Source organism: Lingula anatina, chromosome 3 (genome assembly GCF_051362555.1).
Source record: "Lingula anatina isolate TDL-2025a chromosome 3, LinAna3.0, whole genome shotgun sequence".
Taxonomy (NCBI): Eukaryota; Metazoa; Brachiopoda; class Lingulata; order Lingulida; family Lingulidae; genus Lingula; species Lingula anatina.
In genome coordinates this window covers 24,133,642-24,421,999 of record NC_141769.1, presented here as the reverse complement: position 1 = coordinate 24,421,999, position 288,358 = coordinate 24,133,642, and the positions used below count along the sequence as shown (strand labels likewise).

The 288,358-nt window shown below is 35.2% G+C and overlaps 18 protein-coding genes, 1 long non-coding RNA gene and 1 other non-coding gene across 38 annotated transcripts in view; 9 read left to right on the top strand and 11 right to left on the bottom strand.

Moving 5' to 3' along the window:
* LOC106173472 (uncharacterized) overlaps positions 1-1,220 on the bottom strand; it is a 7,193-nt gene extending 5,973 nt beyond the window's left edge. For both annotated transcript variants that reach the window (XM_087008411.1, XM_087008412.1), the window contains exons 1-2: positions 1,030-1,220; positions 1-84 (exon numbers count right to left, since the gene is read on the bottom strand). The exon at positions 1-84 is cut by the window's left edge and continues 143 nt beyond it. In XM_087008411.1, the coding sequence (XP_086864537.1) occupies positions 1-84; positions 1,030-1,126 (181 nt within the window). In that variant the 5' untranslated portion in view covers positions 1,127-1,220. The remainder of the gene's footprint in view (positions 85-1,029) is intronic.
* A 2,910-nt stretch (positions 1,221-4,130) lies between these two features.
* Positions 4,131-15,855, bottom strand: LOC106173499 (amidophosphoribosyltransferase-like). Its single transcript, XM_013554640.3, has 11 exons — positions 15,626-15,855; positions 14,042-14,178; positions 13,059-13,192; positions 12,603-12,715; positions 8,672-8,817; positions 8,124-8,225; positions 7,417-7,545; positions 6,846-6,973; positions 6,235-6,456; positions 5,791-5,911; positions 4,131-4,283 (listed from the first exon to the last, which is right to left on the bottom strand). Exons 1-11 carry the CDS (start codon positions 15,748-15,750, stop codon positions 4,147-4,149), a joined length of 1,494 nt encoding a protein of 497 aa, XP_013410094.1. The 5' UTR covers positions 15,751-15,855; the 3' UTR covers positions 4,131-4,146.
* A 196-nt stretch (positions 15,856-16,051) lies between these two features.
* LOC106173523 (multifunctional protein ADE2) lies at positions 16,052-23,045 on the top strand. 2 transcript variants are annotated; one of them, XM_013554679.2, is made up of 9 exons: positions 16,487-17,028; positions 17,213-17,364; positions 18,409-18,609; positions 19,176-19,354; positions 19,724-19,928; positions 20,199-20,368; positions 20,756-20,933; positions 21,302-21,460; positions 21,904-23,045. In XM_013554679.2, the coding sequence occupies exons 1-9, from the start codon at positions 16,775-16,777 to the stop codon at positions 22,074-22,076; spliced, it is 1,671 nt and encodes a 556-aa protein (XP_013410133.2). In that variant the 5' UTR covers positions 16,487-16,774; the 3' UTR covers positions 22,077-23,045. The 2 variants fall into 2 exon arrangements, with proteins under 2 accessions (XP_013410134.1, XP_013410133.2); XM_013554680.2 differs by lacking the exons at positions 16,487-17,028; positions 17,213-17,364 and adding an exon at positions 16,052-16,322.
* LOC106177957 (serine/threonine-protein kinase DCLK1) lies at positions 23,039-46,439 on the bottom strand. Of its 3 annotated transcripts, none has more exons than XM_013560915.3 (15): positions 46,177-46,439; positions 44,657-45,464; positions 39,326-39,422; positions 34,751-34,864; positions 34,316-34,392; positions 33,615-33,651; positions 32,770-32,866; positions 32,489-32,546; positions 29,316-29,435; positions 28,567-28,713; positions 28,229-28,362; positions 27,793-27,870; positions 26,935-27,112; positions 26,330-26,446; positions 23,039-25,964 (listed from the first exon to the last, which is right to left on the bottom strand). In XM_013560915.3, exons 2-15 carry the CDS (start codon positions 45,407-45,409, stop codon positions 25,842-25,844), a joined length of 2,130 nt encoding a protein of 709 aa, XP_013416369.2. In that variant the 5' UTR covers positions 45,410-45,464; positions 46,177-46,439; the 3' UTR covers positions 23,039-25,841. The 3 variants fall into 3 exon arrangements, with proteins under 3 accessions (XP_013416369.2, XP_086865973.1, XP_013416370.2); XM_087009847.1 differs by having other exon boundaries at positions 44,657-45,447; XM_013560916.3 differs by lacking the exon at positions 46,177-46,439 and adding an exon at positions 45,882-46,025.
* A 138-nt stretch (positions 46,440-46,577) lies between these two features.
* On the bottom strand, positions 46,578-69,921 carry LOC106177942 (uncharacterized). 4 transcript variants are annotated; one of them, XM_087009846.1, is made up of 18 exons: positions 69,653-69,921; positions 63,672-64,477; positions 63,214-63,298; positions 59,624-63,081; positions 59,086-59,214; positions 58,451-58,863; positions 57,816-57,947; positions 57,364-57,518; positions 56,955-57,119; positions 55,776-56,617; positions 54,885-55,118; positions 52,887-54,545; positions 50,800-52,652; positions 50,213-50,389; positions 49,488-49,558; positions 48,992-49,100; positions 48,434-48,545; positions 46,578-47,807 (listed from the first exon to the last, which is right to left on the bottom strand). In XM_087009846.1, exons 2-18 carry the CDS (start codon positions 64,384-64,386, stop codon positions 47,569-47,571), a joined length of 10,548 nt encoding a protein of 3,515 aa, XP_086865972.1. In that variant the 5' UTR covers positions 64,387-64,477; positions 69,653-69,921; the 3' UTR covers positions 46,578-47,568. The 4 variants fall into 4 exon arrangements, with proteins under 4 accessions (XP_086865972.1, XP_013416346.2, XP_013416344.2 ...); XM_013560892.2 differs by having other exon boundaries at positions 63,214-63,295; XM_013560890.2 differs by having other exon boundaries at positions 59,624-63,084; positions 69,653-69,920.
* Positions 69,922-71,141: 1,220 nt separating this feature from the next.
* LOC106177956 (endonuclease 8-like 3) lies at positions 71,142-78,011 on the bottom strand. Its single transcript, XM_013560914.2, has 9 exons — positions 77,814-78,011; positions 77,511-77,629; positions 76,944-77,087; positions 76,035-76,212; positions 75,360-75,395; positions 74,997-75,071; positions 74,339-74,499; positions 72,963-73,494; positions 71,142-72,569 (listed from the first exon to the last, which is right to left on the bottom strand). Exons 1-9 carry the CDS (start codon positions 77,910-77,912, stop codon positions 72,414-72,416), a joined length of 1,500 nt encoding a protein of 499 aa, XP_013416368.2. The 5' UTR covers positions 77,913-78,011; the 3' UTR covers positions 71,142-72,413.
* Positions 78,012-84,747: 6,736 nt separating this feature from the next.
* LOC147763107 (uncharacterized) lies at positions 84,748-87,505 on the top strand. The gene has a single exon (XM_087009060.1). It carries the CDS (start codon positions 84,890-84,892, stop codon positions 87,005-87,007), a length of 2,118 nt encoding a protein of 705 aa, XP_086865186.1. The 5' UTR covers positions 84,748-84,889; the 3' UTR covers positions 87,008-87,505.
* A 5,540-nt stretch (positions 87,506-93,045) lies between these two features.
* LOC147763106 (uncharacterized) lies at positions 93,046-94,676 on the top strand. Its single transcript, XR_015333500.1, has 2 exons — positions 93,046-93,913; positions 94,409-94,676. It is a non-coding gene; the product is annotated as an uncharacterized LOC147763106 (long non-coding RNA).
* A 929-nt stretch (positions 94,677-95,605) lies between these two features.
* On the bottom strand, positions 95,606-157,374 carry LOC106175697 (rho GTPase-activating protein 26). 11 transcript variants are annotated; one of them, XM_087007548.1, is made up of 30 exons: positions 157,127-157,374; positions 152,256-152,351; positions 148,838-148,899; positions 137,073-137,144; positions 128,195-128,296; positions 127,979-128,089; positions 125,786-125,828; positions 125,227-125,288; positions 124,917-124,991; positions 122,575-122,644; positions 121,627-121,730; positions 121,222-121,319; positions 120,870-120,948; positions 120,696-120,729; positions 120,403-120,465; positions 119,999-120,073; positions 119,750-119,828; positions 119,423-119,481; positions 119,005-119,110; positions 117,898-118,057; positions 117,382-117,499; positions 116,400-116,552; positions 115,457-115,483; positions 113,492-113,671; positions 107,418-107,570; positions 105,459-105,531; positions 103,599-103,676; positions 100,517-100,582; positions 99,901-99,980; positions 95,606-99,455 (listed from the first exon to the last, which is right to left on the bottom strand). In XM_087007548.1, the coding sequence occupies exons 1-30, from the start codon at positions 157,278-157,280 to the stop codon at positions 99,364-99,366; spliced, it is 2,724 nt and encodes a 907-aa protein (XP_086863674.1). In that variant the 5' UTR covers positions 157,281-157,374; the 3' UTR covers positions 95,606-99,363. The 11 variants fall into 11 exon arrangements, with proteins under 11 accessions (XP_086863674.1, XP_086863677.1, XP_086863675.1 ...); XM_087007551.1 differs by lacking the exon at positions 103,599-103,676 and adding an exon at positions 102,014-102,049; XM_087007549.1 differs by having other exon boundaries at positions 124,929-124,991; positions 157,127-157,373.
* A 110-nt stretch (positions 157,375-157,484) lies between these two features.
* Positions 157,485-164,576, top strand: LOC106175698 (zinc finger protein 330 homolog). The gene is made up of 9 exons (XM_013557820.2): positions 157,485-157,758; positions 158,410-158,429; positions 158,677-158,747; positions 159,490-159,569; positions 160,167-160,293; positions 162,345-162,496; positions 162,693-162,810; positions 163,307-163,399; positions 163,730-164,576. Exons 1-9 carry the CDS (start codon positions 157,645-157,647, stop codon positions 163,885-163,887), a joined length of 933 nt encoding a protein of 310 aa, XP_013413274.2. The 5' UTR covers positions 157,485-157,644; the 3' UTR covers positions 163,888-164,576.
* Positions 164,577-164,666: 90 nt separating this feature from the next.
* On the bottom strand, positions 164,667-168,522 carry LOC106175694 (prostamide/prostaglandin F synthase-like). 2 transcript variants are annotated; one of them, XM_013557815.2, is made up of 6 exons: positions 168,327-168,521; positions 167,057-167,261; positions 166,391-166,442; positions 166,055-166,118; positions 165,556-165,631; positions 164,667-165,231 (listed from the first exon to the last, which is right to left on the bottom strand). In XM_013557815.2, exons 4-6 carry the CDS (start codon positions 166,109-166,111, stop codon positions 165,074-165,076), a joined length of 291 nt encoding a protein of 96 aa, XP_013413269.2. In that variant the 5' UTR covers positions 166,112-166,118; positions 166,391-166,442; positions 167,057-167,261; positions 168,327-168,521; the 3' UTR covers positions 164,667-165,073. The 2 variants fall into 2 exon arrangements, with proteins under 2 accessions (XP_013413269.2, XP_086863685.1); XM_087007559.1 differs by lacking the exon at positions 167,057-167,261 and having other exon boundaries at positions 168,327-168,522.
* A 3,307-nt stretch (positions 168,523-171,829) lies between these two features.
* Trnav-uac (transfer RNA valine (anticodon UAC)) lies at positions 171,830-171,902 on the bottom strand. Its single transcript has one exon. It is a non-coding gene; the product is annotated as a tRNA-Val (tRNA).
* Positions 171,903-172,548: 646 nt separating this feature from the next.
* On the bottom strand, positions 172,549-177,034 carry LOC106175702 (xaa-Pro aminopeptidase 3). Its single transcript, XM_013557826.2, has 7 exons — positions 176,863-177,034; positions 175,866-176,614; positions 175,283-175,370; positions 174,746-174,880; positions 174,351-174,538; positions 173,816-173,936; positions 172,549-173,416 (listed from the first exon to the last, which is right to left on the bottom strand). The coding sequence occupies exons 1-7, from the start codon at positions 176,912-176,914 to the stop codon at positions 173,253-173,255; spliced, it is 1,497 nt and encodes a 498-aa protein (XP_013413280.2). The 5' UTR covers positions 176,915-177,034; the 3' UTR covers positions 172,549-173,252.
* Positions 177,035-177,107: 73 nt separating this feature from the next.
* LOC106175704 (hsc70-interacting protein) lies at positions 177,108-191,160 on the top strand. The gene is made up of 12 exons (XM_013557828.3): positions 177,108-177,251; positions 179,150-179,271; positions 179,733-179,787; positions 180,041-180,110; positions 180,925-180,995; positions 181,540-181,691; positions 182,009-182,119; positions 182,805-182,907; positions 188,971-189,087; positions 189,434-189,628; positions 189,889-190,101; positions 190,420-191,160. The coding sequence occupies exons 2-12, from the start codon at positions 179,156-179,158 to the stop codon at positions 190,426-190,428; spliced, it is 1,212 nt and encodes a 403-aa protein (XP_013413282.2). The 5' UTR covers positions 177,108-177,251; positions 179,150-179,155; the 3' UTR covers positions 190,429-191,160.
* On the bottom strand, positions 183,199-188,755 carry LOC106175703 (sarcalumenin). Its single transcript, XM_013557827.2, has 6 exons — positions 188,662-188,755; positions 187,765-187,872; positions 187,175-187,297; positions 186,380-186,496; positions 185,676-185,800; positions 183,199-185,154 (listed from the first exon to the last, which is right to left on the bottom strand). The coding sequence occupies exons 1-6, from the start codon at positions 188,744-188,746 to the stop codon at positions 184,264-184,266; spliced, it is 1,449 nt and encodes a 482-aa protein (XP_013413281.2). The 5' UTR covers positions 188,747-188,755; the 3' UTR covers positions 183,199-184,263.
* Positions 191,161-198,355: 7,195 nt separating the features above from the next.
* Positions 198,356-236,217, top strand: LOC106153298 (uncharacterized). Its single transcript, XM_087008747.1, has 69 exons — positions 198,356-198,370; positions 198,758-198,814; positions 199,207-199,314; positions 199,547-199,630; positions 199,817-199,873; positions 200,241-200,327; positions 200,600-200,776; positions 201,089-201,259; positions 201,579-201,791; positions 202,061-202,276; positions 202,554-202,769; positions 203,035-203,208; positions 203,507-203,875; positions 204,128-204,523; positions 204,802-204,885; positions 205,581-205,664; positions 205,838-205,894; positions 206,331-206,438; positions 206,745-206,921; positions 207,232-207,402; positions 207,668-207,880; positions 208,105-208,320; positions 208,623-208,835; positions 209,156-209,506; positions 209,656-210,051; positions 210,367-210,450; positions 210,802-210,885; positions 211,091-211,147; positions 211,489-211,593; positions 211,825-212,172; positions 212,346-212,552; positions 212,821-213,249; positions 213,468-213,896; positions 214,221-214,382; positions 219,602-219,685; positions 219,910-219,966; positions 220,366-220,473; positions 220,710-220,793; positions 220,975-221,031; positions 221,387-221,473; positions 221,761-221,937; positions 222,250-222,420; positions 222,716-222,928; positions 223,207-223,419; positions 223,686-223,871; positions 224,221-224,589; positions 224,831-225,223; positions 225,485-225,568; positions 226,230-226,313; positions 226,487-226,543; positions 226,928-227,038; positions 227,346-227,522; positions 227,852-228,022; positions 228,255-228,467; positions 228,697-228,912; positions 229,225-229,437; positions 229,715-229,930; positions 230,233-230,586; positions 230,785-231,180; positions 231,452-231,535; positions 231,884-231,967; positions 232,202-232,258; positions 232,586-232,690; positions 232,926-233,303; positions 233,487-233,699; positions 234,007-234,249; positions 234,451-234,879; positions 235,110-235,526; positions 235,861-236,217. The coding sequence occupies exons 1-69, from the start codon at positions 198,356-198,358 to the stop codon at positions 236,215-236,217; spliced, it is 13,173 nt and encodes a 4,390-aa protein (XP_086864873.1).
* Positions 236,218-241,221: 5,004 nt separating this feature from the next.
* LOC147763105 (uncharacterized) lies at positions 241,222-248,013 on the top strand. Its single transcript, XM_087008745.1, has 15 exons — positions 241,222-241,342; positions 241,516-241,559; positions 241,820-241,903; positions 242,138-242,194; positions 242,590-242,697; positions 242,972-243,055; positions 243,235-243,291; positions 243,663-243,749; positions 244,020-244,196; positions 244,510-244,680; positions 244,997-245,212; positions 245,980-246,195; positions 246,465-246,650; positions 246,970-247,338; positions 247,579-248,013. Exons 1-15 carry the CDS (start codon positions 241,276-241,278, stop codon positions 248,011-248,013), a joined length of 2,358 nt encoding a protein of 785 aa, XP_086864871.1. The 5' UTR covers positions 241,222-241,275.
* Positions 248,014-248,945: 932 nt separating this feature from the next.
* LOC147763104 (uncharacterized) lies at positions 248,946-258,822 on the top strand. The gene is made up of 20 exons (XM_087008744.1): positions 248,946-249,102; positions 249,293-249,349; positions 249,746-249,856; positions 250,164-250,340; positions 250,658-250,828; positions 251,055-251,267; positions 251,500-251,715; positions 252,029-252,241; positions 252,518-252,733; positions 253,006-253,362; positions 253,564-253,959; positions 254,252-254,335; positions 254,687-254,770; positions 254,976-255,032; positions 255,374-255,478; positions 255,711-256,058; positions 256,232-256,438; positions 256,698-257,126; positions 257,347-257,763; positions 258,079-258,822. The coding sequence occupies exons 1-20, from the start codon at positions 249,064-249,066 to the stop codon at positions 258,538-258,540; spliced, it is 4,359 nt and encodes a 1,452-aa protein (XP_086864870.1). The 5' UTR covers positions 248,946-249,063; the 3' UTR covers positions 258,541-258,822.
* An 807-nt stretch (positions 258,823-259,629) lies between these two features.
* On the top strand, positions 259,630-263,524 carry LOC106153297 (carbohydrate sulfotransferase 1). The gene is made up of 3 exons (XM_013527172.2): positions 259,630-259,932; positions 261,422-261,653; positions 262,428-263,524. The coding sequence occupies exons 1-3, from the start codon at positions 259,719-259,721 to the stop codon at positions 263,293-263,295; spliced, it is 1,314 nt and encodes a 437-aa protein (XP_013382626.2). The 5' UTR covers positions 259,630-259,718; the 3' UTR covers positions 263,296-263,524.
* A 296-nt stretch (positions 263,525-263,820) lies between these two features.
* On the bottom strand, positions 263,821-268,574 carry LOC106153289 (uncharacterized). The gene is made up of 2 exons (XM_013527162.2): positions 268,432-268,574; positions 263,821-266,531 (listed from the first exon to the last, which is right to left on the bottom strand). Exon 2 carries the CDS (start codon positions 266,449-266,451, stop codon positions 264,580-264,582), a length of 1,872 nt encoding a protein of 623 aa, XP_013382616.2. The 5' UTR covers positions 266,452-266,531; positions 268,432-268,574; the 3' UTR covers positions 263,821-264,579.
* Between the last annotated feature and the right edge of the window lie 19,784 nt (positions 268,575-288,358).

Here is a 288,358-nt window from a genome sequence, read left to right as displayed (position 1 = left end):
TAGCGAGATTTTTATCCAGTCCTCGTTCTACCCGACCCCTCACGGCAGCTTGCGGCAATTCGCGAACTGTTACCAGCTGAAAGTCTGCAAAATAAGCTTTTTAAAAACCCTGCATTTTGGCATGTTATGTAATTAAAGCGTGTTTTAATCAATCTACTGTTTTCATTCATATGTACATATCTAGAAAAAGTGACCAACAATTCTTTGCGCCTAGTGATGTTTTTGGTCTTAAAAACTAAATATTCAATTCTTTTAAGAATTATTAAAATAACTGCTATCTCAGCGGCTGTTTTTGCATATTGGTCTAAAAGCGTCATAAACGTTTGATTCACGACAAATCAGCTTAGCATAAGCACAGAACGCATGCTTTTAGATTATAAGTGAAACGCAACTTAACCATTTAAAATTATTAGAAATCTTTGTTGAAATCCAATTGTTTTTATTTGAGTTCCCTTGTATAAAGAGCCCCGAAGGGAAACACTGGGAAGTGTGTTTTTTACAAAATTTTTACAAGTTTACATTTTTATAAATTTTCAATTTGATCGCTCAAAGAATCTTAGCTGCACTCCCTTCAAATATCACTGCAGTATACGATAACAAAGTGAAGAAAAGGTCAAAATGAATTTAGTACACTTATTCATTACGTGTGGCGATTTCATTGTATCACAATTGTTTTAAGATAAAATACCCATCTTGTTTGTTTTCTTTTTTAACTACATGTTTAAACTAGTACCGTGTTTTTTAAATTCGATTAACCGATCGAGATGACAGCCGTGGAGGCATGGAGGCTCGCAATTCCGGATACCCAGTGACAACGTGATGGTGAGCAGTTGTCATGTCACCTTGGAGCGATCTCTATCGATTTGGAGACCCCGTCTTGTACCCTCCGAAAGATAGAGTAAATAATATAACCTCCCTCATTCCCTATCGTTTTGAACAGATAACTGGTCCACTACATGAGTTGAAAAGAAGAACAAAGCTTTATGGATTCCCTCAAAATTAAGTTTGCTAAAAAAAAAAAAAACGTACCTAAACCTTCATCAGGTGCCCAGTCAATATGAGCCGCGTCGAGGCAGGTGATGCATGATCCCAATAACAAGGTAGGTAGAATTGAACCAAGCTTCATGGCGACCAGAAGAGAACTTCTATTTCACAATTTTACCACTGTAAAATGGCGAGCTGGGGACACAGCCTAACCGTCTCTTGGTGTTGTCTTGAAATATTAAACTGCTTTTGTCGTAAAATGTCCGTTTATTTATCGGAGGTGTGTGTCGTTATCACAGAGTAATGGAATAAAAGTGTTTGGCAAATGGCTGTCCGAAAGTACGATGTATTACATAATGCTACACGCTTGAATTAGTATGCCATGACTGACATGTGACAACAACCTTTATTTCTTTATCTGATCTTAGACTGACTTGTAGACTGCCGTTTCTAACACTGACAAAATGACGCGTCTTGCTCTTTTGGTATAATTTCATACAGGAATACATCTGCCAAAACGGCCATAATTTCTTAGAAGCTAAATGACACTCTAAAAAGTTCCCCACCCCAAAAGATTTATCAAACTTTTGTAAAACTTTTCTGATCTTTCCTAATACTTGAAAAACCAGCGCTGGACTATGAAAATATAACCCTCTTTGTCTGCGACAGATACTATCGAAACTACATTTAACTGATATTTACTAATGTTCTAATACATGTCGCCTCTTCTATTTTTTAAAAAAATATTTGGCTGAAGGCCTTTGTGCCATTTCTATAATTTTACTATTTATATGCATGATTTATCACTGATCTTTGTCTGGTCTATATTACATAATAGTACATGGTCAATGCATCCCATAACTGACGCGTGACAACAACTTTTATTTTTATTATCTGATCCTGTAGTCTTTTCTACAGTCCGCCTCTTCAAACACTGACACTATGACGCGTCTTTTACTTTTGGGATAGTTAGAAACTTGAATGCCAAACGACGATTTTATCTTCGAATCTAGATGATATCAGTGAGATGACATCAGATGTGATGACAAAAATGGGACAATAGAATTATTTTAATAGGACCTCTATTTTATAATTGTACCCATCTCTCTTCCTCACTTCTCGAACTTGACCAATTTTTTTCTAAAACGTTTTAAGATTTTGTCCAATAACTGAAAAACCAGCGCCGACGATAATATAACTTACTTCGTTGGAGAAAGTGCATGTAGTTATCAAAACTACACGAACATGTAAATGCTGTTTACTACGTAACTATTCTTATCAATGCCGTTGTTTCCATTTTAAAACTTATTTGCTTTGAAGCATTTCCTATTTAATATTTGTTGTTTACTTTCTAAAAATTGAGAATGTTGTATTCAAAGTCGCAATTAATGTACTTCAAACACTTGCAAATACGTATTTGGTGTTTTTGATAAAATTGGCAAACCAAATAACTTTTCTTTGATCTTTTGTTTAAACAAAAGTCAACAAGAGTATTGCTTTTTCTTTTTTATTAGCGAATTCCACATGACAAAAATGTGTGTAAATTCATGTGTAAAACAATATAATATTCAGTATGCTGAACAAAAATTTTGCCAGCAAATTCAAGAAATCTTACCAAGAAGTGCACTTTCTATCATAAAAGAAATTGGAAAATGTGTAATATAATTTTCTTCTTGCTGCCATGTTACAAAAAACTGATATAATTTAATAACTATCAAAAATTCTTAAGCTTTGGTTTTCAAGCAAATACAAAAAAATTGTAAAAAAAAAAAAAAAAAAACTAATTACTTGCCCCTACTTATATCAGTCTGCAACCTTAACCGCTGTTTCTACACCCGTGGATGGTAAAATTTTGTTTGAACCAGTGGATTATCAGTATTTTTTTAATCCAGTGGTCCAACATGGCCATCAAATTTTTTTTTTCTATACGTTTTCAAAAGTTTTCAATTTGATTTTATATTTTTGAAATTGTAACTGTTACATGATGATTTTAAATAAAAAGTAAAAAAAAAAATACTTTGACAAAACCAAGGTCTTGTTATTACTAATATGAAATATGCATTTGAAGTCAAATTTTTACCACAAAACCCAACCAAATGCTACCATATAGTTTCAAATAGTATAACTTAATATAATATCAAAGGAAATTGTTTCATATTTCCAGAAAAATGATATTTGACTAACACTTTCTTTCTTTTTTTGCCAAATTTATATATCCCTCGGATATTTTTGGCAACTAATTTGTATACACATGCAATAGCAGGCACAGCTACATCCATACATTGGAATGATGATTAAAAAATGCACACAGTACTGCATTATTTACTAACTAAATGAACGAATAAATAGATTAATTTACAACTAAAAAATTCAAAGCTATTTTAAAGCTATTTTTGGCTGTTTATTTCAGGAAAGTGGTGGTCCAAATGGCTAGTGAGCTGATAAGTTTATGGCTTAATATGCAACTATAATCTGTACTCAAAGCTGTGAACAGATTTAAAGCTTTAATAATAAATATAAAAATAATAGAAATAATAATCCCTATCATTTTTGATAATTGTACCAAAAACAATATGTAGGCATTTGAACATGGACAACACAACTTAAATAATGTAAAATAAAACAAATAATACAATGGCCATTATGATAGAAAATGAAAAGCTAGAGCTACAACATTTAGATAAGGGGCCACATAGTACTTATGTGGTGCAAATATAACAGTGAAAAACAATAAAACAATAACTCTTTGTGATGTGACACTCTTAAAGGAAAATCAATTTTTAGAAACATTCTTGTAAATTTCAAAATTTCAAGTACAGTGTAAAGTATCTTTTAAAACTCTAACACTAAATTTTTTTTCGATGACAGTCTTAATTATTTTTTTGCATTGTAATAAATATCATGTTTAATGGTAATAATGCAATAATGAAAAATATTAAAACCAAAGAATACCTACGGTTGTGAACCTGTATAACAATCCATATTTTCCAAGAACTTTAAATGCAGCTTAATCCAAATCATCTTTTGAGATTCAATATTCATATCTGACTTGAACTGTACCATAAATGCACTTCAAATTCTATATTTTTACCATCTCATCCTGGCATTTCATACTCATCTGCCCCCCCCCCCCCCCCCCCCCCCCCCCCAAATATTAAAATACTACCACTCCAGCTCTACTGGGTAGTTAGCAGTCAGGCAAGCAGTGCAGTGTCCAGTGCCTTTGGTTTTGTTGGGAATTCCTTCCTGAACAGCAGTGACCAAACCATCCACAGAGAGATACCCCACACTGTCTGCTCCTGAAATATAAGGAACACAATTGTGTCACATCTGACCATCTCAACTACCACAATGTCTTCTAATTGTGTGTCACAGTTCACATACTAATTGGCTCAACAAGCACAATGAAGGTGGAACTTCGTACTATCATTTAAATCAATGCAGGTGTGTTTATGGATGGGGTTGGGGGGGGGGGGGGCAAAATGCTTCATTCTGGATTTCTTCAACTGAATTCCCAAAATATGGTATAATCATATTAGATTCAAAGATTACTGAAGATGCACACTATGATGCAAAATGAGAAAGATCAGAAACAATTCTTATTTTAACAAATTTAAACCAATTTAATATTAGACTACTTCCAAGATTCAACTTCAAAAGAAAATCTCAAAAAACAATCAGTGCTGGCCCCTGTTTCACAAAAATACTTAAGTCGGTTTCCCTGACTAAGAGCTTGGTTACCAACGTAATTAAGTCGTTACGTCACTAAGTCCCGTTTCACAAAGAATCTAAAAGGTTGCTTACGTCGTTTTTTCTTAGCTGCTAGTCGACGATGTCTAGCCTCCTCGGGAGGAGACTTAAGTCGGCAAGCTCAACTAAAACTAGGTAAATGAGAGCATAAACAAAAATTTGGAAAGAACATACCTCCTTCAAGATATTGTGTTATAATATCCTTGAATAGCACTCACATTTATGGAATATTGAAATAAAAAATAAAATGCCACTTTACCCAGCCGATCGCGTGTTTGTTTATGTTTTTGACCGCTAGACAACAAGTCAGCAGTGTTCCACGACAAGCTAATGTTTAACTGTTACTTTGAAGTTGTATTGAAGTTAAACTAATCAATAAAGTTCAAAAACAAACTTTGTTTGTGTTTTGGCTGACTTTTATTGTTGATAAACAATCGTTCTCGGCCGAAAGAGGCCATGAAACGTCATGTCTTGTGAAACTTTTGAAATTTTACACCTCCTTTTCTTGAAGAGTTTCTCGTGTGCGTCGACTACGGTAAGCACGCCAAGCTAAGACGTTAGATTCTTTGTGAAACACTCCTAGTCGACTGCAATGTAGTCGACCTAGCTAGGCCACCCAGCCCGAGCTAGTCGACTAGATAAGATTTTTTGTGAAATGGGGGCCAGAACCTTTATATCACTGCAAATATTTAATTTTTGGGTGAATTTTAACATTTTTCACTTATTTACCAACTTGAAAGTATATCATATCCAAAACCATTTGCAGAATTACAATCCATAAATCTGTTGATAAGTTCTGGGCTTCTAGTTATTTGAATCACTCTTAAGAGTGGTGAAAGAGAAAGGTAAAATTTTCTTGCAACTGCAAAAATCAAAAACTTAAATCTCTAAAATGGGTTTTTAGATGGTAATCCTTAGTATTGCTTAGGGTAAGGCATAAATGAAAATTACTGAATTTTCATGAAAAAATTCAATTTTTTGCTCTCTCTATATAGAAGTCTAATACACATGAAATAATATGAAAGCCAAACCAAAGGCACTTTTTTTTAGACTCACCCAAGTAAACTGACAATTTGTCAAGGGATAGCTTGTTGGCTATGAGCTCTTCTTTTGTTGGAATGTTTATCCCCATGTAACATGGATACTTAATTGGTGGAGAGGCCACACGAACATGAACCTGGAAAAAAGAACGCAAAAAAAAAAAAGTTTCCAAATACTTCTACACCTTTACGTAAACCCTCAGCAAAAAAAATCTCAATCTAAATCGCATTAAACTGATAAAGAATGCACATTAGGCCCCATTCAGAAAAGGGGACTAACTAGTCCGAGGGTCAAATATGGCTGACCCACTTGAATACTTCCCCAAAGGATATCTATTCGGTGTCTATTAGCGGATTAGACGGCAAGCTTTGTAGTGGGTCGCCATATTTGACCCTCAGACAAGCTAGTCCCCTATTCTGAATGGGGCCTTACACAGAATTCCAGTCCTTTGTACTTTACCTCTTTGGCTCCTGATTGCTTTAAAAGCCCCACAATGGGTGCCATGGTGTTCCCACGAACTATGGAATCATCTATTAGAACCACACGTTTGCCGCGAAAGTTTTCGGTGAGTGGTCCGAACTTCTTAGCAACTCCAATCTGTCGCAGCCTCAAACTGGGCTGGATAAATGTGCGGCCAACATATCTGTTCTTACATAAGACTTCTACATATGGTATTCCTGCCTGAAAATAAAAATGGAACAAAATTAGAATTAATTAACACATTGCATAGACAATACAAGCAAAACAGGAGTTTAAAAAGCTTGAAAATATCTGTAATCCCATTAAAGTTAAAAAGAATTATCATTTTGGAAAACATTTCAACACCGTCTGAATGATGCACAGTGAAGCAAGTTGCTAAGGCTTGGCACGGTCACGCAATGCACTTTATTTCTTAACCAAAAATTACTGTAAAATGTTTATGTATGTATACTGAATGTTATGGTGTTTGTTTCATTTGAAAAAACTTTCAAAAATTAATGAACCAGCTTAGTAACCACTACATGTGGGGTAATTGATTACAATAAAACTTCTTTAATCATTATCTTGTTGATGGCACTATTTTTCCTCACCTGTTTGGAGAATCCCAGTGCTGCAGGTGTGGCAGACTCTGGTACTGTGCTTACTAAATCAGCCTTCACTGGTAATTCTTTGGCCAACATCTCTCCACAGCGAAATCTGGCATTGTAAACCATTTGACCTGAAATAGATAATTTATGAACAATTAAAAGGAGTGCAAGTTTTAATAATAATAATAATAATCATAACAATAATGATAATAATATTGGTTCCTAATAACCTTGCCTCACACTTGCCTCAGTGACGTGTACAATATAGAAATTCAAATCAAAAATTGGTCTCTTTTTCAGTTATATCTTGGGAGGGATGAAAATTCATTGTTTTATTTCACTAATTATAACTGCCCAATTTACTCATACACATTACTGTTGTACCAACGACAAAGGTGACAATTTTTATTGAGACATCTGGACAGTTTTGAAACTTGACAAGTATATTCATAAAGGCACTGAGAAACAAAGTTCCAAAATTACAGGTAAAAAGCCCAGATACAAAGTCTGTCTCTTAGCCACACAAAAGAGATCCAATGCTAAAACAGTAAATATAAAACACTTCACTACTTACCCTCAAATATACTGTCAGGCCTGGCAAAGTAGACATACTCAAATATACAAAATGCAGCCTTTCTGTCCTCTGCACGGGGCACTACACACACTGACTTAAAGCCGCTGCGGGATATTTCAACAATCTCTCCTAGGTAAAATACACATGGACCATTTATACTTTAAAATTATTGCTTAAAAACCTAATTATTTAAAGCAAAAAAACTTGGATGACCATATCAAGGCTTAAAAACTCATACCTTCTCATTATCCTTAAATAGTGAAAACTTTTAAAAACCTTAACTGCCAAGACAAACATTCAACTCAAAAAGTTTCACTAACAATTCTACACATGAAAACAAGAGTTAGAATATTTTATGTTGTGGCGGAAGAATGGTTTTGATAGGAAATTTGTTTCGAGGAAAGAATGAGCCTGTACTATGAGAATCAGATGAGATTTTGTTTCTATGATCGTCATAATTCAGTGGCGGGTCTATAAACATTTAGACATTTTTACACTTATAAATTGAAACAAATAAAAATGCAACACATTGTCAAAAATATAGCCAACCTATATGTCTTATGCACAAGGAAAGAGAGGTAGCAATTGAACACCACAGGCAGGAACTACAATTATTATAACACTTGTAGCCGATATCCCTGAAGATTAGATAGCCCTTTATTTAAGCAGTTGCTGTGCAGAATGTATTGTAGTGCCACAAAACCAACCTGGTAAAACCTCCCTGTGATAGGCAGCTCCAATACAGGTGAAGACACAAGACTCCGATGATACAACATAACCGTCACATTCTGCATTATCATTTTGGCTATCTGAAAATGAAAAATAACTGTTCATCTTGAAGCAACTCTTTCTTCAATGTTTTGTTTATATCTTACTTGTGGTCCATGCCACAAATAAAACTGATTAACATTAACTCTAAGACGGGGTTCCTTTCCCTAGATCGATTTTACAGTATCGGTCCAACTCCACGAGGTTTCTCGTTAAATTGCTTTCAGTTTAAGTGGCTTAGGTGTCTGGCACGCCTGGTAAAGCTGCTAAACAATAGTGAATTACCCCTTATCTGCTTCAGTAGGGGTGACAAACATCTAAGCTGCTCAAGCTAACTGCAATTAAGCAAGAATCCCCTTAGCTATAGTTTGATCCAAAGTTAGTACGACAGTCTCTGGAAATAGTCTCTAACTTGAAAATTCTGTATTTTCAGATGGGATGAATCTGTTGTCACACCCAGACATGCCATACCCAAACTATATGATACCTGAGATTCTTCCTCCTGGACTTCCCATCAACTTCCCCAGGCAGAGTGGACGGTTCCCATATGGGTCTCTAAATGCGTAAATTTTGTCCCCAAAATACAACAATACACAGTATGAAGTCTGACTCTCACTCATAAACTGGCGAATCCTACAAGAAAAAAAAATTTATTATTTTACAACTACTGGTCTTTTTTCAAAATGCATAACAGAAAACACTACTTGCCAAAACCTTATTCATTACACGGGTATCATGATCTCTATTATATTTTTTGAAAAGATGATAAATATAGCCATCAACAGTTTCTGTAGCATATGAACTATTATTCATTTGACAAACAAAAATATATCAAAAGATATTAAAGAAAAATGCAATATCCAAGCATAATATAACTCTTTCCAATGATTTTGAGCACACCTTGAAGTTTCACTATAAAAAGCTAGAGATTATTCAGCTTGGCTGGTGCTTATTCAATATTTCATTATATTACAATTATCTGTAGGAAAAGAATTTAAGTACAAGGCAGCAAAGCTGTCAAATGTACAGACAAAAAGCAGGAAATAACAAAATAGGCTACTGTCAATTCTGATGCAAAAGTACATTATGTTAAACTGCAAATTCAACATCAAATTTTAATTGTGCTTAACAGGTAAAACCAATGTAAGTAAAATGTGTAACAAGCATAAGGCCCATGGGAGTTCAAGTTCACACTTTGAAAATGTATAACTTCCAGAAAAAGAAGTCAATTAGACTGCTTTTCCAACTCCAGCTGCATTTTAGTCCTGTATTTCTTTTTTGAAAGTTTGGCAATCATAAGTAACATGGTTTTCCCATAATGGTCATCATGGCAGCAGCACCCAAAATTGTGTTTTCTTCTATTCTGATGCAATATTACATAATGGTTAACAGCATAATGACCATCAATTTTTAATAATAAAATATTAGTATCATGGATATTCAGAAAATGTGACTAGAAAAGGTCTTCAGGCCCATGGTACTTCAAAGTCACAACTTGAAAATGCTAAAATGTAAACAAGACAGCACTGTTCTGAAATGTTTTTTCCCCCCATTTTTAACAATTTTTTTTTTTACATAAAACAAAATTAAAAGTTTACTGCCATTTTTATATGATCACCTAAAAAAGCAGGAAATAAAATAGGCTACTGTCAATTCTGATGCAAAAGTACATTATGTTAAACTGCAAATTCAACATCAAATTTTAATTATGCTCAACAGGTAATACCAATGTAAGTAAAATGTGTTACAAACATAAGGCTTCAGGCCCATGGGAGTTCAAGTTCACCCTTTGAAAATGTAAAACTTCCAGAAAAAGAAGACAATTAGACTGCTTTTTCAACTCAGGCTGCATTTTAGTCCTGTGTTTCTGTTTTGAACATTTGGCAATCATAAGAAACATGGTTTTCCCATAATGGTCATCATAGCAGCAGCACCCAAAATTGTGTATTCTTCTATTCTGATGCAATATTACATAATGGTTAACAGCATAATGACCGTCAAATTTTAATAATGAAATATACGTATCATGGATTTTCAGAAAATGTGACTAGCATGGGTCTTCAAGCTGTGGAACTTAAAAGTCACACCTTGAAAATGTAAAAATGTGAAAAAATTAAATTTTCACAAAAAAAAAAAAAAAAAAACTGTTTAACTGGCAGATTGCATTGCCTACTGAAGCTATATTTTAGTCCCATGTTTCTTTCCTGTAAGTTTGAGAACAGTAAGTGACATGGTTTTTCTTAAATGGTCATCATGGGAGCAGTGCCCAAAATAGGTTTTTTCAAATTTTGATGCAATATTACATAATGTTTAACAGCATAATGACCATCAATTTTTAATAATAAAATATTAGTATCATGGATATTCAGAAAATGTGACTAGCAAAGGTCTTCAGGCCCATGGAACTTAAAAGTCACAACTTGAAAATGCCAAAATGTAAACAAGACAGCACTGTTCTGAAACGCTTTTTTTCCATTTTTAACATTTTTAAACATAAAACAAAATTAACAGTTTACTGCTATTTTTATATAATCAACTAAAAAAATTGATGAGATGGGAAAAATATCAATAGAGCAGTGTTAAATGTCCAATTTCTTCCATTCTGAGATTCTGAACATAGTGAATGATTGAATCTGACAAACTGCAATGATATAAGTTTATTTCCATTTTTGAAACTTTATTACACAATACACGATAACAATTTAACCATCATTTTTACAAAATCAACTAACAATGTTGTAAAGATGCAGGGAATGTCAAACAAACACTTTTAATATCTTATTAATTAAACAATGAAACTGTTAACATGCCTAAGAATTGAATCTGAGGAAATGTGAAAAAACAACATAACTTCTAAAATAATGGCCCGATTATGCTGATCTTTTAACTCAACCTGTGTTTTAGCAGGATTGACCACTCCTGTGAGTTTAATGACAATTGGCCTATTGACCACTCCTGTGAGTTTAATGACAATTGGCCTATCTGTTTTTCTTATATTGTGTTTACAGTGTTGCATATATGCTGAAAAGTGAAAAAAAAGCATAACTACTAAAATAGTGGACTGATCATGCCGATTTTCTAACTTGACCTGCGTTTTAGTAAGATAGATTACTCCTGTGAGTTTCATGACAACAGGCCTATGGTTTTCCTTGGAAAGTGTTTACAGTGTTGCATATATGCTGAAAAGTGAAAAATAAAGCATAACTTCTACAATAATGGCCCGATCATGCTGATTTTCAAACTTGACCTGCGTTTTATGAATATTCATCAGCTCTGTAAATATAAAGCCAAAAAGTAAAACTGCCTTCCACTTATCGTGTTTACAATGAAAGTGCACGGCGCCGGCACCGGCGATGACGGGGACGACAGACGCAGGTGATGGCAATATGTACAGACACATCTATATATATTTACTGTACTGTTTGAGAACAGTAAGTGACATGGTTTTTCTTAAATGGTCATCATGGGAGCAGTGCCCAAAATAGTTTTTTTTCAAATTTTGATGCAATATTACATAATGTTTAACATCATAATGACCATCAATTTTTAATAATAAAATATTAGTATCATGGATATTCAGAAAATTTGACTAGCAAAGGTCTTCAGGCCCATGGAACTTCAAAGTCACAACTTGAAAATGCCAAAATGTAAACAAGACAGCACTGTTCTAAAATGTTTTTTTTTTCCATTTTTAACAATTTTTAACATAAAACAAAATTAACAGTTTACTGCCATTTTTATATGATCAACTAAGAAAATTGATGAGATGGGAAAAATATCAATAGAGCAGTGTTAAATGTCCAATTTCTTCCATTCTGAGATTCTGAACATAGTGAATGATTGAATCTGACAAACTGCAATGATATGAGTTTATTTCCATTTTTGAAACTTTATTACACAATACACGATAACAAGTTTACCATCACTTTTACAAAATCAACTAACAATGTTGTAAAGATGCAGGAAATGTCAAACAAAAACTTTTACGTATCTTATTAGTTTAATAATGAGACTGTTAATATGCCTAAGAATTGAATCTGAGGAAATGTGAAAAATATGCTGAAAAGTGAAAAAACAGCATAACTTCTACAATAATGGCCCGATCATGCTGATTTTCGAACTTGACCTGCGTTTTATGAATATTCATCAGCTCTGTAAATATAAAGCCAAAAAGTAAAACTGCCCTCCACTTATCGTGTTTACAAGGAAAGTGCACGGCGCCAGCATCGCCATCGGCATCGTCATCGGCATCGCCATCGGCATCGCCATCGGCGACGACAGACGCAGGTGATGGCAATATGTACAGACACATCTGTGTCTGTACATAAAAAAGAAAATGAAAAGAAAAACTGCTTGTTTGACCTCATTTACCCAACGCATTTCAACACTTGTCAAAGAACATCTAACACAATCTTTACCTTGCAGGCCAATCAGGCCCACTTTCTTCACTCTCTGGAGGTGATAAACAAAGCAACTGTGTCATCAACTCACTGTCAGACTTAGTGGACAGACCAACTCCTCTCTGTAAGACCTGCAAAGAAAAACAATTTGTTTCAGTTTTGCCAGTACTGTGAATGCATTATAATGCAAATTGGTGCTGTCTGCATACATGTAAAAAAATCTGTGAGTTTGTTAATTTACAGGAATGTATAATTTAAGCATTTATACTTGCATCCTGGTTTGGTTGTCACTTTTTTAAGTGGAGAGATAGATTGTTGTCAGCATTTTATTAAAACTGCACTTTGACAGTGTGAAACAAACAAACAAACAAACAGTGTGAATAATGAGTCTTGACAAAACACAAGAAATTATTACTTTTCTAATTTCTTCCACTTTAAAAAATAATCAACTAAAAGAATGAAAGTAATATGTACCTTTTCCCTGAGCATTTTAGCATTGACCAGTTCTCCGTTGTGGGCCACAGCAATCAAACCATGCATTGTGTCCACTACAAATGGCTGACAGTTGACCAGCTGAGAGCCCCCGGCTGTGGAGTAGCGTGTGTGACCTGGAATATAATATTTTTTATTGTTTTACTCACATACTACAAATGTTATGGAGGGCGATATATATTTTCATAACTTATGTTACAAGATGCAAATTGGGAATAAAGGGAGAAATGGATAGATGGACAGGCAGATGGACAGATAGAAGAACTTTGACTTATTCAAAAGCTTCTACAGTGCAGTTAGAAATGAACCTCTTGTCCGAAAAACAAAACAAAACAAAAAACAAAACAAAAGTTCCAATACCAGGTGTTGATGCAACCTTTGGATGACAGAGCTTATGATATTTATGTAACTGGAGGGAAAAATATTTATATCTTTATGTATCTTTTGTAGACTGATCATGCTGAATATGTAAGCTTTTCGTGTACTTTGCCTCATGTACTTTGAACATTGGTTTTAAATAATTATAAAATAGACTAAAACCAGGCATTCATTCATGAGTTTTTTTTTACATACTATTTTCATATAAAAAGTATTTTCTTCAGCTATCACATATTATTTTTGTAGCAAATTCTAAACAAAATTTGCCATGGTGAAGAAGGAAAATCTAGTATAGTTTATTTCATGAACAGCTATTTTAAAATGCAATATTGAATTGATGAAAGCAATTAAGTTATCAGACAAAAGCAAAATCAAACAAACAAACAAAAAAGTACATCAAACTGATATTAAGGCTACTGATCTAAAGTTTGTCCACCAAGGCAGGGTCCAAAAAATTACTGAACTAAAGCAGAAACAAGTTAACACAATATTAATGGCTCTGCTTTTATTTTATTGGTGTTTAGTATGGAGCTTTTGTTGACATAAAAAATGTGATACAGTAACAGAAGACACATGCACCAACGTACCAATGGCCAGATTGCCCTTCAGTCTGGACAGCGCATGGTCATCAAACACTGTGTTGACCAGTCCCATCTCCTTGTGGCAGAAAATTTTGTGGGGGTCATCTCCATAGCTGGTCACAATGCCTGCACTTTCTTGACCACTGTGAAAGAAATTATTTCAGAAATGTTGTAGACAGGATTTCATTTCTCTACTTCTATGATCAGATATATAATTAATACAAATTAGGTAATCTTACCTGGGTAGAAAAAACAAATAAAGTTAATAAGTTTATATAGTGCCTGCTATTTGAAGAAAAAATTTAATGATCAAAACTGAAAAAATATATAGGTGTAAAATACTTAGTCCACCAATGATGTCTGGCAACACAACTGTCATATCTAGTATATCTAAGGCCAGGAAAAAATGTGATTATCCCTGATGCCATTAAAGAAAAAAACTGGACAACATTTCAGGCATTGTTTTGGATTAACATGGGGGCACTGTTAACTCTTCTTCTTTAGATGGACTTTGAAATATAAGTGGAAATCCATCCTTTCAAATGAATGACATAAAGTAATGCTATGAAAACAAGCTAATGTTTTTCTCCTGTAGCAATAAACATCATGTATTGTAGCTAAAATATAGAAGGTCACCACACTTACTGACTAAAAAACAATCACAAATGCAGCTTTGAATATTGCTTACTTTTAGAAGCTTTCTTGGCATTTGAAATGCAATTTTCTTTTTTGTTTTCAATTTTACCAAAAATCTCATGTGATATTTTTTCAATGACAGCTTTTAAAAAATCACAACTATATCAGTTACTGAGTTCAATATTACTTATCATAATAACAAGAATGGCAGATTTTAATGAGCCCAATCACTTCTCCCCAGATCAATAACAGGAAATACTGTGATTTGTACCATATATATATATATATATATATATATATATATATATATATATATATATATATATATATATATATATATATATATATATATATATGAATTAATTGTAAACCCGGATATGATGAGACAGACTTAACAAAGGAGAAGAAATTAGGACTGATATACTATAACAGCAGTGTGGCCATCGCAATTAAAAGGTAATGGTGCCTTACAATGTACTAGTAGGAGAGAAATCACCAAGGTGACCTGACGCACCTGCTGTGTGTTAATTTGTCTTGATATTGGGATTGGGATAGAACAAAATACGAGTCTGGGGGGGGAGGGGGGGTACCTTGCACCGCAGAGGCTTGTTAATTCTTAATTTTATTTATTGTAAAAACTTTAAGGTCACCACTCCTTGTCCCTACACATACACTCCTGACAATTATTATTATCATTTTAATTATTAATATTATTCACTTTCTTATCAACGCGCGCGTGGTAAATAAAATCATAGATTAAAAATTCATAGATTAAGTGAAGCCAACGTCACTTATGATCTATATGGAACTTTAATCAGGCGTTAACGAATAAACTTCCATTTAAACAAATCAAGGGTTTAAAGCAATTAGATCACAGCACTTTCTATAATTTATACAATAAAAATCACACTGGCTGACATCGCCAAATCACTGTAGTCTGTAATGAAAACTCACCGATGTTGAAGACCCACAAGAGCAAACGCCGTCGTGTGAGCCACATCAAGCGTTGTCGGCCATTCACCGCCCGCCACCACGCCAAATACCCCACAAGCCTCTTGCAGACCCTCTGCCTCCGCCATTCAAATATCAGATCGTACAATACAACCAGCGAGAGCTTGTGTTAGCTTTCCTTTTCATTCATCTTGTTTGGAAAGCACATGGACTTTTTCGGAGAAGCATTAGGGGGAAAAGGATTAAATTGATGATGACAAAACCGCAAACAAAACATCCCCATACTGATCTTTTTTACTTTTGTAAACCAAATAAGATAAACTGTTGTATTTTATGGAATCAATAAATTCCAAATATTACTTGTTTGTTTCAAATGGTTTTGTTTACGTCGTAGATTTCAAACCCATCACCCCTTAACTTGGACTAGCCCGACGTTCCCACTGACCTCTTTCAGACGCACGTGGTTGAGACCCACTCCTGTTATTGAGTGCACTTTCGACTACAACGGCGCAAAAATTGCTGATCTGTTGCATCAAAAACGACTTTAGAGCTACGATAAGAAAATACAGATTTTTACATAATCCGGTGGTTTATTTCGAAATCGTGGAAATTTCCAACTCGACCTTTCAAGCGTGTTGCGGCAAATAAACAACAGGATATACAGCCATAATTGAGCCGTCCAAAATGTCTGAAAAAACAGGTAAGGCATGTTTTAATTCTTTTTAAAATTATTGAAAAGTAATTATAATTGGGACACCTTTCACTGTTAATTGACACAAAAAATCGGTTACGTACAAGGGTCAGTATAAGGTCATGATTTCCAGACACCCGACAGGTGGCGCTGAAGTTCATTAATTCTCATGTGTCTGGACGGTCGATTCACAAAAAGGCCACCTCACGTGGAACGTTCTATTTTTAGCGTGCAGTCTTCAGCGTTATGTTTTAAAACATTGACAGCTTAATAGCCCGCCTATTATGTAAGACGATCTCTCAGCTCGTTAACACGGCCAGTACATTTAGGCTTGTACATGCGGGCTCTCGGGGCGGAAACGGTACCTCTTCTTTGTCTAGCAGATTTAGTACTAATAGTGGATCAGAAATTATACGCCTCACCCCTCAGTTTAAAATACGAGCGCATCGTGTATACATACGATGGCGGCGTCAGAAGGAGGATTTTGGTGGAGTCATAATCAAATCAACAGTCTCATCAGTGTTTGGGGCGATGACCCCATACAAGAACAGTTAAAGAGTGACCCAAAGAGGAATATCCATGTGTTTAAGCGGATTTCTGACCGACTACAAACGGAACACGGGGTGCACAAGACCCCAGAGGCATGTCGTGCCAAAATCAAGAAGCTGAAGTTCTTGTACAGGAAAACCAAAGTGCTTGGCAAGAGCAGCCACAGGTAATTAAGTTTCTCTCTCTCTCTCTCTCTCTCTTGTTTGATGTGTGTGATTTAATTGTTACTTATAATGTGCCGACACCCTCACCTTTAGTGTATCCAGAAGTTTAAATGTATATAATACATAGTTGATCTGTTTTCGTAATCCCCCACCCTGAATAATATTGTATATTTTACTATATTTCAGTGTCAGAACACAGGGAAGATTAAGATGTGAGCACTTTGAACAACTGGACAGAATATTGGGCTCACGTCCATATAGTGTTTCACCTATTTGTCTCTTAAAATCAGAGCCAGATGCAGACAAAGGTATTCCGTATAGTCAAAGTGCAATACCTGGTAGGTCCAAAATTTGATTGAAATATTAACACTTTCCTCATTAAGTTTCAACTTCAAGTATGCATGCAGCCTTAAGGTGCAGGGATTAATGTTATTTATGTATTGTACTAGTACTCTCACAGAACTCTAGGAGACTGGAAACTTTTACAGTATCCACCCCCCCCCCCCCCCCCCCCCCCCCCAGACACAGACACACACACACACACACACCAGGCATCACATAGTATTTCTTTTTTAATTATCTGCTTTTCTGCCTATCATAGTGTCTTAAGTAAGGCCATGGTGCACATTCTAGTATGGTGTTATCATGTAATTGACTATGGCTGACTATATCCAGTGAAAGCTCTGAGGGAGACATCAAGTTGTATTTTGCTATCTTTCTTGCTGCAAGACTGCTTTTGGAGAATATGTACATACATGAGTGAATACTATCATGTGCGCTCTCCAGAAGGACAAAATATTCCCATACAGCATCTAACTAATGAGTGCGAACTGTTGATTCCTACTCCTTGCTCATGACATGGATTCAATATGCACGGAGTTAATTTTGTTCACAGATCAAAAATGAAAGTACAGAGAAAAAATTTGTTTTTTGTCCACATCTTTGACCATTTTGTGAACATGCTAATAAAAAAGATTGGAAGCCAAAACAGATATTTGTTTGTCATTTTTTCTTCTGTGTGTACAAAGTTTTTATTTTCATTATTTTAAAAAATTGTTTGTTATAGTCTTTGTTACCCAATTGAATGAAAGGAAAAAACCCTCAAAACAATTTCAAAGACTGAAAAAAAAAAAAAAAAAAAAAATACAACATCAATGTGAAAAGGCCAGAGATCAAAACTATAAGAAGTTTGAGGGTCCATGTAGGTGAATGTTGGAGGTGATATTACACAAGTCCCAATGTTTGGCCATATTTTGCTTTTGATCTATTATTTCAATCCATTAAGCCAAGATTAAAATGTAAATTTTTGTTTCTCACAAAATTCTTACTTATTCATATATTTGGCATTTGTACAGTTTTTCCCAACAATTTTTATTTTGCAGATACAGTTAAGCTTGGCAAACAGCTTAATGAGGGGAAGACCAAGATCGTGTATGAGATTACCTCACAACCAGGCAAAGTGCTACTACAATCAAAGGACAAGATCACGGCAGGAAATGCTGCTAGGCAACATGAGATGAAAGGAAAAGCTATTGTATCCACGGCAACTGCTGCTAAGGTGTTTGAGTTACTGGCTATTGCTGGTAAGGGCAGCATATGATTTTTGTTGTCGAGTGTTTTTGTCAGTTTAAATGATCATTTCTGACTCCCAGTGAAACCTATGAAAGATTTTTTTAAAATTTAACTAACCAAAGTAGAATAAATTGTCTAGATAGTTTGAAGTCTGAGCCACATTGAGATGCCTGAGAAACAAAAAGCATTGATTCAGAAATTATGCATCATGTCACTGTGTTATGGTGACAATAACTGTTCTGGTGATATTTGTTCCGTCTGTTTGTTCCATATTTATTGTTCCCTACAGCCATTTCAACCCAGAGGCTTCATCAGGGGCACAAACAGATCTGTAAAAACATAGCCATGTAATAGCTTGTGCTCCTGATAAGGCCTCCGGTCATAACAGCTGTAGGGCATAAACATAGATTAAACAGACTGATTTAGTTCATTTTTCTCTTTCTCTATAAGCTTCCCAGCTACCATGGGTAGAGCCCTTTTCCATACTGAATTAAACACATATTTTACAATATATATATATATATATATATATTATATTATAATATCTCCCTTATTAAAAGTTAAATGTTTTTTTCAGGTGTTAAGTCCCACTTCATCAAGCAACACAGTGATACAGCTTTTATTGCCGAAGCATGTGACATGATCCCTATAGAGTGGGTCACCAGGAGAGTCGCCACGGGGTCCTTCCTCAAACGTAACCCCGGAGTCACTGAGGGCTATAGGTTCTGTCCTCCTAAACTTGAAATGTTTTATAAAGTATGCATGGTTTTTAAACATTTTTTTAAAATTTTTATTTATTTATTCATTTTTGAAATTAAAAAAAATTAGTTTGGAAACAAACTAAAAAAGCATCTATTTTCAAACATTTACAAAAATACACTGTCCTCGATAAGATATCTCTCACCTCTTTTTCTGAAATATGTATATATACATTATGTAAAATATCCTGGTTTTTAATTTGCTAAAAAATAATAAAAATAGGGCATGCATTTGATATAGTCGTAATTTGAACCATAAAGGTCATTCAGATAATAATTAATATGCTTCTATCTGGAGTTCTACCATATGTTGTTTTACTTAATTATCATAGTTCCCAAAGATTTAAAGGTCGAGCCTATTTTCTAGGACGATGCTGCTGGAGACCCACAGTGGTCAAGGGAACAGATCCTCGAGAGCAAGATGACCCATGGTGGCCTCCTCATAGGTCCAGACGAGGTGGACATGATGTCCAAGGTGACCGTTTGTGTGTTTGAGATCTTGGAGAAAGCCTGGGCAACACTGGATTGCAGCCTGATTGATATGAAGATAGAGTTTGGGGTCAATAACAAGGGTATGAATTCACAGTCATAGCCAGGATAAAATTTTGACCTGTGTAGAAAGCATTGTTGAAATGTATACAAATTTGTTAGGTACCCACACAATATATATTTTGTTGCTTGCATACAGGCTCCTGATATGAAGTCGACTCACTTTTCAGAATAATAAATCATTATGTACTTGTATAATAAACAAGACATTTTTTGAAGAATATTAGCCAAATCATTTTCTTCAAATTAAACTAGCATTTGTCATACACTTTATTTTCAATCCTGTAAATCAGGTGAGATTGTCTTGGCTGACATAATTGACAGCGACTCCTGGCGGCTGTGGCCCTCTGGTGACAAACGCCTGATGAAGGACAAGCAGGTGTACAGAGACATGGCAGAGGTCACAGAGGAGGGACTGGCATTAGTGAAGAGAAACTTTGAGTGGGTGGCAGAAAGATTGGACGTAGGTGGAATTCTTGGGTTAAGTTCAAATTAATCTGTTAATTTGAACTTCTAAAAACAATGTTCATTAACACGATTTGAATTCACCATGATATTAAGCATTTGAGTTCAACTTGATACTTAATAAATTTTATATTGGACAGTCATATTATATCAGTGTCTTTTACAGTGACTTGTTATTTGAAAGAAATTATCTTTCATACAGATACCCAAACAAAATACAGTAGAAATGATTTGATATATAAATTGAACTCATTTCAATAGCATATTTGATTCAGGATTTTTCATAAGGCAGATTGAACAATCATCCCATCCTTTGGAGTATTGTACAGAGATATGTCTTTTTAGTAAAATCACTCAGTTTTGACATTTGCTTTAATATTTTTAGCATTTGACCCCAAAGCCAAACTGCAGAGCAGTGGTCTTTATGGGTTCTCCCTCGGATTTTGCCTTTAGTCAGAAGATAGCTGAAACTTGTCAAAAATATGGTCTCCCATGTGAGATGAGGGTGTCCTCTGCTCACAAAGGGACAGATGAGACCTTGAACATTTTGGCTCAATATGAAGGTAATGTAGTTTGGTTAAATTTAGTTTGGGGTCATTGTGCAAATTTGTTTGACTTAAGTATAGAAATTAGTTGTAATGAAATGTAACAACTTTGTTTCATTTCCTTGATTTGACTTCATCAATTATGCATGTCTAGTTGATTTTTCAAAGTGAAAAATCTTAAAAAATATTTTGGTTTAATGTGTCAGAATATTATAATTTTGATCGTAATTTTTGGTCCTGTGGAAAAAACATTCAATAACCTATTTTAGTACTGCTTATTGTGGAATGAAAGATGAAAATGTCCATACTTAGTCAATTAGGAGTAAATGGGCTACGTCTCTAATTTTAAAGTACATAAATTACACTTCACAAATGTCACATTTCAGGTGAAAATATCCCCACTGTGTTTATAGCAGTGGCTGGCAGAAGCAATGGTCTTGGTCCAGTCTTGTCTGGCAATGCCAGCTGGCCGGTCATCAACTGCCCACCCATTAAGGCAGACTGGGGGAATGAAGATGTTTGGTCATCTTTGAGGCTGCCTTCTGGTAAGTTATACTTTTACAAGGAACATTATTCCCTTAAAGTTGAAATTGACATTAGAGTAATATTTATTTATACTTTATCTGTATTACTTCTATATTTGTGAGCTTTATTTGATTTTCTGATTGATTATATTCTGTATCTATAAAGTTAAATACTTAAGTTTGGGGGGGGGTAGGGGGAATATTTTTCCCTTTAGGGTTTCCTCCTTTTCCTCCTTTTGATGTGTAAAGAAAGTCTAGAGAGATTTTTGCAATTAAGAAATTCTTGTTTTAAATTTTCTGCGATAGGATTTGAAACATATACAGAGAAGCGTCCTTCCTTTACCCCTTGTACTCTGTTCTTAATAGGTCATAGTGCGAAATGTACCATTTATTCATTTTTGGAAAAATGCTTTGCCAAATAATATTTGTGATAGTAACTTTCTTCTTTAAATTTTCCATTTCAGGTCTTGGCTGTTCAACAGTGATATCTCCTGAGGCTGCAGGTTTGATGGCTGCGCAGATTATGTCCCTTCACGACCACTTAATCTGGTCCCGTCTACGCGCTAACAAACTCAACACCTGGTTGGGCCTCAAAAAGGTGGACAAAAAGTGCCGCACCGAGCAGACTGTGGAATAGTCGGTTACTTTGTGTGGGAGTGGAGATGGCTGAAATATGCAGGAGGGGGCAATGAAATTTTTAAAAATATTCATCGAATCTCAAGCTGGAGCATTGCACAACGTTTAAGTGTCTGTAACATTACCAAAGAATGCTATTTGAAGATGGGTGGGGTACAGTTTTAAGTGTGAGAATATGATAATGGGTATATCCTGGCAACAGGTGATGTTTCATATTGGACATGAAGAGTGATGTTATTAGCTGATATTTTCTGTGCACTTTATATTTGTATGGTTTGCACTTGACTCAGTGTTGTAACTTCTAGGGGGTAACTGCATTATTTAGATTTTTTACTGAATATGTTTGCTTTTTACAATTTTGTTATTTTATACTGAGCTTGAAAATAATTTTTCTTTTTTGCTTTTGATAACACTTGCTTTCTGCTAGTGGTGGCTTGTAACTAAATATTAGTTGGTTGGTTTATTTTAGATTTTGTTTCTTTCTGTTTGTAGAAGCAGGGACATTGTAAACTGCTCATTACTTCCAAGACCCAAGTTGTTGGTCTCTGTCAGCTTGGAATAAATGTGCAGCAATATTTGATCAAGGATAGTAGCCATTCCAATTCCAATCAATTTGACTAGATTTAAGAACACTAAATGTGCCATAAGTAGTGCTTTTGGTGACTACAAAAAAGCAAGAAAAGACTTGATGGTGATACTGTATTACAATAGGGTATATCAGTATTTGGCAGTTTTTAAACATTCCATGAACCTCCCATTTACACTCAATGAATTGTCTAGAGTTTTTGGACCAAAGTGTGGCTCGATTTACTTAGATTTAGAAATTCCCTTATACTAACAAATGAGATTAGTTGAGCGCTTGTATAATAGTTGTAATTTGGATTGGAACTAACAAATATATTGTAGAACTTTAAATGCACAAAAAAGTGCTAGTCTGATCACTTGTAGAATAAAATACATACAAACAACACTTATATTTTATTACTTTCAGTCACAGAAGCAAAGTGCAATAACAACACTTGTGCGTGTAATATGTAACTGGCCACAATAAGAGAAGCTACTGGAATTTCTATAATAAATAGCAAACTTCGATTCTAAATTTACAGAATTTTCAGTCTTGCACATGGGAAATAAATTGGTATCCTTGATAAGGCATATCTGAACTCTCATCCTGCCTGCATTATCCTTTCGGTAAATACAAATATACTGGTTCAAACATTTCAGTGCTCCTGTGCAATTTGAACAGATAAAACTGTAATATATCTAATGTATAAATATTTTTCAAAATGTCATGGAACTGAATTTGAGGGTTTTTAAAACAAATACACAATTTCACAGTAAGGCAATAAACCTATTCAAGTTAATACGAGACAAACCTACAAAAACCATAGGCACAATATCAATAAATCCTCGTGAAGAAGTCTAAAATGGTCCAAAGATGCTTAACTTTTACATTACATGCGTAACATATCATATAAAATCAGTAAAAAATAAATCTGATAATAAGTCTAAAACTCACTGACTAAAATCTAGTCACACATTATAAACATAACATTGCTGTAGCTTTACATGTCTGTACAACATGGATCAATGTAAAAAGCTTTGTTTCCAAGTGTATTTTGTCTTCAAAGACTATAATTACCAACACCCCTATAAGGGTGCCCAAATACAAAAGTTGCAGCACTGAGACTATATGGTCCTAAAATAATATTTTACTGTCTTGATGGCAGGCAAACAATGCTGATTATTATACAAACAAAGACACGTAAGACAACAGATCACAGGTCATATATTATATAAAACAACATAAGCAAAATTAAACTGGCAGATAATGAGACAGATATTGAATTTATATATAATTTTTTTCTTGTTTTAACAAGTTAAAACTTGTTAGAGACAGACAATCCATTTCTGAGACTCGATAAAATGCTGAGAAGTTTTCCTTGGTTTCTTGCACAGAGTAGACCTCAAGCAGCATCGTCTTCTATGCTTTACAATTGTAAATCTAAAGACAAAATAACATCCACTTTTACAAATTATACAACAAGGGTATATTACATCCACGGCTGACAAAAGCCTGCTATGTACATATTGCACTTGGGAGTATGCAAGATTCTTAAACTTAGAACTGTCATGTCATTGTTAAATACATCCTGGTGGGTACATTGAGTACTTTGAGGTACATGCACATAAGAGGCACTGCCAAACAATTCTTGGTTGATACGGAAAACAATTCTGAAGATCCTCAAAATTAGATAAATTTTCTTCACTGAGGTAGAACTTTTTGGAAACAGCAGGACATTCTGGTACCTGAAACTTAGGAAGGCTGACTTATTTCTTCATAGTTTAAGTAGTAGGAAGCATCTTCATAAGTCTCACTCTAATGTCTGTGTATAATGTATTTAAAGTTATTGTGATGAAAATACCTTCCCAGAGTGATTTCAAAGATCAAAGTGTAAGTGTTTACTTTGCAGTCATAATAGTTGCAAAAAACATGCAAAGAGCTTTTCAAAGATTAGAAAAAAAGCTCCCCAAAAGGTTGCAATGATGAAGAGTGAGGTACCCTCACTGCCAGAGTGTTCTCTCTTCAGCGGAGGCCCCCAGCTTTCTTTAATCATAGCCTTCATTTAAATGGAGAAAAAGCTTTGATTCTCTTTGAAATCTAGCACACATTGCAAAATGTAAGTTTAGCTGTACTGCTTCTGTCTCAGTTGTGCATCAACTTGTGTCAGTTTGATTTCTACCCTGCAATCCTCTTGGTGAAAATAAAAAGAGATTAGCAAGACTTTAAGCTTTGCCTATACCCCGTAAAGTGCAACAATTTTTTTAATTGCAAAAGCACTTGTCATTGAAAGCTGACACTTATCATGGACACTTAGGTATAAGATTTTCCTAGGCTGCAAATCTGACTCTTGGTCATCCAAATTTTACCCAGAGCATGCCTTGTTAAGACCACTTGAACATATTGCCACAATATATACTACTCTAAGATGTAGCTTTGTGTGTATGGCAGTGCACATCAACTTCTAATTAAATATCATATCCGAAGTGTGTAAATATTTTTACATGTCATTTTACAACATGAGTTAATACTGCTCAACTCCATTCACCGGTTCAGTTTCCTTTTTTTATAAACATACCTAAAACAAGCACTGCCTTCTGCTACATTCTACAAATGATTTTGCTATCATTTTATTCTACACATCATTATTCATCATTTATGCCTGCAAGGCATGCAGCCACGAGCAGTCCCTACAAATTCAACAGAGGACCAACCACATTATAAAACTTTTTACATTTCAAAATTCAGTACCTCATCAGAGTAAAAATATCATATTATAGTACTGAAGTTTGATACAAAACTCTCAGTTCAAAGGCTTTTAATTCAATGAATTTGTTTGTCAACAGGTTTAATAACTTTCACCTTTTCAGTTTACAGAGAGGTTTCTTCCGGCTATATTAGTTACAGTTGGTAAATCAAACAGACATCAAGCCAGATAAAGGTTCAGTCATTCATCAGTCCAAATAGATGTACAAGGGTTGTTTTAATTCCGAAATTTTTCTAAATTAAATTTGACTTTGTGTGACATTATTCATAAAGGTACCAACAATTGGTGCCTTCATCCTTTAAGTCACATTACGTTAGTACATTACATTTGAACTGAGACATTTGTATCTTACAAATAAAGTACCAGTCATTAAATAACTTTTTCCTCATTAAGACATGTTGTAAAATAACTTGACTGCAGTAGTCTTAATAAAAGACTTAAAAGATCTCGTCATCATCGTAGTCGTCATATCCGTTTTGCTTGACCACCGGCTGGAGCTGGCGTACAGGTGAATGACCCCTCCCCTCAAAGAACCGAGAGCCTTTGTCCAAAGCAGTCATCTGAAAAAGATATGAACTGCATGGTACTCTATTTACCACATGGACAAAATAAAAAAATAAACTAAGTATGTAACTGTTAATTACAGAAGTTTAATAAAAAATGTCATAACCTTTAGATACTATTTTGAAACTGAAGCATTAATTTATACTTAATGGCAGAAGCAAACAAAGTTATTAAAAAATAATCATCTGATGATTAAAATGTCCCATTTGTCACATAAATAAAAATATCCTGATAAGCATTTTTCTAAATGTTATTTGTTAAAGGATTCAGTATTGATAAAGAAGCTACTGCATGTTAATAACAGATAGTAAGAAATAAATTGGCCTTCACACAGACAAACTTGCTTGGATTCAGTACTTACAGCGACAAGTTTGACTCCTGGAGAAAGCTCTGGGAATTTTGATTGCCTTTTCTCAAAGTGCATGCTTAGTTTCCTGGCAACCGAGGTGTGCATGTCATTGTCCAGCGCCGTGTCATCCTGCCAAATATGATTTACAATTGTCTATTAGAAGCAAGATCAGAAATAAATGGACACTTCTTTCAGTTAAAAATATGATAAAATTAACCAAATATTTAAAGCAAAAACGGGAAAAATATAACATTTTATATTCTAAGACTTTGACGTCTTTACAAAAATGGCAAGAAGTCCCATGAATTACACAAAACAATATAAGGTTTAAAATTATTTAAAATTAGTAAAAATATGCAATTTCCTGGGATTTTCACCAATTTTCAATTTATCACCAAAGTATGCTCTAATTCAACCAAAACTGTTGAGAATATTAAAATCTAGTAAAATAGGAAACTTAGAACTCAAAACCTAAGCATATAATTCAAATTTTGTCAATGAGTTTTGATATGATTGGGTATACCTTAGTGATAAAAGGAAATGTGTTGAAATTTTCAGAAAAATTTAATATTTGATATTTAAAAGTCTAATGCTCTTTGTGTAATCTTAACACTCACAGCAACCCACGGGTGCTCCAACATCTGTGTTGCAGACATACGTGTCCCTGGGTCGACCTGTAGCAGACCCTCGATCAGGTCCTGAGCAGATTCTGATATGTCATCCCAGTATGGAGACGGAAAGTCAAATGTCCCCTCCATTATCTTGTCAAACAACTCATCCTGGTCATTGGATTGACTGAAGAGAAAATATTTATACAAAATAAATAGTTCATGTTCTTATATAATTATCTATCTATTCATGCATAAAATTTCAGCCAATGGGTTGTATAATAAACTTAAAACTTATCTATACAAAATTACATACTATTGTGTACTAAGATATTTTTTTTAATTACTGAAAACACATTCAGCATTTACGCCTAGCAGTATAAACAAGGCAATGTGGAGTATGTCGCAGATGTCCTTTTTATGGTGACATCCTTTATCATTATTATCATCCCCTCGGCACTATAAAGATACCATTAGGCAGATAGAAAAGGAAGGAACAAAGACAATTAAAACCAGTTGTGCAACATGACATGACACTGAATACTCAAGTGAGGTATAAATGCCAACTAAAGTTCATTAGTCATCAGTTACATGCATCAGCCTAGACAGTTAATTATAATTGGTATAATATGCGATGACATCATTCCAGTGGATAAATTCTGTCTGTGAGTATAGATTATTTTTAGACAGCTGATACAAACAAGAAACATTGTCTTGAACTTCTTTAAATTTAGGAAATCTTATGTACAATTAATACTCAGGCAAATGTAACATGGTTTTAAAGATTATCATAATCATCATTCTTCTTCTTCTTCTTCTTCTTAGTGGAAGGAGGATGAGGAGAAGGAAGAAGAGAGGTATACGTACCTGACAAAAGGTGGGAAACCACACAGCAGAATATAGGTGATAACTCCGGATGACCACATGTCAACCTTCAAGCCATAGCTGTAACGATTATATAACATATGGTAAATGTAAGAATTAAACAGCTTACTCTTTGTGAAATGACACCATTCACTGAAAACTGCAACTGAGTTGCAAAATGCTACCTCCTGAACAATTTCATAAACTGTAACACCTATTCTTGTTTTGTGAAGGAAAAATTAAAATTCATCTCAGACTGATCCACATACTTTTTAAATAAAATATCTTCACCGCAAAAGTAACTGAAGGTTTTGCTTTTAAATTACCTTTTTCTATAAATTTTTTTAATAAACAAATTATACCAAATTCACACCATTAACAGGATCAAATTATGCTTTTAAATCAATTATAAACTTTAAGGTAATATTATATGGCCTACCCAGTCTCTGCCAGTATCTCTGGGGCTACATAAGTGGGGGTTCCGCATACTGTGTACTGCTTTCCCTTCACAAATGTGGCCAGTCCAAAGTCTCCAAGTTTTAGCGATTTACTGCCATCTTCATGCTCAAATACCTGAAAGAGAGAGGGCAGAAATGATAAAATAGAAATGGCATTCAGACTACAAGGCACTGTGAATTTATAACAAGACAAAAAAAAAAAAAGCATTACCCACACTACCTACTACAAGATAGTACCCTAGGTTCCGCTATCAATAATTCTGCAGATAAAAGTAACATCGAGCTGCTGAAATACAGATGTCTGAGAACCTCCACTTACCAGAAGATTTTCCAGCTTAATATCTCTGTGTACCACATTAAGAGAGTGGAGATACTTGAGGGCACTAGCTAGGTTGTACATCATCCCACTGGCATCACGCTCTGTGTACTTTGTGGCTGAGGATATGGCATCAAACAAATCACCACCCTATGTAAACAAAAACAGAATTCTCTAAGTCATATGAATTATATTTCAATTTGTTATTTTTATTGTGCACTGTTACTCTACTTCAAAAATGTCACCTCTCTATAAGTACAATTCTTATTTTAGAAGTATATATATTCAATATATACATGTACATTATTTATCATCAAATGTCTCATTCTATAATTTGGTGTGTAATTTATAATATATGCAGTTCTGTTCAAAACTAATTGAAAGAGCAAAGGTACAGACAAAGTCTCTAAAATCCTCTCAATATTGACAACTATACACTTGCATGCATGTGCATTCATCCACACTCAAGTTCGTGCTTACAAAATTGGAACATCTGCACATGAAATATACACACACACACACACACACACACACACTGTAATATACGGCTACAAATTTAGTCACACCTGCATTAATAGTTCACTCATATGGATAACCCGAGTAAACATAGGCAATCGAACATGCATGCACAAATTCACTCATATGCTCACATACATGTACAAGAACACTCACGCAATCACACGAGCACGAAGACAGGGTCTGACACATAGACAAGCAGGCACAACATGACTAGTTCCTTTATTTGTGCCTACCCTGACTAGTTCCATGACCAGGTAAAGTTCTCTGTCTGTGCTATATTCCTCCAGCAGCTGAATGATGTTTGGGTGCTTCACAATTCTCAGAATGGACACCTCGCTGTCAATCATTTGTTTCTGGAAAACAAAAAACTTTATATGAGCAAAAATGATCAGTAATAGTATTGGTTAACTATAAACAAATCAAAAGCTTGGGGAATAGCAGAATTTTAAATCTTAAATATTCCAATAATTTGTATATATAGTCAGGATTGAAAGCATTATTCATACAGTATTTCTACTAACATAAATCCATGTCAAAAAAATAAATGCCCCAAAAGAATGCCATGATATGATTGGCATCAAACAGTACTTTTCAGAAATAAAATATTTTGGTTCATCTAGACATTCAGAAAATGTATGTGTATATATGTTTGCATCTGCTGCATGCCAAGACAAACTAACACCATCATTGTAACAATTGGTTTGTTTCTGAAAACGATCGGATTAACCATTGTGAGGACAGTAAACATGACAGGCGCTCAGAAGAACTGTGAGACATAACATTAAGTTCATTACAGGCCTCATATTTTTATGTTTGTGCTTTTAAATCATGGCTTGATTTGTTAATTTGGCATTCACTGTCACAAACCCAAGATCACAAATAAGTATTTCATGTATAAGGCCTGATTATAATTGAAGAAGAATGAAAATTTACTCAATGGCCTTAATATTGTATTTATTATGAACATGTATATACTAAGTGGCATCCATGCATCAGTTAAAGATAGCCTGCTGCTACATATGGCAAGATAAAATACCATTATTACAATGCATCAGCACTGATGTTTTTGCCTTTGACATTTAACATTTATATTCAGAATAATTTATTGCAGCTGCGTATTCCCCCTTTCAACCAATTTCTTGATTTCTTTAAAGGCCATGCTCATTAATCTATTGTATAACACAGGGCTATTAATAAAAGAAGACTGATAATTTCCTGCAGTGTTTTAGGACCTCATAAAAACAACTATTACAGGCATGAAGGAAACTAATCAAGTTAGAAGTAAAGACATTTCTCTGTTACTTAATTGCATGATTGTGCCTCTGCCATCAAAGAAGGTTGCTTTCATTGTTATTGGTTTGCCAATTTATTTTTCCTGAGAAGATATCCAAAACACTTCTACACAAATTTGATGACATTTTCAGAGAGAAATGATTTATTCAGGAAAGAAAACAAGTGATAACAGTTTCAAGTGAATCTTGGCCACCTAATATAAAAAAGAAAATATTGTCTTTTTCCTCAATGGAGCTCTGTGCTCTTGGAGCTCACTTTAGAATTCCTACCAAGTAGAAAGCTATGCTAGGGCAGCTATGTTCATCAAATGGATTGTCCCACATTATTCATTTTTATTCCGATCAATACAATGACCTCAGAGGGTGATGAAAAAAATCCTACGGTAATTACTCAATAAATTCCTGCGACATAAATTAATCATTTTTCAAAAATAAAAAAATGTTTTGTAAGTAATACTTAAAAATACCGATTTCAAAGTTTTGTTAAGTTAATATGTGGCCTTTTGTCTGTAAGTTAACTGCTACAAGTGTCTTAAAGTGGCAAGTCTTGAAAAAGTGAAATAGTTAAAAAATATTTGAAAAAAAAAAAGAAAAATTTTAATAACTATCATATTAAACAAGTGAGAATCATGATCAAAGAAAACAGATACTGAGAGACACAACAATTTCCATTGTAAGAAATGAAAGAACTCATTACTTTAAGCCCCTTCCCATAAAGCAATATTACAACCTCATGATGGGGCTAATTAAATGAGATTTCATTACTGAAATGAGAAATCCAATCGTCTTTCTGATATATACACTTTGCTGCTCTGAAAATGTTTTTTTTTTTTTTTTGTTTTTGCAAATCAATCACAAGGAGCTCTGCCAGTAAAGTCGATTTAAGTATGTTTACACAATAAAAAATATTGCATAATGTCATGAATAGACTGATATAAGTTTCAGACAGCATCCTGTATACATCATTTGCCTAACTGATCATATCAGCACATGAAAACCTATTTGAAACCTTGCCATGATAACATAATTATGTTAAATGGACAGGTATGTTAAATGTTACAAAATGCCGAAAAGCTGCTCAGTTACTTTCTTTTCATCTTGTACTAAATTATAATCCCCATGGTCTAAAGAGCATTAAGACAGGAACTGGACAATATCATGGACATTCCCTGGAGAAATTTGCAAGAATTTCACATTAGATTAACCACCAGAGAGTAAATTACACAGATGATGGATATGATAGAGCACTCTAACATTAGCTATTCTATGTAAAATTCCTTTCTACTGCTAAACTCAGAACTATTACCACTCCAGTATTTTAGTGTCTAACATTAAAACACCTTCATCAGATATATTATAGTAGCCTAAAGTGAAGAGAGCAGTGACCCCCCTCCCAAATAATATAATGTTACTAGTCTCCATAAAAACATCAAATTAGTTCCATGATAATATTAATATCCCAAAAATAAAAACCTAGTAAAGAACATTTATGGCTAATTTATAACGCATGCATGCATGGGTGTGTGTGTGTGTGTGTGTGTGTGTGTGTTTTCTAGTATGTGCATTTTTTAAAAAGTACGTAAGACACATCAATTTAAGAGAATGAGCTACTTTTTATACACAGTTATCAATGATGTGGGATATTTGAAACCGCAAGAATTAGGGATTAAGTACTGCAGCAGATATGAAATATTATACCTCAAGGGTAAAATCGACCCAGCTAAATGAATGACTCACATCAGTGACTCCATGAAAAACAGTATTGCGCAAACAAACCAAAAGAGAAAAGACCAATACAATGGCAATGAAATCATCATGTTTAAACTATAATATGAAGTGCTCAGAATACATTGGACAAAATGGAGATTTTGTTCTCATGTTGATCACAATCCTAAAAATTTGAAAAATAAAATACTGAATGTTGATATATACACTTTCGAATCTGTTCTTTGTTTCTATTTTTACCTGCAGGAAATACAGATTTTTCAAATAAATCAGAACATGAAGGACTAGGCTAAAATAGGACCAGGCTAAAACCAGTCAATTATGGGGTTTTTGCCAATCATCCTTCCCAAAAATGAAAAAAAAGTCGTGTCAATATACTTTTGACCTACCTTGGCCTTCACCTTGTTCTTGCTGATGATTTTCAAAGCATATTCCCTCTTGTTGTACCTAAAACAAAGAATAGATGGCTAAAAATGGTGAAAACCTGGAGATCATTAACTTCGTGATATAATTCATATTACTTCACGTGATGAATCATTTTCTATTTTGAATAAAGTGTCCTGAATTGTTAATTAAATAAAAGTGATTTAAGGGCTAAACTAAAATTATCCTTGATATTTTTGCTATAGAAATGAAAATTAGGATCTGTAGCTTTAAAATCTACACTCACTTCTCTGTGCACTCTTTGACAACTGCAAAATTTCCCTCGCCAATAACGTTACCAATTCTGTATTTTTCCAGCAACTCCTCTGGGATGCCATTTTGTCCTGCAGGATAGAGAGCATTTTTACACCAACGCATATTGATTGTCAATAATACTTCATATCTCATGTTCGGCCAGGAGATGCATAACTATTATCCAGTCATTCACTCAGAGTAATCTAGACATATTTTGTACATGTGCAAAAGGTGACTTCATTAAAGACAAGAACTGGACAATTTCATGGTCATTCCCTGGAGATCAAAATTTGCAAGAATTCCACATCAGACTTACAACCAGTGCATAGACTAAATTGATGATGGATTAAGCAAACATCAGCTATCACCCTCTAAAATTTTCATCAGTTTGATGATGATAGAGAAGAGAACCAGATGAGTATCTCTGAAAGTAAGGGTGCCATCACAGTGCAATACATACAAATACCACTGATTTCTGCAGACTTCCCACCTTAAAAATTACCATGCACATTCGGTATATATCAATGTGATAAAAAGTTAAAATATTAGGCACAATTAAAAGAGGACAAACAACAGCAATTTCCAAAGAAAAAAAAACTATAATATATTTCAATTCCCAGCTGAAATGTTCTATGTTCAATAATGTTCCTATTAATTGAGGCTTAACAAAGTCATTTATCATATTTCTGAGACTGAAGAATATACTAGATATGTTGGAATGAATCCAATATCCCATGTTAATCTACAACCAAATTCAATATTTCAAAAAACATTTCCCTGCAGCTGTTGATTCAAATATTGACCATTTCCATTAATATTTCCAGCTGTATAATTTACCTCCATTTATTCCATTTGTCTTCAAGGATGGCTTGGCCTAGAAAGTAAAAATATAAATATTAAACTGAAGATGAATTCAATTCAACTTATCTAAAGAATTAGAATATTTTTTTTCATACTGATTGCCATATGTTTACCCCATATTCTTCTCTATATTTTTATTCAGTTTATACTGTATGACATCACTATTAACTTAAATTTCAAGACTATTGTTTTTTATTGTAATTTTAGTTATGTGTGAAGGCACCAAGAAAGTAAATATGCCAAGCAAGTATATTTGTTTCCTATTTTTTTACCAGCAAAATAAAATAATTATTGTTTTTGTTAAGGCTTATTAAATATTTTTACACTTAAAAAGAAACTTACATTTCATTATCATTTTCCCCATATAAAACTTACAACTAATAAAGCGAGAGATATAAGAGAGGTGGTCAAATGATGTGGACAGTAAATGAAATTTCAAACAACACAATCTCTAAGTCACCCTGAGTTTCAGAGGGCACTGGAAACTCCTCTCTTCTCTCTGCATGCCGCTGCCATCTCCAGTATCAAAATGAGTCCCTGGAAACGGCAGTGACATACTGATAGAGGAGAGGTAAGTTCCTGGTCTTCTTTGAAACTCAGGGTGCTACTTAAATATGTCCTTGTAACTGTGCAAAACGCATTTGCATTGGGCATGACATTTGAAAAAAATTACTCACTGGTACAGGTGGCTTCTGTTTCCGCTGCATGACTGGAGAGCCAGCGGGACTAGAACGGAGGGTGTAACGAAGACCAGCTGAAACATTTAAGAGTACATTACAAATGAGACTGAGGGTAAGAATCAAAGAAAAACAGAAAAGTTCCAATACACCAAAAGTATTCACCACTTTTGTGGTTAACTAAGAGAGAGAGAGAGAGAGAGAGAGAGTCAGTTGAATAATTTAACAAAATGTTTTTAATGTCTTTCAGATGTTATTGTTTTGCATCTTTTTAAAATTCATATTCATTTTAACAGTGGTCAAAAGACTAGTTCAGAATTAATTGCAAGTTGCCTGAAACACAGAACTATTTTCTGTTAAATTAAATCAAAATAAAACTGTGCTATCAGGATTTATCACATTATAATCTTGATTAAACATCTTACTTAAATTTACCTTCATTAACCTTTCCTGATGATGATGACAGTGACCTTCGAGGTGTCCTTGGTGACCTCAAGGTCACACGTTCCTTCTGCCTCACTGACCGATAGGCACTTACAAACTTCACCTCTGTAGAAAAATAAAACTTCAAGATAATCAATGGGGCCATAACTAGTTTTTTTACCTGACTTCTTCATCAAAAAAGATTTGCCTTCAGTCTGCTTTAAGGACCCCCTGTATCTCTTTACAGACAAAATACAAATTAACACATTTCAGGCTATGGGATCATTCATATATTCTTTTTCAGTTTGTTTTCTTGTACATCATTCCAAAGAATAATAATAAAAAATCCCACCAAATTCAGTATCTCATTCTGAATAAACACAAAATAATCAAATGTGATATTTTGTTACAATGGTATATAATCATTTATATCATTACCACATTTACATACCAAACATAATAGACAAAGAATGGTCTTTAAAACTGAGACAAAATCAATATTCATATTTTTTCGTGCACAGAAAAAAAAACTTGTACTAATGAAATATTTATCATTTAATGTAGTGTTAAGACCTAGGCATCCAATTTAATAAAAATCAATGAAAAATCAGTAAAAAACGACTTATATTCTCATTAAGTATTCTGGCAGTCAAGTTGTTTTCTATAGAATGAATCCAACTGCATATCCTATTACAATCAGCGGTAAATAAGTTTCTAGTCTTGTTACATCCAATTATTATATGAATTAACCTTACAAATCATGATGTGACACTGTAGAGAAAATCTCTATGGGTTTGTTCACATGAGGCACAATTCGAACCACTCAAAACCGGTCTTGAGCCCCATATGACCAAATACCAGACTCACCCTTGAATACAATATGTTTATAAACTTTCATGTTAGGCTGCCTACTTAAGACAAAAATATGAAAACAAAAGTATTGGACACTCTTTCCATATATACATGTAGTTTATTTGGTTAAAAGACGTCTTCTTGGTCCAAAAAATATTTTTACCCTGACACTTAATACCTCAAAATTTAGGTATGGCAAATACATTTGTTAGTGGTCAATCATTTCTGGAGCTCTTATATAAATAATATAGTGTAGACTTTGCACAGTCAGCTTTCTGATTTTAGCCCAAAAATTTTAGATTATGAAACAGCACCCCTAGTCTAAAATCAATTTTTAAGAACAGTCACTGCTGCGAACAGTCTTTATTAAGTGGTTAAAGAATCATCAGGGAAATAATTCTCTCAGTTGAGCACAGATGGTAAGCCTAGCTGAGGGTCCAACAAAAGAACAGATGTCAAGTTAGCTGAACATAGTGTGGTGTATTGTGTTGGGAAAGTTAAGCAGCAGGCAATGGGACTAATTTTGTTACTGGTTGATGGGATTAGGGAGTGACAATTGTAATAGAACTGTTTGTTAACATCACAGTAACAATAGGTAAGGTCACACGGAATCAAGTGGGTAAAATGTATGTAAAGGAACAGAATATTTCTATCATTGATTTGTACCACTGCATGTGAACAATTTTCAGCCTTTCTGGTTACTGCACTATTATCAGTTTGTTTTGTTATAATAGTCTCTGTAGGGATTTTTGGTTTAGAGAAAATCAAAGAAAAAAGACACAAACTGTCATCCTTTGTGTATCCAAATTTTCATATTACAACATATGACTTCCATACAAATATATGCATGTAATCTAAAAACTGAACACAAACTAAATTTTGAATTTCAATTATACCAAATTATCCAAAATCAATTTTAAAAACTTTTTTAAGATTAGAAAAAGAAATAACTTTGCCAACATCAAAAAAGCAATATTCCATAAGTATATTTAATGCAACTTGAAGGAACACTCAATCAAACAGTTCTCACATGTTTAAGTCAGTTACCATGACAACTGATATCTTGATGTACTGCAATATGAAACCAAGTACACTTCACTCAATCATTAAATCTTCCACAATCTGCAAAGATCATAGACTACAAGAGTTATACCCAGAAGAAATCCATCCAAATAGTCATTACAAAAAGACCCAACAACTCCAATCACCGACTGTCACATTAAAGAAGGCAATCTATGTAACAGTAATACAGTTAAATGTCACTTTGTCTCTGAATGTTTTTCTTTTTGTTAACATCTATGTCATTATTACATTACAGTACTTTGTTACCGTATATAGAAAGCTGGCATTCTGGCAGTATTATTTACAACTCAATAAACTATTATAATTATTATTTATAATTTAAAATAATTAAAACACCCCTGATACAACAATATTAAGCACCATTAACAATAAATATGTATTCATGTATTCATTCACTATAAATTTAGCCCACAGTCTACATATGAGAAAACTTGCAGAAATAATAGGAGCTGGCATCAGTAATATATATGCTATGATCAAATTGGCTGTCAGTCAACAAAGTTCAGTCCCATTAGATTTGTTATTTTCTATTACCCAATCCAAAAAGCCACTGTTTTATGTCAGCCCAAGAGAGTGTGTTATTCATTTTGTGATGTAGGAGTAAACCTGAATGTCAAAATCACCTGCTACAGAATGAAAAACCATCAGCGTATCTGAAATATTGCCATTTCTTTGATAAAAATTGATTATGGTATTCAAAAATATCACTGAATTCTATGCCAACTGACTAAAACAAATGAAAGGCCTACAGTCAGTTACTCATAAATGATTCAAGTTAACAAAGTTCACATTTAATTCACAATCTTCTATTATCCATTCCGAGATTTATTATTGGAAAATTCTGCCAGAGATTGGCAGACATACATGTCTTGGCAAAACATCATGGTGATATTTGTGCCGACAGCATTATCTGTCGAGTCATTACATTATGGTAAAGAAGCTGCTGCATAATTGGCTGCACAAAACACTTCCCTAGCTAAGTGCAGGACCAATATTGATTTTTTCATTCTCGAATTTATGCTGCTGAGTAATACGCAAAACAGGTTTTGGGAAATATGCGACAGTAAATGCACAATTTTTCATTAAAATTTAAAAAAATGTTGCTTTGACAAAGGCAAAATTTACATGTTGAAATATGAATATCATGTGATTATATGGAGATGTTTAGCTATCAAAAATCAGTTCAGAAACTAATCACTAAGTAAACAATGTTATTTTCATCACCATAGTGTCTTAGCATCACTTTGACGTTATTCAAAAGTAATATATGTGGATTGCAGGAAGAATTGTACTTCACCTACAAGAAATCAACATCTTGATTATATTTTCTGACATTATATCCTGAAAGTAAGAACATAAAAATCTTAAAATCCTTGCACTTTTCTCCATCTCTGATATATACACACCAGATAATTCAAAATGTATGCACACATCAAATTTTCCTTCTTTAAATTATTCATAATCATTGTATTCTCCTTTTTGTTTAATTGTTTGTTCATTTGCTTTTGCCGAAGCAATCACGGATTGCAATAATTTGATGAAAACAGAGAAGCCAGTTCAATGACTAAATGTTGATCCCTGTACGATGATTAATTCACTGAGATGAATTAATTAAGCACTCATCAATCACACACACCATTATTATGAATTTAGTTTCAGTCTATACTGGGCTGTTTTTTCTTTGTAAGCCATTTAATCTTTTCAACAGCTTAGCTGACTGGCAGCTGCTGAAACATTTAGTGATCCATATTCTTCTCTTTTTCAGGTGTGTTAAGTCTGATTTTCAATCCCTAATAATGAACACCTTTTTTTTTTTAAAGTTATATCATCTTAAGTTATTGGCAAAAGCAAGCTTTCTGACAAGAGCCATTTCTTTTGAGAACTTCTGAATCATCAACAATTGACTCTATAAGCTTTATTACACATAATTATTTTTCAGAATAAAGATTAAATTAAAATAAAAGAAACAATGAACATATTGTTGTTGGTATAAAAGCAGCCCATTACCCACACTACATTTTCTATCAATTCATACCAAAAACAACTCCAAAGCTAAATGTGAGATTTAAAAAAAACAAAAACAATGCTCAATTACATTGTTCTGAGAAGCACAGGCTAATTTTCTCCTATCTGAAGTGATATTGTGTCTGGAGACTTCACAGAGCTTGCATGATTCAACCTGTCTGTATTTCAGTCAGTGGCAGAGAAATGGTTATTGATCCATGCTTTGTTAATCACACGCAACTAGGATATCGCACTGTTCTTTAAACAGATCTATTGTATCTTTGTTGGCAGGCTATAAGCAATTCATCTACTTCATTTATTACCTTACTGGGATTAAAAAATTTTTTTCTGTGAATTCTTGTAAATTATAATCCAGCAATTAATATTGAGGTTGATCATGCCCTCTGTAAGTGAGTAGATGCTTTATTGGTGCTTTATTGGTACTACGTATATCAACATATGTAAGAATCTTTTCGCTTTCAAACTGCAGTTAAGTTTGAGAGATTTCTGACAAATTAATACCTTGGCTGTTACTTAAGAAAGAGTCACCAAAACTGTGCCCCTCTCCCTACCCCCAAATCTGAAAAGGGCCTCGGCCTTCATATCTGTCTGTAATCATAAGTTAGATTCTGAAACACGATCACTTACCATTGTCATCCAGGTCAAAGTCATCCATGGAGTATCGCTCTGGTCCATAGGCCAGGAACACACTGTCATCTTTGAATAAGTCAGACAAATTAGTTACCTGAAGGGATAAAAAATAGAACATAAAAACATATTAAGATGCTTCATATTGTGCTTTGAGTAAATTTTTTGAAAGATCTCATATTTGCCAGCTTTATGCATTTGTGACTATTTCATGCATTACTTAGGACAGACTCCCGTTGTTTACAAGAGTTATGTAATTACGTAATTTTATTGTTCATATGATGTTACAAAATAGATCTACCCATATAGATACTACTGTCATGTTGCCAATTACAAGATCTAGACCACAAAAATGTTTTTCTTTTTATGGCTTTCTATCTTCTTCTATTTCACTGACTGAATCAACATTATCATTATCATCACTGAGGGAAATCCCTAGCTATAGGTATAGATTGGTGTTCTGTGGATAAAATCATTATCAGACCACTTGCAGAGAGTACAAGTACTTAGGGCTATCTTTCTCCACCAGAGAAACACTGGTCTTAAAAGTGGCACTAAGTTAGGTCAACCTTTCTCTACTGGAAATAAGCCTTTAGGAGGTACTGAATAAAGTCGACCCATCTGCAATGGTGACAGGCCTTCAGCATAACTTTTTACAAAGAACTTCTTTCATTTAATATTTATGACAATGCTTTAAATGCATGTGAAATATTAATCAAAAAGATTTAACATTGTATCATAATATAAATCAATTTAAAGATCAAAAGGATGCAAAGATAATAATTGCAAAATGAGTCCAAAATCCAGGATAAAGCTTCGATTCCAGATGAGGCACTTGACATGATGTCAATGCAAATTCAAACTGTTATAATTTAGTGATTAATATCATGATAAAAAAAAACTAAGTTAAGAACAAAGACGGCACTCAAGCCTCATCCAAACTCCAAGAGAACAAAGAGTATTGATGTCACCCCAGAACTATACAAACATCTGTGAATCACTGTCTGGTGGATCAACCTGCCGTATTTGATCATCAAATACAGACAGTCATGCCTTGTGATGGAAGTTCAAACACAGACACTGACTTCATTTTATCCCCAATTACTTCCATAACTGTACAACTTCCCATTAATGCTGATTAGTTTTCATTTTAGACAATTCCAGGATCAATATGTTATGCATTTCTTCAAATAAAATACAGGCTTTTAAGGCAAGTTGTTTAAAGCAAGAATATGTAGGTGTATTGATTTAGATTTATCATAACAAAAATCAATGAAATGTTGTCTTTACAGAAATCATATTTCAGCCAAATTTCTGTATCATAAATCACTTTAACCTCAAAATGAGTCAGGATATGATGCTTGGATTTGATTTAAAGTATGGTCTCCAAATCTATAATCAAATTGGTAAAAAGTTTACTAATATTAACGCAATAAAATTAAATCCATCTGCCATTTTATACTATATAAGGTTAAAAAGTAAAATTGCTGCTTATAAATAAAATATACTTAATCAGAGTTTATGTACCAATTAATGATAAACAAGAACTAATAGACTGACTATACAGAAATAAATCCATAGAGGTTTGGATACCTCCATATTCACAAGCTATGAGGGTAAAATTAGTCTGCTCATCTCCATCCTAATGACTGCATCTAATGGTATCTCAATTATTGAAACCTGATTAAGTTTAATATTGAGGGGGTCACCAAATGTTCACAGCTGACTGAATTTCCATTTTCACAGACACGTATACAAGTATACTAGACTAAGTATTCCCGCATAGGAAATTACCTTAGGGATTGATTGCACTGGTACAAATGGAAAGGGGATATTAATACTTTGGTTTTAATTTTAGTTAATCATTTTTTCCCTTTATGTGGGTTTTCTTTTTAATCATGTTCCTAATTGCTCACCATGGAGCAAACAGTGAACAGTGCATTTTTATCATGTTGCTATGAGAAACATAATAATATAATTACCTCTGTCACGGATGTTAGGTTTTCATTTTTGTTGGTTTGTTGATTTGTTACTAAACACCTTATAACTTTAAAAGTCATGGCAGAATTTGATAAAATTTCCAGGATAGGTCAGAAAAAGTCTTACTTAAGTCTCTATAAGATTTTGGAGGAAACCCATTAATCAATTAATCAAACAATTAATATTAATAAGAACTCCCTCCATGCTTTTCTAATATGATTAAATATACAGTAGGCTCGTACTAGTAAAAAATAAACAAGTTCTTATTCAGAGAGACAAAAATGCTCAAGTCTTCACCATTTCAACTAAATGAAACATCTGAAGTGCATGGCACATGCTTTATAATGATATGAATAACTAGGGTGCTTATATAATGGGCCTTTATTACAGGACTTTTATATCAATGCAATTCAGATTTTCACTATTTCAACTTAGTGTACTTGTATGACCATAGCTTAGAAGCTAACAATCATAAACAGATTTAATACCTGCTCTTATAACCTTAGGCTGTGAAATGCGCAAACATATACTATAGACATATAATCTGCTCTCAAACATTGTAAACAAATATAAACATTATTTTCCTTATCAAAATCTACCTACTAAAACCATAAGGGCAATTCAGAAATCCCCCGTTTATCCACTCTTACCCTGCCAGTGACAAGTCATTTATTTCAGTGAAATTGTGCAAATAGTATTGAGTGATGTCAACAATTTCATTGTTGGTATATCTATATGCTACTAACTGGTTAATTAGCTATATGTAAACATGCTACCTGAATTTCAAGTACAACATAGACACATATATAGTTTCCCTTATTATGCGTATAGGTTTGTTTGGTGATTTGTTTCTTATTGAATCTCATGTTTACTTTCAAGTATGCTTAGAGCAGTCTTTCTTGGCATCTCCCTCATTCTTTGCATCAAAATGTAGATTTTACATTATGTAAAGTAATTGATAAACACCCCTGCATATCAGTACATATACAAGAAGAAAAAACCTGGCAAACCAAAAAATTGTATAAATTTCTTCATTTTTGTTATTATAAATTCAAAATCTTGATGCGTCCCTATTTGCCCTTCTACACCCGTCTTAAAGGATAATATTTAAAATGCTTCCTCCATAATATCATCACATCATATCACAATATTTCTCTTCAACTCTTTGCTGGTAAATCCAAACTTAACAACTCTGAACTGCACACAGAGCCCAATTCTTACGTACAATACAATCACATCCCCTTTCACAGTGACACCTAAGTTAGAATAACTTTAAATACCAAGCCTTTTGAAGCTTTGTTTACTTTCTAGTATTGTTGAGATTGGGTTATATTGAAGGAGAAGTATATGCTTAGTGTGTACATAGTTTATTTACAAAGACCACACTTCAGAGGATGTAATATAAAACTAACAATTAGCCCAACCAAGCACTTACTTGTAGCTAAGGAAAGGTGAACTGATACAAAAGTTCACTTTCAATTTTTCTTGTGTGGTACAAATCAACATCTTGTATACTGGCGTATAATTCATTTCCGTATTAACACTAACGAACCGCAAATTATACTTTATCTTTAATTTCCTTTGAGTGTAAAAAGTGATTAATATTGACTACTTAACTGTCAGTAATGCTCAGCTGTTCTACTGCTGCTGAAAGTATTGCACCATTTAAGTCTGATTGTGTAAGGAGCCATTTTCCCCAATTTTTTGCTTGATTTTAACAACATTTTGTTAAGTATATTGGTTGATAACACATCTCACATGGCATCAGCCATTAGGGCCAAGTGCCCTTGATTTTACACTTTTAATTTGATCATTAATTTAATTGCAGATACTGTACCAAGTTGAACATTTTACTTAAAAAAAGCACTTGACCATGCGTTTCAATCATGGTGTATCCTCAATGCCATTACCAAAATTATGCTGGAATTAGGTATGAATTCATTACAAACTGTTTATTGATGACCTAAATAGCTCTGAATTGAGTTTCAGTCAAAATCCAATGTAAACCTTCCATTTTGAGACAATGCCTTAATTCAGAATTTCAGCTATAAAATTTTAGCTGCAGCCAGGCCATTAAGCTTTTCCCAAGCTATCATATGTGCAGATTCTCATATGGAAAAAAAAGGGAAAACAATTTATGGAACATTATGAGTCATACTCCGTATTAGCTATTCTTGGAGCCTTCCAGCAACTATTCACTAGAGAAGTGAGCAAAGTTCTTGCCTCAAAATAAAAATCAATTCTGAGTTTTTTTTTTCAAATGAGATTTTGAGGCTGTACACTACACAAGTTTGCCATGGGCTTTGGGTTTCTGTGTTACTCAAAATGCTCCCACAATTACCTGATAAATATACTTCATCAACATAGTAGTGGGGATTGGGAATATTGGTGAAATGGCTAATTATTTGCAGTACGTGGCAGAGATTAAGATAAATAATTCAGATGAAAAGTGTGCACACAGACACTACATTGTTAATCCTAAATTAGCTCAAATAATGCCTTGTAGGGCTACATACTTGCTAACAAGGGCCTGGATTATATATGTAAGTCATCATTATTAGCCCTTTGGTAGCTGATTGTATGCAAAACATGTAGTATTTAATAGATATAATAATTTCATTCTAAATAATAGTGTGAATCTAATTTCAATTCAATCATCTCAGCCTTGAATAAGGAGCATTTTAAAGACCTTCTTTCAAACATTTTGTGATGATTTTCCTGCACTATCAATTATGTCAGAAGTGAAGTCAATCAAAAAGAAAACAAGTGCTGACAACTGGCATGCTACCCATTGCTATAAATAATGTATATGCTTCAATTATTGAGCTGTGACTGCCACAGCTAGATAGATAAGTTTGTTTGGACAAACTTTAGCTGCAAGGTATCAGTAATTGACCTTTCAAATAGGATAACAATAGTTTTCTCTATAAAAACAGTAGTTCCTTTGGAGGCTGAACAGACTGCGTGATATGTTGGCCAGGCATATATTAACCAGTTACAACAAAAAATACCATTTTTTTTTACTCATAATTTCTTTCTTTTCTTAATGAACATATTAACAGAAGTGCATCCATGGTAAATGCTTCTGATTGTCCATCCTTTTTCTACCATTCACTAATTTAGGTTACAGCCAGCCTATGTACAGCACTGGATTAACAGCCTTAGGATCCATTTTTTTCCCAACAAAGTTAACTTTTTATCTACATATGTGGTCAACTCCAGCATGTATGGGTAACCATATCAAAACTTAGAGGATGGATAAATATCATAAACAGATACAAAAAATCCAAATAATCAAAAGTCAAAAATCAAAGATTTAATTATATCTGCAATGTCTTAAAGTAAACTCACCTGTCTTCCATCCAAAGTGAAAATCTTTCTCACAGCACCAGTGTCCAGTTTGATTGCCTCAGTAACATCATTCAGGACTTGTTCGAAGGAGTGAGCAGTCTTCTTATTTAAAAGAATCCTCACGGCTTTTCTCGGTTTTGTTCCATTGCGTATGATGGTGACCAACTTTGGTCGTATGTAATTCTTGAACTCATCCTGTGTTTCTTGCCTTGGAGGGGCGGGGGTATTGGACGCTGAGGCTCCCTCATGAGCTTGCCCAGTTGCCGGGCTGCGGACATTGGGATTCCAATTGGGCGTCCAGCATTTAGAGTAATCAACTCTTCTAAATGCATCCGTCGATGCACAAACATAATTTTCTCCCTCCTCCAGCTGGTCAAGATGTGTTATCTTCTTGGATCCATCAATGGAAAAAACATGGCGCACACCACTAGGAAGCACATTCTTATCACACAGCGGACTACTCGTCAGCTCAGCCAAAAGAGATTCAAAAGTCCGAAAACGCTCAGGCGACACAGCATATATCATTCCTTTGAAGAAGCGATCACCATTGCGGTAGAATCGCACTTTCTTGGCACGTTTTTCTTCACTGATGCGAATGATGCTGGAGCGTATGAGACTCCCATGGGCACTATGTGTGGGGCTGATACGCCCTCCTGCTCCGGCACTCTGACGGGAACCAACACGCCGACTGAAACGGTCTTCTGAGGGTGGAAAGTGTTCATCCATGGCACTGCTGCTGTAATAATCCACCATATTTTTTCTCTCTTAGGATGGTGGGTGTTTTGGATCCCCTGTAAAATAGATGTTACTGAAAAAGCAAATAAATACAATAAATGTTCAGTTGATTAAATGCCTTATGGTATTGTCCTTATGTGTGATCCCTGAAAGATATTTATTCTTCACTTTATTTACTTTTAAATTGACATAATTATTAGCATCTGTTTCTAAATAAGTAAACATCTTCAAAACCATATGCCACATTGTGTGCTGCACTTGTGATAACAAATATTATAAGAAAGAATCATGATAATAATCTATGTACATATAGTAATTCAAATGCAATAATGTATCACCAACATGTTCTTTCAAAGATTTTACATATATTCTCCCAAATTGAAAGTCATCACTTGCACACCTTGCCTTAGTGTGCCAGTAATCTTAATTATTAGTAGTTTGATCGCAGTGGCAATTAAACCCACTTGCCACGGCGTCTTTGTTTACCTACAATTATCAATTCACAGAGCACGCACGTCTGCGCGTGGGATCTGCTCCGAGTCGTCTACTGGTCTTAAGTGTCTGAGTTGAGCCTAGGAACTACTGGCAAAACCCACACAAAAGAAAAACGCCAGTAGATCGATGTTTAACTGCTCATAGCAAATCGTTAGAAATCAAGTTAACGCACTCTTAACCGAATCAATATTGTACACTAATTCTAAAAATCTATCCTTAACTGCGGTAAAAAATCTTTTCCATAGGTGGCTTTTTTGTGGAGAGAAAAAAATACAAAAAAAAAAGCTCACCGCTCCACGTCCAGTGCAGCTGCCTCTTCCTACCCAGTCGTAAAAAGTGACTCAACTGAATGTACGGCTCCGATGAATAAGCCGCGCACGCTGGCGTCTCCTGGGATGATATTATTCAACTAATGTATTATCCAGCCATACGGCACACTCACTCTTAATAAATTCAGTTCTGTCTGAGAAAAATATCGATCGCCCTACTAGGGATTCCAGCATCAGCACTTCGAGCATGTTGTTAGGCTTAGCAACATGCTAGCCTCGATTTGAATTTCGAGGGAAATTACTAAACATCCGGGTAATTGCAGGAATTCCCTCATATTTCTATTTTTAGAATTATAACTCTACGATCTTCTTTCATTCATAGTGGGAACAACGAAATGGGACCAGGAATAAAAAAAAAAGCATTTTCCCCATTTTTGGCTTTTATTCCATTATGTACATGAAATCTATTTTATCTACATAATATGTTATTTGTTTCAAACCAACGGAGCAAAAAATCGCATTTTGTACCAAAACGATATACACGCCCTTGTCAACAACAATAACCATATAGCACACATGTTCAATTACGACTATATACACCAACATTTCACTTGATTACATGTAAAACATTTAGTTGATTACCAACTTGTTTGGGAAAATGAAAATAACTATATATTAAGTCTCGGCTTTTTGAAAGGTGAGTTACTTACTAAGTAATGTATAAATATACATCATATATTTACCAATGTTTAACTTACAGCTTAATTTCCCAAAACAATAATAAAATGCATTTTGAATGATAAAAAAATTCATCATATTTATTAATTTAAAACTTTATGTCAAAATGCAACTTATTTACCTAGAAATGAACTAAAATATTTAAAATATCACTTTTTCACAAAGCAAAATTCATTTTCAAGAAAACAACCTGCAAAAAAAAAAAAAAAAAAAAAAAAATACTGACAATATTCATAGAAAATAAGATACAGAAAGTTTATCAGTAAAGAAGAATTCTGGTAAATCTGACAACAATTCTTAAATATGTAACAATATAAAATTAATGCATTTCTAATGCTATGCCTGGCATAAAAAAGCCATGTCAAAAAACCTCAATATGCAGGAAAACAAAAAATTGATACTGTGAATATCTCAGGCAATTCATGCATATACAATTTAATTCAATACAAGCAGGTATGCTACAAGAAATTTAAATATAACTCAAAATTGCTACACTACAACCTTCTGAATTAAATATAAGCAAAATTGGTGAACATGGCCAAAAGCATTAAGTGAAAAAAAATAATAAAGAAAATCAAAATATGATAAATTAATCAATAAAGTTATCATTAAGAAATAAAAACACAAATGCAAATAATGTATCTGATTCCCTATTCTGATAAGAAAAAAATATTCTTAGTTTTCTGAGTGAGACACTATTTCAAATTCTGGAGTATCAAAGTCACTCCTTGGCTCCTGTTTAATTATTATAGTCTTTGGAGCCATTTCTGGGTTTTCAGGTCCCACATCTGGTTGTTTTGTATTAGATTCAACCGAGAATCTAGCACCTGTTGGTACTTTTTCCATGATTGCACTTTTATCCTCCACAATAGTGAATCCCTCAGTTATTCCTAATTCTTGGCGTCTCTTCGCATCTAAAATACACAAGTGGATTTGTTTTCTATGAAATCATATCAATGCAAAAATATTCTATTTAACAACCAAACTGCATTTTCTAAAATTTCAACTTGTCTTCGTCACTTGAACATCTTCAAATTAAACAAAATGGAATAAGAGGGAGAAGATGTGAGGGGCAAAAGGAGGTTTGACCCCTCTTTTCCTCATCAGATTTCTTGGGGTACATTTGCATTTGCAAGCACGATTTCTAACCCCTCTTCCAAAGTCTTTTGACCCCTTAGTAAAATCCCAGCCCTGCTTCAGGGGAGAAATGCAGACTGACTTTATCAGTAAACAGTGACATAATGGTTTTTTAACATTAGTAGAGAAACTTAAAACATACAGTCCACTTTGCATAACACTATCTTTTAATACTGACAATTTTCTGTTTCACTCGAGGATTTCCATTCCAAAAGGTGTCCAATTAATGTAAAATCTACTGTGCTTAGATCTGTTCGAGGCATATATGGTTTAATCATGTTCAGTATGTCTCTTACAGTGTGTGCCTGTGTGTGTGTGCATGCATGTGTGTAAAATTAGAGAAAAGACAAGACCCCTTTTCTTCCTGCACTTTTTATTCATAAAAATTAAATAGCTGACTCACCTTTTATTTTGAACAATTTATTTTTCAGAAATTCCTGCTGCTTCGTATGTAGACGTATTTGATTTTGCAGTTCTGCATCTTTTCTCACCAGTTGATCAATTAACTGAATGGCCTAAAATAAATATCATTCATATAAAATAGCTTTTTTTATAAAGTCTGATATCATATGTACACTAGCAAAGTTGTATATTAAGAATTAGGAAAGGTATTAAAAGAGAAAGACAACAACCTGCCATTTTTACCCAACATTTCTCCCAATTTAAACTGAAGTAAAAGACATAACTCCAGGGCTGAGAAGTAATCCTTAGAGAAAGCATGACTTCAGATGTTCATTGATGGTGAGAATATGAAAGAAGATCAATTTATGATGATTTGAAATAAAATCCCCTTTTCCAAATATCTCTCGGGGATGATTGAAAGTGCCCACAGTATAATGTGCTTAAAGATCAACTTAACTTCAAAAAATTTGATATCCAGGAACTGCATCATTGGTGTCTATGTTCAAAATTTTATAAATTTAAAAATAATTTAAAATTAATACAAACAGATTACACATACCCCATTCAATACATTAATTTTTGAGATCTTTTCATCCAATTCATCTGGGTAGACAATCTGTTTTAAATCTTTAAACTTGTACATCAATTCTGTCCTCCTGGCACGCTCTCTGAAGAAGTAGATAATTTTATTCAATTTCACTTTAAAGTAAAGTCTATCAGCACTTTTACCACAGACTCATCTTTTAATTGAGAGCAAATTGAGATATCATAAAGAAATATATTAACTCACTGTAACTCTTGAAAATTTATCAAAGGAGTAAAATTACACGTTGTAAATGATAAAAATTAAAAAATATAAAATGTTTATTACACTTTTCCATAGAAAATGATCAACTTAACCAACCAACTTAACAACCTCCCCCTAAAATACTGATCATTTGAATTTCTGATTTTGCCCTTTCATTCAAATCTTTGAATTGTTCAGAACAGAATTTAGATGCACAGAATTTTGGTCAGCATAGTAAAAATCAAGTTTTCCCTTCAATCTGCCTTACCTAGTCATGTGTATTTTTTTATCCAAGCGGATGTATGACGGTGCCTTTACACCTTCAATCATGACCAGTTCCTGAAAGAAAACAACCATATTAGTTTCACTGGTAAAAGGAGCAAGCAAAACTAAGACCCCATTCCCATAGATTTTAGATAGATCTATCCCTGTGGGGAGTCTCACTAGATTACTGTCAGCTTAGCCGGCTTAAGAATCTGTCCCGCCTATTAAAAGCTGAAAGGGGGAAATTACCTATGGTGCGCACTCAGCTGACTGCAATTTAGCGTGAACCCCCAGGGACTTAGGTCGATCTAAATCTAAATCTCTGGATCGATCTAAATCTCTTGGAATGCACCCTAACACTGGTAGCTAAAATCTGTTTCAAGAATTTGAAAAGTAAGAATTACCATTGGCAAAAAATATCAACATTATAACTGACTCTGGCATTTTAATCATTTTTCATCTTTTTTACATCCTTTTTATTTTACTCTTATTATTATTATTATCATAATTTAATTAGGTCATCCATTTAATTAATTTAACAATTTACTCTCCATTTATTTCCATTCCCATCATCTAATCCACTTCATTATTCCATCCACCCCTTTTGAAATCCAACTTGGTCGATAAATGATTGTTTTTGTTTTTTTCAAATATGTAGCCTTTATTCCCTTAATTCAATTTGGCTGCAGAATTCTTGCTCACTGCCTCAGGCTAAGGCTGTCCTCATACCTCTGTGAACTCCACCTGGTGAGTAAGCTGCTTGGCCTGGATGGGAGACTTTCGTTTATTCCTCTTAACACTCACTGCTGCCCCAGGACCCACCACTGCCTCGTGGTTTACCATCATGCGCAGTCGGGTTGCCTCCGTCTCTTCATAAGTCTCTATGTCTATCTCCTCACTGTCATACTGCAGTTGTATCAAAAATAAAATATAGAAAACCTTAGTGGAAGCTACATTTCGATGACTTACAATCAACATAAAAACAAGTAAAATATTGTCATAACATTAGTTAAGCTTAAATAATCTCAACAAAGTTGATCCTTAATCTCCTCAAGATTGTGCATTTTATAAAGTTTAAAAAATTGACACCACTCATATATGTATTCATATAATTCAATATTTCATAAAGACTACAAAAAATGCACTGTAAAACCCTCTGCAAACTAACCATTATATTCTTTTCATGCAAATACTGCAATCAGTGTACCAAGCAAGAACTTCTACAAACTTTCAAACATCCATTAAATACTACCCAACAATTCCAAATAAAATATATCAAGACATCATTTTATCATGAAAATCATTAGTCTACTGACCTCGCTGTCTGATGACAGACCAGGGGAGCTTGACCGGCTTAGTGCTGGGGATGTAGCAGGCACTGCCGACACCTTCTTGATTTGTGGCAACGGTACAGGAGATTCAACACGAACCTCTTGTTTTGACTTGCGTTTTGATGCCCTGCTTGCAGGCTGTACTACTGCCGGGGAATTAGAAGTTATGGATGCACTGGAAGCAGTAGTGACATTTGGTTCTGGCACAGTAGGTAAATCCTCTTTTTGTCCCTGTGGTTTGTTGGCACCACTAGGACCATGTGCACTTTGTTTATAAACTGGTTTTGACATTAAAACCACACTTTCATCTTCACTGGTCTCACTTTCTTTTAAAATTTCTTTCCTGACATCCCGATTGACACCCTCACCCTTCTTGTCAACTTCTCCAACATCCTTCGTACATGCAGCATCATTAGAATCTACCACAGCATCTTTTTTCACCACTTCTCTATTCTCAGCCTTGCCTGCATCTTCCGATTCATCATCAATCCTCACAGGGGCAACATCTCCAGCTCCGACCTCTCCATCCTCATCACTGCTCTCCTCAGCTTGGGCCTGACGCACTGTTATCACCTCACCTGTGGTATCATCAAAGAACTTGAAGTCTAATATCTCTTCATTGAATTCTGCATTACCCTCTTCTGCCCCAGCCAGTTTGGTTTTTTTACTAGGTGCTTTATCAGCCTCCATTTCTGCATCAGATGCAGATCGTTTCTGATTTTTGTTAGGGAATTGCATCGCGCACTGGTCTACAGGGGTGCTGGTGGTGGTGGTGGTGGTGGTGGTGGTAGTGGTGGAGTCCTTTATGCTATGGGTTGTGGTCTGAGGAAGAGAGGAGGTCTGGTTCATAGGTGCCATGTGGGTTGAGGAGCTGCTACCTGTGACTGTAGTCTTGATGGCAACTTCTGAAGGAAGCTGGTTCCCAATGGTACTGTTGGCACCAACCAAATCTTGACCAAGGGAGGTCAGCGTATGAGGTAGAGAGGTGACCTGGTTCAAAGTTGGCTTGTTTAAGATGCTGCCAATGATGGAAGTGTTGGAATTGCCTGTTGGAGAAATCTTAGAGGCTGTGGTATTCTTGGCATTGGCAGAAACTGGCTCAGTTGAGGCCACAGTCTGAGGTAACGAGGTAACTGGCTGCACAGTTGCCTTGTTTGAGGAGATGCTTTCAGTGGTGGCAGTTTTGGATGCATCTGTTTGAACAGTGGAATTCTTGTTCTGGGCAGAATCTTGCTCAACTGGGATTGTGGCTTTTGAAGATACATGTTCCTTTGGAGTCATGGTAGTCCCGACAGTATTCACTGTGTTTGTGTCAGCCTCTCTACTTGGCTCACCAACAGGGATGTTTACAGTGTGTGCTTTTATCTTTTTGGGATTTCCCCCTTGGGCAATGGAAAGATTACCATCGGATGCTACAGTGGCAGAAAAGATAATATGCTTGTTTCCGACTGCTGCGAAGGGGTTATTAGCTTCAGTTACTGAGGTCATAGTGGTAGTGGTAGTAACACCTAGACTGTGTTCTGGTTTCTTCTGACTCATTGTGCTTGCTTTACTTGCAGTGAGTGTAGTACTTTTAATAGGAGTAGTAGTAGAAACCTTAGGAGTAAGGAGTATCACGGATTGGCCAGAGGCACCTATGGCACCCTGTAACCCTGGTGCCTTATTTATTAGGGGACTCTGACTTGCTGTTGGAAGTAGAAGTGAACTAGATGTTTTTTTATTGCCTGAACTGTAAGTTAATGGTATGGCATACTGCCCATTGGCCAGTCTGATAGCCCCCTGCATGCTCTGGAGGACCTTCAATGGGAGAACTGGTGCTGCTGTCCTCGTTTGTTGTTCTAAAATGACAAAATATAAAATACTGAGCTTTAATACTAATAGGAAATTTTGCAGCCAAATGTTGTTATACTTGTGAACAACATCTTTGTATGCAAAGAATACCCACTTAAAATAGCATGCTTGGCATTTGAGGATTTTGTGAAATTGAAACCATGCACAGATGGGAACATGGATTTTGACTGTACCTCTTGGGTAAAAAACTTTAAAATTTATTTTCAAGTATTACAATATACCTGAGGGTGGCAAAGGCACCAAATGTACAACTTCCTTTCCTGTCTCCTTGGTACTGCTGTCCACCCTCATCATTGGCATCAAATGCTGGGGATTCACAGGAATTAGAAGTGGACTCACTTTGGCAGTCCCACTGACAGGGATAAGAAGCTTTGTTACAGCATTGGAATTCTTGGCCACCTTGGACCTAGATGTCTTCTTTGGAGTGGTCAACCCTTTAGGCTGTGGAATTTTACTTACAATAGATGGCTGTCCACTTGTGTTCATAACTACCAAATGCTGCCCTGTGCAAACTACAGGCTGCTGGGTAATGACTGTAGCAGCCTGTTGACCACTGGTAAGTAATGACTGCTGACCACTGAACATTCCAGATTTGGATGTTGTGGAAGTGGATGTTGCTTGGTTGAGCTTTGCTGTGGCACCAATAGTGGAAGTGGAGGCCCCTACATGCTGCATGGTGTTTCCAGAGATTGCACTTACTGTAGTTGTAATCATGGTATGAGCAGCAGCCCCCACTGAAGTAGAAGCAGCAGCAGAACTGACAGCTGATTCTAAGATCTTCGCAACCAGTGCTCCCATTCCATCCAGATGCTTAGCCATCTCTTGAGGATTCTCTGTTTTACAACTGGTATCATTTGGACTGCTGTTGGTAGACATGGCTTCAGGTTGGGGCTGCTGCATGGGTTTACTGCTGTCACTTGAACCGGCAGATGCACCTTCAGCAGCCTGCTGCCCTGGTGTCACTTGTGGCTTGGTTTGAATTGACACTGGAATAGGCTGAATACTGGAGTCTTCCTCCATGACTGGCAAACCCTGCTGCTTCATGGCTGACATCACTGTTTGTCCAGGGGCAACAGATACCTGGATTTTCACGATTGTTGTCTCTATCCTTGGGGGCTTTCCTGGACCCTGTGGCACTGTAGCTTTAATCAACAATGGAACAGGCACTACTTGTATTCCAGAACCAGAGCTATTACCAGTACCACTGGCACCAGTGACACCAAGGAGACTTGTGCTACTGGCATTACTAGAACTGGTGTTACCAGATTCTTTGCCTACAGTAGAAAGATCTGTCGGCAAAGCTGTTTTACTGCCTGTTAACACTGGTGCCACAGATGTGGTCTGTGGCAACTGCTGAGCTGAAACAAGATGCACTGGTGCTGCCCCCTGCTGTGAAGATACTAGCTGTACTGGTGCAGCCCCCTGCTGACCAGCCATAAGCTGAACTGGTGCTGCCCCCTGGGGGCATACCACATTAAATGGTGCTGTCCCCTGCTGGCTGGACACCAGATGTATTGGTGCTACCCCCTGCTGTGAGGGTACCAGTTGTATTGGTGTTGCCCCCTGTTGGCTAGACACCAGCTGAATTGGTGTTGCCCCCTGTTGGCTAGACACCAGCTGAATTGGTGTAGCCCCCTGTTGGCTAGACACCAGCTGAATTGGTGTAGCCCCTTGTTGGCTAGACACCAATTGAATTGGTGTTGCCCCCTGTTGAGAAGAAACTAGTTGTACTGCTGCTGCACCCTGCTGGCCTGACACCAGCTGAATTGGTGCTGCCGCCTGCTGAGATCTCAGTGCCTCAGAGGACAAGAGCTGGACTGGTACAGGTTCTGGGGCTACTGATGTGCTGACCTCACCATTATTTTGACTCTTGGGAATTTCTGAAATAAACACAAAGACCCTTGTGAATATATGTTTGAAATAGATATGCTCAAAGTGAATAAAAATAAAGCAATGTCATGTTCACAGCAAAATAATTTTATGTATCATGTTTTCAAGTTTCATAAAAGGGTATTAAAAACTCCAAATTTCATTATTTATGTTCTTATTGCCCATACTTACTCATATATGTATAAACTGGTGAAACATTTTCATTTATGCTGAATGTGCTATAACCCGCACATTGTTAAAATTAATATATATATATATTAGTGCTTCTGTATTTAAGTTGACAACACTTCAGGGAAAAGATGACAATGTTCAGAGATATATCTTCATACCTGATATAGATGGGAGCACACCAGGAAGGCCAAAACCTTGAACAACAACAGGAGCTGGTAAAATGGGTTTTTCAGTGGGAGGCTCCTTCACAAGGTTTATATCCCCAGCAGCAGTAGGGCCAGCCCCTATCTGCGCCTTGATCTTGTCCAGAGCAGTGACACCTTGTGGTGGCTTTGACATTTGCATCTTCTTTATACGCAGCAGTTCAGAGGCTGTCATTGGCCTAGGTTTATCTAAAGAAGGGCATCCGTTAAACACAATTGCCTTTCGTTTTTGGATACTGTAACAGTTTGTTGCACATGAACATACGAGATTTGTTAATTACTTTTTTTCCTTTTTTTTTCAAGTTGACGCTACTTCAAATTCAGAAAATATGATCAGAAAATGAACAAAACTGACTGCATCATATAAGCTATGATAGTTTCAGTTGTTACCAGTCATATTTCAATTTTGACTACTCTACACTACAATCTCCTTAAAATAGACTTCTTCAGTATCTTTCCCTGAACTCCTTTTAACACTCTTAGTAAAAGAATAAAAACTGGGGTTTCTTCTGAAGTACTTTAAAAATCTAACTAAAAAAAAACAGATCTGCCAAAAAAATTTGATTCAGGGGGAATTTCCTTTTTGGTAAAGATAAAAAAAACATAAAAAAGCAGCTCAATTACAAATTATTTGCATTTCAATATTGTATTGATAAAATCCTGCAAGATGTCTTCAGGGGGCTACAGACATGTTACATTGTCATATCAACTTTTCAGAGCTTCCTCATTCAATGTAAGTTAATTGTTGGTTTAAGAAACTAACAGCTTAAAATACAGCTGATAAAATACTTTGATATAAAAAATAATAAGTATTTTTTCAAACGTTTTTAAGCCCACATATTATACCTTTCTTTGCCTTCTCATCCGCCATCTCTCTGTCAGTCTTCTCCACCTCTATGTCCTCCTCCTCGCCGCTCTCCTCACCACCTATGGGTCCGATAGACAGCTTGGTGGAGCGCGATGGGGAGATCCCCTTGTTCATCACACCACCCGTGTGAATCCTAAAGTGACTCAGGCCTGATATAGAGGGGGGTGGTGCCACCCTGTTCGTGGGTGGTGGGGTACTTGGGGCATTTGTTCTTGAAACGGAAGTTGCACTTGCTGGTTTAACATTATCCTTGGGTTCCTCTTTCTTTTCTGCCATCTGTTTCAGCATCAAGTTAAACTTAGTTTTTTCCTTTTTCAAAACTTCTTTGTAGTTTGGCAGCAGCTTGCTTATCTTAACTCGTATGGGATACATCTCTTTGCCCAGCTTGCTCTGGAGTCTGTATGGAATAGCAGTAGGTTTTGCTCCTTTTGGTTGTATTTCCACCACATACTCTCCCACTAGCATACTGACAGGGTCTGGGGACACAGTATGACCAGGAGGCACATACTTGGCAATACTGTTCAAAATGTTCTGTCGGTTCATTCCCCACTTACAATTCGACTTAATTTGCAACAAGCGTGACATTTGTTGATCTACTGTGTTATCACCCGCAGTGGCGCCATCTTTTGAGCTGTCACCTACAGAAGTGGTGCTACCTGAAGACTTGTCATCTGAACTGCCTAGAGTAGTGGTGCCATCTTTTGAGCCATCCTCCTTGCTTTGCTTGGGTTCAAGCAGAACCATTTGAGATGAGTAAGTCCCAACTTCAAACATCTTCTGACTCAGGACTTTCTGCATGGATGGAATTTCTGCTGCACTCCTATAAAGGTATCAGATATGCTTTCCTTAATATTTGTTCAATTGTAAATATGTGTTTACAATATTCCCCATTTATTATAAAACACCATATTGATGCAATGCAACATAACCTACAAAGATTTTTTAATACAAACTGTCAAAGTGGAAATGCCATTATGATTGTATAATTTTCTCAAAACCGTAAGAATTTAACTGTTGCCAATGCTCCAAACACCTAGAGCAGTTAAAATGCCTTTATTTAGGGTAAAATAAGGTAAGAAATGACTGATGATACAAGAACAGATTCCAAGCATAAAAAGCACCTGGCTATTGGACACCAAAGCAATTGCTTGACTCACATTTTACTATTTTCTTTATTAGAATCAGTATTAGCACTTGTCTTGTCCTCAACAGTCTTCTTCATATCTTTCTTATGTGATTTCTTCAACTTTTTCCTCTCTTGTTCTTTGGCATTTCCTTCACTCTGTACTTTCTGTATACTCTTTTCAGTTCCAGCAACATGTCTGCAAAACAAAAATCGAGAATAAGAGAGGTATGACCACCTTCTTTTAAATTATCAATGACCACACTGGGATAATACCACAGTTCATAATTAATTTGAACAATACTTACTGGCAACATAACAAGACAAAAGGTTGTGAGCAGTTTTTAATGTCAGATTACTTTTGAAGATTAGCATTTTTAAACACAAGTGAATTTAATCTTAAAGATAAAAATTTACAATAAAAAAACTCAAAATTAAGATACCTTCTACTGACAGGAATATACACAGTGGTTCTGGCGCAAGAATTAAAATCATCTCTCATGACTGCATCACTGTCCTCATTGTCAATATCTATTTCGAAGTCTTCCTCTTCTTCATCCTGTATCATCACCTTGGAGGAAAAGGTGTGGACGACTTGCTGAAAATAATAGTAATAATATCACAATTTTCAATAGATATTAATAGATAACTGTGCATATAAACAAACACAGCATTATCAAAAGTAAGTGAGGGCTACGAAAGTCTTTTAAAGATATATTCAATATTAAAACAAGACAGATATAATGGATTTAACATACTGTAATAGACAAAGTATAAACACAAACAAACAGAATATTAAAGCAATGTCCAAATTTAAAGAATTTAAGACACATTTATCTACCAAATTAAAAAAAAATCTATTATTATTAATACACACAAATGAATATGCACTGACCTGTTTTATGGCTCCACTCTTGGTGTGTAGAAGAAAGGTAGACTGTGCACCAGAAGCTGAGGGATCAGCAAGCAAGGCAGGTGTTGGTTTAGACCCTGGTTTTTGTGCTTTCTGATTAGTTGATGGTGCCTTCTATACAGAAGAGAAACATGGTATTAATATTAGTCCTCTTAAATTTGGCTAATGAGTTGGGGACTTTTGGGGAAACCAGAAGATGCTGTATCTGAAAGATTTGTTAGGTCATTCTGGTATGCAGTATAACTGAAAATTGCATGTTGTGGCCAGCAGTGGGTGGGATAAAGAAAGATTGGATTAATTATTCGCTTTCTGTGATGGGGTAATACCAATTTTTTGGCCTGCACATATTAAAGTAATTCTGTCTCCACTGGGCTTGGGATTTGGAGAGATAAATATAATACCCATATGCAATGCTCAAGCAATGCTAGAGGTCATAAAAGGATACGTGGTTGAATTTGAAATGTAGTTTGTGGAACCACAGGACAACAGGAAAATTAAATTAGTCTTCTGTGGTGAGCTAATAAGAAATGCATAGTCAGCTTAGACTGTCCATACTTAGAATAGCTCTTAGTAATGAACATCAAATGTTGTTTTTACAAAAACTTAATATATAATACCTTCTTAGATTTCTTCTTCTTCTTAAGAAAAGGATGCTGCAGTGACCCAGCTTCATAGAAGATAAGGGAAGAGCGTCTATCCCTATAGACCTCTGGTTGCTTTGGTTTTTGTTGTAGAGTCTTCAACTGGCTTCTGTCACGCAGTTTTGTTTGAGGTGGAGCCCATAGAGGATCATCACTGCTCTCACAATGACACTCAATCTGGCATTCCTCTTTGCCGCAGTTTTTTTTTCCAGAATGGGTCTTGTCACTGCCATGCCTTCCACCTAGGCTTTCGCAAATGCATCCCATGCGACAATACTCCTTTGGACAGGGTGTCTTTCTACTTAACCCCACCTGCTGGGAATCACCATGATCATAGTCAACTGATGTCGATGGCTCGCACAGGTGGCACACACAGCCATACCTACAGCCTAGAATGGGATGAAAACAGGGTCTATTATGCTTCGATGTAAAACAATTTTTTTTTTTTTTAACAAAAAACATTTTTAGGAAATGTTTTTATCTTGTTATCTTCTTCTTAGATGATAAATCCATCTATATGTCAGGTATATTAGAGGCATCTCTATTATAATTATTAGTAATATAATAAACCCATCTTGTTTAGGGTACCTAAAAAATTATAATGGCTGTACCTGGTTTGTTACAGGCCCCTGTGTCACTCACTAATGGATATTTCTCTGGAGAAAGGTGACTGGTATCCAGAGTAGATACTGCATCTAGCACCATCGTCCTGGTCAGAGTGACTAGGCCCATTTTTTTCCCTACAGAGAAATATAGTTCCTACCTATATATTTGTCCATTATTTATCATTATTATAGCATATTATTTTCATTACTTTTCTTTTGTTAAATACTTTTACTCCAAACTAATAGCAAATGAAAATGTTAAATATACTTTTCAAAGAAAATTCAAATGGGTGTTTAAAATTTTTTGTTTATAATAAATCAAAATCAATGTCACCAATCTTTTTTTTTTTTTAACGTCTTCATTCAGTCTAGTGAAGGGAGCAAAGATTTTGTCAACATGTAATGCAACCATTAAAACAATGTACATTTATCTAACAAATTTTTAAAAAATCTATCAATTTTAAAATTTTAAATGTTATTACTTATAGTACTAACTTTATAAATGAAATCTTATTGTCAAAAATCACTTGAAAGATTTGCTTACCTCCAGATGATCCAGGCTTGAATATGCCAGTGCCTTTCTTTGGGTCTTCAGGTTTTTTAAAATCATCACCTTTGGTCTTCCTGTGGGTAAAGTGGATACCACGGTTCCTCTTCCTCTTCAGTGCCAAACCCATCTGCTTGATCTTCTTTGGAGATATTTTCCTGAGGAGCTTTTGTTCCGATTTCCAGTGGAGTTTCCCAGATTTTGTGAGATGCACATTTATCCCTGTGTTCTTTTGAATCACCTCAGGATCTACATTCTTTTTTGGCACATTTTTTATTTTTGAAGAGTCACTGGATTTCTTAGGAGTTTGCCGATTCTTCAACTTCCCATATTCCTGTCTAAGTAACCTTTGGTACCGTTCAAAGTTCTGTCCACCAAACATTTTGGCCTCTTTTGGCAGCAATGTGCTATAGCCTTCCTGTACTTTCATAGCCTTTAAATTTTGTAACATGTTTTGTGTAGAGAGCATGCGTAAAAAATCTCTTTTTTTCTCCAGAGACATCTGGGCCTCCAAACCCTGTTTGGATGAGAATGATGCAAATACAATACCATCCACTGTTGTAAATTCTGGAGTAATCTCCTCAATAATGGCAGCATCCTCGGCCATCTCAGCAACAGTTTTAGCATGAGGAACACCTGCTTCACTTGGGCCATTTTCTTCTATAGCAAAACTACTCCTAATTTCTTTTCCTTCTTGTTCCAAATACTTCTCCAATTCATCACTCACAAATGCAGATGCCTTCTTCTTTGGGTCTACAGGCTTTTCAAACAAGCTGTATGGGTTGCTTTCACTAACCGGTTCTGGTAGGAGCTCTTCATTCACTTTTTGTTCTACCTGTTCACCACCATTTTCACTGGCATCACAATTCTGATCCGTTGTGGACAAATCCTTGCTTCCCAACAGCAGTGAAAGGTCAGCAAATTCACCAACTTCTTCGCAGACATGGTCCACCATCTCATACAGCAGGTCAAGAATTATCAAATCGTCTTCAGTTTCCACCCTGAGGTTTGGGAGCATGCCTGGAACTTCAAATTCCATTATACCTTGGTCATTTCCTTCAGGTTCCTGTGACAATTTGTCTTCCGTGGGTGAAGCTGCTTCTTCTTTGATCGGTATATTCATGCCAGATTTAGGACTACAGGCATGTTCATGTTCAATGACAACATCTTTATTTACATCCACTGGTTCTTCTTTAATAACCACAGGAAAAAGGGCTGGCTTTATGTGAGATATACTCTCATCATCCTCTGAAGAAGATGATGTGGAGCTTTCATCACTGCTTTCTTCACTTCCCTGCTCTTCATCACTGGTCTCACCGGAAGATTTTTCTTCAGCATCTTCTTCTAACTCCTGTACATGGACTTTTTCACTCTCATTTTCATCTTTTTCAACTGTATTACCCATTTCATCATCATCATCTTCTTCATTATTACCCTCAGATGTATGCCTGATCTCTTTCACTCTACTTTGCATTTTGGCGATAAGATCAGAAAGTGGATCATATCTGTGCTGTGCAGCAGTGCCAGGAGTCTCCTCATCCAAAGTCGCTTCTTTGTTACTCTCTTCACTGCTTTGCTTTCTTTTAGATGAACTACCTTCATTATCACGTTCACTAACCCTCACTTTTGGGCTAACAGCTTTGGATACTTTTCCAGTTCTTTCACCCTTTCCATCAAAGTTGAGATTCCTTCTTACTCCATACTTGACAGCATCAGCATCAATTGGTTTCAATGGTATGACAACATTTTTTGTCAATAACGGATGCTTTATAGGACTTGATTTTGGAGAAGCTTTCTGATTTGTATTTGGTAATTGCTTGAGGGGACTGCATCCTGGTGAGGACTTTTGAGCAGAAGTAGGGAGTTGTTTTAATGGGCTTTGTGCATGTGACGGTTTCTGAGCAGAGGTATGGGTTGAACTCAAGTCAGGTGGACATTTTTCCAGTGATACTTGATTTTCTGACGATGAAAGCAGCTGCTGACCTGATGGACCTGAGTTGAAAGTAATGGCACTTTGAATTTCCTGGGGTGAGCTTGAGGGGGTCAACTGTTCTGCAGATGACTGACATCCACTTGCTGTACCAGCATTGTCTATGGGTAGCTTCTGCGTCAAGTCTGCCTGATTTGGTTGCTGTTCTGATTCTTTTGGGGATATTTCATTTGTTGAACTGCCTTTAATATGTTCCACAGGTCCTGGGGAGATGCTCATTCTTAAATCTTTAGAATTCAAGGAATCTGACTGCTTTGAGATAGGTTTTATAGGTGAGTCAAGATTTACTGGTGATGTTTGAGGTTTTAAATCTGGTTGTTTTACAGCTACCCCATCAACTTTGGCAAGTGGTTGATTTTGATGCTTTTTTGGTGAAAGTTTTACTGCTGAATCTATATTCAAAGAGTTTCTATTACTCTCCTGTTCAGCATTTGAAGGTTTTTTGTTAGCCATTTTTGTTGAAACATCTTTCTGGGCAACCTCTACTTCTGCTAGCTTGGCAGGATTTGTTCTTAAAGAAGCCTTTCTTTTTTCAGAATCTTCTCTAGTCATGTTCTCCAGCTGCTTGTATGAAGCAAAAACCTTGCTCACTTTTGCCGAAAAGTCCAATTTAGGATCAGATTTCACCTTTGATCCTTGCTGTGAACCATCTTTGTTCTCAGTTGTAACCTGGGAATTAGGCTTTCTTGTAACTGACTTGGAGGGACTGCCAGTCAAAAGTTTGACATTAAAAAATGTCTCACTTTTTGACAGGTCTGCCACACTGGGCAACTGCACAATGGGTTCCCTTGGTCCTCTCAATATCTTCAAAGCTTCCTTAGGGCTGGAGTAAACCCTTACTTTCGACTGCTGTCTAGGTCTACTAGTGTTGCCTTTGTCTGCAGGAGGTATTTTTTGAGAACTTGAATTAGAGGTCTCTTTTAGTCTTTGAACTATGTCTTCAAAATTGGCTTCTAATTGTTGGGCCTCCTCTTTTGAGATGCTAAAAAGGGCGTCTTCATCAAGAGCCTTTTTGTTTTTTCCCAGGGCCCCTTCTACTTGTTCACCAACTTCTTCTTTGGAGAATGTTTTCTTGTGAATTTGCTTTTGAAGTGGTGCGTCTTTTTCAGCATTGCTCATCCCTGTTTGAACTTTTTTCCCAGATTCTCCACTGTTTTCAACAGATACTTTATCTAGAACATTTTCACGGGACCCTCTTCTAGTCACCCTTGCTTCTATTGTTCTATCTTTGCTGCTGTCAATTTTGTTATGACTTTGAAAACTGGTTTTATGACCTCTAGATCTTGTTTGCCTGGCATCCTGTTGTGTGAAGTCTTCGTTGGGTGTATCGTTTCCTATTCCAGATTTGATCTGCTGGGATCCGCTTGCTATGGCTGCGGTGCTTTTAACTGCTCCTTTGGCATTCCCAGAACTGTTTTTCTCAGAATAACGAGGATTGGTCTCATTCACAGTGGTGCCTGGCATACTGCTAAAAACATATATGACATATTTAATCCATGTAACCTTTGTAGATCTTCTTTTACAGCACATGAAAATAAAATCAAGCTTGGAAAGAAATGAGAGATATTTTAACATATAATACTGAAATAAAACTAACCTTCTGGTCAAATGTTCTGCAGGAGAACCTTCTCCAACTTCTCCATGTCTTGCTGGTTGAGATACAAAAGCTGCTGTGCCTCCTACTTTACAATACATATAAATTGGCTATACAGTTATGGTATAATATACAGTAACACTTGCATTCCTTTGATGAAAAAAATATATAGAACAAAACAGCAAATACATTTCTTAACAATTTGATAAAGACAACTGTCAGATAATAATCAGGTGGAGAATCCTATTAATTCACCCTTTACTAAAAAATGTCATAAAAGCTTTATATTTCACCAGAATGGCTTGAAATTTTTACTGTTGATAGAAAAATGTACTCCAAAATATATTCAAAATTCAACATCTAGTTGTCAAACCACTAGTGCATTTCTGCTCAGAGCCAATTTTGCAATTTTCAAGCTATGTATGCAATACGGTCTCAGAAATTATGAAATATAGTCTTACCTTGATCACTAACACAGGAAATTGGCAAATCCTTCTCTTTTTGCATGATAACATTATCTGTTTGTTTCTGTCTTGTCACCTCTATTTTGGTAGAAAAACCTTTATGTTGCAATGGTTCTTCATTTGTGCAAATGTCTCTTGTGTGTGCTGTATTGTCACTGACAACTGACATAATTTTGGTAGCACTTTGGCCTGCAAGCACTGTGGATGTGTCCGTCTGAGACACACCTTCAGATGCAACCAAAGGTGTCTCCATTGCAGGTGAACTTGTTAAATCAGATCTTCCAGCATCATGGGGATTTAAGAAGCTACTACTACTTTGGCTTACAACTGTTCTATTTTGGACTTGAACTGTGGACAGCTTTGCAGTATGATCCTTTTTAGCAGCAGGGTCTCCACTTGCTGTTGCAAATCTTGTTTTCAGCAAAGCAGCACTTTGCAGGTTATCTGCATGAGCTTTCCTGGGTGACTTCTTAAGGTGTAGCAAACGTTCAGCATTTGTTATGGGTCTATGAACCTTTGTTACTGGTACAGAAACTTTTCCACCATAATGATCCCCAACAATAGGTGATGTTTTGGACTCCTTTTTTGCACTCTGTCTTTCCTCTTGCTCAGCTTTATCCAGATATCTTAACATGATATCCAATGGATCCTGGCTTGTGGAACCAAATGAAACCATTTGTTTTCCATTCCCTGGTTTCTTGCTGCTATCCATGATGAAAAGTTCCAATATCTTAATTGTCAATTGATATAGTACTTCAGCTTTAAAAAATCCCCTGCAATCATTCAGTAGTCCTGTCTATACCCTAATCAAAACAAAATGATTTCTGTTTAGCTTTTGGCCAGTTTTATTAAATTACCATTACTTATTCAGTTTGGCAAAAGTAATAATAATAATAATAATAATAATATAAATAAATAAATAAATTATAATAATAAATTATAATAAATTATAATAATAAAAATAAAATAATAATAATCATAATAATAAGTTATAGTAAAGTAATGTATCCTATTTTATAACATATTTTAAATGTGAGACTCAGAGACCTAAAACTTCCTCCTAGGTATGTACCACCAGCTAGATTAGGCTCATAAAAAGAAAAAAGCTCATGCATATTAGTAGCTCAGAAAATTTACAGTAGAAATAGGGATAGTGTTTGGGTAAACAACATGTTATGTACACCAACAAATCTGGCACTAGAAGCAATAATGCAATCAAAATGACACATTAATTTAAAAATGGACACCATATCCAGTACTGCATTAAACAAGCTGCACAAAATGCAACAAACACGGGGTCATTACACATCAACTCGTAGAGAGATGGTACCCTCCATCAAGAAACATGCTGATTTTAACTAAAAGAAAGACAAATATTGCCGGATATAAGGCCTATTTGACCTTGACATTTTTGAAGGGACTGGCTTGGTTGCTTAGCAGGACTCACTCACACTCTTCTAGCCTTCCTGTGATATTTAACAGTCAAGGAAACAAGAAGGCATCAATTTCACTGCTCCTGTTGGCTGTCCAACTCACCACATTTATAGGAAAAAATTTCTAGTCTAAGGTTTCTGTAACTCTTTATTATCATTCAGATACCAAAAATGAGTTTTTTCCTGCAGGCATCTAATTATTCAATAATGCATCTATCTTTGTGCTGATTTAAATTAACAAAAAGCCCCTTGAAAATATAAAATATTGTTATATTTTTTCATTGCTATATGTAAGCATAGGCTTTAATCATCAATTTAACATCTTTCTATTTTGAGGTGAGATAGCAACCGGTATTGGGTGTAACTTTATCCCTGAACAAGATTTTATCATAAAAATTGGCAGAGTTGACCAGGAGTATATGGGCTTCAATCCCCTGCCATCATTTTGGTTTTAATGTTTTTGTTATGGAGTTATGAGCCCCTAATTACAGATTTTCATTAAACAAAGACATTTATTTGCTTTATCAACAATGAAATCTGAACTAAGACTTTAAAGAAAAATCATTGGCAGGGTTTTGGAGTACTAAATAATTTCATTAAATTGCCGTTGAAACGGTGATTGTGGGTGCTCAGTTAAAATAGAAATTTGAGAAACATATTTTTCAGTTTTTATCCCATAAGTTGAATTATGACATCACGTCTTATGTGACACGTAATATGACACGTGTAAATATAATTTAGTAAATGAAAAGGTTGCATTCCCTATGAGGATGGAGAGTGCGATACAAAAATTTTGTACTAGTGCATCCTAATGGTCAAAAAGTAAGCTGACGGTACAATGTAATAATTAATTTAAATACAGACAATGTATGTTGGACCATAGTTTAAATATAATTCAGTTTGAAGCAAAATGTTCATAATATTATATTTAGTTAGAGATTTTGAAATTCCTGGCAGACATATCTCTGATGATCTTAAAGGGATAATAACTCTTCGTTTTGGCCAAACAATTAATTTTCCTGGAGTCAACAATTTTCCCATACTTACCATTGGTTAATGAATCCATTTCTATATTCAAAGTTAGTCCCCGTTTTTTTTTTTTCTTTTTTTTTTTTTTCTAAAAGTTTTTTTTTTTTTGTTGTTGTTATAATACCTTAAAAGATTATAACAGAGTATAGCCATCAATGGAGGTCACGTGGTCTAAAGACAAGCTCAGATATCAGAATAATAGATATAACTGCCACTTTTGTGGTACAACATAGTATATTATATTTCTAAAAGTTGTTCACAATGTTTTTATTGTGAAATATAGAGCTCATACGAAGAATTATCCCTTTAAAAGGCACATCAACATAGACAAAATTGTTTGTAAGACTCAGCAAAGACTTTTTCCTATGGCGCTTGAGGTCATTCTATGTAAACCAGGCACTGTTGGTAAAATTTTACAGGGTGGTGACTGGGAGTGAATTGACACTCTTCCACCATCTGGTCTGAAAGTTCTACAGTGCAAATAAAGGAATTGCCGCTACATTGTAGTGAACAGTTTGTTTATTCCTATGTCTTCGTTTCAGTCTCTAAAAGCAACTTCAACATGAACCAAAATTGGTTTTTACTTATCATCAACACACATTTTTAATGAGCACATTTGATTGTTTTAAATCAAATTTTATCGACAGATCATATACAGTTTCATTTTATACCCTTAATGTCTAAACATGGCAATAAACTCGAGGACCAGAGAGGTGATACCACTTCTGGGTATTGTACCACCAGCTGGGTTAAGCATTCACATGGAAAACAAAAAACAAGGGACACCACCTCCAATGTTGTGCTTGACAAGCTCTACAAAATGCAGTAAACAAGAGTTCTCAACATTTTTGTTGAAAATTCCAGTTAATAACAAAATCATGGGGAAAAGTTAGAGTTCTGATCCAAATTTGTAAAGTGAGGTTCATGGCAAAAAGTAGGTCAAAGGTCAATTTCAAGGTCAGATTGACCATATACGACTTCCTATTCAAGTTCAATAGTAAGTTTGGGCTTCTCTGCCAGTTTTGGAGTTACAAGGAGCAGAAAAAGTTGCAAAGTTCAGTTCATGGTGAAAAGCAGGTCAAGGGTCAAGTTCAAGGTCACAATTAGACTGTCAACCTATGACTTCCTATTGAAGTTCAGTGGTAACTTTGGGCGTATCTGCCAGTTCTAGAGATATAAGGGACTTAAAAGTTGCAAAGTTCAGTTCATGGTGAAAAGTAGGTTAAATTTCAATTTCAAGGTCACTGTTAGATTCCCCATTTTTATGAGGTCTTATTCAAGTTAAATAGTAATTATGGGCGTATCTCTGCCAGTTTTGGAAATATAAGAGTTGGAAAAGTTGCAAAGTTCAATTCATGGTGAAAAGTAGGTCAAAGGTCAATTTCAAGGTCACAAATTGTTCTGGCCGAAATTCATAGTCCATAAAAAAAGCTCATATACCAGTTGGGACTAAAACCATGCGTAGCACCAGCGCCGCACTGATAGTACAATAAATAAATTATTATTATTATTATTATTGTGTTGCAGTTTTTTAAAATTATTTATACTAAATCTAATAATAGTTGTAATGGGGCTGTCTTAACCAAATGAATGAAGCATTTAGGAAACTTGAATTTAGCTGCTCAACAGAAATACAGAAAGTAGGAAGAGAACAACAAACACTCTCACACTTTCAGTCAAGCAAGAGACAAGTCAAGCAAGAGACAGAGTAACATTGATAGCTAAATCAGGTTACAGTTAAGTATCAAATATGTTTTATAACTCTAACCTTGATTTGGTTACAAACATTTGACAAAAAAATGTGATTATGGATCACAATAAGAAATGAATAATAATGGACAGCAGCAGAGAATATTGGCAGCCTGACAGGCTTTAAATTCTAAGAATTACATAGATATTCATTCTAATGTATTGTCCTTGTGCAAAAAATTGTAAAAAAAACAAACACTTTCCTTATGGTGACAAGGCCTGGTTTAAAGAAGTTTCTTTCTGTATACGTCTTTTTCTTTTCTTTTTTTTTTTTTCTTTCTTATTAATTTTTTTCAGCATTTTGTATTTTGAAGATGAAAATTCAATTAATAATTTTCCTCTAATCATAGAATGATAAAGCATCAAAAGAAAACCTTCTTTTAAGTTATATTTACTAGTAATGCACATAATAATAATAATTGCTAAGATATGTCATGAATAAGTTTATAAATTTCTTTATAATTAATTTTTTCTTTAAGGTCAAGCATAGATAGGTCTTAAAAAAAGGATTAAGTATTTTAGCTTGAGCCTCTAATTCGTGAGCAAAGCTGCCCAAGTTAACAACTCCAGCCATAAATTAAGTATCCCAACATAAAATCAGTTGCCACAACCCCAGTGTTTGATCACACAAGCTATTATCTGTTTATATACAGAATTTTATACATACAGTATGTTCTGTATGAGATGGGGATTGTCAAGAACACGTTGCTGCCATGTTAATATGCAGTATAGTTCATCAAAAGACCCTGTAATAATGTAATACAGCCATAGTGATATGTATAAAGCCATAAACCCAGATGGAAACTAACAATTTTTTTATGGCAATTATTCTAAAATCTGTGCTAGAAAAAAATTTGAATGTTGGAATGGATTTGTCAACCATTGGTTATGGTAAAATTGTCCTTTACCCCAGGAAAATCTGTTAAATGGCACTCTCCCTGTTAAAATAAAGGGTTTTACCCCTTTAATGAAGTCAATCACATCAATAAGATGTCTGTATTAAATGTAAAAGTAGTCACACAAATTGTTCAACAGGAAGCAATCCATGCACTTACAACGCATTTTAAATTCTACTTTGTGTGCTTTCAAACATCATGGAAAGGGTACATAAATTTACAATGTGAGTGAGCAGTGTCTTTGAGTGAGCAGTGTCTGATGTGCTCAAAATACAAGGTCCAAACCAGTTGGGTGACAATATAAGTTTATTTATTTATTTACTTATGATTTTTTTTTTTATACTGTACAAAAGAACAATTTGAGTAAACTCCGGTCTTACTTCTTTTTGATCTCTCTATTTTTTACACTCTGATAAGAATGATTTACATATCAAACAACTGACAAGGCAAAAAGCCTTATAATGACACCTGATTATTTTGAAACGTATTTACCAGCAGTCTCTCCCCAAGCTACAGTCACGTGTCACAACATACAGTCAATATAAATATATTTTCTATTTTGCACTTTTATGGCTGTTACTTAGTACATAAGTGTTAAAAGTCTTACTGAATAGGACCATTGACTTACACGTACCAAGTTGTGACTTAAACATACTCCTAGGTCAACTAGCAAGCCATGCCGCGTACATAGACAAGTGCGGAAACCCATGCAATATTTGGATCGTAGATTTCTGCACAAAATGACAAGGAGTCAATCTAAAACTACTTCTAGTATCTGTCCAGTAACAAACACTTGTCGTCTGTTGGAAATTTGAACTTCCGTCTAACTAATATTTCAAGATTAAGCCCAAAATAATATGTTAACACATACCTACAAACCTCTCCGCCATCTTTAAATGTGTGCGAGCTAACGCATTGTGGGATATTACCGGGCTTTTTGACCACGTGACCTATTCAGTCGCGTGCCCTATGCCGTGCACGTGTAAACATTGTTTAATAAAAACAAGTGGCTTTTATGCTTGAAAAAACTGCCAACCTCGTTTTAGATGACCCCACTTTTGGTTTATATAAGATCAAAACAGACATCCTTATCATGAAAAGAGTTGATAAATGTTAAATTCAACTGAACCATCGTTCACAGCTTTCTCGCAGGTACCCGTATGACATTCCATCAAGACATGACCTTACCGTGGTTAACTAAAAAAAATAATGTGAATTAAATCGTTTGTCAATTTACTTTGTGAGTGGTACATTTTCAAGTGGAGAGGAAACAAGAGATCTCAGCAATCTGCGTCATCATTGAATTTAGACGTGTAAATTAACTAAACAATATGTCGGCGTTCACCTTGTTTACAACCGCACAATCCGCAACACCACACATTAATATAACTGTTCAGTCTGTACAACGCGTTAAATATGGTTCATTTGGGGGTCTTCTAGCACATCTTATATTCATTTTATTGATATACTGTTAGAAGGCGACGGCACACTTATTTTAAGAATAGACTAATTGGGCGTACATCGAGGTCAGGCTAGGGATTTATTGTTTTGATGGCAGCAGCTCAAGTGCGGGAAAACCTAGCCCGTTCTGAGGTCAAGTCAACACAGGTTATCTCCTGACGTTGATATGGTGCTTTTCAGAGTGGGTACTTCGCCTGGTGCAGAGTTGTTTTATGTTAAAAGATTTCTGGTTTTTTTTTTTTTTTTTTTTTTTTTTTTTTTGTATTTTTCTTTTGTTTCATTTTATATTAAAATTGATTTTTGTGGTTATAACAGTCTTTACGTAGGCCCTAGTAGCAATATATATACGTATTTGAATGAAATGTCTGTGAATGGAGATGGGCTAGTGATTTAAACTTATTACAAAAAGAAGTCTATTTTTTAAAGGCAAAACTGATAACATTTAACTTATTAAAAATTTTAAATCATTCTTGAAACATTATGCTAGATGTCTGGAACAATTTTACTACAACAAGTAGAAATATTAATAACTACAGGCATATCAAAAAGTTAGTAATGCTAAAATTTTGCCATTTTTGTTCTTTAATTTTTTTCTTCAAGAAATGTATAACAGATGTCAAAAAACAATCAACAAATATAGTTTACTTTTAAAATTCACATTGTTAAATTTTTCGTTTTTATTTTGAACATATTTATTGATATATCCAGTCATCAATTTTAAACTATTTTTAGTGCACAATATAAAAGCAATGGTTAAGTGAATTAAACAGATGCTGATGCACAAGTACATGTATATAATGATTGAAGACATATTCACAACTGAATTGAGGTAAATAAACACCTACTGAAGGAAGATCAGGGTGGGCAATTATTGAATCACAAATCTTGAACTACTGGTATACTGGTCCCTTCCAAAAATTTATTCATGTCTGCACAATTTAAAAATATAGATATTGTCAAAAAAATTACGCGACATATTTATATTAAATATTATTGGTTGTTTTAAAAACTTAAACTATAACCTCATATAAGAAAATAACGACGCTTATAAATATCCTATCCACATTTTTAAATGCCAAATATGTGAATATGACTTATGGACATTTTAAAATGTATATGGTGTACCTTTAATTTTGTAACCTCTGGCAAAAAGTTACATAAGTTTGGTAAGATTACTAGAGTTATTAATAATTTTCACTGATACACTGGTTATGCATACTATTATCACCTTATAATAAGAATCATTAGAAAGCATCAAGGGATCGTGTCCTTAATTTATTTTAAAGTCTTAAGCTAGACTTAAGAGTCGAAATGAGATACTGGTCTTTACAGTCAACTCTGCAATATTGATCTAAACCTTTCAAGAGAACACAACAAATGTGTGTGGCATTCATATATGGGCAGCTGTCACCATTGCATTGCAAGTGAAAAGCTCTATGAAGATAATCAAAATTTGCTCAAAGATCTTGGGTTAAATGCAGAAAGGAAAGGGAAATGGTCATTAAGAAGACAACTTAGTCGATATGTTCTCCAAGGCCATAAGTTCAGCCAAAAACCGGCTTCTTGAAACCACCCCTCTTGGCTTCACCCATACTATTTAAAATACAATGTAACAAACTTTATCTTTATATCATTCCTCAAATGACATGAGAACATATCACAATCAATGTGTAAGTGTAAAGAAAACTGCCACTGCAGAAGAACTCTTACAATACTTCTGAGGCATTAATCCAAGCTTTACAAAAATTAACTTTGTTATAATTTTCATATCTGTCCAGACTGATACACCAAAATAAGTCTTTGATTAAAAAAAAACAGCAAAACTGGCAAATATACTGACATCAAGCAGGGAAAATGTTGCAAAAGTAAATAAATTTTTAAAAAATGAACTTATTTAAAACATGGATCAGTCATATTGATTTTGAAAGGAAACCTGGATTTTAACACCCCCCCCCCAAAAAAAAAGAAACAAAGAAACAAAGAAAAGAAAGAAACAAAGAAACAAGTATTAAGTAAAACAAAAATATGATACTATAAATGGTTCTTTCTTGAGTACCTGACACAAAGAAAATTAATGCATACAAGTTTTTTTTTTATTATCTTATTATATTATAAAATACTTCTACCATATAAATGCAAATATTATTTTATGAATAGTGTAAATAATATAGTCAATACCCCTCTGCCCACTGAAAGAAACCACACTGTTTATTTTTGGATGCTGTGCAAGCAAAGAACTTTCTGCCATTATTAACTCCTTGTTTGAATACAGTCCTTATAACGCATCTTTTGTTGTGTTCACACAGCGGGAATGCTTCATCTGCCCACTGAAATGACAAATAAATGCAAAGACCAGTTTATTATGAAAACATATTTATATGTAGAACCATGAAGACAAAAATAATATTTTGAAAAAATTATGCATAATATTACAGATACCAATTATGGTCACTACTCTGCTTCCTCTTACAGAGACATTCCTTTTCACTCTTTTTGAAAGAATTAATACAAAAAAAAATTGTAAAACTCTTTTCCAATTCAAAATTAAGTTTTCTAAACTTGACTTATAATAATTAGAAATATCATTTAATTTTCTAATTAGTATTTTACATATATTAAAAACAAAGTTTTTTCTAGCACAAAATATTTTGTTACTTTTATTTACTTCCCCTTTAAATTATTTCTCATATTTTCAAAAAAATAGGAAATCTTCATCTTACCTTAAAAAAATCACACTGTTTTCCTCTAGGCAGAGAACAGGCAAAGAAAACCCTCTTTTGATTTTCACCTTTTTTTCTCACTTCCCTCATGACACATGGCTTGTTATGTTTGGTGCACATGGGAATTGAACTTTTTTGACTTGGTGGCTTTTGTTGTTTTTGTAACAGTTCTTGTTGTGTCCCACTGCTTGGCTGTTGTTCCTGCTCATTAACAGGACTGCCAACAAACAGTTTCCTATCTACTGTTGCAACTTTACTCTTTTTAGATGCTGGCAATTCTAAACTATTATCCTTCCCAGCACAACGCTTTATCCCAAGTTTTGGATTTTCATTACATTTTTCGGGTCTATCACAGGACTCTGTGGTCGACTTTGATGGGTCATTCTGGTGGTCACTTTTCTTATGACCACAAGCAGAGCAGGTCAGTCTATTGTAAGCATTGAGGAGAGTACAGACTGGACACCCCCACTGCTGTTTGTTTGATGCAACACCACTGACCCAACCTAAGAGGCTGTTCTTGGAAGGTAGGTGCCTGAAATGGTGTTTAAATATTCATTTCACCACATGGAACCAAACTGATGTATCAAACCATACATGTACATCTTTTGGCTCTTAAAATTTCATATCTGCAAATAGTTTTTCACTTGAGAGTATGGCAGATTATTTTTATTACTTTCTCAAACCCCATGGACTTCAAACTGACCAAAATAAAAAAATTGTTTTTCATTACCGACTTCTGACTGGTGATGGTATGGTCACATCAGGAAAAAAAATAAACAAAAAATACAAGTTTTACAGTTTTCACAGGTCACATGATTGCCCACAAGTTCAATGCGAAGGTCAATTAGACCTAGACTCCGTTCACATGAAAATCTATTTTCTAAAAATCTATTTTCTATTCGCGGTATCTTGTGATCACTCCGAGCGCAGCCGAGAATTAATTACAGCTTTGGAAGTAACTGGCTCGCGCTGCTAGTAATTACGCCGCGGGGTATTCAGGGCACAGACCATAATCACAAGATACCGCGAACAGAAAATAGATTTTTAGAAAATAGATTTTTCATGTGAACCAAGTCCTAGGCAATTGGTTTATTTTCTCGTACTTCAACCAATCACCCCTTGATATGTTAATCTGTAAGTCAGAGTCAAATGACGACAACATGTAGGACAAAATCATGTAGGCAGCTGAAGCAGCAGTGTATAGGCAATATAAGAGATAAACAAATGATAAAAATTTATTTTAAAAAATTATAAACGGTAATATATTCAAATTAGCATTAAACATTTCAAATGTTACATGTTAATACATTGTAGCTAAAATTATGATAAGTACAATTTGTATTCCTATCTTTGCAAAAGATTATAAACATTTTTACCTTGACTGCTTTTTCTGAAGGTCGTTGACCTGACAACTGTCACAGAAATAGGTCATTCTCTCATTTTCCCCCATCCGTGTGATGGTCACCTTGTTTCCACATTCTGTACATTTATGTCTGTTATATATCTTACAGGGGAGTTTGGTCCCTTTTCTTCTACACTGGAAAATGATCACAAAAACAATTGAACATTATTATTGTGAACGATAAGACTGGTTGAACTGAGGGTAGAGTAACTATTTTTGTGTACAAAAACATAAAAACTACTTGTTCTTTATAATAAACACAAACTTTAAGATAATACTAAGACAAAATCTTCAAATACACTGGCAGAGTCAAGAGATTTAATGCTTGTAAATTAGTAAACTGCCACCATCCCCCTGCCAGTGAAGTGTAGAAATATATCTTCCCAGCATGAAAAAAAGCTAAAAAATCATTTTTTCGGTCTGTGACATCAATACCACCCCCACACCAAAAAGCAGTAAAATAAAAAGTTTGTCCATAAAATCCAGTCAAATTTTTGTAAATCTGTCTAATTCATGACCACTTTATCTGCTTTGAGTCAGTTAATAGTAGATTTTAGCTCCAAGTTAAAGTAAAAGTAGGTGGGAAAAGTTTTAGTACAGACTGTTCATGGACCACATATTTTATCACTCACTTCTAAAAACACCATGGAGTAATCTCTGGTCATTTTTACCAGGAAGGAAACATGAGCCTCTGTAAGTGCAGAGATCTGAAAGGCAGAAAAGATCAGCAATTAATCAGGTGCAAGCTGACACAAGCTACTCAAAATTCAGCCACATATATTATATCTGAGCTAATGTACTTACAAAACCAAATTATAACCCAATCATCATTATTACTTAAAACTGCTCTATACAAACTCCTCAACAATGCTCACAAATATTATAAATTTAACCTAAAATCATTCAATTAACTACAACTAATTTGAACTAATAAATAAATTTGAAATCACAGCTGAAAGAGATAAAATTAACAATAAGTAAATTTATTTTGTTACCTTTGTATCTGGTTTAACTCCACTATCAAAGAGAGCCTGAGAAAAAAGAGCATTAGATAAATGGAATTCTCATTTTAAATAAGAACGAATATATAGATATCTGTAAATCAAAACAATAATATATCATGGACTTCATAAAATTAATGATAATGGTTATTTTATCTCAACATGTTATTTTCATTCCTTATTTATTGATTTATTTATTTATTTTTACTATTTTTTTTTTTAAGAATAAGCTTTCAGCTGTTTTTTTACGGTTTCACTTGTAAATTTTCTTACTTCCAATGAAAGTAGCTTGTGCTGATGTCTATTTTAAATTAGTGAATAAAATCATATAATTAAACTTCAGTACAGAAAAACAATTCCTTAAAAATCTAGTTACAGGGCATTTATGAGCTACAAACTTGAAAGAGTAAAGGTTAAAAAGTAAGGAAAAATTGAATTTCTGCGTATATTATATGTACACTGCCTATACAAATGTTATCTGATACATATATTGAATTTTGCTTAAGTGTATGAATACACAATGTATTAAGTTCAATTTTAATTACTGTCACTTGCAAAAATATATTGCCCCTTGCTTAACCACCAAAATTTATTTTGTCAAGAGCAGATGCCAGATCTATATTTCTTTTTTAAAAAATAACTAAAATCCAATGTCACATATGTCCATACCTCATTTTTGATGATGTTCCCCACACCAGGGAGTATAGTCTGGTCCAGCAAAACGTCACATGCCATTCTGTCCTTCTCTGCGGCCACAGCTGCCGTAGCTTGGGTGTGGTTAAAGGAAGGGGAGCAGATATCTTGGCTCTTTAGCTGCTCATATCGTCCTCTGCACTCTGCTGACAGACTAAGTGTGACAAAGAAAGGAAAATGCACAAACTTTTCAATGGGCAAAAATTATCAAACTTTCAGATACATGATTTCATGATCAGAAAAATTATATTTGGATAAATAGCAATGAAGACGGTAATTTTCAAGTCATAATTTCATGAATTAGAACATAACTATTGAGCATGGATCGAAGCAACAAAATTAAAAATCAGGTTACTCTATAGCTCTGTTCTTTGCAGTTAAAGATCCACAAATGTAGAGATGTTTAATTCTGTTGCTACCACTAAATAATAGTACTGTTCTAATTTTAAGAAATTGTGACTTAAAATACGGAATTTGTAAAATTCACAATTTTTTGTATCAATGAAAAGATAAAACAATTACTGTAAAATTTTACAGATTTTCAAAGCTGAGGTAGGCTAACTTCCATATTTCAAACATCCATACTGTACATGCTCTGTTGTTGTTTCTGAACTTCAGTGACCTGAAGTTAATCATGCCAATCACAAATGTTAGAATTAATTAAAGAAGAAAAGGATGCTAGTCTTGGTAAAACATTTGCTTTTGTTGTTGTTTGATTGTTTATTTTGTATTGTTTTGTAAATTTATTTACTTTATTCTTCTTTCATTTATATTCTTCATGAAAGAAGACCTTGATCAGCTTTAATTCATAACAATCTATGCTAGGAATGACTTAGGATGGTTTGTAAAATAAGCCACACAGCTAATTTATCTAACCCTGCTTACCGTACTTCAACACCAGACTTGTATAAAGTGAGCACATCCTGTGACATCTGTATTTCTAGACTAGCTGTCTCGGCAACCTTGGAGTAGTCATTGTCCAGTTGCTGGCCATTCACACGAAATGACCCTGCCATTAGGAAGTGGATCCTGCCACATATGAAGTTGCATATATATTCATGAGACATTAAGTATTCAGCATTCAATTTCTATTTACCTTTTGTAATTTTTTTCAATATATGGACTGGATTCAATGATTTCATTATTTATTAATATTTACCACTGCTTTATTTTATCAGATTTTCTTTCTATTCATCCCCCCTCACCCCCATTTTAAATTTACTTTTGGTGTCATTAATTTCCATATTAACAGAATTCATTTAATTCAGAAGGGAGGAATTAGACCCTGCCTGCTTTTTACTAGGTTAACGTACATAATCATGATTTTAACAGCAATATTCAAAATCCAAGTTTAAAACTCATTTTCATGTATTAGTGCAAATAATCCTACAGCTTAAAGCAACAAATACAAAGAGATTATAACAAATCCAGGGAATTTTTTCTCGACCTCACCTAAGGCACATTTCACCAAAATACATGAACAGTTCCTTCCCAAGAGTCTGCACATCTTGAAGAGTGAGACCAATAAACTGGTCAAACTGGGAGCCACCATCCGGGAGCTTTTTGGCTTTCTGAAAACAAATATACACTGAGCAAGATATTCATTAGCTTGGTAGTTGGATCATAAACGATAATTTTTTAAACACAATGGGGCAAACGTCCGGAATAAATCAAATGTTTCCACCGACCTTACTAGCTTTGGCGTTTCCTAACTAACAAGTCTGATCGAACGTGTAGTCGAAGTGTTAAAGTTACCATTTTAGTTGCATTGCCCGCTATTCTCTTCACTTTCTGTCCTCTTAACCTAGCTCTGATCTTCTCTCCTTTGATCATGCATCCTGGTCCTTCAACCATATTCTGCAGCACGCGGTTTGACACACCAGGAAATGTGAATTACACAACACTTTTATTTTTCCCGCCACTCTTGTCGATAGGGGGCGCTGAGGTGCATTGTTTCATATCGCTGATTGTATTCGACGTTTGCAGTTGGTTGGCTTGGAGCCTTGTTTTATGGGTCCAAGTTTTCGGTAACTTAAACATTGAACGCTGTTCCTGAATAGAAAATATGCTCTTGAAATTTACGATTGCTAATAAACGTATTCAAGAACAAAACTGATATCAAGAAAATGTAAACAAACTAAATTTATACAAAAAAATTCGAAATTGTTGCCTTTATCGCCGGATAAAGGTCGATAAAATTTGAGCACCAACAAACGTACAAACTCGCCAGCGAGCAGACAAATAGACTTGCGATAATTTTTTTTTTTTATTTATTTATTTATTTTTTTTTTTTTTTGCAAGCAATAATTTGTCAGTGGCTGGTCACAAGAGTAGTCGATATGAACAGCAATCCAGTATATAATGATTTGTAGATTGTGTTAGTTGTGCAAAAAATGTTGAATTGTTCAGTGTCCACGAGAGAGAAATAAAATTAACATAGGCCTACCGTGGTAATGACAACAAGTTGTCAAAAAGACTACAACTCTTCGATTACAATAATTTAGTCGTCGCTTCCTCCCCATACATGTGAATACATAAACAGATACATTTTCAAATAATAATTATAACACCGTAGGCCTACCATCACAATTTCGAAATCATTCTGCTCAGTGTATATGTCACACAACATTTCGGTAAAGAATAATAAAGAAATTGAAAAATTTATTCAGTCATAATATCAAAATATATGTAAATGACTTAACAGCAAAACGTACGTGAACTGACACCATACCTCCTTACACAGAGCCCCTATAGCTATGTGCATGTATTTTGTTGTGACCTACTTTATGACAATTGAAAACGCGACCTGGGTTTTTGTTAATACAAAATCAATACGACGTCGAAACCTTGACCTCCTCAAGTCTGTTGACGCAGAGATTATACAGTATTACACGCTTTATCTTCGTCGTAACATAGGGGAGTCGTCATCACCTGACAAATTCTTTATTATCTTTCGAACCTTGAATTCGAAAATCAAGACGCCAGCAATGGCAGAGAGCAACATGGGCAATATGGAGACTTTAAATGACGAAATAAACAGGGGACTTGATAGGTTTGGTTTATGCCGAGCAGCCCGAGAGCTGAACTACCTGAGAACAGACATATTTGAAATTTTACAATCCGGGTCTTGTATCAAGAAACACTGTGGCAGCAAAGGGGACAGCGTTCCCTATGGTTTGGACGAAGAAGGGCGACGTGTTCCATCTGACTTTGATTTAATGGTGTATGACTATACAGACGTCGTATTCTGCAATGATCCTCAATTCACTTTTCACCCTCCAAAGGATACAAACCCAGCTGATGTGCGTACATATTACTTCGATACATCAGACTCACATGTCGGTTACGGCAAGTTACGCCCAGTAGGCGCAACCGCAGCAATTGAGAAAGAGGAGTTCTTGTCAAGCGAAGAAGTAGCAGCGGAGTTTCACAAGTCAAGGCAGAGTAACAAAGACGCTTCAGAAACTGAGAGACATGGCCCCTCCTCCTACGTTAGTTTTCAACCTGTCCCTAAAAGCGACGGCAGCAGCCCACATTGGACAGCCGATTCAGACACAGTACTGGCTTTCCCTGTGGTAGACGGCTGGCCGGACTGTCTAAAAGGTTGGCTCACCCGAGAGAGGGTGCATGGATGGCCTACGGAAGAAAATATCGCAGCCATTTTGCAAGATGGCTGCCACATTGTTCCGATCGGCCATAAGAACAGTAGTCCCGAGCGTCATAGATACGAGTGGAGGATTTCAACGGTTTTGGCCGAGCGGACCCTCGTGCGGTCATTTACTAATACTCAGCACAGAGCTCATTTTATACTGAAATACATCAAGACTTTGATCGAAAAGAAAACTGGGCGTCAGGGAATCCTCACATCGTATCACATAAAGACACTGATGCTGTGGATGGTTCACGAAACGCCTCGTGACATGTGGCGCAGAGACAATCTTATTCAGTGTGTAGAGAAGTGCCTCGAGAGGTTTCTCAAGTGGTTTGATGATGGCTACCTTCCACTTTATTTCATGCCTGATAATAACCTTATTGACACCCTGACAGTTAAACAACACCAGAGTATTTCCAAAGAGTTGTCATTCATCAGGGGCAATCTTACAGGTCCTCTACAAGTCATCAAAAATTTGCAAGAATTTAATATGCTCAGCGTCACCCCCGTTTTAACCAGTATTTGCTTAGATATGCCTTTCTTACGAAAGGAGAACTTGATCGCTCAGCAAAATATGCAAAGATGTTGTCACAGCGTTTTTGATAAATCTTTAGGGCAACACATGTCACGGATTTTGGAAAGGCTACAGCAGCACATTGAAGGATGCAACAGTCATGTGCGCGCCCTAAAGGGAAATGTAGAAAGCGATTTTGTGAAAACTGAACAAATATTTATTTCTTCTGTTGACCTGGACATGGCAAGTAACAAACTCAAACTAGCGAATTTCTATTACACTTGGGGTAAAACTGCAAAAGCCATCGGCAACGCTGCAGGTGCCACCAAGCATTTTGAAAGCGCCGGAAAGTACATCACACTCGCGCTGGAAGATGGAAACTTGAAATATTACATATTATATCCAAAGGGCCCATGGATATCTAAGCACGACCGCCCATTTTTGGACAAGCAGGGCAGAGAAATAGACGGTATGCTTGAGCAAGAATCAGGTATTAGTAGGGGACGGGATTTAGTTCTCTGGATACTGGAAAAACGCATTTTTTGTTGGCCTGTTTACTATCCACCAGCGTTTCTCTGCACTTTGCCTGAACAAGTGCAATACGTTTTCCACGCTGCCACAGGAAAACATCCAAGAGAACTGCCCTTCATCCACCCACTTGTGTTTGGGAAATTTCTGGCGATTCTCATTGCCAACGACACGTGCCACGAGAGCAGCCGAGAGACTGAAGTCTCTGAGCGCATGCGAGAATTACAGGAGGCATGTGACAAGAGTGTTTATCTGCGTTTCGAGAAAGCGATTGGATACGCTCTTCTGGGACAAATTCACATGATGAACAATAACAAAGCGGGTGCTGTTATCTGTTTCATAACGTCCTACCGTTTGTGGACGACCACTGAAAACTGTGCGATATGGCTGCTTTGCATAATGTGTCTTGCGGAGATATAATTAAGTTTTATTTACAATATATTCATATGGCAAAAACACCAACTGTGGAACTTACCGATTTGAACGAAGTAAAAGATATTGTATTAACTATAGATTGCTAATAATTAGAGGAATCATGGCTGTTTTACGGCAAGTGCATAATATTTTGATATTTGTATATTTGAATGTGAGGTGGTATATTAATGAAAAAATCGAAAGCACGCTAAATTTCCATTTGAAAGGAGCATTCCTTGCCTTCAAGCCGCTAAGTAGGATCCGAATGCAAACAAATATCAATTATTCTCATATAAGCCCCTATATCTAAATTTATTGAGCAGACGTCATCTTAGTAGGAAGTGTCAAAGTCAACGAAGATAGGTGTGTTAAAAGTATGTGAACATCGTTAAGTTGAATGTTGATTGATGGTAACTTGTCTCCAAAATTTGGAATTTTGGCAAAATTGCTTGCAAGGGTATGTAGGATTATATGCTATGTAATGTTATGTTAGTAAGTATAATTTAGATATATGACTACAAATATGATATCTTAATCTATTCCAATAACTATACGTGTAGGTCTTTGGTATTATTATATAACACCAACTTACATGATAATTAGTTTTTACTCTTAAATGCTGTTCACATTCAAGTCAAGTGCAGTAAAGTCTACATGCGTACTGAAATACTGTATGTATGTGTTTGTGTCATAGTTAATATATAAACCCACGTGTACATGAATTATTTGGTTTACAAAAAAAAAAAAAAAAACAGACCGGGACTATCCAAAAGACAAAGCACGTTGTTCATACACAAGGGTTCGCCAATTATTTATGTAAGAACAAAATGATTGTATCAAACTTTGTTTATGGTTTATTGCATCAGATATGCTGAGCACGCACATCTATCACATTCCTTTAATAAAAGGACCCCATTAGCATAAGTGAACAGTCCTAGTTGTCACACCCAGTAGAGTATGGGTCAGTTAGGTGTGTGCTGCAGAGGAGTGCAGAGGTGCAAAAATGCAGTGGCATTATTTGTATTTACCCAGTAGAGGCATAATGGTAAGATTTTATGCCAATTTTGTACATAATGTATAATATCAGTATTTCTCTGTTTATATTATATAATTTTATTAATTAATAACCTGGTTGCTAAATGTATTTTAATTTGTAATTTGTATTATAAACTCAGATGTTATGTGAGAAGTGGTGAAACCAGCTAGACAAATAAGTGACAATTGTATTTTCTTTGTTTTAGTTACGCGGCTGTTTCAACCTGAGAATATTTGAATAAAGCTCAAGTAAAGGAATATGCCCGTTGTCAGTTGCCTCGTTTTTCTGTGACCCCTGCGAGCTACAATTTATTTATTTATTTATTTATTTATTTATAATAGCAGATATTGTCAGTCTAATGTATGTATCATAAACGCCAACCAATCCAAATGCATCAAAGAATAAAATCTAGTCAATGTCATTTGTTAATGTTAGGAACCAATGTTATTTAGATAAATTAATGACACACTGGGGAAGGGTAATAGTGCATCTTTAGAAAATGCCGAGAGTAGACCTTTCATGGCATTTTGAGAGAAGTGCAAGAAGAATTTTTTATAGTTGTTGTGTAGTGATGTATAATTTAGATACAAGAAGCAAAAAATGAGATAATTTGTATTATTTATGTCACGGCGCATCAGCAACAATTGCTTTACTTTCTCTATAATGCTGTTATAAGTGAGGAATAACGACGGTCTGGAACTTTCGAACGTTACTTCACCGACTCTCTTTTAATACAATTTCACAAGTATTTATTCTCTATTTCTGCGTACTGATCATACATTTACATGATTTCTTTCCATTGTCTTTGTCTGCTTACCAAGAATTTTCCAGCCTCATGCTGCAAACCACCATTCAACATTTCCTTATTATGCAATCTCTAAGAGACTTGTTTTCAATTTAAAATATTCAAAATACTATTTGAAATACTCATGCTTGGACCACATTCAACCTTAGTTTGCATGTGTTTTACACGTGTCAGAAACTTGCAAATATATTGAGCAGTTAACCAATCAAATCGAGCTATATGGGACTTTGACATGTTCCATCTTTTCCTACCAAGAAAACAATTTCTACACTCGTTGGCTCTTTAAGAAATTTAACTTACACTAAACAACTCCCAATCCTTTTATTCGTTTGATTCCGTTTTCATGACAACTTCTTGGTCTAATACAAAGCCTGCATGCCACAAGTACACATATACGTGAAGATATAAATTTTGCGATAAACATATATTCCAGATTTAAAACACGCCACAGTTTTTACACTTCATGTAAATGTCATTTTTTCTAAATTGAAATGTTTTTAATGTTAAAGGTAATGTTGTCAACTGGTAACTAATTTATTAAGACCGCCAACCCATCCAAATATCGTTGATTTCGAAAGTACTGTCCGATTGATATAAAAGCTGGACTAGATTTTCAAAGCCCCTAAAGTAATTAAGTCATTGTTCAATGTTAAAAGTTGAAAATAACTAAAAATTGAAAAAAAAACTATATGTACTCAGATATAGCGAATTTGTGCAATGTGCAAGACGATTCTAAATTAAGCGAAAATATTTTGAGAAGCTTTCTTTTTCTCACAGAATGAGATTTGCGTTGCGCATGGTATAAATGATTCCTAATCTATTTCCGAAATATCCCATTAAACGATTCAGACGTTGATGGACTTCTGTGTCGATGCTATATCTTTTTAGTAAATTTTGGCACACCTGTGGAGTACATGGAGACTGAAGACGGGTGATCACGCATAAAAAAAGGTTTTCTCATTATAGAATGTTGTTGAGTATATATGATAAATTATGTTGAAGAGACAAGGACGATGAAAAGACTACATGTATGCAAAAGATAATAAATGCATGCTTTATCACCGAATTAAATATATCGTCCAATTAAAAAATATATCCTTTCGAAATAATTTTGGCAGTCATCAAATCAATAGTGATACCAAATAGTTCCCCCACATGAGCAGCACCCGCTGTATGTCACTGGTGTCAGCTGGTGTCTAGAAGGGGCAGCCGCCCATCCCCTACATTTGTAACCACTCAATTTTTTTTATCGACACATACCGAACGAATTATACCATGTTACCTCCCATGTTTTCTCTCCTCTGCCCCCCCCCCCCCCCCCCCCCCCTTCTCCAGTCCCTCTCTTACTTGACTTGAAAGGTTAGACAGAGCGATTGTCACCGGGCTGTTTACGCATTTTAGGCTAGATTAATGTAAATATTTTAAGCCCCAGGAACATGTTGTTTGCCATCCCACTTCAATATCCTTTCGGATTTTTTATACATTGAAAGCGCCAGATTTTCTTTCCAAATGCATTGATTTCAACAACTCAAAACAAATCGTCGCCGTACCCTTTATTAGTTCCTGAATAAAATTGCTTACATTTTGATGTCAACTTCAAATGGCACTGTACAAAACGTTCGTAATTTACACGATACGCACAAAGGTCTTTGTGCATTTTATTTTTTTTACCTACTTTATAACAAATGAAAATTACTTAGCGACCGGAGTGTTTGACAATAAAAAATCTATACGACTAAGAAACTTCGAATAAACAGATATAATCTTCGGTATTCCATGCTTTATTTTAGTTGTTAACGGGGCAGGTGCAGTCGTTACTACCTGACAAATTATAAATTTGTCCTGAACCAATATTTTAATTCGAACTTTTAAGGCACCAGCTATGGCTGAGAGCGACAAGGGACGTTTGGAGACGTTAAATGAAGAAGTAAATTGCGGTCTTGATAGATATGGCTTATGCAACGAATTTCGAGAGCTTCTCTACGTTAAGACAGGCATTGATGAGAGCACGCCAGATTTCCAACTCGGGACAATGCTCAGGAAAGAGTGTGGTAGTACCGCGGTAAGCTTTTCACATAGTTTGGACGCAAATGGGGACATGCTTCGTTCTGATTCTGATTTAATGCTGTATGACTATACAAACGTCGTGTTCTGCAATCATCCTGACTTCACTTTTCATCCTCCAGAGGGTACAAACCCTCTTGATGTGTGCACATATTACTACGATACATCAGACTCACATGCTGATTATGGCAAGTTGCGCAAAGTAGGTAAAACTCTGACAACTAAAGAAGCGGGATATTTATCACGCAAAGCGGCAACAGAATTATTTCACAAGTATTTCATTGATAAGACGTCCCACTGGTTTTACGGTACTAGGACCATTGAGATACGTGGACCCAGCTTACGCATTAGTTTTCCGTTTGCAGGAGCACGCCAACTCGGCAATCCATCACCTGCGATGGACCAAATAGATATAATACTGGCTTACCCTGTAGTAGACGGCTGGCCAAACTGTATAAGTGAATGGTTTGAGCGAGTGAGAAAATATGGATGGCCTACAGAGGAAAATATCGACATCATTTTACAAGGTGGCTGTCATGTTGTTCCCGTCGGCCATAAGAACAGTAGCCTAGAGCATCAAAGCTACGAGTGGAGGTTGTCAACGGTTTTGGCAGAGCAGACCCTCGTGCGATCATTTAACGAAACTCAGCACAGGGCTCATTTTATACTCATGCACCTTAAGAATTTGATTGAGCATAAAACGGGACGTCAGGACATCCTCAAATCATATCACATAAAGACACTGATGCTGTGGATGGTTCACGAAACGCCTCGTGACATGTGGCGCAGAGACAATCTTATTCAGTGTGTAGAGATGTGCCTCAAGAGGTTACACAAGTGGTTTGATGAACGCAACCTTCCCCATTATTTCATACCTGACAATAACCTTATTGACACCCTGTCAGATGCCCAACGCCACAGCATTTCCAAAGAGGTGTCAATCATCAGGGAAAATCTTTCAGCCCCTCTGCAAGTCTTCAAAAACTTAGAACAACAACAGATGGGTTGGATCACCGTCCTTTTGAAAGTGCCGTTATCCACTATACCTTTCTTTCCATTTACAGAGCAACAGAATCTGCAAATTTTTTGTCATAGCATTTCTGATAAATCCGTAGGACAACATATGTCAGTGATTTGCCATATGCTGCAGCAACATATGAAAGGGTGCTTCAAGCATGTGCGTGCAATAAGTGGAAATAAGGAGAGTAATTTTCAGCATACTGAAGAATTACTTCTTTGTTCAAAAGACCTGGACATGGCAAGCACCAAACTGAAATTAGCAAATTTCTACTACACTTGGGGTAAAACTGCAGACGCCGAAGCTTGCATAGCTCTCGCACTTAAGGATGAAAACTTGAAATACTACGTTTCATACCCATATGCTCAATGGGTTCCATATCTGCCTGAATTCCGAGGGTCACGGTGGTTAGGTATAGAAGCTATGCTAAAACAGGAGTCCGGTAATAAAAGCGGACGGGAGTTGGCCCTCTGGGTACTGGAAAATCGAAAATTTTGCTGGCCTGTTTACTATCAACGTGATTTACTCTGCACGTTGCCTAAACCAGTACAGTACGTATTGTATGGCTTCAGAGAGATTGAGCAACCCTTCATTCACCCTCGTTTGTTTGGAATATTTCTCTCGATTCTCATCGCAAACGACAAGTGTGACGAGAGCAGGCGAATACGTGAAGTCTTGGCGGGCATAATCCAATTATGGATGGCATGCATCAAGTGTGATTATTATTTCGAGGAATCTATTGGATACGCTCTACTGGGACAAAGTTTCATGTTGATCAACGAGCAATCGGCTGCTGTACATTGTTTTATAACGTCATACCGTTTGTGGCCGGCCACTAAACATTGTGCGCTTTGGCTACTTTTCAAAATGTGTTTTGACGAATTTCTACGTACACAATCGGTTAAAAGCGCCGTTTAGAAAAAGACCCCAGCATCCAACATAGATATTTACAATGTATGTCGAATGATAGGAGAGACCACTTGCACATCACTTAACTTATGCCACGTGAATATATGTGCAGTTGACTGATGTGAGACATACCGAGGAATACAATAGACAGTATAATCAAAATGGATATTTTCGACTATTTTCCTTGTCTGAAAAGTAGGAAACTGCTGCAAACAAATTATTTACAAACTCCATCTCAGCAAATAAAAAAGGGACGAACTACATTTAATTAAACACAGATGCCTAGTATACGTGTATTTTGATATTAATTTGTACATGCAGTTGTATGTAAACAATGTTATGAAGATTATCATCAATGTTAATCCATCTGCAAAATCTAATAAGTTGTGTACAGTTCAGGAAAGATGATATAAGATCATGTATTATCGTGCAAGTAGTGATTTGGGTAGTTTTTGCGTAATGAAGTATAATTTAGGTACATGAATAAAATTAATATTTCTCCCATTATATGTTCACTTATACAATTACATTATATTGGCTTCCCAGCTAGGGCTACCGGAGTGATCATTTTCATGTACACCACAGTTAACTTATCAGGGCTTTTCTCAGGATTTGGGGTACAGGCCGGCCAAAATTACCATCTGTAATTTCCTTTAAAAATTCAGGGTGTTGTGATCAAGGGTAGGGGGATTAAAAATTAAATGAAAAAATATATAAAAAATTAATTTACAAGGGGAGTGGGTGCGGGGTTAAAATTCTTGCTCGGATCGGTAACGATCTCCCGCTGACGATCTTCCGCGAACGTCCTTTGCGCACATTGCAGTGAAAACTTTTATACAGCGCATAACGCTATCCAAAATTCCACAGTTCGTGTCAGATTTACGTAAAGTCGTTCAAAGGGAACCCAAGGGTGCATAATGACCAGTTTAGCGGTTTATTTGTTGACGCTAGCCAACTTCATGTTCTAGGTGAAGTCTCCAACTTCTGAATCCTCTTCCATACCTCGGGTTCGTCTTCTCAGCTCTGCCAAGCAGCCTCTCTAAACGTGATCCCCAAGGTATTAATTCTTAAGGCTTATATCCAGAAATGTACCTCATCTTTTACCCTTTCTCGATGGGGACATTAAATATAATTTATAATAACATATATAATGCAATAATTTCATACAGAAACAAAAGACATCCAATTCCATCTCACATAAAGTGTAATTTATTTCATAATTTTTTATACATACACATAACTGAACTATCTGTACATCAATTATATACACGAGGGAAGGTGTCAACTGTGTCTCCCTAAATATATCAACATATCTACTACATGTACCGTACACAGTGTACACAAATAGTATTCAAAATTCATACCACGCTTTAATAATATCAGACACTCGCCTAAATTATAACACAATTGGCCAATGTGTAAGTAAAGATCCGTCATGCACTTTTTCAATTAATACTAATGTAAATATTTTTTTAAATCCCCGGGTACATATTGTTGCTACCCCACTTGGATTTTCTTTTATACAATGAAAACGTGTTTTCTTTCCAAATGCATTGATTTCAACAATTTAAATCAAACCGCTCTCTTGGCCTTTATTTGCTCCTGAATAAAATTGTTTACATTTTGATGTTAACTTCAAATGGCACTGTAAGTCTCATTATATATAGCAAAACGTTCATGATTAACACGATACACACAAAGGCCCTTGTGAATTTTATTTTTGTGGCGTTCTTTACGACAAAGGAAGGTGATTTAGCGACCTGAGTTTTTGACAATACAAAATCGATACGCTGTCAAAACTTCGAAAAAACAGACATAATCATCGGTATTACACTCTATATTTTAGTTGTTAACAGGTGCAGTCGTATTTACTTGACAAATTACAGATTTGACCTGAACCAAGATGCACAATTTTAGCCATTTGAAGGTCAAAAACTTACACGTTTCTTGACGGCGAATTTCGACACAACAGAGTACATCCTGTGAAGTAGATGGAGACTGAGGACTGGAGATCACGCGGAAAAGAGATAAAAAAGGGTTATCACTATGGGATGTTATGGAGTGTAGTATAGAAACATTTCCTTCGGCGAGACAAGGAAAATGAAAAGATTGTACAAAAGATAGAAAATTTTAATTTTGTCACCGAGTTAAAATGTCAGCCAATGTAAAATAATTCCTTTGCATAATATTTATGGCGGTCATTAAGTACTTTTAATCAACATGTTAAATAAACATGTTAAAACAATATTATTAACTCTTTTATGTGGGCAGGGTCCGATGTTTTTAACTAGAAGAATCATCAGCTGGTCAAAAAGGTGCAGCTCACCATTTGTTATCATACGTTGTTTACATCTCGACACATACCGACCCTATTGATAAAACATCTACCCTGTTACCTCCCATGCTTTCTTTCCTCAGGTCTCCCCCAATCCCTCTCTTACTTGACCTGAAAGTTCAGGCACAACGATTGTCACCATGCTGTTTACGCGTAGGCTATACTAATGTAAATATTTTTTCAATCTCCCAGGTACATACCATGTATTGTTGCTATTCCACTTGAATGTTCTTTTTTGATTTTCTTTTATGCATTGAAAACGCCAGGTTTTCGTTTCAAATGCATTGATTTTAACCATTTAAATCAAACTGTCGTTATCGCCCTTAAGACACACCGCAATTTACGACAAATGGAAATTGTTCAGCGATCCGAGTTTTGGGCTATACAAGATCAATGCCACATCGAAACTTCGAATAAGCAAGCACAATCTTCAGTATTTCACGCTTTATTTTAGGTGGTAACAGGGCACAGGCAATCATTTTAAGCAAATCATTCTCGTGACCTTTATTTGCGTATAAATATCCGGTAAAAGTGTAAATAAAGTTTTGGAATAATTACAGAAATCGACTCTCATGCGCTTTGTATATATGTAACATATGTAACAGGTGTATTATTTTAATAAATTACTGAACAAAAAGTTTTTTTTTTCATTGACAGATTCCCTGACTACTAAAAGAAAACATCATACAGTATGTTTTATAAAAAGCTTCATGTAGATGGATCAGAGCCCTTCTAATATTTATTTGACACACATTTGTTATGAGCTCTTATTTGCAAATTTTAGTACACCCTGGAGGGTGGAAGGCTATCTACCCTTGTCTTTCTGACTCTGCAAATTTACTATTGGTATAACAGTAATATTCTCTTGTATGCTTTCTGCCCTGTCACAATGGGGACGTATAAATTAATTTGTTAACAATAATTACAAATGCAATAACTCCATCTCACATAAAGTGTAATTTATTTCATAATTTTTATACATATACATAACTGAACTATCTGTGTATCAATTATATACACGAGGCAAAGGTGTCAACCGTGTCACCCTAAATATATCAACATATCTATTACTTGTACCTTACACAGTGTACACAGAAAGTATTAAAATTAGTACCATGATTTAATGCAAAGCGTATTAGACACTTGTCCAAATTATAACTCAATTATATCTCAACTGGAGATAACGCAGAAAAAAGATCAAAAAAGGGTTATCGCTATGGAATGTTATGGAGTGTAGTATAGAAACATCTCTTTCGGCGAGACCAGGACAATGAGAAGATTGTACAAAATATAGAAAATGTAAATTTTGTCACCGAATTAAAATGTCAGCCAATGTAAAATAGTTCCTAAGTTATAGCGGTCATTAAGTAATTTTAATTAACAGGTTAAATAAACATATTAAAACAATACTATTAACTCTCTCATGTGGGCAGAGCCCGATGTATTCTACTATAAAATCTTCAGCTGGTCAAAAAGGTGCAGCCCACCATTTGTTATCACACGATGTTTACATCTCGACACATACCGACCCTATTGATAAACATTTACCGTTACCTCCCATGCTTTCTTTCCTCAGGTCTCCCCCAATCCCTCTCTTACTTTACCTGAAAGTTCAGGCACAACGATTGTTGCTATTCCACTTGAATATCCTTTTGATTTTCTTTTATGCATTGAAAACGCCAGATTTTTGTTCCAAATGCATTGATTTCAACCATTTAAACCAAACTGTGTTCATCGCCCTTATTTTTTCCTGAATATATATTGTTTAAACATCAAATGGCATTGTACAGCAAAATGTTCGCGATTTAAGACGATACGCACGAAGGTCTTTGTGACCCTAAAATTTACTTCTGGTATAACAGTTATTTTCTCTTGTATGCTCGTTGCTTTCAAGAAAGAAATGTATCTCATATCTTAACATGTCACAATGGGGACATTTAAATTAGTTTATTATCAATAATTACAAATGCAATAACTCCATACACAAAAGACGTACAATTCCATCTCACATAAAGTGTAATTTATTTCAATTTTTTGTACCTACCCATAACTGAACTATCTGTACATCAATTATATACACAAGGGAAGGTGTCAACTGTGTCTCCCTAAATACATCAACATATCTACTACATGTACCGTACACAGTGTACACAAATAGTATTAAAATTCACATCATGATTTAATGCAATGCATATTAGATTCTTGTCTAAATTATAACACAATTCGTCAATTTGTAAGTAATAATCCCTCATGCAATTTTTCAAACTAATTATACAAAGCTAACATAGCTTGTATAAATAATTAATGGGGCATACCCACCAAATAAACGGACAGTATTCAATATGTATGGACACGTCCAGCTTTGTATTAACTAAAAAATTCTGGGACAAAGCACATGGAGAAGACCACTTTACTTTAATCAGATACTATGCTATGGAGCCTATATAAAATAGGATGCCGCCAAGCATTTTGACAGTGCTAGAAATTACATAGCTCTCGCACTAATGGATGAAAACTTAAAACACTACGTTTCATACCCACTTGGTTCATGGGTTTCATATGTGACTGAATTCCTAATTTCATAATTTTTTATACATACACATAATAACTGAACTATCTGTACACCAATTATATACACGGGGGCAAATATAGAAGCGGTGGGCAAATATAGAAGCTATGCTAAAACAGGAGTCCGGTAATAAAAGCGGGCGGGAATTGGCCCTCTGGGTACTGGAAAATCGCAAATTTTGCTGGCCTGTTTACTATCAACGTAATTTACTCTGCACGTTGCCTAGACCACTACAGTACGTATTGTATGGCTTCAGAGATATTGACCAACCCTTCATTCACCCTCTTTTGTTTGGAAAATTTCTCTCGATTCTTATCGCAAACGACGAGAGCAGGCGAGAAAGTGAAGTCCTGGCGCGCATTTCAGAGTTGGAAGAGGCATGCAAACAGTGTGATTATTGTTTCGAGAAATCTATTGGATACGCTCTACTGGGACAAAGTTGCATGATTATGAACGAGCAATCGGCTGCTGCAAAGTTTTTTATAATGTCATACCATTTGTGGCCCATCACTGAACATTGTGCGCTTTGGCTACTTTGCAAAATATATTTTGACGAATTTCTACGTACAGAAACGGTTTAAAAAGCGCCGTTTTAGAAAAAGACCCCAGCATCCAACATAGATATTTACAATGTATGTCGAATGATAGGAGAGACCACCTGCACATCACTTAACTTATGCCGCCTGAATATATACATGTGCAGTTGACTGATGTGAGACATACCGAGGAATACAATAGACAGTATAATCAAAATGGATATTTTCGACTATTTTCCTTGTCTGAAAAGTAGGAAACTGCTGCAAACAAATTATTTACAAACTCCATCTCAGCAAAAAAAAAAAAAAAAAAAAAAAAAAAAAAAAAAAAAAAAAAGGGACGAACTACATTTAATTTAACACAGATGCCTAGTATACGTGTATTTTGATATTAATTTGTACATGCAGTTGTATGTAAACAATGTTATGTAGATTTTCATCAATGTTAATCCATCTGCAAAATCTAATAAGTTGTGTACAGTTCAGGAAAGATGATATAAGATCATGTATTATCGTGCAAGTAGTGATTTTGGTAGTTTTTGCGTAATTAAGCATAATTTACAGATACGTAAATAAAATTAATATTTCTTCCAATTTACGTTTACATATACAGTCATTCTTTGCTAGTGGTGCACTGCGGGGGGACCATAACAAGAATGTTATTTAAATTTAGATAGCCGACCAAATTCTCATGACATCGTTGTGTATGTTTCAATAACAAATCAAAGAAGCTGCATGAGCAAGGAGGATATTGTTATAAAAGCAAAAGAAGAGAAAAAGCAGAAAATATATCGAAATTACCCTCAAAATGGCGTTTTTTTTGTGGAATTTCGACCCTACCTCTATTTAGGAACAGTTTGTTTAGGGTTTGAATGAATTATTGAAGCAGGGAATACACCTACTGCAAGAAGATATAATAAACAGAATGTGCAAATGGTTATTTAAATAAAAATTTATTTGAAGTCACTGAAAAATGATCACAAAATTAGCTTAACTTACGATACATGCGGTGTCCCACCCCGATGAAAATTTCATCTAATCCTATCTTTCCGTATTAAAACTGTTCAATCGTCCAAAGTAGTATTTCGGTTAGTTTGTGTCACGAAATCCATGATAATATCAGTTTTCTTAAGAATTTCACATTTATTGCTCAGCAAGGTCGATATTTCTTCACCGCGTCCCAATATTACGTTCGCAACGCTGAAACTTCAGAGATCGATTCTTATCAGACGACTTTAAAATGCCGCGTGAAAATTATACATCGATAGCGATCTTCTTCCATACTCACTAACTGATGACGTCTTACACACGAATGGCTTCTTTTGCACACTAAAAAAACCAGCTCAAACTGGCGGGTGGCCCATTCTGATAACATGTTACGCAATGACGCTGTCGAGATAGGATGCAGGGCACAGGTGTAATTCCCTCGATTTAACCGTCACAGGATTGTTTATTGGGATCTTCTTTGTATGAAGGTGAGAAATAATGAGTTTCGTTTCATTTTTCTTCAATTGTTTCAACATATTTGTGTACCGATTGATTTTTACCATTCTATAAGTAGGGTGACTTCGTCTGAACTTTCGTTTTGCGTCTGTTTCACATGGGGGACTAAAGGTCATGTTGAACATGGTGACGCGGTGATACCGTATTCATGTTCTCTTGTTCTCGAAAACTCAATCATCGAAATTGAATTACTTTTTTTTAGTTTTGTCTTAAATTAAGCTGCTACACTGTATTCCGTGCGTTTAAAATTTAACCGTCTGTAAAAACAGCAATAATGGATTACTAGCAACACTTACGTTACGCAATGAAGCACCGAAAATGGGTGAAGAAAATGTGTCTCAGTAATGCGTGTTTGCCACTCATAATGCACTGTACTTTGTTTGAATAAGCAATAAACTATTTGTTATCTTAGGTTATCCATTGTTCGTTATCAGAGTTAACAGATTCTTTGTGTGATTTTTTTTCAGAATCCCAAGAGTGGATGCCTTAGTGAGCACAGAACAGATATCACCATTGGTCTACATATGTCAGGAAGAATGTTATAATTATGAACTTTGTGTTACACTGAACTTCATTTTGTTAAATTTTGTATTTAACTGAACTTTATTGTGTTAAAATAATAATAAAAAAATAATAGTTCTGATAAAAAACTACAATCTGGAACATTCTTTAGATCAACTTTGTTCAGTGTGTGTCCCATATGACAGAGTTACAGTAAATAAAATATGTGCATTATTCCTCTGTGTTTGTCAATTCCATTTTAAAAGCATGTGAAAGTGGTGTGCCCCTCATGAATGAAGTGTGTATGGATAATAGCAAAAATATTGTTATTATTTACATGATTATAAAAAGTTTTTGTACCCGCGTCAATAACGTTACCGTGACCCACATATTCACCATTTTTATTAATTATGAAATGTGGATTAAATTCTTCAAACCCAGTTTTGAAGCATTGAGACAACACCCCCTTATGATTTAAACTAAAACTGAAAACATTCCATTAGACTTTCATTAGTTTGTGCAAAATATATTACCCAGGGTAACGCGTCTTGGATTTGGTGGGTATAGCTGTTCAACTCTCCTGTGTGCCCTAAAAAGGGCAGCTGCTGTTTCCCTTTTTATGAAATGATTAACTGTGATGGTGTAGCTATCACATCGCAAAATTACAGCTTCCCAGAGAAAGTTTGAAATTTTCGGTCAAATTCAACATTTTGTAACCACTAGCAAAGAATGACATACAATTAAATTATATTGTTTTTCCAGCTAGGGCTACCGGAGTGATCATTTTGATGTACACCACAGTTAACTTATCAGGGCTTTTCTCAGGATTTGGGGTACAGGCCGGCCAAAATTACCATCTGTAATTTCCTTTAAACAATTCAGGGTATTGTAATGGGGGGGGGGGGGGGGGGGGGATTAAAAATAAAATGAAAAAATATATTCTAGGTTAAGTCTCCGACTTCTGAACCCTCTCCCATACCTCGGGTTCGTTTTCATATAGGTCTGCTAAGCAGTCTCTCTAAAAGTGATCTCGTAGACAATAATTCCTAAGGCTTATATCCCGAAATGTATATCATCTTTTACCCTTTCACGATGGGGACATTAAAAAATCTATAATTACATATATAATGCAATAATTTCATACAAAAACAAAAGACATCTAATTCCATCTCACATAAAGTGTAATTTATTTCATAATTTTTTATACATACACATAATAACTGAACTATCTGTACACCAATTATATACACGGGGGAAGGTGTCAACTGTGTCACCCTAAATATATCAACATATCTACTACATGTACCTTACACAGTGTACACAAATAGTATTAAAAATTCATACCATGATTTAATGCAATGCATATTAGACACTCGTCTAAATTATAACACAACTGGTCAATTTGTAAGTAATAATCTGTCATACAATTTTTCAATCAAACAAATTATACAAAGCTAATGTAGCTTGTTTAAATAATTAATTAGACATACCCACCAAATTTACAGGCAGTATTTAATATATATATATGGACATGTTCAGCTTTGAATTAACATAAAAGTTTTGGGACTAACTACAGGAAGTAAACTTAATTGAAATCAGATAACATGCTATAAAACCTATATAAAGTAGGTATAAATGCATGTAATCTATTAAATGAATAAATAAATTGTCCTAATTTAACCCACCCACCTATTTCTTGTACCAGACAGTAAAACGGTGCACAGTGTGTTTACTTTCTGGAATAAGTCTCAAAACAAATTTTGATAAAACAATTCTGACCACAGCCTAATACAAGCATATGCCAGCAAGAAGCATTTAACTTACTATCTACATCTCGTATGGGGTTCTCTTTAATACAGATACACTATTCCGTATTATGACCCTGCAAAATATATATATATATAGCAAAATCCTTGTAAGCAATTTTCTCGTCTTTTACAGGAAGTGTTAAATATTATAAAGGTTTAAAGCAAAGATTGATTCATACAGTTAAAGATGTCATTTGTAGTTGTTGGTATGATTATAATTGTCACGATTTACTACCATCAGTGCGAATCATACCAATTAATGGAGAGCTCAGAGTCGCTTAATGGAACCACTTTTGAAGTTGTCTACAGTGTTGTAGAAGTTCTATTTTTTTTTCAACGTTCAATGTGTAATGTTATATGTTAAGGAAGATGGATTTCTTATCAACATATGACATAAATTTCAAAATTATCAGAGACCGTTTTCTTGAAAACCACAGTTTATCTTTTGGGTAAAGTTATAGGTATTTTTTACGACCAGAAAATGTCTCTTCTGCTGAAATAATCACTCCAGTGAATATGTTAGGTGTGCAACCAGCATTACAACTGCTTCGCAAAACAATAAACAGGGATGAGACTACTGCCATTTAGTGAAAATATGGTATTGGGGCTAGGGGGCCATCTAGGATGATGAAATTTTTGACTCCCAAAAAGTCAGAAATCCGTCAATAGTTGGAAAAATCTAATCCCTGAATAAACTGTGTTCTAACTGTACTTTTTGCTCTCTAAACACAATTACTTGTGATTATATTATTTATTCCATGATCACTATGTACTACTTGCTGATTGTGTTATGTGTTTAGTATCTACTGCTTCTTGTTCTTTTATCACTTATTGTTTCTTTTTAAATATATGTACTTCTATTGCACTATCAGCCTTCCAAATCCCTCTATCATTTAGTATATACACAGCAAATTATATGTCAAATATTTTTTGTTCTGAACAAATTACCTCTTTGGTAACTTGGTTCAAGGTTTACAATTGATATAGACAGTTATCTACATAACATCCATGTTTCCTTAGCTGGACAATTTTTTTTCCTAAGAAATCTTTCATGAACATATACTTTCAGGATCAGAACATTTTCCACTAGATATCAAATCATGCCAACAACATATTCATTCAGAAAAGATTTCTCTTAAATTTTTTTTCTGATGGTTTCTGAAACAGTTACTGTGCTGCAAGGTATCTCTTATGGATAACATTTAAATGTATTAGAGTAAAATTCCTTAATTCACAAATAACGTACTCTCCTTTCAGGAAATAAGTTTATGAAGATTTTAACTTTAATAAGCATATTAATAAAGTTGTGACAGTAATTTAAAAATGTGTAAAATTATGCCATCAAAAGATAATTCCTATGCATAAATTCCTTGCAAATTGCTGGACACCATGACAAATAATCTATATACAAACAGATTTAATCAAAATTCCACAGGTTCATAATCTTGTATATTTTCTCCCTTCTGTGCAACATAGACGCATTCGTAGAAATGAATTGGTTTAGGCTACTACAGCAACCAGAACTAACATGCACAGCGTATTAGACAGCAACAGTAACATACAGGTCTACCCCAAAAACCACTGTGCTTTATAAACAGAGTGAAAAAAAAAACACAAAGCATAATTACATCTGATCTTTCCAAGAGACAAAGCACTGGCTTATTGTACAAAAAAAGTCAAATGAAACATTAAGATATTCTGTACTACCTAACCCATCACAATTTTAGTAAAAACCCAAACTGCATTAACTCATTCTAATTAGTAATTTTTTTGTTACATTTATAATCTTTCATAAATTTCCTGACATAGAATTTGAAAACAGTATTGAAGTATTCTTTAAATTATCTCTGAATATCAAAATACATGTTCTCAGAAAAATAGAAAATATTCAATTGGGGAAAACTGCATCAGAGTCTACAGGTAAGCATCTATATCCTACCAACAGTTATCTTTACATTTCATTAAAATCCACCTAAAAAAAGGTATCAGCTATATACTGCCAGAACATATAGCATTATCATCACCATAGCTTTTAAATAAGATACAATATATCTATTCTATTTACATTATATAATATAAACATATAACAGACCAATGATTGGCTTTTTATATGGTAAAATATTGACAAAAACGAATCCATGTAATTTTACAATATACACGCCAAAAATTACAGACACCTTGAAAAATTACAGACACCTTGATTCTTTGCAATTTATATATCCTATCTTCCACACATGATCTAGTTATTATACAAATATTTCTATGGCATGGACATTTAACATACAGAATTACAATCACCAATAGGTTATCATCATCATCATCATCTAGTGGGACGGGGTCATCTGAGCAAGATTCTTGACCAGCAGTACTCAGAGAAACACCAACAGATTGGGTTATAATTTTATATTAAGGACCCCAGTGTTGGGTCAAACACAAATCTTGTTGCCATAGCAACATGTATTTCTACGTCTGTAACCATGGATATGACCATTTTGTTACCATGGATATTACTATTTTTTACCATGGATATGACCATTGTCTTACCTAGCCTATTATCATCCTTCTAGTTGCAAAGTTTACAACCTTCCTTGGTCATGAATCTGTGTAGAGAATTTCACATTACATTATCTCTTAATTTAAGCGGTTATACAAGCTACATCTTGAAGAGCACGTCTTGAAAGTTAAATATAAGCCTCCTTTGAAATTATCAGATTATTCAACTCTGACATAATTTTTAAAAAATCCCCACATTCAACATGTAATTTTGCAGTCAATTGTACTTTGAATCACTGTAAGTTTTTAACATGGCATTACACTGACAGGTGAAAATCCTCCACCTAAGATACTTTATGCTGGCTCTTCTGAGTTTGTCTTGACTAGTGTAACCATGGTAACATTCCTCATAAGAAATTATGTCATGGAATCCACCCCTTGTACTTTAAGTATATGTTTTTTACATGACAAAATATATAAATAAGCTTCAAAACATCCTTCAACGTAGAGTAATTTTCAAAAGGAGACAAACTTTTTTCCTTTTTTAAAACCAGTGTTGACTTTTCTGTCCTGAAGGTGATTCATGCATTGACACAGTCTTCCATCACAGCTGCCTTTTGTCAGTTTAAGAATTCTACATAGTTGGATGGGACCAGGCCTGTCTTGCCATTTAGAGTGCCCTCTAGCCACCCTGGCTCTTTTGACTGACGCACTGAATGGAAGAAAAAGTTAAACGCTTATTCATGTTGCCACATCAGATAAAATGATGTATGTGAAGTAAAGTGGCAAAAATTCTACTGACTCAAGTTAGTAAGCACTTTGAACAAAATAAGCTATTACTTTATTAATAACAAGTTATTATTTTTTCACAAAATATAAAAATAGCAGCTCAGATTTATCAGGTGCAACATTTTAACTTGCTGACAATAAGAATCTCGATATTGGCAAAAAACCTTAAAAGGTACATGACAAAAAGAAAACAAGGTGATGGTACTTTTGTCAGGGACTTTGCCAAAAGAATTAAGCACAACTAAATTCTTTCATAGCTTGCATGAAAAGAACTACTTCTGTGTGTTATTTTCTTTGGATCTTGCATAAGGAAACAAATCACAAAAAGACCTTAAACAGACTTTGTGTGAACAGAGCTGCTTACTCACCATTATTTATGATCTGGTTTGGTTCAAAAGATAACTCTGTGTCATTCTCGGCTTCACAGGAATACAGTGTCCTTACCCTTCTGAAACAAGAAAAACATGAAAATGTGAATAAAAAGCAGACCTGTCTGCAAGTGTGTGTGTGCGTGCGTGCGTGCATGTGTGTGTGAAATTAAGGAAGCCACAACATGTTGCCACAATTCTACATTGGCCAAAATGTATTAAGATGAAATATCTAATTTCTCTTTTCTTCTGTATGATGTACTATCATGTTGCAAATGTCAACATAAACATAACTGCTCCTCTCTCTTAATATATGTCTGTACTTGCATTTGTTCTTTACAGGAATCGTGCAAAGAGTTGGGTCTTTGCCTGTGTACATTTTGTGCAATTACTAATAAAGACTATCAATAATCTCTGAGAGGTTTACAACAATCTGGGGTAGCGCTAGCAATTTTTTTTCGCTTAGCCAAATCACCACATTTTTGTAAATTTGTTACCAAAATGGTTATGATTTGGCTAAAACATGTCAAATCAAGCCCTTTTTCTTTAGCCAATTTAAGTCTATTTTAGCATTTGGCTAAATTGACGAGTGTTAGCGCTACCCCAGACAATGTACCTTCTGCTGGGCACTGTGACCGTGGGTGTGGGGGGAGTCGTAGGGATGTTCCCAGTAGAGGAGCTCCTGAAAAATATGAAGTCAGTGAAATGATTAATATTTCAGCAAATAAAAATAAATAAATAAATATTATCAAAAGAACACGAAGAAAGAAATATATACACTTGTGAGAACTTTCCTTTTGATTCTGAAAACTAACTTGATATGCTTTAAAGGATGAATAATTTATATTAATGAATTTGATGTGATTCTTGAAGCTTAAGGTCTAAAGTATATTTAACAAAGTAAAACACTGCAAAAGAGGAACAGTGAAAGCAACAGTGACATAAGGATACACCTATGTTACCAAGGCACTTCTTAACCCTAACCATCTATTTAGCATCAATATTTTTTATCTTTAAACATGGCTTTAGTACATGTACTACATTAATACACCCTTCTTGGACTTAAACAAAAATGTCCAACTATAAGAGTGTATGAGACGTAAACCTTCACCAAAACTGTGTGTGGAAAGATGTGGGCAAAAGCGATTGGTGGAAGTCAGGAAATTTAAAACACACACCGAACAATACTACTCAAAGTGGAGAGTTAGTAACCATGCCACAAGAGGTCCTTTTATCAAGAAAAGCCCTGCAGAGTCCAGGTGGCAGCAGCCAAGATAAGCTTTAAGTGTGCCACAAGAAGAGATGCCCCTCAGTTTTTCCAATGCATCATCTGTTAAGGCCAAATAACTGTACAATGTCATTCACATTATGCATATATTATGTAATACAATCCGTGAGTGAGCTCCCTAAAATTAATTTGTCTACTCACAACAAATTATTTTAAACAAAATAACCTCATTTTTAATTTTTTAAATTTTAATACTTTTTTCAAAGTGATAATATAATCAAAAGACATCTCCAATAAGACCATTCTTTAAGATCAAAACATCATACAAGTCCATAATAGAACTAGACCTAAACAAATTTTTGTCAATTTATCACAAATGGTTTTGTACATGCCATCAGTGTAGAGGCTGTTAAACACTGACCACAATTAAAAAGAATTTTCCATTATGAAAACTAGCTTTATTACTATTTTTACAGCTACAATGAAAATAATTGACCTGTGTTAAATTTCTATTATCACACATAAAGCAAAGTAATTCCTTGGAAACCCAGAAATTAACATTAAGATACCAACAAATTTTGCTACCTAAAACAATTTTACTGTCTTTTCTGCAAAATTATTTTTCACAGTAAAAAGATATGAATTAATATAAGAACAAATGAACACAGTCGAAAAATGAAGTAAAATTTGCAACATTGTAGCAAAACATGTTGGCTGCATACAGCAAGAAAACCAGCAACCTTGCAAGTGCATAACAGATTTGTTATTGAAAACAATTTCATGTGGCTGTTGGGAACGAGTCACACCTCAAAACGACAAGGTGCACATGCCAATCACAGTGAATGCTATGGCACAACGAAAGAAAAGCCCTCTTTGATAACATACCGGCGCCGCTTGAACGAATTACTCCATTTCCTAAAGCTGAATAACAAGGGGGATCTTCAATTATTACTACCAGGCAATTGCCTGAGATTTAGGGATATGGCAGATCACAGAAAATATTGCTGTTACAACCATATAAAAATGACAAAGCATTTGTAAAGCAGTTAAAAGCACACTTCAATGGCCTGTTATTGTGATGATGGATCCAGGGCTCTGTTGGGGAGGGAAGGGTAAAGGCTGGAAAAATATTTCACCTCCCTTCCAACAAACACCCCTAGGACAGCTCCACAAAAGAACTTTAGCTGGAAAATTGGTCTTAAACTTAAGACAGTAAGGTGTATCTAAGTTTGATATAGTTTCATGAAAATAGTCCACCTTTGTCTAAAACGTGAGCAATGTCTTTCGTGTAATAAAAGAATCACAGTAAGTCATTTAATTAGACTACTACTGATATTTCTCAATTCGAAGTAGACTAAAATTTTGGTTTAAAAATTTAAGACCAATTGTTTGGGCTATAGTTCTTTCGTGCAGTAGTACCTATGCCACAGCAATGTACAAACATCTAAGACTGCATTCACATCGAGTTGAGCCATGGATCTACAAAGTCACGAACTAAATATGGTGGATGTACATGAAAGAAAACCGCCTAATCTTTTAAAAGTCTCTCTGCCTCTCACACGCCTCTCCTCGCGTCGTCCCTGCGGAGGTATAGTCATTAAATCTCGGCTCCATTGGGACGACACATGGGGAGGTGTGTGAGAGGCGGGGAGACTATTAGAAGATTAGGCCGTTTTCCTTTCATGTACGTCCACCATATTTAGTTTGTGACTTTGTAGATCCATGGTTCAACGCGATGTGAATGCGGTCTAACTGTCCCCATGCAGATACAGCCACACGTCTACTGCTTCAAATATTGTTTTTATGTGCACTGTTAATCCACATGTGTCAGACATATAACACTTGGCTGTGTAATTAAAACAGCACTACCAAAGGCCAATGTTAGAAAGTAGATCAATTTTTCATTATTGTTATTATCATCTTTTATCTTTTTTTTTTTTTTGGGGGGGGGGGGGGGGCATTTATTTACCACCCAAATGCACTTAATTTCTCCCAGTTTTCATCATTATATATCAAACTCAGGTCAATTCTGATAGTTTTTATCTTTTTCTACAGCTTTGACAAAAAATCTATCTGCTATTATAATCAATCTCATATATACTGACTGTAAGCCATGTATGTGAAATATATCAATTTAGTGCAAAAACTCAATAATAAGCCATTTGGTTATGAATTTGGGTACATTATACTATTGAGCAATAATAACTTTCTCTGGCAGAGGGAAAAACAAGGATTCACGGAGAGATCCTAATCCCTAAGTACCCCTTAGCCAAACCTACGACCAGCGCATACCACAACACCGATGCCAAAGCCTATACATCTACATGCACTACTGCCAATGAACCAGTAATAACCACCTCACAGAAAGCAATCCTATATAACCACAACAAGCTGACGCATATAACGTATATCAATATACAGCCACATTATCAAACAGGTGCTCGGCTACCGCAATAAAGCAGCCTCTTACATGAGCTTAGAGAGTTCTTCCTTAGCAGAACGCTTTAAGATTGCATCAGCAGACTGCCGTTTCTTCAGACCACCACCACTGCAACCAATAAACAACTCAGACGCATGTTACGGCAATCCATTAGCATGTTAAAATCCAATGGTTGAGCATTTTTGTCCTTTATAATTATTTTTCATCAATAGACAAAGCAAAATTTTGAGGAAAAAAGCTGAAAGTTTTAAGCCATCAAAGCACAGTTTTTACTTTTATGTTCTCAAATTTTCTTTGATAATCAAAGTGTAATTTTTGTATGCACAAGGGTAAAGACATTTTTGAACACTGACCATCGGAACAGAACTGTTCTCTCAAAGCCATTGGATAAATAGGTATATATATGAATATGTATATATATATATAGGCAGCAATATTTCTAATTAATCCAACCACAAACTCACCACTGAAAGCGGGTCAGTGTAACATAGGGGGAAACCATTAATAAACCCATGCAAATTCAAAATTCATATAAGTTTTTATAACAGAACACTGTTTTATACTGAAACACCCAGAAAACAACTTGCACTGGAATGACACCAGTTCATGAATTTACTTTTAGATAAACTATTTCTAAGCAACTGTGATATAATCTAGGCAGGATCACTGTGATGTGTTTTTTTTTTTTACTCAGGATCAATGTGATATCTTCTAGGCAATGTCCATGTGATGTTATCTGGGCAGGGTTAGGTTGAGTCAGTTATCCATCTAGGGTCTATCATTTAAATTTAATCTAGTGTTATCTGGGTAGGTGTAACCCAATGTGTTATATGGATAGGTGTAAACCAATGTGTTATTTGGGTGTAGGTGTAAGCAAATGTGTTCCCTGGGTTGGTTTAACCCAACATGTTATCTGGGTAGGTGTAATACAATGTAGTATCGATGTAGGTTTAACCTAATGTGTTATCTGGGTAGGTGTAATACAATGTAGTATCGGGGTAGGTTCAACCAAATGTGTTATCTAGGTAGGTGTAATAGAATGTGGTATCGGGGTAGGTATAACCCAATGTGTTATCTAAGTAGGTGTAATACAATGTAGTATCGGGGAAGGTTTAACCCAATGTGTTATCTAGGTAGGTTTTAATACAATGTAATATTGGGGTAGGTATAACCAAATGTGTTAACTAGGTAGGTGTAATACAATGGAGTATTGGGGTAGGTTTAACCCAATGTGTTATCTAGGTAGGTGTGACCCAATGTGTTATCTAGGTACATCCACAGTAATGTGTTATCTTGATAGGGTCAATTGATCAGGACCAAGATCAGAGACAAGATAAAGTGCTATCTGGGTCTTTTAGCAGAAAAAGAACTCTTCAGGAAGTTTCATCAGCCAGTATCATAATCTGTATATAGTGTTTGGTTTGTGGTTGGAGTAATATTGGAAATAATGACAATATATTTGGTCAGGTTATAGCAGATTATATGTTACAATACACAGCAAACCAGAAAGTTCAGTCAAAGAAAGAATTGTATCCTATATGTGATAAATATGTTAAGTGATATATTTTTGATTAATTCTACTAACTGCATAAAACAAGAAGATACAAGTTATGATCCCCATATTCCCTTTTTTCTAAATATCATAATTCCTCAGCCTAATGATATAGTATAGAATAATTAGTTCAAAAACTAAAGAAAAACTACAATTTCAAATGTTGTACAAATTAACACATAACTATATAAATACTTTATCTGTTATAATGCTCTATTTCTCACCCACATAATATCACAACTTTGCTCTCTCTCTCTCTCTCTCTTGGACCCACTGAAGACAACTTGACACTATGACACTCAAGACAGGCAGCATAGCATTTGATTTCTAGTACTTACATTGGTGGAGGCCTAACAGGTCTGGTGACAACTGGTGACACTGAACTCGGGGTATAACTAGATGCACGGCTGGCTAAAATGAAATGAAGAAACACATTATAACATTATGTAAGAATAATAACGACATTTGGTCCAGTTTGCTATACCACTGTGACAATCTGTAACAAATTGTGCAAGCGATATATTGTAAATTTTGTAACCCAAGTGCAGAGAAAATATTTCCAACTAACCTCAGCTCTGTTTGTCAACAGGCTCTTTTTGGTTTTTATAACTGACAAAGACATACATATTATTACTGGGCTAGAGAAGTACCTGTAACATTTATTGCTAACATTCCAACATACCCATTGAAGACGATTACTGTCACCTTTATCTTTAAGAAATAATAAAAACTTTACTGAAATACAAACATTGAGGGCACTGCTGGTCATATGTTATAGTTTTCATCAGCTTTCTTCTATCAGTTTAAGGTTAAAATACACATTTTGTAGACAAACAAAATTGTTTGCCAGTATATATGGCCCCATAGGCTGTGCTTGTCAATCACTCTCAATAAAGCAGTATTCCAAAAGGCTTTTTTTTCTCTATTTTGTTTAAAGAGTGGCCTCAAACAACAAAACACTTAATGCCGTTATTGACCTTTGTTTGTTTCATATTGGACAAGATATCTGAAATGTTTTTCATGAATTTTAATGTAATTTTCAGGACAGACATTTATGTAGAAGGGAAAGAGGTGCTTACGATTTTCAGCTAAATAGGGAGCTCTTTCAATTTCACTAAAATAATTTTATTAACATTTTCTATGGAAAAGGTCAGTGTTCTCTGATTCAATTTGTATGCAAGAGCCCAGAAAAGAACAAGTTCAAATGATAGAACACAGCCATATGTAACCTGTCCCTTCATATCTGTATACAGAATTATAATTAAAATCATCTAAATCATGTAGGAATTCTTTGATGGGGAAAATGCTGATCCTATATAAGGCAGTTTGAAAGAGAAAAATAGATGAAAAGCTTAGGCGACAATGAAAGCAACGTAAAAGCAAGATCCATCCCTTTTGCTGCCAATGCAAGCATATGTAGTCAGTATAAACAATGGGTAAAGATATATGCTTTACCAGTCTAATGCTAACTTCTTAGATTTATGATGCATTATGTTTCTTTTTGCACTGACTGTCATCTTATTTTAGCATTAACTTGAGAAGCTGCAGATATAGTTCCACACAAGAAATACTTTGCAGTAATTTCGTTCTTAGTAATTATCTGGTATTTTTGCAAATCTGCCAAGTGCATATCAATGTCACTGTCTATGAAGCTTATGATAATATTTTAATCTATACATTTTGCAGAATGTTGTTTCTTTCTCAATCATTCCCTTCAAATAGCATTTTTGTTTTGATGTCTTTAGGGCAGTTAATATTGGCAAATAATGATTAAATAAAAGCCACAGAGTAAACATATGCACTAAAAACAAACAAGAACCAGCCTTTTTTTGTCCGCATGCTGCTTCTACACTAACATTACATACAAATCTAAATTATTGATTTTATCAGCCCAAATGCCCTAGGCTATTGGAATAATTGTTCCTATAAATCATGGCATACGATATATTAAAGAACATCAAGCAGCTACTTTCATAGAAATACATTTCATGCTTTAATAAATTTTTATAATAAGTTAATACTACAATGCTAAAATAACCCCCAGTTCTAACTACTTAACTACTTCAAATACCTGATCCCTACACATCAAATTCTCCAATTTGACTCAAAATAATTATAACCTCATTCAAATATTTCATTGCTAATATCTTATAAGGAAATATATTAGAACACAATTTAAATTACAATAAAATTATCTAGTAGAAACTTGGTAATATGTAAAAATTTTAAAGTAAAAAAAGTTAAAAGATGACTTAAGACTTAAAGCAAAGCAAATCAAAACAAACAATGATACTAACAAAGCAAGGTAGTGTGCGATAGGAAGAGATCAAAAGTGGCACTTTTAGGCCGGGCCTCGTTGTTATGGTAACTGTTGTTATGGTAACCATCTTCCCGCCTCAACTGGGGCGGCTGATCCAGCCTCATTATGTCTTTTGGACTCAGAAGGCCTCCTAGCATGGAAGAAGCATGCAGAAAACACACTAGTTAATATAGGTGTGCCAAAGTAACAATAAATACAACTCAATGATGATGAAAACCGACAATCAAATTAATAAGCAGTGAACTTCTAGGTGTTAAATCATTTAATATGAACTTGTAAATTATGGAGCAGTGCTGCAGGTTACGTTTTGCTTTCACTTTCTTCAAGTGTTCAGTTTTCTTCAAGTAGTGCATGGAAGTTATGTATTTGGAGAAAATGACAGTTAATGCAAAATTTTTTACGAGGCTCATACTTGTCAAATTAATGCAAATACGTAAACACATAACTTATATGAGCTTTTCAAATTCAATTTTAAAATTAACTACCAAAACAGATATAAAGTTGTAGTAGAGCCTATTTTGTAAAATTAGTTTCATAATAATCTTGCTGACAGATGCAGGTCAAAGAAGAAACAGCATGAGACATTCTGGTTTCATGATATTTTTCAACATTATTCAAGAGACATGTTAGTACATTTAGCTTAAATAGAATGTTATAATAAACTACTAACAGAAAACCAGAAGATAAATATATCATATAACAGTAAGCTACTATTTAGGAAATAATTGAATGTTTCTTCAAAATTGTTTACCAAAAGTAAATAAATTATAAACGTAATAGGCAAGTCAATTTAAATTTAAATAAGCAAATAAATGAACAAAATAAACAAACAAATAAATAAATAAACAACTTATAAAATAACAATTTTTTTCTTCGTTTTGATGTGGGACATCATAAATTTGCATAAGACACACTGGTCAGCATGCTACAACTGATCAAACAAGATGGCAGGAAATGAGGAAACTTACTGGACAAAACAGAAGAAGTTCCACACTTAGACAAATAACACTTACAAACTAGAGGATCAGAGAGGCGATACCGCCTCCGAATATTGTACCACCAGCTGGAGCAAGCGCATTCGTATAGACCCCCACATACACAAAATAAGGGACACAGCCACCAGTCTTATGCTTGACAAGCTATAAAAATGCAATCAACAAGAATTTTCAAAATACGCAAAAAAAATATATAACTTAAAATGGTACAATCAAAGTTAAGTTCATCGTAAGGTAGGTCAAAGGTCAATTTCAAGGTCGCAGTAAATTGCCAGTATATGACTTCCTATTCAACTTCAATAGTAACTATGGACCTATCTCTGCCAGGTTTGGAGTTAAAAGAGAAAGAAATTAGCAGAGTTCAGTTCATGATTATAAGTAGGTCAAAGGTCAATTTGAAGGTCACATATAGATTGCCAGTATATGACTTCCTATTCAAGTCCAATAGTAACTACGGACCTATCTCAGCCAGTTTTGGAGATAAAAGGAAACCAAAATTTGCAAAGATCAGTTCATGGTGAAAAGTAGGTCAAAGGTCAATTTCAAGGTCACAGTAAGATTGCCAGTATATGACTTCCTATTCAAGTTCAATAGTAACTATGGACCTATCTCTGCCAGTTTTGGAGACAAAAGGGAAGCAAAATTTGCAAAGTTCAGTTCATGGTGAAAAGTAGGTCAAAGGTCAATTTTAAGGTCACATTTATATTGCCAGTATATGACTTCCTATTCAAGTTCAATAGTAACTATGGACCTATCTCTGCCAGTTTTGGAGATAAAAGGAAAGCAAAATTTGCAAAGTTCAGTTCATGGTGAAAAGTAGGTCAAAGGTCAATTTTAAGGTCACATTTATATTGCCAGTATATGACTTCCTATTCAAGTTCAATAGTAACTATGGACCTATCTCTGCCAGTTTTGGAGATATAAGGGACTAAATGTTATAATTTTGGAGTTACCATAATGTGCCTTAAATTTCGAACAGAAAAAATTAATTAAAATAAAGAAAATGTCATTTTGGTCAAAATTCTTGAAATAGGAGGTGCTCTGAAGTTTCAGAAGTTCAAGTTTGATGAAATAATGTCATTTTTGAACACAAGTTGTCTGCTTTGCCAAGCCTTATGTTTTATTTTTCCAGAGTTCAAAATTTATTATCCATTACCGTACTGCACATTTTGCTTTTACCACCAATATGTACTTTTTGATACAGCGTAACTCGAAAACCGTATGGAATACAAAAAAAAACGAGACCACCTCCAGTATTGGGCTTTACATGCAAAGTTCAGTTCATGGTGAAAAGTAGGTCAAAGGTCAATTTTAAGGTCACATTTATATTGCCAGTATATGACTTCCTATTCAAGTTCAATAGTAACTATGGACCTATCTCTGCCAGTTTTGGAGATAAAAGGGAAGCAAAATTTGCAAAGTTCAGTTCATGGTGAAAAGTAGGTCAAAGGTCAATTTTAAGGTCACATTTAGATTGCCAGTATATGACTTCCTATTCAAGTTCAATAGTAACTGTGGACCTATCTCTGCCAGTTTTGGAGATAAAACGGAAGCAAAATTTGCAAAGTTCTGTTCATGGTGAAAAGTAGGTCAAAGGTCAATTTTAAGGTCACATTTAGATTGCCAGTATATGACTTCCTATTCAAGTTCAATAGTAACTACGGACCTATCTCAGCCAGTTTTGGAGATAAAAGGAAAGCAAAATTTGCAAAGTTCAGTTCATGGTGAAAAGTAGGTCAAAGGTCAATTTTAAGGTCACATTTAGATTGCCAGTATATGACTTCCTATTCAAGTTCAATAGTAACTATGGACCTATCTCTGACAGTTTTGGAGATAAAAGGGAAGAAAAATTTGCAAAGTTCAGTTCATGGTGAAAAGTAGGTCAAAGGTCAATTTTAAGGTCACATATAGATTGCCAGTATATGACTTCCTATTCAAGTTCAATAGTAACTATGGATCTATCTCTGCCAGTTTTGGCGATAAAATGGAAGAAAAATTTGCAAAGTTCAGTTCATGGTGAAAAGTAGGTCAAAGGTCAATTTTAAGGTCACATATAGATTGCCAGTATATGACTTCCTATTCAAGTTCAATAGTAACTATGGACCTATCTCTGCCAGTTTTGGAGATAAAAGGGAAGAAAAATTTGCAAAGTTCAGTTCATGGTGAAAAGTAGGTCAAAGGTCAATTTTAAGGTCACATATAGATTGCCAGTATATGACTTCCTATTCAACTTCAATAGTAACTATAGACCTATCTCTGCCAGTTTTGGAGATATAAGGGACTAAATGTTATAATTTTGGAGTTACCATAATGTGCCTTAAATTTCGTACAGAAAAAATTAATTAAAATAAAGAAAATGTCATTTTGGTCAAAATTCTTGAAATAAGAGGTGCTCTGAAGTTTCAGAAGTTCAAATTTGATGAAATAATGTCATTTTTGAACACAAGTTGTCTGCTTTGCCAAGCCTAATGTTTTATTTTTCCAGAGTTCAAAATTTATTATCCATTACCGTACTGCACATTTTGCTTTTACCACCAATATGTACTTTTTGATACAGCGTAACTCGAAAACCGTATGGAATACAAAAAAACCGAGACCACCTCCAGTGTTGGGCTTTACATGCTCTACAAAATGCAAAAAAGAATGGGTCTCTAGCATTAACGGTTCCCGAATTAGAGACAGTTTTCAGTTTCGGTATCTTATGGCCGCTACTCCCGTGAAAATGCACCGATTGACCCCAAATTCATGGAGATGAAAGATGACCTGAAGGGTAACACTTTCCAATAATATTATTGGTTAAGTCTGTGTGGTGTCTGAATAACAGGGCAAAAAATTTTTTTTTCGTAAAAAATTTCATTTTTTTGAAAATTTTGGCCCATTTGACCTTGAAGTAAAGGTCAAAGGTCAAATCCAAGGGTATATTTGAAATCTACACATATGACTTTTGGATCCGGCTATAGAAATTTTTCCCATAACTCCTTCCGTAGGGTAGATAATTAGCATTTAATTTTGCCATTTTTAGACAAGGGTGCATTGCAATGAGTGCCACACCCAGACCCCAATACCGACAAAGCCCAAATTTTACATGGAACGAGTTGAGATTATAGGTGACCTAAATCCATGAGATGGGTATGGGGGGCCTTACCGTCTAGGAGGAGAAGCGGTAACGGTAGCCGTCCGGCGGAGCCGGCGGAACGATCCGGACGAGACCGAAACCATGTGTACTGCCAGCGCTAACGCTGGTGGTACAATAATTCCAGACAATAAATGCTACCATGAAAAGTATACATGATCAAACAGATAATAATACTATAAATTAACACCATTAGATGAAGAATTTTAATCATATCCTTTTACACCCTTGTTAATAATTCATAACTCCTAACAGAAGGCAGCAGTATCTATTTGTTTAAGTTTCAATGTGGTTCCTGTCTACTAACTATATCTAGACTACTAGAAATGAAGGGTCCGTTATTAAATAGCCACTTCAAGATATGAAACCTCCATTACTACTAGAAGCAGACCTTGAGAGATACTATTCTAGTAAACATTATAATAAAACCAACATCTGAAAACATTGTTCATAACTGACTAATATTGAACAAGTTTTCTTCCTTTGTATACCTTTAAGTTTTTGTAGAATTTATTAGGTTATGATTTAATTTTCAAGCATCCCAATAATTTTTGATACATTAATTTCAAAAGCTACAATGCTTTTTTATACTTAGTAAGGCCCATTTGTCTTTTATTTTATCTTTTTGTAAACCAGAAGGCTCAAGACAATGAATTACAAGTATTTCATCTATTCAATTCACTAAACATCTTTACAAGCATTTTGGTGCAAAAAACATTTCCTCTATTATAAAAAAGATACGCTAAAAACATAATAAAGAAAAAATAAAAAAAAATTTTTTTGAAAAGAGAATAAAAAATTAAAATATGTCCAGATAATTTTGAAAACATCACAATCCACCTGAACAGAAAACACACTCTGTCAATATTGAAATTAGGTTAGAGAAGATTCCATTCCACAGAGACAGAAAATATAATCACACAACACGGAAATCAAAACCAAGGGTTAAAAGACAGGTATCCTTTTAACAAATACTGTGGTTAATAGGAAAAAAATGGGGGAATGCTTTCTCTGATCTCAAGTGGTTTTTGGGAAGAAATATCAACAGACTAGTAGCAACAGCAGATTTTTTTTATGTAATTAATAAATGAACATAAAATAATGTGCCAAGAAAAGCACCTATTGGGACTTCATATCTATTGATTTATACAAAAGCTTTTTAAATAACTTTAAAATCAAAATATAATATCAAAAACATTCACAGAAGATCAAAGAAAATTTAAGTGGACTAGTGAAGGGAATTTTATGTTATTTTTGACAAAAGATGAAAACGTAGAAAAGAACTGAATTGACATTTCTCTGCTTAAATATTACATGCAGAGGATATTTAAGTGCTATTTCATTATTCTCACTATTGGAACATGGTGATGAAACACTCTAGCTTACCTTGTGTCTAAATGTGGACAGAACATTATATATATTTGGCATAACAAAAAACACAACAAATAGAGTATTATTTTATCTTGCTTGCACTTGTACCTGGCACACTTTAGTCGACACACCCAGTACCATCTTACTCACCAATGTAGCTCATTTCTTCTAGGGAAACTGGCATCAATATCACTATCACAGCTAGCACATTCACCAAGGTATCTAACACATTCATCTAGAACTAACACATGTACCAATTTACCACTGTCACATCTAACACATTCTCCAAGGTTTTTAACACATTTATCTAGAACCACTAGCACATTCATCACCATTTCATCTGCCACATTCACCAATGCACCAAACCCATGTTGTATAGCTAATTAAATACGTTCACCACTGTCACCTTACACATTTGTCAATAAACCCAATGGACTCATCATTTCCACTTGCTGTCACAACTAACACATTTCTCATGTCACATCCAACACATTTTCAACATCATACCTAACACACCATCATTGTCACACCTAAAACAATGCCACAAGTTACCTTGGTCTGCCAGAGCAGCAGTGTTAGCATACATGGGAGGCTGGGTGTGGGGGCGGCGACTCACATCCAGCTGGGGAGAAGACTGAGACAGAGCGTTGATGGAAGGACTGGATTGGTTGTTGCTGGACGACTTGGAACTCAGGGATTCTGAACTGCTACTGGTGCTGCTGTACACATCAGCTGTAATAGAAAGATATATAGTGACACAGTAACTAGCAAAATTCATAAGCTGTGTTATGCACTCAAAGTTATATTTGTAATAATCATAGGTTCTTGCAACAACAGCTAAAACTGTGCTCCCAGGTAGGGGCTATTATAACACCTAAAGCCTTGTACCCTGATGAGGTTGTCTTGTGAAAAATGAAAGACTTAAATTGTAGTAACTTTGATTTAAAGCTGCTGCTGTTGTTGTTGGAAGAACCTAAGGTCATAACTCTGAGTCGGTCATTCAATGGCTCCACCAATCAATGCTAAAAATGCTTTTAAAAAACAAAGATTATCGTTTCTTTCATTAACTTTCATTTTAAAAATCATCACTTCATTCTTTCTTTCTTGTGAGACAAAGCTGCTGAATTTATGGCACACGTAGTAAAACAAAAATGAATAAAATATCAACACCAAGGATGAACGGTCAAAATGTGGAAATGGATCGGTTATCAAAACTGCAGAAATTCAATCCAAGTTTCTAAGGGCGTTGCCAAGAGGTCTTTACCTATTACCAGTAAATAGGTTTCATCCACAAATGAACAGCTGGAAACCCAGAAAACCCTTCTCCAAATACTTACTCTGGAACTAGTGTATATTTTGTCAGGTATAATAGCATAAAGATTAAACACGATTAAAGGGTAGAGAAAAGTACACACTTGAAACCACCATTGGCAGGACTAGGAAGTTTCAAAAGAGGTGAAGATAAATATTTTAAAAGTATGTTCATTGGTTTTGAGTTGAAGCAAAACTGAAAAGCACACAAAAGACTCTAAACCAGCATTTCTAGGCTTTTTAAGAAACAATTTGCCCTTAACTATGTAATTTATTTCTTGTTTTCTTTTTTAATGCTGCCAACTTGCTGAAAATACCCTTTACTATTATTTTGCAATAGTGGATGTGGATGCTTCCCTCCCCCTTCTCTCTCTGTTTGTGTGCGCGTGCACGTGTTTAATTATCATCGAAAATTAATAATTTTAGAACAAATACCAAATTTATGTCAATACTTTCAACTGAGGTAACAACCATTGCAGTTATGTATGCTTTAACAAACTGCTGCCTTTTGAAGCACAAGAAATGTAAACATGTCAACACTGACCAACACTGCCATATTAATAACATGTAAAGAAAAGCAACAACCTTCATTAAATCAAGGTTGGTAACAACTTCACAATTAGTACAAGAATTAAGGTCATCAAAGTGCAGAAAAAAAGTCAGTTAATATAGCTGGACATTATAAATCTTGAATTCAATCCTGTCTTGCAACCAATTATCATATAATCTATGAGCTTACCTAAGCAACAATAATATCATTTTTTTCTCAAATATTTACACCTCAACATTATCATATTAATTACTCAATCTTATCCATTTCTTTTGACAAATCCATATCCCTGCACATGTAGTAAGCTGGCCTAGAATTGTTTTTATAAGATATATCTACTACCTGACATGTATACTAGAATCCACAGGGGTGCCCATCATGATATATTCATTTGTCTTCAAGCCAACATCCCAAATAGTATGTAGTCTCAAGTTACTGTATAAAATGGCCAAACTTTTTGTCAGTCCCTCAAAAGTATTGATATTATTCTATTATTTTTTAGTCTAGATATTTTATGAAGTTAACTTGTACTCAAACCCATATCCTGGTCTCCCAAGAACAGAGTATTTCCAAATCAAATACAGTGATCATGAACATGTGGACACCCCTGTCCATGACTCCTGTAGGATTGATGTTCCCATAGCCCTAATACTTACTGCTGCCTGGGCTTTTCCATCTCGCTGCTTTATAATAATAATAAAAGGCTCTACTTAGAACACATCAAAAAATGGTGCAATGTACAAATTTTCTAGGCTCACATGAACATAAGAAAATATCTTCTTAATTTAAAAGACAATTTATGTTGGCTATGGATGATGAAAAACCACATGACATGTAATTTTTTCTTAATTATCACCTATTTGTTGACAATGGGTTGCTTCGCTAAGATTTTATAACCAAATGAATACACTTTTCACTGGGGAAAGAATATTGCAACAGATGCAGTGACAAGTTGATAACCAAATGCTTCAATTTATAGATACAAAAACAATACAACACAATAAATACAACCTCTGAACTGTTTTACCATTCCAATGATTGTGCTATTTGTAAGAACTTAATGCCTTCCATACATAAAGGAAATATCACCCTCAATGCCCAGTTCTATGTAAGAATCTCTACCTGAGGCCCTTTTCACAAAATGTTCACTGTTCTTGGGTAAAGCTTAGACTGCTTAAATAATTATTTATTCAAAATTCGAATTTGCCCTTCTGGTCAATAATATAAGGGTGTAAAAGAGTGATTGAAACATAGGAAAAGTATTTGACATTCCTAAATGAGCTAAAGTCATCACTAAGAGTTAATACCTTTGAAAAGTCAATCAATTTTTACAGACTAAATAACTCACTTAATACGCTGCCTTTAAGATTCTCTGAGAAATGCAACTTAGACAGCTAAGTCTTAGTACTAGTGTATGGTTTTAGACCAAGAAGTGACTTCGGACTTTTGTGTGAAACAGACCCCAGTTTTCATTTTCCCAGAGAGCTACAAAGACCAGTAATGCAGAGGAATGTCACCTTTAATACACTTACAGTATGTTAAGCATATCGAACAATACACGAAAAACAGGCTTGATCTGCTTTACAGAGCGCCACCTACCAGGAGTTCCAGGATTATAAATGGCGACCGGCCGCAGACGACTCCTGTATTGAGCATATGTCTGCCCCGCGTCGAGACCTTTGTAGCCAGAAGAATTGTTGTTCACATTGTTATCCAAGTTTGCGTAGTTTCTCCCTGGAGATGTGGGGCCACCTGGTGGGGAAAGGGGAAAACAAGCTGCAGCTAAACATAAAGCTGGTTAATGGAAGCATTGTGTGTATCATACCCACCTTTAAATGTAACAACTGTACTATGAATGGCTTCACTTAACTTTGCTACATGTTTCAAACTTTCATATGTCACTGGGCAATTTGAGATTTTTTTTCACTCATTTACTTAATATATTCATTATTTTTCTTGGTGAAAATGAGAGAAGGGGAATAGCTCAAAGAGGATTTTCAAACAGCAAAATATTAGCTGAAGTGGGCTTTTTTGAGAAAAGGGGAAACAATTTTGAAATTCTCAAACAGGAAAGAGTGCCAAAATTTTCAACATGCCAAACCAGGTTAACTGTTAGTGAATTGCCTTATAATTAAGCACACAGTCTGTACACATGACACTGTCGTTGTTTAAGCAAAAGCCATGCTGCACTGAAACTGATTGCTGTGATTTGTACTGCAAAACTTCTTAGATAGAGATTCTTTATATTATATTATTATTTCAAAGTAAAACAGCTAAAACTCTTCCTCATGATTCATTAAACAAAATACTTTCTGAAAATGACTACAATGGTACACCTTCATAAAACATCCATTGTTTTGACCATTGGCCAAGTTGGAAAGCTTTCAAACTTGAAAAAAGAAATATAAGGTGCAGCCTGTGTTTCTATGGGCAGGACTTCAAATATCCCCTTCTGGGCCTTGTAACGTAATTTGGTTATCCCACAAGCATTTAGACCCCAAATCATTTAAATTTTAAACCAGCCTAAAGAGGACAGTTTTAAAATACACAAGATAGTATAATAAACCTTGATGTCCCCTACCTGGTGCCAAGCTAGTGGGTGGCTGGACATGCTCAGGCACTGGGAGAGACCTTCTAGGACTCTCTGGGACCTGGCTGGCTGGACCATTCTCTGACTGGTCTGGTGAACCTCCAAATATCTGCAGGGGGATAATACATACATTAATAACAATAAAAGAAAAAGAAGAGGAAGAAGAATAGCCTAAGAACAGTCAGTACATTCACTGTCATTTCTTGCACCTAAGAAAAGTTGGACTGTACAATAAAAAGACTATTGAAATGTAAACCAACTTGATATAATTAATTATAAGTGAGTTAATAAAAGTATAAATAATAAATGTTAAAGATAAGATATTTATAAAAATAAAATCATTCATGTGAAATCTATTAATGTTTTCATTTCAGGATTCAATGGTTGTCTAGCTAGACCACTCTCTGTTCTTTTCCCTCAAAACCATACCAATTTTAATTTTACATAATATCAAAAACCAATACTTCATGTTCTTAGGGTATTAACAATAATTCTATCTCGACTTACCAAGTCATAGTTCTCAATAAGAATTTCTACCACAATGTTACAGAACTTGATATCCATGATAGCTGCCACTGTCTCCTCCTCTGGCCTCATTAGAGTGGGCCCAAAGCACACCCCAACATTGGACACTGTCATCAGGTTCACTGCATGCTTCTGAGACACCCTGTAAGAGAAGTGAGCAGTAGGTTTCTGTGGCTTGAAATGTTATATGTATTCTGAGACACCCTGTAAGAGAAGTGAGCAGTAGGTTTCTGTGGCTTGAAATGTTCTGTATTCTGAGACACCCTGTAAGAGAAGTGAGCAGTAGGTTTCTGTGGCTTGAAATGTTATATGTTTTCTGAGACACCCAGTAAGAGAAGTGAGCAGTAGGTTTCTGTGGCTTGAAATATTATATGTATTCTGAGACACCCTGTAAGAGAAGTGAGCAGTAGGTTTCTGTGGCTTGAAATGTTATATGTATTCTGAGACACCCTGTAAGAGAAGTGAGCAGTAGGTTTCTGTGGCTTGAAATGTTATATGTATTCTGAGACACCCTGTAAGAGAAGTGAGCAGTAGGTTTCTGTGGCTTGAAATGTTATATGTATTCTGAGACACCCTGTAAGAGAAATGAGCAGTAGGTTTCTGTGGCTTGAAATGTTATATATATTCTGAGACACCCTGTAAGAGAAATGAGCAGTAGGTTTCTGTGGCTTGAAATGTTATATGTATTCTGAGACACCCAGTCAGATGCAAAAGGCAGTCGAGAAGTATCTGTGACCTGAATTGTTATACTTATTCTGAGACACCCTGTAACAGATAGAAAATAATAGAGAAGTTTCTGTGACTTAAAAGGGAAAAGTATTATGAGGCAACCTGTTTTTTACATTCAATTCTTTAAAATGTATAACAGAACAACCTATTTTTTCACAAACATTTTACTGTTTAATGTGCAGATGGATATCCAAACATTGTCAAAAGAAAAGAAAACAAAGAGAAAACTATGATCTACAATTATTTTGTTTTTAAGTCCAAATATACACTATAAAATAAATGTCTACAAAAAATGTCTCATGGTAATTTTCATATACAAGACACAAGAATGTCTTCATTACTTATAAATGATTATCTTACATTCTGAGATGCTTGATAAGAACCCGTAAAAACTTGAAATTGGCCTCTGGGAGTTGGTGGACTAGTTTGTGGATTTCTCGCACACGATCCTTTTTCTGCTCCAATTCTAAAAGGTAAAAAATTTCAGCATTAGAAACATTAAGGTTTCAGATCTAGGATTTTCCTTTAAAACTCTCATGGACTCTGTTAGAAAAAGAGTAATATCCAAAGAACATGAAACATCGTATACTTCAGATTGTGCTATTTGCAATTCGAAATCAAAACTTGTCGAAACTGCTTATGTTCTAACAGAATGCATGGTAACAATGCCAAACGCCAGTAAATAAAAGACAGGCTACTAAAACAAGGCTTAAAAGATTGTAGCAAAAACTGTTCAAACTTAAGTTATTATATTAGATTACAAATCTGTGGAACATACTGGCAGCAGCAAGGAGCTGTGTGTGCTGTTTAAATGTCATTATAGGCTCTGGGAGGGACCTGAAAGCAAATAAATAAATAAATAAAGCAATGGATTATTTAAGGAGAAAATTCTTGTCAAATGCTGATAAATGTAATTTTGACAGAAAGGCACATTATAACTGAATAATAAAGACTCTGACTGACAAAGGCTGAAATTAAGATTTTAACCAAATCATTAAGGGACATTCTTTTCTTTCAATACATTTCCTTAAGTAAAAGGAAAGTGCATATCCAAGACTTCTTTCAGCCTATTTTTACATTAATCAGATCCAAATATTTTCCTTACCTGAAGTAATTCTTGAGTGCACTGGTAATGGTCTTAATTTCTTCATCATCTAAGTTTAACTTGTCCAGTTTCCGCCTATCTGTTAAACCAGAATAATAGGAATATTCATGTGTCTAGTTAAATTATCATTAAAATGTTAAAGAATTAGTTGTTGCTTAATATTTTGTATGAATACAAGAAATATATGAAAAAATATTATTTTTGAAATAAATAAAAATACAAAGTTTAAATTTGTGAAAGTTAGCTTACCTAAGCCCATTTGTGCAAGTTTAGTAACTTTAGAATTGACTCCTACAACTCTGTACAGTCCTTGGTCCTCAAGACCTGAAATGAAAATTATGTTTACTAGAAAACACTCTTTATAATTTCAATACTGTTCTTTTCATTATAGTTTTGATAAGAGAAGAAAACATTATCTTATATCAGATGATTACGAACATAACAAAAAAATATATAAACAAAGAATGACGGCGTTTTAATATTTTAAAGCATGTCCAAGAAATTTTGGAAAAAAACACCCATATTCAATCAGGTAACTATAACTGATTAAATAAGTAACTATGTAGAATTATAGGATGGTCATTGCTTTAACATAGGTGTGTCAGTTAGTAGAATTATAGGATGCTTTAACATAGGTGTGTCAGTTAGCCTACCTCTTGCTTCTATAGCATCTATACATCTTTGAATAAATAGGAAACCAGTATCATCTAATGAACCTGAAACAGAACAGTTTAAGATTGTAGGGGACACCTACAGCGTATTCTTTAGAAAAGAACCCATCTGCTTTTGTTTAAATAGATTGTTTGCAAGTATGAAACTTTCTCATTCATACAATTCTATCTTTCTTATCCCTAAAAAATACACTCAGCAATTTGCTTTTTAGTTTTAGCCCTTTTAAAATCATCGACACCATAATGAGTATAAATTGACATATAATATCACTTACTCTCTTCTACTTTCTGTTTTGGCATTAAATATATCTGAAATAAAAGAGGATATGTGTTATTAAATAAAACAAATACTAAAATAAAATAAAACAAATTGATGCTATATTTTTTTTATTCAGCTTCATAAGATACAACAGGATACCAATCATATTCTGTTTATAATCTGTACTTACAGGTTCTCTCCCGTCCATGGCATCCAGCCACAGACTTCTATCTTCTTCTGATAGAGCTTGTAAGGTGTATGTCCCTTGTCTACAATGGTTTAACATAAATGATTGAATTTTACGTTTGAAATTTAATAGATTGTCTGTTTGCAGGTACTAATATTGCATAATACAGCTTTGGAAGTTTGCATTTACCTTTTTTAAGGATAGAGATATTTTCAAAAAATACATTTGGCACAAGTCCAAGGCATAGGTTTTTTTTTTTTAATTTAAGTCAAGCACAACAATTTTAAAATCCATGTCTTTCTGTCAATCAAAAGAAAGGAGAGGGGATAAGACAGGACTTGAAAAGGCAACCTACCTGTCTTGTGCAGTAATGTCAAAACAGAATCTTTTGTCTATGGAATCTGTTGCTCTCCTGACACAGGAGGTTAAAACCATGGTTTCTGTACTGCTCGGCTAAAGAGAACAGAAAATTGTGGTTGATTAAACAGCCATTTAAGTTTTTCCACAAAATAAAATAGTTAAAGTGACTAAACAGCAAAATTCTGAAATCCTTGTTGTTTCTGTAATTATTATCAACTCCAACACAAACAGCTTAAATAATTTTAGCATATTGGTCAAACTGAAAAATAAAAAAATCTCAATGAACTGGAATTTCCAAAACCTTCAGCCTCTAGCATTTTGAAACAATGAATAGTCCACAAAATTTAATGTGTCGCATATAACAGGTACACACTTAAAACCATTATGTGTAAATACTTACTAATTTGGCATTCTGCACAGGGTTGAAGGGGATCATGGTCAGTATTTTGTTGTTCTTCTGATACATACAGTAGTATTTGGTCCATGATGTTGTGCCCAGTGCCTCTGGAGTGTAGGAAAACAGGATCATAATTTCTAGATCTAAAACCAATGCCTCCAACCACACATAGGGCTATCTTGTTATGTCAAGCCTACTGCTTTTTCACAGAAAGGGAACCAAATTATAACAAATATTGCATTCAGAATATATAATTAATATCATGCAAAACTCATGGCCATATCTTGGAAAGAATATCAAATACAATAATAACACAGCCTGAAAAGACCTTACATTTTTTCACATCTAACACAATGTCACATCTAGCATACTGTCGCACCTGACAAACTGTCATGTCTAATACACTGTCATACACAATATACTGTAAAACCTAACACAATGGCAAATTTAAGACTGTCACATCTAAATATGGGTATTAAATATAGTACACTGGCACACAACATTGTACAGCACCTGGCATATTGTCACATCTAACACCCTGACCAATTCTACTACAACTCTGCTATAATTTAGGATTAGGAAGACAAAACTGTCAAATGTCACTGAAGTTCAGACAGCACCAGCAGGCACATACAGAATTTTCTTATATAGATAATGAACTAAAATCTGTACCATAAGGCTATAATCAGATATGAGCCTAGGTTTTTCAGAAAAAATAATAATATATAAATAAACAAATAATAATATATAAATAAACAAATAATATAAATAAACATTTATTAAAAATCAATAATTAACCATGGTGTCGTACACTTAATCATACAGGGTTTGGAGGCTGTCTTAGGACCCATCAGAATTAAATTTAAAAATAAAAACTTTTTTTGTGATTTAGTAGAAAAATCTCCTGTCTTTATAATCTAGATCATAACAAATAAACACAAAAACACCTACTCTTTTCCATTAGGAAAAGGTACCCCTGTCTTGTGTAGTTCTTGTTGGTGGTTGGCTCTATGTTTGGTTTCTAAAAAATGAAATTAAAAAATTTAAATTAGAAAGAGGCAATGGGTTTTTTCAGCAATAACAGCAGTGACAACACAACACCAGCAATACAAAACAATGCTTGCAGTAACAATACAACACCACGCCAGCAGCAACATTTCAGCATGCCAACATTAATCATGTTTAATCAATTCAAACAATTAAAAGAACCAAAATAATACACACATTGCATGCAAACAAAATCCAAGCACCTGCACTGCCAGAATTATTACATTTCTTTTGTTCTTTCTATTTTTGCTTCCCGACCAAAATTTAAATGCGTTTCACATGCTTGAGAAGTAAGATTTTGAAAATTTTATATTTCCAAACAGTTACATTTGAATTTTTTATGTGGCTTATAATTTTTATCTTCTTGTTCTTTCAACAAATCATTCACATAGAGTTTATATTTGAAATATATCATTACCGTAAAAGTCATCCTTTAAAAAAAATCAACATTTAACATCATGGCATACTGAAGTCAATCTGAACATCATGAAAAAATTCATGCAGTATTGACAAGCCATATTTTCTAGACCCAAAAACCTTTTTTTTAAACTTCACATTAATTCTTCTAACATACAAAACATTAACACTTAAAAACAATGACAGGAAATCCCAATAATTATGTGTAGAAAGGATGTCAAATATGTAAGAAATGTTTAAGAAATGTGCATCATTGAAGCTTATTCTTGTCACAAAAAATTGAAAACCTGAATATTGAATTTTTGAAAGTGTTGATACCAACAGTCACATAAACCCAATCAATACTTATTATCTTTTTTCCAATTCTAATATATTATTTTTATTTTTTGTGACTAGCTCCAACAGTGAAAAATAGAAAACTTCAGTAGTGACACATCGTGGCTCCAAATGCACAACTTCCTATGGCCAATGAGAGCAGCCATAACAGCTTCAAACTGACCAATGAGAGTAGTTGTAACAATTCAAACACTCTGTGCAACAACAGCAAGCCCCAAATAGCAAACCATTGCAGTAAAATGGACGGTACAGGATGTGGGAAACGTTGATAAAATTGTACTCGGAAAGGCAGGAAAAGCACTGGAACTAGAGATCAGAGCCTTGTAAAACTGAAGGAAAATACATTGCATTTTTAAGAGTAAAATGTAACCTTAGTAAAAAAAAAAATGCTCCAAGTTTTCAAAACTTCCAGAACGACAGATTTTTGGCAACAGTTTTTCTTTCAAATAAATATGAACATTATTCCAAAAGTACAACGTCTGCAATGGCAATGAAATCTTGGAGCACTTGGTCTGAACACTTGTTATGTTCAAGTTAAGTTCATTTACAACAAGAAACGATTGAACAAGATGTAAACAGAAGTTGCTCTAAAACTGGCGTCTAGATAGCAAAGACCAGGAAATATCTATCATGCCAACACATGAAAAACCTTAACCCTTTCTACCAAAGTTGAAAATTGTAATCACAAAAGTTTTCAATTTAATGACAAACTTAACTTAATGAGTGGAATCTTTACAGATATTTCCTAGAGCCGTCCCAGTTCAGGAGCCACAAATTTGAACATCTATAACATATTTAAAAGCTGCAAGCAGCAGCAGCAACAGCCACCACCAGGGGGAATTTTGGGATAATCTAAATGTGGATCGGGACTGTCTTGGCATCTGCAATGTTCACCTGCACAATGGTGCCACCTATTCATGTTTGAAGAGACTGGATAAACAATGATGGTGAGAAAGGAGAAGAGAGTTGTGACAATGAGTTTTGTTCTGAAATGTGACAGGAACGTGAATGTGAGACAGAAATGATGTACATTATATGAAGACTACACCAGGAGAAGGACGTGGTATTTAGGTGCAGATTTACTATGCAGATGATAAGACTTGGCTGTTTAATTCTCAGTCAGTTTGGATTCCTATAACATTTTTGCTGAACAACTGTATGTCTCATGTCTTTTTCATACAATTTAACCTATATAGCAAAAGGTTGCATGCCACAGCCTAAACAAAAACAGTATTTCCTACAGAAATCATATCCAGCTGAAATGTTTAAAAAAGGGCATTAAAAATCACCCTTATTTCTAAGTAACTACATTTCAATTGACCAACTATTAAAACCCAATAGAAAATAGCTTGCAATATCAGCTTCAAATACTTCAAAGAAGCACTGCCAGCATGTTAAGCCAAAAAGAAGTATCCCAGCATGCTGTGGTAAAAAGGACAGAGTACCCCAGCACCCCCTGGTGGCAGCAGGCAAAGAAGCAAGCTCCACATTACCGTGCCACGCACCTCCAACATTTTGTTCATTAGCGTCTCAGCTTCTGTCCTTGTTGTCTCGTAGTTGTCACGAGTCTGGAAAATATTTTTTTAAAAAAGTTCTGCCTTTTTTTACATCAATATTAACTATCTGTAGACTCAAATAAAAATTGTTTATATTTTTGCTTTGATGAAAAAAAATATTCTGCAAAAAATTTTAACATTTGAAAACAAAATTTTGTAAGGATTTATTATGCCATTTACCAAACTAAACCATTATTCCATCAACTAATAACTACTCTTTCTATCTTATTTGTTCTTTTTTTCTCACCTTCTGTAGTTTAACTTGTAACTCTGTCATGTATGGTTTAAACTCCTGAGCTACTTCATGCCCTAAAACAAGCAAACAACAAATTTAACATATTCAAACCTAATTAAATGAGCTGATAAAATTACATGTTCAAACAATTCTTGAAATGGTTAAAGCCAAATTACTACTAAAGTCTTAACACTGTTGCTTGCTGAGCGTTTTCTGAGTTTGGAACTTGATAAATATTCCGACAAACATCAAGGAAATTTTAAATTCCTTTTTTTCAGTTATATACTTCATAGAAGGAAGTCATATAGAAAGTCCATTATACAAGGCCTACTAATACTTAAATTATCAGACTAGTTGGGGTTATCATACTTCAATTTGGTTTCAAAAGATCACCCCCTTCAAAGCTGTGAACATGTCCTTATAGTCAAATTTCTTGCCCAAAACTATACCAGTCTGTGGACACACATGGACAAAAGTTGAAGAAAAAAATCCAGATGACACAGTTTAGTCAATCTACTGTCCAAGTGAGTCCTGTTCTGAACTGAGCTCTAATGACAGCATGAAGACTTACCTTGATGATAAAATGTCAGCCAGGCATACATAAAACCCAGTAACTGAAACAAAAAGAAAGATGTTGTAGTATTACGCATTAAACTAAATTGCGCAAACAGAGTTCATACTCACAAAATCTTAATTCAAATTTAGTGATTTTTTTGAATAGATATCATCCAAATGTGACTCATTAAAAATTTTTTTGGTCTAACATAAGATGTTCAGCTACATTAGAAAAAACCTTACAGCAATTTTCACCCCAACATTGAATCTGTTATAAAATTTAATACACTAGCCTTTTAAGTTCGTACTCATGCACACATAAAAAAAAAGAAAATAAAAATAAAAACTGACACGTTTACAACTTATCAACTATTTTGTTATCAGTTCCTGGCATTTCAAACATACTGATACAATTAATCTATGCACCTTTTTTTTTTTTTTAATAATTAATATCAATACATCATCCTGTTTATTCCTTATCCCATAAACTAGAAATCCTGGAAATCAGTTCAAGCTAAGAAATCCAAACCTATTCCAGGCTGGCTGTCACATCCTTGTACAGTTTTCTAAGTTCACTAACTCAAATTCTCGTCCTAAAATGGGTCCATTTATCAGATTTTCACACTATTTTATGACATCCTTGTTGTTACTAGTGTTACATGTTTGCCAATCTACACAAAATTGCCTGAAAATGAGTCCAAGCATCCATTGCTTTCAAATTCATTCGTTGTAGTTCGAGTTACAGGACCTGGTGTGTTCGTCTTTTTAATAAGTCTGATCGTCATATCCTGATGCATAAATATTTTTTTTCCAAATTCACAAATCACAATTACTTTGGTTTCTATAACCCAGAATATACTGCAATATCCTTGAGGAGCTCTATGCTACAGGTAATGGTCAATAATTAATAAATGGGGCAACAGTTCGGGTTTTGGTATCAAACTTTTTTTCTGTTGACTTAAGCATGTGGTCTCCACCCACCACTGTGTGAAACGCAATCGGTCGGATTTCCGCCTCATTTCACCATCGTAAACAATTCCTCTACCTCAGTCGCGTATTGTCACATTCTCCATCTTATACCAAACTTCATTAATGCCCACTGGAACTGTACTTATTCCCTTTCGTACATACTTCGTTTTTAGACAAAATACACTGAAAGAACAGACTTTTTTTTATAATTCTTAAGATCATAAAAGCTTCTAAACAAATATTCCCTCACATAAAAAGGACTGTATATTTCCAAATGAAAACCTTCCGTAAAGACTTAATACAAAGATACATTTCAAGCCAGGGGAGAGGAGATCAATGACTTTTCGCAAGCAAGGGAACTGGTTTGAATGGTGAAAAGAAAGTTGTGACTATGTTTCATTGATAGTATCAGAAACACCTGCGGGGTCAACCCAGTGTTGACACAGTCAAGGTCTTTTGTCACCTCCCTGCCTGACATTCTACAACACTGAAAAGGCATAAAAGGTACTAAACGGTATAAAAAATCATAAGTGTAATAGATCCCATGACAAATACCAAGTCAACTTTACTAGACTGTTATTAATTGGATTTTTTTTTCAAATCCTGATCGTTTTATCATAGAAATGAACCTGACTGCTACCTTGCTCCAAATTTGCATTTGATCAAAAGCTGACCAAAATATCTGTTGGGAACAATACACCAGTGTATTAAGCAGATGTAAAATGGAGGTATTATTGGATTCTGGTTTCAACATCCACGCCTTCCTGACTCCGCATTGTATCCTGCGGTCCCCAGGCGATTTTGAAGGTTTGCACATTTCCAGGTTCACCGACTTTGTCATGGCCAGACAGAGAGCCACACGTGCCCCTTTACAGACCCAATATTTATTTTGTAAACAATCAATGTTTAATTTAGATTACCGCCAATTATGGACTTGCCTGTGTACAGTTTAGTGAGGGAGAAAATCGGCCATTTGTAGCTACTTAAAGGCAAACATTAAGGTTAAAAGGTGTCATCGGAGAAAAAAATGGTCAAATGGTTCTAGTCAGCCCTAACCAGGCCCTTTTCTAGGTCCATAATCAAAAGTTATACACTAGAAATTATTGATGACGTAACTGGTCAAGGGCAATCATAACTGCAGACACAAATATGTTTCGCTTCACAGCAATATATTTTTCTATAAGGCGATGTAAAAATTGCTATTTTCTTTTATACTACCTTGATTTGTAAATATACTTACTATTTCAATGAATTCAAACTTTTTTCTTTCCTGTACTTCCTGCAGCATCAACACATATTCCATAGAGGCTTGCTGAAAGTGCTTCCTCTCCATCTGCAGAGCTGCATCAGCCTGGGGAGAAAACAAGCAGATTTAATAAAGAATTCCATAGTATGTGTATGTGTGCATGCGTGCGTGCGTGCGTGTGTGTGTGTGAGAGAGAGAGAGAGCATTTACCTCTTGTAACACATTGTCAGTGGCTTTCGTCTTTAAATTCAGAAACTTCTCCAAGGACTGGCAAAAAGCTCTTGTTTGCTTGTCAAACTTTTTCTTGCCCTCCTGGAAAATGACAAAAATAGAAGTGGTTAATTATAATTTTCCTTCCACTGAATAATCATACCCCTTGAATACAAAATCACCATCTAAAAACTCTCCACCACTGATATCAATTTGTCATATTCATTCATTATACTTGTAATCAAACCCAAACTGATATTCACCACAAGAGTAAAGCAAAACCTCTATGCTGAAAACTGAACCCAAAGCACAAAACAACCTGTAAAAAAATATATGCATCGAATCCAAACAGCACCTCTGTCTACAAACAGCCTGTCCCTTCCATCTCTGTACATATGAAGAAAGGCCCAGGGCCGAAATCCTCACGCCCTCCCTCAAGTTTACAGGGAAATGATTAAAATGTAAACCCAAGTCAAACTATTGATAAGCATACAATACCCTCTGCTTCACAGAACATTTTGTGTATTCAACAGAGTCTCACCCCAGCACCTTGGAGTTTAACGTTATGATTCTAAACTGGAATGGTTTTCACCTGTATTTATAACGTTATAGTTGTGTGTTCAATTAGAGCAACCCTAATTATCATCATGTAAGATCCCTGGGTGACATTTGATGCTGTGTTCACCCAAATTCTTAACAGTGTCTGGTTCAGACTGAAATGTTTTGCTGAACAACTTAGTGACTGCACTGGTTCTTTATGGTCCCTGAATACCTGAGGTTCAGTGGGGTTTCTTTATTACAGTCCTCTGTATCAAAAATACCCCACTTCAACTCAGACAGAGAATTCCCTGGCAACAATAACTTAGCTGTCTGTGATATGCGATACCCATAAATTACTAAAATTTTAAAATTTGTCTGAACCCAGCATAGAGAACTGGAGACCTAAGATAAGTCCATCAATTCATGGCAAAATTGACTTGAACTTATCTTTACAAGTTTTCAGTCATAAAATCAGTCCAAATTTAAAACGTGTCTGAACGCAGCCTCAGACCGCTGGGGGCCAGGGTTAATACCACCATTCCCTGGCAATGAAGGCAAAAATTACACAACATTTCTAGCAAAGCTGGGGGATTAACTGGGCACTGGGTACAACACAGACATCAAACTGAACCACTGGGGATAAAAATGACCTTTTCATGAGAGAGTATCAGGGTCTTGGCACTCAAGTTTGGACATCTTGTGAAATTGAATGAAAGGTTTTGCTTCAACACAACTAATTAAAAAATGCACAAACCAGGGAAGCATTAAATTTAAAGGCAAAAGTTGAAATAACTGTTATGATAATTTAACTTTAAACTTATTAAAAGTGTTTAATCTCTTAGGTGAGTCTAACTGACTCAAAACAGTTGCTGCTATAACTAAAGTGTCAACTTTGCATCAGAAACTTTGCTTTAGGATGTCCAGCTAAAAAGACCGTGTGATATCTACATGTCATTTATCTTGTTATGAGACTGCTAATGCATTTATGTTAATTTAATGCAATTACATTATAAGAGTAAATAAAGCTGTATCCGAATAGAATTGAAAGCGACACAGAATTCCAATGCAAAGAATAAGTAATAATGTATCATGTTATCAACATCTGTCACCCTGAGCTTCAGAGATAACTTGACACTAACCTCTTCACTATAGCCTATCTTCATCGTGTCAAGTTACCTCTGACGAAAATAGTTTGACCTAGTTTATATAAACCAATCGAATCCAAGTTTCAAAAATTTTCACCAAAGTTTGGTGAAAACGCTGATTGGTTGATCGTCAATCGGTAATCCTCGGCTGATTCCGCAAGCTCCATACTAACAACAAAGTTATTGTCGAGTGCGGAGACATCCGAGTAGTGCCGAGTGCATAACCGTACACAAAGAAAGCATGGCGTCTCCTACGAGTGACTACGTAAAATAATGTGTTAAGTTATCTCTTGATTCTTTGCAAAATATGAGTATATCGGAATTGAAACCAGAGCAGTTTGAGGCCCTGCATCATTATCTACTGAGGGATGATGTATTTTGCGTGCTGCCCACAGGTTACGGCAAGTCCCTGATATTCAGCCTTCTCTTTGATTGGTCCGGATTTGAACAAAGCGCGCTTTGACTCGTTCGCGTTCATTGGCTAGATCGTTCAATGAGTCATTGAGTGCAGGCTTTAAATTTGATTGGCGGGCGGCGGGGCAATCGAATGTGGTCAGAGGTAACTTGACACGATGAAGATAGGCTATTGTGAAGAGGTTAGTGTCAAGTTATCTCTGAAGCTCAGGGTGACATCTGTAGACAAAGGCAAAAAAGCATAAAACATGTAACTGTCAATCCCGGATAAAGAAAACGAATGCAAAACTCCATATAAATTATACCACAAGCAAATCTAAACATAGTCTAACAAAGTAACTGATTTCACTAAAATCTAATGAAATTATTTTTCATGAAAAGCTAGAAAAATTCATTCTACAGATAGCGAGAAGAGCTGCGCAAGTGTACCAACTTTGAACAAGCACCAACATTAAAGCATCCATGCACAATGTAAAATTATCATTTACTACAGGTTTTATTGATTTTTCCTTTGAACAAAATATACTATTTGAATAAAAAAATTCAAACACATCAATGAAACACTTGACAAAGAGAGAGAGAGAGAGGGAAAGAGAGAGAAAGAGACATGCTTCAAGCACTGGTTCATTATGGTCCATAAAAGTAAGATGAAAATTCTATTTTTTTGTCTTATAAAATTTCAGTAAGATTGAATGAATAATTTTTGTATCTAAAAGCTTGTTAAAGAATTGCATAATTTTTGTATATGTTTTAATTTTGTCTTATGTTAATATTTTTCCAGATTTTCTTATCTCCTGATATCTTATAATTCATCTGTCATAAAAAAAAAAAAAAAAAAAAAAAAAAAAAAAAAAAAAAAAAAAAAAAAGCACACCAGCCATAAAAATTCTAAGAAATGAAATAATCATCAGCTATGATATTAGTTTAATATAATATTATTATAATATTATTAATGATAATAATAAAGAACAAAAAATTCATTGGCACTGAAATAAAGACAACACATCTGACAGTGTGTTAGGTGTGACAGAACCATTGTGTCTGCACACCCAAGACATCCAACTTAATACATCATGGATTTGGCTTCAGGCATCACAAGTTAGGCATGAATGTGTGGAGTATAAGGATGGCTGTACAGAAATTTACAATTAATACTTTTTTTTTTTAGATTGAGATTGCAATATTTTGATTAGCGTTAAAAAAACTGACCTGAGGTACAGGGCATATTTCCGGCTTTAAAAATACATCTAAATATTTATGTTTTATGTTTGCATAGAAATATTCAAAATATATTCTTCATATTTTCATGTAAAAAAACTGCAATATGCATTAACACCAATATCCCCCCCTTTCTTTTATTTCTTTTTGATTTTCCTGGAAAATACTTCATTCACAGTCACACCTAACACAAGAGAAACAACACAGGACCAACCTTCAGTGTCTTATCCCACTCATCAAGGGTAAGCTTGCAAAGCAAAGGAAAAAAATAGGCCACAATGACAACTCAGTGGGGAATGGTCAGTGATCAATCAATGCACAAATACAAAATAACACATACCGCAATCAAAACAACATTTCATGTAATTTATCATTTCCTTGAGCCAAATTGTTCATTTACATCAAATCAGTGACAAATTAGTGGAAATCTATTGTTCTGGTTCAATAATTTAGTTGTCATTTTTTCTCTTAAATGTCTTTACCAATTTGGCTGAAGTTTCATATGCCTGGAGGTCTCAGCCCTAGTCTTCTGATACAAGTTTTAAGAAATTCTAAAATTTGCTTCAACAAAAAAATGTTCTTATCGTAATAACAAGGCATCCATTGATGACATCATAAATCATGATTAAGCTTAAAGTAAATTATCAAAACATCAGGAAATAAAATGGCAAATTTCAGGTTTCAAAGCAAATACTAAACCAATGACATTTAGCTTTATCAATGCACAGAAAAACTGCCCTTATAAGAAATGTTTTTAACAAGTGTAATTGTATGCTAAATTAACTATTGCTATACTACATTCAAACATGCAGTAACTTGAAAAAACATAGGCAAGATAACCTGCTCCACAGTTAATAATCATATTGTACACAATTAATATATGATAATTACATATTTCGTGGTAATAAAAATACATAACTGACCCTATTTTAAAGGGCACCAACTTGAAGGTGAATACGAGTAGATTATAATTTATAAATGATATATCAATCCATAAATTCATGCCTTAATTAAAACATCTGGTAATATACTTTATATGGAACAAAACTTTCTCTTTACCGAAACCAAAACAGCTTCAAGCAAGCTTCAGATTGCATAGAGACATCAAACGGGCAGAGAGGAAATAGCTGACCACACCCATGACCAAGCCTATATATTCTTACTTTCCTCTACCCCCCTACCCATTTTTCTCCTCTCTTTCATATTTTATTAAATGTTTCAATTTTTTTTGGCCTGCTTGTAGGCAAACTGTATCATCATAAGAACAATAGCCACTCTAAAATCACTGACTTTCATCTCAAGCTAAAACAAAACAATGAGTCAAGCAGTGACTTGTAACAGTCCCATGATAGACAACTAGACGTGGTGTTCTATTTCGGAAATTGGAAAATCTCCACTGTATTATACTTCAGGAAATGGTAATTTTCAGCAATGCTTGGCTTGCAGACATTGATTATAGTTTAGCATGTTGTCCTTTTAATTATTACAGACAATTTGCACCAGAGTCATTCCAAGGTCTTATTAGCAACGTTAACAAAACAACTGAAAACTTATAATCTGTACAAATTACCATAATATCCACCACCCTTTGGTCAATTAAGGAGCAACAGTATGCTAAGGTAAAGAAAAGAACTTAAAAGATATATTTACACTTTAGATTTTGCACCTAGAGTAATTCAAAACAGGCAACAGATCAGAGCTTGTTTCCAGGAAAAGATTCAGGTTTCTTGATAGTACAATCCCCCTCTTTTATTAATGATAAGATTTAAATTTGCACATGTGAACGAACATTTAATGTGTGTTTCTCTCAATGACACATCCACATTTCATCTGATCAAAATAATCTAAATCAGAGAGACCTGAACTTAAATATTGGCAACTTACAGTCAAAGGGCTGTTCCCAAATTTCAAATTGTACACCAATATTTTTAGTGACATCCGTTCAAGATAAATCTATAGTAGACCATCTAAATAAAGCATGTATTGGTCTGAACTATTAGACATGTTTCCCGATTTAACTGAGACACAACATGTTTTTCAATTGGATTGCTACTGAGTTATCATGGGGCAATGTACACATAAATTTAGCTTAAAAATATAGACCAATTTTTAGGCTCTCGCTCTTTCACAAGTGCAGTAATCACACAGATTCAATGTTCTGTCCAAGTTTTTAGCGTTCTTGGTGCTGGAATACAATTCCTAGTTCCTGTTTCACAAGAAGTCCCAAGTCAGTTTTGGGGCTAAAATCTAAGTCTATTAAGATTGTAATGACTTAGATTATTTTACATAAAGTCCTAGAGGACACTGAATTCATATTTTGGTCTTTTAACAAAGCCCATTAAGTAACTGTACTCACCTTGATGAAATATTCCACTTTTATAAGGTTACAGCATCTCAAACCTGGGGCCCCATAATTGTGGGGCCAATCATTTTATCATGAAGCTCTTGGATAAATTTTGGCTACAGATTTTAGCAGTCTAATCTTTACCCATATCCTTTTTGATTTTTCTTATTTAAGTCTTAGTTGACTAAGATTCTAGCCCTACAACTGACTGAAGACTATTTGAGAAACAGGCCCTAGGAAATGCATACCAGCACAAACCCAAGAAGTTTCAGTCTACTTGTGAAACAAGTGTCTGGAACCCAGGGTACAACTGTTCAATGGACAAGAATGCTGGCTCAGTGAACATTTGCAATGCCTATCTTTTTCCCCCATCTTTGCATGCTTTAGCAATTTATTTCCCAGTGTCATATTCCAACTAATGTGTTTTGGCAGAGAGTTCACAGTAAAATCAATAAACAGGAGACCACGCATGGATTCATATTATAGTTATGTATGGACCAGGGTAGAAAAAAATAACTATTAGAAGAGAAAACCACAGGTTTTTCTCATCTCCCCTTAATCTCCTCCCCCCTCTCTCTCCACACCCAATTCCTCTAAAAAATACATTAGGAAAAAAATCAAACATACAGCTTACCTTTAAACACCAATCTAGACCGCTATCAACTGAACAGTATCAGAGCATAAAACAAAATTGCTCGAAAAAATATATTCTGTCCAGAGACTGTTTCAGAGCCCGTCCTGTGCATTTCAACATATTTGAGTATTGTCTGGCCAGTTCACCCTGGTCGCTATATTTAAATGACCACAGCTCTAGCCTAATCTGGTGGAACGGGAACAACAATAGATCAAAGGGGGCTGTTTACAAACATTAACGGTGTGTGCTCGTACGCACCTAGGTCTGAGAGGTACCTCAGTGAACACAAATTACCGAGAGACAAAAAAGATTTCTTGAATTTTTTGAAAAGATGTATTGATTTGGTAGCATCAAGAAATATGTGTCTTTGCTTTACTGGAATGAGTATCATTAAGCAAAACAATAAATTGTGAAAACTGGTTTAAAAAAATCTAACAATATTAATTATTTTGCCTTTTCATACCCGAGTGAGAAAAGTACAATCTCAAAGGACTAATTTCCAATATTAATATGTCATATTGCACTGCTGGGTATGTAAAAATTTAATTAAATTAGGCAAAATTAATACAATTTGCCTTATAAAATTAATAATTTTATTTTTCTAGACAATTTTTTTTTAGTAATTTATGAAATGGACAACAACAAAGTGAATACTTTTTATGATATCATTGCTTTTCTCAAAGCAAATTTGTTTGTATTATATGAGATGGATAACAAATTTCTAAAAAGTGATTATTTTTTGACATTTAAACAGCAATTACTAATCAAAACAGATGACAAAAATTCTTTTTTAAAATTGAAAATCCTTTTTTTTTCACTTTGATAAGAAAAGCACAAATATTTGAAATTCAAGAACAATAACCATACTCTCAGTTAATAAGTGTCACACCTGTATTCATCGCCTGGGGACACTAGCTGGAGGCTCAGGTAAGGTCAGTGCCTGAGTAAATACCACCTTGCTGACCCTCTGAGAATATCCTATATTTGCTAAGCCTCCTGGTCACTTCAACTTGGCCACAATCTTTAAGTCATCTTCTGTTTGATTTTGGGTTTGTAAGGCTGTATGTTCTTATAGAATTCACTAAAATGCACTGTTTCTTTTTTTGTAAAAGGACAATGTTATTATTGATATATTTACTCAAGCAAAATACCCTCTGGTTAATTCTCTCCCCTCTTCAACTCAGGTGAGAGAGATCAAGAAAAGTTAGTTTGTGACTCATGTGTTTTGCCTCGTGACTCAGGGGCTGCTTTTTATTTGAGTGTACATGGATAGGTGGATATTTGGTTCACTGTTAGCATAATTCTGTTGCCTTAAGCAAGATTGTTAAGAGTATCAAAGAGGTGAAAATATGATTTTGGGCCAGATTTTTTGATATTCTATTTTTCTCCAAAGGTAAATAATTTGGAAATTGTATTTATTTTTTGATTAGCTTCTATGAGTTATTTCATTTTCTAATCTTTTTATATGAAAAACTTCCAAGAATATCTCAATCCTACCACTTGCCGAAGCAAAGCATATCTGTACTTTATAATGATTATTTTCAGATTTGACCAAAAAAATTGGAATCTTAAAAAAAATAATTACCTTCCTTACACACTGTGTGCTACAGTAGTACAGATCAAGGTAAAGCAGTCACAACATAGTGTAAGCAAGTCTTAAGAACAATGCTCCTTGTGAAGCACACCTAACACACTCAATGCCTGCCTCCATGTCATAACATAAATAATTAAGTTTATGCAACCAGCACATGTTAACTGTGAAGTGATCACCAAAGCCTTATTGAAAGCATTCAATGTGGAAGCTACACAGATCACTATAAATATGTGACCATTCCTCCCATCTCTGCGAGGTCAAACTAACATGTGAAAATAGTTTCATTTGATCTTAGTTTTGATAGTCAGAAAGTTTTCCTTATGACAGATCCTGAAATTTGAGAGTGAACAGACAAAACAGTCAACAGGTAAATCAAATTTCAGGATCTATCATAAATGAAAACTTTCTGACTATCGAACTAACATATTTTCTGCTCCACCCAATTTGATGCCCCCCCCCCAACCAATTCTCAAACATCAGCATACAATACAAATCTTTAAATGACATAGGGTAATGACTTAATGTTTTCAATGGGGAAAATTGTGAATTTTACTGATGCTGTACTTTTTAAAGTCATAAAATTAAAATTAGAAAATCCCTATTGAGTGGTAGCAACAAAACTGAAAAGCAGGCTACCTAATAGTTCTATTCTATACAGAATAGAATAGAACTATTCTATTCTATTCTATACAGAAAAAGACCACAAATGCTACACCAAAATATATTTACTAGTATATTGATTTTAAAGTTATGCGGCTATTATTGATATTTTTAGCTTTTTAACCCTTGAAAAAATTAAGTCATTACCATGCGCTTTTTTGGGCAAATGACCAAATAGCCTATTTCAATTCAGTAGAAAAAATTAAAGTTTTAATGGCATTTTGAACCTAATTCCACTTTCCTGCCCTTCTTTTACTCAGCACACTGAACTTCTCCCCTGCCCTCACCTGCCCCCTTTCTCAATAAGCTCACCACATTTTACAACCTACCTTGGCGCCACCTATTTGATCCTTTCTGAAATCTTCCAATGGCTTGATGAACTGGTCATAGGCAGCTGTCAACTGAAAATAGACAATGATGAAACTTCAACTGACAAATTTCAGTTTTTATAAACAATGAGATGTGGGTATTCAGTAAATGTAGTGCTAGGACAAGTGAAACAAAGGGTAAAAACCTGAAGCTTCAGGTCTATTGCATACAAGCTTCTTTCTTTTCACATCTCCATATGTTCAAATTAACTATAAAGAAGAGACACAGTAAAGCCTTTTCACATCAAGCAGTTCACTTTTTTACACTGCTCCAGTTCAAGAGGTAGACAACTGCCTAGCTATAATGTATGCAAGTCAATTAAACGGCATCCCTGTGCTCAACTTGTCCAGTTAATCAAATCAATTTCGACTGAGAGACACTGGGGCTTGTGACAGGTAAACCCTCCACCCCCTCCCCCACCCCCCAATAGCGTTAAAACATGTTAGCACCAGTCATGCTGGTGCAGTATAAAAACTGCTGAAGGCAATTTCCACTAAACAAAATGAAAAAACAGTGTCACATCCCAGAACTTCAAAAGCACACTCACAGTCACATATTTCAATATTTATTCACCTTATTTCTGGACTCATCTCTACAAGTCCCAGTTATAAGTGAAATTTTTGAATGCAGACATAAGCACTTAGCACAGTACTAAAAGGGACCAGTACATCTATCCTATTGATCATTTTATCCCAAACAGATCACTATAACACAATTATTGATGGCACACAAGGAGCATTAAACCTGGTAGTCACTTTTAGCATCATGAGTGACATTTCCTAAGACTCCATCTCCATTATGACCATAATTTTTTCAAACTGTTACAGATGTACTTTCAAGTTATGATTTAAGGAAAATTGTTAAATTTAAAAAAACGTTATATATAGGTGTAAAACATTTTAAGTCCACTACTTTAACACAACTATTTGTTTGACATCCAAAAACCTGACATCAAAGAGAACTCTACAGCCAGGTGTAAATATTACTCAGAATACATCATATAAATAATAGATTATTAAACACCACAGAAGTCTACACATGATCCAACTTAAATAGAAAAAAATCAATTTCACATGCATACAATCGACTTAAGGGTAATATAACCAGTAATACATACCCAAAGGGATACTTCACAAAAATTTCCTGTATTTCCGATAGATTTTATAATTTTGATGAGTAAGGGCATTGTTTTCCCAGACAGTGAGCAAAATGTGTGCATACTCTATCACACAGTTGATGTAATCCTCACTGTAATCCTCTGCCATCATGATAAAATATGCAATACCAGACAAAAACTTACAAGATCTAAAGTGCCAAACATATGTCACTGACAGCAGAATATTACTAGTACTCTTTATCAGTTAATACCATTCGCCATCCTTTTATGTGACTGAAGTTCTAGGGAAATGGAAGTGCCACAGTGCACTGACTACACCAACTCCATAACTCAACGGGCACCAGTTCAGATAGTTCAAATGTAGACCTTCATGTTTTTAGTTTGTATTTGTACAAATTCTCTTCAAAATTTGTAGAGCTATAAGTACAATCTAGAAAACAATTATTAACCGAAATCTCTAAATAATGCAGTAAGAGTCTTATGTAAACTGCAACTTTGAGCAGAAGCAAGTTCTTAAGATGCCAGCATAAAAGGCAAATACTAGACACAAGTCAATGTCCAGACACAAGGTCTGAACTAGATGCCAATGGTCTCCACTTTCTGAATAAAAAAGGACTTGAGTGATCCTGTAGTCTAAAAACAACTTACAGTTCATGAAGGTGAAGACACTGCCTACTGCCTAGTGAACCTCTTCTACAGAAATTGCATTCACAGCTATATCCACATTAATGAACTAAAATTGTAGTCCAATCACACTTTATACAAGACAGATTCTCTCTTGTATACTTTTTTCAGGGACATTTACAGACAAGTAGCTACCTAGACAAACACTTTTAAATCAAAGAACATAGGCTGCCCCATGCAACAGTGTTGTACAAAGTAATATTAATTACGCCTGAAACATGCTTACGACATTATCACTGTCAGTTTCGACCACTGAGGCAACTCATCTCATAGCTTTGAAGAGACAGACCACCATAAGAGGCAGCCACACACCAATGTGACACGATTTCAAATGTTATGTGCACCTAGCGTTAGGGTGTCCCAGTCCAGGGACAAGATCATATGTCACCCTTTTGGTGATTTAAACTGGCGACATGATGATGTGACACCCTGTAATTAATAGAACCTTCTAGACAATTTTACCTTTTTGGGTTCTTTTGAAGCTAAAATCCCTTAAAGAAAAACTAGGATGATAACCCCAAAAAAGAGTTACCAAATGACGGTTTATGATTTATTGGCATCATCATCTTTCCATTTCTGAAAAATTGTACAAACTTATTTCCCTTTTTTACATACCATTTTAAGGATATCACTTTAATCTATAGACTGGCTGTAGACAGAATACAAAGGCCTATGCTTGTATGTGTTTCATTATCCAACAATTATCTCTACACTCTATTTACTTTCAAACATGCCATGGTCTCCAACCAGACAAGAATAGTCTTTATACATAAATCATTGAAAGTGGTGTCTTGAAACACTTTCACCTATGAAGATGTGATATATTACTCAATGCACTGGTTTGATGCTTATAGTTTATTGTCCTTTTGCCCCCCCCCCCCCCCCCCCCCCCCTTTTGTCATGGCTTACATATTTTTATTTTCATTCGAAGAAAATATCAAGAAATAGTCATATAATTTGAGCAAAATACAAAGACATTATCTTATTGTCTGCTTTCTACAGCCAGAATTATAGAATCTGATGCAAATAACAATAATTACAGAACGTTTCTGCTACAGACTGCACCAAACATGTTAAAAATAAGAATTAAACATGTATTTCATTTTACATTATTTTTAAATACTTAATCAACATGTGCTTATGACATCAACTGCATTTAATAGAAAGTCACTGTCCTAAAAATAAATAAATATGTAAATAAAACAAGGCAGCAAAGCTGTCAAATGTACAGACAAAAAACAGGAAATAACTATGCACAAAATAGGCTACTGTCAATTCTGATGCAAAAGTACATTATGTTAAACTGCAAATTCAACATCAAATTTTAATTATGCTCAACAGGTAATACCAATGTAAGTAAAATGTGTAACAAGCATAAGGCTTCAGGCCCATGGGAGTTCAAGTTCACACTTTGAAAATGTATAACTTCCAGAAAAAGAAGCCAATTAGACTGCTTTTCCAACTCAGGCTGCATTTTAGTCCTGTTTTTCTTTTTTGAAAGTATGGCAATTATAAGTAACACGGTTTTCCCATAATGGTCATCATGGCAGCAGCACCCAAAATTGTGTTTTCTTCTATTCTGATGCAATATTACATAATGGTTAACAGCATAATGACCGTCAATTTTTAATAATAAAACATATGTATCATGGATTTTCAGAAAATGTGACTAGCATGGGTCTTCAAGCCCATGGAACTTCAAAATCACACCTTGAAAATGCCAATATGTGAAAAATTAAATTTTCACAAAAAAACTGTTAACTGGCAGTAAGAATTACCAAACAGCCAAAAAGTAAAACTGCCTTCCACTTATCCCACATACAATGAAAGTGCACAGCGCCGGCGACAGCAACTGCGATGACAGACGTAGGTGATGGCAATATGTACAGACACATCTGTACATATTTACTGTACTATTTGAGAACAGTTAGTCACATGGTTTTTCTTAAATGGTCATCATGGGAGCAGTGCCCAAAATAGGTTTTTTTCAAATTTTGATGCAATATTACATAATGTTTAACAGCATAATGACCATCAATTTTTAAAAATAAAATATTAGTATCATGGATATTCAGAAAATGTGACTAGCAAAGGTCTTCAGGCCCATGGAACTTCAAAGTCACAACTTGAAAATGCCAAAATGTAAGCAAGACCGCACTGTTCTGAAATGTTTTTTTCCCATTTTTAACAATTTTTAACATAAAACAAAATCAACAGTGTACTGCCATTTTTATATGATCAACTAAGAAAATTGATGAGATGGGAAAAATATCAATAGAGCAGTGTTAAATGTCCAATTTCTTCCATTATGAGATTCTGAACATAGTGAATGATTGAATCTGACAAACTGCAATGATATGAGTTTATTTCCATTTTTGAAACTTTATTACACAATACACGATAACAAGTTTACCATCATTTTAACAATATCAACTAACAATGTTGTTAAGATGCAGGAAATGTCAAACAAACACTTTCACGTATCTTATTAATTAAATAATGAAACTGTTAACATGCCTAAGAATTGAATCTGAGGAAATGTGAAAAAACAGCATAACTTCTAAAATAATGGCCCGATTATGCTGATTTTTTAACTCAACCTGCATTTTAGCAGGATTGATCACTCCTGTGAGTTTAATGACAATTGGCCTGTCTGTTTTTCTTATATTGTGTTTACAGTGTTGCATATATGCTGAAAAGTGAAAAAAAAAGCATAACTACTAAAATAGTGGCCCGATCATGCCGATTTTCGAACTTGACCTGTGTTTTAGTAAGATCGATTACTCCTGTGAGTTTCATGACAACAGGCCTATCGGTTTTCCTTGAAATGTGTTTACAGTGTTGCAAACATGCTGAAAAGTGAAAAAAACAGCATAATTTCTACAATAATGGCCCGATCATGCTGATTTTCGAACTTGACCTGCGTTTTATGAATATTCATCAGCTCTGTAAATATAAAGCCAAAAAGTAAAACTGCCTTTCACTTATCGTGTTTACAAGGAAAGTGCACGGCAACGACGGCGACGACAGACGCAGGTGATGGCAATATGTACAGACACATCTATATATATTTACTGTACTGTTTGAGAACAGTAAGTGACATGGTTTTTCTTAAATGGTCATCATGGGAGCAGTGCCCAAAATAGGTTTTTTTCAAATTTTGATGCAATATTACATAATGTTTAACAGCATGATGACCATCAATTTTTAATAATAAAATATTAGTATCATGGATATTCAGAAAATGTGACTAGCAAAGGTCTTCAGGCCCATGGAACTTCAAAGTCACAACTTGAAATTGCCAAAATGTAAACAAGACAGCACTGTTCTGAAATGTTTTTTTTTTTCCATTTTTAACAATTTTTAACATAAAACAAAATTAACAGTTTACTGCCATTTTTATATTATCAACTAGGAAAATTGATGAGATGGGAAAAATATCAACAGAGTAGTGTTAAATGTCCAATTTCTTCCATTCTGAGATTCTGAACATAGTGAATGATTGAATCTGACAAACTGCAATGATATGAGTTTATTTCCATTTTTGAAACTTTATTACACAATACACGATAACAAGTTTACCATCATTTTTACAAAATCAACTAACAATGTTGTAAAGATGCAGGAAATGTCAAACAAACACTTTTACGTATCTTATTAGTTTAATAATGAGACTGTTAACATGCCTAAGAATTGAATCTGAGGAAATGTGAAAAATATGCTGAAAAGTGAAAAAACAGCATAACTTCTACAATAATGGCCCGATCATGCTGATTTTCGAACTTGACCTGCGTTTTACGAATATTCATCAGCTCTGTAAATATAAAGCCAAAAAGTAAAACTGCCTTCCACTTATTGTGTTTACAAGGAAAGTGCACGGCGCCGGCGACGGCAACGACGGCGACGACAGACACAGGTGATGGCAATATGTACAGACACATCTGTGTCTGTACATAAAAACAAACATAAAAAATTTGTCTATGTTAAGAAAACAGAGAATGTACTATGTATAAAATCTGTAAGATTTAATCCACAGTCTTTTTTCATACTTCAACAAATAACTCCAGGCATGAATGTTTTTTTTTTTTTTTTTTTTTTTTTATTAATCTGTTGAAAGTTGACTCTATTATTTGACCACAATTGTTGTATACTAACCTCAAAATTAAATTGTGGTTGACTGGCTGGTTAACTGTGTGATAATTGAAATGTAATGACATATAAAACGAAAAGGTCAATATTTTTCATTTTTTAAAAAATTGATGCAGAGGGATGCACTTCAAAATGTCATTATTAGCTATACATATGAAACATGGCTGTTACAGAATGTATGAGTTAACAACTTAATTTTTAATGGCAAAAAAAAAAAAATGAATAAAAATAAATAAATAAATAAATAAATAAATAAATAAGCACAACTTGCTACTGTTTTAACCAGAGTAAATAATCTCAAGATTATAGGAAAGATGTATAAAATTTATTGTGAATATTGATTTTAACCAAATATAAATCATATAACCACAAACTATATTATTTAAGAATATTCAGAAATAACGATTCAGCCCTTTTAAAAAGTGAATGGGACTTAAGTCAGAATATGCATTTTTTTATGCAAAATAAGAACTGAATCAATCTTGAAAACATCAGATATTAGAACCAATTGTGGTGCTTGAAATTTTTTGAGTAATTACCGTAGAACCCGCAAACACACTTAAAAAATATTTCAATGCTGCCAGCTCCACCCTCCCCTCACCTGTTTTGTCCATCAAACTTCAAAGGACTGAGCCAGGCACTATGCAACTCCTGGGGGTCTGCTTCAGAAAACAACCTTAGCCCAAAAATCCGTCTGTACTTTTAGACCCATACTTCAGACTATCATGACCCCAAAATGACTAAGTAATAATCCCAATTTTAATTCAAAAATTAAAAAAAAATAAGATGGTGAGCTTGTTTTGTAACAGGGGAGTTATTCTCAATGTTTCAGACCCCTACTTATTCCATGGACTACTATGAGGTTTGGGTCTTAAAGTACTAGTATGAGACAAATTTGCTGGATCAAGACTTTGGATTGTCACATGAAATTGAAGCCAAGTAACAAGAATTCTAGTGCAAAAAAAAAAAAAAAAAAAAAAAAAAAAAAAAAAAAAAAAAAAAAAAAAACAGACTGGAGAGTCACTGTATTTAAAACTTCCAAGAATTTTGAACATACTGTGTAATATTTGTCACAAAACTGGCAGGAAAAAGAGTGCCTTCTATTTTTAATTTTGTTTTTCATTAGTCACAGATTAAATATGGAAACATAAAACAGCAATGACTCAACCAAACAAATAAAATGTTCACACGCTGCTACTTGTCTTCATTCATTTATCATTGATTTTTTTCAAAGAAAACTAAAAATGGGACACAAAATGACTGTCAGACCTTTATACAGCAAAATAAAAAATAAAATTTTCCAACTTCAACATTTGTTTCTTGATCACCTTAACAGAATTTTGAGTCAAGCATCCATTTTTTCCCAATCACCGCCCTGAGAGAGAGAGAGAGAGAGAGAGAGAGAGAGAGAGAGAGAGAGAGAGAGAGAGAGAGAGAGAGAATTTCATTTGTGATGGTCAAAATTAAACAGTTATTTCTTTTTTTCTAAGATACTGAAATGATTGCCTTTAAATGATAAAATACAAGAATATGTGAAGCATTTGAAAATTTCAAGTATATACCGTACTACATAAAATGTACATATATATAAAATGCCAGTGAATCCACCATGCTGAGAATTCTCCGAGAGGAAATCAATAAATCAATCAATCAATTGGAATCTTTGGAATCTTTTCTTTCTTTCACTTGATTCAATGGTCACCTTATACTCTTTTTTTTTTCTTTGCGGCTAAATGCCCAATGAAACCACTGGGTATAGAAACTGATGGTTGCATTATTTCATGCTGAGTCTAAGGCATGCAAAAAGCAATCGCTTTGTTATCAGATGACCTCCTCATGTTTTTCTATTGGCTGATATGATGTATCCTGGCTAAATAAAATAGTGAAAAATTGTTGGTGAATTCACTGAAAGTTAACATTTGCAGATTTTCAAAAGCAAACTTATTCAGAAATAGCCTGAAGAAATCTTTGATATCAACTACACATCCTTCCTTTCAATGTACAAGCTGTAACTACAAAACATGTCCATGTTTTAGTTGATAAATTAAGGTCCATGTATTGTAAATGCATATTTTCACCATGTAAATATATGCTTACAGCAAATATTGCTTGCAGTAGACCAACATCAACCTGGCTCAGACATTTCTACCTATAAATCTGTAATAAGATGTCGAGCAGGTGTACAAGATCAGCAGAAATAGTACATTTCAAGTGAAATGTACGAAGATGTACATTTCGGAGTACATTTCCTTCCATGAGCATCTGCTTGTTGCAGGATAAGAACAAGGTAGCAACATCATTCTAAAACATCTTTTCTTTACTTCTGGTTATTTCAACAATATACTTGAAAGAAAAAATTACCCAATATACTTAAAAAGTCTGTGTAGACAGAACTATAGAATTGAATTTAGTCTCTTTTGTGTGTAAAAAAACTAATTTTTTATAGATTTACACTTATGTTCTATAGCCAGTTTTGCTATACAAACTTTTAAAAAGACAAAAAATGCAAGTCTTTATTTTTAGTTTAAATTTTGTCCTTTTTTATATAAATCTGACTGAAACTTCCAACCAAAGTATTACCAATCTTACTTTTTGTAAATTCACATTTTAATTAATTTTTCACTGGTCTATAAAATAAGGATGGAAAAGTAACAAAACCTTTACTAACCTGTTTGTCACTTATCAGTACATCCTGTGACCACAGCTAAATTCTCCTGTATGAAGCCTAACGAAATGAGCCCCCAACTTATAAAAACACAAAAACCAAAAGCTTTTTGAATCTTTTTTTTTTTTTTGCAACAGGAAAATTCCGTTAAAATTTCATCATTACAACCTAAAAGTAAAAAGACATAAACAGGCCAATAATGGCTAAGGTTGGGGGTTGTTTTGGGAACTATTGTAAAACATAAGTCAACAAGTTTTTATCGTATTTTCCATAATGAAATTTAATTGGGATATTTTGTCACTATACAACTTGGGTAAAAAGTTATTCTTGCCGCTACAACCCAGGAGCACAGGAGGTGTTCGGGTTATTTTGTGATCAAGAAGCCAATTCCATGCCTTTATGCAAGGGTGTTGAGGCGGAATAACGTTAGACCTAAACGCAAACAAACTTTCCTCTCCACAAACATGGGGTTATGAGAAGTGGCAAATGAAGAGGAGGCGACGACAAAGGGCAAGCTGATACGGGATTAGAGAAGAGCGTCGAACCAGACTCGTGTGACAGACAGGTAGTTACGTTCAGACCAAGATAACTTCAGACCAAAAATCGTGAGCAAAAAACATGTCAGGTTCCTTAGACCACTAATTATTATTAATAATAATAATAAATTGATATTTCTGTCCTTCTTTAATCCATTTATCATTTTTAATTAACAATTTGAAATTAAATGTGATTCATATTATATTATAAACTAGTTGAGCATGCTAGTGTGCACTTTAACCAATCTAACATGTCCACATCATTTACCACCAACCTAAAATAGGGATAACCATCAAACATAAAGAACTGGTATAATCTCATTTCATATCTTAGTCGTTTACATAAAATATAACCCCACGTTGAACAAAAAGAAAGTTGCCTCCAAATTTTTGTGCTTGAAATGCAAAGCACTCTGCGACTGAAGATTGCAATGGCTTTGTGAAACAACCCTTCCTTTTCAGAAAATTCTCTCACAAACATAAATTCTCTTGCTCACAAATTCAGTGAGCATTTAGCTTTACAAAAAACTGGAACCTGGATCGAAATCTTCTCATTCCAAAGAGTGTAAACATACCTTTTGCCTATTGCCATCCAGTGCAAATCCACATGACACAGAACAGCTGATAAGAGATAGCTATGTTGACAATGAAAAGTTTCTAAAAAATGTGACTAGAAAAAGAGGACAGATAGGCATGTTATTCAGCCTGTTCAGATTATCAGAGATGATTTCCACGTCAGTGGCAAACATAGGATTTACAGGGACAAATTATAAGATTTTAAACATAGCTGAAGTATATATAAACCACCTTTTACTGAACTTATTTATGTATGAAAACAAAATCTACCCCACAAAAAAACCTGTTACTAGTAAGCAATTGAGTTTTTATCCTCTGTTGGAATATCTGATTATTAATCAGGTAGGCTATTGAAGGAGTGCATGTACAGACACTGAGACAGTGATAATAAAGAATTTGCAGCTATGCAGGCTGAATTGTACACCTGTAAAAAATTATACTATGTGCTACAAGTGTTAATTACTTATTCCAAATGAAATTCATTTTCCTAATGAATGTGGTGCCATATATATATATGGACATTAAGACTATTCCAAAGTTCTCAAAAAACAATTGGTTTCATGGAAGGAAGTTTACTTTTGTGAAATTTTAAAGTGATAACTGTGCATGGATATTCAGATGCAAACTGACACTCAAGCTCACAAACTGTGAGCATTAAGATCTGCACCCCCCCCCCCCCCCCCCCCCGCCCCAACTACCCCATTTTCACCCCTTTACTTCCTGGTTACACAAGAGCCCTACTCAGAAAGGCCAGCAGTGGTATAAGTTCTCTGTTGGCATGCTCCCATAAAATCTCTGCAGGACCATAATCTTTTCTAGGAAAAAATCAATAAGATTTTATGGGCATGAGCAGTCTGTTAAGTCTGTGTGTTGAACATGGAAAGAACATTTCTGAAGCTAGAACAAGTGTGGTGATTCAAAGTGGCATCTTGTGCATGTATCATCCCTGGCCATGACTTTCTCATATTAACATAATACACCAGTAGAAAAACTCTAAGAGAAAATATATTTTATCAACACTACTGTTGACACTACTAAGACACAAATTTGTAATATTTATTTATTGTTCTGTCATAAGGACATCCTTTCAACTCTTAAAACACTAAAATTGACCTATGTGACATACGTCTTAACCGAAAACTAGAAAAGATCACTAAACATAGGCTAAATTTTTCAGTTGAAATCTATATTCAAGTATTTTCAGAATTTTTGTCAATTTTCTAAGAAACTTCGGTTCCACAATGGAGAACATCAGTATATGTTTGTGGACATTTACCAACAATTGTGGCCTTTGTTACAATTGAGATCACCCACACAATGAAAATATACCAAAATTCCCCATGGCTTAAAAGGAACATATATCATCACATGCAGCAAAGCCTCTGGTCAAGATGACACAGTCATCACTACCATAATCACTCTCCTTTTATATAAAATGGCACTAAAAATTATTAATTGATATGGTTTAAATGTATGTTGACACAGCAGATATTGTACTGTCACTTCTCTTAAAAGCTACAGAGTCATAAATTGATTGCCCAGAGTTGGTATACATTGTGTATGTGCATTTGATGGAAGTGATGGCTTTTACTGGCAAAGGCAGTTTTTCAACCAGAACTGCATCATGTCACGTTCTGTCTCCCATGCAGCAAACTGGTGCTTTTTTATATTTCTATCATGTCAAATCCAACTTACGTTCATCACAATTATCATCGACTTATGTAGGAAGAATACAAAGTAGTCTAAGCATATTTAAACCAATCACTTAAAATTTGGCAAACTTACTTCATTTTTAATTTTCTAATAGATTATTACACATTCTTTTTTTTAAATCCTTTTTCACTGCAAGGACTTAACAAAGGCATAAGATATTTGACACACAGGGTGTAGTGGTTGGATATTTGAGGAGAAAAATGTGAAAATAGAAGGAGTATGAACAGCCTGTTTTATCATATGATTATCCCTTGCTTCCCTCTTCTTTCTTTATTCAATACCTACCATTTTATCCCTCTCGTCTTCAATGGATGCAATCAGCTTGCCAAACTCTTGCAAGGATTGAGCTGTAAATAATGAATAAGACAGCATTATGGCAAGCAAAGTTCTTAATAAATTGTAATTAAAAAGCCCCAAAACAGCAGAGGTAAAATAATTTACTTACTGTATATTATAGACCTTTTGATCAAAGCAACTCTGCAGATATGCTTTTGGTAAAATTAAAATTTTTGGATGGTTGTTTGCAAGGAAGGTTGTCCCCTACTGAAGAAATTAAATTTAAATCATGAAATGAGAACCAACAGACAGAGGAGATGACATGATGTAGATACACACAGATGACACAATATAGACACACACACACACACACACACACACACACACACACACACACACAGGTGAAGACACGACTCAGACGCACAGTGCTTATGGAAAGACACCGTCACACAGGAGATGACACAATGTAGACACAAAAAGATAACACAACACAGACTCACACAGGTGTTTGCAATATGTAAAGACCCTACTACTGTGTCTGTTACATAAAAATCTGCATGGCATTGCAATATGTAAAGACCCTACTACTGTGTCTGTTACATAAAAATCTGCATGGCATTGCAATATGTAAAGACCCTACTACTGTGTCTGTACATGAAAATCTGCATGGCAACAAAAGGGCAGGTGAATTTGATTGACCCATTGGTGAACCTGATATCAAAGATAAAATCCAATATGAATATATGGACATAGGACGAACACTTTCCCCATGATTTAAATCCAATATGAATATATGGACATAGGACGAACACTATCCCCATGATTTATCTATATACCTGGGATGCATCAATGATCATATGTTTTACTCTACAATAAGTTGCTTATCTGTTGTCCTGGTCTATAAACATCCATCATTTCATTTGGACATGACACATGTAATGTACTTTCATGAAAGCTTATATTAGTTAACTGCCAAGTATTGAATCTGTCTGGGTAATCGAGTCTTTAGGTAGTGACTGAAAAAAAAGTCTCGGAAAAAGATTGCAATATTTTGAGACGTGAGAATCATTTTCTCACACTTTGAAATTACCTTTTCCTAATTATTATTACTTTATCATTATTATTTATTTACTTTTTTTTTTTTTGTGGTGGGGGGTGGGGGGGGGGGGGGGGGCTCTGAATCTCTCATAGATACCGAACAAGAAAAACCAATGCAAAGAAAAAAGAAACAAAATGGTTTTTTACTGCCAATACAAAGGGTCAACCCATAAATATTAATGAAACTCCAACAGTAACCCCCCAAGTGACCAATTTTGCTGGCATATACTTCTGCTGTATCGCTCAATAAAAGGACATTACTTTGCTTTATTCTATTAATGAATCGGCACCATAACAAGGTTATGCAAAATCTCACTGGTGTGTACTTAATGGGATACATTTGATACCCATTTTGAGAAATACAATTTGTAGTGGATATTGAAGTTGGCATTCACTGTCCACCACCTACAGCTGGTCATTCACACCAAGGACAATACTGGCCATAGATTCAGTCACACCAGTCCAGTGTGAGTGGACACTAGCCAATAATAAGTTCATAATACCACGGTGGCCTCCTGAATGGCAAAAAGCCTGATCTCATGTATCAGGTCTGGACATGATGGCTTATCACAGGCAAGGAGACATTCCATTTGGATAAATAGCTAGTAACCTTGTGTTAGGTCTATAGAAGCAATCTATTTCACACACACACACACACACACACACACACACACACACACAAAGACCTCCGTACTGATACAGTGAAGATACCAAAGCATATTGTAAAGCAATCAACTTATGATCTATGGCATGGTGGTCAGTAAAAGACAGCAGCTGCGCAGCACAACCAGGTTTGCTCAGAAATTATCCTGTGTGAACAGCGCCTCATCATATAATAGCCATGTATATTCACTGCTTAATACAATACTGGGCAATGCAACTGCAATGAATTCTAACAAGAAATCAATCAACATGAACCTGTGCCGCTAGCCACTGCCCATCTATTATTCATGCCAACATATACAAGAATCATGTCGGGTATATCACAAGCCATGCTGGTCAATTAAATTAGCTGGACTTGTTGGGCGCAGATCTAGAGAGAGTCCACTCCAGTCCTGGACCAACGTAGTTTGCGGTACAATTTGTTCATTGGGATAGGTATCAAAGGACCGATTTTTCAAAGATCTGAAAGATATTTTGTCAAAATGATAACAAAATACACATAAAGCTGCTCATTTTCAGTGCCTAGCAATTTCCTTATTTCCATCTTATATAATATGCTTCTCAGCACGGTTTAGCCAACACGTTCACTATATGGCAACTCCATACAGTACATATATCCAAGTAAGGGTCAATCCACAGTTACTGCCCAATACATCTTTATGAAAAAATATTATATTACAGACATAATGGCCATGAAAACTATCATAGAATTTCCACATAAAAGAAGAGAAAGTCATATGCAGGGCATCATATCGACATGACAACTGTCTGGAAAATGTCAACAGAATGCTATGGTCTATCAATCATGCATTCTTATTCTTACATAAAGCAGGTTCTTCTGGTCAAGTGATAAGATAATCTGATGGTTATATTTTGTATTGCTTTCTGTGCTGTTTAGCATTGATTAATTTGGCATTTATATATTTCCAGCTTCAGAATAAAGAGATTGGCATTCACAAAAAGAAGTTCCAGGGAGAATCCATTTTTTGTGCTATATAACATTTAATATCAGAAAGATCCCCTTTCTTTAAGTTAGTGCTACTAAACAGCACTTGTTTTACTTTGAAATAAGGAAGTTAGTTATAGACTCCTGAAGGGAAACAAGCAATTCCATATCACAAAACAAGTTGTTTGAAAGAGTTTTACATTACAGAGATGTCACAGCATGACTGACAAATACTAGTAGGTCATATGACTGAAATTTAACAATAGTTTTAACAGAAGTGACATCATCCTTTCCGGTCTCCACTTTGGAACAATGCTGCCTTGAAAAGCACATGTCATTATCCCTGTGGACAAAGTCAGAAAGGTGATGGTGAGGAGGAAATTAGTTGTTAAAAGACAATGAGTGAGAAAAAAAGCTACAAGCAAGTACTCTACTGAATAAAAAAAACTGCTTATACAATCAAATCTAAAAATGTAAAGCTGTGAAGTTTCCCATACCAAAACAAAATTCTCACAAAAAAAATTATAAATAACTAAATAAAACCAAAATCTCTGAAATTGTGTCCTCTACTGTAAAACGTAAATTTAACCAAAAACAAACAAACAAACAAACATACAGACTCACAGTCACAAATATACATATGTTTTTTCTCAAATTATAAATAGTCAGAAGATGCCAGGTAGATACCACGTGCAAGGAAAACAAGGTGGAAATACATACCTATCACAATCTCATCATCAGTTTGTTGCATACCAATGCACTCAAACTTGAAGTCCATTAAATGCTGAGCAAAGGACCTCTGGGTTTTCTGTAGATCTGAAAGGAAGAGGGGAAGGCAAACATCAGCACTATAATTTGCAAAAGTTACTTCACTTTGATCTGAATTTGGTCTGATATGACTCATAAACCTTGCAAAATTTCAATGCTGAAAGCTAAATAGTAATTTTTCTTTGGACCAAAATTAAATATCTCAGCATATGTGTAATTTTACCACTGGTGAAGATCAGTTTTACATCTAAAATATAAATTTGCTCCAGATACCCTAAGCTAAATGATGTTTTCAAATATTTTATTATACACCTTAATAATCATGTTTTGCCCTTGATTTCTCAACAACAATCATTTTCAGAGTATTCATTTTAATTAACAATTAAAATACAAAATCTTAATCTGTATACTAGGTCTTTTTCCAATTTAACCAAATTTTTTTGAGCAAGTAATTTTTTTTGAAATCATTCAGAAGAGATTACAGTTTCTTTAAGTTTTGAGAGGAGGAGGGAGGAGGAGGGGGACACAAGTCAATTTAGTGTCCATTCCTATAATGCCCATTGTCCTAACCAGGCTTCAATGTCTCATGGGTCAGCAATTTGTGGTGACCTGGTCAGTTATGCATTCCTCCAGATGGACATCAAGATATCTTGACCCTGACACTCTACCTATGACAAACATTTGACATCTAATAGGGCTATGGTCACGAGGAGTTTCCGTAAAACCAACTTCTATATTACTGACACGCCTGCTGAGCTCCATTTATGGAAATAGAAATGGACAGTGTATATGGAAACACATGAGGTGTGCTGATAAAAAATGGCTAGTTGCCTGTTAATAACAAAGCCCCAGTTGGTTCCAAATAAGTAAATATAATAGTAACCTTAGTGTAATTCAACAGCCCAAAAGCAGGATTTGAAGCTTTAATATTTTTTCTGTATTGTCACTCTTTATAGTAAATCTTAGTAAATCTTTATTCATTGTATCGTATGCATCTACATTGTTATATCAAAACAGTTGCGATGTAATTTTAAATCTAATTCAGTCTTCAAATACTAGTAATATAGATGCTAAATTAGATACTTCAAGCACCCATCGGCTTTGTAAATCTTTAGGGTTGTTCTAGTGCTTGCTAAAAATCATGTGTGATTTTCCAGCATTTAACCTGCTATAATTGAAACATAAACCATACAGAAAATGCTGGTTGAAAATAGCATCTGATCTTCACAAGCAAAAGGAAATTTGAATGCAGCATGATCAGGGCTTGACACTAACTTTTTTCGATACTGGCCCGAGACATTGGTGAATATTGCAAGGACACATGACATTTTACTTGCTCTTTGGGCCAGTGACCCCAGTGATTCAATGGCCCTAGGTCAGTTTTCAGTGGCCCAGGGCCAGTGGGCCACTCTTAATGTCAAGCCCTGATGATGCTCCACAGCATGAGGTAATATTTAGACTTATTGTAAGAGACTGCCCCGTAAAGTTGAAATAAAACATTTAAGAGAGGGTCATGCAAACAGTTATTCTACATTTTTTATTTTGAGAATTTGACTTTGAACTCTCGGTCCCGGTCTCTCTCTCTCTCTCTCTCTCTCTCTCTCTCTTTTTATGTAAATAAATGAATAATTGGGACAGCTGTTTGTCACAAATTGAGCATTGCAATATAACACCCAGACATAAGCCTGCATCAAAATTTTAAAATCCATCAGATTTCAGCTTTATTTAAGAAAACTGCCATACAGGATAACTCCGTTTACCCTAACTATCTTGTGAAAAAAATGTTTTGAAAATGCCTCATATAACACTCTTATGGTAACATAATGTTTGGTGATATAGGGTCCTTGAATACTATTAAGTCATGAAACAGCCATTTGCTGTGTGACTCAGACAGATGTGAAACTTAAAGTGTTATAAGGAAAGTTACCCTATAATATATACAGTGGGGGTGGGTAGTAAGCATGTGAAGCATGTAATTAAATATGAAGAACTAACAAGCATGTAATAAAATCTGGTATTTTTTAATAAATTTTTACTGACAAAACTATACATTCTTGGATCAATCAATTGGGAAAAGAGGTTTCTCATCAACTTAGTAAATATGCTTCTGCAAATAGACCTCATCATTGCCACCAAGGTAAACTTTAAGCACCTTTAAGATGTATATATCTTAGGTGATCTACTAGGGTGAATAAACCACGCAAGCTTCACTGCCAATTAATAGTTTGAAGTTGTTGGCTTGATCAAGGCCGAGTATTTCATTTTGAGTCTACAGCAGAAAAACTTGGTAAAAATGTACGGTTATTGCTTGAAATTTTTGGACGCCTCACTAATGGCAGTGCCTAGTTATTACAAAGTTTTTTTTAAAGTTCCTCACACAAATGCACCTACTGACATGAAGCCAACTCATTTTTCACTACTACTTGAACATTTTAAATGCATATTATCTGTCAAAATATTGTTTTGGGGTATATAATTATTATCTTTATTATAATATTTTTGTACCATTTCAATAAGCAATCATATCATTCATTTTATCTACTGATTTGTCATGTATTATAATACAGACATAGTCACATATGACTTAGCTCAACCAGGTACAGTTTGCCTGTCTGCAGGTACCTGCTCATTCATTTTTTTCTTTCCAATTTTGATGCCACAATCACTGACAGAAATAAAATGTATTTTCTGATCACATTTTCCCACCCTGTTCCTTTGGTCCCTGATGTGAAAGTGAGTGTTACTTTCTCGTTGGTTTGGCACCTTCACCACAATAATGCTATGCAGATCACAAGATAGGGGAACTTTTTTTTATTATTGATGGTCGAGTTCACATCTACTATATGTGAAACCCAATATTTCAAAAGCAACCAGGATACTGGTGCTCGTGATTTCAATTTTCAGTATGGTTCGTGTCAAGTTCTTCTTCATGTGAATAAGCCTTCAGATAATATATGCATTGAAGACAATATGATTTTGGATGGTCTATATGTTACCTGTTTTATCTTTAGGTATCAGTAAATAAAGGAGACAAAGGGGAGCTCATTTATGGGAATCAGTCTGTTAATACTAGTACCTTTTATTTCAAGTTCAAGCACATTTGTTATCCCTCATACTTCAGAAGTGAAAACACTCTTTTTAACAAGTGAATGTTTTAAATATATGAACATTAAACACACATATATCAACTTACAAAATGAGCTTCAAGATTATATATGCACTAACTGGTTACTATTTTAGTTTGGTTACCAAATCATCCTTACAAATTTTCACACAGTGCTTGCATAAAAAAAAATATCTATTGACTTATTTTGCTATACTTGTTAGAAATCTAACACACTGGGTGTGCACCAAGATCAAATGGGAGATTAACACAGAGGACTGGTGTGTGTTCATTGTTGTGCATCACCTCGGTCACTTCACTGACCCCCAAATGTACACTGGTCATTAGATGGATGCCAATGGTCAGTGGAGCAAATTGACTTAGAAATGACAAAGGAATTACAGGCATTAAGAAGAGTAAAGGGGATAATGTCACTATCAGAATTCACATTAATACTTGTTATTACCCTCCCCAGATTTACCCTGAGTAAATTAATGTGTTCTTCTAGATATATCTTCTCTGGATGCTAAAACTATATATCCAATCAATTTTCACCATTTTATTTTTGAAGTACATAATTTTTTTTTTCTACTTTGCAAAAATATAAAAAGAATTCAACAAAATATAGTATCAAATATTTCACACTTAAAAAAATATTTAGTTATGTGTAAATAAATAATATACATTTAAATATATCATGGATACAAGGGAAAAATTTTAAACAAACTAACAATGTTCAATTCCACACAAGATACTGCCATCCCATGGAAGTAACTTAATAATACGTATTCTGCTAAATAAAAAATCTTTTCAATTAATCCCTACTTCAAGGGCCACCCAATATCATTAGCCACCATGTATCAAAGTTTATGAGCTTACACCCAACCATCTAAATGAATAATATCTGTTAAGCAGACTACTGGAGCATGTCTTTAGGTTTGACCTGAACAATAGCCCCTGGCTACATGATACACTGATAGGCTTATGTGGATAATCATCTTAGTGACTAAGCCATGAGTTACGAGTACAATTTTTGTGAGAAAGAGACAGTTATGTCACTCATATCTAGCGTGGGGGTATCATTATACAGTTCACTTGAATTTTGCCTATAAACTACAAGTATGCACTGCAGGGATACTTATTATATAGACTTGTGCTCCCTATTTTACCTGACCTTCACTTTTCAACTTTCACTTTTCAGAATAAAAATTTGTTTTTATTTAATTTTAAATGAGGACATGGAATTGGATTTGTATCTTAATAAAATTCTTATTCTATCACTTATTTACTTATTGTTATTTTTTAAATTTTATTTATTTATTTATTATTATTTTTTTTTGGAGGGGGGGGGGGGGACCAGGAAGTAACTCTGTTCCAAAACCAACTTTATTCTACTCATTGTGGGGCCAATCATAGCTTAAAATTAATGCCCCACACTAGAACCTTAAACAAGGCAAACCTCGAACAAGCAGGAGGCACTTACCAAGCTAACATCAGATTCAGATTATTTATATCCATCAAATAAATCATCCCAATTTAATGGGGAAAGACTGTTACTTGACAGCTCGGAGTATTTAGTCTTTAGAGCTAGAAATGACAGTCTCATAACACACGTACTTCTTAAATCTATGCCACAGCTGATGAGTTTTTGATGCCAAAATTAAAGCAGCTGATAATGATATATAAAATATGTCACAGCCTTATCGATGTTTTAACTTACTTCTGGTTGCAGTCAACACTTCCTTGCATTCCTGCACTAGATTTTTGATCGATTTGCTGGTTCGCTCCAATTCCTTCTCATGTGAGTGCAAATTGTCTCTAAAATACGGACTGTCAGTGAGACAGTCACTGAATTCGAGCGGCTGTAATCCCATGGCTGTGAAGTAGAAAAGTCTCTGGTTTTACACACCTACATTTCGAACTTGTTTGCAAAATGGCGATTTCCGCTTGTGAATGCGCATGCGCAAACACTTGCAAAGGAAAATTGCTGTCCTCCGTTATAGCTGGTCAGTTGCCTTAAAAATAAAACTCATATCCCCTTGAATTTGCCGATAAAACGGTTCACTTCTTCTTTATACATGTTTGAGTTACATATTATATTTTCCTATTCTTTTTGAGCTTTTTAAAGTTTCGTTTTAAGGACATTTGTAAGTCATTGGAGTCGTGCTCTCTTGACTGCCACATGCTAGTCATGCTTTCTGAAAGTAGGAGTCTGTACTTTAAAAATTGACCGTAAAAATGCCGAAAAAGAAGACGGGGGCGAGGAAGAAGGCAGAGAAGATGAAGGAGAGACAGAGGGGAATCCGGTCTGCCAGCCGTCCACTTGCTGATAGACCCTGTAATTCAATAATGGTAAATAAGTTTTGTCAGACCCATCTGAATTAGTTGCCTGAGTGGAGGCCGACATATTACACCTGTACACTCAACTGTCACCTTGATCAAATGTTATTCTGAAAAACGTGTAGCCCCCTTTGAATATCACACTAGCTTTCTGTAATAATATATGATAATTCATTCATCGATTGATGTGACTACAACCGTAGTAAGACGTAATGAAGTCGCATAGCTTAGTTGCCATTGACAAGAAATGTTACATGTACATTGGTTATATTATTGACTAAGTGTCCTCAAGGCTCTTGTCCATACTGTGAGACTGATTTCATATATCAGTCCATGATCATACTTTCATAATAAAATATGATCACAGTTGAGTCATCTTTTTTATTTGCTGTTAACTTTTTAGTCTTAAACGTACGATATGGGCCATGGTGATAATAAAAATTGTCTGCACACTCCTACCTCATCTGTATTCATTTTCTGACATAAAAGAAAATTTCAATTTTGAAATGTTGAAGGAGCTCTTGTTGTTAATAACTAATTACCAATTGCTCAGAGGAAGGTTAATTTTTTCCCTTAAAAAATAAGATGTGAATATAAAAAGGTATTGTTGGTAAATATTGTGTCTTTATTGATTAATAAAGGAATTCATACTTTTGATTTCAGGAGTGTGACCAATGTAAAAGGTACGAATGAACAACATTGTTTAGTAATTATGAAAATTTTAAGTTTTTTTTTTTAATTTTTTGCTTAAAATTTGCTTTTGAAAGGTTAAAGAGAAGAACAAATCATATACCTTTCATTTTCTAATTTGGTAATGAAAAAAGAACGGAATATTTTTTTAATTATCTCTTAATGAATCAGTTTTGTTAAATAGGATTATAAGTTCAATTTCACAACTTTTTGTTCATTTTTGATGAATCTTTGTTTCAGAGTTCAGAAAAATCGGGCATTTTGCTATTTTTGCAGTGCTTTACAGAGACTGCCTATTTGTGGAGAATGTGGTATGTATGTATTCAGTAATTCTGCTGCTTGCTCCATCTCCTATTCCTTTAGCACGTACCTGGGGGTTTATTTAACTTCTTATATCAATGTTAATCACCTTTTGCATTTGGCCAAATTTTAGTCTTATAAAACATGACTAAATATGCTCCAGACTGATACATGTCTAAGGTGGCATCCGTTTTCATCGTTATCTTCACAAGTCTACCAGGCGTAGGCTTTTTCTAGACCCGTCCCTCCCATCTCAACCAGCCTTAGAAACATTGCCCATCTTTACAGACCAACGTAACACTATATTTTTTATTCTGATCAGGTATGCTCTTTTTCTTAAAAATATTCTTCTTAACCAGGAGTCTTAAAACATTCAATCTCAGCCAGCAGGCATTGCATCTATCTCAACCAGCACCAAATGGAATGCATCTTAATAACACATCCAACACAATCCATGGGACATCTAACACACACCATCTAGACCAGTACACCAAACAAAATACAACCCGGGTAGCACACTGAATACAAACTATCTCCCCAACCACAAATAAAACAATTCATCACAACTGTCACATGTAACACATCTTGGTTCAAAATGTCTTTTTACCTAAACCTCAGAAATTTTGTACTGCCATCTAAGAGTATGTGTATAAGCATTAATATTGACTTAAGTTTAGTGATGATTGCGTTTATAATGATAAGAAGTATTTGATATTTTTTGTGTCTTATATTGTGTCCATTGTATATTCTCAGGCAAGCAGAAATGTATGATGAAGACTGGAGACTGTGTGGTAAAACATCCTGGACAATTCACAACTGGTCTTGGAATGGTGGTAAGTTACCACTGGCTACAGAAGTCATTAATTTTTTGCATCAATGTAAATCACCATTTGCATCTTGCTCCATATTAAGTCAAGTTTATGCAGGATGTCCTTTCAGACAGATGGTTTGTTCCATTTCAGTACAACTAATTGCAACACACCCTGGCTGTGTCAAAGATTAGTTCTAATCTCTCTGTTGTTCAATACATTATAGTGCATCTTGTGCCTGAAGTTAGTCTCTTATAGTGAACTTATCATAATCAGACTACCTTGGGTGATTTCACAGAAGAACTTAAGCCTGAAAATTGGTCTAAATTTTAAAAGCAAAATTTAGGTCTATTTTGACACAAGCAAAATCAACAGTAGTCCAATTAAATGAAAAAATGTTGTGTTTTATAGCATGACTGATGCTCCAGACCAATATTTTGTCAATGCGGAGTACTATAGATTTAATTTGAAACAATCTAAACATGTAAACCAGTTTTCGAGGTAAGTTTTTTTTGTGAGACAAGTTGAAAAAAGTGCATCCAATCTGACAAGACTGTAAACACACGTAATTTATCTTCATACAAGAACAGTTCAAATTTGAAAGAAATCTTCTGATTTCAGGGTGCTATCTGTGATTTCTGCGAGTGCTGGGTGTGTCATGGCAGAAAGTGCCTCACCACGCATGCATGCACATGCGTCTTGCGAGATGCAGTGTGTCAGGAGTGTAAACGTGGAGTATGGGATCAAGGTAAGTCATTAAGTGTGGGTTAATAGTTAATTCCTCTTCCTGTGGGATCGCACATAAGCCTTTCCCTTGAGACTTCCAGTGCTGTCTGCCTTAAGCTTGGGACCACTGTTATGATTGTTTCATGTCCATCCTGCTTCATTTCTGACGCTGTGGAGAGTAAATAAGGAAGTGTGAGTGACTGAGTTAAATCTCTTTTCTGAAAAAATCTCTATTTGCCTTTCCCTGCCTTCCTGTTTGTAAGAGATTTTTATGAGTATTACATTAACCCTGTTGATGTGTTGTGAACAAAGTTCTTCATTTATTTCATTGTGTTTAATGAGTCATGGACCTGCCTTTATTGGAACTAAGGGAATGTGCTCAGTTTTTAGTTTGTTCTTTTCGATGTTTTGTAATATCTTATCCAGCTGTAACACTTTACTTTTATTATTATTAGTACCACCAGAATGTACGCTGGCGGTACTCATGGTTTTAGTCCTGACCCATCTCGTCCGGCTCCGCGTACTGGAGCTGGATACAAGTCACCGTTACCACTTCTCCTCCTAGACCGCATAGACCCCTGTCCCAATCTCTTGGATTTAGGTCACATATAACCTCAACTTGAACCCAAAAGTCATATGTGTAGATTTCAAATATGCCCTTGGATTTGACCTTTGACCTTTATTTCAAGGTCAAACGGGCCAAATTTTTCAAAAAAACGACATTTTTTTACGAAAAATAAGTTATTTGCGCTGTTATTCAGACACCACACAGACTTAACCAATAATATTATTGGAAAGTGTTACCCTTTGGATCATCTTTCATCTCCGTGAATTTGGGGTCAGTCAGTGCATTTTCACAGGAGTAGAGGCCATAAGATACCGAAACTGAAAACTGTCTCTAATTCGGGAACCGTTAATGCTAGAGACCCATTCTTTTTTGCATTTTGTAGAGCATGTAAAGCCCTACATTGAAGGTGGTCTCCATTTTTTTTGTATTTCATACAGTTTTGGTGTTATGCTGTATTAAAAAGTACATTGTGGTGGCACGTTATTGTAACTCAGAATTGTAACATTTAGTCCCTTATATCTCCAAAACTGGCAGAGATAGGTCAATAGTTATTATTTAAGTTGAATAGGAAGTCATTTACTGGCAATCTAAATGTGACCTTGAAATTGACCTTTAACCTACTTTTCACCATGAACTGAACTTTGCAAATTTTTGTTCCTTTTTATCTCCAAAAGTGGCAGAAATAGGTCAATAGTTACTATTAAAGTTGAATAGGAAGTCATATACTGGCAATCTGAGTGTGACCTTGAAATTGACCTTTGACCTACTTTTTATCATGGACTGAACTCTGCTAATTTATTTCCCTTTTAACTCCATACCTGGCAGAGATAGGTCCATAGTTACTATTGAACTTGAATAGGAAGTCATATATTTCCCTTTTAACTCCATACCTGGCAGAGACAGGTCCATAGTTACTATTGAAGTTGAATAGGAAGTCATATACTGGCAATCTGAGTGTGACCTTGACCTTTGACCTACTTTACTCCTTAAACTGAACTTTGCAACTTTTTTAATGTTTATACTTTCAAAACTGGCAAAGATACGCCCATAGTTACTATTGAATTTGAATAGAAAGTCATTAGAAGCAATTTACTGTGACCTTAAAATTGACCTTTGACCTACTTTTCATCATGAACTGAACTTTGCAAATTTTTGTTCCCTTTTATCTCCAAAACTAGCAGAGATAGGTTCATAGTTACTATTGAACTTGAATAGGAAGTCATACTGGCAATTTACTGTGACCTTAAAATTGACTTTTGACCTACTTTTTTATGATGAACTGAATTTTGATTGTACCCTTTTTGGTTATATATATATATTTTTGCATATTTTGAGAATTTTTGTTGATTGAATTTTATAGAGCTTGTCAAGCATAAGACTGGTGGTGGTGTCTCTTTTTTTGGGGGGAGCGGGGTCCATATTTATTTCTAATAATTAGTCATGGCACTTGCTTTATTGTGACCAAGAAAAATTCCGCAATAATTATAATAATTTGTTTATCACAGGTGGTAGAATGTTCCAGTGCTGTTACTGCAATAATTTCATGTGTGAAGATGACCAGTTTGAGCACCAGGCCATGTGCCAGCAGATAGAGTCCGACTCTTACAAGTGTAACTCTTGTAACAAACTAGGGCAGTACTCCTGTCTTAGGTGTAAGGTAAAACTGTGTGTCACAGCAAGTGATATTAAAACATATGATTTTATTGATATTGAAAATAATTTTTGCATTTTTCTTTACATTTCTTTGATGGCTTAAACTTGTTAATTTATTACCTTTGCAAAAAACTAATTTGTTATTATTATGATTTTATTTGTTTGTTTGTTTATTTATTTATTTATTTATTTGTTAATAGATCACTTTCTGTGATGAGCATGTCAAAAGGAAAGGTGTCAAGTACAACAAAGGTCAACCTCTACCTTGCCCCAAGTGTGGCTTTGAGACCCAAGAAACAAGAGAGCTTAGTATGTCCAGTAAGTATTACATATAATATATAACCATTGGGCTTGTTTCACAAAAACTTATTTTATTTCTTGGGCTAATTTTAGACTGTTAAAAATTTCTGATAGCCATCTACATAAAGTTGACTTTATGATATTGGTCTTGTAGGCTAAGATTTTAGCCCCGTAGCTGACATAAGACTTAAGTGAAACAGACCCTTTGACAGCAGTTCACATAAACTTAAGTGGACTGTTGATTGAAGTTACAGAATAAAATGTTAATCCACTTTGCTACAGGAGGTGGCATTAGAAGTTCACTTTAAGGCAACAAATTCACTTGGATATTCGGATTTGTTTTTATTTATAAATTTAGTAAGCCAGCCCTAACTTGACATAACATTGAATAGTAGCCATGAGTTTATAACATGGCACCAGATGATTGTTAATATAAGTTTATTTAAAACTATTAAGAACGAAAAACCATAACATGATATTGAGATGCTTTAGATGTGCTTATTTTTAATTTCAGCACGTAATTACAACTTTGGTCGCATAGCCAATGGAGGCGAGGATGAGGACGACGATTATGAGGGAGGAGTATATGGCGGATTTTACGGATATGGTTGGTGGAATTTGATAGAACTGTATGACAATATTGTGAAAGAATTTTCTTGCTTGAATTTTTTAAGAGCAGATTTGCTTATACCAATATGTGCATGTCTAATTGAATGTGTGTGTGTGAATGTGATTATTATAAAGGCAGTATCTCTTTGTTGTGAAGATAAATACGTATAATCTTCCAAAAGAAGTAAACAAAAATGAACCAAATAACCACAATCATTTATTTATTCGTGTTTTATTGATGTGTGTATGAAATTCTGAATTATGTTGCATTAATAAAGTGTTTTGTACCTTTACAATCACAACAGACTGATTATATTCTTTTTTTAAGGAGGATCCTATGGTGGTGGAGGTGGAGATGAGGATTCTGAGGAGGAGGAGGAAGAAGAAGACGAAGAGTCTGAGGAAGAAGACAACACTGAAAAAGAAGATAAAGATGATGAGGCAATACCAGCTGAAGAAGCATCTAAATTGACCATTCAAGACTAAGTTGAAGAAGAAGTGATCTGGCCTTAGAAAAAAATCCTTTAAGAACCACATTTTGAGTCAAAATCTTGATTTTACTTAGATTTAGCTGATGAAGTATTTCACTAAGAACCTTAAAGGCTGCTTGCTTTGACTTTTTGGACTTAAAACTTGGTCCCTTAAATAAGTTATTATCCTTTTAATGAGGGTTTTATTCTCAGGGGTGACAGTAGCCAGTTTATTGATATCAAAGATATTGATATACAAATATCACAAAGTCAGCTATCTGATTTAAGAGGTCTTACAGGACCCTGACCAAAGATTTTTTTTTCCATTCTTATGATTCTAAATGAAAACTTGTTCTTTTGGATTTTACGTTTGTGTAGAAATGAATTTAATTATGGACCAATGGTCAGATGTGGTTTTGTGAAAATGTTGTTTTTTTCCAAGAGAAAGTGCTTCATGCTTCCTGGTGCTTCGCCATTTCAGTTGTTACAATATTTAAGTTGGGCATTCACAAGTTTCCCTGTTTGAGACTATAGTTTGGAAAATTATCCAAAATAGTCTTCAAAAATGAAAGCCCTGTAGTCACTTATTTGTTTTATTTGAAACTACTAAGGGAATAAAAGGGAACTTCTTGTTTGTTGAAGACATTTCGTGAATAAATATATATATTTAAAACCACCGAAATAAATGAAGAACATGCATATGATTGAATGTCTTTGTGATTTTCTTTTACTGGTGAAGAACGTTTATAAAAATTTAAAAAACAAACAGAAAAGAAAACCAAAAGACTGCATTCATTTCCATAAGTATTTTATATTTATTATTTTTATATATTATGAAAAAGCAACTGTTAACCACGTGCCATATGAAAGGCAATTATTTATCCATCTGCATGCTTCCTCAGTTGGAGTTTGTGCACACAGACTTCATTCACTTGCCCTGCAGATAGCAGGTATGTTGCACAGTTCTTGGCTCATTCTTTACGCATATTAAGATGAACAGTACACAGAAAGTTTGTACGCTTGGGGAATTGAATAAATAGCCATACACATCTTCAAGACTTTTTCAGTAAAATACACTTAATATGATTGTAAATTTTAAAAAATTAGATTTATCCTTGAACCCGAAAAACGATCCTTGTCATATTCTAATATTGATCTTTCTCTTCCTTATCCAAAGTTTAAACACACTATTTCGGCCTCCTTTACTTCATTTTGCATACGTCCCCCTCACATTGTGGGGCTGGTGCCATTGCTTCGTCAGGCACGCTGTCCTCAATGCCAAGGGCTTTAAAAACGTCTTCAAATGACATGTGTTCTTCGGGCCCGCTTTGGATGTATTTTAATAGAACATCTTTTCCGCCTGCAATTAAGAGTAGATGCGCAACTTATTGCTGCATATAGCAATTACAGAAAAGCGGTTGTAAACTTGCACCATGATTTACTTTTCAATTACTTTGATAGTGCTGTACTTGAGAATATTTTTTGTAAAGAACCGAAAACGTGATCTTCTTGAGAAATTAAATAAAAACGCATATGTCAAAATTTTGAGATATGATATTTCCCAATGCTATTTTTCTATTTGATATGATTTTCTTCGTTTGGTTTTGACTAGGGACCAATCCTAGGTTTTGAAAATTAAGTGAAAATGTTGGTTCTACAGTGGGGAAATAAAGACGTAACCAACCTGCACTAACTGCAAGCATCCCACCATTTTGAAATCTGTCTCCTATTGTTAATCCTTCAACACCATCTTTCTTTGCCTGGAACATACAAATTGCAAAAATAATGCTGTACAAAGCACTGAAATATGATTATATCGATTCACGGTTGCGGGGAGAAGTAAACATTTTTCGTTTCCATTTTGTTGCTTATTTTTACATATAATTTGGAAAGCCCATGCTTTTCGTAATGTGAGTATTTTCTCTATCGTTTTCTAAGTAATGATGGACGTATTCTAAAAACGTTAACAAATGCGGGGCATTATTACAATTAAACAACCATGTAAACAGTCACGTAGGAAGCAAGATTTCACCCAGGGAGAGGGTGTGGTTACCATTAAAAGTAATAATAATAATAATAATAATAATAATAATAATAATAATAATAATAATAATAAGCAGGAGGGGGGGTAATAACGATAAATTTTGTACTCGGTGCATTCATGTGCATATACATGTACATACTTCGTTCGTTGCCTGCCACATCTTAGACTTGAGCATGGTGTATATACCGGTGAACATATTCAATCTAGTCAAAAAATAAAATAAACATCAGCTTATAAGTAAATTAAACTAAAACCGTAAAGACCGTTTCATGTTAGAGTTAACGTTTACGTCAATTTTTCGCAATCGCATGTAGGTTGTGTTAACTTTGTGTTAACAAATATAGTTCTGATATAAAAAAGTAACAACTTTTACCTTAAATAATTAAGCAGTGACTCATGACGAATTAAAAAAGACCTCATGAAGAGCGCCTAGTTACGACACAACGCCTACGAAAATATAAGCCTTTCCACATACCTTGTGAACCCCAAGGTGCTATGTGCAGTTTTCCCATAGTCTATAAAAAGTTCTGAAAATGAAACGATATTCGTGTTAACAACATCGGCAATAAGTAAACTTCGATTGTCTGACATGAATACTTTTCTAAAGAAATGGTACAGATTCACATGTGCATCTCGGTGAGGAGTTTCAGAGCAACAAACGCGATCCTTGTATCATGTATTTAACGGGTTTGAAGGCATAGACGGTCTACAGTTGGTGTTATACAATATACACTTCATCATAACAACATACATTATTAATCATGTCATTTGCAACCATTTTCATTTAACAATCAAGGTTCATCCTATCCAAAATTATTGAAAAAAGGACGATCTCGAAAGTTTCGAGTTCAAAATTTCTATTTTACCATTATGAGTGAAACCCGCCAGTCACCATGTCTATTACGAAAGTGGCTAAAAAACTTGGAACTGAAAATTGGTTCATAGATCGTAATTTTGTCAACGGTTTTGACTTGGTGATGCAAAAAGACCATAAAATTTGAATTAAGCGTACTGTCGCCCGTGTCCGTAAACTGCAATGGACGAGCAAAGACAACTTTCCGCAAAGATTCGAAACTTTATCGTTAGTATTGGCACCTTCCATATTTATTGTTAGATGATTGTTCAGCTTCTTATCTCTTACCTCCCCCGAAAAAGTTCCCCTCCTGAAAATTGTCCAGCCCTATCTCTTCATAACCAATGGCCACCGTGCGGACACCGTGAGCGTCCAGCTTCGGCTTGAGCTTGGTCAGTAGTTTGAGATAGTGCCGGCACGTTATTCATCCCCAGTATCGGACGAAGTATATCAAACATATCTGCGTTTCCCACAGTTTGGAATATGTAATGGTCTGAATATGAATAAAAAATTACAGTTACTGAAAAATGAACAATGTTTTAATGTTTGATAATAAGCATCTCGCCCATTCTTTCTTAAATTTGGAATCCGCGTAGACGTACAGGGTAATAGCACAACGCCACAAAATCGTATTCAGAATTAGGTCCAGTGTATAGATTGCATATTTGGCTGCTTATCTGGGTTTATTTGAGGCATAGGGGCGTGCCTTTTTTATCATCATGATAAAAAGGTTGATACGTGTAGTCACCATATGTATTATGCATTGTTAGATGATTTGTAGTGAAAAATAAGGTAATACATATTAAAATCGAATAGCGAAAGCGCCATCAAAATCTGCATCATGGAAACTTTTTTGACGATAATCGTCTCTGTGCATAAGTTCAGAAGATAAGTTGAGTACATAATCACAAATAGAATAAATAATTTGCCAATCGGTGAGGAAATTCGTAAATATGACTACATGTTAACCTTATTCAGTAAACAAATCAACAAATTCAAATACAGATGCATATATATTGATAACTCCGTGTACTCATGAAAATAAAAATAATATTATAGTGAATTTAGCGTCCTCATAACGTACAAAGTGCAAGTCATAGCATGCAATATAATGTACGCAGTGCAAAAATACAACGCATAGCTCTTGGGCACTTTGCACATTTGTAAATATTGTTGAATAACATTAACCTTGCTTACTCTTGCTGTATCCACTGTATTATATATTTTCTTACCACAATCTAAACGCGGCTTTAAAAGCTGTAAAAAGTAAAACCCAACAAAGAACATCATCAGTTATTTTTAGAGTCCACCAAGAGACCAGATAAAACAACACCAGTGACCTCATTCCCTGATAAAGTTTTCTTGGTTGACACAAAAATATTGGAGTCGTATTTTAAATAAGCACAAGTTTTGCTACATGTTTGAAGACAATTCTCATTGTGACACGCTATACCATAGTGTGCCTACTGTCAATAGCCATAATTTTAGCTAGGCCTACATATTATTATCAACTGCACCTACAGAGATTATATTATGTATACTGAACATTATTATTCACCTCTCCGCCGCCAACAGGCTGCAATTGAGCATCTCGAAGAGAGTCGATGACACTCATCGTCTGCGCTCTCCAGTCCCTGCTCGCGTCTGAGGCTGTCAACCTGTACTCGAGTTAATGTCACTGCGGCCGTGCTCGACGTGGGTCTGTTTGAGTGGTTGTCTGTAGGACCTTATGTGCAGATCACTGATTGCACTTCGGTTAAAAATAACAGCCGATCAATAAGCGGGGTCAAAAAGTAGGACTCTTCTGTTGTTGGACAAAGTAGTTGATAGTAGTAGTTTGGTTAACCAAGTAGGTCTGTGAGCCTGGTCCAAGTTGGTGTCATTATCTAGGACTAAGGTGGAGCATATATGATGTCATGACATTTAGAGAATGCTAAATAAAAAAAAAAATTGGGTCACAGCAATGACTTGACTATAAAAAAGAGAACTTTTGACTTTGTTCCTTCTGGTGATAATTGCGTGAAACACGATAAGAATCAATTTGTCTAATAAACGGTGACTTATATTACTAGTAGATAACGTTAGGGCCTATGGATACATGTCTTGTCATTTACCATTGCCAGCAAAATTTTTTACACGTTGTTAAATGGTTTTTAGAATAAAATAGATGAATTCTTCAAGTATTTTACCGATAATTAAAAAAATATACATATACTGAATTTTTATCATTTGACTATAGCTGGGCCGGAGATTGCCAGGAGAATTTTATTTATTTATTTATTTTTGATGGGTGCTTTCAAGTGTTACCCTTTCTCCTTGTCTATTAAAAGCTTATTCATTTTCCTTCAATCAGGGTATTGAAGAGTACCACACGCGGCACAAATAACCTGCTTGCAGGCCTTCACCAGCTGTAGCCCTTCACCAGCTGCCCCCAAGCTTTTTTCTCAGCCTACCGCCCTGTTTATAATAGCTTGCCTTAGGAAACTGCCTGGACAAGGTGTTTGCACGGTGTGAGCCAACAGGTTATCCTTTTCCATATATCTCATTTATTAAAAATAAATAAATAAATAAATAAAATAGGAAAGTAATCTCTCTCTCTCTCTCTAACGTAACGCTTGAAGATGACGCTACATGTCACTGCAAGCGACATCGTAAAAAATTCTGTCTTCAACGGCAACAGTCACAGTTGAAATAGGCTAAATATACTATATAAAATAATCGACAGTAATATAATCATACCTCCCCCGGTAAGTCGCATACCTGATACCATTCAAAGATAGTGAAAACGTTTAAATACAGAAAGATTGACAATGCTTTCTACAACATTAATAAAGGGGCCATTCAAAATAGATGATTCGAGTGCTAACTGATCCGCCGACTAAATATGGCCGACCACACTCCAAAAGGGATGCCGCTGATTCCCGATGCTCTCCCCACATCCACACGCTTCAATAAACGGATTGAATCTCGGATCCGAGGTTTAATTGCTGGGCCCCTGCAGCGACGGCGCGTATGGAGGCGGGGAGACCATCATGGAATTAGCGGCATCACGTTTGAAGTGTGGTCGGCCATATTTAGTCGGCGGATCAGTTGGCACTCGGATCATCTATTCTGAATGGCCCCATAGATGCCTACATGAGTTTCTTTTTATCTGCAACTTTTTTTTAATTTGCATCCAGGTTATTTCATTTGCCATTATTTTATGAGGGGGCTGCTTTTCTATCTATCATAGGTTTTTTTCTGTTATACTGAAATAAATAGGCCGGTTCCTCTTCAAAAATGACAGCTTAACCTGACTTGATTATGAAAAAAAATAGTATGAAATTGTTAAATGACAGCAAATTGTTTTGAAAGTTGTTTTTCGTACAGAAATTATTGAGTAAGACGGGCGCAATTTTTACACATAACCGCACTTTTTGACCCAAAACTTTTTCAGTTAGACAAAGTCGCTTTCGTATTATCTTTCGATTTTAAGAAAGGCTTTTCATACTTGAACATTTGTCATCACTTTTGTACATTTATGTTGCAAATGACAGGGTACCTATCTCATTATATGTTTTAATAATACTGTGGGGGGAGAAAACAGAAGAAGAAAGCGACAAAGAAGGGGAAGTGTGGGACGGAGATGAAAATTCTAATAAATAAGGTACTTTTGCTCTTCGATAATTTTATATTTAGAAAGATAGATAGCGCATTTTAATGACATTTTCTGGTGTTAGGGCGCTACTTGAGGAAGATGATAAAGTTTTCGACACTGATACTCCAAATTTTCCAGGTTGCACTGTAAAGGATTGCATTTTTTTACTATTTTGTTGTTTTATGTATTTCCCGTGCAGCGTATTCGTTTTAATTAATTTAATGAGCCATACCATAACAACTACGCAAATAATTCATTTTTGTGAATAATAATGAATTAAGCTTTACACAGGCTCACATCTCTATTCTCTTATGTCCTTTTTTTTCATTTAGACAAAGAGTTTTGTGTCATTGAAAACCACGAGCATAGACAACTGCAACTTGAGTAAAAATGAAGATTCTGGGCAAAATTTGAATACACACGCCCCCGAGCGGACAATGGTAAAAATGAAAAATAATCTTCGGGTGGCTTCAAGAGAAAACATCTTACTTGAATCACCCCATATAGCGCCCGAGGTCATTGCCAGCTACTCGCCAACGCCAAAGGCTGACGTGTACAGCTTTCATGGCTCTGGGAGGCTCCTTCAACCTTTCCAAGACTATTTTGCTATCACCGATGCCGAAGTACTGAGCAAGTTTGAGACGTCTGCTATACGTTTCTCAACAATTGCACGAGTCCCGAACACTGGTATATTGATCTTTGAGTTATTCTTATTTATTGCTCTGAATTACTTAAAATTAAGCTTATAAAATTATTTTCTTGCAATAAAGGTATTGGACTTCTTATTTCAAAGACGGCCTTCTTGACAACGTCGCAATTATGAACTTTGATTTTCTAATTCATTATATAAAATCTTATTTAGTTCGTGCTAACCGTACACTTCAGAGCCCTGCAGTTCATCACTTTTAATAGGTGTCCAATGCGGGATTTTTGCGCAAAATCAAGTTTTTTCTTGAGAAAAATTATCGAGATTAATTTTTCCTGATCATGAAACATTGTTCGACTCGTCCCGTCCTTGGATTTGATGTTTTATATAATATCTAATTGAATAATTTAGTGCTAAATATATGTGTAGACGTATTGACCGTTTTGCCTTCCAGTTACCACATTAGGTACTTCCATTTTAGGGGGTTTTACTGCTTTATTGTATTTAAGGACTAAAATGGGAAAGATTAGTACTGGTAGCTTTGCAGGATATGCAGACATAGAAAGCATGAAAATGGATCATTTTCAAACCTCGTGTGCAAAAGATGGTGAGTTTGAAGCGGCTCTGACAGATTTCAAACGTGAGACCCCCAACGTGTGAAGGAGATATGAGCACCACTGTGCCACAAAACTTTTTGATGGACAACCTGAACGAGCGTTCGAGACTGAGCAACACAATTTTTCACAAGAGGCATTGTCAAAAGTCTAAAAGAAAACGCTGGTTCTGCCAGGTTTCGAACCTGGGATCTTCTGCGTGTAAAGCAGACGTGATAACCACTACACTACAGAACCCCTTATTTCTAGCCATTTTCCCCGTCTCGCTCCGAACTCAACGATATTTCTAATGTTAAATGTAAAATCAATGTCCTAAGTACTGGTTCTACCAGGTTTCGATCCTGGGACCTTCGGCGTGTGAAACAAATGTGATAACTGCTAGACTACAGAACCCTTTCTCCAGACTAAGACTCCCGCTTATTCGGAGCTGAACAACATTTCTATTGATAAATTTGATATTATATCCAAAATACTTCTTCAAAGGGAAGAATTAAAATAAAATGAAATGTTAACGAATAATAACAGTCAAAACAATTTACTGCAATACCCCAATGTAGGGCCCCTTTATTTTTTCTAATTTCATATAATAACAGGATAAAACATTTGAGCAACATTTTCTCCATGAATACCAAAAATAACATCTTCTTTCCATCTAGCACATTTTTTCAATAAACAATTTTGTTTATGACCATGCAAAAGAAAATATTTGCCATTCTTTTACCATTAAGGGCTTACTAATTAAGAAATTAAAAATTACTGAAGATTTTAAATACTTTTTAAGAAATGCTCACCCAAATTATTTTTCAAGTCTTGCTTTAATAACTCTTCAAATGATTATATATCACTTTGGACTTTATTTGTCAAATAATCAGTGTTCTAAGAGAGGTAATGAGATTGTCCCTAATATACATCTAGTATAATGTTATTCCATCCAATTATCTTATAATATAAATATGTAAAACATACAAAAATACTCCATCCTACTGCATACATATAATGTGCGTCATCTATACTGATTTTAACTAAGCCACGACATTAAGAGTGTCTGCAAATTACATTAGTGCCCAAGGCCAAATGCCAGTAATAGTGGAGATAAGCCAGTAAAATAATATGGTCAGTAACTGGTCTTTGGGTTATGAGCTAAAAAAAATCAGCACACAAACTGTGTTTGTTTTGATACCTTCAAGCAGTGAAACTTCTCAAAATTGCATATCTGATTCTTCTCTTAGTCCTGTATTGGATAAGGCAATATCTTATAACATAAACTTCAAAAACAAGTATCTATACTTTAACACATTGATTTCTGTATAATCTGGTTCTTTCAAATGAACAGGTCTTCATCATAATACTATAATTGTGAGAAGTAATGTCTTTCATACCCAGTTCTTATCTCCTGACCATTGAAAAACATGGCATTTACCATATTATGTATAAAAATATCAAAGCTGTCTGTTTTGATTTCTTCTTATTTTTTTCTCAATATCAACAATCTGACATCTCATTTTCATAAAAATAATAAAAGAAAGAAAGAAACAAATAAATAACTAAATGGAACAAAATTTAAGACATTATTCCTTATAATGCCATCTATCTCGATTTTAACAAAGCTTCGATATCGTCTGGCTCTTTTGGACAGAGACTTGTCAGCACCTCTGGACCATGAGATGTTATGAGGACATCATCCTCGATCCTCACACCCATTCCTCGGTATTTCTCTGGTATACTCAGATTATTTTCTGGGAGATAAATACCTGTAAAATGATAGCACACATGTACAAACTCACAGTTAACTGGTGGAAACTGTCTATAAACATACTCTGCTTAAAAAAAAAAAAGAAAAAAAAATCCATGAAAAAAAGGATCTATGACATCTTGCTAATGAATAGAAAATGAGACCATCTTTCAGTAAGAGTAAATTGCTGTTATTTACCAGAAGAAAACATGTCTTTGGTCTTGTTTATGCATTGATAGCAACTTCTTTTTTGCATTTTGACCAAAAATTGACTACAATTCACTGCTTGACAAAAAATCTTTACCATGCTATCTTCTGACTGCGGTTCTACAAAATTTTCATTTTGTCATTTTTATGAGCTAAGAGTGAACTGTGTACAAGCAGAAGTTGTGATCAAAGCAGCAACCAGTTTTCTTACCAGGTTCTATGGTGACCACCATTCCAGGTTCAAGGTCAAGGCTACAGGACATCAGGCTGGTGTCATGGACATCCATTCCAAGATAATGTCCGATATGATGCGGGCAAATCATTCTGGCTTGCTGGTGGGTAAATTTAAAAGAAATCATTTTTTAAAGTTTAAACGAATACCAAAATGTAATCATTTTTCATTAGAAACAAAATGACCAGAGTATGAAATGAGAAGGATTTGGTATAAATTGGTAAATAATTTTTTACATTACAGATATCTAGTTACATGTTTAATAGTATTTGTGTGACCCCTTCCCGTGTCCAAAGATCTGGATAATGTCTGTGCACGTTTTCCATCAGTACATGTTACAATGAACAAATATGAACTGATCTCTCTATTTATGTGCAGCACTTTTAGCTCTTCAAAAGTACCCCTTAAAATTTTTAATGCAGCATTCTGACACTGTGGGGTAATTTTTTTTTTACTTTTATATAATATGGAATTTGACAAGAATAAAATCACACCCAAGTAAGCCCTGACTCACATTTGACAACTCAGCTCCATACAAGTGTCTGGGTAATATCCCAAGTTTCTGACACTCTAGTCCTATTTGCTTCAGCATGTACTGAAATATTGAATCCAGGGAGCTTTTGGCCACACAGCACTGGATGCACTGCTTCTGGACTCTCAGCACTGCTTCATACACTTCTCTTTGAGCTTCAGTAAATTTCCCTATGGTAAAAAGTTATATGTTGTCATGGGCATATTCTCTGCTGTGTGTATAAATCACATAAGATGCTATCCATTCCATACATTTCTCTCTCTCTCTCTTTTTTTTTCTGAAGAAGGAATTTACATACAATCAAAGGAAACAGTGGCACTTAAAACTGAGTATGTTATCATAATATCACTGACTTATTTTTATTTGACATTACCTACCTGAGACTGGCCATGTTCTAGTAACATCACTGACATAGCCATGACATTCACATCCAGCGTCCATTAATACTAGCTCTGAATCATGGACAAGCTGGTTGTTACTTATGTAGTGGATAGTGTTGGCACGATTACCACCTGGAAAAACGAAGATATACAACATGTATGTCCAAATTAGATCAGCTTAAAGAAAGTAATTGCCAGTAGTAAAATTAAGGTGCTAGCATTACGCATTTTGCAAACTGCCATTTTTCATAGGATAATTCACATTTGTTAAATCTAAATGTTGGTTTTTAGTAGTTTTAAATTGTATTAAAGTACAAGCTTGCATTACTAGCGGAAGCAAGTTAAATGCATGTTAGGTCTACTCTAGAAAATGATGCAAGAAAAAACAAAATGCATATGTTTATATGTACAAGATTTCCAATAGACCTTAAATTTACAAAATTCGACTCTTTCGTGAGGGCTTAGTTTGCATACACAATCAATACATTAATAGTTACAACTGTATGGTTTGTGTGTGGTGGGGGTAGGCATTACCTGCTACTACTGGAGGATAAGCTAACATTTCAGCCCCTCGTACACGACATTCAAAATCCATTTTGGCATATAGGTGTGCTTCATTCACCTGAAACATAAACAATAATATTACCTATGATAAAATTTGACTAATGTTTCACAGCTTTATTTTAAGTATCTTTAGTGGAATTTTCCCAAAAACAAAAAAATGTAAGAGTAAATTAAATATGTTTGGAAAAGAATTTAACATGCAGTTCCATATTTCACAGAATAATCAAGTGCTGAAAGAGAGAGAGAGAGAGAGAGAGAGAGAGAGAGAGAGAAAAGGTTAGTTTCAAGATTTCTAGCAGATATAAATGTCAGCAGATAAGAAAGATATGGGGTGTGCAGTGTATAATTAAGAGGTTCATGATGGTTTCTTTTTTTTAAATAGAAAATTGCCATGGAGCTAACATCACGACAAAAAGAAATCTCGACTTTTTTCATCAATTTATCATCATCCAATGAAAACCCACGAATAAGAATATTACAAAATTTAAAATGTCCTCACTTAACCTCCGTCAATGCATTTAAGATGTGGAACAGCACAATTCCAAGCACTCACCCCAGGATACGAATACTTCATCACCTCTGTCAAAGCTTGAGCCCCAATCTTCGTACTCTGTTTCACCAGCCTAATTTCGGCCTCAGATTTCTTTATCCTAATTCCTTGCACCCTCCTAATGGGATTATAGATATTTAAATGTCTTTGTTGTTGAATAAATTTAGATATTACACCATCATGCAGTTCCCTGTTCACAGGCCGTGCATAGTCACACCATAGTGTGAATATTCTATTGCGTCTCAGATAACTTTCCAAATACTTTTCCAAGTCATCGATATTTTGACAATTTTCAATTCCTGTTAATTTTGGAGCATTTTCTACTCCGGATCTCAACCCCTCCCACAACTCTCTTTTTTCATCTTTCTTGGGTACAAAAAGAAATGATGTGTACACAGGTTTTTTGTTTTCCCTCCCAACTTCAAGAACCAGTACGCTATTTGGCTCCTGAAATCCAGTGAGGTATAACAAATCTGTATTCTGCCTGAAGACATAGGGGACATCAGTACTCATGTAAGTCACAGGTGCCCCTGGGATGATTACAAGATGGTTCTTTGATTCGTCTCCTCTTGTTGAAGCTGCGTCATGAGCTGATATAATATTGGCCAATTTGTTCCTCCTAAATTCAAATTCCTCTTTTGAGATTCCAGGAGTGACCTCTCCAGTATTCAAAAGATGAGGGTGTGTTTGAGGGGCTGGCTGACCGAATAATCGCACAGCAATGCTGCAAGCTGGGAGTGTCTTTAGAAATCCTAAACAACAAACAGTGAAATTAATGGCAGAGTTAAACTAAATCTTTAGAGGTTTACTTACATGTAGTGGTACATTCAATGACTAATCACTGATTATAATATAGACTTATGTCTTTGAAATATATGGAGGCAAAAAGTTTTCGTGTGCGAGTGAGCAAGCAAGAAAAAGGCCGTGAGGAATTACATATCTTCGAAAACAATGTAACAAAATAAACATAATGTGTCAATACTAATAAACACAGACATACCATTTAGCTTCCATATAGTTTTAAGAGTGGAACCTCTCACGGATAAGGCCATTTTTGTTTTGATGTTATTTCCCTCTGAACTAGGTCAGTCTCGTTTGGCCTCGTGAAAATGCTTGCTCACAGAAATGTAATATAAAGGGTATTGTATGTACTTTAAAGATATATTTACATTGAACAGAGTTTATTTTTTATTATTCAGAATAACACAAGCATTAAAAGTAGTACAGACGAGACGCACACGATTAAAAACGTGTGAACATAACTAGGTCAATCGCGCGAAACCTCGTGACCGTCGGTTTACCCCACCTGGAAGTTTCTAGTGAAGCAGACAGCAGCAACGTGCTTTTACCGGCAGGGTATTCTCTTATATCTGAGTGCCACGCAATTAGGTATATTTGACTGACATTATCTTTGGAATTTGATATTTCGAGTCACATGTAGTAATGGTGCAACTTTTGCTTTGAGATATGTAAATGCATATGTTGCTACAAAGATTTAAACACTAAATTCTTTTGTTGAGCGAATCATTGAATGAAAACAGCCAAAGCGTAGAAAGTATTTCAGTTTTTATCCTAATCACTTTGATGACAGTAAGCAGTGGTTACAATATATTGATCCTTGTTATTTCACTTTAAATATTTAGCCGAATGAGACAGAGCACTTCAACTGTTGCTGTTGAATTTACAGAGGATAAGAGACATTAAATTTGAAAGTGGAAATCTTCAGCAATTTAAACCTGACACTGGCACAAGCTGCAGCAATACTCTAAATTTTGTATAATAATTTACAAATACCTTTGTAGGTTATTTGGTTTTTTAAAGACTGATCGCCTTTTCATGATCTAGCAAAAAATTTGTTTGCTTAAAAAACACAAGAAAATCTAAGAATTAAAACTGAAAATATGTGGTACTGAGTGCAGTAAAATTACTAGTTAAAAATGGATATTTCCTATTTGTAAATTATGTAATCCTTTTATAGAGAATAGAGTATATAATACCTGATAGTAAGCAAAACAAATATTCAAAGAGCCTGTGCAGAACTAAAATAAAATCAAATTTTTCTTCCTTGGTCATAATTTTGTAATACTAATGAGACAAATGCGTGCTCACAGAAATGAGTAATGCCTCTTTCAGTTGCTGTGCTGAAAAGACCACGTGACTTTATGATGGTCTAATTTGTGTTACATAGGGTAAATTTAACTGCCATATGGGTTTCCTTAGAAAAAAAACATCATTAAACTGAAACCACTTGTCACAGCATCTATAGTGAAAGCATGTAGCTGAGGCTGCTAAGCTGAGCACACATGAAAGTTAAATACCCCTAGCAGCTTCAGTAGGCATGCCAGACATTCTGGACATTTAAACTGAATGCAATTTAGCTGGAATTATGGGAACACGGTTTTAGTTAGATTGCTGGTTCTGTTCAAGAGTAATCACACCAGATGTGATGTGTAGGACTCAGAGATAGATGTCATGTAAGAACGGTACTGATGGTTAAATCTTGGAAATATCATTGCTTTTACAGCAGTATTATAAATATTATAGTGAGTACACTGCAAGGTTCAAAGGGGGCCGTAGCGATAGTCTGAAGGTTCAATAGTCCGAAGGTTCATTGGTCCGAATGTTCACTATGTATAGAACCTTCGGACCAATGAACCCTTGATTAAAAATCGATGAAAATGTTACCACTTTTCGGACCAATGAACCTTCGGACTATCGAGACGCCCCCGTTCAAAGTAACTATTTCCCATCCTCCACCACCAACTTCATTCACATTCCCATAACTTTTTATAAAATATAGATATTTTCATGCAGTTTTTCTATTCTGAATATAGACAAAAAAAGCTAAAAGCTGGTACCAAGAAAGCCATGGTTAATACACCAAACCACATAATGATGTTGCGCAAAAGAAAAAATATTTCAGCAGTTTACGTAATATCGCCAAGTTATTAGCAGACCAGTTCAATACACATAACCTCTGTATACATTTTAAGATCAATCATTTTTACTTTGCAAAACAACTTCTGTGAAAAGTAGGAAAAAAAAAAAATATATATAAACATTTATTTATTTATTTATTTATTTTTGTTTTATTTTGTTTGCAGTCTCACTTTGTGTGAAAATGAATTTTTTACCAGGGGAGCAATTTCAGCCCTTACAGCTGTATCACTGTGGGAAATTTAGAGTAAAAGAGTAGTTAATGCAAAAAAAAAAAAAAAAAAGGTTATATAATTAATCTAACTCTGCAGTGGTGGCAAACCCTTGAATGGATTTACATATCTTTCTAGGTGAAAATGAGTGTCAACAAGGAGCAATTGACTCTTCTTCAGGAGTTTGTAAAATTATGCAAAGCTAAACCAGAGATACTGCACCTTCCAGAACTGTCATTTTACAAGCAGTGGATAGAAAGGTATATGATATATGGTACACATGTAGAATATATATATATGTGTACTGTACTAGTGTCTAAATGAAGGTGTAAGATAAGTTTTTTTTGACATTGGTGTGGCTGATTTTTCAAATGCAGTTTAAACAATTCATATCCTAGCTTCAAGGTATTTCAGAATTTTTCTTGCAATTGAAAAAGTGCTTTTACATAAGAAATAAGGGTTTATCTTGCTTATTTGTATGCAATTCTTCCTTTGTAGCCAAAGTGAGTACTAAAGACATTTATGGAATCTTTGATGAAAACAAGTGATGGATATTGATATAGATTATATTTATTATGACATGTTAATTTTGATGATATTGTGAAAAGTTATTTAACATTTTTAAATGGTGATAAAGTAATAAAATTAATAGTTTTAACTTAATTATGTAGGGTATTGTATTATAAAGGTTTATGATTGTGTAAATTGCACTTCTTTTCAGTATGGGTGCAAAAGTGCCTGACCCTCCAAAGCCTTCAGAACCAGAACCTAAGCCAGTAAGTATGAGCAACTTTGAGTGAACAGCATATCAAATTTGGGAAGTAGAACAGTAAACTAATGCAGTAACTGTACTTTTTGTTATTGAAAATAAGGGGAATCTATTCAAAATACTTTTTCTCACATTTAAAAATTAAAAGACCCCACAAGATATTGTTCATTGTTTTTAAAAATTCATGTTTTGCCTTCACAGAAGTCTGTAATCTCAGTGATCTGCAGTTTTTTAAAACTAAAATTATATCTACATTTTAGAAAGCAGAGTCCAAACCAGAACCACCACCAGAGCCAGAACCAGAACCAGAAAGCCCAGAGAGTGACCTTGGTGAGTGACCTTGAGGTGACAGGGTTGTTGACAAAGTCATCAGAAAGTTTTAGAATGGATGATCTGAATTTATGCCCTCTGAATATTTAAGGACATTCTCTACACTTTTTAAATGTAAATGATGAGTCATGTATGATGAAAAATGTTGAAATTTGTAATGTGTATTAGAAAAGAATTAATAATAATCCTCAAAGCAACACTTCATTCCTAATACTTAAAATTGATTTATTAGTTTTGCAAAGTTGGTTGGCTTCCTGTCAGAGGAAACATTTTTGTTGGTTAATGAAGTTATTAGATTTTTTAAAATTCAAGTATGAGACTGTATGAGGGAGAAAGTTTAAAGGTACATACGAACCGAGCATCGGTGGAGCGTGGATTCCCAGTAACACATGTAAACCACTTCTACTAGCTTCTTATACGACGCAAATAAATTGGACATGCCAAGGGATAAACTGAATAGATCACTCGAACAGCCATAAAAGAGCTTTAGACTGCTCCTTTCTTTAAATTTCTGGTCAGAAATTTAACTTACTTTCGTGACCTACTTTTCTTCCCCATTGACATACAGCATAGAATGCTAGCAGAAAAATCCGTTCAAACATCATTTTCGGGTAAAATTAAACAATGCCTTTTGGTATTTCTCTTAGTTATACTACTTGAAACTATATGCTGGCATTTGGTCGTTTTTTTGTGACAAAAAATTGACTTTGTATGCATCTTTAAAACTATTGTACATATCAAAGATTTTTTGTTTCAGTAGCTTGCCCATTGCCTCTTTAATTATTCTTATATGGATCTTCATGTGTATTTCCAGATATTGACATGGAGGGAGTGATAGAAGGGGACACAGATGCTGCTGCAGATATGGGAGATGCTTCTTTGGAGGTAAGATTCACAGCACTGGCTGTGTGCTTATGTTAGGCCAACAGAATATTATATTATTATGATTTTCTGTACAGTGATAAAAAGGAGTACCTGAGGCTGAATCAAAAGGAATTGAGAAGCTTAATTTATTATATTATATTATATTATATTATATTATATTATATTATATTAAAAATGATTATTTTATAATGTGATATAGGATTATAATATACTTGCAAATTGGTGTACTATATCCCAGTCTGTTACCCTAATCTTCCTTTCTAATTCTTGTCAGTTCCTTTAAAACCTCCAAAAGAGGTTTTTTTTTTGGGACATTGATATTCATTGGCAAGTTTAACTGAAGTTTATCTTGCCTATCAAAGGTGTGCACCCAGCCATAAGGATTTTTGGGCTTTAGAAGGAAATACTTTGTAATAAATGTGATACCCATCTAACTTGTGTAATTTGGAAGGTAAACTTCTTTCAAATGGCTAAGAAGTTCAGCCTCCACATCTATGGACATTGTGAAACTCACATTATGTTGATTTTTTTTTTCATTTACTAGGTGACTGATGAAATGAGTGACCTTGCTGACCAAAAGAAAATGGAGGCAATGGAGTTGATGAATGATGGAAAACTGGAGGAGGCTGTGGCACTTTTCACGGAGGCAATCAAAAACAACCCCCACCTCACCATGTTGTATACCAAAAGAGCGTGGTAAGATTTTGATATTTATGTGATGAAGAAAATTATTGGATGTAATGTGATGCTGCATTTGAAGAAAAACTAGAGTATGAAGCTGATATGGGAATTTTCATGGGCATCACTTCAGAATTTTTAATCTATTACTGGAAATAACTGAATTTATGTCTGATTGACATAAAGAATTAGATTAAATAAATATTTATGTAATATACGACTGGGTAACTAACTGACAAAGCATTAACCACACTTTTAGTTGTTAATAAATTTAAATCTATCTAAAAAATCATCATTCATAACAATGTGATAATTTGATAGTTCTGCAATTTCAGCTGTTTTGTCCGCATGCAAAAACCCAATGCAGCCATCAGGGATTGCGACCATGTGCTTTCTATGAACCCAGACTCTGCTGCTGCCTTGAAGTGGAGGGGAAAAGCACACAGGTACCGTGAAAAAGTTTGTGGAAATGTAATGAATGAATAACATTATGTTATCTTGTGTCACTCTGTATTTTCTCTGGCTGAAAAAAATTCTGATCAAATGTTAACATGCAAGTAAATAAAAATTAGAATTACAAAAAATTATTTGAAAAAAGTGGTTTAGATTTTTATAAAAACAATCTGTTTAATGTACCTTATTCTTTATAATTTTTTGAATTAAGAAAAAAAAATAGTTGTGATTAAAGGGATAATAACTCTTCGTATGAAATCTATATTTCACAATAAAAACATTGTAAATAACTCATAGAAATATAATATATTCTGTTTTACGACGAAAACGGCAGTTATAGCTATTATTCTGATATCTGAGCTGGTCTTCAAATAACGTGACCTCCATTGATGGCTATACTCCGTTATAATCTCTTAAGAGATTTTAACAAAAACCAAACTTTTTAGAAAAAAACCAGGGACTAAATTTGAATGTAAAAATGGATTCATTAACCATTGGTAAGTATGGTAAAATTGTTGTTTTCTCCAGGAAAATTCATTTTTTGGCCAAAACGAAGAGTTATTATCCCTTTAAGTGTTTCGTGTTTGATGTTTTTTATTTTTGATAATCATTATGAAGTTTAGGCAAGAAAATCACAATAAATGCCTTGGAAGTAAAATTAATTTCACTTCTTATCAGACTCTTGGGTAACTGGGAGGCAGCATATCACGACCTGACCGAGTCCTGCAGGATAGACTTTGCTGAAGATGCTAATGAAATGTTACTGGAAGTCAAACCAAGGGTGAGTAGTAACTAGAAGTTATTTGCATTATTAGGGTTGAATGAAGTTTAATTAAGTTTTCAGTAATAAGGTTGACTATTTTTTTAAAGTTTCAAAACTGAAAGCATCTTAATGCGATAACAGCATGATGCATTTTAAATTTATTATTATTATTATTGGTTAAAAAGGAAATTGTTTCTAAAAATCGATGTTTTGACTCTTAATCAGTTTGACCTCTTTCTGTTTGAAAAACATATGCATATAATTCAACAGGTGGCTTAAAATTAAATAGATAATTAAAACAAACAATGCTGTCACAACAGGATTATTTATTTAATTTAGGAAAACAATAATGCATTCAATTCACATAATATTTTAACATAAATTTGTAGAAAAAGAAAAAATAATCTTCGTAAAACCAACATGTTGTCCGTAATTATCAATCATTATCATTCCTCCGTGCATTTGAGCTAGTAAAAATTGAGATAAAGCATCCATCAGTTTATAAAAATATCATTTTGTTAAAGATGAACAGTCTGATAAAACCAACTTCATTTTATATGCACCACAGATAAAACAGTAAATTAAAATCTGCTGATGCACCGTATATGTATATTATATATAATAAAATTATAGGCCTACTTGTATGATCAGTGCAGATGAGAAATTTTGTGTTCTAAGAAAATATTTTTGTGACAAAATATGGGGGACTATATTGCATATTTATATAATGAACATGTTCACCTTACTAGATTTAGCTTACAGTTTAGGGACTAGAAAGAACTCAGGAGTTGGTCCTGGCGTATACAAAGATTTGGGCTGTTTCAATCCAGGATCACTAAAAAAGTAGTTTTCAGTCTGATTGCTTATTTTAAGTTTTGATAAAATCATTTTGAAGAGGTAATTTTTTTTTTACTTTGGTTCAAATAAAAGTAAAAAAATTTGGGCTTTAAGTTAAGTTTGGTTTGTGGAACAAACCTTCAAGAAAGATGACAAGCTTTTGTTCTCAAGACTTCTGTTTGAGTAAAGACAGCAATTAGTCTGTTGCTATTTTAAAACCAAAATAGTTGATGAAAGGAATATACACAGTAGACTTAACATGACTCACACACTTTAAAATTGGCGAAAATCTGTTCATGTTATGTGAAGATTCCAACTATGCATATTATTTCAGCTAGTACAGAAGAAAAAAAATCTGTTCTATAAAATTTGTTCCAGTAAAACAATAATTTCAGTTACAAGGTGTAGAGTTATGCATAGTCTACTGTATTATATGATATGATTATGACAAAAGGCTTTGACTTCACCCACAGAAATAGTAGATATTATTGAGACTAAACATATCAGGGAGTGTTAAGCTCCTTTGTGTCCTTCCTTTTAACTATTCTCACAATCCTTGTCCCCAACTGTGCATACATCCTGCCCCTTACGAACCTCCTGCAGTAACTTTGGTAGATCGACAGTTATAGCAGCATTGAGATCATCATACATACAACCTGTGAAGATTGAACAGTGATAATTTAATGACTTTAAAGTGTTAATTGCCTCCACGTGGAAGAAGTCCTTGTAGATGTCAGGATCTGGGAGGTCGTATTTGCTGATGTTTGCGTGGCTCTGCACAGATTGGAATATGTAGTACTTCTCTGGATGATCAATGATATGCGACAAAATCTTTTCATCATCTGTGAAAAGAGATTTCTTATTTTTAAACACCTCCACATATTTGTCTACTAACAAAGCATGGATCCGTACCTTGATAGCGTGCTGACGTACAAAGGCAATTTTATTGGCAACCCCATTTCTGACTACTTCGTGTACATCATGAAGCAAAGAGTTCTCCTCTTGTTCAAATAACTGTGTCATAGTGTTAGGTTTGATTGGATTGGCCCAAAATGAACCAATGAAAACTCTAGGTGGTTCGGTTACATTGATAAGAGGGGCGAGGCTCCAGAATAAAGCACCGTAGACTCTCATGAGTTCTTGAGGCGTTACCGAATCCGCCTTGTTGAGAATTAGTCTTATCTGTCCTTCTCTTCCCTTGAGGAGTTGAAAGATTGCCTCTAGCTCTGTGCCAACATCAAGTTTCGTTGGATCAAATACAACAAAAATTAGGTCTGCCCTGTCTATAAACCACTGGCTCACCTCGTTGAAGGGGTAACCTCGCTCCTGCTGCTTACGATTCTCTATAATCCCTGGAGTGTCTATGAAGGTAACTTTCTGGAGGAGTCTGTGTGGCATTTCAATCCCCTGGAGTCGCTCTAAGAAACCCTGCAATGTGGATGTTTTAAAAAGAAGTATTAAGGCCAAGATCTTAACTGGATTATAATAATATTCCCAAGATTCTTTTAGTTATAACAAAATTAATATGCCCCCCCAAGTGTTTTTGATTTGCAGTGCCTGAAGATTTGATTAAAAAAATTCAACAAGTTCATGTCAGCAAGTTTGTTTAGAGTAAATGAAATGATAAATCGATAACCTTGAAGAAATTACAATGAAGTCAATCAGTAAGAAGATTTAAATTTGTGGGTGAAAATGCTGTAATCAGAGCCAGCTCAGTCTGATCTAATGGAACTGTACACGTTTATCCGTCTTCCATAGATGAGAATAGTGACACCTTTCACAAATTGTTACGGTTTTAGTAATTTTGCCCTTACCTCAAATCTTACGTCTACAAATTGTATTTTTCACAACCCTTACTATTTTATTATAATTTTTACTTCTGGTATATTAATTACTACCATGTTTATTTGTCATTGAGCAATTTTTACAAATGTGACTCCAGTATGTACCTGCCCAAACTTCTCCAGCGCTGAGAAGGACCTGGTATGATCTGCTGCCAGGACTATCCCTTCCATAGTCCTGTATTCCTCTCCATGCATTAATACTGTAAAGTCTGAGGTGGTTGGCTCTGCTCCTGGAAATTTTTGATATTTTCTTTAATATATATATATATATATATATATATATATATATATATTAGTCTAAATGTAAAAAATGGGTGATTGAGTGGTATTTATACCAATTTTACCACAGATTTTTTCAATTTGTAATTTATAAGTTTGTAATAATAACATAATATAATTAATTAAATCCATTGTTCATGTTTAAATAAATGTTTAAATAAAAAGTTTTATTAAAAATTAAAATAAATAAATGATGAAATAATAAATAACATTATTACAAAAATAAATGTGTAATTTTTATTTCATAAATTAAGTCAAATCGGAACTGAAATGCTTTTCCTTGATTACTAACTCCAATGAATTATTATTTTTCTCCAAACACTGGAGCTGTATCTGTCCATGTGTTATTCAAAAATATACTTAAAGATTGCCTGTTTTATTGGATACAGTTGAATACTCTCAAACACACCTTTGCATAATTTATATTCAAGAAAGGGTGATAGACTAACAGCAATTATAGCTACTTTACTTCAGATTAGTTTCACATTAATATAATGATTTGGGATCCAAAAAAAGGGACTTCACCTCACCTGTGCGTAATTTATATGCGTCATCTTCCAGACCCACTAGATAATTTATCATTGTAGATTTCCCTGTGCTCCAGGGCCCAAGGAATAATATCATAGGCTTGGCATAGATTTCACCATCTGAAAGCGTTTTATTTTCAAATATCAGTTTGTGGATGACAGTATTACATAGCAAAATCACCTAGGTTTTTGTTCAGTATATACTGCAGTAGTAAAAATAATAATATCATGAAGGTACTTGGCCTGAAATTTATGAACTAGTATTGACTTTTTGTTATAAAATAGGTGCACTGCTACAGATACATCTAAGGTCAAAGTTTGCAGAAATTTATTGTCTACAAAATTAGACCAGTTTATGTGCCCACGTTCTAATGTGAAAATGGCTCCAAGGATTATATCAGGTGAGGCATTGACCAGTGATATTACAGAAATTATTCATGCCATTTCAATTGGTCTTCTTGGCATGCTCTAGGGAAGGATTCAAATGTCAGGTTAAATAGCAGGAGAGGTACATATAATACTTTGATATATATGTATGCCTATATATAAGGTCAGTCAGTATTATGTGGAACATACTGAAATGCAAGTAGTAGTAAATTTTAAAAAAAATCTTCAGTCTTTTGCAAACAAATTGACCCGATATGCTATCAGTTTGTTCTAGTAGAGTTTGTGTGCATAATTCAAGTTCACTGATAACACTCTGCCATCAAGCTATTATGTGCTTACGTCATCCATAGAAACCCCCCCCTCCCACACACACACACACACAACAAGGAAGCCAGCCTGTAAACTACATACCTGTCACTGTGTTTTTTCCAAGTGTTGTAAACCTGTAAACATCCTCTAATGGTTTAATACTGCTTTGGTATATTGCCCTCAATTTGTCTAGTATTGCTTTGATGTTTAAAGTGGAGCTGCTGTCTGTTCAGGAAAAAACAAATATATAGATTATAATACAGTGCTGCTTCACTAGAGCTCTGTTCACTTGACAAAAAAAAAAAAAAAAAAAAAAAAAAAAAAAAAAAAAAAAAAAAAAAAATGCAATATGGGATTTAAAATCTAAGTTGTGAAGGGTCTTCCACTGACATTATTTTGAAGATTTACATTGAATCCAGTCTATGACTTGTCAAAGTTCTGTTGTATAATATTTATATTAAATTTCACAATCTTTGATATTTTTATTTGAGTATTTTTTAATTGATAGAGTCCATTTCTCTGTTTCTATCTTCTACCAAAAAATTCCACCAAAGTAAAATTAGTGGACTTGGAATATTTGTCCAAATCCAGATTTTTGCCTTGTACGCCTAGTATATTTTAAACAAAACCTCCTTGAGCTTAATGATAACATAACTAAAATGTATACATTTACTATGTAATATAAATCATACATTTTTGTTTGCCATGAACATCTGGTGACAGTTGAAGTATATTCTCCAAGTTCTTCCTGTCTCTTAATCTGGAATGGGACACATCTTGTTTGGTAGAGGATTTTTCTTCTGAAGTAAAATAAGAAATATATTAAAACTGGCTGCTTTGTTTAAGATTTATAACCAAATACAAATGGGCAATGTAGTTTCAAATAGACAGGGATTATGTATTATAAAAATTTTTGGTCCCTATGTCTTTATGCCCGTGCTGTTATGTTGGGCTGTGACTCTAAAGTCAGTGGTAATGTAACATCTCACCTGTTTTTTTTTTTTTTTTTTTTTTTTTTTGTTTTTTTTTTTTTAATAAAAGGGTTGGTTTGTCCTAAGGTTCTTCAGCAGGGGCTGATTTAGGCCGTCTTCTGGGTCTTAAGGAAGACGGTCAGATTTCCAAGTTTACATTGATGGGTATCTAATTTTTTTCTGTCAGAAGACGGTCAAAAATGGTGAATGGATCAACAAAGATAATTTGGAAGACTGTCAGAAAATATCTCTGGATCCGCCCCTGTTCAGTGAACCTTTGGAACAATTATCCTTTAGACTATTGAGTCTTCTGACTATTGCACCCGTAAACATGAACAAAAAGTTTGTTTTTGCTAGGCAAGGCATTATTTTGCATGTTTGAGAGTGTGAAAAAGTTCAAGGAACTTACTGAACTCATTTTGAGTGTGGAAAGTTTCACTTTCACTTTAAATTGAATGAGATCTGGGTTGTGTTAGTGGTACTTGAAAATGAAATGCATGGTTCAGGGCCAGAAAGAATTTTCCCACGATTATGCATATAATGGAGTTTTCTCAGAAATATTTTCTATTCTAAGTTTAACAGAATATTTCAAACACTAATAGAATTTAATTTACGTACCTTTCCCATTGCTGGGTCCCACATAATATTCAGAAAAGCAAAAAATAAGCAAACATGCCACTTTTGTTTTGCTGTAAGCTACCATTGTGAATGGTGCATTGTGGGTAATGACCTTGACCTGCTTGCCAGGGTGCATACACAAACTGAAAGGTGGCGAGGATATGTTTTGTGATACGTTTGATGAAATTTTTTTAAGACCAGTAACCGGGGATATTTTTTAAAGAGTGCCACATAGAAGTAATGTCTTAACAAAAGATTTATGTGAGTAATTTGTACATCATGAATTTATTGATATGTGTACTTTTTTAGGCTTTAAAAATTCAAGAGCACAAGCGCAAACAAGAACGCAAGAAAGAAGAGAAAGAACTGAAAGAAAGGAAGGAAAGGGTGCGAAAAGCTAAAGAAGAAGCAGAAAGAAGGAAACAGGTAAATTTGATTTCATATGCAATTTATTGACTGTAATGCATTATTTTTCTGTTCAGAAACATATTTCCATTTTAACCCCCCCCCCCCCCCCCCCTCTCAAAATAAATTAATTTTAAACACTTTGTATATTTCAGGATCACAAATTATCCTCAGTATTTAGCTTTGGATTAACCTTTCTCAAGTCTAATCAAGTACTGCTAAATGAGACTGGTTGATATACAGTATGCTGTATTACATACTAGTACTAATTAACTTTTAGATACATATTGTTATAAACCAGTGCCAGAATAATGCTGTTTAATCTGTATAGACAAAGTCTCTGCTTATTGAGGATTTTGATTTATAGGAGCAGGAGGAACAAAGGCAGCATGGTGGAGGCTTTCCAGGTGGATTTCCAGGCGGCTTTCCTGGTGGCATGCCAGGTGGCTTCCCAGGTGGCATGCCTGGTGGTATGCCAGGTGGCATGCCAGGAGGAATGCCAGCTGGAATGCCAGATTTATCAACTCTTCTCAGTGACCCAGAGTTATTGCAGGCTTTCCAGGTAAGATTTTATTTCATATTCATCAACTCATGTAAACTTAGGGTTGAAAAAAAATGATAATGAATTTGGAAATATTGACTTTTTTATCCAGGAAAAACAATTTGAAGTTATTTTTTCTACTTTTGTTCTATAAACAGAAGAATTCAATAAAAATTAGTTTAAATCCTCATAGCCTGCTTTGAATGCTAAAGAAGTTGTAGTTATGAGTATGGTGAACTTTCTGTTGTTACTTAATGAAAAATATTTCTCAATCCCTGTAGGACCCAGAAGTGGCAACAGCATTCCAAGAAATAAGCCAAAACCCTGCAAATATCGCCAAGTATCAAAATAACCCCAAAGTCCAGAAAATCATGGAGAAGTTGGCCTCCAAAGTTGGCGGGGGAAGCACCCCTGGTGGTGGTGCTGGAGGTTTTGGAGCACCACCTAGTGGTGGGTTTGGAGGAGCAGGAGCGCAGACTTTTGGAGGGGGAGATGTAAGGATTAAGATCTTAATATTTTGGTTTTAATTGTTGCATATGTTTTTTGTTTTTTTAATGTTTTGTGTGGTTAAATAGGTTAAAATGCAGTCCTTTTTGTGTAAATTACTTAAAGAAGATATTTATCTAAATTAGTATAAAAAGAATTCTTGAGTTTGAAAAAGATTTTACTATGGTGTGTAATTTTAAAATTTTTGTCTGCAAAAAAAAACAAATGACAAAAATTTTCATCAAACTTAGTTTCAATACATAGAATTATCTTCCATTTAGATTTTTATTTAACCTACATGTATTTTCCTATTTTTTCCTTTACAGGTGGATTAATAATAAATCTGCCCTATTCACAAATCATGTGAATTGTTAAAAATATGTGGACTTCATAAGGGGATGAAAGAGGCTAAAGTGGAACTTTCTTTCTACTAGGACATCGTGCACTTTTCATATGTTTGCTCATTCAAAGTCGCTTGTGAATCTTTCAGCAATTATTTTTTTAGCTAATATGCAAAGGAGGCATAAATTTATTTTAGATTACATTGATGTTTGTATTTTCAATCTAAAGCCTATTTGCAGGCTGCAATTGCTATGTAAATGTGCAAAAAATGCTTGAATATTCTGTGTTGGCATTAGTTTTGCTGGTGACAAGATAATGATAATGTTTATTAGAAAATGCAGTGGAATTATAACATAGTACACATGTACTAGTAAGTATCTGATTATAGGGCAAATATGTTAGTGTTTTTCTTGTATTTTTTGTCTAATGTTTCAATTAAAACATTTATTGTTAGAAAAAAGGAGAATATTGAACTTATTTCAGGATTATTGAATTTTATAAGTAATGAAAGTCACTGTATATACTTGTTCAACTTAAGTAATGTTAATTATACAATGTGTTGTATTCAGCAATGTAAAACGATTGCAAATCAAATAAACTGATTTCAGGAAAAGGTAAAACAACACGATCGTTTTATCTTGCCTTTTGGAGATTGCATGTTGATACAAACATTGTAGTGAAATAAATGTAAGCCTTATATGAAAGGAGGTTGAGGTGAAAATGGACTTAACAGCTTTGCCTACAATATGTTATTAGAAAACTTCCGAATGATCAGGCACATTAAATGGTGGATATCTAAGGTACGGAGAGATACAATGTTATTTTTTAAAATGGTTTGAAATTTCAAACTGTTCAGACACGATTGGAGAACGTGAGGAAGTTGCACCGCTGGGAATCGCTGTCGATGGGAATTTTGTAAAAGTGTGAAGAGAGGCAGTTTGCAGTGAGACGGTGCAACTAGAAGAGGGGCATCTATTACCTGCCACATAATTTATTCTACCGATAGTCTACAAAGCATTTATTTTATCGGCTGTCGATGAAACGAGACGAAATTTAACAAATTATCTAATTCGAAAACGACTATTTATTCAATAAACTTTTAAAGCAGAAATCGATATCAAGCAAACCAGGTAAAAACACTACTCTCGTTTAGCTAGGAGAAAAATAAAGCCGATATAAGTAAAAGGACCTCTGAAAAAAGGCAAGCTGGAAGGAGGAGCCAGCCGCCGGGAAAGCTTAGGGAAAAAGAGAAAAATGTCCAAGACAAGCAGCCACAACCTGGCAACAAGGGTGGAAGACGAAAAGTAAGTTTTGAGGCCCGAAAGAAGCTTTTACATCTTCATGCATTTGACTTTTTAACTTCCCCGTAAGGGATTTTTCCTCGCAGCTAATGTTGGAATGCTGGCATTGGGCCAATCACGGCTTGCTATCTCTCTGGTGTTGCGCCGTGCTGTGCGCTTTGCTCCTTGAATGTGAAATTAAAAGGAAGAGTACAAATGCGTATTTTCTATCGTCTCAAAACAAAAATAAGACGGGGGAAGTTTTAGTAAAAATTAAAACCAGTTTTTCTGTGCTATGAATTGCAAGTGTTGAAAATGTAACGTTACTCCTGTCGTTGATGTCCATTGTTCACAACAATATTAACGTTTCCGATATCGTCATGGTCATTGTTTATGTTCACGTCACAACGTCATGACATCACAGATAGTGACGTCATTGCCCATAGATATCGTATACACTACGAAGCATGGATAGTGAAGATGATTCAGATGCAATTTGATATGATTTATTATGCAAAGTAGCGAATGTGATCACGCGCAACTCGGAGTAAATGTACTCGTGTTTGAAGAGTACCCAATTGAAGACCAGGTGGAGCTAATTCTAGGTGTGCTCCGTTTGATGGCTTTTTGTGCGCTCTGGCTGATTTTTGTATGCCTTCCCGCATTTGCATATGGTAAGAAAACTAGCATTCGTTGGTGTAAGAAGAAATGCGCTCTTTTCAAGAAACATAACATATATCATTAAACATAACATATATCATAGTATTTTCATATATGATTCTGATCTGCTCACATCATAGTATTTTCATATATGATTTTGATCTGCTCACATCGTTATGGGTTTGGTGTGAATGAAATTCAACCTAAAAGTAAAAGTTACTGTGTAGAATTACTTTTTCGTTATGTCAGCAACTGTTTACCGTCTCGTTGATTGGCGACGGTATTAACCTGTATGAAAATGGCTTTGCTCACTCTGAGTGTCAAAGTAATTTTTTTTCCACGCCCGCGTGTGTTTGCTTTACTCGGAGTGTTCGAGAACTGACGACTGTATTTATCTAACACAGAAAAAAGGGGATAGTCGTCACTCTGAAACGGATGGTGATGTCACTTACTCGTCAACCTGAGAATCAGAGAATCAATTGCACTTATACGAATATCCATTTATAGTGTAGCAGTCACACAGTGTTGGTGATCTGGTGTTTATTTTACGTACCTTACTCTTATAAAGGCCTGTGTGTCAGATATGTGGCAGTTTTTATACATTAATTTAACAAAGGCCATAGTCGACGCTTTAACACAACTGGCTGAACTGGGGAAGATTTTACACTGTGTCAGTGTGCGATCATTAGTCTTGTAACCTGTAAGGTGGTGCCAATCGTTTAATGATTCAATAACACGTGATGTTTAATATAGTCAAATGGTTATTTATCATTTCCTTTTTCAGATATTTATATATAACGAAGAGTACAAATGCGCGTGTTTTTTATCATTTCAAAACAAAAATTCGACACGAAATTTAAGGCTGTATTCCCAGAGCTTTTAGATCGATCTATCCCCGCGGGGAGTCTCATTAGATTACTGTCAGATAATCCAGCTTAAATATCCGTCCCGCCTACTACAAGCTGTAAGGGGGTAATTGACTTTCGTGTCCGCTCGGCTGACAGCTATTTAGCGTGAACCCCTAAAGTAGATCGATCTAATCTCTGGAAATGGGGTCTAAGTTTCAATAATTAAAACCAGTTATTTGGTGCTGTGAATTGCAATTGTTGAAAAAATATTAATGGTAAAAAGGGTAAATTTACGTTTATGGATGAATTATATTAAATTTCTCACGCTCAACCCACTTAATGCTAATTAAGGTTCAGTCTGCTCTTAAACAACGCCTTAACTCATACATTTGAGAAAAAATCGTCTAAAATTCGTCTAAATTTGGCCTTAGTATTGTATATTTAAAAAAAACTAGCTTAATGCATCTGTCTCCATTGTGCTTTATACGGTAACAAGTAGATTACTACATTATTAAACTCAATCATTTATTGGCAAAAATCAGTTAATCCAGTAACAGTGACGTAACACTGCAAGCGCTGCCGCTGGCCGTTGTCATGGAAGTGTCGTTACTCCTATCGTTGATGTCCATTGTTCACAACAATGTAAACGTTTCTGATATCGTCGTGGTCATTGCTAATGTTCACGTCACAACGTCATGACATCACTGATAGTGACGTCATTGCCCATAGATATCGTATACACTACGAAGCATGGATAGTGAAGATGATTCAGATGCAATTTGATATGATTTATTATGCAAAGTAGCGAATGTGATCACGCGCAACTCGGAGTAAATGTACTCGTGTTTGAAGAGTACCCAATTGAAGACCAGGTGGAGCTAATTCTAGGTGTGCTCCGTTTGATGGCTTTTTGTGCGCTCTGGCTGATTTTTGTATGCCTTCCCGCATTTGCATATGGTAAGAAAACTAGCATTCGTTGGTGTTAGAAGAAATGAGCTCTTTTCAAGAAGCATCACATATATATATATATATATATATATATATATATATATATATATATATATATATATATATACCTAATTCTGATTTGTTCACAACGTAATGCGTTTGATGTGAATGAAATTCAACCTGAAAGTAAATGTCACTGTAAAATTAAAAATGACTTTTTCGTGATTGGCGACGATATAAACCTGTATAAGAACATAGCCCTCCTCTCACTCATAGTGTCGAAGTAAATTAACTTCACTCACTCACAGTGTTAGAGAACTGGCGACTGTATTTATCTTAAAGAGAAACAAGGAAGCAAAGCTGTTAAATGTACAGACAAAATGCACTTCAGTCTTATGAATTTTTTCAGTAAGTTTGAGAATCATAAGTAACATGGTTTTTCCGTAATGTTCATCATGCCGGCAGTGTCCAAAAAAGGGGTTTCTTCAACTTTTATGCAATATTACATAATGCTTAACAGCATAATGGCCATCAATTTTTAATGATAAAATAAAAGTATCATGGGTATTTAGAAAATGTGACTAGCAAAGGTCTTTAAGACCATGGAGGTTCAAAGTCACAACTTGAAAATGCCAATATGTGAACACTTTTCACCAAAACCTTTATAACTTCCAGAAAATTCAACCAATCAGATTTGATTTTCAGCTTAAGCTGTATTCAAGTCCCATGATTCTTTCCTGTAAGTTTGAGAAGAGTAAGTGGCATGGTTTTCCTTTAATGTTCACTATGGCGGCAGTGCCCAAAATAGGGGTTTCTTCAGTTTTGATGCAATATTACATCATGCTTTAACAGCAATCTTTAATAATACACTGCAGGTAAAATGGATATTTAGGCGGCCAATGAGGCAAGACTCGACGAAATTAAAAGGAAAAAATTGGCAAATTCTAAAATGACCATTTATCCAATAAACTAAAGCAGAAAAATACAAACCAGGTAAAATACTACTATCTTCTAGAGATACATAAAACTAATATAGATAAATAAGCATTAAAAGACAAGGAGGAAGGAGCAGACAGCAGACAGAAAAACTGGGGGGAAAAGAGAAAAATATCCAAGACGAGCAGCTACGGCATTGCGTCAAAGGCAGAAGACTAAAAGTAGGCCTAAGGTTTGAGGCTTGAAACAAGCTTTTACGTCTACATGCTTTTGACTTTATAACTTCCCTGTATGGGATATGTTCATACAAATTTACCATTATTCTCACTGCGAATTTCGGAATACTGGCATTGGGTCAATCTCGGCTTGCTATCTGTGTGGGTTGCGCCGTGCCGTGCAAATCGGTCCTTGAATGTGAAAAAATGTATATAACAAAGAGTACAAAATGCGCATTTTCTATCGCCTCAAAACAAAAATACGACGAGGAAAATTTAGTTTCAGTAATTAAAACCAGTTCTTCAAATTGGATCGGAGTCTTTTTAACTGGAAAAGTCGGCAACGTTCAAAGATAGATGTAGATCTCTTAGGCCTTGTTCTCAATAAATTGAAAGTTTATTGTGTAAATAGTGAATATTTTATTTTTTTTTCAAATGGTATGCTAAGATTTTGAAGTGTCAACTTGCTGCGAATTGCAAGAGTTGAAAATAATATAAATGATGTGGATTGACTTTTCTACGCTTAACCAGGGTCGGATCCAGGATTATTTGAAAGGGGGGGGGGGGGGGGTCCGCGGATGCGAAACCGACCTCCCCCCTCTCGCGTTGGCGAGGGGTTCGGGGCCCGATGAAAGGAATGGGAAATTTTGGTATTTGAGAGGGTGAACGGTTCCATAGGAATCCCGGACCCCACTGCTTAACCCACTTAGTTCTAGTGTTACGTCGGCTCTTGGACCCCATTTCCAGAGATTAGATCGATCTACTTTAGATCGACCTAACTCCCTGGGGGTTCACGCTAAATAGCTGTCAGCCGGGCGGACACGAAAGTTAATTACCCCCTTACAGCTTGTAGTAGGCGGGACGGACATTTAAGCCGGATTATCTGACGACAGTAATCTAGTGAGACTCCCCGCGGGGATAGATGGATCTAAAAGCTCTGGGAATACAGCCTTGAGCAGCGCTTGAACTCTTATTACATCCGCTAAGGAGGTTATGTTTTCACCCCCGTTTGTCTGTTTGTTTGTTTGTTTGTCATCAACATAACTCAAAAAGTTATGGACCGATTTTGATGAAATTTTCAGGAACTGACAGAAGTGGGCCAAGGAAGAGATCATTAGGTTTTGGTGGTGATCCGGATCAATAATCAATAATAATAAAAAATCACTAACTTGGCGGAGGTCTACGCTCTCGAAGTGCTTTTCTAGTACATTTTTATTGTTTTATTCAGAAAAAAACGGCGTCTGGCCTTGCTAATGCATATTGTAATATATTTCTATCTTAATGCTATTGATGGCTTTATTGTGTTCTATACAGTGAGAAGTAGTTTATTATACGAAGAAACACAATCACATCATTATTCATTCGGCAAACATCGGCTTATCCAGTAAGAGTGACGTAACACCAAGCGCCGCCGCTGGCCGTTGTCATGGAAGTGTCGTTACTTCTGCCGTTGATGTCCATTGTTCTCAACAATGTCAACGTTTCTGATATCGTCGTGGTCATTGCGAATGTTCACGTCACAACGTCATGACATCACTGATAGTGACGTCATTGCCCATAGATATCGTAAACAGTGCGAAGCATGGATAGTGAAGATGATTCAGATGCAATTTGAAATGATTTATTATGCAAAGTAGCGAATGTGATCACGCGCAACTCGGAGTAAATGTACTCGTATTTGAAGAGTACCCAATTGAAGACCAGGTGGAGCTAATTCTAGGTGTGCTCCGTTTGATGACTTTTTGTGCGCTCTGGCTGATTTTTGTATGCCTTCCCGCATTTGCATATGGTAAGAAAACTAGCTAGCATTCGTTGGTGTAAGAAGAAATGCGCGTTTTTCAAGAAACATCACATATATCATAGTATTTCTGATTTGCTAACATCGTAATGGGTTTGATGTTAATGAATTCAACCTGAAAGTAAAAGTTACAGTGCAAAATTACAAATGTTGACCGCCTCGTTGATTGGCGACAATATAAACCTGTATGAGAACATAGCCTTGCTCTCACTCAGAGTGCCACCGGTAACACCGAGTGTTGGTGAGCTGGTAGTTATTTCACCTTAATCTTATAAAGGTTGAGTTTCAAGGTTTTGCCTGTTATTTTACCTTTATATGTGTAAGAGATCTGGCAGTTTTTATACATTTATCTAAGAAAGGCCTTAGCCGACGCTCTAAAACAACTGGCTGGCATTGCACATTAGACAGAACTGGTGAAGATTTCACACTAAGTCAGTCAGTGATCATTAGTCTTGTTACCTGTTGGCAATCGTTTGATGATTCACTATCAGGTGATGTTTAATGTAATCAAATGGTTATCATAATATTCTTTTTCAGAAGCTCGATGCGAGAGGGAAAACCAAATGAAAAATGAACTCGGTAAGATGAGAACTTTTCTTCTTTAAATCAACGCACTATATGTATATCTTTTCTTTTACTGAATGGATGTTAAACGTGTATGTTTCACCGTTTACGAGTGCGATTTAAGATATACACCCCAAACACTTTAAATATGCATGTGATTTTTAATCAAAATGTCGACTTATGTTTGCTGATTGGTTTATTTGAAGTATTGTCCATTTTAATAGCCGCCCGGCGCGCCAGGAATAAACGTGCGGTCGTGTTGAGACGGGTGAGTGCTAGAGAATGCCTTTTTTATATTGGGCGCTTCGCAAACCTACAAGTACTTTTCTTACATGTATAACGTATGAGTATTATTCAAAATGGTGCACCAAACATGGATGAACTATATTCATTCATTTGTTTATTTGTAAGGCATCTTCCTTAATCTTTTTGTGAAGACAAAGTTTTCATTCATCCTTTTATTTTTTTGAAAAATAGTGCTAAAGTCTTTGCCACAATTTCATAATTGATAAGAAATCTGGACGCGATCAAAACAAACGCTTTTTTATTATGTATTTATTTATTTATTTAATTTATCCAAATTGCACAGACTTCCTTTTCAAGCAAAATGTTACAATTAGTGCTAAATTGCTGTATTTACATTTCAATAATTTTTACAATAAGAAAGATTAATGGCGTGGGATGCTGTAAGATTTACTTGCAACGCCCCTTTTTCTTTCAAATGTGTGATAACTATACATTTTACCTCTCTTTTATTTTAAAATTTAGCCCCACGTGCATGTTGCCCAATTACGCAAATTGGGGGACAGAAATACAGTCAAGATAAACCTATCTCAGACTGCCCGCGTAGAGGTATGTTTTTTTAAATAATAATAATAATAATAATAATAATATATATATATATATATATATATATATATATATATATATATATATATATATATATATATATATCTCCAAAGAAAATAACACACAGTTATTTAAAAAAATAATTAAATTATAACATATTTCAAAGTGTATGCTCAAACTAAAGATATATTTATAACAGAATTAATATGTCTCTTTTGCTGCAGGTTCATCCTCTGGCAATGATGTACATCAAAGAAATATATTCAGCCATGTTGACGAAAGTAGGTATTCATATATGAAGAACTAAATTGCATAATAACTTTCTCTGGACAACTTTGCCGAATGGGATAATATGGAATCTGAGAATAACAAATAACGTACTGTGGCAATAAGATCGATAGTTATATTGGTATTTTAGGAACTGGCTTATCTGTTACTCGGTATGTCAAACTCTGATGAAAGCATGGGGTAGGGTGTTATATGTATGGGATTTCAGGTTAGAGGTAAAAATTCACAAAATTGAGACTGGATCCTAATGTTTGGATGAAATGACAGTCAGATTATTCAGCATTGGCTTTTGCGTATCAGTGTATTTTCTCTCTTTTTAAGAGTGCTTTGTTATATAGCAGATACCAGTATAGACAATAACTTTTGTGTGTTTTTTTATATACAGTCCTCAATTCATATGGGAATGCTGAGGTTCCTAAGGCTAGTCAGCATCAGGAATAGCAACTCAACTTGCAGAAAAATAGTCAATGCTGGATACAGAAAAGATGACAAAGTAAGGAGTAATTTTGAAACTTAAACAATTGATAACTAGGTACAATCAAAACGCTTTATCTCTACTGGAAAATCTGGCAATTGTCGCAGTTCTGATTTCAATAAATTCTAAGTTGGATGACTTTAGGCGCTGTGAGATTAACCTATAAACCTGCATCCTGCCATTTTCTTTTTCTGGCATCCACAGATATTTAATAACCATATTTATTACTTCTCCTTTTTCAAAAATTTAGCCCCACACTCATGTTGCCCAGTTACGTGAATTGGGGGACAGAAATATTGTCAAGATTAATCTACCTCAAACTGCCAGAATAGAGGTAACTTTTTAATAATCTGCATTATGATTATCATAAATGAAAAAATGTAGTGTATTAATCCAAAGAAAAAAAAAAAACATCTGCTATTTGTTTGAAGAAATAATGAACTGATAGCATATTTTACAGTGCATGCCAAAACTAGAGATATATATTTATGACGGAAGTGATGTGACTCTTTTAATGCAGGTCCATACACTGACAGTGATGTACATCAAGGAAATGCATTCAGCCATGTTGACCAAAGTATGTATTTATGTATGGGAACCTAAACTACATAAAAGTAATTTCATATCAACTATGCCAAATAGGATTAAAGGGCTCTAAGAATATAATATAACGTAATGTCGCAAAAAGACCGAAAGGTCAACTGGTATTAAGCACTAGCCACTTTGTTCTGTAAAGGTGGATATTATTGGAAGCAGAGGGCAGGGAATTATGGGATGCAAGTAAGAGGAACAGTTTCACAAAGTTGGGCATGGAACTAAATGTTTCGCTGAAATAAAAGTCTGATTATTCAGCAAATGTTGTTAGTCATATAAATGCACCCTCTCTCTCTCTCTCTTTTTATATAGCATATATATAGACATTTACTTTGTGTGTTTTTATACAGCCCATAATTCAGATGGGAATGTTGAGGCATCTAAGCCTGGTCAAGATCAGGAATAACAACTCAGCTGAAGACAGAAAAAATGATAAAGTAAGGGGGCTTTTGAACTTATATCTAAATTTTAAATGCATAGATGCATGGTCATGAGTTAATTGCTGTATGATATCACTTTTTTGTTATCAAGAAGTAAAAAAGAACACAAAAAAGTGATATTTTTTTGTATTATCAGGAGCCTGGGCTTATATTGTTGAAACCTCTTAAAAGTTAGATGTATATTCTTACTCATATTGTTTATCGATAAGTATTGATGTACTTTAATTGATAAAACCATTAAGTGTTGAAATGATATATATTTTATTAAGCATCCCAAAGCAAACTCAACTGGTGAGTGTATTGAAGAGAAAGTCAACTCCAGCATTTCACTGATAGGAGCAGACTATAGTGAGGAGACATTTGAATCCACAATGAAGTCAGTGGCTGCACGTCTCCTAAGTGAAAAGAAGTTCACAGCCAAACTCATGAACAAAATCAAAAACAAGGTGAGATATCCATAATCAGTAAATGAAATGGAATAAGATAAGTAAAAGATATTAAAAAGAGAAAGGAACTACTACATGGAGTGTATATGTGTTAAATATAACACTTAGCTTTTTTATTATGTTAACCTATCAGGTTTTAAAACATAGTAATACCTTTTTTAAATTTAAATTGCCTGAATAATATGTTACCATTTTGAAATAGGCCACGTTCAAGCTGAAGCAATTGGTAAACAACAAGACGTGCAACTTTGAATGTTAAAATTGCAGCTTTTATTCATATATATTCATCTAATTAATTATTTTTTCCTACAGCAGAAGAAACTGAAAGGGAAGAAAGAAAAACAAAAGGAGCCTGATGTTTTACCAAGGAGATCAAGCATGCCCAAGAAGAAATTCAAGGCACAAAATGTTGAAAAGCCAGTTCAGAAGAAGCCAGATCCTGATTTTACAACCAAGGTTGACAACGAAAAAGTAGAAAATACGGTAAGCATTTTAATAAGTAGGAATCAATCAATGTAAATGTGATTCTTGGACATAATAACAAATATTATGTCCAAGTGTGATTTAAGCAGTTTTGCAACTGTTACATCTTTGTCTTATATTACAAGTAAATTTTGTAATTGGTCATATTATAATCTTTGACACAAAACTTTTTTAAAATGTCTGAAAAATATATAACTGTTTTTGATATGGGGAAGGGTGGAATTCCCAACTTAAGTACTTGGTAAACAACCAAATGGACAACATAAAGAATAGGAAATTTTATTTTATTAATCTATTTAATTATTTTTTCATAAAGCAGGTGAAGGGCAAATGCCAAACTGAAGTAGATGGTAAACCACAAGACAGGCACCGTAAGACCAATACTGGCAGACGCAAGCCTAAGTTTGAGAAGCAGTTGAAAGCGACCTCAACAGATGGAAAGGAGATTGAAGTGGGGGATCATTCTCCAGTAGTTCCAAATATTCAGTCAGAAACTGAATTCCCTCCCTTGCCAAAGTGTGTTCCATCAGAAGTAAGTATATAAGTTACAAACAACAAATTTTTTATGATTTCCATGTGATATTTGTTATGAATATATGGTGAATTTGACAATTTTTTTATAATGATAACTGCTCAGGTTTTCAAACATGATAATAATTTTGCTTTATTTGAAATGTCTGAAAAATATGTATTTGATTTGATACAGCTTTGAAATACTTGGTAAACAACCAGACAGGTAAGATAAAAAAATGTGTCATTTTGATTCATATTATCCATTTATTTGATTATTATTTCTTACAGCAGGTGAAAGGCAAAGGCCAAACTGAAGTAATTGGTAAACCACCAGATAGGCACCGTGAGACCAATGATGGCCAACGAAAGCCTAGGACCAAAAAGCAGTCAAAGGCGAGCTCAACAGTCAGGAAGGAGATTGGTGTGGGGGATCATTCTCCTGTAGTCCCAAATATTCAGTCAGAAACTGAATTCCCTCCCTTGCCAAAATGTGGTCCATCAAAAGTAAGTATAAAAGTAGTAAACCAAAAATGCTTTTTTTTTCTGTTTTTCATGTGATCTTCTTTATGAATATATGGTGAATTTGACAATTTTTTTTTATAATGATAACTGCTCAGGTTTTCAAACATGATAATAATTTTTCTTTATTCGAAATGTCTGAAAAATATATAACTGATTTGATACAGCTTTGAAATACTTGGTGAACAACCAGACAGGTAAGATAATAAAATGTGGCATTTTGATTCATATTATCCATTTATTTGATTATTATTTCTTACAGCAGGTGAAAGGCAAAGGCCAAACTGAAGTAATTGGTAAACCACCAGATAGGCAGCGTGAGACCAATGATGGCCAACGAAAGCCTAGGACCAGAAAGCAGTCAAAGGCGAGCTCAACAGTCAGGAAGGAGATTGGTGTGGTGGATCATTCTCCAGTGGTTCCAAATATTCAGTCACATACTGAATTCCCTCCCTTGTCCAAGCATGAGCCAACAGAAGTACGTAAATAAAAAGTTACAAACAACAAATGCTTTATGTGTTTTATGTGATCTTTATTCCAAATGTATATTAATATGACACATTTATTATGTCAACTAATCAGGTTAAAAAAGAAAATAATATTTTTCTTGATTTATGTGTTCACTTGCATTGTTACGATTGAAGGGAAATAAGCTAAGCCAAGTAACCGACAAACAATCAGGACAGGTAACAGAAAATGTTGAAGAGTGGCATCTTTATTCATTTTATCATTATTTCTTAAAGCAGGTGAAGGACAAAGTTCAAACTGCAGTAATTGGTAAACCACCTGATGGGCAACTTAAGACCAATGCTGGCCAGGAAGGAAAGGAGATTGGTGTTGTGGATCATTCTCCAGTAGTTCCAGACATTCAGTCAGAAACTGAATTCCCTCCCTTGTCCAAGTATAAGCCATCAGAAGTACGTAAGAAGGATACAATCACCAAAGTTAATGCTTTATTTTGCTTTTTCATATGACCTTTATTCTACAAATATATATGGTAAATATTACACTTCATATTCTTTTATTATGTTACCTGATGTTTAAAAAAGGTTAAAATTTAAAAGTGTCAGAATAATATATTACCATTTTGATGCGTGAGTGGCTAGTTCTCAACTCAGGTAATTGGCAAACAACCAGACGGGCAAAAGAAAAAATTGGAAAGTGGCATTTTGACTCATTTTATTTATTTCTCTATTTTATAATTATTTATTACAGAAGGTGAATGACAAAGGAAAAGAAGATGTCAAGTGCAGTTTAACTGACAAGCAGACAGAAAAGAATGCAAATTCTTTTACCAAAGAACCACAGTTTCAACAGAAATCTGACTCCCCGTCAAAGTTTCTCATGGGAGTCGACCCGAGCATCCTCTTGATTAGACAGAATTCCACCAACAATGCTCAGGTATCAGACCAAAACATGCAGGTGTTAAGCAGCATGGACCCCAGCATATTACTGATGGGCCCAGTCTGTGGTGCGCGTTTCCTAGAAAGCGCACAGACATGTGAATGCGCGATGACCCAAGCTGCCTCAGTGGTCTCCCATCTTTGCAAAGAAAAGGAGATCACAATCAGCCCAAAAGAAAAGGTAAAAACAAAGTAAAAAATAAATAAATAAACCAGCAAATAAATTTCTAAAAAAAAATATGGGTTTAATGTGAACATAAATAGATAGAATGGTAAAAATTCAAAATAGAAATTGAAGGGTGCAAGTTTTGTTACATTATAAATAAAAAAGGCTTTTTTTTTCAACATTTAATTAGACAGAACTTTGTTTTAACATATCTTAAACTTTATCTTAAAATAAAAATGCATTATCAAAATATGTTTATCTAAATAGGTAAAGAAGGGCAAGTTTCAAACTGAAGTAATTGGTAAACCAGCATCTGAGCAACTTAAGACCAATGGTGGCAAACTAAAGCCTAGGATTGTAAAACAGGCAAAGGCAAGAACAACAGACAGGAAGGAGATTGGTGTGGTGGATCATTCTCCAGTAGTCCCAGACATTCAGTCAGAAAATGAATTCCCTCCCTTGTCCAAGTGTGACCCATCAGAAGTACGTAAAGAGGTAACAAACAGCAAGAAACTGAATTTGAAGAATGGAAAACAAAAGATGCAGAGGTCATTGCCTTTGACACCTCCATCTCCTTTGACCAGAATTGAGACTGATGACAAAGATGAAATTTCAGTTATAGATACATTGGCCTTGGAAACACCCACTTTTCTGGAAAATGAGGTAAACATTGCCATTTGTATGAAACAAACGATACTTATGTTAATTTAACCATTTTTAAAAATCTTCTTTTTGTAATGGTTGATATATTTTGTAATTGATTGTATAATTTGTAAGGGATCAGTGGTTGATGTTGAACATTAATTTTGATCTTGACTATGGTGTTTTTGATGCTGGTTAAAGAGACTGTTGTTGTAATTTTGCCAATTTAATTTTGTTCCTTTTGAACTTATTACGAACTTGATCATAAAAAATCAATCAATTATCTGTTTTCGTAAAAGGTACAAAGGACAAAGAAAGGCCAGACCTCTGTGCAAGAGACTGAAGCAAAGCAGTTACATGAACGTGCGGTCGTGTTGAGACGGGTAAGTACTAGAGAATGCCATTTTTTATTGGGCGCTTCACAAACCTGCTTTTCTTAGGTGTAGCATATGAATATACATGTATTTTGAAAGGGAGCACTGGTGGAACAGGAATGGTAACTATTCTGTTAGGAACCGTGGTCCATTCCCCATTAGTAGTATTGCTTAGAACTGGTCCCATTCGTCCCGAATACTAACCCCAATACTCCAACCAATCCTAATCTGTGCTAATCACATGGCACCCCAGAATTTTGTTCCTAAGACTAACATTTCTGTCACACCGGCCATGGGTGACCTTTGTTTGGTCATTCCTTTGTTTATTTTGAAAACCATATTGGGTTCTATAGTTGAAGAAAAAGGTACAATTAAGTATCATTCAGCTATTTACTTCATGTAGATACAGGGTATACACCTAATGTATTTGTCCAAGAATTTCATAATTGATCAGAAATCTTGGCAAGATCAGAACATTCGCTTCATTTTTATTGCATATAAATCTAAATTGTACTGACTGTCCATTATAACTTGATGTATGTAACGATTGCTAAGGTTCTGATTTCCATGGATTCTAAGCTGAGAAAGATAGGTGAAGTTGGGTGCTGTAATATTTACCTGCAGCGTTCCACTTTCTTTTTTTCTTTTTTGCATCCACAGTTGTATGATAACCTTAGTTTTTACTTCTTTTTTTTAAATTGTAGCCCCACATTCATGTTGCCAAATTACGTGAACTGGGAGACAGAAATATGGTAAAGATTAATCTACCTCAGACTGCCAGAGTAGAGGTATGTTGGAAATAACCAAAATTATGATCATAAATTAAAACATGTAGTTGTCTAAAGATAAAAACACCTGAGCAATTTGTTTTGAGAAATAAAGAACTGATAGCATATTTTACAGTGTATGCCAAAACTACAGGTATATTTATGACAGAAGTGACATGACTCTTTCACTGCAGGTCCATCCACTGGCAATGATGTACATCAACGAAATGCATTCAGCCATGTTGACCAAAGTAGGTATTCATGTATGCAAACCTAAACTGCATAACAGTAATTTCTAGACGACTATGCCAAGTGGGATTTAAGGGCTCTGAGATTATAATATAATATAATATAATATAATATAATATAATATAATATAATATAATATAATATTTAGTGCAATGTGGCAATAAGGCCGAAAGTTCTACTGATATTAAGAACTGGACATTTTTTCTGTAATGGCTAACTCTTTTGGAAGTGGAGGGCAGGGGGCTATAGTTGAAAATAAGAGGAACAGCTTCACAAAATTGGGTATATGGCACTAAATGTTTCGCTGAAATGAAAGTCTGATTATTCAGCTAATGTTATTGGACATTAGCACTCTCTCTATCCCTCTGTCTTTGTTTTTGTTTGTGAAGCATGTTCTTATACATAGCATAGACATTTACTTTGTGTGTTTTTATACAGCCCATAATTCAGATGGGAATGCTGAGGCATCTAAGCCTGGTCAAGATCAGGAATAACAGCCCAACCTGCATAGAAATTATCAAGACTGAAGACAAAAAGGGTGATAAAGTAAGTGGGCTTTTTGAAACTTAAATCTAAATTTTAAATGCGTAGACGGTCATAAGTGAATCGCTGTTTGATTAGAGCTTTTGTTATCAAGAAAAAAAAAATGAAAATGAAAAGAAAAAAGCACTATCTTTTGTTTAATTAGGAGTCTGAGTATACATGTATATTGTTGACACTTCGTAAAAGTTGTGTGTATGGACAGGGCACTTTAGAAAAATATTCTTACTCATATTGTATATATCGATTACTGAGTATTGATTTACTTTACTTTACAAAACCATTTACTGTGACAATGATATATATTTTAAGCATCCCAAAGAAAACTCAACTGGTGGGTGTATTGAACAGAATGTCAACTCCAGCATTTCACTGATGGGACCAGGCTGTAGTGAGGAGACATTTGAATCCACAATGAAGTCAGTGGCTGCACGTCTCCTAAGTGAAAAGAGGTTCACAGCCAAACTCATGAACAAAATCAAAAACAAGGTGAGATATCCATAATCATTAAATGAAATGGAATAAAATAAGTAAAAAAAAGAAGAAATTAAAAAGAGACAGCAACTATACTACATGAAGTGTATATGGTAAGCTTTTTTTATAATGTTAACCGATCAGGTTTTAAACATAATAATAATACCTTTTCTTGATTTAAATTGTCTGAATAATATATTACTGTTTTGATACAGACAGCATTCAAGCTGGAGCAATTGGTAAACAATGAGACAGGCTACTCAGAATGTTACAAATTGGCATTTTAATTCATTAATATTATCTATTTAATTATTATTTCCTTAAGCAGAAGAAACTGAAAGGGAAGAAAGAAAAACAAAAGGAGCCTGATGTTGTACCGAGGAGATCAAGCATGCCCAAGAACAAATTCATGGCACAAAATGTTGAAAAGCAAGTTCATAAGGAGCCAGAGCCTGATTTTACAACTAACATTGACAACAAAAAGGTGGAAATTTTGGTAAGTAGGAATCAAACGATCTAAATATGATTTTGGCAGTTTTGCAACTGTTACATCTTTGGCTTATATTACATGTGATGGATAAATTTTGTAATTGGTCATATTATAATTTTTGACAGAATTTTTTTTTTAATGTCTGAATAATATATAACAGTTTTTGATACAGGGGAAGGTGCAAGTTCCCAAACCATGTACTTGGTAAACAACCAAACAGACAACATAAAAAAATTTTATTAATCTTTTTAATTTTTATTTCCTAAAACAGGTGAAGGGCAAATGCCACACAGAAGTAATTGGTAAACCACGAGACAGGCACCATAAGACCAATGCTGGCCAACGAAAGCCTAAGTTTGAGAAGCAGTTGAAAGCAGCCTCAACAGATGGGAAGGAGATTGGTGTGGGGGATCATTCTCCTGTAGTCCCAAATATTCAGTCAGAAACTGAATTCCCTCCCTTGCCAAAGTGTGTTCCATCAGAAGTAAGTATAAAAGTCACAAAGTTCAAATGCTTTGTTTTATGTTTTTCATGTGATCTTCATTCTGAATACATGAATATGGTGAATATGACACTTTTTTCTTTTAAATAGAAGCTGATCACATTTTCAAGTTTTGATAATTTTTCTTCATTTTAAATTTCTGAATAATATATAACTGTTTTTGTTTCATAATACCCATTTATTTGATTATTATTTCTTAATTACAGCAGGTGAAAGGCAAAGGCCAAACTAAAGAAATTTGTAAACCACCAGACAGTCATCTAAAGACCAAAGATGGACAACAAAAGCCTAGGTTCAAAAAGCAGTCAAAGACAAGTTCAACAGACAGGAAGGAGATTGGTGTGGGGGATCATTCTCCAGTAGTTCCAAATATTCAGTCAGAAACTGAATTCCCTCCCTTGTCCAAGTATGACCCATTAGAAGTACGTAAAAAAGTTACAACCGACAAATGCTTTGCTTTATGTTTTTTCATATGATCTTTGTTCTACATATATGCTGAATATGACACTTTATAATCTTTTTTTGTGTTAACTGATCAGGTGAAAAAGGAAAATTTTCTTGATTAAAAATGTCTGAATAATATATTACTGTATTGGTACAAGTGAAGGGCAATAAGCTAAGTAAAGTAACTGGCAAAAGTTCAGACGGGTAACAAAATGTTGAAGAGTTGCGTTTTTTATTTTTTCATTTTAATCATTGATTTTATTATGATTTCTTAAAGCAGGTAAAGGACAAAGTCCAAACAGAAGTTATTGGTAAACCACCTGACGGGCAACTTAAGACCAATGCTGGCCAACAAAAGCCTTGGGTTGAAAAGCAGCTTAGGGTAATTTCAACAGGCAGGAAGGAGTTTGGTGTGGTGGGTCATTCTCCAGTAGTCCCAGACATTCAGTCAGAGACTGAATTCCCTCCCTTGTCCAAGTATGAGCCATCAGAAGTACGTAAGAAGGTTACAATAAAAAAATGCTTTATTTTGTTTTTTTCATATGATCTTTGTTGTACATATGTGGTAAATATGACACTTCATTTCTTTTATTATGTTAACTGATCAGGTAAAAAATGAAAATGTTTTTTTTTTTTTAATTTAAAAGTGTCTGAATAATATATTATCATATAAATATATTTTGATACAGGTGAAGGGCAAGTTCTCAACTCAAGTAATTGGCAAACAACCAGACAGGCAACAGAAAAAGTTGAAGAGTGGCATTTTGATTCCTTTTATTCATTTCTTTATTTTATAATTATTTCTTAAAACAGGTGAAGGACAAAGGAAAAGAAGTTGTCAAATACAGCTTAACAGATGAGCAGACAGGAAAGAATGCAAATTCTTTTTCTGAGACACTACGATTTCAACAGAAATCTGACTCCCTGTCAAAGTTTCTCATGGGAGTCGACCCGAGCATCCTTTTGATTAGACAGAATTCCACCGACAATGCTCAGGTATCAGGCCAAAACATGCAGGCGTTAAACAGCATGGACCCCAGCATATTACTGATGGGCCCAGTCCTGGAAAGTGCACAGACATCAGAAAGCACGATGAGCCGAGATGCCTCAGTGGTATCGCATCTCTGCAAAGAAAAGCAGATTACAACCAGCCCTATAAAAAAGGTAAAATAAAAAATACAAAGGTTTTGTACATTATAAATAAAAATACACCATTTTTTTCAACATTTAATTAGACAGACCTTTGTTTTAACATATCTTAAACTTTATCTTAATATAAAAAATGCATTATCAAAATATGATTATCTAAATAGGTAAAGAAGGGCAAGTATCAAACTCAAGTAATTGGTAAACCAACATCTGAGCAACTTAAGACCAATGGTGGCCAACAAAAGCCTAGGATCGAAAAACAGCTGAAGGCGAGCTCAACAGACAGAAAGGAGGTTGGAGTGGTGGATCATTCTCCAGTAGTCCTAAATATTCAGTCAGAAACTGAATTCCCTCCCTTGTCCAAATATGGTCCATCAGAAGTACATAAAGAAGTAACAAACAGCAAGAAACTGAATGTGAAGAATGGAAAACAAAAGGTGCAGAAATCCTTGCCTCCAACACTTCCAACTCTGGCAACCACAGCTGAGACAGATGACAAAGATGAAATTTCAGTTATAGAAACGTTGGCCTTGAAAACACCCACTTTTTGGGAAAATGAGGTAAACATTACCATTGGTATTAAACACATGATACTTATGTTAATTTCACCTTTTTTAAAATCTTTTTATTAGTAATGGTTGATACATTTTGTAATTGGTTGTGTAGAAAACAAAAAATCAATCAATATTGTAACCAATCAAGGGTTGATGTTGAACATTATCGTAAAATTGTCATTGGCTACTGTGCTGCATGTTTTAAATGCTGTTTAAGGAGACCGTTGTTGTAATTAGGCCAATTTAATTGTGTTCCTTTTAAACTTATCTTGAACTTGACCATATAAAATCATTCAATTATTATTATTATGATTTTGAAAGGTACAAAGGACACAGAAAGGCCAGACCTCTGTGCAAGAGACTGAAGCAAAGCAGTTACATTCACGTGCGGTCGTGTTGAGACAGGTGAGTGCTAGAGAATGTCATTTTTATTTTGGGTGCTTGACAAACCCACTTTTCTTAATTCATGGAGATACAGGGTATATGCCTAATGTTGTTGTCACAGAATTTCATAATTGATCAGATATCTTGGCAAGATCAGAACATTCGCTTTATTTTTATTGCAAATAAATCTAAATTGCTCTGACTTTCCATTCAAGGGAAATGTAGCAATTGCTGTGGTTCTGATTTCAATGAATTTTAAGTTGAGAAAGATAGGTGAAGTTGGGAAGCTAAAAGATTTACCTGCAGCCTCCTCTTTTTTTTTTATATCCACAGATGTATGAAAACCTTACTTTTTACTTTTTTTAACTGAAGCCCCATGTTCAAGTTGACCTATTACGCAAATTGGGGGACAGAAATATTGTCAAGATTAATCAACCTCGGACTGCCCGAGTAGAGGTATGTTTTTGGTAATCTATGTTATAATCATAAATGAAAAGATGAATTTGTCCAAAGATTATAAAAAAAAAAATCTTAGCAATTTGATATCATAAACAATAAACTAAAAACATATTTTACAGCTTATATCAAAACTATAAGATATATATTTATGGCTACTATACGAAATATATTTATGACAGAAGTGATGCAACTCTTAATACAGGTCCATCCACTGGCAATGATGTACATCAAGGAAATGCATACAGCAATGTTAACAAAAGTAAGTGTTCATATATGTAGACTCAAAAAAGTAATTCCTGGACTACTATGCCAAATTGGATAAGAATGCTCATAGAATATCATAACATAATAATGCAATGCCGCAATAAGACCAAAGTTTTACCTGTGATAAGCACTGGCCACTTTATTGGGATTAGAAAGCAGAAGGCTACAGGATTCATGTAAGAGGTATAGTTTTCATAAAATTGAGACTAGAACTAAACTGTTTAGGTGGAATGATATTCAGCGATGGCTTTGGTGTATAAGCATATTGTCCCATTTTTCAAGTGAGCTTTGATATATAGCAGATAGACAATTACTTTTATATGTTTCTTTATACAGCCCTTAATTCAGATGAGGATGTTAAGGCATCTAAGCCTAGTCATCAGGAATTGCAACTCAACTTGCAGAAAAATAATCAACACTGGAGACAGAAAAGATGAAAAAGTAAGGAGAAATTGTGAAAATTAAATCTAAATTGTTAATGCATATGAATGAGCATAAGTGTCTAGTTAAAGCCCCAGAAAATTATCTTAAGAAATATTTACCAAGGTAAAAAAAAAAGAAAAGAAAAGAAAATATCCCTATTTTTGTACAATCATGAGCCTGAGCTAATATTATCGACACTGTGTTGGGACTGGACACTTTTTTATTTTTTATTTCTTATTGCAATTAAAGGGCAAGTGCCAAATGGAAGTAACTGGTAAACCACCATTCGGGCGTCGTAAGACCAATGCTGGTGGACTAATGCCTTGGTGTGAAAAGCAGCTGAAGGCAAGCTCAAAAGACAGGAAGGAGATTGGTATGGGGGACCATTCTCCAGTAGTCCCACAAATTCAGTCAGAAACTGACTTCCCTCCCTTGTCCAAGGATGATCCATCAGAAGTACATCAAGAAGTAGCAAATAGCAAGAAATTGAATAAGAAAAACGGGAGATCGAGCCAGCCAAAATACAAATTCGTGGCATCGAAGAGGCTAGAGCCCGATTTAACAACAAAGACCAACGACAAGAAACTTAAAAAAGAGGTAGGCATTTCCATAAGTACTCTAGGAATTAAACAACAAAAATTTATTTTAACAGTTTTGCAGCTGTTACATCTTTATCTTTTATTAGCATTGCTTAATAGTATTTGTTATAATTATTAATTATTATATCATTAATTTATTATTATGTCATTAATTATTATTTCTTAAACCAGGTGAAAGGCAAAGGCCAGACAAAAGTATCTGGTAAACCACCACACGGGCAACGTAAGACCAATGCTGGCCAACGAAAGCCTAGGATTGAAAAACAGATGACCTCAAAAGACAGGAAGGAGATTGGTGTGGGGGATCATTCTCCAGTAGTCCCACAAATTCATTCAGAAATTGAATTCCCTCCCTTGTCCAAGTATGATCCAATAGAAGTACGTGAGGATTTTACCAACGACAAATGCTTTGTTTTATTTATTTTTTTTCATACGACTTTCGTTTTACATGCATGTACTTGACTCTAAATGTAAACTTACAACACATTTTCTTGTATCTACTCAACTCTTAAAAGAACCTATTATTTTTTATCAAAAGGTTTCTGAAAATTCAATATGAACTTTGATTATTCAAGTGTTAAATTAATATTAATCAGTATAATACATTTTTATAATATTTATTTTTTATCAATTTTTTTCAAAATAGGCCAAGAAGGCAGTACGTACCAACACAGACCAAGAACATCATGAGATGAAAATGGCAGACATGACAAATAGTGGCTCCATCAAAACCGGCCAAGAAGAAGATTTTAAAAACAGCTCAACAGATGAGCAGACAGAAAACGATGCAAATTCGTTTTGTGAAAAGCAACAAAATCAACAAAAATGTGACTCCCCGTCAAAGTTCCTTATGGGAGTCGACCCGAGCATCCTCTTGATTAGAGAGAATTCCACAGACAATGCTCAGGTATCAGACCAAAACATGCAGGCTTTAAACAGCATGGACCCCAGCATATTACTGATGGGCCCAGTCCTGGAAAGTGCACAGACATCAAAATGCACGATGAGTCGAGATGCCTCAGTGGCCTTGCATCTCTCCAAAGAAAAGCAGATTACAACCAGCCCCACAAAAAAGGTAAAAAATAAAATAAAAAACAGGCTTAACATGAACATAAATGTACGCAGATAAATGAGGTAAAAATCAAAATACAAAGTGAAGGGCGCTAGGTAATGTACCTGTACCTTGTAAATAGGTTATTTTATTTTCAAATTCAGACCAACTTTTGTTTTTAGCATAAGCTTATACTTTTTTAAATATAAAAATGCATGATAAAAATATAATTATTTAAATAGGTGATGAAGGGCAAGTTCCAAACTCGATTAATTGGTGAACCACCAGACAGGCAACCAAAGACCAGTGTTGGCCGACGAAAGCCTAGGCTTGAAAAGCAACTGAAGCCGGGCTCAACAGTCAGGAAGGAGATTGGTTTGGGGGATCATTCTCCAGATGTTCCAAAAATTCAGTCAGAAACTGAATTCCCCCCTTTGTCCAACTATGATCCATCAGAAGTATGTAAGAAAGTAACAAACGGCAAGAAATTGAATTGGAAGAATGGAAAACAAAAGAAGCAGAAGTCCTTGCCTTCGACACTTCCAACTTCTGCGACCAGAACTGAGACAGATGACAACGATGAAATTCCTGTTATACAAAGATGTTCCTCGTTGGTCTCGGAACAAATAGAGATTTCATCCACTTTTCTGGAAAATGAGGAAAGCCTTTCCGTAATTAGGAGCCTAAAGACGCGTATGTTCAATTTAACAGTTTCTTAATATCTTGTGTTACTAGTGGTAGATAAATTTTGTCATAATTATTTTTTCGGAAAAATTAAAAACAATGATTATTAAACATTGTAACCGACCAGCCGTTGCTTTTGATTAAAATTGATTTTAAATACTATATTACCCTTTTTGATACTGATTAAAATGACGACTGTTGTAGATTCGCTTTTTTTTTGGGGGGGGGGGGGGGGGGGGAGGGGGATGGATGACCTGATTATTAATATGTTATCCATTGATATGTAATCAATTATCAATATTTTGTTAAAGGTACATAAGTCACGGAAAGCTCAGACCTCTATGCAAGTGATTGAAAGAAATCAGCCACATGAACCGAGCGGCGCCGAAGCCGGCTTATTTACGGCAGGGGACAACCGCTTTAAAAGTAGCACGTTTGACGCTCAAAACGGACTGAATTCCTCTCAGGGACCCGTAACGTCACACGATGAAAACAAAATCGAGAACTTTTCGATTTTGGCGGTGGGGTCGACCTTTGGGCAGATTCAGATGGCACCCACTTTGCCGGCTGATGTGGTGAACATTTTGAATATTGATGAGTTAAACCACGCAGAGGGTGCGGCTGATCTAACGTCTGCGTCTCCAAGTGCAAGCAATGCGTCTAACAGAAACACGAACAGTTACATACAGGATACTTTAAATAAGAAAAAGAATCGAAGAAAAAGCAAAGTCGTTCTTTTAAGCACTCGCACTCTTCCGCGCTATGAAACATAAAGATTATTTTTTCTCAACAAGAATCTTTCCTATTCAAATTTCCAGTATATCTTTTTTATTTACATTATGTGTTTAAAGTATTTAATCATAGGTATCTTAGACATTTTAAATTTAGTGAATCTTAATGTATTATTTCAGAAAGCTACTTTAGTTAGTTCAAGAATTGTTAATTTATTAATAATACAATATATACAATAAAGTATACGATTTTGTACATATTGTTATAAAATTTGAAGTGAGTAAAATAAGAAAATCAGTTTTAGCGCGATAATTTGATTTCTCATTTACCTTTAAAAATGGACTCAAAGACAACCGATTGCCTTTTAAAAAGTATCTCACGAAATTCTTTTTCTGAATATCACACTTCATTATAAGAGCTCTGTTCGCAGTTTTTAAAGTCTACAAATATCAGAAGTTTATGTTTCAAATCTAATAGAAACTAATTGTATGAAACCACACACACGTGAACACACACACACACACACACACACACACACATTTCATACCATGACTGCATTCACAATAGCGGTCTAACAGATGGTTGACCCACTTGAAAGCTTGATATGCGTGGATGGGTAAGCGTGTGTGTGTGCTCGCGCGCGCGCGTGTGTGTGCAGTATCATAAAATTCGCTGTTGTGAATGCGGTCATATTCAATTCTGTCACAGGATTCTTCGACATTATTGTTAACATGTTGAAAGGTCGGTCGATGGATCTGAAATCTACCTAAATCTACTTACAAAAAATAATGCTATAGCTCGGCATTAAATAACCTGAACAGAAAAAAAGAGGACGATACAAGGCCTTTTATTTTAATTTAACTCTTCAGAACTCTGTTTTTATCGTGTTATACTGGTACTTGCCCAATGGTACTTGTACCCACCTTTCATTAGAAGCTTGCGTTGGAACAATCCTCAGCTCGCACACTGACTCACTTCTCTTTCAGCTTTTATCACTGCTACTTTCATCTGTTCCCATGTCCCTTGAAAGTGGCAGTCAGAATAACCGTTTTGCTTCCTGAAAGGCAAAAATAGGTCATGGCGTTGATGAAGTTATGGGTGTGTTTCACTGCCTTCTGTAGCGTAGTTTTCTTTGACTTGCTGTTGTGGACATACAAGGTCCAGTCAAGGGTGTTTGAGAACAAGAGGCAACAACAGATAAGAAATATTGAATATATACCATCAACCACTTCCAATACAGAGATGGAGCCAGTTGCCAACCTGGCATCAACTGATGGTTTCACCGTGACAATTAAGTACGTATTGCTTATCGTGCTTAATGTGTTTGACATTTGTTATTGACAAATTATGATTTTCCTCTTTTCAGTTATCGGCGAATATTATTTTTGGAAGCTTCATATACCGGTTCATATGTTCTAGCACTGGATGCTTAACTGATTTGGTATTGTTACGATGGTACCTATACGCCCAAACATTCCATATATTAAAGATGAACCAAGTCAGTAACAGTTACTGCTGTTTTTTATCATAATTTTCATGAAACGATTTTTTAGTATTGAGTAATATAAGAAGTGTCTTGTTTTCACTGTTAATCATTATGGGATAGTTTGGTGATAGGGCATAGCATGCAAATATATATTTTAGCTTTGTAATTTAAGAATTTCATCAGACCCACCAGTAATCATTGGCAAACATCAGCTAATCCAGTAACAGTGACGTAACACCAAGCGCTGACGCTGGCCGTTGTCATGGAAGTGTCGTTACTTCTGTCGTTGATGTCCATTGTTCTCAACAATGTCAACGTTTCTGATATCGTTGTGGTCATTGTCAATGTTTACGTCACAACGTCATGACATCACTGATAGTGACGTCATTGCCCATAGATATCGTAAACAGTACGAAGCATGGATAGTGAAGATGATTCAGATGCAATTTGAAATTGTTTATTATGCAAAGTAGCGAATGTGATCACGAGCAACTCGGAGTAAATGTACTCGTGTTTGAAGAGTACCCAATTGAAGACCAGGTGGAGCTAATTCTAGGTGTGCTCCGTTTGATGGCTTTTTGTGCGCTCTGGCTGATTTTTGTATGCCTTCCCGCATTTGCATATGGTAAGAAAACTAGCATTCGTTGGTGTTAGAAGAAGCATCATATATCATAGTATTTCCACATATATATATATATAGGCTGTATTTTTAAAAGTCCTATGTTTCTTTCCTGTAAGTTTAAGAAGAGTAAGTGGCATAGTTTTCCTTTAATGGTCGCTATGGCGGCAGTGCCCAAAATAGGGTTTTCTTCAATTTTTATGAAATATTATATCATGCTTTAACAGCAATCTTTAATAATATACTGCAGGTCACATGGATATTTAGGTCGCCAATGAGGCAAGACGAAATTAAAAAGAAAAATTGGCAAATTCGAAAACGACCATATACATGTATGTAACGAAGAGTACAAATACGTATTTTCTATCGCCTCAAAACAAAAATATGACGAGGAAAATTTAGTTTCAGTAATTAAAACCAGTTCTTCAAATTGGACGGGGTCTTTTTAACTGGAAAAGTCCGCGACGTTCAAACATAGATATTGATCTCACTGGCCTTGTTCTCAATAAATTGCAAGTTTATTGTGTAAATAGTAAATATTTTAGTTTTTCAAATGGTATGCTAAGATTTTGAAGTATCAACGTGCTGCGAATTGCAAGAGTTGAAAATAATATAAATGATATGAAGGGTAAATCTTAGTTTATGGATGATGTGGATTAACTTTTCTACGCTTAACCAGGGTCGGATCCAGGATTATTTGAAAAGGGGGGGGGGGGGTCCGCGGATGCGAACCCGACCTTCCCCCCTCGCGAGGGGTTCGGGGCCCAAACGAGGGGTTCGGGGCCCGATGAAGGGAACGGGAAATATAGGTATTTTAGAGGGTGAACGGTGCCATAGGCCCCCCCCTGACCCCACTGCTTAACCCACTTAGTGCTAGTGTTACGTCTGCTCTTGAGCAGCGGTTGAACTCTTATTACCTCCGCCAAGGAGGTTATGTTTTCAAGCCCGTTTGTCTGTTTGCTTGTTTGTTTGTTTGTCATCAACATAACTCAAAAAGTGTTGGACCGATTTTGATGAAATTTTCAGGAACTGTCAAAAGTGGGCCAAGGAAGAAAATATTAGTTTTTGGTGGAGATCCGGATCAATTATCAATAATAATCTACGCAAGGTCTACGCTCTCGGAGTGCTTTTCTAGTACATTTTTATTGTTTTATTCAGAAAAAGACGGCGTCTGGCCGTGCTAATGCATATTGTAATATATTTCTATCTTAATGCTATTGATGGCTTCATTGTGCTCTATACAGTGAGAAGTTGTTTATTATACGAAGAAACACAATCACATTGTTTATTCGGCAAACATCGGCTTATCCAGTAAGAGTGACGTAACACCAAGCGCTGCCGCTGGCCGTTGTCATGGAAGTGTCGTTACTTCTGTCGTTGATGTCCATTGTTCTCAACAATGTCAACGTTTCTGATATCGTCGTGGTCATTGCCAATGTTCACGTCACAACGTCATGACATCACTGATAGTGACGTCATTGCCCATAGATATCGTAAACACTACGAAGCATGGATAGTGAAGATGATTCAGATGCAATTTGAAATGATTTATTATGCAAAGTAGCGAATGTGATCACGCGCAACTCGGAGTAAATGTACTCGTATTTGAAGAGTACCCAATTGAAGACCAGGTGGAGCTAATTCTAGGTGTGCTCCGTTTGATGTCTTTTTGTGCGCTCTGGCTGATTTTTGTATGCCTTCCCGCATTTGCATATGGTAAGAAAACTAGCATTCGTTGGTGTAAGAAGAAATGCGCGTTTTTCAAGAAACATCACATAGTATTTCTGATTTGCTCACATCATAATGGGTTTGATGTTTGTGTAATTCAACCTGAAAGTAAAAGTTACAGTGCAAAATTACTTTTTCGTGATGTCAACAAATGTTGACCGTCTCGTTGATTGGCGACGGTATAAACCTGTACGAGAACATAGCCTTGCTCTCACTCAGAGTGTCACCGGTAACGCCGAGTGTTGGTGAGCTGGTAGTTATTTCACCTTAATCTTATAAAGGTTGAGTTTCAAGGTTTTGCCTGTTATTTTACCTTTATATGTGTAAGAGATCTGGCGGTTTTTATACATTAATCTAGTTGCCGACGCTCTAAAACATTAATCTAGGCCGTTGCCGACGCTCTAAAACAACTGGCTATCATTGCACATTAGACAGAACTGGTGAAGATTTCACACTATGTCAGTCAGTGTGCGATCATTAGTCTTGTTACCTGTTGGCAATCGTTTGATGATTCAATAACACGTGATTTTTGATGTAATCAAATGGTTATCATTATATTCTTTTTCAGAAGCTCTATGCGAGAGGGAAAACCAAATGAAAAATGAACTCGGTAAGATAAGAACTTTTCTTCTTTAAATCAACGCACTTTATGTATATCTGTTCTTTTACTGGATGGATGGTAAACGTGTATGTTTCACCGTTTACGAGTGCGATTTAAGATATACACCCCAAACACTTTAAATATGCATATCGTTTTTAATAAAAAAAAGTCGACTAATGTTTGCTGATCGATTTGATTGATATATTGTCCATTTTAATAGCCGCCCGGCGCGCCATGAACAAACGTGCGGTCGTGTTGAGACGGGTGAGTGCTAGAGAAGGCCTTTTTTTTTTGGACGCTTCACAAACCTACAAGTAGGGCCTACTTTTCTTACATGTATAACGTATAAGTATTATTCAAAATGGTCCACCAGATGGATGAACTATGTTTATTCGTTTGCTTATTTGTAAGGCGTTTTCCTTAATATTTTTGTTAGGACAAAGTTTTCGTTCATCCATTTTTTCTTTCAGCATCCACAGATGTGTGATAACCGTACATTTTACTTCTCTTTTATTTTTAAATTTAGCCCCACGTGCATGTTGCCCAATTACGCAAACTGGGGGACAGAAATACAGTCAAGATTAACCTACCTCAGACTGCCCGCGTAGAGGTATGGTTTTTTAAATATGTATATTTCATAGCAAACATAAGTTCTGAGTTCAATAAATTCTCTCTCTCTCTCCCTCTCTCTCTCTCTCTCTCTCTCTCTATATATATATATATATATATCCAAAGAAAATAACACCTCAGTTATTTAAAAAATAATTGTTTTAAAGTGTATGCTCAAACTACAGATATATTTATAACAGAATTAATATGCCTCTTTTGCTGCAGGTCCATCCTCTGGCAATGATGTACATCAAAGAAATATATTCAGCCATGTTGACGAAAGTAGGTATTCATATATTAAGACCTAAATTGCATAACAACTTTCTCTAGACAACTTTGCCGAATGGGATAAGAGGGATCTGAGAATAACAAATAACGTACTGTCGCAATAAGATCGAGAGTTATATTGGTATTTTAGGAACTAGCTTCTCTGTTACTCGGTTACTCGGTATGTCAAACTCTGCTGAAAGCATGGGGTAGGGGTGTTATATGTATGGGATTTCAGGTTAGAGGTAAAAAGTCACAAAATTAAGACTGGATCTCAATGTTTGGATGGAATGACACTCAGATTATTCAGCGATTTCTTTTGCGCATCAGGTGTATTTTCTCTCTTTTTAAGAGTGCTTTGTTATATAGCAGATACCGGTATAGACAATAACTTTTGTGTGTTTTTTTATACAGTCCTCAATTCATATGGGAATGCTGAGGTTCCTAAGGCTAGTCAGCATCAGGAATAGCAACTCAACTTACAGAAAAATAGTCAATGCTGGATACAGAAAAGATGACAAAGTAAGGAGTAATTTTGAAACTTAAACAATTGATAACTAGGCAAAATCAAAACGCTTTAAATATCTCTACTGGAAAATCTGGCAATTGTCGCAGTTCTTATTTCAATAAATTCTAAGTTGGATGACTTTAGGCGCTGTGAGATTAACCTATAAACCTGCATCCTGCCATTTTCTTTTTCTGGCATCCACAGATATTTAATAACCATATTTATTACTTCTCCTTTTTCAAAACTTTAGCCCCACACTCATGCTGCCCAGTTACGTGAATTGGGGGACAGAAATATTGTCAAGATTAATCTACCTCAAACTGCCAGAATAGAGGTAACTTTTTAATAATCTGCATTATGATTATCATAAATGAAAAAATGTAGTGTATTAATCCAAAGAAAAAAAAACATCTGCTATTTGTTTGAAGAAATAATGAACTGATAGCATATTTTACAATGCATGCCAAAACTAGAGATATACATATGACAGAAGTGATGTGACTCTTTTAATGCAGGTCCATACACTGACAATGATGTACATCAAGGAAATGCATTCAGCCATGTTGACCAAAGTATGTATTTATGTATGTGCATCTAAACTGCTTAACAGTAATTTCATATCAACTATGCCAAATAGGATTAAAGGACTCTGAGAATATAATATAACGTAATGTCGCAAAAAGACCAAAAGGTCAACTGGTATTAAGCACTAGCCACTTTGTTCTGTGAAGGTGGATATTATTGGAAGCAGAGGGCAGAGAATTATGGGATGCAAGTAAGAGGAATTAACAGGGCATGGAACTAAATGTTTCGCTGAAATAAAAGTCTGATTATTCAGCAAATGTTGTTATTCATGATGCACCCTCTCTCTCTCTCTCTTTTTATATAGCATATATATAGACATTTACTTTGTGTGTTTTTATACAGCCCATAATTCAGATGGGAATGTTGAGGCATGTAAGCCTGGTAAAGATCAGGAATAACAACTCAACTGGAGACAGAAAAGACGATAAAGTAAGGGGACTTTTTAAAACTTAAATCTAAATTTTAAATGCATAGATGGTCATAAGTGAATTGCTGTCTGATTAAAACTTTTGTTATCAAGAAGAAAAAAAGAAAAAAATGTGCTATTTTTGGTAAAATCAGTAGCCTGAGCTTATATTGTTGACACTTCGTAAAAGTTAGATGTATGGACAAGACACTTTAGAAATATATTCTTACTCATATGGTATATCGATAAGTATTGATGTATTTTAATTTGTAGAACTGTTTAGTGTTACAATGATATATATTTTATTAAGCATCCCAAAGCAAACTCAACTGGTGAGTGTATTGAACAGAAAGCCACCTCCAGCATTTCACTGATGGGACCAGGCTGTAGTGAGGAGACATTTGAATCCAAGATGAAGTCAGTGGCTGCACGTCTTCTAAGTGAAAAGAAGTTCACAGCCAAACTCATGAACAAAATCAAAAACAAGGTGAGATATCCATAATCATTAAATGAAATGGAATAAAATAAGTAAAAGAAATTGAAAAGAGAAAGCAACTACTACATGAAGTGTATGTGGTAAATATGACACTTAGCTTTTTTTATGATGTTTACCTATCAGGTTTTAAAGCATAGTAATACCCTTTTTTAATTTAAATTGCCTGAATAATATATTACTATTTTGATATAAGCAAAGTGTTCAAGCTGAAGCAATTGGTAAATAATGAGACATGCAACTTTGAATGTTAAAATTGCCACTTTTTTCATATATATTCATCTAATTAATTGTTATTTCCCACAGCAGAAGAAACTGAAAGGGAAGAAAGAAAAGCAAAAGGAGCCTGATGTTTTACCAAGGAGATCAAGCATGCCCAAGAAGAAATTCAAGGCACAAAATGTTGAAAAGCAAGATTATAAGAGGCCAGAGCCTGATTGTACAACCAAGTTTGACAACGAAAAAGTAGAAAATACGGTAAGCATTTCAGAAAGTAGGAATCAATCAATCTAAATGTGATTTAAGCAGTTTTGCAACTGTTACATCTTTGTCTTATATAACAAGTAAATTTTGTAATTGGTCATATTATAATCTTTATCAAAAAAACCTTTTTTAAATGTCTGAAAAATATATATAACAAGTTTTGATACGGGGAAGGACGGAAGTTCCCAACTTGAGTACATGCTAAACAACCAAAGAGACAACATAAAAAAAATAATAATAAAGAAAGTTTAATTTTATTAATCTATTTATTTATTATTTCTTAAAGCAGGTGAAGGGCAGTTGCCAAACTGAAGTCATTGGTAAACCACCAGACAGGCAACGCAAGACCAATGCTGGCAGACGAAAGCCTAAGTTTGAGAAGCAGTTGAAAGCGACCTCAACAGATGAAAAGGAGATTGGTGTGGGGGATCATTCTCCAGTAGTTCCAAATATTCAGTCAGAAACTGAATTCCCTCCCTTGCCAAAGTGTGTTCCATCAGATGTAAGTATAAAAGTAGCAAACAAAAAATGCTTTGTTTTCTGTTTTTCATGTGATCTTCTTTATGAATATGTGGTGAATTTGACAATTTTTTTTTTAATGATAACTGCTCAGGTTTTCAAACATGATAATAATTTTTCTTTATTCGAAATGTCTGAAAAATATATAACTGATTTGATACAGCTTTGAAATACTTGGTGAACAACCAGACAGGTAAGATAAAAAAATGTGGCATTTTGATTCATACTATCCATTTATTTGATTATTATTTCTTCAAGCAGGTGAAAGGCAAAGGCCAAACTGAAGTAATTGGTAAACCACCAGATAGGCACCGTGAGACCAATGATGGCCAACGAAAGCCTAGGACCAAAAAGCAGTCAAAGGCGAGCTCAACAGTCAGGAAGGAGATTGGTGTGGTGGATCATTCTCCAGTGGTTCCAAATATTCAGTCACATACTGAATGCCCTCCCTTGTCCAAGCATGACCCAACAGAAGTACGTAAATAAAAAGTTACAAACAACAAATGCTTTGTTTTTATGTAATCTTTATTCCAAATGTATGATTATATGACACTTTTATTATGTCAACTAATCAGGTTAAAAAAGAAAATAATATTTTTTCTTGATTTACGTGTTCACTTGTATTGGTACAATTAAGTGAAGGGCAATAAGCTTAGTAAAGTAACTGACAAACAATCAGACAGGTAACAGAAAATGTTGAAGAGTGGCATCTTTATTCATTTTATTATTATTTCTTAAAGCAGGTGAAGGACAAAGTCCAAACTGCAGTAATTGGTAAACCACCTGAGGGGCAACTTAAGACCAATGCTGGCCACCAAAAGCCTTGGATTGAAAAGCAGATTGGTGTGGTGGATCATTATCCAGTAGTCCCAGACATTCAGTCAGAAACTGAATTCCCTCCCTTGTCCAAGTATGAGCCATCAGAAGTACGTAAGAGGTTCACAATCAACAAATGCTTAATTTTGTTTTTTCATATGATCATTGTTCTACAAATATATATATATATATATATATATATATATATATATATATATATATATATGGTGAATATAACACTTCATCATCTTTTATTATGTTAACTGATCAGGTTATAAAAGAAAATAATTTTTTCTTAATCGATAAGTGTCCAAATGATATATTTCCATTTTGATATGTGATGGGCAAGTTCTCAACTCAGGTAATTGGCAAACAACCAGACGGGCAAAAGAAAAAAATTGGAAAGTAGCATTTTGACTCATTTTATTTATTTCATTATTTTATAATTATTTATTACAGAAGGCGAGGGACAAAGGAAAAGAAGATGTCAAATGCAGTTCAACAGACGAGCAGACAGAAAAGAATGCAAATTCTTTTACTGAAGAACCACAATTTCAACAGAAATCTGTCTCCCCATCAAAGGTTCTCATGGGAGTGGACCCGAGCATCCTCTTGATTAGACAGAATTCCACCAACAATGCTCAGATATCAGACCAAGACGTGCAGGCGTTAAACAGCATGGACCCCAGCATATTACTGATGGGCCCAGTCTGTGGTGCACGTTTCCTAGAAAGTGCACGCACATCTGAATGCATGATGAGCCAAGCCACCTCAGTGGTCTCACATCTCTGCAAAGAAAAGGAGATTACAATCAGCCCAAAAGAAAAGGTAAAAATAAATAAATAAACCAACAACTAAATTTCTTTAAAAATAAATACGGGTTTAATGTGAACATAAATAGATAATATGGTAAAAAATTCAAAATACAAATTGAAGGGTGCAAGTTTTGTATACATTATAAATTAAAAAGGCTTTTTTCAACATTTAATCTCACAGACCTTTGTTTTAACACATCTTAAACTTTATCTTAATATAAAAATGCATTATCAAAATATGATTATCTAAATAGGTAAAGAAGGGCAAGTATCAAACACAAGTAATTGGTAAACCAACATCTGAGCAACTTAAGACTGATGGCAAACTAAAGCATAGGATTGAAAAACAGGCAAAGGCAAGCTCAACAGACAGGAAGGAGATTGGTGTGGGGGACCATTCTCCAGTAGTTCCAAATATTCAGTCAGAAACTGAATTCCCTCCCTTGTCCAAGCATGACCCATCAGAAGTACTTAAAGAAGTAACAAACTGCAAGAAATTGAATTTGAAGAACGGAAAACAAAAGATGCAGAGGTCATTGCCTTCAGCACCTCCATCTCCTTTGACCAGAACTGAGACTGATGACAAAGATGAAATTTCAGTTATAGATACATTGGTCTTGGAAACACCCACTTTTCTGGAAAATGAGGTAAACATTGCCATTGGGATGAAACAAATGATGCTATGTTAATTAAACCATTTTTAAAAATCTTTTATTAGTAGTGTTTGACACATTTTGTAATTGATTGCATAATTTGTAATGGATCAGCGGTTGATGTTGAACATAATCACAACTTTGATCTTGTTTTTGATGTTGGTTAAAGAGTACATTGCCAATTTAGTTTTGTTCCCTTGACCTTATTACGAACTTGATCATAAAAAATCAATCAATTGTCTGTTTTTGTAAAAGGTACAAAGGACAAAGAAAGGCCAGACCTCTGTGCAAGAGACTGAAGCAAAGCAGTTCCATTCGTGTGTAGTTGTGTTGAGACAGGTAAGTGCTAGAGAATGCCATTTTTTCTTGGGCACTTCACAAACCTGCTTTTCTTAGGTGTAGCGTATGAATATACATGTATTAATTTAAAAAGGGACCACTGGTGGGACAGGAATGGTAGTCTGTTAGGAACTTTGGTCCATTCCCCATTAGTAGTATTACAGGTCCCAAATACTAACCCCAATACTCCAACCAACGTTATAATCTGTGCTAATCACATGGGGACCCCAGACTTCGGTTCCTAAGCCTACCATTACTTTCACAACTGGCCATGGGTGACCTTTTCTTGGTCATTCCTTTGTTTATTTTGAAAAGCATGTTGAGACAAAGGTACATATGTATCATTCAGCTATTTACTTCATGAAGATACCTAATGTTTTTGTCCAAGAACTTCATAATTATTGATCAGATACCTTGGCAAGATCAGAATATATTCGCTTCATTTTTATTGCATATAAATCTAAATTCTTCTGACTGTCCATTAAAGCTTAATGTATATAGCAATTGCTGAGGTACTGATTTCCATCAATTCTAAGTTGAGAAAGATAGGTGAAGTTGGCCACTGTAATATATTTACCTGCAGTGTCTCACTTTTTTTTTTTTTTTTGGATCCACAGGTGTATGACAACCTTAGTTATTACTTCTTTTTTTTTAATTGTAGCCCCATGTTCATGTTGCCAAATTACGTGAACTGGGAGACAGAAATATGGTAAAAGTTAATCTACCTCAGACTGCTCGAGTAGAGGTATGTTTGAAATAATCAACATTATGATCATAAATTAAAACATGTAGTTGTCTAAAGATAAAAACACCTGAGCAATTTGTTTTGAGAAACAAATAACTGATAGCATATTTTACAGTGTATGCCAAAACTACAGGTATATTTATGACAGAAGTGATGTGATTCTTTCACTGCAGGTCCATCCACTGGCAATGATGTACATCAAAGAAATGCATTCAGCCATGTTGATCAAAGTACGTATTCATGTATGCAAACCTAATCTGCATAACAGTAATTTCTAAACAACTGTGCCAAGTAGGATTATAGGGCTCTGAGAATATACTATAAAATAGCGTAATATTGCAATGTGGCAATTGGGCCGAATGTTCTACTGATATTTTAATATTAATATTTTAAATGAAAGCACTGGCCATTTTGTTCTATAATGGCTAATGCTTTTAGAAGCGGAGGGCAGGGGGTTATGGTTGAAAGTGACACAAAATTGGGTATGGGTATTGGGTCTGATTATTCAGCGAATGTTATTGGACACAAGCACACTTTCTCTCTCTCTCTGTTTTTGTTTGTGAAGCATGTTCTTATACATAGCATAGACATTTACTTTGTGTGTTTTTATACAGCCCATAATTCAGATGGGAATGCTGAGGCATCTAAGCCTGGTCAAGATCAGGAATAACATAAACTCAACCTGCAGAGAAATTATCAAGACTGAAGACAGAAAAGATGACAAAGTAAGGGGGCTTTTTGAAACTTAAATCTAAATTTTAAATGTATAGATGGTCATAAGTGAATCGCTGTGTGATTAAAGTTTTTGTTATCAAGAAGAAAAAAGAACAGAAAAATGAAAAGAAAAAACGCTATTTTATTTGTATAATTAGGAGTCTGAGTATATATTGTCGACACTTCATAAAAGTTGTGTGTGTGGACAGGGCACTTTAGAAAAATATTCTTACTCATATTGTATATATAGCGATTATTGAGTATTGATTTACTTTACTTTACAAAACCGTTTAGTGTTACAATGATATATATTTTAAGCATCCCAAGGCAAACTCAACAGGTGTGTGTCTTGAACAGAAAGTCAACTCCAGCATTTCACTGATGGGACCAGGCTGTAGTGAGGAGACATTTGAATCCACAATGAAGTCAGTGGCTGCACGTCTCCTAAGTGAAAAGAAGTTCACAGCCAAACTCATGAACAAAATCAAAAACAAGGTGAGATATCCATAATCAGTAAATGAAATGGAATAAAGTAAGTTAAAAAAAAAAAAGAAAAAAAAAAAAGAAATTAAAAAGAGACAGCAACTATACTACATGAAGTGTATATATATGGTAAGCTTTTTTTTTCATGATGTTAACCGGGCAGGTTTTAAACATAATAATACCTTTTCTTGATTTAAATTGTCTGAATAATATATTACTGTTTTGATACAGACAGCATTCAAGCTGAAGCAATAAGTAAACAATGAGACAGGCTACTCAGAATGTTACAAATTGACATTTTAATTCATTTATATTATCTATTTAATTATTATTTCCTTAAGCAGAAGAAACTGAAAGGGAGGAAAGAAAAACAAAAGGAGCCTGATGTTTTACCAAGGAGATCAGGCATGCCCAAGAACAAATTCACGGCACAAAATGTTGAAAAGCAAGGTCATAAGGGGCCAGAGCCTGATTTTACAACTAAGATTGACAACAAAAAGGTGGAAAATTTGGTAAGTAGGAATCAAACCAAATGAATGTGATTTTGTGATGGATAAATTTTGTAACTGGTCATATTATAATTTTTGACAGAAAAATTTTTTAAAGTGTCTGAATAATATATAACACTTTGATACAGGGGAAGGTGCAAGTTCCCAAACCATGTACTTGGTAAACAACCAAACAGACAACATAAAAAATAAATTAAATTTTATTATTCTTTTTAATTATTATTTCTGAATACAGGTGAAGGGCAAATGCCACACTGAAGTAATTGGTAAACCACGAGACAGGCACCATAAGACCAATGCTGGCCAACGAAAGCCTGAGTTTGAGAAGCTGTTGAAAACAACCTCAACAGGCAGGAAAGAAATTGATGTTGGGGATCATTCTCCTGTAGTCCCAAATATTCAGTCAGAAAGTGAATTTCCTCCCTTGCCAAAGTGTGCTCCATCAGAAGTAAGTATAAAAGTTACAAACGACCAAAAAAAATGCTTTGTTTTATGTTTTTCATGTGATCTTTATTCTGAATACATGTATATGGTGAATATGACACTTTTTTTCTTTTAAATGAAAGCTGATCACGTTTTCAAACATTTTAAGAATTTTTCTTCATTTTAAATTTCTGAATAATATATAAATGTTTTTGTTTCATAATACCCATTTATTTGATTATTATTTCTCACAGCAGGTGAAAGGCAAAGGCCAAACTAAAGTAATTGGTAAACCACCAGACAATCATCAGAAGACCAAAGATGGACAACAAAAGCCTAGGTTTGAAAAGCAGGCAAAGGCAAGCTTAACAGTCAGGAAGGAGATTGGTGTGGTGGATCATTCTCCAGTAGTTCCAAATATTCAGTCAGAAACTGAATTCCCTCCCTTGTCCAAGTATCAGCCATCAGAAGTACGTAAAAAAGTTACAATCGACAAATGCTTCACTTTATGTTTTTTCATATGATCTTTGTTCTACATATATGCTGAATATCACATTTTATAATCTTTTTTATGTTAACTGATCAGGTGAAAAAAGGAAATAAAAGGTTTTTTGATTAAAAATGTCTGAATAATATATTACTGTATTGGTACAAGTGAAGGGCAATAACTTCCAATAAGCTAAGTAAAGTAACTGACAAACGTTCAGAAGGGTAACAAAATGTTGAAGAGTGGCATTTTTATTCATTTTATTCATTGATTTTATTATTATTTCTTAAAGCAGGTGAAGGAAAAAGTCCAAACTGAAGTTATTGGTAAAGGACCCGATGGGCAACTTAAGACCAATGCTGGCCAACAAAAGCCTAGGATTGAAAAGCAGCTAGGGGCAATTTCAACAGACAGGAAGGAGATTGGTGTGGTGGATCATTCTCCAGTAGTTCCAGACATTCAGTCAGAAACTGAATTCCCTCCCTTGTCCAAGCAAGGCCCATCAGAAGTATGTAAAAAAGTTATAGCCAACAAATGCTTAACTTCATGTTTTTTCAAATGATCTTTGTTCTAAATATATACTGAATATGATACTTTATAATATTTTATTATATTAACTTATCAGGTTAAAAATAGAAAATAGTCTTTTTCTTGATTTTAAAATGTTCACTTGTTTTGGTACAAGTGAATTTGCAATAAGTTATGTAAAGTAACTGACAAACATGCAGGTAACAGAAAATGTTGAAGAGTGGCATTTTTATTTATTTTATTATTATTTCTTAAAGCATGTGAAGGACAAAGTCCAAACTGAAGTAATCGGTAAGCCACCAGACGGGCAACTTATGACCAATGTTGCCCAACGAAAGCCTAGGGTTGAAAAGCAGCTAAGGGCAATTTTAACAGGCAGGAAGGAGATTGGTGTGGGGAATCATTCTCCAGTAGTCCCAGACATTCAGTCAGAAACTGAATTTCCTCCCTTGTCCAAGTATGAGCCATCAGAAGTACGTAAGAAGGTTACAATCAACAAACGCTTAATTTTGTTTTTTCATATGATCTTTGTTCTACATATGTGGTATATATGACATTTCATGTTCTTTTATTATGTTAACTGATCAGGTTAAAAACGAATTTTTTTTAAATTAAAAATTGTCCGAATAATATATTACCTTTTTGATACAGGTGAAGGGCAAATTCTCACCTTCAATAATTGGCAAACAACCAGATCGCCAACAGAAGAAGTTGGAGAGTGGCATTTTGATTCATTTTATTTATTTCTCTACTCTATCATTATTTCTTAAAGCAGGTGAAGGACAAAAGAAAAGAAAAAGATGTCAAATACAGCTCAACAGATGAGCAGACAGGAAAGAATGCAAATTCTTTTTCTGAGACACCACAATTTCAACAGAAATCTGACTCCCCGTCAAAGTTTCTCATGGGAGTCGACCCGAGCATCCTCTTGATTAGACAGAATTCCACCAACAATGCTCAGGTATCAGACCAAAACATGCAGGCGTTAAAAAGCATGGACCCCAGCATATTACTGATGGGCCCAGTCCTGGAAAGTGCACAGACATCAGAAAGCACGATGAGCCGAGATGCCTCAGTGGTATCGCATCTCTGCAAAGAAAAGCAGATTACAACCAGCCCTACAAAAAAGGTAAAATAAATAAATACAGGTTTAACATGAACATAAACAGATAGAATGGTAAAAAATCAAAATAGAAAGGTTTTGTACATTATAAATAAAAATACAGCATTTTTTTCAACATTTAGTCAGACAGACCTTTGTTTTAACATATCTTAAACTTTATCTTAATGTAAAAAATGCATTATCAAAATATGATTATCTAAATAGGTAAAGAAGGGCAAGTATCAAACTCAAGTAATTGGTAAACCAACATCTGAACAACTTAAGACCAGTGGTGGCCAACAAAAGCCTAGCATTGAAAAACAGCTGAAGGCGAGCTCAACAGACAGAAAGGAGGTTGGAGTAGTGGGTCATTCTCAAGATGTCCCAAATATTCAGTCAGAAACTGAATTCCCTCCCTTGTCCAAATATGGTCCATCAGAAGTACCTAAAGAAGTAACAAACAGCAAGAAACTGAATGTGAAGAATGGAAAACAAAAGGTGCAGAAATCCTTGCCTCTAACACTTCCAACTCTGGCAACCACAGCTGAGACAGATGACAAAGATGAAATTTCAGTTATAGATACATTGGCCTTGAAAACACCCACTTTTGGGGAAAATGAGGTAAACATTACCATTGGTATTAAACACATGATACTTATGTTAATTTCACCTTTTTAAAAATCTTTTTATTAGTAATGGTTGATACATTTTGTAATTGGTTGATGTTGAACATTATCGTAAAATTGTTATTGGCTACTGTGCTGCATGTTTTAAATGCTGGTTAAGGAGACCGTTGTTGTAATTAGGCCAATTTAATTGTGTTCCTTTTAAACTTATTTTGAACTTGACCATATATAAAATCATTCAATTATTATTATTATTTTTTTGAAAGGTACAAATGACACAGAAAGGCCAGACCTCTGTGCAAGAGACTGAGGCAAAGCAGTTACATGAAGGTGCAGTCTTGTTGAGACAGGTGAGTGCTAGAATGCCATTTTTATTTTGGGTGCTAGACAAACCCACTTTTCTTAATTCGTGGAGATACAGGGTATATGCCTAATGTTGTTGTCACAGAATTTCATAATTGATCAGATATCTTGGCAAGATCAGAACATTCGCTGTATTTTTATTGCAAATAAATCTAAATTGCACTGACTTTCCATTCAAGCGAAATGTAGCAATTGCTGTGGTTCTGATTTCAATGAATTTTAAGTTGAAAAAGATAGGTGAAGTTGGGAAGCTAAAAGATTTACCTGCAGCCTCCTCTTTTTTTTTATATCCACAGATGTATGATAACCTTACTTTTTACTTTTTTTAACTGAAGCCCCATGTTCAAGTTGACCTATTACGCAAATTGGGGGACAGAAATATTGTCAAGATTAATCAACCTCAGACTGCCCGAGTAGAGGTATGTTTTTGGTAATATATGTTATAATCCATATATGAAAAGATGTATTTGTCCAAAGATTACAAAAAAAAAAAAAAAAAAAAAAAAAAAAAAAAAAAAAAATCTTAGCAATTTGATATCATAAACAATAAACTGACAACATATTTTACAGCTTATACCAAAACTATATGATATATATTTATGGCTACTATATGAAATATATTTATGACAGAAGTGATGTAACTCTTAATACAGGTCCATCCACTGGCAATGATGTACATCAAGGAAATGCATACAGCAATGTTAACAAAAGTAAGTGTTCATATATGTAGACTCAAAAAAGTAATTCCTGGACTACCATGCCAAATGGGATAAGAATGCTCGTAGAATATCATAACATAATAATGCAATGCCGCAATAAGACCAAAGTTTTACCTGTGTTTTAAAAGCACTGGCCACTTTATTGGGATTAGAAAGCAGAAGGCTACAGGATTCATGTAAGAGGTATAGTTTTCATAAAATTGAGACTAGAACTAAACTGTTTAGATGGCTTTGGTGTGAAAGCATATTGTCCCATTTTTCAAGGGAGCTTTGATATATAGCAGATACACAATTACTTTTGTATGTTTCTTTATACAGCCCTTAATTCAGATGAAGATGTTAAGACATCTAAGCCTAGTCATCAGGAATTGCAACTCAACTTGCAGAAAAATAATCAACACTGGAGGCAGAAAAGATGAAAAAGTAAGGAGAAAGTCTGAAAATTAAATCTAAATTATAAATGCATATGTATGATCATAAGTGTCTAGTTATTTGATGAAAGCCCTAGAAAATTATCTTAAGAAATATTTACCAAGGTTAAAAAAGAAACAAAAGGAAAATGTCCCTATTTTTGTACAATCATGAGCCTGAGCTAATACTATCGACACTGTTTAGGGACTGGACACTTTTTATTTTTTATTTCTTAATGCAGTTAAAGGGCAAGTGCCAAATGGAAATCACTGGTAAACCACCATTCGGGCATCATAAGACCAATGCTGGTGGACTAATGCCTTGGTGTGAAAAGCAGCTGAAGGCAAGCTCAACAGATAGGAAGGAGATTGGTATGGGGGACCATTCTCCAGTAGTCCCACAAATTCAGTCAGAAACTCACTTCCCTCCCTTGTCCAAGGATGATCCATCCGAAGTACGTCAGGAAGTAGCAAATAGCAAGGAAATGAATAAGAAAAATGGTAAACGCAAAGAGCTTGACATTCTGATGGGGAGACCGAGTCAGTCGAAATACAAATTTGTGGCACCGAAGAGGCCAAAGCCCAATTTAACGACAAAGACCAATGACAAGAAACTTAAAAAAGAGGTAGGCATTTCCATGAGTATTGTAGGGATTAAACGAGGAGAGTTTACTATAGCAGTTTTGCAGCTGTTACATCTTTATCTTTTATTAGTGTTGCTGAATAATTTTTTCATAGGCCACATGATTATTTTTATAGAATACTTTAAAATATCTAAATAATTAATTCATTTTTATTTCTTAATTTAGGTGGGGGACAAAGGCCAACCCAAAGTAATTGGTAAACCACCATCTGGGCCTCTTAAGACCAAAGCTGGCCAACAAAAGCCTAGGTTTGCAAAGCAGCCAAAGGCAACCTCAAAAGACAGGAAGGAAATTAGTATGGTGGATCATTCTCCAGTAGTCCCACAAATTGAGCCACGGACTGAATTTACTCTTTTGTCCAAGTATGATCCATCAGAAGTACGTAAGATTGTAGCAAACGATAAATGCTTTATGTTTTTTCTTGTGATATTCATTCTGCGTATGTGGTGGATATGGCGCTTTTCTTATATTATGTTAACTGATCAGGAATTAAAACATAATATTTTTGTTCATGTTAAAATGTCTGAGTAATATATACTTTTGATATCATTTTGATGGAGGTGAAGACAAAGTTCCTATTTTTAGTTAAAGTAATAGGCAAACAACCAGACGGGCAAATAAAATGATGGAAAGTGGCAATTTTATTCGTATTATTAGTCTGATTAATTATTATTTCTTAAAGAAGGTGAAAGGCAAAGGCCAAACAAAAGTATCTGGTAAACCACCACACGGGCAACGTAAGACCAATGCTGGCCAACGAAAGCCTAGGATTGAAAAACAGATGACCTCAAAAGACAGGAAGGAGATTGGTGTGGGGGATCATTCTCCAGTAGTTCCACAAATTCATTCAGAAATTGAATTCCCTCCCTTGTCCAAGTATGATCCAATAGAAGTACGTGAGGATTTTATTTTTTTTCATACGACTTTCGTTTTACATGCATGTACTAGAATCAAATATAAACCTACAACACGTTTTCTTGTATCTACTATTAAAAGAAACTACTGTTTTTTTATCAAAAAGTTTCTGAAAATTTAATGTGAACTTTGATAATACCAATGATAAAATTGATATTAATCAGTATAATACATTTTCATAATGTTTATTTTTATAACTTTTTTTGCAAAATAGGCCAGGAAGGCAGTGCGTACCAACACATACCGAGAACATCATGAGATGAAAATGGCAGACATGACAAATAGTGGCTCCATGAAGACCAGCCAAGAAGAAGATTTTAAAAATAGCTCAACAGACGAGCAGACAGAAAAGAATGCAAATTCTTTTACTGAAGAACCACAATTTCAACATAAATCCGACTCCCCGTCAAAGTTTCTCATGGGAGTGGACCCGAGCATCCTTTTGATTAGACAGAATTCTGCAGACAGTGCTCAGGTATCAGACCAAAACATGCAGGCGTTAAAAAGCATGGACCCCAGCATATTACTGATGGGCCCAGTCCTGGAAAGTGCACAGACATCAGAATGCACGATGAGTCGAGACGACCTCGTTGTCTCGCATCTCTGCAAAGAAAAGCAGATTACAACCAGCCCCATCAAAAAGGTAAAAAATAAAATAAAAAACAGGCTAAACATAAACATAAATGCACGCAGATAAATGAGGTAAAAATCAAAATACAAAGTGAAGGGCGCTAGGTAATGTACATGTACATGTACCTTGTAAATAGGTTATTTCATTTTATTTTCAAATTCAGACCAACTTTTGTTTTTAGCATAAGCTTATAATTTTTTAAATATAAAAATGCATGATAAAAAATATAATTATTTAAATAGGTGATGAAGGGCAAGTACCAAACTCCATTAATTGGTAAACCATCAGACAGGCAACCAAAGACCAGTGTTGGCCGACGAAAGCCTAGGCTTGAAAAGCAACTGAAGCCGGGCTCAACAGTCAGGAAGGAGATTGGTTTGGGGGATCATTCTCCAGATGTTCCACAAATTCAGTCAGAAACTGAATTCCCTCCCTTGTCCAAGTATGATCCATCAGAAGTATGTAAGAAAGTAACAAACGGCAAAAAATTGAATTGGAAGAATGGAAAACAAAAGAAGCAGAAGTCCTTGCCTTCGACACTTCCAACTTCTGCGACCAGAACTGAGACAGATGACAACGATGAAATTCCTGTTATACAAAGATGTTCCTCGTTGGTCTCGGAACAAATAGAGATTTCATCCACTTTTCTGGAAAATGAGGTAAGCCTTTCCGTAATTAGGAGCTTAAAGACGCGTTTGTTCAATTTAACAGTTTCTTAATATCTTGTGTTACTAGTGGTAGATAAATTTTGTCATAATTATTTTTTCGGAAAAATTAAAAACAATGATTATTAAACATTGTAACCGACCAGCCGTTGCTTTTGAACAAAATTGATCTTGAATACTATATTACCCTTTTTGATACAGATTAAAATGACGACTGTTGTAGATTCGCTTTTTTTTTTTTTGGGGGGGGGGGGAGGGGGGAATTGATGACCTGATTATTAATATGTTATCCATTGATAGGTTATCAATTATCAATATTTTGTTAAAGGTACATAAGACACGGAAAGCTCAGACCTCTATGCAAGTGATTGAAAGAAATCAGCCACATGAACCGAGCGCCGCCGAAGCCGGCTTATTTACAGCAGGGGACAACCGCTTTAAAAGTAGCACGTTTGACGCTCAAAACGGACTGAATTCCTCTCAGGGAACCGTAACATCACACGATGAAAACAAAATCGATAACTTTTCGATTTCGCCGGTAGGGTCGACCTTTGGGCAGGTTGAGATGGCACCCACTTTGCCGGCGGATGTGGTGAACATTTTGAAAATTGATGAGTTAAACCACGCAGAGGGTGCGGCTTATCTGCGTCTCCAAGTGCAAGCAATGCGTTTAACAGAAACATGAACAGTTACATACAGGATACTTTAAATAAGAAAAAGAATCGAAGAAAAACTAAAGTCTTTGTTTTAAGCACGCGCACTCTTCCGCGCTATGAAACATAAAGATGATTTTTTCTCAACAAGAATCATTCCTATTAAAATTTCCAGTATATCTTTTTTATTTACATAATGTGTTTAAAGTATTTAATCATTGGTACATGTATCTTAGACATTTTAGATTCAGTGAATCTTAATGTATTATTTCAGAAAGCTACTTTAGTTAGTTCAAGAATTGTAAATTTATTAATAATACAATATATACAATAAAGTATACGATTTTGTACATATTGTTATAAAATTTGAAGTGAATAAAAAAAAAGAAAATCAGTTTTAGCGTGATAATATGATTTCTCATTTACCTTTAAAAATGGACTCAAAGACAACCGATTGCCTTTTAAAAAGTATCTCACGAAATTCTTTTTCTGAATATCACACTTCATTATAAGAGCTCTGTTCGCAGTTTTTAAGGTCTACAAATATCAGAAGTTTATGTTTCAAATCTAATAGAAACTAATTGTATGAAACCACACACACGTGAACACACACACGCACACACACACACACACACACACACATTTCATACCATGATTGCATTCACAATAGTGGTCTAACAGATGAATAATAAATATGGTTGACCCACTTGAAAGCTTGATATGCGTGGATGGGTAAGCGTGTGTGTGTTTGCTCGCGCGCGCGCGCGTGTGTGCAGTATCATAAAATTCGCTGTTGTGAATGCGGTAATTTCTGTCACAGGATTCTTCGACATTATTGTTATCGTGTTGAAAGGTCGATCGATGGATCTGAAATCTACCTAAATCTACTTACAAATAAATAATGCTATGGCTCGGCATAAAATAATCTGAACAGGAAAAAAAAGAGGACGATACAAGGCCTTTTATTTCAATTTAACTCTTCAGAACTCTGCTTTTATCGTGTTATACTGTTACTTGCCCAATGTTACTTGTACCCAGCTTTCATTAAAAGCTTGCGTTGGAATAATCCTCAGCTCGCACACTGAAACTATTTTTTAGAATTGAGTAATATAAGAAGTGTCTTGTTTTCCCTGTTAATCATTACGGGATAGTTTGGCGATAGGACATAGCATGCAAATATATATTTTAGCTTTGTAATTTAAGAATTTCATCAGACCCACCAGTAATTAGTGGCAAACATCAGCTAATCCAGTAACAGTGACGTAACACCAAGCGCTGACGCTGGCCGTTGTCATGGAAGTGTCGTTACTTCTGTCGTTGGTGTCCATTGTTCTCAACAATGTCAACGTTTCTGATATCGTCGTGTTCATTGCCAATGTTCACATCACAACGTCATGACATCACTGATAGTGACGTCATTGCCCATAGATATCGTAAACAGTACAAAGCATGGATAGTGAAAATGATTCAGATGCAATTTGATATGATTTATTATGCAAAGTAGCGAATGTGATCACGCGCAACTCGGAGTAAATGTACTCGTGTTTGAAGAGTACCCAATTGAAGACCAGGTGGAGCTAATTCTGGGTGTGCTCCGTTTGATGACTTTTTGTTTGCTCTGGCTGATTTTTGTATGCCTTCCCGCATTTGCATATGGTAAGAAAACTAGCATTCGTTGGTGTAAGAAGAAATGCGCTCTTTTCAAGAAGCATCACATATATCATAGTATTTCAACCTGAAAGTAAATGTTACTGTAAAATTAAGAATGAATTTTTCATGATGTCTGCAAAGATTGACCGTTTCGTTGATTGGCGACGATATAAACCTTTATAAGAACATAGCCCTGCTCTCACTCACAGTGTCGAAGTAAATTTATTTTCACGTCCGTGTGTGTTTGCTTCACTCAGTCACAGTGTTAGAGAACTGACGGCTGTATTTATCTTAAAGAGAAACAAGGAAGCAAAGCTGTTAAATGTTCAGTAAGTTTGAGAATCATAAGTAACATGTTAAATAGGGGTGGATCCAGAGATATTGTCTGACAGTCTTCCAAATTATACTTGTTGATCCAGCCTCCATTTTTGACCGTCTTCCGACAGAAAACATAAGATGCCCGACAATGATAACTTGAAATTCTGACCGTCTTCTGGAAGACCCAGAAGACGGCCTAAATCCGCCCCTGCTGTTTTTCCTTAATGGTCATCCTGCCGGCAGTGTCCAAAAAGGGTTTTCTTCAACTTTTATGCAATATTACATAATGCTTAACAGCATAATGACCATCAATTTTTAATAATAAAACAAAAGTATCATGGATATTCAGAAAATATGACTATCAAAGGTCTTTAAGACCATGGAGGTTCAAAGTCACAACTTGAAAATGCCAATATGTGAAAATTTTTCACAAAAACCTTTATAACTTCCAGAAATTCAACCAATCAGACTTGATTTCCAGCTTAAGCTGTATTTAAGTCCTATGTGTCTTTCCTGTAAGTTTGAAAAGAGTAAGTGGCATGTTTTCCTTTAATGGTCACTATTGCGGCAGTACCCAAAATAGGAGTTTCTTCAATTTTGATGCAATATTACATCATGTTTTAACAGCAATCTTTAATCACACACTGCAAGTAAAATGGATATTTAGGCCTCCAATGAGGCAAGACTCGACGAAATTAAAAGTAAAAAATGGCAAATTCTAAAACGCCCATTTATTCAATAAACTAAAGCAGAAAAATACATACCAGGTAAAATACTACTATCTTCTAGAGATACATAAAACCAATATAGATAAATAATCATTTAAAGACAAGCAGGAAGTAGCAGTCAGCAGACGGAAAAAATGGGGGAAAAAAGAGAAAAATATCCAAGACGAGCAGATACGGCATTGCGTCAAAGGCAGAAGACTAAAAGTAGGCCTAAGGTTTGAGGCTTGAAACAAGCTTTTACGTCTACATGCATTTGACTTTATAACTTCCCTCTATGTGATATGTTCATACAAATTTACCATTATTCTCACTGCGAATTTCGGAATACTGGCATTGGGTCAATCTCGGCCTGCTTTCTGTGTGGGTTGCGCCGTGCCGTGCAAATCGGTCCTTGAATGTAAAAAAAATGTATATAACAAAGAGTGCAAAATGCGCATTTTCTATCGCCTCAAAACAAAAATACGACGAGGAAAATTTAGTTTCAGTCATTAAAACCAGTTCTTCAAATTGGATCGGGGTCTTTTTAACTGGAAAATTCGGCAACGTTCAAAGATAGATGTAGATCTCTTAGGCCTTGTTCTCAATAAATTGCAAGTTTATTGTGTAAATAGTGAATATTTTATTTTTTCAAATGGTATGCTAAGATTTTGAAGTGTCAACTTGCTGAGAATTGCAAGAATTGAAAATAATATAAATGATATGAAGGGTAAATCTTAGTTTATGGATGATGTGGATTGACTTTTCTACGCTTAACCAGGGTCGGATCCAGGATTATTTGAAGGGGGGGGGGGGGGGGGGGGGGGGGGAGGGGGTCCGCGGATGCGAAACCGACCTCCCCCCCCCCCCCCCCTCGCGTTGTCGAGGGGTTCGGGGCCCAATGAAGGGAACGGGAAATTATGGTATTTTAGAGGGTGAACGGTGCCATGGGACCCCCTGACCACACTTGGTGCTAGTGTTAGGGCCTACTTCTGCCCTTGAGCAGCGCTTGAACTCTTATTACCTCCGCCAAGGAGGTTATGTTTTCACCCCTGTTTGTCTGTTTGTTTGTTTGTTTGTTTGTCATCAACATAACTCAAAAAGTTATGGACCGATTTTGATAAAATTTTCCGGAACTGTCACAAGTGGGCCAAGGAAGAGGTTATTAGCTTTTGGTGGTGATCCGGATAATCAATAATCAATCAATAATCAATAATAATCAAAAATCGCTCCCTTGGCGGAGGTCTACTCTCTCGGAGTGCTTTCTAGTACATTTTTATTGTTTTATTTTCTAGTACATTTTTATTATTCAGAAAAAGACGGCGTCTGGCCTTGCTAATGCATATTGTAATATATTACTATCTTTATGCTATTGATGGCTCTATTGTGCTCTATACAGTGAGAAGTAGTTTATTATACGAAGAAACACAATCACATCATTATTTATTCCTGTTCGGCAAACATCGGCTGATCCAGTAACAGTGACGTAACACCAAGCGCTGCCGCTGGCCGTTGTCATGGAATTGTCGTTACTTCTGTCGTTGATGTCCATTGTTCTCAACAATGTCAACGTTTCTGATATCGTCGTGGTCATTGCCAATGTTCACGTCACAACGTCATGACATCACTGATAGTGATGTCATTGCCCATAGATATCGTAAACAGTACGAAGCATGGATAGTGAAGATGATTCAGATGCAATTTGAAATTGTTTATTATGCAAAGTAGCGAATGTGATCACGCGCAACTCGGAGTAAATGTACTCGTATTTGAAGAGTACCCAATTGAAGACCAGGTGGAGCTAATTCTAGGTGTGCTCCGTTTGATGGCTTTTTGTGCGCTCTGGCTGATTTTTGTATGCCTTCCCGCATTTGCATATGGTAAGAAAACTAGCATTCGTTGGTGTAAGAAGAAATGCGCGTTTTTCAAGAAACATCACATTTATTATAGTATTTCCGATTTGCTCACATCGTAATGGGTTTGATGTTAGTGTAATTCAACCTGAAAGTAAAAGTTACAGTGCAAAATTACTTTTTCGTGATGTCAATAAATGTTGACCGTCTCGTTGATTGACGACGGTATAAACCTGTACGAGAACATAGCCTTGCTCTCACTCAGAGTGTCACCGGTAACGCCGAGTGTTGGTGAGCTGGTAGTTATTTCACCTTAATCTTATAAAGGTTGAGTTTTAAGGTTTTGCCTGTTATTTTACCTTTATATGTGTAAGAGATCTGGCAGTTTTTATACATTTATCTAAGAAAGGCCTTAGCCGACGCTCTTAAACAACTGGCTGGCATTGCACATTTGACAGAACTGGTGAAGATTTCACACTATGTCAGTCAGTGTGCGATCATCAGTCTTGTTACCTGTTGGCAATCGTTTGATGATTCACTATCACGTGATGTTTAATGTAATCAAATGGTTATCATAATATTCTTTTCAGAAGCTCGATGCGAGAGGGAAAACCAAATGAAAAATGAACTCGGTAAGATGAGAACTTTTCTTCTTTAAATCAACGCACTATATGTATATCATTTCTTTTACTGAATGGATGTTAAACGTGTATGTTTCACCGTTTACGAGTGCGTATCATTTTTAATCAAAAAGTCGACTTATGTTTGCTGATTGATTTATTTGAAGTATTGTCCATTTAAATAGCCGCCCGGCGCGCCAGGAATAAACGTGCGGTCGTGTTGAGACGGGTGAGTGCTACAGAATGCCTTTTTTTATATTGGGCGCTACGCAAACCTACAAGTACTTTTCTTACATGTATAACGTATGAGTATCATTCAAAATAGTGCACCAAACATGGATGAACTATATTAATTCATTTGTTTATTTGTAAGGCATTTTCCTTAATATTTTTGTTAGGACAAAGTTTTCGTTCATCCATTTTTTTCTTTCAGCACCCACAGATGTGTGATAACCGTACATTTTACTTCTCTTTTGTTTTTAAATTTAGCCCCACGTGCATGTTGCCCAATTACGCAAATTGGGGGACAGAAATACAGTCAAGATTAACCTATCTCAGACTGCCCGCGTAGAGGTATGTTTTTTTTAAATATATATATTTTATAGCAAACTTAAGTTCTTATTTCAAGAAATTCTCTCTCTCTCTCTCTCTCTCTCTCTCTCTCTATATATATATATATATATATATATATATAAGATAACAACACCTCAGTTATTTAAAAAACAATTAAATGATAGCATATTTTGAAGTGTTTGCTCAAACTACAGATATATTTATAACAGAATTAATATGCCTCTTTTGCTGCAGGTCCATCCTCTGGCAATGATGTACATCAAAGAAATATATTCAGCCATGTTGACGAAAGTAGGTATTCATATATTAAGACCGAAATTGAATAACAACTTTATCTGGACAACTTTGCCGAATGGGATAATATGCAATCTGAGAATAACAAATAACGTACTGTGGCAATAAGATCGAGAGTTATATTGGTATTTTAGGAACTGTCTTGTCTGTTACTCGGTATGTCAAACGCTGCTGATAGCATGGGTAGGGTGTTATATGTATGGGATTTCAGGTTAGAGGTAAAAAGTCACAAAATTAAGACTGGATCTTAATGTTTGGATGGAATGACAGTTAGATTATTCAGCATTGCATGGCTTTTGCGTATCAGTGTATTTTCTCTCTTTTTAAGAGTGCTTTGTTATATAGCAGATACCGGTATAGACAATAACTTTTGTGTGTTTTTTTTTATACAGTCCTCAATTCATATGGGAATGCTGAGGTTCCTAAGGCTAGTCAGCATTAGGAATAGCAACTCAACTTGCAGAAAAACAGTCAATGCTGGAGACAGAAAAGATGACAAAGTAAGGAATAATTTTGAAACTTAAATCTAAATTTTGAATGCGTGCATAAATGATCATAAGTGTATTTCACAATTGATAACTGGGCATGCACAAAACAGACACTTTATCTCAACTGGAAATTCTAGCAATTGCCGCAGTTCTGATTTCAATAAAGTTGGATGACTTAAGCTGCTGTAGGATTAGCCTATTAACCTGCATCCTGCCATTTTCTTTTTCTGGCATCCTCAGATATATAGTAACCATATTTATTCCCTATTCTTTTTCAAAACTTTAGCCCCACACTCATGTTGCCCAGTTACGTGAATTGGGGGACAGAAATATTGTCAAGATTAATCTACCTCAAACTGCCAGAATAGAGGTAACTATTTAATAATCTGCATTATGATTATCATAAATGAAAACATGTAGTGTATTAATCCAAAGATAAAAACATTTGCTATTTGTTTTAAGAAATAATGAACTGATAGCATATTTTACAATGCATGCCAAAACTAGAGATATACATATGACAGAAGTGATGTGACTCTTTTAATGCAGGTCCATACACTGACAATGATGTACATCAAGGAAATGCATTCAGCCATGTTGACCAAAGTATGTATATTTGTACGCAAACCTAAACTGCATATAACAGTAATTTCAAATTAACTTTGCTGATTAGGATTAAAGGGCTCTGAGAATATAATATAACGTATTGTCGCAAAAAGACCGAAAGGTCAACTGGTATTAAGCACTAGCCTCTTTGTTCTGTAACGGTGGATATTATTGGAAGCAGAGGGCAGGGAATTATGGGATGCAAGTAAGAGGAACAGTTTCACAAAGTTGGGCATGGAACTAAATGTTTCGCTGAAATAAAAGTCTGATTATTCAGCAAATGTTGTTGGTCATAAATGCACCCTCTCTCTGTCTCTCTCTCTTTTAATATAGCATATATATAGACATTTACTTTGTGTGTTTTTATACAGCCCGTAATTCAGATGGGAATGTTGGGGCATCTACGCCTGGTCAAGATCAAGAATAACAACTCAACTGAAGACAGAAAAGATGATAAAGTAAGGGGGCTTTTGAACTTAAATCTAAAATTTCAATGCATAGATGCATGGCCATAAGTTAATCGCTGTGTGATTTAAGTTTTTGTTATCAAGAAGTAAAAAAGAAAACAATAAAGTGATATTTTTTGTATAATCAGGAGCCTGGGCTTATATTGTTGAAACCTCTTAAAAGTTAGATGTATATTCTTACTCATATTGTTTATCCATAAGTATTGATGTACTTTAATTTATAAAACCATTAAGTGTTGAAATGATATATATTTTATTAAGCATCCCAAAGCAAACTCAACTGGCGAGTGTATTGAAGAGAAAGTCAACTCCAGCATTTCACTGATAGGAGCAGACTATAGTGAGGAGACATTTGAATCCACAATGAAGTCAGTGGCTGCACGTCTCCTAAGTGAAAAGAAGTTCACAGCCAAACTCATGAACAAAATCAAAAACAAGGTGAGATATCCATAATCAGTAAATGAAATGGAATAAGATAAGTAAAAGATATTAAAAAGAGAAAGGAACTACTACATGGAGTGTATATGTGTTAAATATAACACTTAACTTTTTTAATTATGTTAACCTATCAGGTTTTAAAACATAGTAATACCTTTTTTAAATTTAAATTGCCTGAATAATATGTTACCATTTTGAAATAGGCCACGTTCAAGCTGAAGCAATTGGTAAACAACAAGACGTACAACTTTGAATGTTAAAATTGCAGCTTTTATTCAAATATATTCATCTAATTAATTATTTTTTCCTACAGCAGAAGAAACTGAAAGGGAAGAAAGAAAAACAAAAGGAGCCTGATGTTTTACCAAGGAGATCAAGCATGCCCAAGAAGAAATTCAAGGCACAAAATGTTGAAAAGCCAGTTCAGAAGAAGCCAGATCCTGATTTTACAACCAAGGTTGACAACGAAAAAGTAGAAAATACGGTAAGCATTTTAGTAAGTAGGAATCAATCAATGTAAATGTGATTCTTGAGCATAATAACAAATATTATGTCCAAGTGTGATTTAAGCAGTTTTGCAACTGTTACATCTTTGTCTTATATTACAAGTAAATTTTGTAATTGATCATATTATAATCTTTGACACAAAACTTTTTTAAAATGTCGAAAAATATATAACAATTTTTGATATGGGGAAGGGTGGAAGTGCCCAACTTAAGTACTTGGTAAACAACCAAATGGACAACATAAAGAATAAGAAATTTTATTTTATTAATCTATTTAATTATTTTTTCATAAAGCAGGTGAAGGGCAAATGCCAAACTGAAGTAGATGGTAAACCACCAGACAGGCACCGTAAGACCAATACTGGCAGACGCAAGCCTAAGTTTGAGAAGCAGTTGAAAGCGACCTCAACAGATGGAAAGGAGATTGGTGTGGGGGATCATTCTCCAGTAGTTCCAAATATTCAGTCAGAAACTGAATTCCCTCCCTTGCCAAAGTGTGTTCCATCAGAAGTAAGTATATAAGTTACAAACAACAAATTTTCTATGATTTCAATGTGATATTTGTTATGAATATATGGTGAATTTGACAATTTTTTTATAATGATAACTGCTCAGGTTTTCAAACATGATAATAATTTTGCTTTATTTGAAATGTCTGAAAAATATATAACTGATTTGATACAGCTTTGAAATACTTGGTGAACAACCAGACAGGTAAGATAAAAAAATGTGGCATTTTGATTCATATTATCCATTTATTTGATTATTATTTCTTCAAGCAGGTGAAAGGCAAAGTCCAAACTGAAGTAATTGGTAAACCACCAGATAGGCACCGTGAGACCAATGATGGCCAACGAAAGCCTAGGACCAAAAAGCAGTCAAAGGCGAGCTCAACAGTCAGGAAGGAGATTGGTGTGGGGGATCATTCTCCTGTAGTCCCAAATATTCAGTCAGAAACTGAATTCCCTTCCTTGCCAAAATGTGGTCCATCAGAAGTAAGTATAAAAGTAGTAAACCAAAAATGCTTTTTTTTCTGTTTTTCATGTGATCTTCTTTATGAATACATGTATATGGTGAATTTGACAATTTTTTTTTATAATGATAACTGCTCAGGTTTTCAAACATGATAATAATTTTTCTTTATTCGAAATGTCTGAAAAATATATAACTGATTTGATACAGCTTTGAAATACTTGGTGAACAACCAGACAGGTAAGATAATAAAATGTGGCATTTTGATTCATATTATCCATTTATTTGATTATTATTTCTTACAGCAGGTGAAAGGCAAAGGCCAAACTGAAGTAATTGGTAAACCACCAGATAGGCACCGTGAGACCAATGATGGCCAACGAAAGCCTAGGACCAAAAAGCAGTCAAAGGCGAGCTCAACAGTCAGGAAGGAGATTGGTGTGGAGGATCATTCTCCAGTGGTTCCAAATATCCAGTCACATATTGAATTCCCTCCCCTGTCCAAGCATGACCCAACAGAAGTACGTAAATAAAAAGTTACAAACAACAAATGCTTTATGTTTTTTATGTGATCTTTATTCCAAATGTATGATAATATAACTCTTTTATTATGTCAACTAATCAGGTTAAAAAAGAAAACAATATTTTTTCTTGATTTACGTGTTCACTTGTATTGGTACAATTAAGTGAAGGGCAATAAGCTAAGTAAAGTAACTGACAAACAATCAGACAGGTAACAGAAAATGTTGAAGAGTGGCATCTTTATTCATTTTATTATTATTTCTTAAAGCAGGTGAAGGACAAAGTCCAAACTGCAGTAATTGGTAAACCACCTGATGGGCAACTTAAGACCAATGCTGGCCATCAAAAGCCTTGGATTGAAAAGCAGATTGGTGTGGTGGATCATTCTCCAGTAGTCCCAGACATTCAGTCAGAAACTGAATTCCCTCCCTTGTCCAAGCGTGAGCCATCAGAAGTACGTGAGAGGTTCACAATCAACAAATGCTTAATTTTGTTTTTTCATATGATCTTTGTTCTACAAATATATATATTTATATATATGGTGAATATAACACTTCATCATCTTTTATTATGTTAACTGATCAGGTTAAAAAAGAAAATAATTTTTTCTTCATCTAAAAGTGTCCAAATGATATATTTCCATTTTGATATGTGATGGGCAAGTTCTCAACTCAGGTAATTGGCAAACAACCAGATGGGCAAAAGAAAAAAATTGGAAACTGGCATTTTGACTCATTTTATTTATTTCATTATTTTATAATAATTTATTACAGAAGGTGAAGGACAAAGGAAAAGAAGATATCAAATGCAGTTCAACAGACGAGCAGACAGAAAAGAATGTAAATTCTTTTACTGAAGAACCACAATTTCAACAGAAATCTGTCTCCCCATCAAAGTTTCTCATGGGAGTTGACCCGAGCATCCTCTTGATTAGACAGAATTCCACAGACAATGCTCAGGTATCAGACCAAAACATGCAGGTATTAAACAGCATGGACCCCAGCATATTACTGATGGGCCCAGTCTGTGGTGCGCGTTTCCTAGAAAGTGCACAGACATCTGAATGCATGATGACCCAAGCTGCCTCAGTGGTCTCCCATCTCTGCAAAGAAAAGGAGATTACAATCAGCCCAAAAGAAAAGGTAAAAATAAATAAATAAACCAACAACTAAATTTCTTTAAAAATTAATACGGGTTTAATGTGGACATAAATAGATAATATGGTAAAAAATTCAAAATACAAATTGAAGGGTGCAAGTTTGTATACATTATAAAATAAAAAGGCTTTTTTCAACATTTAATCTCACAGACCTTTGTTTTAACACATCTTGAACTTTATCTTAATATAAAAATGCATTATCAAAACATGATTATCTAAATAGGTAAAGAAGGGCAAGTATCAAACACAAGTAATTGGTAAACCAACATCTGAGCAACTTAAGACTGATGGCAAACTAAAGCATAGGATTGAAAAACAGGCAAAGGCAAGCTCAACAGACAGGAAGGAGATTGGTGTGGGGGACCATTCTCCAGTAGTTCCAAATATTCAGTCAGAAACTGAATTCCCTCCCTTGTCCAAGCATGACCCATCAGAAGTACTTAAAGAAGTAACAAACTGCAAGAAATTGAATTTGAAGAATGGAAAACAAAAGATGCAGAGGTCATTGCCTTCAGCACCTCCATCTCCTTTGACCAGAACTGAGACTGATGACAAAGATGAAATTTCAGTTATAGATACATTGGTCTTGGAAACACCCACTTTTCTGGAAAATGAGGTAAACATTGCCATTGGGATGAAACAAATGATGCTATGTTAATTAAACCATTTTTAAAAATCTTTTATTAGTAGTGTTTGACACATTTTGTAATTGATTGCATAATTTGTAATGGATCAGTGATTGATATTGAACATAATCTCAACTTTGATCTTGACTTTGGTGTTTTTGTTGCTGGTATATTAGAGACCATTGTTGCAATTTTGCTAATTTAATTTTGTTCCTTTTGAACTTATTACGAACTTGATCGTAAAAAATCAATCAATTATCTGTTTTCGTAAAAGGTACAAAGGACAAAGAAAGGCCAGACCTCGGTGCAAGAGACTGAAGCAAAGCAGTTACATGAACGTGCAGTCGTGTTGAGACGGGTAAGTGCTAGAGAATGCCATTTTTTATTGGGCACTTCACAAACCTGCTTTTCTTAGGTGTAGCTTATGAATATACATGTATTATTTTAAAAAGGGACCACTGGTGGGACAGGAATGGTAGTCTGTTAGGAACTTTGGTCCATTCCCCATTAGTAGTATTACTTAGAACTGGACCCAAATACTAACCCCAATACTGCAACCAACGTTATAATCTGTGCTAATCATGTGGGACACCAGGCTTTGGTTCCTAAGCCCACCATTACTTTCACAACTGGCCATGGGTGACCTTTTCTTGGTCATTCCTTTGTTTTTTTTGAAAAGCATATTGGGTTCTAGTTTAAGACAAAGGTACATTTATCATTCAGCTATTTACTTCATGTAGATACCTAATGTTTTTGTCCAAGAATTTCATAATTGATCAGATATCTTGGCAAGATCAGAACATTCGCTTCATTTTTATTGCATATAAATCTAAATTGTCCTGACTGTCCATTAAAGCTTAATGTATATAGCAATTGCTGAGGTTCTGATTTCCATGGATTCTAAGTTGAGAAAGATAGGTGAAGTTGGGTGCTGTAATATTTACCTGCAGCTTTTTTTTTTTTATCTATTTATTTATTTTTTTTTTCCACAGATGTATGAAACCTTACTTAATTTTTACTTCTTTTTTTTATTGTAGCCCCACATTCATGTTGCCAAATTACGTGAATTGGGATACGGAAATATGGTAAAGATTAATCTACCTCAGACTGCCCGAGTAGAGGTACGTATGAAATAATCTACACTGTAATCATAAATGAAAACATGTATATATATATATATTTGTTTATAGATAAAAACACCTGTCAGGAGCCATTTGTTTTGAGAAACAATGAACTGATAGCATATTTTACAGTGTATGCCAAATCTGCAGGTATATTTATGACAGAAGTGACATGACTCTTTCACTGCAGGTCCATCCACTGGCAATGATGTACATCAACGAAATGCATTCAGCCATGTTGACCAAAGTAGGTATTCATGTATGCAAACCTAATCTGCATAACAGTAATTTCTAAACAACTGTGCCAAGTAGGATTATAGGGCTCTGAGAATATACTATAATATAGTGTAATATTGCAATGTGGCAATTGGGCCGAAAGTTCTACTGATATTTTAATATTAATATTTTAAATAAAAGCACTGGCCATTTTGTTCTATAATAGCTAACGCTTTTAGAAGCGGAGGGCAGGGGGTTATGGTTGAAAGTAAGAGGAACAGTGACACAAAATTGGGTATGGGTATTGGGTCTGATTATTCAGCGAATGTTATTGGACCCAAGCACACTTTCTCTCTCTCTCTGTTTTTGTTTGTGAAGCATGTTCTTATACATAGCATAGACATTTACTTTGTGTGTTTTTATACAGCCCATAATTCAGATGGGAATGCTGAGGCATCTAAGCCTGGTCAAGATCAGGAATAACATAAACTCAACCTGCAGAGAAATTATCAAGACTGAAGACAGAAAAGATGACAAAGTAAGGGGGCTTTTTGAAACTTAAATCTAAATTTTAAATGCATAGATGGTCATAAGTGAATCACTGTGTGAATAAAGTTTTTGTTATCAAGAAGAAAAAAGAACAGAAAAATGAAAAGAAAAAACGCCATTTTATTTGTATAATTAGGAGTCTGAGTATATATTGTCGACACTTCGTAAAAGTTGTGTGTGTGGACAGGGCACTTTAGAAAAATATTCTTACTCATATTGTATATATAGCGATTATTGAGTATTGATTTACGTTACTTTACAAAACCGTTTAGTGTTACAATGATATATATTTTAAGCATCCCAAGGCAAACTCAACAGGTGTGTGTCTTGAACAGAAAGTCAACTCCAGCATTTCACTGATGGGACCAGGCTGTAGTGAGGAGACATTTGAATCCACAATGAAGTCAGTGGCTGCACGTCTCCTAAGTGAAAAGAAGTTCACAGCCAAACTCATGAACAAAATCAAAAACAAGGTGAGATATCCATAATCAGTAAATGAAATGGAATAAAATAAGTTAAAAAAAAAAAAAGAAATTAAAAAAAAAAGCAACTATACTACATGAAGTGTATATATATGGTAAGCTTTTTTTTTTCATGATGTTAACCAGGCAGGTTTTAAACATAATAATACCTTTTCTTGATTTAAATTGTCTGAATAATATATTACTGTTTTGATACAGACAGCATTCAAGCTGAAGCAATAAGTAAACAATGAGACAGGCTACTCAGAAAGTTACAAATTGTTATTTTAATTCATTTATATTATCTATTTAATTATTATTTCCTACAGCAGAAGAAACTGAAAGGGAGGAAAGAAAAACAAAAGGAGCCTGATGTTTTACCAAGGAGATCAGGCATGCCCAAGAACAAATTCACGGCACAAAATGTTGAAAAGCAAGGTCATAAGGGGCCAGAGCCTGATTTTACAACTAAGATTGACAACAAAAAGGTGGAAAATTTGGTAAGTAGGAATCAAACCAAATTAATGTGATTTTGTGATGGATAAATTTTGTAACTGGTCATATTATAATTTTTGACAGAAAAATTTTTTAAAGTGTCTGAATAATATATAACACTTTGATACAGGGGAAGGTGCAAGTTCCCAAACCATGTACTTGGTAAACAACCAAACAGACAAAAATAAATTAAATTTTATTATTCTTTTTAATTATTATTTCCGAATACAGGTGAAGGGCAAATACCACACTGAAGTAATTGGTAAACCACGAGACAGGCACCGTAAGACCAATGCTGGCCAACGAAAGCCTGAGTTTGAGAAGCTGTTGAAAACAACCTCAACAGGCGGGAAAGAAATTGATGTTGGGGATCATTCTCCTGTAGTCCCAAATATTCAGTCAGAAAGTGAATTTCCTCCCTTGCCAAAGTGTGCTCCAACAGAAGTAAGAATATAAGTTACAAACGACCAAAAAAAAAAATGCTTTGTTTTATGTTTTTCATGTGATCTTTATTCTGAATACATGTATATGGTGAATATGACACTTTTTTTCTTTTAAATGAAAGCTGATCACGTTTTCAAACATTTTAAGAATTTTTCTTCATTTTAAATTTCTGAATAATATATAAATGTTTTTGTTTCATAATACCCATTTATTTGATTATTATTTCTCACAGCAGGTGAAAGGCAAAGGCCAAACTAAAGTAATTGGTAAACCACCAGACAATCATCAGAAGACCAAAGATGGACAACAAAAGCCTAGGTTTGAAAAGCAGGCAAAGGCAAGCTTAACAGTCAGGAAGGAGATTGGTGTGGTGGATCATTCTCCAGTAGTTCCAAATATTCAGTCAGAAACTGAATTCCCTCCCTTGTCCAAGTATCAGCCATCAGAAGTACGTAAAAAAGTTACAATCGACAAATGCTTCACTTTATGTTTTTTCATATGATCTTTGTTCTACATATATGCTGAATATCACATTTTATAATCTTTTTTATGTTAACTGATCAGGTGAAAAAAGGAAATAAAAGGTTTTTTTGATTAAAAATGTCTGAATAATATATTACTGTATTGGTACAAGTGAAGGGCAATAACTTCCAATAAGCTAAGTAAAGTAACTGACAAACGTTCAGAAGGGTAACAAAATGTTGAAGAGTGGCATTTTTATTCATTTTATTCATTGATTTAATTATTATTTCTTAAAGCAGGTGAAGGAAAAAGTCCAAACTGAAGTTATTGGTAAACCACCTGATGGGCAACTTAAGACCAATGTTGCCCAACGAAAGCCTAGGGTTGAAAAGCAGCTAGGGCCAATTTCATCAGGCAGGAAGGAGATTGGTATGGTGGATCATTCTCCAGAAGTCCCACAAATTCAGTCAGAAATTGACTTCCCTCCCTTGTCCAAGCATGACCCATCAGAAGTACGTAAGAAAGTTACAGCCAACAAATGCTTAGCTTCATGTTTTTTCAAATGATCTTTGTTCTAAATATATGCTGAATATGATACTTTATAACCTTTTATTATGTTAACTTATCAGGTTAAAAAAAGAAAATAGTCTTTTTCTTGATTTAAAAATGTTCACTTGTATTGGTACAAGTGAATTGCAATAAGTTATGTAAAGTAACTGACAAACATGCAGGTAACAAAAAATGTTGAAGAGTGGCATTTTTATTTATTTTATTATTATTTCTTAAAGCATGTGAAGGACAAAGTCCAAACTGAAGTAATCGGTAAGCCACCAGACAGGCAACTTATGACCAATGTTGCCCAACGAAAGCCTAGGGTTGAAAAGCAGCTAGGGGCAATTTCCACAGGCAGGAAGGAGATTGATGTGGTGGATCATTCTCCAGTAGTTCCAGACATTCAGTCAGAAACTGAATTCCCTCCCTTGTCCAAGCATGAGCCATCAGAAGTACGTAAAAAGGTTCTAATCTACAAATGCTTTATTTTGTTTTTGCATATGATCTTTGTTCTACAGCTACACATGTGGTAAATGTGACACTTATTATTTGTTTATTATGTTAACTGATTTTTTAAAATTAAAAATTGTCCTTATAATATATTACCATTTTGATACAGGTGAAAGGCAAGTTCTCAAGTTCAGTAATTGGCAAACAACCTGATCAGCAACAGAAGGAGTTGACTCATTTTATTATTTCTCTATTTTATAATTATTTATTACAGCAGGCGAAGGGCAAAGGAAAAGAAGAAGATGTCAAATGCAGTTCAACAGACAAGCAGTCAGAAAAGAGTGCCAATTCTTCTTCTGAAACACCACAATTTCAAATTATTTCCGACTCCCCATCAAAGTTTCTCATGGGAGTCGATCCGAGCATCCTTTTGATTAGACAGAATTCCACCGACAGTGCTCAGGTATCAGACCAAAACATGCAGACGTTAAACAGCATGGACCCAAGCATATTACTGATGGGCCCAGTCCTGGAAAGTGCACAGACATCAAAATCCATGATGAGCCGAGATGCCTCGGTGGTCTCCCATCTCTGCAAAGAAAAGCAAATTACAATCAGCCCCTCAAAAAAGGTAAAATAAATAAATAAATATGGGTTAAACATAAACAGGAATAGATAGAATGGTAAAAAAATCAAAATAGAAAGGTTTTGTACATTATAAATAAAAATACAGCATTTTTTAACATTTAATCAGACAGACCTTTGTTTTAACATATCTTAAACTTTATCTTAATATAAAAAATGCATTATCAAAATATGATTATCTAAATAGGTAAAGAAGGGCAAGAATCAAACTCAAGTAATTGGTAAACCAACATCTGGGCAACTGAAGACCAATGGTGGCCAACAAAAGCCTAAGATTGAAAAACAGCTGAAGGCGAGCTCAACAGACAGAATGGAGATTGGTGTGGTGGATCATTCTCTGGTCGTCCCAAATATTCAGTCACAAACTGAATTCCCTCCCTTGTCCAAATATGATCCAACAGAAGTACATAAGGAAGTAACAAACAGCAAGAAACTGAGTGTGAAGAATGGAAAACAAAAGGTGCAGAAATCCTTTCCTCCAACACTTCCAACTCTGGCAACCACAGCTGAGACAGATGACAAAGATGAAATTTCAATTATAGAAACGTTGGCCTTGAAAACACCCACTTTTTGGGAAAATGAGGTAAACATTACCATTGGTATTAAACACATGATACTTATGTTAATTTCACCTTTTTATTAGTAATGGTTGATACATTTTGTAATTGGTTGTATAGAAAACAAAAAATCAATCAAAATTGTAAACAATCAATGTTGAACATTATCGTAAAATTGTTATTGGCTACTGTGCTGCATGTTTTAAATGCTGGTTAAGGAGACCGTTGTTGTATTTAGGCCAATTTAATTGTGTTCCTTTTAAACTTATTTTGAACTTGACCATATAAAATCATTCAATTATTATTATTATGTGAAAGGTACAAATGACACAGAAAGGCCAGACCTCTGTGCAAGAGACTGAAGCAAAGCAGTTACATGAAGGTGCAGTCTTGTTGAGACAGGTGAGTGCTAGAGAATGCCATTTTTATTTTGGGTGCTAGACAAACCCACTTTTCTTAATTCATGGAGATACAGGGTATATGCCTAATGTTGTTGTCACAGAATTTCATAATTGATCAGATATCTTGGCAAGATCAGAACATTCACTTTATTTTTATTGCAAATAAATCTAAATTGCACTGACTTTCCATTCAAGCGAAATGTAGCAATTGCTGTGGTTCTGATTTCAATGAATTTTAAGTTGAGAAAGATAGGTGAAGTTGGGAAGCTGAAATATTTACCTGCAGCCTCCTCTTTTTTTTTATATCCACAGATGTATGAAAACCTTACTTTTTTACTTTTTTTAACTGAAGCCCCATGTTCAAGTTGACCTATTACGCAAATTGGGGGACAGAAATATTGTCAAGATTAATCAACCTCGGACTGCCCGAGTAGAGGTATGTTTTTGGTAATCTATGTTATAATCATAAATGAAAAGATGTATTTGTCCAAAGATTATAAAAAAAAAAATCTTAGCAATTTGATATCATAAACAATAAACTGACAACATATTTTACAGCTTATATCAAAACTATATGATATATATTTATGGCTACTATACGAAATATATTTATGACAGAAGTGATGTAACTCTTAATACAGGTCCATCCACTGGCAATGATGTACATCAAGGAAATGCATACAGCAATGTTAACAAAAGTAAGTGTTCATATATGTAGACTCAAAAAAGTAATTCCTGGACTACTATGCCAAATTGGATAAGAATGCTCATAGAATATCATAACATAATAATGCAATGCCGCAATAAGACCAAAGTTTTACCTGTGTTAAGCACTGGCCACTTTATTGGGATTAGAAAGCAGAAGGCTACAGGATTCATGTAAGAGGTATAGTTTTCATAAAATTGAGACTAGAACTAAACTGTTTCGGTGGAATGATATTCAGCGATGGCTTTGGTGTATAAGCATATTGTCGCATTTTTCAAGTGAGCTTTGATATATAGCAGATAGACAATTACTTTTATATGTTTCTTTATACAGCCCTTAATTCAGATGAGGATGTTAAGGCATCTAAGCCTAGTCATCAGGAATTGCAACTCAACTTGCAGAAAAATAATCAACACTGGAGACAGAAAAGATGAAAAAGTAAGGAGAAATTGTGAAAATTAAATCTAAATTGTTAATGCATATGAATGAGCATAAGTGTCTAGTTAAAGCCCTAGAAAATTATCTTAAGAAATATTTACCAAGGTAAAAAAGAAAAGAAAAGAAAGGAAAATATCCCTATTTTTGTACAATCATGAGCCTGAGCTAATATTATCGACACTGTGTTGGGACTGGACACTTTTTTATTTTTTATTTCTTATTGCAATTAAAGGGCAAGTGCCAAATGGAAGTAACTGGTAAACCACCATTCGGGCGTCATAAGACCAATGCTGGTGGACTAATGCCTTGGTGTGAAAAGCAGCTGAAGGCAAGCTCAAAAGACAGGAAGGAGATTGGTATGGGGGACCATTCTCCAGTAGTCCCACAAATTCAGTCAGAAACTGACTTCCCTCCCTTGTCCAAGGATGATCCATCAGAAGTACATCAAGAAGTAGCAAATAGCAAGAAATTGAATAAGAAAAACGGGAGATCAAGCCAGCCAAAATACAAATTCGTGGCATCGAAGAGGCTAGAGCCCGATTTAACAACAAAGACCAACGGCAAGAAACTTAAAAAAGAGGTAGGCATTTCCTTAAGTACTCTAGGAATTAAACAACGAAAATTTATTTTAACAGTTTTGCAGCTGTTACATCTTTATCTTTTATTAGCATTGCTTAATAATATTTGTAATAATTATTAATTATTATATCATTAATTTATTATTATGTCATTAATTATTATTTCTTAAACCAGGTGAAAGGCAAAGGCCAAACAAAAGTATCTGGTAAACCACCACACGGACAACTTAAGTCCAATGCTTGCCAACGAAAGCCTAGGATTGAAAAACAGACGACCTCAAAAGACAGGAAGGAGATTGGTGTGGGGGTTCATTCTCCAGTAGTTCCACAAATTCATTCAGAAATTGAATTCCCTCCCTTGTCCAAGTATGATCCAACAGAAGTACGTAAGGATTTTACCAACGACAAATGCTTTGTTTTATATTTTCTTTTTCATATGACTTTCGTTTTACATGCATGTACTTGAATCTAAATGTAAACTTACAACACATTTTCTTGTAACTACTCAAACCTTAAAAGAACCTTTTATTTTTTATTAAAAGGTTTCTGAAAATTCAATATGAATTTTGATTATACCAATATTAAATTAATATTAATCATTTTCATAATGTTTATTTTTTATCAATTTTTTTTCAAAATAGGCCAGGAAGGCAGTACGTACCAACACAGACCAAGAACATCAAGAGATGAAAATGGCAGACATGAGAAAAAGTGGCTCCATGGAAACCGGCCAAGAAGAAGATTTGAAAAACAGCTCAACAGATGAACAGACAGAAAACGATGTCAATTCGTTTTGTGAAAAGCAACAAAATCAACAAAAATTTGACTCCCCGTCAAAGTTTCTCATGGGAGTCGACCCGAGCATCCTTCTGATTAGACAGAATTCCACCGACAATGCTCAGGTATCAGACCAAAACATGCAGGCGTTAAACAGCATGGACCCCAGCATATTACTGATGGGCCCAGTCCTGGAAAGTGCACAGACATCAGAAAGCACGATGAGCCGAGATGCCTCAGTGGTATCGCATCTCTGCAAAGAAAAGCAGATTACAACCAGCCCCATCAAAAAGGTAAAAAATGAAATAAAAAACAGGCTAAACATAAACATAAATGCACGCAGATAAATGAGGTAAAAAAAATACAAAGTGAAGGGCGCTAGGTAATGTACATGTACCTTGTAAATAGGTTATTTCATTTTATTTTTAAATTCAGACCAACTTTTGTTTTTAGCATAAGCTTATACTTTTTTAAATGTAAAAATGCATGATAAAAATATAATTATTTAAATAGGTGATGAAGGGCAAGTACCAAACTCGATTAATTGGTGAACCATCAGACAGGCAACCAAAGATCAGTGTTGGCCGACGAAAGCCTAGGCTTGAAAAGCAACTGAAGCCGGGCTCAACAGTCAGGAAGGAGATTGGTTTAGGGGATCATTCTCCAGATGTTCCACAAATTCAGTCAGAAACTGAATTCCCCCCTTTGTCCAACTATGATCCATCAGAAGTATGTAAGAAAGTAACAAACGGCAAGAAATTGAATTGGAAGAATGGACAACAAAAGAAGCAGAAGTCCTTGCCTTCGACACTTCCCACTTCTGCGACCAGAACTGAGACAGATGACAACGATGAAATTCCTGTTATGCAAAGATGTTCCTCGTTGGTCTCGGAACAAATAGAGATTACATCCACTATTCTGGAAAATGAGGTAAGCTTTTCCGTAAGACGCGCATGTTCATTTTAACAGTTTCTTTATCTTGTGTTAGTAGTGGTAGATAAATTTTGTCATAGTAGGTTATAAAATAATTTTTTTCAGAAAAAACAAAAACATTAATTATTTAACATTGTAACCCACCAGCCGTTGATTTTGAACATAATCGCAAAATTGATCTTGAATACCAAGTTACCCATTTTGATACAGATTAAAATGACAGCTGTTGTAGATTCACTTTTTTGGGGGGAGGACCTGATTATTAATATGTTATTCATTGATAGGTAATCAATTATCAATATTTTGTTAAAGGTACATAAGACACGGAAAGGTCAGACCTCTACGCAAGTGATAGAAAGAAATCAGCCGCATGAACCGAGCGTCGCCGAAGCCGGCTTACTTACGGCAGGGGACAGCCGCTTTAAAAGTAGCACGTTTGACGCTCAAAACGGACTGAATTCCTCTCAGAGGCCCGTGACATTACACAGTGAAAGTAAGATCGAGAATGTTTCGATTTCACTGGAAGAATCGACCTCTGGGCAGATTGAGATCGCACTCACTTTGCCGGCGGATGTGGTGAACATTTTGAAAATTGATGAGTTAAACCACGCAGAGGGTGCGGCTTATGTAACGTCTGCGTCTCCAAGTGCAAGCAATGCGTCTAACAGAAACATGAACAGTTACATACAGGATACTTTAAATAAGAAAAAGAATCGAAGAAAAACCAAAGTCGTTCTTTTAAGCACGCGCACTCTTCCACGCTATGAAACATGAAGAAATGACTCACATGTACAGTCCAAGGAACAATTAAAAAATTTACACTTTTTTGTCAACTTTAACAAGAATTATTCATATTAAAAATTCTAATATATCTTTTTTTGTTTGTTTGTTTAAATAATGTATATTTCTGTGAAGTATTTAGGTATCTTAGACATTTTAGTAAATCTAAATGTACAATTTCAGAAAGCTACTTTAGTTAGTTAAAGAATGGTTAATTTATTCAAATTACAATAAAATATACCATCTTGTACATATTGATATAAAATTTGAATTGAATAAAATTCAAAAATCAGTATTAGCGTGATAATTTGATTTCTCATTAACCTTTTAGAATGGACTCAAAGACAGCCGATTGCCTTTTAAAAAGTATCTTACAAAATTGCTTTTTTGAATGTAACACATTTTTCGTGGTCTACAAATATCATAAGTATTTATTTCCGATCTAATAGAAACGAATTTAATGAAACTACACACACACACACACACACGCACGCACGCACGCATATTTCATACCACGAATGATAGGCGAAATACAGATCCACAGGTAAAACATGGCCGACCCACTTAAATGATTGTCGCATAATCCCGACGGGGAATCTTATCAGTGTCTGTTATGGGATTACGCGACAAGCGACAAATGGGTCCCCATATTTGATCCGCGGATCTGTTAGCCCGCTGTTGCGAACTGCTTATCATTCGTGGCATGAAATATGCGTGTTAGTGTGTGTGTGTGTGTGTGTGTGTGTGTGTGTGTGTGCGTGCGCAGTTTCATAAAATTCGCTGTTGTGAATGCGGCCATACCCAACGCTGTCACAGGAGTTTTCGACATAGTATTTGAAAGGTTGGTAGACGGATCTAAAAGCTACCTAACTCTGCCAATATCTTATGCTATGCCTCGGCTTAAAATAATCTGCACAGAAAAAAGAGGTCGATACAAGGCTTTTTTTTAAATTAAACTGTTCAGAACTTTGCTTTTATCGTGTTATACTGGTGCTTGTTCAATGTTTATTGTACCCAGCTTTCCTTAGAAGCTTGCGTTATAACAATCCTCAGCTCGCACACTGACTCACTTCTCTGTCAGCTTTTATCTTTGCTACCTTCATCTGGTCGCATATCCCTTGAAAGTGGCAGCCAGTATAACCATTTTGCTTCCTGAAAGGCAAATATAGGTCATGGCGCTGATGAAGTTATGGGTATGTTTCACTGTCTTCTGTAGCGTAGTTTTCTGTGCCTCGCTGTTGTGGACGTACAAGATCCAGTCAAGGGTATTTGAGAAGAAAAGGCAGCAACAGATAAGATATGTTGAATATATACCATCAACCACTTCCATCACAGAGATGGAGCCAGTTGCCAACCAGGCATCAACTGATGGTTTCACCGTGACAAGTAAGTATTGCTCATCGTGCTCAAGGTGTTTGACGTTTGCCATTGACAATTATAATTTCCCTCTTTTCAAGTTATCGGCAACTATTCGTTAACGTTAGATTAAGAAGAGGAATATTTCACATTTTCAACCCATTCTAATATTGTATATCTGCAATTAAAACTAACCCTCTTCTCAAAGAATGTCTGTGCTTACAGTATATTCTTCGTATTGCGAGTTCTTTTTGTTAACTTTTCTATTTATAATTTTAAGCGACGTAAAACAGTAACCTAATATATTTAGTATGACAAACCCGTTGGCCCATTTTATGTGACACTAGTAGCACAGTATCATATTGGCAGATGAAAAGCACTGTGGTGTTATACGCGTATATGTCGGAGGGGACAAGTACCTTCTTTAATATAGATATAGGCACCCACTTATACAACCTCAACTCTTTCGTTGTAAATCAGATTGAGTTGAAACAAAATGTTAGTTTTTTTTTCTTTTTACAATTTTCTACATCGTTAAATAAATGTTTCCAAGAATGCTGCTACTTTACGAGATTTGATTCATTTTTGACTCCTATATATGAACAAACTCCGGTTCTACATATAGACTACGCGAACTCAAGTGTATTCTCTTGTCTTAGGGCCAACTTAAGTTATATAGAAAATGATGTCATCTAAATACACATTCACAACCGACAAGAGATGAACGCTATTCTAGTCCATTCATTTTAAAGTAAGTGTTGAACACATTCTAACCTAGTTAATAGTTGAAACAATATAATCGTGACCCTCCTCACTTCGTTTGAGCAGCAGGTTGTTGTAGTTTTTATACTTCTCCATTGCATGAAACTCATAATAAATTTACCGCGCTATGTTGCATTATCAATATTTGATGCTTTCATATGGCTGCCTCACTGCTGTGTGGAAATACAAGTAGAACATATAACCACACGGGAAAATGCACTACCAGTATCTTAATATGGAATAGTTAAAGTAAACATAGGAGTTAGGCAAAAACGGTTGTAGATCTCTTAGTTTTTCTTGCAAAGGAAACTGAGAAAGTTGGCAACGAATATGTTTTTCTTTATTAAAATATAAATCATTTTCATGAAAAAAGAAAAAAGTAAATGAGTACAGAAAGTCGGAAAATATCAGTTTTGACTTAAATTATCTTTACATCTGAGAGAAATACATCTGAAATTAAACACCACTGTTTGCAAGGGGGCCAGAGCATGCGTTGTTCGAGTGCTTAATACGTTTCATGAGAAAACTAGCTTAAAAGATTATCTATCCAGTGCTGAGAGCTACTTACTCCACTGGCCCTTTGGTCACTATATGGTCTGCAAATCTACTGGACACACTACTAGTAAACACTTAACTATCATGTAGAAATCGAAAAAGATTTTTTCCTGGACTGTCTTCAATTTGACTGACCAATGTAAATGTCTATGACTGTTTTAATTTCATTGTTTTCAACCGCCATTTTTATTTAAATATGCAGGAACACTGACCAGTAAAATATCAGGCGAGAGTACCAACAGCGCAATTCACAACACCGACATGGACCCAAGAGGTGACGCCGTTCTTATCGTGACCTATGTTCGGAGTGGCTCCAGCTTGGTTGGGGAACTTTTTAACCAAAACCCGGACGCTTTTTACATGTTTGAGCCCACGCATGAACTTGACAGGGCATCCATGAAGCGACATTTAACTTACACCGATAACTCGCAAAGGTAACGGTATTAAGTTTTAGCCGCATTACCCGGTAAAATATACCATACGCTTTTGAAAATATCCCAGAGTTAGGCTTATTAGACCAAATATTCTGAAAATCTACTGATCTCTTCCCATTCGGACAGTAAAACGACACCCAACCTATAAGAAGTACCTGATTTTTCATATGAATAGTCAGGAAGACCACAGGTACCATTCGCACAGATTTTTGGATCGATCTATCTCCCTGGGGAGTCTCACTAAATTGCTATCAACGTAACCGGCTTAAATGTCTGTCACGCCCAGTAAAGCTGTTAGGGGGTAATTATCTTTACCCTCTAGTTGATTTGGTAGGTGTGACAAGCATTTAAGCCGGTTAGTTGATAGCAATTTAGTGAGACTCCCCAGGGAGTTAGACCAATCCAGGTGGATCGACCTAGGCATGGGAATTCAGTCTAAGAATAGTGAATTGTGTAGAACTAAGATTTGTAATTAGTAACATGGAATCCAAGTACCCAGCAAACAAAGAACGTTATTTTAACGTTAACATAACGTTTATAAAACGTTAAGCGTTTGCTGGGTACAGGGTCGGGTCCAGTAATTCGTGATTAAGAAAAATTTGTATTATGTTTTTTTTTTTCACAAGTGAAAATTACATTTGATGCAAAAAATCTCGCACAAGATACCTTTTGTTTTGCATTGTTAAATGAAAGACTATAGAGCAATCACAGCTCATTATACCAGCACAAACAATCTGTATTTAAGCGTAATTCGTTGTAAATGTACCATTACAGGACCATGGAAAGTACAGGACTACCCAAAAAAGAATTCATGACGGACGTGGTCAAAAACTTGATATCATGTGATTTTACCAAGGTTCCTGTCAATGTCTTAGCGCCGGAGTCACCTTCTCACTGGTTTTTCATTGCTCTTGGCAGACACATACATTTAAGAACTTATGCCTCATGCATTTTAAAGTACAACACAACGGCAGAAGACATTCAATGCATCCCACTGATAAAACGGGCATGCGACAAATCGTTTAAAGCATTCAAAATTGTCGTGCTCCGTATGACAGACCTCGAGCCGATTTTGAGGCAGTTCGATCGAGTAAAGATTCTTTATCTCGTGCGCGATCCACGGGCTTCGATTTTATCGATGCGAAAATACAAGCTGATCCGGCCTGTGACGCTTCAGAAGTGCAACATGACGTGTGAGATAGTCAAACGTTGCAAGGAACACATGATTCCCGATCTCGTCGCACGTGACAGGCTACAAAGTCGGTTCCCTGGTCGCATTATGACCCTCCGGTACGAAGACTTAGCGGACAATCCCATCGCCTATGCTGACAAGATATACGAGTTCATCGGGCGGAAAATGCCGGCCAATGTTAGAGAGTGGCTCGTTAATACTACATCTGGTAAAATAGAAGGGGATGTTATGTCTGATCCGTACGGCACAAGTAGAGTAAACTCATCGCAAACCGCTCACCAATGGGAGAGAACGATACAACCGTCGCTAGGCGTAGAGGTAGACAGCTATTGTGTTGAGGTCATACAAAAGTTGGGCTATGAATCATTCGCCAATATACAGTCTCGAAAAAGTCAAGAAAGACTGAGAAAGGAGGGCCGATCTAACAGAGTTCAGAGTAATGCCCGATAATGTATAGATACACATGTGGTGCATAATTTGCCTACAAGCCTCTTTAAAGCATACAATTCAAATTGCAACGGAACGAAAAAATCTTATTTTAATATATAGATGTAATGTAAAAATGCTAGAATTAATAAATGTGTACAATCTCTGTTTGATTGTCTATAACGTGAACAGTTCAAATTCTCAACTACTTGTCTGATTTAGCAACATACAAATAGCCTACGGAGGGGTGAAGTTTAATTCGGCAAATAATTATTCTAGTTTCACTTATTTATTTATTTATTTATTTATTTATTTATTTATTGTAGAATTCTCGTGTTTATTTCTTGAAAAATAATGTTTTGGTTTTTAAAATGTGTCAACAAAGCGTTTATCTTGATTTGATAGTTTGGATCACACTGATATAATTTTTCATTGGTATAACAGTACAGCTGTATCTCTGTCTGTACATGTACATTCTGTATTTTATATCAGTCTCCAAAATGGATAGTTAACTCGAGGATATGAACAATAACGAAATGTTAAATATAGCGTGGGATTTATTTTTACATTAATGTATGTGACCGCGTATATACATGAAACTCCGGTTACAGCATGGTGCGTTATTACATGTACCTTATAAATAGAATCAATACTTGTAAAACTGATCTCTGGCACATTTTCTATAGCTACATGGAACATACATGCATTTGTCACAGTAATGGTGTTAAACACAAGTGACAGCATGACACATTATTACCTTCTGGGGTATGAATATATAGCTGCATTCAGAACAGCGGACTTACTAGGGGAAGTATTCAAGTGGGTTGGCCATATTTGACCCGTGGACTAGTTAGTCCACTGTTCTGAATGTGGCCTATTTTAAGTAAAAAAAAAAGCCTTAGCTCACAATGTTACCTGTAAAAAACGTCTAGTTTAAAGTCGTGTTACTGATTGTCTCTTAGGATGCGTACACAACGAAACTATCGCACTAGGTACCAGTAGTTCGAACTAACTCCGAGAGGACAGTCGATGATTGCAATCAGATTATCATGCCTATCCTTGTTTCCAGTGTAACTGTATAATCACCAGCTTTTTGTATTCTACATTATATTTGGTCCTAAAATTTACTAACCACCAGGACGAGGACGACCAAACATTATTTCTTTTATCTGATTGCATACACTCCCCGCGGAGTTACATGTAGTTCAAACTACATAGTAGGGCCTACAATAGGTTAAACGTGGACGCAACCTTAAAAGAATAAAACAGCTCCTATCCACACAACAGCAGTTTGACAGCAAACACAGTTTAGTCATCGTCGATATTACAGCAAGAAGTGCATGTAAAGCAGGCAATCTTCTTCTCCCCACATACACAGGACATAAAAAACGCCGTGACAAGTAACGTAACGTAGGCCGTGATAATTATGCCTAGTATGTACGCATGCGCATTTGCTATAGTAAAGAAGACCCAGAGAAACATTTTCAACGTTCCAACTGAACCCTCATTCAGTCCTCCACTTGATGCGGAGTAATTATACAGTCCCGGGGAGACTAAGAGATAGGCAGAATAGAATACTGTCCAAATAAAAAGAGCGACCGCCAAGAACTTGTTGCTTAACCCAAAGGAAAAGCGCTTCCACGTCGAGACCGCTTGGTAACCATTAAGGCGTTCCTTATATATTGGTAATTTTTGTGCCGAGTCGTCAACTTTGAAGGAGTAGGAACCGTCGGGGTTTTGCTGGACAAATAAATTGTGTTTCACACGAAATTCTTCTCTCGTCCCCGGATGCATCTCAGCGAAGTAAATGTCAACTTTATACAGCAGCTCCATCACGGCGTGCATGTTTATCGCCAAAAAGATGACCACGTTACAGATGGGGAGAAGCATGGTGCATATTATCATGAAAACGGCCGCTCCAGAAACATGAAACGCTCCGAGAACAGTGTTATCAACTTGAATCTGAATACCGAGAATTGCTATCATTAAGATGAACACCACCACGTTGCCGATAATATTCGACACGTATCGCCACTGAATTCCGCCAAAACACAACGCCCCGCACTGTCGAATCCCAGCTATCTTATCTTCCATTACCTTGAAAGCGAGGATTAGCATGTACATGCGCACAGAGTACGTAAATATAAGTTCTATCATCGCAAAAATAAGAAGCAACATGCCGATAACCGCCTTCCAACTGCCGAACGAGTATGATTGCTCGGACACCAACCCATACAGGTCACATACGATGATTGGGTACAGCAGGATTTCTTGTCCAATATTTTTGGCAAACTGTGCAGCTCTGGTGCAAGCGTCTTCCACGACTGGAACCCGCTGGGTGGCTTCTAGTTGCTCCGAAGCACCTTCGGTGTCGGATATTACCCTCTCCTCGACGTCAGTGGCAGGACCAACTTTCTTTTGGACACATTTAACGCAAAGTATTCGTCGAAAGAACTTGAAGCCTGCAAAAAGCCAGATCAAGGTCTCAATGGCTGTAAGGAGTGTAGCAATTACGTTGAACGCGATGTTTTGGTCGCCATCCAATATTGCGAAAATTATGGCGAATATGAAGGTCAGAGTCAACAGAATCTGTTTGTAGACTGACACAAAGAAGTCCACCTTTGGACCCAAAGGTTGTGCTGCCCCGTTCTCCTTCAGCATACCCCAGATGTACTCCAACCCCGTCCGAACAGCCGCTTTGTTCTCCACATCCTGAATGCGCAACTCTGAGCTAACGATGAATACCTGGTTTACCCTGTGTCTGTACCAGTTGTGGTTTTGGCCTTGTTGCTGATGGGGATTGACTGGAATCTCCCCACGATCCATAGTTTGGTTTCCGGGTGGAGGGATAACGTGTTGATACGGCATACTATACTGCACCGTTCCGGGCTGTGTTCCATTGTATCCATATGTATTTGGATTATGCTGCTGGCCGGCGGGAGGATATGAAGGATCTACGTGGACCTGATTATGTCCGACATTATAGGGTGCGTTTGGGTGCGGTGGGCCTTGAGCTTGGTTGTGCGGATGCTGCGGGTAACGGTGGTCAAGATTATGGGTCGGTTGTAAGTGTGCCTGACCATGAGAACCTTGGCCAAGGTGTGACCGCTGCTGCTCGTTGTGTTGGTTTTGTGGTGCTTGTGGTGCTTGGTCTGGTGAAAAGGGATGACGCTCTTCCATTCTTCATTCAACAGGTTTCGATTTGATACGACTGCCCGTCTTGAATCCTATGCTTATTTAATGGTATTATAACCAGACTCCTGAAACGATGAATAAAATTCGTTTTTGTGTGATGCTGATTTAAAACAATGGTGCTAGGTATATAATGGATTGATAAAAATGCACCGAACCTCCATTTTAAATTTCTCAAAATGTCTGCGTTATTATCCACAATTTTACACCACTTCGCGATTTTTCCTCTGGCGTTTAAAGGTTTTGACTTATCAGTTTTTATTACATCCCTTTAGCAATTAATTCAAAATAAAGAGTCCCTTATTGCAATTCTGGCATTTATCGTTTTATAGTCCCTTAGATGACAACCTTTCTTCAGTCTTATCTTACTTCTGTACAATTGATGACGACAGTTAAAATCTAAACCTAAAAGAGGACATAGGAACATTTTGAACAAGTTGCCTATGAACCCATAAAAAATATTGACCAAATTTAAAGTATTTTCTTTAATATCCAAGTAATGTATGGCCTTTTTGTTACTGTGAATATAGCAAATGTTTATACAGTAAACATATTTCAGAAATTTGGGTAGATTAGTCCTTGTAGATTCAATCGTAGTGTACATCATGAAATACCTAACAGAGAGCAGCATATAAAAATACAAAGTGGTAGTAAGAGAGTGCATTAATGCACTCTTTAAATTTAAAGAAATGATTCACTCTGGCATTGCGTTTTTAAAGTGACAATTCTGAACTGACCACCACAATTACAAGCTTTTGAGTAAAATGGTATAATTCTAAGATATAAATGAATGAAATTAATAAAGAATCTTTGATGTATTAAAAATTTAGTACGTTTTTATCCACCCCATATATATGCCCAAGCATATTTTTAATCCGCCTAGGCGTGACTGAAATCTTAATTTTGCCTCGGCAGGTTTAAAATCTGCGTAGACAAGATTGAAATCTCAAGTCACAGAAATTTTTAAATGATAAATACATTAATCACATCTCTTAAAAAGTATTTTTAGTTATACAATCTATGGTTAAGAACTATCATGCATATAGGGGTTACAAAGCATTTATTATTATTATTATTATCATTATTATTTGGCTCACAGAGGGGTTCTTTTGTGCTACATATCAGTCCAGTACGTTTTTTGACAAACATTTTAGTTCATTTTCATTTTTTCATTCAAAGCCCCAGTCATAAATTGGCCAGTGATAAGTAATTGGTATTGGAGAGAAAAGGGCTTGGTAGATGTGTCATTTTATCACCAAAAAGGTTGAAAATTATATGCGTCCTTAGACTGTACAGTGTTCACATAACCTTATCGTACTAGCAATCGATCTATTTTAGCAGGGAAAGCGCGGTCAATGTGATCAGCACTCGCCCTTTCGCAAAGCAACGTGAGCAACATGACATGCGGACCGCATGTTTCATTCAATTGTGGGAACTCTCATTTCTTTCAATCATTCTTTAGTTACTGTTTACAAACCAATGGTGCGAATATCAATTTTAACAGAAAAATGCATCTTTTTGTAACATACAATTAGGAGAAAACGAATTACTTGTATGTGTTTCCCCGTTTCCACATTATTCTATCATTATTTTCGACATTTTCAAGGCTTTATATTGGGGTTTTTATACACAGTTATGTACTGTTCTAATGTTCTTGGGGGGAGGGGGGGTACTCCATTTAATAAGAGTGAATCTAATTAATGTGCATTTTAACCTCAACTCGATAATTTCATATTAATATCAAAGATACTGTATTTCGTTTTGGAACGACACGCACAAAAAAGTATGCGTACCGTTTGAAAACCATTATCTACACGTAAGCAAGCGACTGAAGGAAAATATAGTAAACACAACTGTTCAACACTCGAAGGTAAAAATATTGCAAAACACGCGTCTGCCTAAATTTGGAACGCATTTTTTGATAAAAAGTATTTAATTAAGACGTGGACCGGCCACTCCCACACTTACCGTTATGTGTCCTCGGGAACGAAAACGAAATTTCGCTTATATCTGTGTAGGTGGTCTGCGCAGGTATGATATTGTGTGGAGTTAAGTCCCCAATAAATCGACCGCTACCGACCATTTTAACCCAGTTATGATGTTTATGTAAACATAGCAACAGCTTTTGTTGAAAAAACAATCCTGTGCGCATGCTCCTATTCCACGAAAAAGCGATGTTGGGTTGATAAAATAAATAGAGGCCTTTTTTTCTGCTTCGTCATCCATGCAACTGTGGGGATTGGTATTTGAGCGCTCGCCTTTTTCAAGGCAGAATCAATAGACTTTACAGTTTTCAATTACTTGTACATCGAAACAAGACTGGTCTCACTGCAGCGCATTACATTATAAAACGTGCATCTTCCGATCCTTGGCCGATAGAGAAGAACATCCCTGGACCGTTAGCTTGACAATCTACTCAATTTTGAAAAAAAAAAAAAGAAACTTACAAGTGCATTTATTCATGATCTCACTTTCCAAAACCCTTTTCACATATCCCTTTCCTTTTTACGCAGTAAAACTCAAGATATTATCTTTAGTTGAGTCTTAAGACAGGCACGCACTAACGCACGCATACGCACGCATACTGTTCATACTTATTTTAACTGAAAAAGATCTGTTTAAGTCGCGGTTCTTCAGCTGCAGGTACTGACAAAACCCATTCAGCTGCAAATCATGCCGTTGTTATTTGGTTGAATCGATCTTTTGAATCCAAAGATAAAGGCACGCACAAAAATGAGGTAACACTAGATATTCTTGTTAATTGTGTTACTGATCAGCGCATCCATAGTTACCATCAGCCGTATACCTCTTTCTGTGTCATAACAGTCCTTGCCATGATATAATAATAATATTTTAACCTAGGTTGGTTACTGAAAGGCGGCTTGAAAACACATAAAAATACAATTGTATTGTGTTTCAGGTATTCTTTATTCCTCTCAAACGTTCTACAGGCTGGCACGCAGGCAGGGACAGTCGTGACGATCTCCCGGGGTCTCTCTTTTTCTACTTTAGAGGCCCAGTTTTTATAGGGGCTCGTACAGATTCCTACATGTCGTAAATCTATTAGTAAGCGTAAATTCTATGTCCAATATAAACGGTCGACCAATAAACCTGGATACAGGGACTCCAATACTTGTTACAGTTACCCTTAATATGGATATATTTTCCGGGTTGGAAGGTTACTTAACGCTCGAACCTGGCACTGGCTTTAACGAAATCATCTCATCTGTGGCGACTGTTTTTAGGTGGAAGAGACCAAAAGAGCCAAATGGAAAAAACGAGGCCAAAGTACCTCTACAATTTTAGGATCGTCACCGGGTCTCCCCTTTCTGTCATCTGAAAGGGATGTACCTTCAATTATTTAAATTTATTACTCTAAAGAGAATTTTGTTTCTAATTTTGGCTTCCCTTCCGTGATTGTGATTTTAATTTAAAAACAGAGACAAATACCTGATCGGCGGATCCCTTAAGCTGATTTCACTGCCGGATATCAAAATACGTTTTATCTGAAAAAGGAAAAAGTTAAAAAAAAAAGGATCAGTTTCAGCAGCATAATGGCAATAGGCTCCTGGGGCAGAAAATATGAAAAATATCGAGAAGAAATAAAGTTCTTAAATTAGATTAGTTACCTCCGCCAAGGTTTTATTAACACTTCCTTAGTCTGTTTGTTCGTTACCAGCGTAACTAAGGCATTTATGAATGGGTTTTCATGAATGTTTCAGGATAGATCTTAAACAGGATACATTTTGGCTGAAAAGTACATGTAATAAGATTTTGGTGCTGATCCATGAATTAATTAATTAGTGGTTAATTGTTAGTTTATTTTTTGTCTTGGTGGAGGTCTTTGGTCACTGAGTGCTAATCTATATGTAGATAACGTCGTTGACATGGGTTTTTGTGTGTGTTTTTATATGATATTGGTTTTAGAGGATCGGAAGGTGAGCAGTTCGCTCAAATGTAATCCAAGTCTTAAATTACCCAGTGACAAATACGGCGTTCACAGTTTCCTAAAGGACTGTCGCCTCAATAGCTCTTTCTCGTGGTGTCCACATTCATAGTTTAACCTTCAGATTAATTATATTTTTCTAAGGCAAAAATAGCAACAGCTTAGGCTGAATAAACAGTACCTGCGCATGCTCCGATTCTAGGAACAATAGATGTGTGTTTGCAAATAATTCCCTTTTACCTGAATAGCATTGTCTTTTGACCCTTGCTTTGTAAGGATAAACGTATATATGCCTTTGTGTACCTTTTCGCTAAAATGCACATTGGAAATATTGCAACGAAACATGGGGTCGTGACACTCCTAAGAGAATCAATCCGTTTGATAGAATGTTGTATTTATACGACAGAATTAACTGTTAACGCAGGCTGAAAAAATGCGTAGAATAAGGTATGGGGGGCCCGGGGGGGGGGGGGGGGCGCATTTGTTAATGTACTTCAGTATACGTGCAGCCATTGAGACTGACTGAGAGGAAAATGCTAACACTTAATATACGGTACATACACATGTAAGGGTATTTTCAATCAATGTGATAGATACATGTATATTAATAAAACTTCCAGGGTGCTCGATACTCGTCTAAACCAAAAGTCAAAGCTTGCTCCCCGTGTAGTCGCGACAGAGAGGGAGGAGAAGAAACAAAAAATCGACTTTTAAAATAGTAGTAAAATACGCAGCGAATGTTGGAATAATGGCATGATATTTAATACGATTTTCGATTTTAAAACCTTGGCATACGGGTCAATATCATATTTAGTTCATGGGAAAGAGGCGACAAAGAAAGGCACATGTCAGTGCAGCTTTAAGATGTAATTGTTATGCCACGCACACGCTCATCAAATGACACGACAAGCTTAAAGAGGATGAAAAAAATATTTTGTTGAAACTGTCAAGTAGTTTGAAGTACAGTGTACAACCTCTCAGTGAGGGATTAGAGCACCAGTAGCATAAACAAGATGTAGGATATGACTTACTGCAACGGTAAAGCGTTTAGTACAACCTTGTTTTGGTGAGAAAAAATTGCTGAAATTTCAGTGCTGTACACTACCGTATAGCTAAAAAAAACACGACTATTGGTACGCGTATGATCGATAACTGATTTAATTCTCGTAAGATTACCATCCGCCCCCTTCCTTATGAATAGGTATTACTTTATTAATACAATGCAACCGTCGTGTAGCCGCATGTTAGAAGACAATGTTTGATTACGCACAGCAGTAGGAGGCCGCTACCCCTTCCCAGCAAGGAGTCAACACAGCAGCGCGTAACCCGGGGTTAATTAGGGGTTATTAGCTGTCCACTTATGATCGGTATTGTTCGTCTTGATTGCAGCACACTTCCTACTCACTATTGGTTCGACCGCCTCTTCTTTAAATGCTCTCTCAAACCTTTCCTCAGTCAGCCGAGAATGGAAACACGTTTATCTGCCGATAAACTACGTCGTTGATGTATTATTCGGCATCATTCTACAGTGGGGCATAAGGCTCTATCTATCATTTTTTTTCGTCTTGCATTTTACCAGATTAAGCTGACGCTCGAAAACTAAATTTAATGAATAATTTTCTCACGTGCACCGTATCCAGCTAATTTTACGACAATAACTACCACGGCACCTCCGCCATTTGCAATTGTAGACGAACCACGTGTTTCCAACTGATAGGCCAATACAACTATACCAGACCCATTGTACGAGAAAAGACCGTTTATATTTAATGAATTAAAAAACATTTGAGGATTGCGATTTTCTATTGATATACTATCGATGGTATCCCTGTATTAAATCATCCACTGCTGTGATTTTGCTCGAAGTAGCGGAGTCAAGTAAATCGGTGATTTACCGTTGGTAAGAGTAGTGATCATCGCTCCTGCGTCCTCATAGATTACTTTCTAATCACCCGTAATTAACGCAGTCAGGAATAAGCGCTCAAATAGGGGTTTTTGTATCAGGGAAAATTTTAGTATTAATCTTATGTTATTATGTATCTGTATTATGTAATCATGTAACTCATTTTCCCAAGGCAACCACCAATTATGACGACCATTAATGAAGTTCTCTGCTACACTCTCTCCTCATGATCACTTGCTCGATCGTGAAACCCTGGAGGTGTTGTATATATATTTGGGGTAGTTTACTATAGCATGCTACACTCTCGATCCTCATGATCAGCTGCTCGATCGTGAAATCTGGAGTGAAACCCATGGTTTATCTAACAATGGTTTAAATAAATAAAAAGGGTGTCACGGAGGTGAAGCTGCTTAACTCATAAGAATAACGAACGAAAAAATACGATGAACATTTAATAAACCACGAAGCACGTATGTTTTGACCGTTATCGCCTTTTTTACATAAGATGTCTCAACACGAAGGCAGATGTAGTCCAATTTGTCTTTTGTTGGTGATTCTGCTTCAGGTGGCTGAGATTAGTTGATCGGTGATGCACCGTTGGTAAGAGTAGCAATCATCACTCCTGCGTTCTAACGGATTACTTTCCAACCCCCCATAATTAACGCAGCCAGGAATAGGCGCTGAAATAGGGGGTATTAAATCAGGAATTAATTTTTGTAATTATGTATCCGTAAAATAAGAATCGTAACATTATCACGTATTTTTCCTGATGGAAAATATCATAATTTATGCACACTGATCGAATTATAAAGAAAATCTCCAGATGTAAACAAAGGTCAGTCAAGTATCACTCATCCCAGGCTGCAGGGCAGATATAGAATGAAGCGCCAATGATCTGGCAACCCTACAAATTTGTCATAATGATTCATGGGCAAACAATAGAAGCATGAAATTAACACCTTTTACAGTGTGAATGACGACACCTTATGAGGCTTTTGTTTCTTCCCCTGGGTTGGTATTACAAAGTAAGTATGTTGACGTAAGTGTGTTGACTTTTGCATGTTCAAAGGAACAATGGAAATGTCATTTCAAAACAAAGAGCCACATTTCCCTACTTAGGTGGCCAAAATATTGTCAATGAAACGCAAAAAAGACAAAATCACCAGCTGTTACTGACTGAGTCTAACTCAAATGCAAAAAGGTACGCACAGCGACAAAGCGCTATTGTAAACAATGACCCGACGATGAGATCAATAAGATGTATAAAATGACTATTTGTACTATAAAACTGTACCCCTGCCCCTACTTGTATATTATTACACACACAAGGCCACCCTATACCAGAGTTACAGATTGATTTTTCATTACACAGTCTCTTGCACTGAAGAAAAATACTCATAATTAATTTGCGGCCGTAGTAGAGGGTCTTCTCTCGCTTTCTCTCAAACCAAAATAAACTAGCAAACATGAAAATTGGCAAAATGTATTAGAATGTAAAGTGTTGCGAACCCTTTAAACAAGGTGAATGGTAATATGCACGTTTAGACAAATTTTAATTTCAATTAAATTTAATTTTACTTAAAATTAATATTACCAAAATTAGTAAATGTCGTTTGCGTCATGTATCAATATTTTTGCGCATAATAGTACCTACGTTATAAACATTCAGCAAAGATATTTGGAAGGCCGCTCTTTTGTTGTTTATATCAAAGGAAAACTATTTGATACCCATCGTATCAATCATTACACCATGATAAGAGATTAGCATACTAATTTATGTCCCCAGTAATAATAACTTTAACAATAACAACAAACCTTCCTACTGTGCTTTCCGTTGCAAAAACAATTAGCCACGACTGTTTTATATATTAATAGATATTTATAATAATGACAATTTCAAAATCTTCAAAAGTACCGACAGGGACACAAACTCCCGTCGGATAGACTCAACGACGTTAACCGTTGTTCCACCAATCCTACAATTCACGCATGCAGATATCGACAGCTCTGTATTGCCGCGCATGCCGAAGCTTTGCGGAAATTGCCGAAGGCTAGGAAAATTCTTCAAAATATACTTTTATTACATTTAATCAAATCCAGACTATCTCCCACTGCCCTGAGGTATGGCTAAAGGCTTTCAGTTGTCATCAGACTTTGTAATTTGGGAGAAAAAAGTGAAACAGTAACTTCTGGTGATGAATAATAGGTAATAGTGCTGCAAGGTGTTGTTTTTTATCCCTGATGTACGAGTAGCTTTTTTTTTACAGTTTCTATAATTCTCTTAACGTATGAAAACATGCAGGTTTTCTGATATAATAAGACTTTGATAAAATCAAAACCAATAATACTTTTAAAGTCGAGAGTCGGGATAATTATCGGCAAGGTGGAGATATGTCCCGCCGGCGCTTCCGCAACAGCAAGACTAAGGACGCAAGTTACAAAGCAAAACATGTTTAGTCAAGTTAAAGACTTAATTACCGGTTTAACTTCGGCGGCAGTACCTACTGCTGTGAGCAACATGCGCTGTCCATCGTAATCCCCCTATCATTAACACTGTCGGGGACGTGCGCATTAGCGCGTCTGATGTAGACAGCGTGTGCTATTAAAGTGACCGGGGACTTATTAGCTATAGTGTACTTCTCGTCCAATTAACGCATCCAGATATGAATTGTATTACAAGAGACGTTTGTTGCAATAGGAAGCAAACGTTTTGTTTTTCCAGTCGGCAAACCTTCCGCTCTGACTAAAACGGGGTAGTTGTCTAACATATTCTTCATTCCGTTACACAGCAGTCTTCGCCATTAGAGGTTGTATTGACTTTTATTTCAAAATATGACTTGTCCAGGATTGCGTTAGTTGTTTCGCTCAAGCAAATTTGAATCTCAACCCAAACACAATCGCTTTAATTTCGGCAATGACAAGAATATAGTAGGGCGGGCATAATCCACTACAATTTTCACTCTCTCATATATCTCAGCGACAGACTTTTTTTACTACAAGTTATAAAAATGTGTATTTACTCGTAGGTTGAAAGCAAGAGAAAATTGACCAGTTTTGAAATTTATTATAGCCTTCATAAACCATGAGGATTAGAGCTATCAAGAGTAATAGTGATATGACAGAAATGACAAATTGGATTGTCCTTTTGTGCAATTGTGAAATGAATAGAATTAATCATATCATTATGTTATTTCTAAGCTGCTATAATAGGCACTATACTGTATATTGCAATTAACCAAACATCAGGTTTTATGCGTATTTCACTCTCGTAGACAAGGTTAACTTTGAAAGAAATGCATTGCGTTGCTCAGGTTTTTAAGATATACTTTGATAGTGTGGACATTTCTCCAAGCTACTGGTATTGTAGGGATATTCAATTTGCAATATGTGGAACCATTATCTATCATTTAAAAACTGGGCTTTAAATAAGAGTTTTCAAATGGCTACTTATGCTGCAGTAATTAACTGTCTAACTTTGTGCCCATTTTCAGCTCATATGATGAAATGCGAAAAATTAAATTTTTAATTTCGACATATGAGTCTATCGAAAATATTCATGACATTTAAAGCATTGAAACCGTTCCACGAGTACACTTCGTCAGCATTTGTTGAACGAGTTGTTAACATGAATTTCAAAGTAAGCGTTTGCGTGTACCTGTTCGCATCAGTTGTTGTGACTGCCGAAACCACCTCTGCTTCGTGGACAACAGGAGGTGCATGAGTTTTGTCAAAAAGGAGGGAAGATTTTCCGGCAGGATACGTGCAATACTTGTCGCCGTGGCGGAGGGTGCACAATTATTAATAATAATAATAATAATGATTTTATTAACGTCTCACGTTTTAAATAAATAAAACCCACCCTGCTAAGAGTTATCAGAGACTAATGGTTTTGCTACTGCATTAAACATTCATAAAAGTTCATTAAAATTGTTACTTATCAATAAAATACATAAAAAAGGATATTATAAATAAAACTTTTCAAACATTCTCTTTGTTGTAAGCTTTGCTTCTTTTCCACATCATTGCGTGTACTTTTTTCGCTGTATAAAATTGTATTTGGTCGTTTCGCATAAGAAATATAAACTTTTCATAGTCATTAAAAACATTAAAATATTCGTCTATTTGATTTGCAAGGCTAAAAAGCTCTTCTCTGATGTCTTTATAGAGCTCGCAGTTAATTAAAAAATGTTTCTCATTCTCTATTTCTTTAGAAGAACAATAAACGCATATGCGCTCTTTTAGTGGTGTATTATTATTGGTTGCTACGCGGGTAGGTCGAATGTGTCGACAACACACGCTTGGACAGCACCGACTGTATAAAAACGCCCCAAATTTCACGGGGGGGGGGGGTACTAACACTTTTAAAAGTACGGCCTGTTTAAAAAAATGCACTTACAAATCCATTGATACCCCTAGCCTAAGCCGTCAGTATTAAAAACAATTTAATTTCAAACAATTTTTGTCTAGATGGATACCAACACTTTTGTTTAAAAGTACATGTATGACCTGTTTTAAAAAATATATATACACTCACAAATCCATTAATACCCCTAGCCTAAGCCGTCAGTATTATTGAATTTTTGATTTGAAACAACTTTAAAGGTACGGGAGTGGAACAAATTCCTTGAAAGAAAGCATGATGTACAGCTGTCTATCCTGTGTGACGCATCCGAGCAGAATGGAGGGTCACATCACCACGTATGTTCCTGTATAGCTGACGAGGGAAGATGCAATTCAAAACCCGTCCAGAAAATTGAACTCTGACAATGCATACTCGTAAACTAAATTAAAATTTGGTCGCACTACATACTGTGTTTTCTCCAAAGTTCAGCCTTTACCATTCACAACTTTGATTTTAATTTTGGATGTATCATATTTTGTGTATGAGATAAAACATATGTGCCGTATTTTTATTTCGCACCCCCTTTTTTCGCTCCTAAGGCTAAGGCATTTAATTGACAAAGTTTTCGTAGCGCAAATGACACGTTATCACGCATGCGTAGCAGCGTCTTTGGTCTGAAATGTGTGGTGAAAAAAGACACAGAGCTGCCATTCTAATGATGACAACATGGAGAAAAGGCTGCCATCATCCATCATCTAATATACCCATGATTTACCATGCATATAGCCTATTGTACATACACATGTAGCCTATTATTTTTTGTTTCATGATTACTGTTCTCATATCTGTAATGTTTTTCCAAAGAAAACAGATGCTCTGAATTAAGAAAAGGAGACCTGGTACTCGACCCAGATGACTGCAGCAAGTTTTATGAATGCGGCTCTGGATTCCAGCTTCCCACTTCGATGACTTGTCCAGAGGGCCTGTGGTTTAAAGATGACGGCGATGGAAATGGTATTTTTGATTGGCCAGAAATCACAGGATTCTTCGATATTATTGTTATCATGTTGAAAGGTCTGTCAATGGATATAAAATCTACCTAAATCTACTAATAATTAACCCTCAGCCGACCAAGCTATTTTACTGACTGAAATGACCAAGTGGGGTCATCTATGACCCCATTGTGCTCTGTACAGGGATCCTTATTATAAAAGGCTGATGGGGGCCTATCACACCTATACTACTCCCAGCATTTAAGACAGGTATTTTATAATGATCTAATGTAATAAGTATTTGTTAATAATACTTTTATTGCAAGAAATAACCAAACACAGATTTTAAGAACAACATTACATAATGATTTAGACAGTCCTTTTCAGTTCCCACTTGCAAAAATATTTCTCTTTTTTTGCCACACTAAATGAAAATGTAGGGGAGACCGGAGCTAGTTGGACCCAGAGGTAAGTTGGCCCACCGTCAATTTATGAAAAAGTAACTACGATGTAAAAAAAATTGGCCACATACTCTTGTAAAGTGACCGTAGCCTACAATGTTAAGGAAATGTCGGACGTAAAAAAGTTTTAATTAAGCGGTGATTCCAAATAAACGATTTTTGCACCTAAAAGTAATTTTGTTTAAGAGATTGAAAAATCTATTCTCATAGGCTTTTGATCGAATATAAAATATGTATAGGGCATCAAACTGAAGCTCATTGTTTCAAGTTTCACAGAAATGTTTCATCGTTGCTCATTCTAGCACCATAGATTGTTGCCATCCTTTAAAATAAATGTGCACCCGGGGCTAGTTGGCCCCCTTAACTCGGGGCAAGTTGGACCCTCATATTACCCACAGTCCTTTGCGCGCAACGCTGTTTGAAATAAACAAGTAGGTGAAATTGACAAAGCTTGCCGGTGTTTACCGTCTGTTTGATTTTATTAGGATTCCCCATAGGGGAATACTATTGTTTTTCCTGTTCTTCTTCTTCTTCTTCTTCTTCTTATTATTTTTCGTCAAAAAATTTCTTTCAAAAATTCTGAAAAAATTCATATTGATAGCCTATGAAAGTTATTCCGGTCCACCCAATTACATTGACCTTGACCAAATTTTCAAGGTCACAGAGCCTTTAAAAGTGAAATTTTTGCAAATTTCAAAATGCAATATCTCCTAGAATTTTCAACATTTTGACAAATCCTTTCATAGGTGAGGTCACACAATAATTCTATATCAGGTGTCCCAATTTTAGGAAAGTAGGTCAGGTCAAGGTCAACCTATTGCAAAATATGCTCCAGGTGGTTGACACTCGGCAGGGGGTAAACCAGATGTCACAGAGCCACAAGGATGATGTCAAAAGTTGCCCTAGATATCTGTCCAGTGCAGTCGCTAATAATATTGATAATTGACCGATTAGTTTTTTAATATAGATTTTTAAATTTATAAATATTATATTAATTTCACAGAAATAGTGACTGTCAATTTCTCTATGAAATATTGTTTTTTGTGATAACATGCTATAGTAAACTACCCCAAACATATACCCAACACCCCCAAATCAAATGTAAAATATGACCTTGACCCTCATTTTCAAGGTTATTCGGCTATTTCACGGAGAAATATTGAAGTGGGCTAAAAGTGATGTTTTGTTGACCCTCCCTCCAATTCGCACATGCTCTTTCAGAATATGGGGTCAAATTTAACCCATGACCTTCACATGACCTTGTAAGAGCATTTCCACACCTATTTTGCAGGGGAATCCTCCGCCACTGGCTTTAGCCAGTTGCAGTCTAGTTTAATTTGCTCTCTCGTCTTTTCGAAAATTTATATTAGAAATGTTATTTCGATCGTATGTATTAAAAAGCAAATCCATTGGACTTTCCTTAGAAAAACATTTATTTTGCCTTACTTCATTGTACTAGTAAGGGGATTCCTTTGTATTTACATGTATAGTGTTATATGTGGCCCGAAGGGGATTTTCCACCTCTCCCTAGCTAGAGACCATTGTTGAAACAAACTCAATGGTTTAAAACTTAATTTGTTACTTTCTTTTAAACGAAAATTTATTATTCGTTTTCATTCATTAAAAGCCTGCTTTATACCATAATTAATTTATTCTTAATCAAATCAAAACAAATTTTATTGATCTTTTCGTTCTTGCAACACATACCCCCCCCCCCCCCACACACACACACAACATGACGTACGGAAACCTCAATAAATCTGCTACATTTGAACTATTTATTCATCAAAGACTCTCAAAATTCAATTTAATAAATTAATAATGTATAAAAATGTATTTCAAGGCGTTTAGATGGGATACATACTTCATTTTCGTATAGGGGGGCCAACTTGCCCCGACCCTGGGGCCAATTTGCCCCGTGGCGGGGCAAGTTGGCCCCCTTGACGTCAACTGCGTTTTTTGTCAAATTGTGAGCCATCTGGTATTATATTTGAAAAATAACGACGTTGCATACGTAGCTTAGTTAATGGGGCTTACTTTGAAACCGGTTTTGTTACTCTAACCCATTCCTAGTTGGCTCTACAAGGCCAAAAGTGTCTAACTGGGCCAACTAGCCCCGGTCTCCCCTATATCATAGAAAATAAATTTGAGTGAAAAAATTGACTTATGTTGAGCTAGCATCCTGCTCACATCAATAAAAATAATAAGCTGACTTGCTGACTAGTATCAGTGCTTATCATTTATTTTCATTCTTATTTAGTTTAGAAATTTAGTAAGTATTTTTAGTTCATTAATTTTGTTCATTTTAATTTTTCTATGTTAGTTCAGTTCAGCATAAAGTTAATTTTAGTTATTTGTAATTTATTAAAAGACATTCGTTTCTTGTTTCTGCTATGTTCACACACAGAGTAAATTTGGGTTCGTAAATAAAGTACAGTGAGAGCTGTTACAATAATAGAAAATGTGTGGAATAATATGTCAAAACTTTTGACAAATGCCCGTCCAACCAGCAGATAAACTCTGCTAAATTCAGTTTTTCATGCTTGGGCCAGCATAAGCCTTGAACGTATCAGACAATTATATGAATCCTTGCCTCGTAGACTGGTACCTATTACGCTGATACTGGTAAAGAAGTCGTCCTACTCAGAACACATTCAATCAACTTGTTTGTATATGTGCTATATGATATTGACAAACTTCTTTAGATTACTGAAATACCTGAAAATTGTAACAGTCAAAATGAGACACCTAATTATGTAAACAAGTTCAAACAAAGCTACTAAAATTAGATTCAGCGATACACTATTAGTAACATTTCAGGCACAATCTTCCCAAACCACTTGTTTGTGGCCATGTTCAGGGCACACTGGGTGGTTGCATGAAGCACATGTTCACTGCAACACAATATAAAGTAATGATACATGTAAAAAGTGGAACATCTGATTTAAAAAATTTAAAAACCAATGTTTAAAAACCAGCGCTCCTCTTCGGGGTCGTAAATGACCCTATTACAGTTTGTGATGTATATGCCACACTAATTAGTTGATCCCTGCAAAAAAACTGTGGAAGTGTGTAGGATTATAGTAGACTTACAAACTCATGCAAGGAAAGAAAATTCGGATAAAAAATAAAGAGATGGCACATTAAATCATACGGCTGGGGTCGTAAATGACCCCACACGGTCACTTAAATGGCTCGGTATGAAATAACCTGAAAAGTAAAAAAAGTTTTTTTTCGAATTTAACTCTTCAGAACTCACTGCTTATATCATGTTATACTGGTACTTGTTAATGTCACTTGTACCCAGCTTTTCTTGTAACAATTCTCAGCTCGCACACTGACTCATTTCTCTGTCAGCTTTTATCACTGCTACACACACTGGACACCCCTACATCAGAGTAATAAAAGTAGGCAGATCTTGGGTAGTTATAATGCCGGGTCTACTTATAATGTGCCGTATACACTATATTTTCTCCAAAATGAAATAAACGCAAAATTACATTTGGCCGACAGCCCGCTGATGTTGCTAGAAAAAACAAAACTATGGGGAACCGAGATATTTTCTTTGAATACAACCAAATTTTCAAATAAAATTCTTATAATCCAAGATTCTTTGTAACTAGTAGCCTTTTCTCAATCGAGTCTACTACATAAATGTCTTTACTTGTAACGCATTTCCATCTTCCGATCACTTACCATCAGGAGCATTACCAACCGCTGTAGCTCCTCCAGATCTCATAGAGTGCAAACCAAAATTCATACTCCCACCTACAAGCTTCAACTTGGAAATCAAACTTTGTCTAGCCGCTTTGTCTATATATCAGCTTACACACATTTTTTGATCTAAAAATAGACTTGAACAAAAAATGGTTAGATTTCAAATCAATATCTGCCAAAGTCATGTATCTTTTTAACATTTGCACTGGACAAGCTGCAGAAGAACCTTTGGAAATGTATACTTCATTTCCATTTCTGTACTGATCTGTTTTGCTTTTCTGAATGCATAAAACTATGTATTCGTCAAATATAGATACGTCTGAGCACAATAAATTACTAATTTCATCGTACCTTAAAAAACCTGAAAAACACAAAACAATCATGCACAGATCTCTAACAACATGTAAATCATTTGATGATTCATATTTAACACAAAGATCAATCAACATTTGAGCAGATACTAGATCTTTTCTCGACTTTATGGGACAAGCAGTTCTTTTGGCAGATTCTTGCAAATTTTTAACAAAACTGTTGTTAGTTGGAATACAACCTGTGGGTATTGACACTCTTGGAATCCATCATGTGCTCAGCCATTTTAGCAGACAAATCATGTAGATAGGATCCCCTCTCCACACCACTTTCTTCAGTTAAGAATTCTGCTCTTGATTTTACATCTGAACCTGAAAATTAATGGAAAAAAAAATGAAAATTGTATTCTAATTGCAACAAATCTGAAATTTTGAAAAGGCTTTCCAAATATGCCATTATTTCCTCTTCCTCTGTGTGTCACATTTCGACGTTCAATATATCTATGATCTTTCACAAACCATTTGAAAAATGTACCTTCCCATATTACCGGCCAAAATGGTGCAGATTTCCATTCAGGAATTATTAATGTACGTGAACTTTTGTCCTTAATAGATTTTTTAACTGTCCGAACAATTAACGTTGGTGGTGACACCACCCAATTATTGTCAACTGACCACGTTTGCTTAAATGCATATGTCCCACTGCTCTTTTTACACCAAAACTTCGAATTGAAATTTTCACATTTCCTGTTATAATAATTAGCGAATCTGTCGCAACTATGGGGTCCCCACAACCTGTCCAACTCCTCATAAAGCCACCCCTGAATTCCCCAGTCATCACAATCAGACTTTCTACTCAACTCATCTGCATCATTATTCTGAGATCTAGGAATCCATTTAGACTGAAAAACGATTTCATTTTCGTCGCAAATGCGAACTATTTCCATATTGATATCATTTAGCTTTGGCTTCCTGATACCCACATCTAAAATGCGCTTCACATTTTGATTATCACTTGAAATCGATTTTTTTGATTATCACTTTTTTTGCATTGTAAAAAGTCAACATTATGTAATAACACTCTATGTACCGCTTCCGTTTCTCTCCATGTGGAACTTTGCGCCACTTCCCATGCATTCCGAGTGTCATGCATCGCCGATTCTATTAGCAATTGCTCTGAACTTGATAACAAATACCCTCCATAGCCTGATCTTGAAGCATCACAAAACATTCTAATGTCTGCCGTAAATTCTGTCAAATGACAAAACTGACTTCCCCCTTCATTGAGCTCTTTGACATTCATGAATCAATGTTTCAACTCTGCTTTGTCCGTCACATATACATAACCATCCCATGATAAACGCTCATTTATAACCTGGTATATGCATCATGTACGCAATCTTACTTTGTCACCAAACACACACTGTGTAGGTATCAGCTGACCAGTAATTGATGCTAATCTTTTCACTTTAACCACCCGGTTAAAGGTACGCAAATGCGTCAATAAATTTTCGATACTTTGCAATATTTTTTCAACTGTATTCTTTGTTAAACACAAGATGCCTCTTTTCATACAAGTATCCCATATCAAACCTAACCAAGTTACATTTTGAGCTGGTTCCCACTGACGTTTGTCTTCAGCTATAATGAACCCTAAACATTCTAAGTCCGACTTTATCAAATGACTTAACTGAGTTGCTTTTTCAAAACTCTCAGCTCCAGCTATACCATCATCAAAATACATAATGACTTTATGTCCTTCTGACCTCCAATGTTTTACAACTTCCCTCATGATTTTAGAGAATATAAAACTTGCTGAGGTCACTCCAAAAGGTAAAAAATTGAAAACATAATAACAATTTTCCCATTCGAAACCCAGAAATTTTACAAAATCTGTAGCAATCATTACATGATGATAAGCTGATTTCAGATCAAAAGTAAATAAATAATCTTTTTGTTCAAATAACCCTTTTGCTGTCTCACCATTTTCGTATTTGAATTAATATAAATGCTGATATAAATGCTTGTTAATATGTCTACAATCTAGCACCAACCTTTTCTTCCCAGTGCCACTTATTGCAACTGTCAATGGATTGACCACCAAAGGTTTATAAGGCACTTTTGAAACGCATTTTCTTTTCAACAAATTATCTATTTCATTTTTAACGAATGTTTCATTTTCTCTGGCAGATTTGTTTTTCAAACATGCCGCTCCTGGCTCCGTTTTAAACGGTAGACTATAACCTTTCTGAATGACCCCCCAATATGTATTCACTTGCATTCATTTCTGACCTCACTGTCAAATGACTTCTTAAATTGCCAACTGGCGTTTTCTCCGAATCTAACTTCAATATATTTTCATCACTGTAATATTTCTTCAAATGACTTCTTAAACTGCCAACTGGCGTTCTCTCCGAATCTTACTTCAGTGCATTTTCATCACTGTCATATTTCGTCAAATGACTTCTTAAACTGCCTACTGGCGTATTTTCCGAATCTAACTTCAATATATTTTCATCATTAGCGTTTTTCGTCAAATGACTTCTCAAACTGTCAACTGACGTATTCTCCGAATTTGTTTTCAAAACATTTTCATCAGTATCATAATTTGATAAGCATTTCGCTACTCTATCATCTTGACGCAAATTCACATTATTTTCAAATGAAAATATACTTATCTTATTCTGCGCACTGGCGTCCTCTGGACACTCTTTCTCCACATCCATAACATCTCCCTGACTTACTATTACTAGGATTGTAAAATCCACTTGAAGTGCTTGGTTGACTGCCCTTATGGTTGGTAGAATTATAAGGTCGAAAACGGACATTCTCCCTCCTTTTGTTCTTTTCGGCTTTGATCTTCCTTTCTGCTCTGCTTTGGGCTTTTAGAATTCTTTTCTCATCATCAGAATCTTCTGAGAGAGGATTAGAAACGTATTCGCTGACCACTCGCCAACCAGCCTCATGTGGAATCGACTAATTTTATGAGCTTTTGTCTGTGTTTTACGGACTCCATGACTTCAGCCAACTTTTCTCTACAACTATCAACATCTCCTTGTGTTAACTTTTCGTTGCTAATAGTGTTGGAAGCTTCACCAATCTTGAACATAAGAGCACCATTGAACTTAAATTGTTCTTTATTCCCTTTCTTTTTGAACTTTTGTGTCTCTCCAGCTAAAATAGACTCTTCTATCCTCAACAAATGTTTTTCTGACAACTTATTTTTTGTCATTATTTGTCCCATTTCTGCAGAAATGATATCTTTGATTTCGGTCATCTTTGCATTCTGAGACTTTGCTATCGCCTCTTGAACATCGGTTCTTATCTCTTCTCGAAAGTCGGCGTCCATGATTTTTGGGAAAAATGGTCCCACTCTTTCGCAAGCAGGCTAGAAAGTGACCACTATTACCTGTATCCTCCCTTTTCTATCAACCACGCCAATCTTCATTGGTCGTGCACTGAACTTCTACTCAATAACTCTACCTCATTGCGTCATCCACCCAAACATCTCCACGCACCTCCATTTTTCACCACAAACCGTGAATACAATAATTTTCCGCTATACTAACAAAACGCGGAAAATATTAATAATGCGTATAAAACCGCATTACATGTACCATGGAATTGTATTGTTGGTCTTGTACATGTACAGCAAATGTTATTCCTGTCTTCCTCCAATATGGCAAGATACAGGCAATTATCTAACGGTTATAGGCGTCAAGTTATCAACCTGAAGAGGCGGAATATAAGCAATGTCAGAATATCAATATAATTGAATTGTTCAGTCAGAACCGTGCAGAGGATCTGGTCTCGGTATAGAAATACTGGATCAAGAGACAAACTACCTGTGATGGGTCGTCCAAGAAAAACTACTGGCCGTGAAGACCGACGACTGATTTTGATGTCCAGGTTGTTAAAGTTCGACACTGCTTGTCAGTTGACAACACAGTGGTAAATTTTCACACATAAGAATGTGTCTGTGAAAATTGCTAGGCGTCGGTTACATGCTCAGAGAGTGTACAGCAGGGTAGCAAAACTGAAACCTCTTATATCGTTACAAAACAGCAACGTAGAGTGAACTAGGGTCAACAGGATCTGGAACTGGACGGTCCATGACAATTGGTCATATATATTTCTTTTCTGATGAGTTTCGCTTTGGTCTGACGAGTACGATGCTGGCGAACTGCTGGTAAAGCATTTGAACCACATGTACTGAATTTTCGAACCCGGAGCAGCATATTCATCATGATGTGGGGCTGCGTCAGCATCCATGGCGTGGGCGAATTGCTAGTGGTTGATGGAAACATGAATCATTAGAAATATATCCACGTTTTGGAGTCAGGCTTGCTACCATCTCTTACTAACATGTTTGGTAACAGGAATTATCCATTTATTCACCAGGATGACAATGCTCCTTGTCACAGACCCAGAGCAGTTGATGATTGGTTTGACCAACAGGAGATTCGCAGAGTGATGTGGCCTGCCCAGAATACGGATGCAAACATAATGTAACATGTGTATGTATGATGTATGATTGTGGTTGTGTTAGTGTAGAGAAGTGTGTTCGTGCCTTTTCGTTTGTGTCCGTGTGTCTTCGTTTCTATATAAAATACGCCCCTCTTTGTTACGCGGCACATTCGTTTCTTGTTTCTGCCATGTTCACACACAGGTATGATAGACTTGATTATTTTGCTTTTCATTTTCTTTGTGTTAAGATTTTGTATTTCTCTAAGTTATTTTGTTTGATAATTTCAGTGCTTATCATTTATTTTCATTCTTATTTAGTTTAGAAATTTAGTAAGTATTTTTAGTTCATTAATTTTGTTCATTTAAATTTTTCTATGTTAGTTCAGTTCAGCATAAAGTTAATTTTAGTTATTTGTAATTTATTAAAAGACATTCGTTTCTTGTTTCTGCCATGTTCACACACAGAGTAAATTTGGGTTCGTAAATAAAGTACAGTGAGAGCTGTTACAATAATAGAAAATGTGTGGAATAATATGTCAAAACTTTTGACAAATGCCCGTCCAACCAGCAGATAAACTCTGCTAAATTCAGTTTTTCATGCTTGGGCCAGCATAAGCCTTGAACGTATCAGACAATTATATGAATCCTTGCCTCGTAGACTGGTACCTATTATTAGGTCACGTTGCTATGCCACTAAGTACTAATTTTGGACTTGAAACTGCATATTTTGGTAGAATGTTTATTTTGTTCTCATTTTGTGATTTTTTTTTGTGAAATATGATGTTAATAAAATGATACCAGAAGCATATCATTCCACAGTCATTTATCTTCCCCAAAGTATTGGTTCAGTAGTGGTGACACTTCTATTGTCCAGTGTGTGTACCTTCATCTGGTCGCATGTCCTTTGAAAGTGGCAGCCATGGCAACCATTTTGCTTCCTGACATGCAAAAACAGGTCACGGCGTTGATGAAGTTATGGGTGTGTTTCACTGCCTTCTGTAGCGTAGTTTTCTGTGCCTCGCTGCTATGGACGTACAAGGTGCAGTCAAGGGTGTTTGAGAACAAGAGGCACCAACAGATAAGATATGTTGAATATATACCATTAGCCACTTCCACGACAGAGATGGAGCCAATTTCCAACTAGGCATCAACTGATAGTTTCACTTTGGCAAGTAGGTATTGCTCATCGTGCTCAAGGTTTTAGGCATTTGCCATTGACAAATTATGATTTCCCTCTTTTTAGTTATCGGCGAATATTATTTTCAGAAGCTTTATATGCATTTGTTTTAGCACTGGATGCATAACTGATTTGGTATTGTTACGCTGGTACCTATACGCCCAAACAGTAACATTTACTGCTGTGTTGATCATTACCGTACTAGGATTAAGAATGTGTACATTTACCCCGTGGACCATTTGAAGATTACACTGCGATTAATGCGGTGGAAAATACAATAGAGAGAGTGTATAATGATAGGGTCGCTAAACGATTGTTGACGGCATATAGTAACTAGCCTAATCCCCTGGTCGCCTGGGTAGCCACGCTCCCTTAGAGTACTTATGTAAACAAACGGTCTCCCGTAGCGAACTATCCTTTTGTTCAACAGCTTCGCGCGTGCAGCTGATTATGTACGTAGTGACACTATAGCTAACTGCATATAAATTTGTGCTAGCTGTTATTTGATTCATTCTGCTGTGTCGGATGTTGTGGATCAGCCCACTGGTTCGTTGACTTATGTTTTTCTGAAGATTGGTGATG

What these genes read in the sequence shown, in the direction of transcription:
- LOC106173499 (XM_013554640.3), bottom strand. Translation starts at nt 15,750, where the DNA reads ATGGCGGAGGCAGAGGGTCTGCAAGAGGCTTGTGGGGTATTTGGCGTG. An exon ending in GAAGGGCAATCTGGCCATTG is followed by an intron (nt 13,193 to 14,041) that starts GTACGTTGGTGC and finishes ATTATATTCCAG; the next exon opens with GTCACACACGCTACTCCACA. An exon ending in CTAAAATGCTCAGGGAAAAG is followed by an intron (nt 12,716 to 13,058) that starts GTACATATTACT and finishes TTTTCTTTGCAG; the next exon opens with GTCTTACAGAGAGGAGTTGG.
- LOC106173523 (XM_013554679.2), top strand. Translation starts at nt 16,775, where the DNA reads ATGGCGGCGTCAGAAGGAGGATTTTGGTGGAGTCATAATCAAATCAAC. An exon ending in TGAGTTACTGGCTATTGCTG is followed by an intron (nt 18,610 to 19,175) that starts GTAAGGGCAGCA and finishes TGTTTTTTTCAG; the next exon opens with GTGTTAAGTCCCACTTCATC. An exon ending in CATTTTGGCTCAATATGAAG is followed by an intron (nt 20,934 to 21,301) that starts GTAATGTAGTTT and finishes GTCACATTTCAG; the next exon opens with GTGAAAATATCCCCACTGTG.
- LOC106177957 (XM_013560915.3), bottom strand. Translation starts at nt 45,409, where the DNA reads ATGGTGGATTATTACAGCAGCAGTGCCATGGATGAACACTTTCCACCC. An exon ending in GAGATACTGGCAGAGACTGG is followed by an intron (nt 27,871 to 28,228) that starts GTAGGCCATATA and finishes TAATCGTTACAG; the next exon opens with CTATGGCTTGAAGGTTGACA. An exon ending in GGTTTCCCACCTTTTGTCAG is followed by an intron (nt 27,113 to 27,792) that starts GTACGTATACCT and finishes TTTTCTCTTCAG; the next exon opens with TCAATCCAATGACCAGGATG.
- LOC106177942 (XM_013560890.2), bottom strand. Translation starts at nt 64,386, where the DNA reads ATGGATAGCAGCAAGAAACCAGGGAATGGAAAACAAATGGTTTCATTT. An exon ending in CAAGCCTGGATCATCTGGAG is followed by an intron (nt 59,215 to 59,623) that starts GTAAGCAAATCT and finishes ATTTCTCTGTAG; the next exon opens with GGAAAAAAATGGGCCTAGTC. An exon ending in TGTGCTCCCATCTATATCAG is followed by an intron (nt 54,546 to 54,884) that starts GTATGAAGATAT and finishes TGTTTATTTCAG; the next exon opens with AAATTCCCAAGAGTCAAAAT.
- LOC106177956 (XM_013560914.2), bottom strand. Translation starts at nt 77,912, where the DNA reads ATGGTTGAAGGACCAGGATGCATGATCAAAGGAGAGAAGATCAGAGCT. An exon ending in CGGGCAATGCAACTAAAATG is followed by an intron (nt 77,630 to 77,813) that starts GTAACTTTAACA and finishes ATTTGTTTTCAG; the next exon opens with AAAGCCAAAAAGCTCCCGGA. An exon ending in GAGTTAAACCAGATACAAAG is followed by an intron (nt 75,072 to 75,359) that starts GTAACAAAATAA and finishes TCTGCCTTTCAG; the next exon opens with ATCTCTGCACTTACAGAGGC.
- LOC147763107 (XM_087009060.1), top strand. Translation starts at nt 84,890, where the DNA reads ATGGCTGAGAGCGACAAGGGACGTTTGGAGACGTTAAATGAAGAAGTA.
- LOC106175697 (XM_087007548.1), bottom strand. Translation starts at nt 157,280, where the DNA reads ATGGGATTACAGCCGCTCGAATTCAGTGACTGTCTCACTGACAGTCCG. An exon ending in GCTGACATTTTATCATCAAG is followed by an intron (nt 125,289 to 125,785) that starts GTAAGTCTTCAT and finishes TGCTTGTTTTAG; the next exon opens with GGCATGAAGTAGCTCAGGAG. An exon ending in CCATGGACGGGAGAGAACCT is followed by an intron (nt 120,730 to 120,869) that starts GTAAGTACAGAT and finishes CTTTTATTTCAG; the next exon opens with ATATATTTAATGCCAAAACA.
- LOC106175698 (XM_013557820.2), top strand. Translation starts at nt 157,645, where the DNA reads ATGCCGAAAAAGAAGACGGGGGCGAGGAAGAAGGCAGAGAAGATGAAG. An exon ending in CAACTGGTCTTGGAATGGTG is followed by an intron (nt 159,570 to 160,166) that starts GTAAGTTACCAC and finishes TTCTGATTTCAG; the next exon opens with GGTGCTATCTGTGATTTCTG. An exon ending in ACTCCTGTCTTAGGTGTAAG is followed by an intron (nt 162,497 to 162,692) that starts GTAAAACTGTGT and finishes ATTTGTTAATAG; the next exon opens with ATCACTTTCTGTGATGAGCA.
- LOC106175694 (XM_087007559.1), bottom strand. Translation starts at nt 166,111, where the DNA reads ATGTTCACCGGTATATACACCATGCTCAAGTCTAAGATGTGGCAGGCA. An exon ending in TGTGGCAGGCAACGAACGAA is followed by an intron (nt 165,632 to 166,054) that starts GTATGTACATGT and finishes TGTATGTTCCAG; the next exon opens with GCAAAGAAAGATGGTGTTGA. An exon ending in GATGCTTGCAGTTAGTGCAG is followed by an intron (nt 165,232 to 165,555) that starts GTTGGTTACGTC and finishes TCTTAATTGCAG; the next exon opens with GCGGAAAAGATGTTCTATTA.
- LOC106175702 (XM_013557826.2), bottom strand. Translation starts at nt 176,914, where the DNA reads ATGGCCTTATCCGTGAGAGGTTCCACTCTTAAAACTATATGGAAGCTA. An exon ending in AACTATATGGAAGCTAAATG is followed by an intron (nt 176,615 to 176,862) that starts GTATGTCTGTGT and finishes TTTGTTGTTTAG; the next exon opens with GATTTCTAAAGACACTCCCA. An exon ending in TAGAACATGGCCAGTCTCAG is followed by an intron (nt 174,539 to 174,745) that starts GTAGGTAATGTC and finishes TTTTTACCATAG; the next exon opens with GGAAATTTACTGAAGCTCAA.
- LOC106175704 (XM_013557828.3), top strand. Translation starts at nt 179,156, where the DNA reads ATGAGTGTCAACAAGGAGCAATTGACTCTTCTTCAGGAGTTTGTAAAA. An exon ending in AAGCCCAGAGAGTGACCTTG is followed by an intron (nt 180,111 to 180,924) that starts GTGAGTGACCTT and finishes GTGTATTTCCAG; the next exon opens with ATATTGACATGGAGGGAGTG. An exon ending in TGGGAGATGCTTCTTTGGAG is followed by an intron (nt 180,996 to 181,539) that starts GTAAGATTCACA and finishes TTCATTTACTAG; the next exon opens with GTGACTGATGAAATGAGTGA.
- LOC106175703 (XM_013557827.2), bottom strand. Translation starts at nt 188,746, where the DNA reads ATGGTAGCTTACAGCAAAACAAAAGTGGCATGTTTGCTTATTTTTTGC. An exon ending in GGGACCCAGCAATGGGAAAG is followed by an intron (nt 187,873 to 188,661) that starts GTACGTAAATTA and finishes ATTTTACTTCAG; the next exon opens with AAGAAAAATCCTCTACCAAA. An exon ending in TGTTCATGGCAAACAAAAAT is followed by an intron (nt 187,298 to 187,764) that starts GTATGATTTATA and finishes TTTCCTGAACAG; the next exon opens with ACAGCAGCTCCACTTTAAAC.
- LOC106153298 (XM_087008747.1), top strand. An exon ending in AAGACAAAAAGGGTGATAAA is followed by an intron (nt 206,439 to 206,744) that starts GTAAGTGGGCTT and finishes ATATATTTTAAG; the next exon opens with CATCCCAAAGAAAACTCAAC. An exon ending in CCAAGTATCAGCCATCAGAA is followed by an intron (nt 228,913 to 229,224) that starts GTACGTAAAAAA and finishes TTCTTAAAGCAG; the next exon opens with GTGAAGGAAAAAGTCCAAAC.
- LOC147763105 (XM_087008745.1), top strand. Translation starts at nt 241,276, where the DNA reads ATGGTTATCATAATATTCTTTTCAGAAGCTCGATGCGAGAGGGAAAAC. An exon ending in GAGACAGAAAAGATGACAAA is followed by an intron (nt 242,698 to 242,971) that starts GTAAGGAATAAT and finishes TCAAAACTTTAG; the next exon opens with CCCCACACTCATGTTGCCCA. An exon ending in ACGAAAAAGTAGAAAATACG is followed by an intron (nt 244,681 to 244,996) that starts GTAAGCATTTTA and finishes TTTTTCATAAAG; the next exon opens with CAGGTGAAGGGCAAATGCCA.
- LOC147763104 (XM_087008744.1), top strand. Translation starts at nt 249,064, where the DNA reads ATGGTAAAGATTAATCTACCTCAGACTGCCCGAGTAGAG. An exon ending in CCAAGTATCAGCCATCAGAA is followed by an intron (nt 251,716 to 252,028) that starts GTACGTAAAAAA and finishes TTCTTAAAGCAG; the next exon opens with GTGAAGGAAAAAGTCCAAAC. An exon ending in GTGCAGTCTTGTTGAGACAG is followed by an intron (nt 254,336 to 254,686) that starts GTGAGTGCTAGA and finishes TTTTAACTGAAG; the next exon opens with CCCCATGTTCAAGTTGACCT.
- LOC106153297 (XM_013527172.2), top strand. Translation starts at nt 259,719, where the DNA reads ATGGCGCTGATGAAGTTATGGGTATGTTTCACTGTCTTCTGTAGCGTA. An exon ending in TGATGGTTTCACCGTGACAA is followed by an intron (nt 259,933 to 261,421) that starts GTAAGTATTGCT and finishes TTAAATATGCAG; the next exon opens with GAACACTGACCAGTAAAATA. An exon ending in TACACCGATAACTCGCAAAG is followed by an intron (nt 261,654 to 262,427) that starts GTAACGGTATTA and finishes GTACCATTACAG; the next exon opens with GACCATGGAAAGTACAGGAC.
- LOC106153289 (XM_013527162.2), bottom strand. Translation starts at nt 266,451, where the DNA reads ATGGAAGAGCGTCATCCCTTTTCACCAGACCAAGCACCACAAGCACCA.